A 288,358-nucleotide genomic window follows, 5' to 3' on the forward strand; every position below is an offset into this window, starting at 1 on the left:
GCAAGACTAATAAAGAATAAAAGAGAGAAGAATCAAATAGATGCAATAAAAAATGATATAGGGGATATCACCCCTGATCCCACAGAAATACAAACTACCGTCAGAGAATACTATAAACAACTCTACACAAATAAACTAGAAAATCTAGAAGAAATGGATACATTCCTGGACACATACACCCTCCCAAGACTAAACCAGGAAGAAGTTGAATCCCTGAATAAACCAATAACAAGTTCTGAAATTGAGGCAGTAATTAATAGCCTACCAACCAAAAAAAGCCGAGGACCAGACAGATGCACAGCCGAATTCTAACAGAGATACAAAGAGGAGCTGGTACCATTCCTTCTGAAACTATTCCAATCAATAGAAAAAGAGGGAATCCTCCATAACTCATTTTATGAGGCCAGCATCATCCTGATAATAAAACCTGGCAGAGACACAACAACAACAAAAAAGAAAATTTCAGGCCAATATCCCTGATGAACATCGATGTGAAAATCCTCAATAAAATACTGGCAAACTGAATCCAGCAGCACATCAAAAAGCTTATCCACCACGATCAAGTTGACTTCATATCTGGGATGCAAGGCTGTTTCAACCTACACAAATCAATAAATGTAACCTATCACATAAACAGAACCAATCACAAAAACCACATGATTAAATCAATAGATGCAGAAAAGGCCTTGGACAAAATTCAACACCCCTTCAAGCTAAAAACTCTCAATAAACTGGGTATAGATGGAACGTATCTCAAAATAATAAGAGCTATTTCTGAAAAACGCACAGTCAATATCATACTTAATGTGCGAAAACCAGAAGCATTCCCTTTGAAAACCAGCACAAAAAAAGGATGGCCCCTCTCACCACTCCTGTTCAACATAGTATTGGATGTTCTGGCCAAGGCAATCAGGCAAAAGAAATAAATAAAGGTATTCAAATAGGAAGACAGGAAGTCAAATTGTCTCTGTTTGCAGATGACATGATCGTATAGTTAGATAACCCCATCTTCTCAGCTAAAAGTCTCCTTAAGCTGATAAGCAACTTCAGCAAAGTCTCAGGATGCAAGATCATTGTGCAAAAATCAAAAGCATTCCTATACACCAATAACACACAGAGAGCCAAATCATGAGTGAACTCCCATTCACAATTGCTACTAAGAGAATAAAATACCTAGGAATCCAACTTACAAGGGATGTGAAGGACCTCTTCAATGAGAACTACAAACCACCACTCAAGGATTTAAGAGAGGGCACAAACAAATGGAAAAACATTCCATGCTCATGGATAGGAATAATCAATATCATGAAAATGTCCATACTGCCCAAAGTAATTTATAGATTCAATGCCATCCCCATCAAGCTACTACTGACTTTCTTCACAGTATTGGAAAAAATACTTTAAACTTCATATGGAACCAAAAAAGAGCCCTCATAGCCAAGACAATCCTGGGCAAGAAGAACAGATCTGAAGGCATCACGCTACCTGACTTCAAACTATATTACAAGTCTACAGTAACCAAAACAGCATGGTACTGGTAACAGAGGCCTCAGAAATAACACCACACATCTACAACCATCTGATCTTTGACAAACCTGACATGAACAAGCAATGGGGAAAAATTCCCTATTTAATAAATGTTATTGGGAAAACTGGCTAGTCATATGCAGAAAACTGAAACTGGAACTCTTCCTTACACCTTATACAAAAATCAACTCAAGATGGATCAAAGGCTTAAATGTAAGACCTAGGACCATAAAAATCCTAGAAGAAAACCTGAGCAATACCATTCAGGACATAGGCATGGGCAAAGACTTCATGTCCAAAGCACCAATAGCAATGGCAACGAAAACCAAAATTGGCAAACGGGATCCGATTAAACTAAAGATCAGCACAGCAAAAGAAATTATCATCAGAGTGAACAGGTAACCTACAGAATGGGAGATAAATTTTGTAATCTATCCATCTGACAAAGGACTAATATCCAGAATCTACAAGGAACTTCAATAAATTTACAAGAAAAAAAAAACAAACAACACCATCAAAAAGTGGGCAAAGGGTATGAACAGAAACTTCACAAAAGAAGACATTTATGCAGCCAACGGACATATGAAAAAATGCTCATCATCACTGGTCATTAGATAAATGCAAATCAAAACCACAATGAGATACCAACTTATGCCAGGGGCAGTCATTAAAAAGTCAGGAAACAACAGATGCTGGAGAGGATGTGGAGAAATAGGAACGCTTTTACACTGTTGGTGAGAGTGTAAATTAGTTCAACCATTGTGGAAGACAGTGTGGCAATTCCTCAAGGAACTAGAACCAGAAATACCATTTGACCCAGCAATCCCGTTACTGGGTATATACCCAAAGGATTATAAATCATTCTACTATAAAGACACATGCACATGCACACGTATGTTTATTGTGGCATTATTCACAATAGCAAAGGCTTGGAACCAACCCAAATGTCCATCAGTAATAGACTGGATAAAGAAAATGTGGCACATACACACCATGGAATAGTATGCAGCCATAAAAACGGATCAGTTCCTGTCCTTTGCGGGGACATAGACGAAGGTGGAAACCATAATTCTCAGCAAACTATCACAAGAACAGAAAACCGAACACCACATGTTCTCACTCATAAGTGGGAGTTGAACAATGAGAACACATGGACATAGGGAGAGAACCTTCACCCACCGAGGCCTGTCAGAGGTGGGGGGCCAGGGGAGGGATAACATTAGGAGAAATACCTAATGTAGGTGACGGGTGGATGGGTGCAGCAAACCACCATGTCACATGTATACCTATGTAACAAAACTGCACGTTCTGCACTTGTACCCCAGAACTTAATATATAATAAAAAGAAAAAGAAAAAAAGAAAAATATGTCATTTTAAGCCCAGCTTTATTAAAGATTGATCATTCTTTTATTAACTAAATATGTGAGAAGTGATTCTGTAAATTGTGAATCACTGTGATAAACGCGCTCCATAAGTAGTTGTATCTTTATTAAACAGCTTTCTTGGTTAAATGCAAGGCCTGAGTTTAATGGATAAATGGCATCCAAACATCAGAAGAAGAATAATCAAATAAAAGGGGTCAAGTGCATTGATCTCAGCGAGAAGAAGAAAGATACTTGTGAAAGGCTGAATTCAAGTTAATTTAGTATGTATCTACTGAATACCAGTATAAAATATCGAAGGGCTTGAGAAATACATAGTCTATCTAGGGAAGCAGTTACATAAACAACATGAATTGTGACAAGCTACAAAACAAAGACAAAAAAGGCGATTAATTTTATTTGAGAAACTGAAAGGTTAAGAATATTTTCATAGTAATGATATTAAAAGCTGAGTTTAAAATGAGTTCATCGAGTAGACAAATTTAGGAGGAAGAAACAAATTCACAGAAGTTTAAAGTGCGTTTTGTTTGGGAAATGGCAAGTAATGTGGAGTGACTAAAGGTATCCCACACAGGGTTATGGCAGATAAGGTGATCTAACATACTGAGTTTGGACTTCATTCTGTAGGTAACAGGAATCCATTAAGAGTTCTGAAACAGGAGTGTAATAGCCAAGTTTGTGTTGTAGAAAGAAATGCTTGTCAACAGACAGAAGATAGAGTTCCAGGAGAGAGAGGTGGAGGAATCACGTAGAAGGTAGTTGAAATTATTGAAGTTGGTTACAGCTCACTAGCAGGCATTGTTTCTTTTCTCCTGTGACTTTGCACCTATGGTGCTCCCTTTACTCCCTTTGCCCTGACATTCCCTTCAAGACCATGAGCTCAGAGCACCTAGTGCTTCCCCAGTCAAAGAAAATTTATTGTCCGTTAGACTATAAAACTAATGAGAGCAGGGTCTCGGCCAATCTTACTCACCATCAAATTCCTAGTACCTGGCATATAAAAAGTTCTCAATTAATGCTTTTTGGGTGAATAAATGAAATTAGAGGTGTTATGAGTGGAGCAGAAAGAAAGCGCAAAGAGAAATTTTGGAGTAAATCAAAGGAGGAGCTGATAATAACTGGTGGCAGCATCTAGGAAATATTATTTCAAAAGATCCATGGTGTAAGAATCTAGAAGGACCAGATGACTAGCTTGAAGTTCTAGTGATTAGCATGGGAAGGCAATTTTAACTCGAATTGAATTTTTTTTTTACCTAATACTCACCAAAAAGGAGTTTGTTTGTTTTGGTTTTGGTTTTATAAATTTTTTTAAGTTATTTTTTAATTCTTTGTGGGTACCCAGTAGGTGTATATATTTATGGGGCACATGAGATGTTTTGATACAGGCATGCAATGTGAAATAAGTACATCATAGAGAATGGGGTATCCATCCCCTCAAGCATTTATCCTTTGAGTTACAAACAACCCAATTACACTTTTAAGTTATTTTAATATATACAATTAAGTTATTATTGACTATAGTCACTCTATTGTGTTGTCAAATAGTAGGCCTTATTCATTCTATATTTTTGTCCCAATTAACCACCCCCACACCTCCCCCAGGTCCCCACTACCCTTCCCAACCTCTGGCCAAGCCATCTGAGAAAAGAATCTAAGAGACAGTCTAACAGATGTAGATGGACAGAATAGAATTTACTGTAAAAAAAATACCAAGTGGAACAAAACTGGCCTCTAAAAAATATGTGTATTTATAAAATGCCTCTCCATATTTCAGCTAGAATTCTGAGATTTTCATACTAGAGTGTGAAGCTAGGCTGACAGTGTGAGGAATAAGATAATTTCTCTGGAAAGATTTAAAACATTTATTTTTAGAGATAAAGAAAATTTGACACCAGAGTCCCTTTTGCCCTAATGTGCAATGGAAAGAATCAGCTGCAAAAGCCTTTCTAAAAGCTGAGATTCAACTTTTGAAACCTGAAAAGTTAACATCAAGATTTCAGGTGACATAAATTTACTTCTCATCCTGCAATATCAATTTCATAAATACAAATAATAAAATTGTTTACTTAAAATTCAATGCAATAATTATTTTTCAGCACTTAACATGATTCAGACCTTTGGTAGAGTTTGGGAAGAAATGCTGGGTAGTATTTTCCTCATTTTCAAATGTAAAAATATTGTTGTAGTCATTTGGAATGTTTATGCCCTCCAAAAATTTGTATGTTAAAGCCTTCACCCCCAATGTGGGTGTTTTTAGAGATGGGACTTCTAGGGAAGTGATTAAAGTTAGGTGGGGCCCTGATCCTATGAGATTAGTGTCCCTATCAGCAACATCGGAGAGCTCCTTCTTGTTCTTTCTCTTCATGCTCATACACCAAGAAAAAGATATGTGAGGACACAGTGAAAAGGAAGCCATCTACAAACGAGGAAGAGAGCCCTCACCAGGAACAGACTCTGCCAGACCTTGATCTGGGACTTTTTGCCTCTGATACTATGAGAAATAAATCTCCATCATTTAAGTCTATCACAATGTGGTATTTTGTAGAGCAGCCTGAGCAGACTAATGAAACTTTTAAGTAATTGAATCAGGATATGTGTTCAAGTCTTTCAACTTCCAATTTCAAGCTTTCCTTACAGTGCCAAGTATTTTAAAAGCTGGGGATCCAGTTATATAAGAAAAATGTATGTGAAATGAAGAGAAAATGACAACAAATGAGAAAATATTCAATTAAATATAATCAAATTCAGAGAGAGGAGTTATTATTGAAAAAGATTTTATAGAGGACTTAAGGATTGGTAGGACTTTGGATGGATGGTAGGGAGATGGTTGGGTGGAGATAGTGGAGAAAATATACAAGAAAGGACAGAAATGAGCTTGGAAGAGTGGGCAAAGGGGTCTTACATTTTATGGGGGAATTGGGATCTGAAGAATGATTAGTAAGGTAAGCCTAGTCATGGGCTTGAAATGGTAGCAGAGCCTGGAGCAGCTCCAGCGGGAAAAGTATCTCACAGTTGAACTCATCTCCACTCCTGAGGCAGCAGTGGAGACTGGGTTGGGCCTGTCAGGTTGGAATATCTTCACCATAAAGGCCAAGAGCTATGATGGTGCTTAACTACCTCTAGACCAAACGACTCCTCTGGGATTGGAGTTTTACAGGAGTACACCTCACCAAAAAGGGCTGTCTAAGCATGTCTGTCAATAGAGTCACAAAGATCTTTAAGAATAGAAACGAAGATGGGTAGAGATTGGCCAGGAGTCTATGATAGAGAAGAGTGCCGAAGTGTGCTAAAATATACCTAGGATTTGTTTTAATCAGGCATGATGAGGCCAATAGATCAGGAAATTATTCCATTGAAAAGATAGTTTATTACTTACAGTTCCCAAGAGGAAGGAACATGCCATGCAACACAGGGCCACATGGGGAAGTACCCGGTCAGTTGGGAGGCAGAAGGAAAGAGGGGGAAAATACGGACCAGGGCCTGTATTAGGTTTCTGTGGGAAGGAATGGGTGAGGTAGGGTAGATACACCGAGCAAGCTTACGATTGGACAATTTGAATAATTTCAAAGGGCTCTGGCACCTAGGGTGGTACTCAGTTGTCTGGTACCCAGTCCTTGGGTAATTTAAGGCAGGGAAGTATTGGCTTGGTGTATGAGAATTTGAGAAAGGAGGTTAGTGAGAGTCTGAGCTCTAGTTGGTTGGCTTGCATATCAAAAGCATGCTCCCAGGCAAGTTGCTTGCAATGTCTAGGAATTAGCAAACCCTGGGAGGGGAAGTCCCTCCCTAAGTCCCCATGACCTCCCAATATGTCAAAACATTATAAACTATGGGAAATAAAAAACAGGACTAATACACAAAGCATTATTCAAAATGAATAGAATGAAAGAGTGAAATAAAAGGATAGGTAAGGAGTCAGGAGGCAATATCAACCTGATACCTGGGTCTCAAAATATTTGACTTAGCCTCTTAGATTCAGATATAGAGATAGATAATGATAGATAGCTATATAGATGATAGCTAGATAGCTAAATGATGATAGAAGATAGATTAGATAGATAGATAGATAGATAGATAGATAGATAGATAGATAGATAGATGATAGATAGATAGAGATAGATAGACAGATGCATACATGCATACATACATACATATATACATACATAAGCATTTTTTCCTTTTTGTCTTAAGAGGACCACAGCATTACCAGGCTGAGTTTGGAGACAGCCCTTAGGTTGTTAGGTAAAATAAAGATAGATTCAAATAACTGCACTTTTAGAAATGTATGAAGTCTTCTTGGTCTAAGTATATTATACCAGGTCTGATAATTTACCAAATCATGGCCTTATGGGTTGAAACAATTACAGTTATTATATTCAGGCATCAGCTTACTTAACTTTCCACTTCTGGCCCAGTAACTTTTAATTTTGAACATATATTTAAAACAGACATGGTTTTAAATCACATTTCATTAATGGGCTGTTTTAAATGAGTTTCTTTGTGTAAGTAATGCTACTTTGTGCTTGATTTGTTCAAAAGCTATTTAAAATCCCTTGAACCTCAAATGTATGACTAGATCTTAATGCCACTCTCATTTACGGAAATACATGTAAAGAAGCCAAAATATTTCATCTCATTCTTTCTTTTCAGTTTACTCCCCCAGAGGGACCTAATTGGGCTTCTTTAATGCAAAGTGACTATTTTTGATACAGGTTTATTTAATTTTTTAAAAATTACTTAGAACAATCAAACATGAGCGTTAATGAGAAACATATGTGCCGTTCCAAATATTCTGGAAATAAATGCAAAGCAACGTTCCAATCAACATGGGGTCAGGTTTCCTGGCCTGCTTGTGCACATGCAAAATCAGAGAGAGTGAGAGTAGGTGTGCAACCGTTCATGACTAAGTGTGTTTGTCAGTGTGTCTCCTGAAAGGTCTGCTTCTGCTGCAGCTCTCAGCAGCCTAGAGAAGCAATCTTTTACATGTAGCAAGACACACTCCAGGATATTAACACTCTATCATTCTAAGATCCTCTGTTCACCCCAGCTCCAGAGTAAACACTGTGAAAGAAGGAGCCTCGAGCTGCTAAAAAGCACACAAAGCAGCAAGCAGTTCCAAACAGTTCCAACAGTTCCAAAACTCATAAAAATGGAAAATGTTTCAAGAACAACTCCCTGTTTGTTCAGAGAATGCCCACAGTGCAGGAGGGTAAATAAAACTTAGTACCTGTTAGATTTATAGGCAAATAACCATTATCTACTACGTGTAGATGAGTGAAGGATAATTTTATGCAAACCACAATAAGTAAATTCAAACAGTGTGAACTAAGCCTGCACAGTTAGAGCAGGAAGTTCAAGGGGGAAAGAAATAAGGAAATGGCATTTTCTGTGTGGTATATCACCAACCTGGGAAATCCATTACAGAGCCAAAAGCTGGAACAGGATTTTATAAAGGGATTGGCTGGAAATAGAATCCCTTAGGTTTTGTGCGGTGATTTCATACCTTAAGCCAAACTCTTCTCCCCAAGATCTAATTTCTAATTAATCTTTTGTAGAAGATTATGGAGAATTAGTAAATTGTAGTTTTTACATTACAGGGTATACAGTATAAATTATTTGGGAGACTTCAAAGTGCATTCAACTTTTGAATGGATCAGTTTCAGTCAAGTATTATCAGGAGCCAAGCTTCCTAACTAACGCAGCTTAGTATTTTGTGGACTTGTGTCTCAAAGCTGAATAGTTAACTAGCAGTTTTATAAGATTTTTCAAAAGCAGGGCATTTGACTTTGCCCAAACTTTAAAATATATTTAAATTCTGTGGATTTTAAATTCAGAAGTGAAGTCAAGCCTTTTCAGGTTCAGATTTCATTTACTTTTTGTCAAATGTGGTTTCCTGGGTGATGGTAGAAGATTTTTTAAAAAGAGAGAAGGCAATTGAAGGATTATATATAATGCCTGTAAGTGGATTCATTGAACTAGGGGCATCAATTTATTTCTAACACGCCACGTTTTGATGAGGCATGTGTCAAAGAATTTGACATTTGTGGATTTTATTAGAAAAGTATATAAGCTTAACAGCAAAGAAGAAAATGTTCTTAGAGCAAGACGGGTGTAGGTTTTAGTGAAACTAATTTTGTTTCAAAAGTTCTGTTGAATTAAAAACTCCAGTGATTTCACAGTATGGGGTAGAAGTACAGCACATTTAATGAATTTGCAGAGGCTTTGAAGTCAGAAATAACTGGGCTTAAATATGAGCTCTGGAGAAAGGGAAGGAGAATTGAAAGCAAGGAAGGAAGAGAAGAAGGATTGGGAAGAGTGAGGGAAAGGAGGAGAAAGGAAAGAGCATGCATTAATCAGTTTCTCTGCAACAGACACTAATTAAGGTGCTTTACTTACAGTTATCTCCTGCCGCTAGCTGTGGAATCTTGGGCAAATAACTTTAATTCCCTGGGCTTCAATTTTCTCATCTATAAAAACATTAACTGTTGTAGTATCCTGGGAAGATGGCAGTGGCAGCATAGTTTTTTGTTTCTCCCAGATCACCACATTAAAAAGAGCAAGCAACTAGACAGCAAAACCAAAATTCCAACAAATCTGTGTAACAGGATACCATGCAAACCTCAAAATACAAATGGATAGAGACAAACTACTAACAACCACAAGGGGAAGTAACAAGGCATTTGATGGTCCTGAGAACAAAAGAACCAAAAACATCCAACAGATAATCCTTGGAAAGTACAAGTTCCAATCCTTGGAATCTGAGAAGAATGGCTGAAACTGAGCAGAGTTTGTTCATTCAACAAATTTTCACTGAGGGTAAAGTATCTGCTGATTTACAGCGGCTCTGTAGCAGTCTATTCTCTAGGAGCTCTCAAACCTGATCCACCAGAGTTTCCTTCCTGGACAGGGCTCCATACTGAAGAGAAAATCCTCAGACTAGAAGCATAATTTAGCAGGAAAGAGATAATAGACAATATTTTCTTTCCTTCTTTTAAAGGAAAAAAAATACAGATAAAAGTGTCAAAGAGGAACAAAGCTAGGAAATTTCAGAAAGCAAGATGCTATATTTTTTAAGACGAAACACAAACAGCAGAAGAGGAGGGTATGTGAAGTTAGAAAAGCTGCTATTTTCTAAACATTCAGGAAAATTAATTTGATAAAAAATAAACAATTAAGTATATCAGGGTCAAATCTCATACAATCACAACGAAATCACACCAGAAGGACATAAAAGAGAGAGAGAGAAAGATCAAAAATGCAAAATATTATCTCAAAAGAAGCCAAACTATATAAAATGATACACAACATGAAATGGTATAGAAAAATCAGAAATAAGCTGATACAACTCAAGAAAGAATTAGAAATTTAAAATCATTTTAAAATGTAACCTATATTACATGAGTAAATAAATGTCAAAAAACTATTAAAAACAGAAAGTCAAAAGAGGAAAAAATTAAATCATAAAGAAATGAAGAATTAAAAATAATTTAAGAGAAAATGACAAATATTGAAGATAGGCAAAGAAAACCCAACATATCAATAATTCTGTCTGTGATGAAAACTCAAGCAAGAAAACAGAATACTAAAACTATATTTCAAGAAAATTTTCCTGAAATTAAAAAAGGATGTGAATCTATATATTGAAAGAACGTACCATGTAACTGAATCATCCATGCAGAATAACTGACATTAAAACGTATTCTAGTAAAATTACTGAACTTTTTTAAGGAGTAAAAAAAAAATCTTTGGTCTTCTAGGCAAAAAAAAAAAATATGATTATAAGGGAAAGGAAATTAAATTATCAAGACTGTTAAACAGCAACACTTTCTGCCAGAAAAAAAAAAAATAGAGTAGCATATTTAAGGTACTTAAGGAAAGAAAATGTGAGCCATGGATTTTATATCCAGTTAATGCTGATCTTCAAATATAAAAAGCGCAGACAACTATTATCCACATGAAAGACCTCAAGAAATATTATTCCTCTGAGTACTTCCTAAGGAATAAACTAGAGAATGAGCTTCAGACAACCAAAATGACCACAGAAACATTGCATAAATACTGGTGGCCTTGACCATTAGTGGTTGCTGACACCAAAAGGAAGTAAACATCAGTTACTCTGTGTTCCCTGAGTAAATAATACAACACCACTTCTTATATTACCCAAATCATCATACATGAGTCTAATTGAGCCGTTGGATTCAGCTGATGATTAGCATAAAACACATATTTGCAAGAAAAATATAATAAACTCCATCGTAAGCATGCAATCAGCACATCCAGAATTTGGAAACATTATAGGTCAAATAGAGTTGGTTCTTAAACAGATTTATTCTAAAGAAAACAAAGGGATAGAGGAGAAATATTTAAATTAAAAGAGACTTAACAGACATATCAAGATTAAAAGGAGCAAAATTAAACTGTAATTTCTAGAGCTATACATATGGGTTTTAACCTAAAGAAAAACAGAGATGTCACTGGTATCAAAGTCAGGATAGTGATTACTTTTGAAGAGATAAAAGGGGTTAACATTGGGAGGGGCACATGAAGGTGTTTCTGGGGTGGCTGATACAGTTCTATGTCTTCATCTGGTTACTAGGGTGTTTGCCTTATAAAAATTCACTAACTTTGCCTCTGACTTGTGTGGTTTTCTGTATTGGTGTTTTACTTTATAATAAAAAGGTAAAAGTAAAATAAAATTTTATAAAAAATAAACTAAGCACTAATAACTTGTACAAACTATCTCTGTTTTCTCATCAGTAAAATATGGATAATTTTCCCTCTTACACTTTTGTTTCTGTTAGTGCCTATCCCATAGTATGCTATCAAAAAATATTTCTCCCCTTTCCCTCCACACAAGTACATAAAGTTTTTTAATGCAATAAAGCATATTATTCTTGAGCCAGCAGAAACCAATAGAATAGAAACAAAGTATTGTAGAAGTAAATAAAAAGCTGTCATCCAATCTTTCCTCTTGTCAACTACTATATCCATGAGGAATACTATCATTTAAGAGAAAAAATGCAAAAGCCCCAATTTTTGTATAATCTTCACTCTATTGGCCTACAAGCAACAATTTAAATGCAGACCTACTACTATATAACAAAATACCATAAAATTTCCATTTATTTGGTTATTTCTCTTCTCTATAAATGTCCATGCAAAACTTATTTAGTGAGCACTTTCTGTAAACTGCTTTGTTTTGTTTTTCTTTGCTTTGAATAAATTGGCCAGCAAAATAGAATAAATGTGTTCCTTTAGTTTGTAATTGACTTTCTAGTTCAGACTTTTCTTATTTGTTCAATTTTATGGTATTATAAATGCAAATGAACTGGCAGCAAAATCACCTTGGAATCAATCCTAACCCAATACCTCAAGGTCTGAAAACAAAAAGTATTCTGGAACCTATGAGAATATTTTAATAAGGTAAAATAAAACCAACCTTGCTAAAAATGTTTATGCTGTGAATGCTTCCTTAGTTCATAAGAAATAATTTTCATCAGCATATCCACTTGGTTACGGTGGAAATTCTATGATAAGTTTCAGTCAAGAGACCATTTAAAGAGAAACACACATCACCATGTCCTGAAGAGAACTAATGTGAATAAATGTCTTCAAATGTGAGGAGGACAAGCAGCATTTTGTTTACTTTGTTTTGGTTTTTTTTTGATAGCATACTAGCATCTTTTATTCAGAGCAATGTTGACGTCCTCTCAAATGTCTGACTCATTTGGAAAGAAAAATTCGCACACCAATGAGAAGGATAGGCAGGAAGAGGACTGAGTTGCAAGTACCAGCATTTTATTTTCTACCTCTCCCTTTAAAAAATAAAATAAAATAGGCAATGTGAACAAGGTAATGAGGTGTGAACTAAAAATGACTTTTAAATGTTTCATCACTAACAAACACATGAAAAATTCTGATTTATTTCCACCATTTCTCATGATCCTTGATATACATCTGCTTCCTTTCCTGATATAGTGATGACAATATTTAAGAGACATGGGTTTGGGAGAAAATTTCCAAAATTGGAAACAATTCTATTTCCAATACGCAGTTATTTCTATAACACATGTGCTATTGGAAGGAAAGGAAGGAATAAAGGGAGGAGGGAGGGAGGGAGGAAGGAAGGAAGGAAGGAAGGAAGGAAGGAAGGAAGGAAGGAAAAAAGGGAAGGAGAGAGGGAGGGAGGGAGGGAGGGAAGAAAAGGAATACAAAAGGTAAAATTTTTAAAGTCAAATTTTTTAAATGACATGATTTAATTTTGGCCCCATACTTAAAAAGCTGAAATTATGTCACCCATTAAAACAAAATATATTTCAACCCTGGAAGCATAGATCATATTTTGTATCCAACTTCAAAGTTATTATCGCCAGTTGGCGGTTACCAGGAACTAATCTGAAACAAACCAGCAGCTCTGGTTCTGAGGATATGTCACAGACACTTTTGTTATGGCAATACCTCTTCTTAAAGTGGTGAAGAAGGAGCTCCTAAGATTTTGCAGGAAACCCTGGATGCTACTAATATAAAGCCATTGCCTGAATTTATTCCATCCTGTCAAATGATCTTTGGGGCTACTACTTTAGCTCCAAATTGTGCCTGAAATGCATAATATGCACCAAACACATGTGTATTGAATGAGAGATCTGATCCCCTTCATATCTGTAACTCAAATGAAATTTCTATCACTGTGAGTTTATGAGTTGTGAGTTTATAAATTGAAAAGAGATGATATACCATCTTCTTTATAAGAACAAAATTAATAGATAAGAACTGTTGAAAATAACAGAGTCCAGGAAGAAAATAAACTTGACTAGGGATTAGCTGTGTGTGGGAAATATGGCTGAGACATCAATTACATGTTCCCTGATTGCCTATTCTTAGATCTGTAACTCCTGTAGGATAAGATCTGTATCTTATGCTTCTTATAGCTTCAGTAATTAGGAGAGTGCCTTGTTGCTAATCAGCATTAAGTATCTAACAATTCCACAGTCATCTCCTTGATTTCTATGGAGACACATTATAGCTCTACCACAGAATACATGACTTTAAATTTCATTTATCTGTTCACTTTGTGTGTATCCCTACTGAATTTGGGTACAACTATTCAAGTCAAAAACTGTGTCTATTTACTCTTCCATACCCAAATCTAAAGCAATACCTGCTCATAAATTTTGTTTAAATTAATAAATACAGCTGGTATGGCTGGATACACTCAGATGGTAGTCCTTCCTCACCATGCTATGTGCATCTCTGCAAAGGAATACACATGAAAGCATAACAGTAGCTATGCTCTCCTGCAAGGAACTTCCACTTGAACATATATGTATAAATCCACATATACAAATTCACAAATATAGGGGTGTGTGTGTGCACATATGGGTGTAAGTGACTAAATACACCTCTATTATTCATACTGAATAACACATTCATTTGACTGTGTCTTTAAGGTTCATCAGTTTGGCATATTGCATGACTATTTTCTCAAAGTATTATTCGGACTATAAGATAATCTGGTGAAAGAAAAAAGCACAGGAATTCATTATCCATTATCCTAGTGGGCCACGCCCTATTCCTGATCCTACGAGCAACCCAGTGATGTCATAGTTGTTGTCTTATGTCATACTAGTTGAAACAGTGGTTACCACCACCAGGAAGAGAATTATTTTAAAGGGTCCTTTTAACTGAAATCTCCTTTGGATTAAGATGTGCTACATGAGCTCAAACTAATTGGAAAGGTGGAAGGATAATGGCATTGATAGCCAGTGGATATGGGCTCCTTGGGCCCCACTGGCCATTTGATGGCATCCCAAAGGCAATCACAAGGTAAGAAAGATTTTCTATGTACTGTTGAAGCAAATCAGGATTGAAATTTATAAACAACATATTTGGAGTATTTTTAAAATGTAATTCTTACCCCTCTGTTTTCCGTTGCTGTGTGGATAAAATATAGAGCAATGAATATTGCTGAAAATAATAAATCTTAGCATATGACTTTCCTATATTAAAATTCTTCAGTGGGTCCTCATGCCTGCAGGAAATATTCAAATACCATGTTCTCGTATACCAGGTTCTCCATGATCTTGCCCCTGCTGTCTTTTCCCAACTTATTTTTCATGCCAGTCCACCTAAACCTAATTCTGTCTCAAACTATGTACGGTTACCTAACTGTACCATGATATTTCATACTTTTGTGTCCTTGTATATACTATTGCCTTTCTCTATAATATCCCTGTTATGCTCTCTGCTAAGCAAAATTTTATTCAGCTTTTGTGAGTCCTACTCTGAGTCTCTATCCTCCAAGATAAGTGGATTATTCCCTTTTGTGCCAACATCCTACTTGTGTCATGCTGCTATTATGAAAGCATTAATATAGTCAATAATTATTTGTTTATATACCTAAGGACTAGTTCATGTGCTCCTTGAAGGCAGTAACTGTATTTGATATAGCAGCAGTTGCCATTTATTGAGTTAGTACTACGTGCCATGCACTGTGACTGGACATCCATGATTTTATGCCTTTTTAATCCCTCTTATTGGAGAGGATAGAGGTATAAACAAATAATGCACATAAAGTACAGTATATGCAGTAGAACAGAAAAGGCACTGTACTGCATCTGAAGCTTACAAAAGGCTTCTAGGAAAAAGAGTTTTGCTTGATGGAACAAACTGTGGTATTAACAAAAGGCTTCCCAATGCAACCCAGACTGACTCCTATATCTCTAAAGCCCTCAGAAACCATCCTTAGCATGTTGGTGTATCAATGGGATTATTTCTATTTAAATGATTCTGTCATTGGTGTTAGGCATCTTTGTACTCTTTCTCTCCTGTCAAATTATAAAATTGTAAGGCAGCAATCACTTTTCTCAGTACTTTTAAACACCCCGCTGTGGCTAGTATTCAAAATACAGTTGACAAATTTAAGAATTAAGTTGAAATAATAACATCATAGTTTTCATGTAACTTTAAAATTTATAAGATTCTAACAAAATATCAACTCTTCGTATCCTTGCAATAATCTTTGGCAATATGGGTATTTCCCCCAATTTTTCTAAATGAAGTACACACAGAGTGCTTTAGTGACTTGTCCAGAGTCATATAATTAATAAGGGATATGTGGGTGAGTAGTCATATGATTAATAAATGGCAGGTGGTCATTAATAAATGGTAGGTAGGTAATAAATTAACTAAGTTTGCAAACACCTGGTCCAGCTAATATCAACTGCTGCCCTTAATGTGATAAATACACTGGTACAAATTTATGTATGCTATCTCATTTAACATTACAATAATTTCAGGACATAAAGACTATTACCCCTATTTTACAGATGAGAAAATTGAACATTACAGAGTTTAACTTGCCCAAGCTCAAAAGTAAATAAGTGGTAGAACAGGCACACTAACCAAGTTCTTACTTCAGAAGAATTCAGGTTCTTAGCCACCACACCACAGAATAATGGGATTCCAAGTGCTGAATGAGATTGATTTCTTCACTCAACAATTTATAATCCGTTTGGGAGATGAGAACAAAATAGAAATGCAAAATTAACACACAAAAAAATTACTAACTGATGATGGCTTCTGAGATCTCTATCTTTGGAATTCTCTAATTTCAGTAATGAATCTGTTTTATTTATCCTGCTTGGGATTCACGTCTTTGATTAACTCAGGATGTTTTCCAATCTTAAATATTGGCTTGTCTCTAGTCTCTCTATTCTTTTTTTCCCGCAGTCATATTAAAAGCTTATGGATCTTTACATGTTATCCTTTCCATTTCTTAACCCCTTTTTAAGAACTGGTTTTCTCTATCACGCTGTGTTGTATTATTTCCTCTTAATATTTACAAATTTTCTCTTCAACTGTGTTTATTTTATTATTATTTTTTGAGACAGAGTCTCGCTCTGTTGCCCAGGCTGGAGTGCAGTGGCATGATCTCAGCTCGCTGCAACCTCTGCCTCCTGGGTTCAGGCGATTCTCATGCCTCAGCCTCCCAAGTAGCTGGGATTAAAAGCATGCCCCACCACACCTGCCTAATTTTTGTATTTTTAATAGAGATGGGGTTTCACTATGTTGGCCAGGCTAGTCTCAAACTCCTGACCTCAAGTGATCCTCCCACCTTGGCCCCCCAAAGTGCTGGGATTACAGGTGTAAACCACCGTGCCCAGCCAACTGTGTTCAATATGCTATTTAATCCACCCATTTGGCTTACTACTTTTTTCCTTGCTCATTATATCTCTTAAAAAATCACACTGGGAAATAATTTATATACAACAAAGAGAAAGTATAATTTATTTTTATACAAAATTTTTAAAATTTACATGCAATAAAATGAATACAAATATACAGCTTGATGAGTTTTAATAATTGTACTCACATGGGTAACCATTACCCTAAAGTTTCCTCCAGCCTGGCTGCAGTCTATCCACCTTCTATCACTAGCACAAGGCAACCACTTATCTACTTTCTGTCATAAGAGATCGGGGTGTGCTTTTTTTCTATTCAAGAATTTCTTATAGATGGAATCAAACCATATGGTTCTTTCGTCATAATGAGTTTTTTTAAGATTTATTCATGTTGCATATATCAGTAGTTTTGGTTTTTCTTAATGCTAAGTAGTATCCATTGTGGGAATATCCCACAATTTGTATCAATTGACATGTTAATAGACATTTGGGTTGTTTCAAGTTTTCTGTCATTATTAATAAAGCTACTATGAACATTTGTGAGCAATTGTTGTGGACATATGTTTTCATTTTTCTTGGGTAGATACATAGGAGTGGAATTGCTGGTTGTATTGTAAATATGCATTTAACTGTTGAAGAAACTATAAAACTGTCTTCCAAAAGGTTGTACCATTTTGCATTCTCACAAGTATTAGAACTCCAGTAGCTCCACATTCTTACCACCAATTGGTATTGTCTGACAATTTAATATTAATCATTATGGTGGTAGGTATTGTGGCAGGTAAAATAATGCTCCCACCCCTCTCACCCCCCTCCCCCACAAAAAAAAAGGTGCTCACATCCCATCTCTGGAACCTGTAAATATATTACCTACATGGCAAAAGGAACTTGATAGATGTGATTAAAGTTAAGGACCTACTTTAACATGGGGAGATTATCCTGAATTATTCAGTGGGGCCCACATGCATCCCTAAAAGTGGAAAACCTTTCCTGGCTGTGGTCATAGAGAGATGTGATAAGAGAAGAAGGACCTGTGAGATGGCAATAATGAGAACGACTTGGGCCACTGTTGCTGGCTTTGAAGATGGAGGAAAGAGGCCATCAGTGAAGGAGTGTGGATGGCCTGTAACAGCTGAAAATGCCAAGGAAACCGACTCTACTCTAGAGCATCCAGAAAAAAAGAAAGCCCTCTTGGTATCTTGATTTTAACTCAGTGAGATTCATTGCAGACTTCTGATCTACAGAACTGTAAGACAATAAATTTAAGTTTTAAGTCACTAAGTTTGTTACCATTTGTTATTGCAGCAATAGAAAACTAATATAGATGTATAATAGTGTATTTCACAGTGGTTAAATTTCCAGCTTCATGATGACTAATAAAGTTGAGTCACTATGTGCTTATTAGCTAGCCATGTATCTCCTTTTATGACATTTTTGTAAATTAATTGCTCATTTTTAGTTAGGTCATTTAGATTTTTTATTGACTTGTAATAGTTCTCTTTATATCATGAATACAATTATTTTGTCATATAGATTTATGGCGAATACTTTCAGTCTGTGACTTACCATTTCATTTCTTAATGGTGTCTTTCAAAGGGAGGTTTTAAATTTTGGTGATAGACCTTCCTTCTCTTAAGTTTTCTAAATTGTTTTATGATTAAAGCAAAATGATAACACTGATATAGTTCTAAATGTATGTAAAGGAAATGTTAAAGATAATTTTATTAAAACTGGAAGAGAGTAAACTGACTTAAAGGGAGATGCAGTTTCTACACTTCATTCAATCCAATGAAATGTAAATTTCAGTAGATCTTTGTGGTGACAGAATAATTCTAGATACTAATTGAGGTAGTGGTTACAGAAGTTTACACACATGATAAAATGGCATAGAATTATATACATACATTGTACTGATATCAGTTTTTGGGTTTCTGATTACAATACATTTATGGAAGATGTAACTACTGGGTGAAACTAGGTGAAGGTACCTAGATATCTCTGTACCGTTTCTGCAACTTTCTGTGAATTTAAAAAAGTTTTAAGAAATTATCTGAAAAGTTAACTGAACCATAATTGAGTCATTCTCTTTCTATTCTTTATTTTTTATTCTCTTCTATTAATCTATGTATATGTATATCCTTATGCCAATACACATTGAATTGGCTAATAAAGTTATAGTAGGTCTTTTAATCATGATGTCCTTCAAATTTGTTCTTCAAAATTATGTAAACTCTTAGAGGTCCTTTGCATTTTCATATAAAATAATCAACCTGTCAATTTGTAAAAAAAATATATTGCTGGTATTTGATTGGAATTTATAGAATCTATAGATAAATTTGAGTAAAATTAATGTTCTAATAATATTGAATCACTCAATCTATAGACATGACACACTTTTCCATTTTCCTAGGGCATCTTTAATTTCTCTTAGTGCTGTTTCATGGTTTTCAGTGCATAGGTCTTGAACAAATTTTGGTAGATTTATCCCTACATATTTATTGCTCTCTGGTGGTATTATCAATGGTGTTTATAAATTTTTTTTTCAATTTTTCATTGCTAGTATAAGTCAATACAATTGATTTTTGTAATAACTTTGTATTCTGTGATATTACTAATTATTAGGTCTAGTAGCTTTTTATTTGTAAATCAAAATAGTTTTACTTTTCCTTTCCAATCTATATGGTTTTTCAAACACCACTGATAATATCACCTGAAAACAATAAATACCTAGGGATAATTCTACCAAAATTATTCAAATAAATGGAAAGACATCCCTTGTTTATAGATTGGAAGACTTCACATTGTTAAAAAAAATCCATACTAGCCAAAGCAATTTACACATTCAGCGCTATCTCTATCAAAATACATTGGCATTCTTTTAATAGAAATATTAAAAAAAAAAAACCTGAAGTCCATATGGAACCACAAAGAACTCCAAAAAGCCAAAATGATCTTCAGAAAGAAGAAGAAAGATTGAGGCATTACATTTCCTGATTTCAAAATATATTACAAAGCTATGGTAATTAAAACAGTATTATACTGGCATGAAAAAGACAGATAGACCAATGAAACAGAATAGAGAACCCAGAAGTAAACCCATATAAGTATGCTTTATTAGGGTGAAGAAGTCACTTTCTATTCTTAGATTGCTAATAGTTTTTTAAAATCATGAATTCCATCATATTAATTTTCTGCTTCTGTTGAGATGACCATATGATTTTTTACCTTTACATTGTTAATATGTGTCTTTGTTCATATGTGTTGCTATAAAGGAATACCTGAGATTATGTAATTTATAAAGAAAGTTTATTTGGCTCATTGTTCTTCAGGCTGTACAAGAAGTAGGGGGCCAGTATCTGCTTCTGGTGAGGGCTTCAGGCTGCTTCCGTTCAAGATGGAAGGGGAAAGGGAGCCAGCATGTGCGGTGATCACATGGCAAGATAGGAGGCAAGAGGTGGGGGAGGTGCTAGTCTCTTTTTATCAACCAGCTGTCACAGGAACTAATAGAGCAAGAACTCACTAATTACCACAAGGACAGTACAAAGTCATCCATGAGGGATCTGTCTGCATCACCCAAACATCTCCCATTAGGCCCTGTCTCCAACATTGGAGATCAAACTTTAACATAAGGTTTGGAGGGTCAAGTATGCAAACTATATAGCAATATGGCAAATTAATTGTTGGATTTTCATGTGTTAAACCAACCTTGCATTCCTGGGATAAACCCCATTTGGTCATAGCATTCTTTTTATGTATTGCTGGTTTGATTTGCTAATATTTTGTTAAAGACTTTTGCACATATGTTCACTAAGGATATTTGTAGCTCTTATTTTGTAATACCATTTTCTAATTTTGATATCAGGATAATGCTGACCTTTTAAAATTAGTTGGTAGATATGCTTTCATTTTATATTTTCAGAAAGTATCTAAATTGACATTATCTTAATTACTTGCTTGGTAGAATGCATAAGTGAAGCTATTTGTGTCTGAAGTGTATTTTGTGGGAAATATTGTCATTAGGTATTCAATTTCTTTAAGAGATAAAGAGCTTTAACATTTTCTCTTTGTTCTTGTCGCCATCTTAATAAATATCACTGAAGGTATTTGCTTATTTCATTTAAGTCATTAAATTTAGTAGTATAAAGTTGTTCATAATTTTCAAATTATCATTTTTATACCTGTAGAATCTGAATGATGTCCCTTCTTTCATTTCAGATATTAGTAATTCATCCTCTTTATCTACTTATCTGTTGATATCTCTGTGCTCAGTTTATCAGTCCGGCAAAAATATAAATTAAAAATGGACAAAAAATTTGAAGAGAACTCAAACATGGTATAGAAATGGTAATTAAACATATGAAAATATGCTCATACCATTAATAATCAGGGAAAATTCAATTAAAATCAAGTGAGATAGCCCTGCACACTTATTAGAATGATGAGATTAAACAGACAAATAAAAAAAAACAAAATACCAAGTGCTGGAAAGGATGTAGCTAAATCTGAACTCATACATTGTTGGTAGAAATGCAGAATGGCATTCACTTTGGAAAACAGTTTGGCGGTTTTGTACAGTCATTCATATATTTACCATACAACTAAGTAAACCTATTCTTAGATAATTGAACAGGAGTAAAGAAAACTAATTAACACAAAAATCTGTATGTAAATTTTTTTAGTAGCTTTATTCATAGTTGCCAAAAGCTAGAAGCAACTCAAATGTCTTTCAACTGGCAAATGAATAAACTATGGTACATTCATACCATGGAAAAGTACTTAACAATAAAAAAAAAAGGACCGAAAAACAACATGGATTGTCTTCAAATGCATTGTGCTAAATGAAAGAAACTAGATTCAAAAGGCTACAGCTCCTATCATTACATTCAGATGATGTTCTGGAAAAGGCAAAATTATAGGAACAGAAAACAGATCAGTCTTTACCAGAGCCTGGGATTGTGGGGATAAGGCGACTCCAAGGAATACAAGGGAATTTTGGAGGATGACAGAACTGCTCTATATTTTGATTGTGCAGGTAATTATATGACTTATGAGTTTTTCAAAACTTAAGAGAACTGTAGGCCAAGAAGAATGCATTTTATTGTTTTTAAATTATAGTGCAATTTAAATAAAGCATCATGCTGTATTTAATCTTCCACAATTTTTCACTCAGTATCATGTTTCTAGTATTCATCCACGTCATATGTAAAGTTCTGGTTCATCAACTTTCTCTGCTGCATATTATTGTATTGTGTGAATATTTCAAATGTATTCATTCATTCTCCTGCAAAAGTATTTTGTTATTGTCTTTCCATTTTTCATTTTCTACTAAGCTCAGTACTTCTCCAATGATTTTGGAACAATTTTATGAAGCATAGAACTAGAAGTAGAATTGCTGAGATTTAGAGTATGTGCCTATTCAACTTTACAAAATAATCTGACATTTTATTCTCAAGTGGTTGTCCCGGTATATATTCACGCTTGAGGTGTTCACTGAATAGTTTCCAGGGCTTCACATTTTCACTTGCACCTGGTATTGTCAGACTTATTTTTTACACCCTAGTCAATATAAAATAGTATATTTTTATGGTTTTAATTGGTATCTTCCTCATTACTATTGAGGTTGAGCATCATTTCATGTTTTATTTTGTTGTTCTCTATTAATCCTTTGTTAGTTTTTATGTAATGTAAATAGGTTATATCATTTTTGACTTGTCTTTCCACTTTATGGTGTTGTGGTTGAAATTAGAAGTTAATAATTTTAGAATAGTAAATGCATTGTTTTTAGTGATTTTTGTTTTGTTTTGTTTTGGTGCATCTCGGCTCACCGCAACCTCCGCCTCCTGGGTTTAGGCAATTCTCCTGCCTCAGTCTCCCGAATAGCTGAGACTACTGGCGCACGCCACCACGCCCAGCTAATTTTTGTATTTTTAGTAGAGATGGGGTTTCACCATGTTGGCCAGGATAGTCTTGATCTCTTGACCTCATGATCCGCCCGCCTCGGCATCCCAAAGTGCTGGGATTAAAGGCGTGAGCCACTGCTCCCGGCCTGTTTTTAGCATTTTTATACAAAGATCAGTTGTTTTAAAAGTGTGTGCTTAACTGAAGGTTATAAAGATAATTTAGATTTGTTTCTAAATGTTTTAAAGTTTTTCATATTTACATGTTTATTCAATTAATTTTTGTATATGGCATGAGATAGGCATCCAATTAATTTTACATAAAACCAATTGTCTCACAATGATTTTGTCAGGCCTCTGAGCCAAAGCTCAGCCATTATAACCTCTGTGACCTGCACATACACATCCAGGTGGCCTGCAGGAGCAAATAAGTCTGGAGCAGCCAAAAAACTACAGAGAAGTAAAACAGCCAGTTCCTGCCTTAACTGATTAACCAAAATTAAAACATTTTACCATTGTGACCTGTCCCTGCCCTACCTTAGCTGATCAATCAACTTTGTGACATTCTTCTTCTGGACAATAAGTCTTATGATCCCCCCACCATGTACCTTGTGACCCCCTCCTCAGCTAACAATAGATAACCACCTTTTACTGTAATTTTCCATTACCTACCCAACTCCTATAAAACAACCCCTTCCCCATCTCCCTTTGCTGACTCTTTTTGGACTCAGCCCACTTGCACCCAAGTGAAATAAACAGCCTTGTTGCTCACACAAAGCCTGTTGGTGGACTCTCTTCACATGGACACGCTTGCCAGATTTATTGAAAATCCATTTTCCACAATGATCCAAACATTCACCTGTGTTATATTTCAAGTTTACATACATGCATGGGTCTGGATCTCTTCTTTGTCCCATTAGGATTCTATTCCTCTACCAATAACATACCTTATAATTATTATTCTGTTGTAATACATCTTGATATCCTATTAAGTATGTTTACCACTTTTCAGAATTATCTTTTTATTTACTACTGGACATTAGATCTAACAGCTTGGTTAGATTCAGGTTAATTTTGGGCAAGAATACTTCATAGGTGATCTTGCATGCTTCCTATTATATATACTATCAGGTAGCATCACTACTAATGTGTCCAGAATTTATTCCCTCTGGTGGGTTCTTGGTCTCGCTGACTTCAAGAATGAAGCCGCGGACCTTCGTGGTGAGTGTTACAGCTCTTAAAGATGGTGTGTCCGGAGTTGTTCCTTCAGATGTTCAGATGTGTCCAGAATTTCTTCCTTCCAGTGGGTTTGTGGTCTTGCTCACTTCAGGAGCGAAGCCATGGACCTTCGCGGCAAGTGTTACAGCTCTTTAAAGGTGGTGCGGACCCAAAGAGTGAGCAGCAGCAAGATTTATTGTGAAGAGCGAAAAAACAAAGCTTCCACAGTGTGGAAGCAGACACGAGTGGGTAGCTGCTGCTGGTTCTGGTGGCCAGCTTTTATTCCCTTGTTTGGCCCCGCCCACATCCTGCTGATTGGTCCATTTTACAGAGTGCTGATCGGTGCATTTACAATCCTTTCGCTAGACACAGAGCACTGATTGGTGCGTTTTTACAGAGTGCTGATTGGTGCATTTACAATCCTTTAGCTAGACCCAGAGTGCTGATTGGTGCGTTTATAATCCTCTAGCTAGACAGAAAAGTTCTCCAAGTCCCCACCCAACCCAGAAGTCCAGCTGGGTTCACCTCTCACTAATGATGCTGTCTGCTTGTCTGTTTAAAATGCTGACAGCCAGATCTCCTCATTGTAAAGTAACATTTCTTTTCCTTTAGGATTATCAAGAAATATGTGGGGTAAAACTTTGCCTCACTTTAAATTATTTTAAAGTAAATTAATAGGGCTTATTTGAATCCATTGTTTATTGGGGCTTGCAAAATAGTAACTATCATTATTTTTCTCCATTCCTACCAGGTATTTTCTGTTAAGAAGAGCTTTTCCTTGTTACAAGGAGGTGAAATCTGGTTTATTTCTAAAAGCATTAGATTAAATCCTTCTTTCTTTTAATTACTAGCTTTCAGAGTAAAGATCTGACGTAGTAGTTGCCTCCAACTGAAGTGGGGTTCTTTTTTCCCTGTTTTTCTGTGTTGTTATCATTATGGATTTCATTTTTTTATTTATTTAATGTCTTAAATCAGTCCCAGTAATTCCATTTGATTCCCAAATTGCCTCAAATTCACCAGTGTCCTTTTTACATAATCTTATCTTATTAGTCTTTGACTATATCCTTACTGTCAAGCATAAAATGTTCCAGGCTCATCTTGTACTTTTCCTGCCACAGACAGACAGCTTATCTAGTTCAGTCCCAGTTTCAGCTAGCTATCTATTTATTGCTCTGGTTTCCAGCTCTCTCTTTCTTTCTGGCCTCTGGGCATTTTCTCCAGGTTTTTTTTTTGTTGCTATTGTTTTTTCAAGCTCAGGTTTGCATTTTTTCAACACCAAATATTTGTTCAGTGACAACTATGGGCTGAATGCAAAAGTGAACAAAATAAGTTCTCTGAGCTCAAGGAGCTAACTTACATTCCAAAAATCATTGTTATATTATCTACGCATTTTAATGTATATTTTGGTCTTCCAATTTTAGGTATTGTGAAGATTTTAAAGTAATCTAGCCCGCTATATTACCATTAAAGGTGTTATAAATGATAATTTGTAAAATTTTACATTAGCTTGCAGAATTAATATTTAGAAAAACAAAAAATAGGAAGTCCAATGAGGAAGGAATTGCAGTACTCTAGGTATAAAGTGATTAGACTATTGGTAGAAGTAAGAATGGAGAAAAAAACTGGACTACCTGAATATCTTGAAGGAAGCAAAGATAGAATTTTGTAACACTTTAGTAAGAGGGCATGATACAGAGGAAGGAGTCAAAATTAGCTGCAAATTTTCTTCCCTGGCAGAATGAAAGAATGACTATAACATCTACAGAAATAGTGTAGCTGGTGTGAATGGGTGGGAAGATAAAAATATATTTTGTTGGGTAAGGACTGTATTTCTATATTTAATATACCATGCAGTGCCATAACAGGGTGTTTTACACATAACGGATAATCAATAATTGCATCAATGTACTGCATTTGAAAAAAGCAGCAGAGCAACTACGTGCACGTTTCAAAGCAACTGGGAAAACAGGACTAGAAGACAGTGAATAGGTGACAAGATTATAGATGAGCAGGGGGAGTGGAGGTGCTTTCTTTGCATCCCTAGAGCCTGGTTTGGTGTTTGGCACGCAGCCAGTCCTCAATTCACATTTATCAAATAAATGAACCTAAATCATTTGCATAGACGTAATAGCTGAACCCATGGGAATAGATCTTAAACCAGAGAACATGCAGTTAAAAAAGAACCCTTCTTTCCTATGCCCTGCACTGCTAACAATTGCCTGCCTCAGAAGAAGCAATTGTAAACATACCTTGAGTTAGGGATAATTGGTGGAGTTGGAATTTCAGGAACTGTTTTTTGCTGTTGTTGTTTGTTTGTTTGTTTTGGTTGGGGGAGGTGTATTCTAGATTTAAGACATCAAAGTGACAGACTTGCCGCCTTCAAAGTTGATGTTAATTATATCCATTTTGTACAACGGTCAGATTATCTCCACAAGTTAGAGCTTGTAAGTGCAATCAGGGCCATTCAGGCCCCCAAATAGGAACCTCCCTTATTAGCTGGACTGCTCTATAGCATTCGCTAACTAAAAGGTTATCGGATTCCCCTCCCTCAAGCTGACCTGACAGCCCTTTCTATTCCCATCCTCAAGGGGGCGGTGACTACGGAGCCACTCCTTATACACGGACGCTCAAATCTGCACCAAAACTTCCCTGCTTGGCTCCCCGGTGCGTCAAACTCTGAGGCCAGCGCCTCAGACTGAGCCTGCGCATACTAGTGGTGCAGCGCAAGCGCATGCGTCCTGACGGCCCGGCATAGGCGACTCTGGGCGGGTCTGGGCCGCTCCAGTGTTTTGGGGCACAGAAGCTGTGGGAGGAGCTGGAGGCTTCACCGTGGTAACCACAGCGCCGCTGCTGCCCCGCCTTGCAGGCCTCAGGACTGTCATCGCCTCTGGGTGTGAGGGTACTTTGGCCACCGTCCCCGGAAATAGCCACGCCTGCCTCTCAGATACCCCATCCTCCCCACGCCGCTGCCGCTGCCGCCATGCAAGGGGAGGACGCCAGATACCTCAAAAGGTGACGACTCCCCAAGGTTCTGTCCTACCCTCCTTGCCAGGGCCCTGAAGATGTTCTTGGGTTGGCTGTGAGATGTCACTGGTCAACGCTAGTTTAGAAGACCGGATGGGAAGCAGGGAGAGAAGTCACCGAGAGGAGAGGGAAAAGGTGAAGCGGAGAAAAAAGGGGAGAGCTCTGGGGGGGCTTCAAGGTCCTTTGACCTGACTTGGTGGAGCCCTGACAGCATTGAAAGATGGTTTCTTCGCTACATCACCTTATTCCAGGGGGAGAGGGAGGTAGGGCAAGGTAAACCGCGTCTTTGTTTTTTTTTTCCCCTTCTTCCCAGACTCTCTATTTTCCCATAACAGATAAATCCCATGAGAGCCTGGGAATAAAGTCTGGTGCATCCGCCCTCAGGCCTCAGTTTGGTGTTCATTGCCATGCGCTTTTGAAATGATGAAGGGGAAAGAAATGGTGGATTCTGCTTTTTGGAAGGTTGGATTGAGATGTTGATTTCCAGTCTCTTTCTGCTTTCCGCATCCTTGTCATCCATTTGACTCCCATGTATACAACATAATTTTTGTAGGACATTTAGTAATTATTAAGAGGTTTGTTCAGAAGTTTGATGACAATAAAATAGGCCATGATTTCTTTTAAATATAGTATCAGTTACTCAAAAAAATTGTAGTCTGTTGGGATTATTTGGCTGCTGGCAAATACTCAGATCATTCCTGATTTGGAAAAAAAAAAAAAAAAAAAAAAGTTACTTCCCACTGGACCAAGAGTAAGCAGTGATCCAATAGAAAAAAATTTTAATTCAGTACTGATTCAGTAAATACCCTGAAAAAGTCGCATGTATTCCTTTGGGCACGGTTTCCTCATCTGAAAATGGGACAGGTGTTACCTTCTGAGAGATACAAGGACGAAAGATGAAATACTTTTAAAAAATAAAACATGAATGTAAGGTGGTGGTATTATTTCAAGTCATAATACACTTGTAGTGAATATTTTTATTCTGGCTTGGCTGAGCTCTCATCATCACAGAAAGATCTTCCAAGTGTTAGTAGACTCATAAAAGGGATTCAAACAATTGTATAATAAATAAATCAGCTCTATTGTCCTGGCAAGACAGGCATGTATTGACTGTCTTTTTCATTTTATGTAAATATATCTGAAACTGGCAAATAGCCAGACTTTGTCAGTAAAAAATTTTAAAGGAATATATAAGCCTACATCAGTGTTTATTTCCTCACTGAATTTTACTTAACGTTGGTTTTTAAAATACCTTGGTTAAAAATTTTGTGACAGAAGAAAATAAATTGTCTTTTAACTTTAAATTCAAAATTGTTCTGGAACAAAGAGCCGCTGTTATACCATTAGCTGATTTTCATGTAATATATTTGTGTCAGAGGTAGTTTTTCTTAACATTATCGTACCAGTATGGACACTCAGGCATACTGTGACTTATAATTCTCAACCTGTGGTTTGCTTTTAAATACATACTATCTAGAGTTCCAAAATTAAAACCAAGCCAGTCAATGTAATGTTTGAAGTAAAATAAGATTAGAATCTGGAAAGGTTGAAAAATACATTTCTCAATTTCATCTAATTTTTACTATAAATAATAAAAAGTTTGAATTGTCTGTTTTCAGACTAGAAATATACAGGAGACATGTATTTATACAGGCCTGATGGAAAACATTTGTGATGTCTGATAGAACCTTCCATTTTAATTATTGTTTTTTGACCATGATTACATATATTCTTTAACAATATTTTTACTTTTATGTTTTGTTTTTAACAAGACAGCAGATAGCAGTATATTTTCAGTCCCTTCCTACCTGAGTAATTCCATATTTTGGTCTTACAAAAATAATTTTTTTTGGATCCCTATGTGTTTTGGTGTATGAGTCTTACATGCCCTTCCCTTTATCTGGAACTTGCCCTGTTCTTTGCCCGGCTAATTCCTCATCTTTCCTGTTTTGACATAAATACCACTTTTTCCAGAAAGCTTTCCTGAACTTCCCTTTCCCACCTCACAATCCAGGTCGGGTATACCTGTTAGGGTCTCATGATACTTAATACCTTGTTTTTCCCTAAACTTACTACTTTATATTTCCTTCTGGTTTATAAAGTTCCTAAAGGTAAGGTGCTATGTGTCTATCTTACTTCCCATTGTATTCCCAGCACTCAGCAAGGTGCCTGAAACATAGATTATTAAGTAAAGTCAGAATAAGACTAGAAAGAAATATGAGCCAAATCATATGGGACTTAAGAGCTTTAGTAAAGAGTTGAGACTTTATTTTGAGTGCATTGGTGAACTATTGAAGGATATTAAAAGTGAACAACATTTGTTCATTTAATAGTTGAGATTCTACTGTGTAAAAGTCATTAAGCCAAGTGATAAAACATATTTGGTAAATGAAACATAAATATATTCCCTGCCTTCATGGCATTTACACTCTAGCAAGTAATACAGACTTTAAAATATACTGATATTTATTGTATTTGTGAGTGCTATATGAAAAAAGTGTGTGGCTTTTGTGTCAAGCATTTCTCACGTAGTATATCAAGGTCCATCTGTGTTGTAGCATGTATCAGTACTTCATTCCTTTATATAGCTGCATAATATTTGCTGTGGTTTGGATATAGTTTGTTTCCACCAAAGCTCATGTTAAAACTTGGTCCCCCAGTGTGGCAATGTTGGGAGCTGGAGCCTGGGAGGTGTTTCAGTTTTGGGGGTGGATCCCTCATGAATGGCTTGGTGCTGTACTTGCTGGAGTGAGTGAATTCTTGCTCTAATGAGACTGGATTAGTTCTCTTGGGAATGGATTAGTTCCCTCTAGAGTTGGTTATTATAAAGCCAGGAAGACCCTTGGGTATTCTCTTTTCTCACTTCTCCTTTGATCTTGTCCACTGTGTTATAGTGAAGCACAAAAGCCCTCACTGGAAGCCAGGGTCATGCCCTTGAACTTCCCAGCCTGCAGAACTGTAAGCTAAATAAACCCCTTTTCCTTATAAATTACCTAGTCTCAGGTATTGTGTTATCGCAACATAAAATTGACTAATTCAGTATTCCATTTTATGGATATACCACATTTTGTTTATTTATTACTCATCTGGTGATGGACATTTGGGTTGTTTCTACCTATTGGCTATTGGGAATAAAGCTGCTGTGAACATTACTGTAAAAGTTTTTGTTTGAACACCTGTTTTCTATCTTTTGGTGTATACCTAGGCCTGGAATTGCCAGACCATATGGTAATTCTATGTTTAATTTGTTGAGGAACCACTAAAGTGTTTTGCCTAGTGACTGCACCATTTTACATTCCCACCAGCAATGTATGAGAATTCAGTTTTCCGTATCCTCACTAACACCTGTTATTTTCTGTTCTGTAATTATTACTATACTAGTGGATATCAAATGGTATCTTATTTTGGTATTGATTTGCCTTTCCCTAATTACTAATGACATTGAGCTTTTCATGTGCTTCTTGGCCATTTGTGTTTATTCTTTGGGAAAAGGAGTTCTTTGTAATAGAACCTTGTCAGATACATGATTTACAGATACTTTGTCCCATTCTGTGGGTTTTCTTTGCACTATCTTGGTATGTAAAACTTTCATATGCAAATATTTTTAATTTTGATGAAGTCTGATTTATTCTCTTGTTGCTCATGCTTTTGGCATCATTATTTAAGAAACCACTGCTAAATCCAAGGTCATGAAGGTTTGTCCCTCTGTTTTCTTCTAAGAGTTTTACAGTTTTAGCTCTTACATTTAATATCCTTGATCCATCTCGAGTTAGTTATTGTCTATGGTATATGGCAAGGGTCCATCTTCATTCTTTTATATGTGACTATCTAGTTGTTCTGACATCATTTGTCAGAACAAATGTCAGAAAGGAACAATTGACTGTTCTTTTCCTCCATGAATGGTTTGGGCAATTTTTTTGAAAATTAAATGACCAAAAATGTTGGGGTTTATTCCTGCACTCTCAATTATATTTCATTGATCTGTCCGTGTGCTAGTACCTCACTGTTTTGATTACTGAAGCTTTGTAGTGAGTTTTGAAATCCAGAAGTGTGAGTCCTCCAACTTCGTTGTTCTTTTTCAAGGTTGTTTCAGCTATTTAGAGTTCCTTGTATTTCCATTTGAATTTTAGGGTTGGCTTTTTCATTTCTGCAAAAAAATCTATTGAGACTTTGGGAATAGAATGAATCTATAGATCACTTTGGGGAATATTGCCGTCTAAACAACATTAAGTCCTTCAGTCCATGAACATGTGATTTCTTTTCATTTAGTTCATATTAATTTCCTTCAGCAACTTTTTGTTTTCAGTATACAGTTGTTCCTTGGTTACATTTACTCCTGAGTATTTTATTCTTTTTGATGCTATTGGAAATGAAGTTTTCTAAATTTCCTTTTCATATTTTTCAGCTCCAATATATAGAAAAACAGTGGATTTTTTTGGTGTGTTCTGATCTATTCTCTAACTTTGCTGAATTTGTTTATTAGCTCTAGCCAGTTTTTTGTGCCACTTTTAGAATTTTCCGTATGTAAGATTATGTCTTCTGCAGATAGAAATAATTTTACATCTTCTTTTTCAATCTGGATGCCTTTTTATTTTTTATTTTTTTCCCATGCCTCATTGCTCTGGCTAGAATTTCCAGTACTGTGTTGAATAGAAGTCAGGAAAGTGGATTAACATTCTTGTCTTGTTCCTGATCTTAGGGGGAAAGCTTTCATTCTTTCACCATTGGTATGATATTGGCCGTAGATTTTTCCTATATGCCCTTTATTATGTTAAGGGACTTTTCTTCTATTCCTAATTTATCAAGTACTTTTATCGTGAAAAGATGTTGGGTTTTATCAGATGCTTTTTTCTGCATCAATTGAGATAATCATGTACCTTTTTTCCTCATTCCATTAATGTGGTGTATTGTATTGAAATGCACATGTGGCCATGTTGTATGGTCCTTTTAATATACTCCTGGATTCTGTTTGCTAGTATTTTGAGGATTTTCACATCGACATTCATAAAGGGTATTGGTCTATAGGTTTTCCTATAGTGTCTTTGTCTTGCTTTGGTATCAGGGTAATGGTGGCCTCATGGAATGAATTAGGAAGTGTTTCCTCTACTGTTATATCTTTTGGAAGAGTTTGAGGGGTATTTATGTTAATTTGTCTTTAAATGCTTGGTAGAATTCACCGGTGAAGCCATCTGGTACTGGACTTGTTGAAAGGTTTATGATTACTGATTCAATCACCTTACTTCTAGTTCTGTTCAGATTTTCTATGTCTTTTGAGTCAGTTTTGGTAGTTTGTGTGTTTCTAGGAATTATTCTTTTTCATGTAGGTTATCCAATTTGTTGGTGTTCATATTATTCTCTTCTAATTTTTTAATCATCAAAAGAGCAGCAGTAATGTCCCACTTTCATTTCTGATTTTAGTAATTTGAGTCTCTTCTTTTTTAGTCAGTCTAACTAAAAGTTTTCCAAAAACGTTTGTTGATCTTTTCAAAGAACTAACCTTTGGTTTCATTTTCTCTATTCTTTTTCTACTCTCTATTGCTGCTTTTTATTATTTCCTTCTGCTAACTTGGGGTTTTCTTTGTTCTTCTTTTTCTAGCCCCTTAAGGTGTAAAATTAGGTTATTAATTCAAAATATTTATTTTTTTAAATAGAGTGTCAGTATAGAGTGTCTTATTGTGGATCTCTTTGAGTTTATCTTTGAATTTCATTGAGCTTCTTGGATGTGTAAGTTTGTCTTTGGTCTAATTTGGGAAGTTTTTGACTGCTTTTTTTCCCCAGTATTCTCTGTGTTTCTTTCTTCCTCTCCTTTCATACCCTCATTATGCATATGTTGGTATACTAGATGGTGTTCCATAAGTCTCTTAGGTTCTGTTTATTTTTCTTCATTCTGTTTTCTTTCTGTGCCTCAAAATGGACAGTTTCATTTGACATATCTTCAAGTTTGCTGATTCTTTTCTCTCTCTGCTCAGATCTGCTGTTAAAAACCCTGTAGTGATTTTTTTATTTCAGTTATTGTACTTTTCAGCTCTAGTATTTTTATTTGGATCCTTAAACTATTTATTTGGTGAGACATTGTGTTTCTGCTTTTTCTTAGTTATTTGCACTGGTTTCTTTTTGCTCTTTGGACATATTTAAGACAGTTGATTTAAAGTCTTTGATAAGTCCAGTGTTTGTGCTGTAGCATGGACAGTTTCTGTTAATTTTTTTTATTCTGAGAATGAGAATGAGTTTCTTGTTTCTTTGCATGTTTCGTATTTTTTTGTTGTTGTTGAAAACTGGGTATTTTGAATATTATGATGTCCAAAGGAAAAAAGAAAAGAAAAAAATACTCTTCAGATCTTTGTAGGTTGACTCAGTGTTTGGATAGGCTTTCAACACTTAGCCAGGCAATTTACAGTTTTACCTTAGCCTTCATTTGCTGCCTGCACAGCCTAAAGACCAGCCAGAGGTAAAAGCTTATGATCTTCCCAGGTTTTTTCTGGGTATGTATTCTGCCCTGAGCATGCTCATGGATTTCTAGATTTCTCTTTATATGCAATAGCTTTTCAAAGCATCTATTCCCCCAAAATGTCTGACTCCCTGGACTTTCCTCTTGGGCTTTCAGCGTGTGTTTTGTTTGACCCAACTATTACTGTTTATCCCAGGGGCCAGCAGCTTGTATGCTTGGCTTTCACTGATTTCAGTGACTGCTTAGCTGCACTATCCTGATGAGAGTTTAAAATTAGTCAAAACAAAGGAAAGCCCCTTGCAGCAGACCTCAAAGGAAACTTCAGTCAGTTGCAAAACAATCAGACAAAATTCCTTGGGAGCAAGGTCCACTTGACTCCTCTAGAACCAAGTATTAACAGTGGGAACATGGGCTGCCATCTTTAAGACTGCCACTGTGCTTGAGAGTGGGGTGGATGTCTAGGGTAAGTGAAAAGACCATAATGTTCGCCTACCTTGTTTCTGTAACCTTTCTTCTGATTAAACATTCACTTGGTTGCTGTAAACCTTTGACTATCTTCCAGAGTCCTGATGAGGTTGATTGTGATAGTTTTTTTTTGCCAAGTTTTTAGTGCTTCTGGGGAGTGCCAGCCTCTAGAGGTCCCTACTCTGCCGTTTTCACTGATGTCACTTAGCCATTATCTTTTCATATATTGCTTCTGTCCCCATTCTCTCTCACCTTTTTTCTGGGACTTCAAGTACATATGCTAGACCTACTCAGCATGCATTGCTGAATTATACTTTTGCTTGTATTTTACATCTTTTTGTCTCTATGTTTTATTCTGGGTGTTTTCTTCTGACTTATATTTTATACCACAAATTATCTCCTTACCTGTATCTAATCTGCTATTAAACCTATTTATTTATTATTATTATTAATTTTGCTTATTGTATTTTTAACTCTAGAAATTAAAAAAATAATACCTAGTTTTTTCTGAAGATGACTATTCTTTGAGTATCATATATAGGAATATAAATGTATAAATAATCATTTGAGGCTCAGGATGATGTTCTCTTTTTCCAGAGAAGATTATAGTTTGTTTATGTTAGTAAGGACTACTGAAAATTTAGGGTCACCTTAATTAGTTCTCAGAGATTCAACTACATTAAACTGGGCTTTTTAGTCTTGTTGGTGACTGATCTGCATCTGTTTCACAGTTACTCCTAGGAGGTAGTCCTCCTGTTTCCAGCTTAAAGCTTGGAGCTTTACCAGAGCCACTGTTGTTTAGTACAGTCTAGAATCCAGTTTTTGTGTCTCTAGCCTCATGTGATTATTAAAAGATTCTCAACCTCTCAGCCCTCTCTTTTCAGTTAGCAGATACCTCTAGGGAAAAGTAGCCTCGAATTCAAGATTTACCTCTCTTCATTTTATTTTTCTCCTGCATATTGGCACTGTAATTTTTTCTGCCTTTTTAGTTCTCTTATGGCCTCAAACAGATACACACGTATGTGTTTTTGCCCCCAGCTTTTAAGATTTTCTTAGGTGCATTGATTTGAATTACCTTAATCCTCTGTTTCTCTATTACCAAGTCTAATGTTAGTAATAGAAATATAAAACTTGTTTTGGTTTTACCAATATGAAAAGCATCAGGAATTGTAAATATTTGAGTACATATAAGAGATTATTTCCCTCTTAATTTTTTAAAAATACATATGACTTGAAAGCAAAAATTATGAAATTTTTGTGTGAGTTTATGAGGTATGTACACATAATGCATATGACAGCTATAACATAAAGAATGGGGGCGGGTTGTAGATAATAGACCTGCAATTTGTGAAGTGTCACAGCATTAACTCTTAAATATCTTGTGGAAAAAAAAGGTAACTAAAAGATTGTTTTTCCTAAAGCAACCACCAAAAATTTTTAAAAGTATAGCGAAAACATCTACACAAAATGGAATTTAAAAAATGATAATTCACAGGCTGTTAGGAAAATAATCAAAGTATAGGTGGGCCAAACAGGAAATAAAAATGAAGTGATAGATCTGAATCTAAGTATGTCAGTAATTGCATTAAATGATCCAAAACAGTAATGTCCAATAGAACTTTCTTCCCTGATGGAAATGACTTACAGCTGCATCATCAAATACATAGCCACTGGCTGTATGGCTAATGAACACTTTGAACGTGGTTAGTACAGCTAAGGAATTGCATTTTTAATTATTTTTAAAATGTAATGTATTTAAATTTAATTTTAAATAGACCCATGTAGCTAGTGACTATTGTATCAGACAGCATAGGTTTTAATGTTCCAATGGAAAGGCAGGGATTACCAATATTTCTTTTTTCTTTTTTTTTTTTTGAGGCAGAGTCTTGCTCTGTCCCCCAGGCTGGAGGGCAGTGGCGCGATCTTGGCTCACTGCAAGCTCCGCCTCCCGGGTTTACGCCGTTCTCCTGCCTCAGCCTCCCAAGTAGCTGGGACTACAGGCGCCCGCCACCATGCCCAGCTAATTTTTTTGTATTTTTTAGTAGAGACGGGGTTTCACCATGTTAGCTAGGATGGTCTCGATCTCCTGACTGACCTCATGATCCACCCACCTCGGCTTCCCAAAATGCTGGGATTACAGGCGTCAGCCACTGCGCCCAGCCACCAATATTTCTTTTATAAAGAAAAAAGAAAAGCAAGACCCAAATATCTGTCATACCCAAAAAATATACTTTTAAGTATGGACATGGTAAGTTAATGGTAAATGGATGCAATCAAACAGTAAGCATAAGAATGCTAAAATGACCATATTAATGTCAGATAAAATAGGCTTTAAGAAAACGTATACTGTAAAAACTACAGAGGAGTATTTCATACTGATAAAATCTGCTACATCCAGACAGTTTTAAAGTCAAATTCTAACAAAATTTTTGGGAAACAGATGCTTCCAATTACGTACAACTCTTCCAAGAAGTCTAGAAAAAAAAGGATACTCCTCAACTAATTTATATTAAGATTTTAGAATGATCTCCATATGAAAGTCAGAAAAAGGACATTAGAAAGGAAAATTGCAGGCTGAATGAGCAAGGATGCAAATTTAATCTAACAGTGCTTTAAGACAGCATTAATAAGTTGTGCTTATTCTAAGAATATGAGTATGGTTTTATGTATTTAATGAATTTGATGTAGTATATTTATTAATTAAAGAAGAACAGTACATGATCCTCCAATGGATGCAGAAAAACATTTGATGACATTCACTACACATTCATGATTTAAGGAAAAAACTAAAGCCATAAATAAAAGGGAATTATGATATAAACATATTAAATGAGGAAACTAGCCAGGTGTGTTGGCTCATGCCTGTCATTCCAGCACTTTGGGAGGCTAAGGCTGGTGGATTGCTTGAGCCCAGGAGTTCAAGACTAGCCTGGGCAATATGTTGAAACCCCATCTCTATAAAAAATACAGAACTTAGCTGGGCATGGTGGTACATGCCTGTAGTCCCAGCTACTTGGAAGGCGGAGGTGGGAGGATTGCCTGAGCCTGAGAGGCAAGGCTGCAGTGAGCTGTGATCACACCACTGCACTTCAGCCTAGGTGACAGAGTGAGACCCTTTCTCAAAAAATAAAGTAATATCAATAAATGAGGAAACTTTAGAAACATTTCCCTTAACATTAAGGATGATCCAAGGATACCTATGTAACCACCTCAACATTTCACCAGGAGTCCTAAACAGGTAGTAAGATAAGAAATAGAAAAGATATAAAGGTAGGAAGAGAAGAAATGAAACTGATATTATTCACAAATTATATATTAGTCTGTAGAGAAAACCTAAAATAATGTTCAAGCTATTGGCATTAATATCAAGGTGTTAAGCAACAGTTGCTGGATATAACATCTATATACCTCCCACTCCCAAATTGAATTTTGATATAGTTGGTTAAATATTGTTAGCAAAAAGTTATTTACAAATGCAAATTACAATATAAGGTACTTGGGAATAAATCCTATAATAAATGATGGGCATCACCTTTCTAGAGAAATTTATATCATTTCATTAAAAGAAAATTATATCTTAAGTAGATTTATCATTTTCATGGATAGATGCCTTAATCTGAAAATTCATTATGTCAGTCATTATCCCAAAAGGGATTTTACTGAATTTGAAACACAATTTTAAATTTTTAAGTGGACAGGCAAAGGTCCCACAATACTGAGAAAAATATGGAAGAGCCAGGTTGGGAAAACTTCCCTCAGGTATTGATGTAAAAATAGCTCAGTAAACCAACTGAATAAAATGAAAAGCCTAGAAATAGACACACATGGGTGTGTCTATGGGTTATTCTTGCCCACTACAGAGAAAAAAACAACTCACTGTGACAGCGGTATTGCAGTAGAGTAAGAGTTTAATAATTGCAGGGCTAGCCAAGCAGCAGCGTGGGAGTGTTACTCATGCAAGCCTCCCCCCAAACTTGGAAGTTAGGGTTTTTCAAGGACAGTTTGGAGGGCAGGGGGCTAGGAAATGGGAGACACTGATTGATTGACTTGGGGATGATATTGTAGCAGGTTTAGCTATCTTCTTGTGCTGAGTCAGTTCCTGGGTGGGGATCACAGAACCAGTTGAATTAGTTCAGTGGTGTGAGTCACAGGTCCAGGTGGAGTCAGTCAGTGTCCAGAATACAAAAGTCTGAAAAATATCTCAAAGACTACTCTTAGGTTTTGACAATAGTGTTGTTATCTATCAGAGCAATTAGGGAAGATACAAATCTTGTGACCTCTGGAGCAGTAGATTATTATAGAAAGGCAAAGTAGGGAACAATGGCTGGTTATCGTTTAACTGCATTGACTGGCTTAGTAAAATTTAGGTCCCTCCCGTAATTCTAATATTGGGGCCTTTCATTAGTCTTACAAAGATGGTTTCAAGGCTAGTTTTGGGAAGGGATTGTTATGATTTTTGTTTTAGAGTCAATAGAGGCAGGTAGCATGTGAGGTTGGAAGCAAGATGGAGTAAGGTTAGATTTCTCTCACTGTTACAATTTTTGCAAAGGTGGTTTCATTCCCATTTTTGCAAAGAGGTAACATTGCCAACCAGTGGTAAAAAAAAAAAAAAAAAAAAGACTATAAATAAATTTTTATTTCTAAGCTGTAGGGTCACAATGTATCAGTGGGTTGTGAATAGGATAGAGTGCTTTTCACATGGTAAGAATAGGCATGATTTCATGAATTTTTTGTTTCATTTATGTGTGTAGTAGGTACATACTGGTTCCAGATGCAAAATGTGCTTGACTGTGACTTCTACCAAAAAAAAAAAAAAAAAAAAAGTTTAAAAGACACAGCAAAACCTGCTCATACAATTGGTTGTTTCTATGGAAAAACGTTAAAATTTATCCCCACAAAAGTACAAAAATAATATACAGATAAATCAAAGACAAAAATGTGAAAACTTTAAATATTTAGAACATGGAAGAAATTGATGACCTTGACGAGAGCTTTTTTGGTAGGGTAGGAGTAGAGTTTAGAGCCAAAGTCTAATTGGAATGGGTTCACATGTGAGTAGACTAATTAGAGTGACTATCAAAACAAAAGAAGTTTTGTAAGCTTTGGGTCTGTTTTTTTTTTAAAAATGAAAAAACCAAACACAAAAAGAGTTTTGTAACAATGAAAAGCAGTGTTAATAGGATTAATATCAAGGTGTTAAGCAACAGTGGCATTAAGCAATGTAGGGTTTGAGGGGGTGGGTTTTTTTTTTTTTTTTTGCCTTTTAACCTGACACATTTTCTTTTTCTTTTTTTTTTTTTTTTTTGATGGTATCTCATTGTGGTTTTATTTTATTTATTTATTTTACTCTTTTTTTAAATTATACTTTAAGTTCTAGGGTACATGTGCACAACGTGCAGGTTTCTTACATAGGTATACATATGCCATGTTGGTGTGCTGTACCCATTAACTTGTCATTTACATTAGGTATATCTCCTAATGCTATCCCTCCCCCCTCCCCCCACCACATGACAGGCCCCAGTGTGTGATGTTCCCCATCCTGTGTCCAAGTGTTCTCATTGTTCAGTTCCCACCTATGAATGAGAACATGCGGTATTTGGTTTTCTCTCCTTGCAATAGTTTGCACAGAATGATGGTTTCCAGCTTCATCCATGTCCCTACAAAGGACATGAATGCATCGTTTTTTATGGCTGCATAGTATTCCATGGTGTATATGTACCACATTTTCTTAATCCAGTCTATCATTGATAGACATTTGGGTTGGTTCCAAGTCTTTGGTATTGTGAATAGTGCCACAATAAATATATGTGTGCATGTGTCTTTATAGCAGCATGATTTATAATCCTTTGGGTATATACCCAGTAATGGGATGGCTGGGTCAAATGATATTTCTAGTTCTAGATCCTTGAGGAATCGCCACACTGTCTTCCACAATGGTTGAACTAGTTTACAGTCCCACCAACAGTGTAAAAGTGTTCCTATTTCTCCACATCCTCTCCAGCACCTGTTGTTTCCTGACTTTTTAATGATCGCCATTCTAACTAGTGTGAGATGGTGTCTCATTGTGGTTTTGATTTGCATTTCTCTGATGGCCAGTGATGGTGAGCATTTTTTCATGTGTCTGTCGGCTGCATAAATGTCTTCTTTTGAGAAGTGCCTGTTCATGTCCTTTGCCCAATTTTTGATGGGGTTGTTTGATTTTTTCTTGTAAATTTGTTTAAGTTCGTTGTAGATTCTGGATATTAGCCCTTTGTCAGATGGGTAGATTGCAAAAGTTTTCTCCCATTCTGTAGATTGCCTGTTCACTCTGATGGTAGTTTCTTTTGCTGTGCAGAAGCTCTTGAGTTTAATTAGATCCCATTTGTCAATTTTGGCTTTTGTTGCCATTGCTTTTGGTGTTTTAGACATGAAGTCCTTGCCCATGCCTATGTCCCGAATGGTATTGCCTAGGTTTTCTTCTAGGGTTTTTATGGTTTTAGGTCTAACAGTTAAGTCTTTAATCCACCTTGAATTAATTTTTGTATAAGGTGTAAGGATGGGATCCAGTTTTCAGCTTTCTACATATGGCTATCCAGTTTTCCCAGCACCATTTATTAAATAGGGAATCATTTCCCCATTGCTTGTTTTTGTCAGGTTTGTCAAGGATGAGATTGTTGTAGAAGTGTGGCATTATTTCTGAGGGCTCTGTTCTGTTCCATTGGTCTGTATCTCTGTTTTGGTACCAGTACCATGCTGTTTTGGTTACTGTAGCCTTGTAGTATAGTTTGAAGTCAGGTAGTGTGATGCCTCCAGCTTTGTTCTTTTGGCTTAGGATTGTCTCGGCAATGCGGGCTCTTTTTTGGTTCCAGATGAACTTTAAGGTAGTTTTTTCCAATTCTGTGAAGAAAGTCATTGGTAGCTTGATGGGGATGGCATTGAATCTATAAATTACCTTAGGCGGTATGGCCATTTTCACGATATTGATTCTTCCTATCCATGAGCATGGAATGTTCTTCCATTTGTTTGTGTCCTCTTTTATTTCATTGAGCAGTGGTTTGTAGTTCTCCTTGAAGAGGTCCTTCACATCCCTTGTAAGTTGGATTCCTAGGTATTTTATTCTCTTTGAAGCAATAGTGAATGGGAGTTCACTCATGATTTGGCTCTCTGTTTGTCTGTTATTGGTGTATAGGAATGCCTGTGATTTTTGCACATTGATTTTGTGTCCTGAGACTTTGCTGAAGTTGCTTATCAGCTTGAGATTTTTTGGCTGAGACGATGGGGTTTTCTAAATACACAATCATGTCATCTGCAAACAGGGACAATTTGACGTCCTCTTTTCCTAATCGAATACCCTTTTTTCTCCTGCCTGATTGCCCTGGCCAGAACTTCCAACACTGTGTTGAATAGGAGTGGTGAGAGAGGGCATCCCTGTCTTGTACCAGTTTTCAAAGGGAATGCTTCCAGTTTTTGCCCATTCAGTGTGATATTGGATGTGGGTTTGTCATAAATAGCTCTTACTATTTTGAGATACGTCCTATCAATACCTAATTTATTGAGAGTTTTTAGCATGAAGAGTTGTTGAATTTTGTCAAAGGCCTTTTCTGCATCTGTTGAGATAATCATGTGGTTTTTGTCTTTGGTTCTGTTTATATGCTGGATTACATTTATTGATTTGTGTATGTTGAACCAGCCTTGCATCCCAGTGGTGAAGCCCACTTGATCATGGTGGATAAGCTTTTTGATGTGCTGCTGGATTCGGTTTGCCAGTATTTTATTGAGGATTTTTGCATCAATGTTCATCAAGGATATTGGTCTAAAATTCTCTTTTTTTGTTGTATTTCTGCCCGGCTTTGATATCAGGATGATGCAGGCCTCATAAAATGAGTTAGGGAGGATTCCCTCTTTTTCTATTGATTGAAATAGTTTAGAACTAATGGTACCAGCTCCTCTTTGTACCTCCGATAGAATTTGGCTGTGAATCTGTCTGGTCCTGGACTTTTTTTGGTTGGTAGGCTATTAATTATTGCCTCAATTTCAGAGCCTGTTATTGGTCTATTCAGGGATTCAACTTCTTCCTGGTTTAGTCTTGGGAGGGTGTATGTGTCCAGGAATTTATCCATTTCTTCTAGATTTTCTAGTTTATTTGCATAGAGGTGTTTATAGTATTCTCTGATGATAGTTTGTATTTCTGTGGGATCAGTGGTGATATCCCCTTTATCATTTTTTATTGCATCTATTTGATTCTTCTCTCTTTTCTTCTTTATTAGTCTTGCTAGCGGTCTATCAGTTTTGTTGATCTTTTCAAAAAACCAGCTCCTGGGTTCATTGATTTTTTTGAAGGATTTTTTTTGTGTCTCTATCTCCTTCAGTTCTGCTCTGATCTTAGTTATTTCTTGCCTTCTGCTAGCTTTTGAATGTGTTTGCTTTTGCTTCTCTAGTTCTTTTAATTGTGATGTTAGGATGCCAATTTTAGATCTTTCCTGCTTACTCTTGTGGGCATTTAGTGCTAGAAATTTCCCTCTACACGCTGCTTTAAATGTGTTCCAGAGATTCTGGTTCTTTGTGTCTTTGTTCTCATTAGTTTTAAAGAACATCTTTATTTCTGCCTTCATTTCGTTATGTACCCAGTAGTCATTCAGGAGCAGTTAACCTGAGACATTTTCATATGTTTATTTGCGGATGGGAATGGACTACTAAATAATTACTGAAGAGCACCTTTGAGTAGGCAAGGAAAGATTAGATTTGGTTAGGGTCATCATTTTTTGCTTCTTTGCCCTAGACAGTTCTGGTTTTCAGCTGTTCCTCCCCCCACCCCCCTCAACCCATCTGATTTAGCATTTGTCCCAGTTTAAAAAAAAATGTTATGGAGGTATCATTAGTAATTATATTAAAACAAGCTGGGGTGGAGGATTTGGTAGATTTACATTTTGTACTTCAAGCTTCTGCTAGTGTCTTGTCTAGTAGTATATGAGACATATGAGCAGTTAATAGAGTTCCCCATTAAGCAGCCTATTGTGCCATACCCATGCTGTAAACTGTGGAAATGAATTCATATGCTCTGACAGTTGGTAAGGTCGTTTGGAATTGTGGACACTTATATATTGGTATTTTTCAAGTAGATGCAGGAAATAGATGCATAGCAGTCCTGCCAGAGAGCATATGGAGAGTAGACCAAACACTTCCTAAAATGGCTATGTTATTTGCTGTATGGCATAAATCTACAACTGTTTTTTATTTTATTTGATACAATTTTATTTTGCAGTAAATCCTTTTGAAAAGAATAATTTTTTAAAAGTTCTAATTTAATGAAAAGTTGAGGACTGCATTTTTGGTTTCTCAAGAAAATTGATAATGAATGGGTGGCAACACAAGGTTCATCAGCATTTATTATCTTTCTTAAGGGTCACAATAATATCTCTAACCACATGAAATCTAGGAACATAAGGATGTACTTCAGAAGTTAATAATTAAGAACACTGTCCCAAAAGGTGACAGTTTATCACATGCAGTTATAGAAGGTATATTTTATATTACTCTGTGAAGTATAACTTCTCATTGAGATTAAAAGAAAATCATTTTTCTATGTCAATTTAGCACACTTTTGGTTCGAGTTTTCTTATATATGTACGAAAACAAAGTGAAGCAGAGCTGTTATTGAGAAGACTCTATTAGTAGAAGAAATTTGCAACCAGCTAAAAGTATCAATTTAATATCAGTGTCGTAGGATGCTTCAAATAGAAATTCATTAATTTCTAATAATAGCTCAAATTTTTTTCATCTAATTAATGGAATTCAAGTAGAACATTTGGAAATTAATTCTCTCAGTAGTTAAATATCTGACATCATTGTGAATGCTATTCAGCTTGAAAGTTCGGCATTTAAGATAAAATCATAGTTTCACCCCTGCTAGATTACTACCCTTAAGCCTCTTCTGTTAAAAAAAAAAAAAAAAGCTATAGCTGTCATTCTCTCTTTGTATATTATTTAGTATAGATAGAAAAATATCTGAATGTATATGTGGTAAAATAACAAGTGACTACTTCTTGTAAGTTTTTGAATTTATTTTTTCTTTGCTCATTTCTGTTTTAGTTTTTCTATAATAAACATAAGTTGATTTTGTGATAAATAAATTGTAATCAACTTACTCCTCTAAAACACACATACACAGCAAAAAAAAAGGCAAACAAAAACTAAAAAGGAGTGGTGAAGCATTTCACTTTTTTCCTTTTTAATTATTTGATTGCTTTAAGGAAAGGCAAGATATGAGACAACGGAGGACAAAAATTATGCAATTCCCCCAGCTGCCAATATGTAAAAGACCCATTTTAAAGTGGTAATAGGAGGCTAGTCTAAGGATCTGCATTTATATTTTATCCTTACTCTTTTCTTCCCTTAACTGGATACAGTTATAAAAAGTCCAGTACTGAGATTGCTTTTCATGTTATCAGGAAGGAAGTAACTAGTTTGCCTTATGTAATTAAGATAGTTTCTTATGTTTCTTATAGTGATGCTACATTATATCTGTTTTCAGCTTTCCTTAGATCTTTTGTTTCCTGTGACTTCTATAGCTTTTGTACATATATCTGTTTATCTTACCTTTTGGAATCTGTACCATTCTTTTAAATATATATTTACATCTCATTTCCTAATTCCTCGATTTTTGCTGGCCTGCCTGGCTTCTGTTTTCATTCTTTACTTGTCCTATATGTCTTACTGTCAGTTTAGTTGCTGACCTACCTAGACTCTATGCTTTAGTGTGCTTAATTTCCTACCCTATCACTATACTTGACTGTTAATCATAACCCTAATACTCACTCCAGATACATCTCCTTTTCATATGGAATTCTGGTGAACAGATCCGTTAAAAATTACTTTAAAAATATGCATAATTAGTCAAAGTGTTATTTCCAACTGAAAGAAAAGCTTTGAGTTTCTAGTTATTGGAATTAAATTTAAGGTGTTGTCATATTTTTGTTTTTTCTTATCAGGCTAAAAGACCCCACTGGTCAGCTAACTGCTAGCTAGGACTAAGAATGAGAGATTTTGCTTGTTTCTGTTGCTTAATCTCTTCCAGCACAACCAACTTCATCGCCTTCTAAAATGGCCAAGTGGCAAATAGTGATTAATTCATCATTGGTTTACTGCAATTAAGAATTCATTTTGCAACTTTATGAGCTTGAAGAAAGAGTATATACAACCTTTCCATAGAACCTACTATTGACACTATAATTTGAGATATGTGACTATACAGCCTACCTAACCTGTAAATGCTTTTTTGTTATGTAATTTGGGTGTGACTCAGTGATTTTATTTAGGTACTAATGCTATAACTTGTACCATTATGTTAGATGATACATGACATATATTGTAATATAGACAATTTCTTCCTGTCTTTTGGTCCAGTTAATGGGGTAATTAATGGACAGGTTGATTTTTTTTTTTTTTTTAATCGAGACAGAGTTTCGTTCTATTGGCCAGGCTGGAGTGCAGTGGCACCATCAGAGGGCTCAAGTAATCCTCCCGCCTCAGCCTGCAATTAGCTAGGACTACAGACACCTGCCACCATGCCCGGCTAGTTTTTAAATTTTTTGTGGAAACAGAGTCTCGCTATGTTACCTGGGCTGGTCTCAAACTTCTGACCTAAAGCATTTCTCCCATGTTGGTCTCCCAAGTCACTGGGATTACAGGTGTGAGCCATCATGTCTGGCATGACTTTTTCTTTTAATATAAATTTTAAGGCAGTTGTCTTTGGTTTTGAATAACTGACTTTTAGTTGAGGTCGTTCTCTCCAAAGCCATCTTACTTGTTTATGTTTCATTCACTTGCTTTTATGCATGATTCTTTGGTAAATGTATTTTTTTCTTAGGTAGAGCTATTTATAAAGATACTTTATGCATGACAAAGTTATATATATACATTTATATGTGTATATATACACACATATATACATAGATATATATATATAAAACAGAGAAAAAGAGTTATCTCTAATCCCAAATCAAGAGTAATCTGATTCAAATGCACTTGTTAATCCAACCCACATGTTATAGACCTAAAAATAGATAAAAACCATGGCCACTTTGAGAGTTTTAATCTGGTTATACATTTCAATTTTGTATTATAGGAAAGTTAAAGGAGGGAATATTGATGTACATCCATCAGAAAAAGCTCTCATTGTTCACTATGAAGTGGAAGCTACCATTCTTGGAGAAATGGGGGACCCCATGTTGGGAGAACGAAAAGAATGTCAAAAAATGTAAGTTCTTTATTTGTGCACATTTTGAAAGTAGTGAACATTATATAAACTTTATACAAATCTGATATTATTTTGATCCGCATAGGTGATTAATTATGGCATTCTTCCAGGCATACTTCATCTTAGTGAAGGAGAGATTATATTAAACTGTAAGTATGGAGTATATTAATCCTAGGAAAAAATGAGATTTTTGTAAGCTTAATAGGAACCTGTTGTAACATACATATTCTAATTTATCCCATTTAGAAAATGAATATAATAGATTATGAACTACTAACTTGTGAAATCAACCATAAAAGATGTGTTTCTGGGTTTGTTTGTTTTTTTAATTTTACTTTAAGTTCTGGGATACATGTGCAGAAAGTGCAGGTTTGTTACATAGGTATACATGTGCCATGGTGGTTTGCTGCACCTATCGACCCATCATTTAGGTTTTAAGCCCTACATGCATTAGATATTTGTCCTAATGCTCTCCCTCCCCTTGTTCCCCACCCCCTGACAGGCCCTGATGTGTGATGTTCCCTCCCCTGTGTCCGTGTGTTCTCATTGTTCAATCCCCATTTATGAGTGAGAACATGTGGTGTTTGGTTTTCTGTTCCTGTGTTAGTTTGTTGAGAATGATGGCTTCTAGCTTCTTTCATATCACTGCAAAGAACATGAACTCATTCTTTTTTATGGCTATGTATTATTCCGTGATGTATATGTGCCACATTTTCTTTATCCAGTGTATCACTGATGGGCATTTGGGTTGGTTCCAAGTCTTTGCTATTGTAAATAGTGCTGTAATAAACCTATGTGTTAATGTGTCTTTATAGTAGAATGATTTATAATATTTTGGGTATATGCCCAGTAATGGGATTGCTGGATCAAATGGTATTTCTGGTTCTAGATCCCTGAGGAATCACCACACTGTCTTCCACAATAGTTAAACCAATTCCAATTTCTCCACAGCCTGAGCAGCATCTGCCGAAACTTTTTAATAATACCATTCTAACTGGCGTGAGATGGTATCTCGTTGTGATTTTGATTTGCATTTTTCTAATGACCAATGCTGATGAGCTTCTTTTCATGTGTTTCTTGGCCGCATAAATGTCTTCTTTTGAGAAGTGTCTGTTCATATCCTTTGTCCACTATTTGAAGGGGTTGTTTGTTTTTTCTCTTGTAAATTTGTTTAAGTTCCTTGTAGATTCTGGATATTAGACCTTAGTCAAATGGGTAGATTGCAAAAAATTTTCTCCCATTCTGTAGGTTTCCTGTTCACTCTGATGATAGTTTCTTTTGCTGTGCAGAGGCTCTTTAGTTTAATTAGATCCCATTTGTCAATTTTGGCTTTTGTTTCAATTGCTTTTGGTGTTTTAGTCATGAAGTCCTTGTCCATGCCTATGTCCTGAATGGTATTGCCTAGGTTTTCTTCTACGGTTTTTATGGCTTTGGGTTTTACATTTAAGTCTTTAATCCATCTTGAGTTAACATTTGTATAAGGTCTAAGGAAGGGGTCCAGTTTCTGTTTTCTACAAATGGCTAGCCAGTTTTCCCAGCACCATTTATTAAATAGGAAATCCTTTCCCCATTGCTTGTTTTTGTCAGATTTGTCGAAGGTTAGTTGGTTGTAGATGTGTAGTGTTATTTCTGAGTCTCTGTTCTGTTCCTTTGGTCTTTATCCCTGTTTTGATAACAGTACCATGCTATTTTGGTTACTGTAGCCTTGTAGTATAGTTTGAAGTCAGGTAGCATGATGCTTTGGGGTTTTTTTGTTTTGTTTTGTTTTTTGCTTAGAATTGTCTTGGCTATATGGGCTCTTTTTTTGTTCCATATGAAATTTAAAGTATTTTTCCTAGTTCTGTGAAAAAAGTCAATGCTAGCTTGATGGGAATAGCATTGAATCTATAAACCTTGAGCAGTATGGCCATTTTTTTCTTCCTATCCATGAGCATGAGATGTTTTTCCATTTGTGTCCTCTCTTATTTTCTTGAAAAGCAGTTTGTAGTTCTCCTCGAAGAGGTCCTTCACATACCTTGTAAGTTGTATTCCTAGGTGTTTCATTTTCTTTGTAGCAATTGTGAATGGAAGTTCACTCATGATTTGGCTCTCTGCTTGTCTGTTGTTGGTGTATAGGAATGCTTGTGATTTTTGTACATGGATTTTGTATACTGAGAATTTTGCTGAAGTTGCTTATCAGCTTAAGTAGTTTTTAGGCTGACACGATGGGGTTTTCTAAATATACAATCATGTCATCTGCAAACAGAGACAATTTGACTTCCTCACTTTCTATTTGAATACCCTTTACTTCTTTCTCTTGCCTGATTGCCTTGGCCAGAACTTCCAATACTATGTTGAATAGGAGTGGTGAGAGAGGGCATCCTTGTCTTGTGATGGTTTTCGAAGGGAATCCTTCCAGCTTTTGCCCATTCAGTATGGTATTGGCTATGGGTTTGTCATAAATAGCTCTTATTATTTTGAGATATGTTCCATCAGTACCTAGTTTATTGAGAGTTTTTAACATAAAAAGATGTTGAATTTTTTCGAAGGCCTTTTCTGCATCTATTGAGATAATCATGTAGTTTTTGTCCTTGGTTCTGTTTATGTGATGGATTACATTTATTGATTTGCATATGTTGAACCAGCCTTGCATTCCAGGGATGAAGCTGACTTGGTTGTGGTGGATAAGCTTTTTGATATGCTGCTGGATTCAGCTTGCCAGTATTTTATTGATGATTTTCACATTGATGTTCATCAGGGAAATTGGCCTGAAATTTTCTTTTTTTTGTTGTGTCTCTGCCAGGTTTGGTATCAGGATGATGCTGGCCTCATAAAATGAGTTAGGGAGGAGTCCCTCTTTTTCTCTTGTTTGGAATAGTTTCAGAAATAATGGTACCCACTCCTGTTTGTACCTCAGGTAGAATTCTGCAGTGAATCCATCTGTTCCTGGCCTTTTTCTTTTTTTGTTTGGTAGGCTATTAATTACTGCCTCAATTTCAGAACTTGTTATTGGTCTATTCAGGCATTTGACTTTTTCCTGGTTTAGTCTTGGGAGGGTGTATGTGTCCAGGAATTTATTCATTTCTTATAGATTTTCTGGTTTATTTGCTTCGAGGTGTTTGTAGTATTCTCTGATGGTAGTTTGTATTTCTGTGGGATAAGTGGTGGTATCCCCTTTATTATATTTTATTGTGTCAATTTGATTTTTCTCTCTTTTCTTCTTTATTAGTCTAGCTAGCAGTCTATTTTGTTAATTTTTTTGAAAAAACACCTCCTAGATTCATTGATTTTTGGAAGAGTTTTTTGTGTCTTTATCTCCTTCATTTCTGCTCTGATCTTAGTTATTTCTTGTCTTCTGCTGGCTTTTGACTTTGTTTGCTCTTGCTTCTCTAGTTCTTTTAATTTTGGCATTAGGGTGTCAGTTTCAGATCTTTCCACCTTTCTGATGTGGGCATTTAGTGCTATAAATTTCCCTCTACATACTGCTTAAGCTCTGTCCCAGAGATTCTAGTATGTTGTCTCTTTGTTCTCATTGGTTTCAAAGAACTTCTTTACTTCTGCCTTAATTTTTTTATTTACCCAGGAGTCATTCAGGACCAGGTTGTTCAGTTTTCATGTAGTTATGCAGTTTTGAGTGAGTTTCTTAATCCTGAGTTCTAATTTGATTGCACTGTGGTCTGAGAGACTGTTATGATTTCCATTCTTCTGCATTTGCTGAGGATTGTTTTACTTCCAATTATGTGGTCGATTTTAGAATAAGTGCCATGTGGCACTTAGAAAAATGTATATTCTGTTTATTTGGGGTAGAGAGTTCTGTAGATGTCTATTAGGTACACTTGATCCAGAGCTGAGTTCAAGTCCTGAATATTCTTGTTAATTTTCTGTCTCGTTGATCTGTCTAATATTGACAGTGGGGTATTAAAGTCTCCCACTATTATCGTGTGGGAATCTAAGTCTCTTTGTAGGTCTCTAAGAACTTGTTTTGTGAATCTGGGTGGTCCTGTATTGGGTGCATATATATTTAGGAGAGTTAGGTCTTTTTGTTGCATTGAACCCTTTACCATTATGTAATGCCCTTCTTTGTCTTTTTTGATCTTTGTTGGTTTAAAGTCTGTTCTATCAGAGACTAGAATTGCAATCTCTGCTTTTTTTTTTTTTCCATTTGCTTGGTAAATATTCCTCCATTCCTTTATTTTGAGCCTAAGTGTGTCTTTGCATGTGAGATAGGTCTCCTGAATACAGCACACCAATGGGTCTTGATTCTTTGTCCAATTTGCCAGTCTGTGTCTTTCAATTGAGGCATTTAGCCCATTTTTTGGTGTGTTTTTGCAGTGGTTTATATTTTGGTGTGTTTTTGCAGTGGCTGGTACTGGTTTTTCCTTTCCATATTTAGTGCTTCCTTCAGGAGCTCTTTTAAGGCAGGCCTGGTTGTGACAGAATCCCTCAGCATTTGCTTGTCTGGAAAGGCTTTTATCTCTCCTTTGCTTATGAAGCTTAGTTTGGCTGAATATTAAATTCTGTGTTGAAAATTATTTTCCTTAAGATTGTTGAATATTGGTCCCCACTGTCTTCTGGCTTGTAGAATTTCTGCAGAGAGATCCGCTGTTAGTCTGACGGGTGTCCCTTTGTAGTTGATCTGACCTTTCTCTCTGGCTGCTCTTAACTTTTTTTCCTTTGTTTCAGCCTTGGAGAATCTGATGATTATGTGTCTTGGGATTTATCTTCTTGAGGAGTATCTTAGTGGTGTTCTCTGTATTTCCTGAATTTGAATGTTGGCCTGTCTTGCTAGGCTGGGGAGGCTCTCCTGGATAATATCCTGAAGTGTGTTTTCCAACTTGGTTCCATTCTCCCTGTCACTTTCAGGTACACCAATCAATCATAGGTTTGATCTTTTCACATAGTCCCATATTTCTTGGAGGCCTTGTTTTTTCCTTTTCATTCTTTTTTCTCTAATCTTGTCTTCACGCCTTATTTCAGCAAGGTGATCTTCAATCTCTAATCTTTCTTCTGCCTGGTCGATTTGGCTATTGATACTTGTGTATGCTTCACGAAGTTTTCATGCTGTGTTTTTCAGCTCCATCAAGTCATTTATGTTTCTCTCTAAACTGGTTATTCTACTTATCAGTTCCTGTAACCTTTTATCAAGGTTCTTAGCTTCCTTGCATTGGGTTAGAACATGCTCCTTTAGCTCAGAGGAGTTGTTACCCACCTTCTGATGCCTACTTCTGTCATTTCGTCAATCTCATTCTCCATCCAGTTTTGTGCCCTTGCTAGAGAGGACTTGCGATCATTTGGAGGAGAAGAGGTATTCTGGGTTTTGGGATTTTCAGCGTTTTTGTGCTGGTTTTTTCTCATTTTCATGGATTTGTCCTTTGATCTTTGAGGCTGATGACCCTTGGATGGGGATTTTTTTTGGGGGGGGGGGTGTTTTTTGTTGATGTTGTTGTTGTTGTTGCTCTCTGTGTGTTAGTTTTTCTATCAACAGCTAGGCCCCTCTTCTGCAGGTCTGCTGCAGTGTGCTGCAATTCCACTCCAGACCCCGTCCTCCTGGGTATTACCAGTGGAGGCTGCTGAACAGCAACGATTGCTGCCTGCTCCTTCCCCTGGAAGCTTCGTCCCAGAGGGGCACTGGCCTGATGCCAGCCATAGATCTCCTTTATGAGGTGTCTATCAACCCCTGTTGGGAGGTCTCTCCCAGTCAGGAGGCATGGGGGTCAGGGACCCACTTGAGGAGGCAGTCTGTCCCTTGGCAGAGCTGGTGTGCTGTGCTGGGAGAATTTCCCTTGTCAGGATCAGCTGCTCTCATCAGAGCCAGCAGGCAGGAAAGATTAAGTCTGCTGAAGTTGTGCCCACAGCCACCCCTCCTGCCAGGTTCTCTGTCCCAGGCAGATGAGAGTTTTATCTGTAAGTCCCTAAGGCTGCTGCATTTCCTTCATAGATGCCCTGCCCAGTGAGGAGGCATATAGAGAAGCAGTCTGGCCTCAGCCGCTTTGCCACACTGTGGTGAATTCTACCCAGTCCAAACCTCCCAGTCTCCTTAGCACTGTCCGGGGAAAACTGCCTACTACAGCCTCACTGATGGCAGACCCACCTCCCCCCACCAAGCACAATCATCCCAGATCAACTCCAGACTGCTGTGCTGGCAGTGAGAATTTCAAGCCAGTGGTTCATAGCTTGCTGGGCTCCATAAGAGTGGGACTCACTGAGTGAGACCACTTGGCTCCTTGGCTTCAGCCCCCTTTCCAGGGGAGTGAACAGTTCTGTCTCACTGGGATTCCAGGCACCTGGGGTAAGAAAAAAACTCCTGCAGCTAGCTCGTTGCCTGCCCAAACAGCCACCCAGTTTTGTGCTTGAAATCCAGGGCCCAGGTGGTATAGGCTCACCAAGGATTCTCCTGATCTGTGGACTGCAAAAACTGTGGGAAAAGCATAGTACCCGGGCCAGGTAGCACAGTCCCTCACAGCTCCCCTTGGCTGAGTGAGGGAGGTCCCCCAGCTCCTTGCACTTCCTGGGTGAAGCGATGCCCCCCCCCCACCCCGCTTCTGCTTGCTCTCCATGGGTTGTACCCACTGCCTAACCAGTCCCAGTGAGATGAACTGGGTACCTCATTTGGAAGTGCAGAAATTACCCACCTTTTGCGTTGGTCTCACTGGGAGCTGCAGACTGAGGCTGTTTCTGTTCAGCCATCTTGGCCCCTCCTTATGCCTCTAGATATCTACCCAAATGAGTTGAAAACATGTCCACACAAAAAGCTGCACTTGAATGTTTATAGCAGTTTTACTCGTAATTGCAAACAATTGGAAGCAAACTAGAGGTCTTTTTAGAGTTTTTCTCTGTATTGACCTTTCTTTCTCTCTATGCCTTCTGATGTGCAGCTAAGACTATATAAAAATATAATACAATTAAAAGACTTAAAAGGTAGGAACCAAAAAAAAAACCCAAATAAATTAAGGAAGAAATAAAGGGACAGAATACTGCTAGAGTTCTTCTTGTAAACATTAGAAGGCACTCTAGCAAATTTAAACAGAAAAGGAATTTATTAAAAGCTATTACATAGCTTGTAGAACCCCAGGAGAACCAAATTTGGGGTTGAATATATAGCTGGGAATAATATCTAAGTCATTCTGCTGGAATGGTTTCGGGAGAAATCATCTACATATGGATAATAAGCTTACAGGACATTGCTCTGAGATCTCCACTCCTGCCCTTCTAATTCCTTGATGTCTTCCAACAGAAATTAGCCATCTTTAACACAAAATAATTCTACACAGTGGCTGCTTGTTCATCTTTCTCTTTTTCAAAAGAACTTTGCATGGGAGCATCTGCTTGACAGTCTTTTGACACCAGGTTGACTCTTCACTTTGAAGAGTCAATTTTATGTCTTTATACCCCTTCCTGGTACCCTGAATCTGTGTAACTAGGCAATTGTTTCCAAACTCTTAATAATGGTTTCTTAATGGGTTCCCAGTGAATTTCCTGGGCTAACTTTAAAAGGAAGGAGGTGTTGGCTAATTATTGTTTTTTAGTGCACTAACTTAAGTATAAAATGTATTCATTTGTTCCTCAAAATTCCTCATATAGATCTTAAAGTGGATCTCACTTTTTTTTTTTTTTGAGACAGAGTCTCACCCTGTCGCACAGTACAATGGTGCGATCTCAGCTCACTGCAACTTCTGCCTCCCAACTTCAAACAATTCTGCTGCCTCAACCTCCCGAGTAGCTGGGATTACAGACACGCACCACCACACCTGGCAAATTTTTTGTATTTTTAGTAGAGACGGGGTTTCACCATATTGGCCAGGCTGGTCTCAAACTCCCAACCTCGTGATCCCCCCGCCTTGGCCTCCCAAAGTGCTGGAATTACAGGCATGAACCACCATGCCCGGCCGGATCTCACTTTTTTTTGCTTTTACCTTCTATATAGTTACCACCAGAACAACTGAATCTGAACATATCAATATTGTGTCTTGTCCCTAGCTGAAAAAAAGTTAGCATTTGTGGGTATGGTCAAGAAAATGATTTATTTATGATGGTATGGATTCTTACATTTAATAATGCTGAAGACTTCATATATTTTATACCAGAAATACTGTTTTAAAACAGAATCTCTGAATATGCTGTCTTGCCTAGAGAGTCTGAAAAAGATTTTGTGTTCCTTTTGTTATTTTGTTTGTCTAGTTCACAGAAAATTACTGCCTTGTATTTTTCTAAGCCTAATTATATCTAATAGTTTATTTTACTAAGAGTCTATGGCCAGGCTCTCTATAATAATTTATAATCTATAAATTATTTTAAAGTAGTAGTATTGAAGTTATTACTTTTATAATACGTGAATTGAAAAATTCTGTTATACTTACAGCATTCGACTTAAGAGTCTCAATGCCAACACAGATATAACTTCCCTGGCAAGGAAGGTGGTTGAAGAATGTAAACTCATTCATCCTTCAAAACTAAATGAGGTAGAACAGCTGTTGTACTATCTACAAAACCGCCGTGATTCATTGTCAGGAAAAGGTAAGTAGTAGAATTCCTGGCTTCCTAATGCAAATCCAAAGTTGTTTGATTATAGTTCATCAAGCAACTATAAAAAAAAAGTTTATCAAACTATTGATATTTGATGTTGGGTAGGTTTTTTTCACCAGTGTTATGAATGAGTAAACAACAAAGAATAAACATTAATTGCTTTCATGGTAGGCTTTATATTAGATGCTTCCACATAAAATGGTCTAATTATTTTTCATGTTTTGTGTGTGTACACATACACTGAAGTAAGAATAAAAAAGGAAATGTCTGTCATATTGATTCTAGAATAATTAAAGGAGAGAATTTGGGGCAGAAAACCTAATTTCACTGCCCCAACTAGACTGATATTTTATAAACTTATTTTTTATATTTGCTTATCATTTGGATGGATTATGTAAGTGTTAAAATATATATCATATGCCTTAGACTATCCTAAAGATATAACTTTCATGAATCTTTATTTTGTCTTTGTTTCTTTTTTTTTTTTTTTTTTTTTTGCAGCAGAGAAAAAGGTTTAATCTGGGGGTCACCAAACTAGGAGATGAGAGAAAACCTCAAATCCATCTCCCTGAGAAGTTTGGGGCTAGAGTTTTTAAGGGTTTTGGACTGGGCTGAAGTGTGGAGATTGTTGATTGGTCAGAGTGTAAGGTGAAGTAATGGGACAGGATGATGAAGAAGCTGTATTCTCATGCTGATTTCATTCCTCTATGAGGGTCTTCTGACTGGTTGGCGTCAGCTGTTTCACTGCAACTCAGGGTCTGAAAAACATTTTAAATGATCCTTAAGCAAAATCCTTATGATTCTAACGTCAGAGATCCTGTCTGTAAGAACAATGGGGATGTAAATGGTCAGCATGTAGTGCTATGTGACTTTAGCAACAAGGACATGGGCCAAAGTATAGCCTATTAATGCTTAGTTATAACTATATTTCTGTCTGGAACAGAGTTCAAGTCAGAAAAATGGAAGAAATTTTTGAAAATCTTAGTTTGAAGACTTGTAGCCAGGGAAGAATTCAGGTTTAGTTCAAATTGTAGAAAACAATAAAAACTCAAAAGTAATAGACAAGACTAGAATCTAGTAACAGGTATACCGTAGTTTCTTTTGAAACAAAATTTTTATCTCTAGTATTCCCTTTCTACCAAAGACAAATTATAGTAGGACCAATTTATTTGCAAAATAAGTGTTATACTTTGCCTATTTGCATAAAGTATGGCAAGAATATTCATTGGCCATATAGGCTCTTTTAAGTTGACTTGGCAGGAACTTTTCCATAAGGAATCTTAGTTTAGACTTTTTAAAAGCCTTAAGGTTAGCTAAACCAAGGATTTATCCATGCCGACAGATACCTATATGAATTGGGTTATTTTGGGACCTCCACTCATCTCTTGCGGAGGTCCCAAAATAACTTGAGGTTTCTGGATCTGTTGAAAGTAACATTTTTTACTTATCACAGGTGAGGAACACTATAAAAAAACTACATAGACAAGGTAGAAGGCTAGTCTTTCTGAGTTGCTTTTATTGGCTCTATAAAGTCAATGTCAACTCCTCAAAGCAGTCTGGTCGTATCTAAAAATATGCCAATCCAGTCAAAGCCTTGGTAAAGTAGCTAGCATCTCCAATTGTGTCCTGCTACCAAAGAAAGCAGATTCTTATTGAATGTATACAAATAACTGTATTGCCATAAAATAAGAATACTTATGAATGAAGTTTCCACGTTTGTGAGAACTCAGGCAGAAAGGCAAATTTTGCTCATAAAGATATACTTTACTTGTCATAAGCTATAAATAGCTCAAAAGAAAAAAAAGTTTTCTTGACTCCTCTTCAGTCAGAGTAGCAGACTTCCAAACAGATTGTTGTCTGTTCACCTTGGAATTGCCATTCATAAACCAGGCAGCTCTTTGTCAGTCAGGTAAGAGCTGTTTAATGGGCACTGTAGAATCCTGCACCTTCTCACACAGTTTCAGAGTCAGTCCTGGGGAAAAAGAGGCTCCCTGCTCATGAGTATCTCCTCCTTGAATTTCCCAAGTAGCATGATCATATACAAAGTATCTCCATTTTATTATGGAACTCTTCTGGGCACTGCTGACCACAATTAGACTGTTTCTGACATTGCCCCAAATAGCATGGGTATTTCAGATGTCATGATCATTTTATGTCCTTCCGTCATAGAATGTCTTCAGTTAATGTCCTATAACAAGGCAGTAAATGCCTCTTAAGTGGAAATTCTCTAGTCCAGAGTCACAGTAGTCATCATTGGGATGTGCTCACAGACTTTTGCTATAAGCCTCAGTAAGCATTCCAGAAAAGGCTATCACATGGAGAATTTGTTCCTACCAGCACTCCAGCTTCTATTCTGTATTCTGTGGGCTCAGGCAATCTTATTGGTTCCCATTTTAGTATGTCCAGTTAATTGTAGCTTGAAGGGCAGATTTGTGTGCCTTCAGTTTTATAGTACTAGGTAGAGGAAACATCCCCTAGTCAGATACAGTATCCATTTTCATAAGACATTTAGGTAAAGAACACACAATTGCTTTACAAAACTCCTATATAAACATTTCAACTTTGATAATCCTGTCCACCCTTACATTTTATGTTCTGGTCCTGGGAATTTCTCTTCACTCCCAGACCATTTTACCCTCTCCTTTGAAAAGGGATTTGTGTACCCAGCAGAGGGTTTAGCTAAGGGACCAAGGCTTTTTAGTCAATCTTTGTGTTGATTAATCACCTCAACATCATCCCCAGGCAATTTTTGGTCAGTTTTCTCATTCTGATCTTTGTCTTCTGATTTTTTAAAAAATGTCTCCAATTGGGGTAAGTACAGAAAACTGATTTGGTACCCTTTAATATTGAGGGAACCAGCAATTAAGGCCTTTATTTCAACCCCATCAATTTCCATTTTATTCATTCAATTTCTTAATAACTGTCTAAAGATTTTCACTCTGCTGGGATGAGACCCATGACTCTCCCCTTTTCTTTTCCTCTTATTTTTACTCCTATCAATGTTTTCTTCATTCATCATATTTCTTGATAACTGTTAAAACTTCCCATCATCCTGGGATGAGTCCTTTGATCCTCCCCTCTACCCTTCACCATTCCCTTGTTAACTAACCTAATATTTTCTGTTAGCATCTGTAAGACCCATGAGAAGAAGCTGACCATGACCTGGGTAATGGGCATATTCAAGGGGTGAATATTCCTGTCATCGTAATGCCAGTCCCATATGGCTTGCATACAAACCACATTAGCTGCTTCATCTGGGATACTCCACTTGGCAGTTATAGGTGGAGTCGGACAGTCCCCTTTCTCAGGTTAAAGAGACCTTAAAGTGGCTTTTATCCAGTTCATTAGGCTAACTCTTTCCTCACTAATAATGTCCTGTTTTTCTGGATCATGTATAGCCATTTGCAATTGTTTAATAGTGAGCAGTGGGTACCGTACCAACCCAAACATGTTCTTTCACTCTGCAGCATTTTGAAACCAAAGACACTGCTCCCAAATTACTCTCATAATCCATTTCAGTACAGGTTCCTTAGGGAGCTGATGATATTAATCTATAAAAGGATGGAGGATGATTCCTGGGTGACCATGTGGTCATCCATGGCATGGAACTGCAGCTAGGCTATGCCCAGTTACTAAAGGTAAAAGTTACAGTGAATTTGGAGATGGATACAACTTCTGGGGAGCTGGTTCACTGGATGCATAAGGAAATGCAAACTAATATGAAAAAAGTATAATATTCAATTCCTTGGTTATTGTTACCTATAATGGCTAAAATGAAAGTAAAAGGGATTGTTGGGTTGGGCCTTAAGGCTAGAGAAAGCTCAGATGTGGGTCTGTGTGAGCTCAGATCACTAGCCTTGAAGCTACCCACAAAAGTGGAAAATTATGTCAGGACAATATAAAATGCCTCTGCAAGCTGTGGTCTCCAAGAAGGTAGCCAATGTAGAAGAAGAACAAAATGAAGTAACTGTTGAAACCAGAGTATATAGTATAAAGGAATTGTTCTGTTTCATAGAGCACCCACTCAGTCACAGGTCAAGTTTTCAAGGACGTAAAACAAGATGAGAGGAACCCTCAATTAGTACCTCCCCTTTATGAAGAACACAGAAAGACAAAGAAAAGATTATTTCTGGAAAGAAAGGGAACAATATGAATATTCATAAACCAAAAAGTATACTACAGTCAATATTTCCCAAGACTAGTCATACACATCTTTTTCTCCTATTAATCAAAACCTTGCAGGAGACAGTGATTTTTTACCTTTTGCTCAGCCAGATTTCACACAGAGAGATCAGGAACCTGACTGGTAAATGATTCTTACTACCCTGTTGCCAGCTTGTCAGGTTCCTGGATTCTCTTAAACTGTGGCTTCCAAAAGAGCAGAGCTCTGATCACCCTGCTTGCTGATTATGAAAAGAAAACCATTTTCTTTATTTTCATGGGTTCATAGCTGAAAGCTGCCCAGTTTTGCAAGATACAATCCAAGGGGCTGCTTGATGTAGGAGGGATTAAGTTAGCATTTCCCATATCGACCGAGACAAAATTACAATATACACATAACAAAGACAAACACCAGTTACTTGGCTCAATATCCAAGTTTTAACCTAGCAAAACAGATAAAACAGACCCCCTTTTCCACCCATTAGGCACATTGAACTTCTGCTAATGTTTCCTTCTGGGTTCCCCACACACAAACAGGACGAGATAAGAACAGACATGAGACCCTGATAAGTCAGAACTCTAAAACCAGGTTTCATAACTGAAACCAAATCGCCCGGGAGTACTTCCCCCAAACATTGCCCTTTATTCTCCTTCCAATTGGGGAAATTCCCCTTAAACAGGGCCCTTTTTACAGATTGGGAAGGGTCAGCAGGACTTGTGAAGAGGGAACAGGACCTTTAAGGAGGCCAACAGATCAGGAGAAGGCAAAAGGGATGTCGATTGCCCTTGGCAGTACTTACCGGAGAAGTCTTTCAGATTCAGAAACTGTTTCTGTACTCCAAGAAAGCTTATGTGAAGGTCGGCAATGCCTTGCTGGCAAGGGAGACACCAGAGACAGCCCCTGGCTTAAAGAAGCCAGGCAGCCACTTGGATTCATCTCTGGGCCTCTGAAATGTCAAGAGGTCACCGAGCCACAGGCAGATGCCTACGAGGGGTATCCCTTTATGAGTTCACCACGAAATTGTAACCATACCTGGCTAATTTTTTACATTTTTTGTAGAGACGGGGTCTCACTATGTTGCCTAGGCTAGTCTCAAACTCCTGGGCTCAAGCGATCCTCCTGCCTTGGCCTCCCAAAGTGCTGGGATTGCAGGCATGAGCCACTGTGCCCAGCTGGTGCTCTTAAAATAATGTATCAATGCTCAAGTTTTGATTGGACTAAGTGGGAAAAAAAAAGAAAATTTTGTTTGGAATTTTTTCAAATTAGTCTCTCTTCATCCACAGCAAATAAAATGCCTTGTACTTAATATATACTTTTATTAGCTGTGAATACAGTATCTAACATAGATGTTCAACATATATTTGTTGAATGAATTAAATGGTTGTAAATTTATTTAAAAGCAAAAAGGGCTGGGTGTGGTGGCTCACACCTATAATGTCAGCACTTTGGGAGGCTGAGGTGGGCGGATCATGAGGTCAAGAGATCGAGACCATCCTGGCCAACATGGTGAAACCCCATCTCTAGTAAAAATACAAAAGTAGCTGGGCGTGGTGGTGCACGCCTGTGATCCCAGCTACTCAGGAGGCTGAGGCAGGAGAATTGCTTGAACCCAGGAGGCAGAGGTTGCAGTGAGCCAAGACCGTGCCACTGCACTCCATCCTGGCACAGAGTGAGACTCCATCTCAAAAAAAAAAAAAAGCAAAAATAGACATTTTGAACACGATTGCTTCTAATCACATAGCTGGCATTCAGTTAAGTACTATGTAGATAAGGAAAATATTATCAAGGGAGATTTTTATTAAACAAATATTTTGTTGGTAGAATATTCTTGTTAAGATGTCTGTAAATGGTGAGAGATCGCGTAGTCCAGTAAATCCAAGTAGTAAAGCAAATCTGGTAGTCTTTTAAGATCTGTGTCTACTTATTGTAGGTTGTATAGTATAGTTGATATTTCCTAGTGCCACATTAATGTAATTCTGAAGGCATTTAGAATAAAATATCTTTGAACTAGTAAAAACTCACTGAGTTTTCAGGGCAAATCAGTGGTTTTATCTTGCTCCCCAGAAATTAGAGGAATATGAAAAAATTTCCATGTCATCATACATGGATAAAATAATTCAAATCAGTATTTTCTCTACCCGGGTAGAGTATTATTAATAATTGAAGATATAGGAAATGCTTTAGGAAATGTATATTAAATATATACTTTTTAGAAAACTATTGGTTTTCTTTGTTAAAACTCTTTTACTTGGTAAGCAGTATTCCAAAGCCAGAAACCTTATCTTAAAAGTGATTGAAACAAAATAATAATACTTATTTGATTCATTACATTCAGTGATTTTTTTTGCATAATTAAAACCACTGTCTTAGTAAATTATCTGTTTGAAGCAGAATTAAGCTGTTGAGAATGTATGAGCTTATACAGAATGGGTACTGTCCTCTGAAAATAATGACTAATTCTATCATATATTTATTTGCTAATTGTGGAATCAAAAATTTTGATAACATTCTAACTTACTTTAATTTACATACATTACTTAGACTTATGATCCATATCCATAAAGTATATTTGATAGATTTTTTGTTAAAAAAATGAAATTATGCCATTAATCAGATAATTCAATATAAATGAATGGCTCAAACTTGTGTTCAACACCTTTGGATACCTGTTTATTTGGGAATAAGTGAGGATTTAATTAACACACGTAATAAATGTTTGCCTTTTAATTTATGATCTTAATTTTACTTGTTAAAAAAGAACCAGTTAACAACTATTCTATGTCTTAGGTTTTAAATTTACCAATTTTTATTTCTTTCTGCTTTGTTAATTTTCATTTTAGTTTTTATAGTACTCAAGTCGTACTTTTTTCTTTGCCTTATTGATTTTCCTATTCCTACCTTAAATTTGAATTAGGAAGGGAAAGAGAAGATACTTAGAACAGACTATTTTGCTTCTTATTGGCAAGTCTGACTGTATACCTTACATACCCAAAAAGTTAACCAAGGAGGGAGTTGGTAATTAGTTATAGATTTTATTAATTTATACTCTCCTTGATATCCTCATTAAATCAAGTGGATTATATATGAGCATTTTTATACATTGAGAAGAGATTATTTCATAAACTATTTAGTTTTAATATCCCCGGTTTAGCTAGAATTAAACTCAGCTGCTGAAAATAAAAATTACCTAGAAACCCTAAAAACCTAATTCTCCTTATTAAAAAAAAATCTTTTTACAGAGAAAAAAGAAAAATCAAGCAAGCCTAAAGATCCACCTCCTTTTGAAGGAATGGAGGTAAGACTGCATGCATTTTGATCTAATAGCAGACTGGATTGTAAGATTATTGCCTTTTTCCATCAATAATACACACAATCACATTAAGCACATGTGGTATTTTAAAAAAATGACTGAACTCAGAGGTACCTGAAAAAGGTAGAAAATCATTATTTAATTGAAAAAGACAAAAAGTATTGGTTCTGCTTTTTTTGCTCCATCTCATCTCACCACAACCTCCGCCTCCCGGTTTCAAGCGGTTTTCCTGCCTCAGCCTCCTGAGTAGCTGGGATTACAGGCATGCGCCAGCACGCCCAGCTAATTGTTGTATTTTTAGTAGTAATGGGGTTTCACCATGTTGGTCAGGCTTGTCTCAAACTCCTGACCTTGTGATCTGCCCGTCTCAGCCTCCCAGAGTGCTGGGATTGTAGCTGTGAGCCACCGTGCCTGGCTAGGTGTGCTTTCTAGACAATTAATTTTGATAAATGATGGGTAAAAATGTTTACATATTCTTATTGTAATATGTTTTGAAATATTGTTTAATCTAATGTAGATACAAATATTTTCTATTACATTTAAGATACTTTATATTGATAGACAATTTTTAAAGTTTATATACATCTCATTTTATCATGGGGTTTTGTATTAGAGTCCTAGGTCTAAAGGTCTAAAATTTCCATATCCAAAAAGATGGCTACTATGAGTTCTTTGGAAATTTGTGTGTTGTTATAAAGGCCAGTATATTGATCACAAAATATCATTTCTTTGACAGTGGATCTGTTGAGCATTGTTGATGAGTACTTTCTGCCTCTTCGTTTCAGATTGATGAAGTTGCTAACATTAATGACATGGATGAATATATTGAGTTATTATATGAAGATATTCCTGACAAGGTTCGGGGTTCTGCTTTGATCCTGCAGCTTGCTCGAAATCCTGATAACTTGGAAGAACTACTATTGAATGGTGATTACTATAAAACATGTTTAATTATAATAGAGGAATAAGTTACAGTTATTTATACAAAACTTAAGACTTCATATATTTTCCAGCTCTTTCTTTCTTTCTTACTCAGATTTCTTAAATTGAGAGTGTAGCATTTAAGTATTCTCTGGAGAATTCACAAACCATTTAATGTAAACAAGGAAAATTAAGCATTAATGGTACTATACGTTTTCTTTCTTTTACTCTGGGAAGCTTTTTTATTGTTTCAAGTAGGATATAAGATCAAACTTTAGACATTTGCATAAATATATATATCGTGTTTTATTAAATTAAAGTTCCAATATTAGTTTTTCTCCGTAGCACAGGGAAAGCTATTAATCTTTGCGGTTTCGTTGAGATTGAATTTCACATCAAGTATTTGCTTTCCTTTCACTAAAAGTACTTGATAGTAACAAGAAAAGGAGATAGAATGTTTTTAACACCCTTTTCTCAGTAACACCACTATAGAATCATTTTTGTTTTGTTTTGATTTTGTTTTTGAGACAGGGTCTCCCTCTGTTGCCCAGGCTGGAGTGCAGTGGCACAATCTCCGCTCACTGCAACCTTCAGCTCACTGCAACCTTCAGCTCACTGCAACCTCCGCCTCCCGGGTTCATGTAATTCTCCCACCTCAGCCTCCTGAGTAGCTGGGATTACAGGTGCGTGCCACCACGCCCTGTGTGTGGTTTTTTTTTTTTTAGCAGAGACAGGGTTTCACCATATTGGTCAGGCTGATCTGAAACTCCTGACCTCAGGTGATCCACCCACCTCGGCCTCCCAAAGTGCTAGGATTACAGGTGTGAGCCACCAGGCGCCCTGCCTATAGAATCATTTTAAATGCATAGTTTTCTGATTATACATTTGCCAAAAACAAAATAGGAAAGATGTGTTTATTATCTGGTTTGCATTACATGAGAGAGAATGCCTTTCTGGTTGTTGCCAAATACCTGGATAAGATAATTCAAATCAATAGTTTTTTCAATCAGTACTTTCAAATAAGTATTTCAAATGCCTTTTCTGCTATATGCTTGCCATTCTTTTATGAAGTAGATAATTCTTGAAAACTTATTCTGTGACAGGTACTGTTTCATATTTTCATGGAATTGTTTTAGTGTTCCCTCTCCTTCTGTTCCATTGCTTTATTTGATGATTTACATACCAATACCACACTATTGCTGTGTTGTTTTGTATTTTGATTTGAACTTTAGAATATGTAGGAAAAATGTTCCAAATTGCTTTCTTTCACCCCAAAATGGGCTTTACTGGTCTTGCACATTTGTCTTATATATTTTGAGATTACTTCATCATATTCTGTGAAAAGACATAATGGGATTTTGATTATGATTGCATTCAATGTAGAAATTAATTTTGTGTTGTCTTTTGACCTCTTGTAAACTATATTTTCTTTTAGCTGTTTCTCAGTAAACTGTGTACAACTCCTGTAACTATATTTTAATTGAGATGTTTCTCTATTCTGTTTTAAGAAGAAAAATGAAATAAAATTTTGCAAATAGGTCACTAAACCTATGCCTAAATTTATGACATTATAGAACAGTTCTGTATAGGCTAGTATTTAAAGAAATACTATTTTCTCTGGATTATAGTGGTCAAATACCTTTGGAAATTACTAGATTGAACAAAGCTACACCAGATTATTTATTAAATAGGACTTTTTGGAGGCTTTGCTGTTAATATGCATTGCCAACCTATTTATGTGACTCCAAAATAATTTTTTTCAAAGCATGTACTATTCCAGTTCTCTACATTGTGAATGTGAATAATACTCTGAAATGCTATCATAGAATGATTTTTAATTTGCCAAAAAATTTGTCACTACGTGGATTCATAACTAATACAATCAATTTTTGTTCATAGTTTGAATAGCCAGAAAGCTCAAATATGGAACATTTTCATTACCATAATAAATACTCATAATGCAGTCCATAAAGTACTATTGTAAATCCTGAGTATCTATTAAGAACAGTGGAATTATAATTTCTATATTTTAACATACAGATATTTTATTTTATTTTAATTATTTTAAGAATTAGTATGCCATGTACCAACCTGATTTGAAACTAGTGTCATTACTTTATAATTTTCATTTCCTCAAGAGAAAATTTTAGCAGAAATGCTTATTAACCTACCTGAAAGTTAATTTTGTGAAAGCTTTTTGTTTTATTTGTGGCTATTAGCATAAATTCAGTGTGACACTGAAATATTAAATTTATTTTTCTGTGTATAGATTTTATTTGGTTTTTAATTTGCTTTAATGGAATGAGTGTTAGTCTCCTAACCTGCTCATTTTTTCTAGACTTATTCAAGTTTTTTTCATATTATCAAATACATTAAATCAGATGTTAAAAAAATCAGTACTGCAGTAGTAAGATTACAGTTCTTAATTTAAGGTTATTAAATTAAGAAATGAAAGCCTTTTTGATTATTTTATTGTCACCATAACATATGTCACTTTATCTAAATCATATTTGATTACTTCTGTGTATAGTACTACCTGAAGCAGCATGTTACGTATCTTTAAGTAAAATTACATTTTAGTTTTAAAAGTAGCTGTCTGTGTTGGAAAGAAGCATCCTACTTTTTGTCCCAGTTCTATCTTAGCTTTGTTATTTATTAATAACTAGACATTTAAAACCAATCACCCTTTATACCAGAGCAAGGAGAATGATCGTTTCAGTACCTCTCCTTTTTCTTTAGAAACTGCTCTTGGTGCATTAGCAAGGGTCCTGAGAGAAGACTGGAAGCAAAGTGTTGAGTTGGCTACAAACATAATTTACATCTTTTTTTGTTTTTCCAGGTAAGTATAAAAATTATTAAATAAAAAGACTCCTGTATCTCTCTTGTTCTTTGTCTGTGTCATTGATTCAATTTGTAGATCACTTGTTCTCTCAGTTTTTCTGTGTGTCTGCCTATGCTCTACTGCTGAATTCTTATTCCTGTTTCCCATTGTCTTGCTATCTGTTATTCTATCTTTCATTTAGTCTATACCCACTCATGCCTCCATTTCCTTATGAGTAAAATTTGGATAGTAATAGTGGCACCCTCTTTGGATAGTTTTTTGGATTAAATGAATTAAAAATTAAAATACTTAGAATAAAGCCTGACCCAGAGTAAGTGATCAGTAAATGTTATTGTTATATATACGCATGTATGTGCAAACACATACCTGTCATGTATTCGTATTTATTATTTATACACATATATCCTTAAGAAAGAAGATACTTATTAAGACATTATGAAAAGTTTCTAGCCAATTCCTAGAGAATTGCTGCTTCTGTTCTAAAAATGTGCTAGTATTAGCAAATAAATATTTATTGAATAAATACTTGGATTAATGTATTGTCTAGAAAACATATATAAAACCTGATTACTAGTACTTTACTAATTCTCTGATGTCAGTTTTATACAATAAATAAAATGTATGTCTAGTATTGCTACATTATTAGTTTTGTTAGACAATAATCTAAAAATCTATTGTGAATATCTGAGTAGTTAATATGGTGGTTAGTTACAAAAAATGTCTACTTTCTAACTTCTTAAAAATAACTGTATTTTAGGTAAGAGTAGTGTGATATATTTAAAGTAATTTTATAGTCGCAAGTCTTCCTAGTGTATTGTGGATATATTCATTTATTAAAATATGTATATCAAATTTATTTTCTACGTGGTTTGTACCAGTGATCACCAAAAACAAATTTCCTGTACCCATAAAATGTAATCTTTTAAATATATATTAAAATGTCTTCTTTGAAGCTTTTCTCAATTTCATGGACTTATTACTCACTATAAAATTGGAGCTCTGTGTATGAATATTATTGATCATGAGTTAAAAAGACATGAGCTTTGGCAAGAAGAACTCTCAAAGAAGAAGAAAGCTGATATCCTTTTAGAGTGGCATTTGAACCCTCTGTTGCCTTTTGCTTTAAGTTTTGGATGGGTGGGATGGTTTTGTTCTTTTTTCTTTTTTAAAAATTGTTAATTGCATTACTTGGAAACAATGCAGGAGTGTGTTATTGAAGGTTAAGAAGTAGATTGAAACTATCAAAATGAATACAGTTTGACATTCACTTTTTGTCTCTTCACAACCTTTATTAGTTAATGAGGTAGAAGGAGCAGGTAATAGTTGTGTCGGGTAACTTAGTAGGTGAGCCTGTAAGTGGTTACGTCATTACATCCACTAAGATCCTTTGGTTAGTTGAAGCCTGGCCCACCACTGCTGCTTATATACTTCTGTGTGAGTACTAAGGTGACTTTGATTAGAATGGGTGTAAATTTGGTGATGAACCTAGTTAAAGGTTCTATTTTTCTAGGAAAGTGCAAAAATACTGTTCTTAATAAATAAAAATTTGAAAGGCCTATAGAAAGATAGAACCTGTGAAAGGAAACTTAGGTATCTGTTTTAACCTATCTTGCAAATATAAAAATATTCTGCAACTTCCCTGGCAAATGTTATTACATAGGCTCCTCTTTAACAATGTCAGTGTTTATTTATTTCACCCATTCTGTGGTTTAGCATTCTGTTTATTATAATAGTCTTTTGCTTAGTGCACTGAAGTCCATTCCCCAATAACTTCTATCCATTAGTTCTAGTATTGTATACTAAAGCAATATGGAATAAGGCTATTCTCTTCAACATCACAATTATTCTCATATTTGAAGATATTTATCATATTTTAGCCTCTAAACTCAATGCTTCTAGATCAAAGGCCCCTGGTTTATTTGTATCTGTTCAAACATGATGTGTTTTGCAGATCAACTAGGCATGCTGGTAACTTTCCTTTGAATCAAGTGTTTATTATGTCTTTTAAAAAGTGAAAACTTTATTTCTGTTTTGCAGAATGTCATACATTTTTAACTCTGCTTTGTGCAAAAGTGGACCTTACTTTTATATTAATTTTGGCCTCTGGAAACCCTGAGGCTTCAATTTAATCTATGTTGTAACAGGTTAATTCAGGTTATTGTGTACAGAATCTCTTAGGCTTTTATTATTGTCACATGGAACTCCAAGATACTATAAAATCCACACCCACACCCAAGCTTTGACTTTTCTTAATTAGAATCTTTTCAGGTTTATACATTTTCTGTGCATACCATAAACTTCTGGCATCTAGATTGATAGTGACTCAACTACATCAACAACCCAAGAATCCTAGAGACTTTACATCAGTTCTGGAGTCACAAGACTCCTGAATGCTTCAGTGGTACCCAAAATTTATTTAAACTGGATAAGTATGGAGGGAACCACTAGTGGAACTCTTTAGCAATCATGAATTTGCATTTTGTTATTGTTTGGTGACAAGAACTGATATCTTAGGACATATTGTATTTCTCTATCAGACACCATTAATTTTAAGATTTACTATTGTTTAATTAAGTGAAAGGAGAGGAACATATGCTTTCTATTAAACTATGACACATCAGGGATTATAAGACACATCCAGTTTTGGAGATGTTAAGGTGTGAGGAAAATGTATCTTAGACTCAACAGATTATGGTAATTGAAGGGATATAAAAATGACATCAGCATTCTGGTCATTTCTCCTGACATGTTGCTATTTTATTGTGTCCTAAATTTCTTTGTATTTTGATACAAGTGGTATTCAACAAGGTCAGCTCATTGACTCATATTCTGGGGTCATATGCTTGACTCATATGCTTGGGGATACTGAAGTAACTGATTATTTTTGCAAGAAGTCCAGGGGACGATTTGGGACCAAAAGATGTGATTTTAAAAATTTGTTTACCTTTAAGTTTGGGTTAATTCTTTCTTGGCATCTCTAGTCTGAAAAGTCTGCTACAAAAGCTTTAGATTTAATCTATATCCTTTGAATATTCAGGGCATCTGTCTGAAGTAAAATCCAGTGTTCTTAGTAACTAAATCACTCTTTCTGAGGCAGTAATTTTTTTGGTTCATGGACCAACTTGATAATCTGTTGAAAGTTATAGACTTGTGCACCTATATAAAATATTCACATATATTTTCTGGGAATTCAAGTATTTGGTGAGGTTCAAACATCTATAATGATGTTAGCTGTGGGCTACATAAAGAAGTTTGTTCACCCAAAGACTCCCAGGGAATCCATGAGCACTTAGATAAGAAGTGCTGTTACAGCACAATTATTATGCAGATAACATTTTAGTTAAACTTTTGGTGAGAAAAATAACTGGATAAAGTTGCACGTAAAATTTAATAGTGCCGTTGCTCATAGAATTTATCAGTAGATTTTTTTTCCTTCAATGAGTATGGATGATCCTTAACAAGTTGTTTACTTGATGAAGACCCTGAAAACCAAACCTTGAGAAAGGATTATGAAAAAACCTTTAAAAAGTACCAGGGGCTTGTGGTAAAACAGGAACAGCTATTACGAGGTATGAATTCCTAAGCAATGAGGAAAGCAACAAAGTACTTACTCCAAATACATTTGTTTTGTTCACTTTTTATCATACCTGTAAAGCTAATGTGAGAATAGCTGAAAGTTCTATAAATGTTAATATGCTACAAGTTCGTCTGTCTTTAGCATGGGTAATGTTTTAAATTTCACTCTACTGTTTTTCCCCATTTAGTTCCTAAATGTTTGTATACTTATTATTTATTTCCTAAGAAAGGATTTTTTAATCCAGCGTGTGACCTTTTCAATGATATCAATCTTTGTCTTTTCAGCTCTAACTTACTTGTTTTATAAAGTGAATTATTTTGTTGCTTTCCTAGGAAATTGATATAAAAATTTTAAAATATTTCTCTTGTTTAATAGAAAAGAATTCCTTGTCTCTAGCTTTATTAAGATATTTAAAACTTCAATAGTATGGTTTCTTGGTTACTGATAAGATGTAAAATCTTATGATGGTTAGTGATAATGACATGGGGCTTTTAAGTGTGAATTTAAGTCCTGATTTATACTTGACTATTTGATGATTCATGTAGTTTATTGGTGTTTGACTAACTTTGTACATGGAAATACTTGTTAACTCCCAAAATATTTTCATCCTGTGAAGATTATTAGCAATTTTAACTACACTGAGTTTTTTAAATATTTGAAGCGAAGTAATTTAGTTCAGCCTGTTGGAGAAAATGTCAGATTTTCAAAAGTTCATTTTAAAATATGCTAGAAAATAATAGGTATTATCTATGTTAGCATACAATCCAAAATGCATCAGATCTCAAGAAAGCAATTGTTTTCATGTAGAAGTTTCAAAGAACTAATTTGACTTTTTTAACATGCAAAATTTTAAGCTCTGTTTCTAACCAAATACTTTATTTATGCAAATATTGTATACTCTCTTAACAGCTTTATTGAGGTATAGCTGATAGACAATAAACTGTATAGTTTTAAAGTATATAATTTGATACGTTTTAACATATGTAAATACCCATGAAATAATGACCATAATCAAGATAAGGTACGTATCCATCGCTCCCAAAATTTCCTCATGCATCTTTACAGTCTCTCCCTTTCCTTTTTCCTTCTGCCTTCTTCCTCATTCCCAAGTCATCACTGATCTGCTTTCTGTCACTTTAGCTTAGTTTGCATTTTCTAGAGTTTTATATAAGTGAAATCATATAGTATGTGTGCATTTTTGTCTTTTACTCAGCATAATTAAAGATTCATCCATATTATTGCATTTATCAATAGTTTATTCCTTTTTGTTATTGAATAGTATTTCCTTGTATTCACCTGTTGATGATCATTAGAATATTTCCAGTTTTTGGCAATTTTAATGCTTCTGTGAACATTTTTCTACAAGTCTTTGTATGGACATACACTTTCTTTTCTCTTAGTTAAATACCTAATGATGGAATGGCTGAGTCATAGGATAGGTGTATGTTTAACTTTGTAAGAAACTGCCAAATGTTTTTCTATAATAGTTGTTTTTATATTCTCACCATGAATGTATATCGTTTTGATTTGAATTTCCCTAGTGGCTGATTAATGTTGAGCATCTCTTGATGTACTTATCTGCCATCTCTTTATGTTTATTGAAGTGTGCCTTCATAACTTTTGCCTTATTATTAAATTGGATTGTTTTATATCTATTCTTTATATGTTTTGGATATAAGCATTTATCAGATATGTGATTTGCAGAAATTTTTGTTCTCCTAAAGTATCTTTTTAAGAGCAGAATTTTACATTTTTATGAATTCCAACTTAGTGTTTTTTGGATCATGGTTTTGGTATTGTATCTAAGAAATCCTTTCCTAACTAAAGGTTACAATTATTTTCTAATATATTTTCTTCTAGAAGTTGTATAGTCTAAGAGTTTAGTTAAGGCTATAATACATTTTGAGTTAATTTTTGTATATGGGGTGAGGAATGGATCAAAGTTCTTCATTCTTTTTGCATATAAATAGCTAATTATTTAAGTACTACTTTTGAAAACACTCTTTTATCTAATGAATTGATTTATATCTTTGTCAGAACCATTTGTCCATATGTGTCATGCCTATTTTTGGGTTTCTATTTTGTTCTATCCATCACTTTTGTGTGTTTTTGATGCCAATAGCACAGTGTCTTCATTACCGTAGCTTATAGAAAATGTTGATATTGGGTGCTTTTAGCCCTACCAATTTTTTATTCCATTGATTTCTACTTTGATCTTTATATTTTTTTCTTCAGCTTACGTTGGGTTTAATATGCTCTTATTTTGTTGTTGTTGTTGTTGTTGTTGTTGTTTAGGTGGAAGCTGAGGTCATTTACTCAAGACCTTTCTTCTCAAATACAGATATTTAGTGCTATAAATTTCCCATTAAGCACTTCTTTGATGGCATCCCACAGATTTTCATATGTCCTGTTTTCATTTTCATTCAGTTTAAATACTTTCCAGTTTCTCTTTTGGTTTCTTTTTTGACCCTTGGGTTATTTAGAAGGGAGTTTTTTTTTTTTCCCAAATAATTGATGATCAAGTCTTTACATGTGTTGATGTTTTTCTGTACTTTTTCTATTATTGAGAGAGTAATATTGAAGTCTCTGACTATAATTGTGATTTATTTATTGCTCCTGCACGTCTACCAGTTTTCAGTACATGTATTTTTGAAGTTCTGTATTCTTGGGGACATAAAGATATAGGATGTAGATGTGCTATTGATGAGTTGTCCTTGTTATCAATATGAAGTGTTCTTCATCATGGCTGGTAATATTTTTTGGTCTGAAATCTACCTTATGTTAATCTACTTCTTCTTGTGACTAGTGTTAGCATGGGATATATTTGTCTATCCTTTTATTTTTAATATATTTATGTCTATATTAAGTGTGTTTTTTAATGAACAGCATTTAGATTGGCTTTGCATGTTTGTGTGTGTATGTGTCTTTTTCTCCTTTTTCCTTCTTGTCTGCCTTCTTACGGATTTGAGATTTTTTAAATTCTATTTTATTTCCATTGTTAGCTTAGCTATAAGTCTTTTGTTATTTTATTGATTGCTTTAAGGTTTATATTATACATCTTTAATCATGGTTGTCTACCTACAAGTGATGCATGTTTAACTTATCATAAGTTAACTCTGCTGTCAAGTATTTTGTGCCATTTCATGCTTAGTGTTGCAATCATTTCTTCCCTCTCCCACCTCTATGCTATTACTAACATTTATTATACTTATACATATGTTATAAACCCTATAATAAGGCCAGATGTGGTGGCTCACACCTGTAATCCCAGCATTCTGGGAGGCCTAGGTGGGCAGATCACTTGAGGTCAGGAGTTTGAGACCAGCCTGGGCAACATGGGGAAACCCTGTCTCCACCAAAAAACAAAAATTAGCTGGGTGTAATGGCACATGCCTGTAGTCCCCAGCTACTCAGGAGGCTGAGGCAGGAGAATCACTTGAACCCGGGAGCGGAGGTTGCAATGAGCCAAGATTGCACCATGGCACTCCAGTCAGGTGACAGAGCGAGACTCCGTCTCAAAAAAAAAAAACCAAAAACAAGCAAACAAAAAACTGTATAACACATTGTCATTTTATATACATAATTTTATTTTAAAGATATATTTAATAAGAAAATAATTTTATATATTTACTTGTAGATTTACCATTTCTATTGATGTTATTCCTTTGTGTAGATCCGTATTTGTGTCTGCTGTCATTTTCTTTTTGCCTGAGCAATTTACTTTAATGTTTCTTGTAGGACATATTTACCAGTGGTTAATTATCTTTTGTGTGTCTAAAAAAGTCTCATTTTTAAAATATTTTTATCTTTTTGAAATATTTTCACTGGGTTTAGAACTCTAGGTTGACAACTTTTTTTAATACTATAAGGATGTTTCTCCACTGTTGCCTTGTTTGCATTGTTTTTGATGAGAAGTCTGCTGTCATGCTATCTTTGTCTGTATATTAATATAAGGTCTCTTTTTCTTGGACTGCTTTTAAGATTGTCTCTTCATCATTCATTTTGAGCAATTTATTACACCGGGCCTTGGTGTAATTTTTTTTCTATTTCTTGTTTTTAGAGTTTAGTGAGCTTATTGAAACTCTGGGTCTATAATTTTCACTAAATTTGGAAATGTTTCTGTTATTATTTTTTCAGGGACTTCAGTTAAACATGTATTAGGCCATTTGAAGTTGTTCCACAGTTCTCTGATACTCTACATTTTTGCCATGTTTTTCTGTCTGTTTAATTTTGGATAGTTTCTGTGATTATGTCTTCAGTTTCACTAATCCTTTTTTCTTCTATCTCTAAACTGCTGTTAATTTCATCTAGTTTACAGTCTCAAGCATCGTAGTTTTCAGTGATAGAAGTTTGAATATTTTTTATTATATCTCCCTTGTCTCTACTTAACTTTTAGAAGATCTGGAATACAGTTATATGACATAATGTTCCGTTTTTATAATTAAACTCTAGGTCAATTCTCGGACAGTTGCAATTGGTTCATTTTTCTCTTCCTTTTGAGTTATATTCCCTGCTTCTTGTATGACTGAAAATCTTTGATTAGAAGCAAGACAGGGTCAGGTGCGGTGGTTCATGCCTGTAATCCCAGCACTTTGGGAGGCCAAGGCAGGCAGATCACCTGAGGTCAGGAGTTCGAGACCAGCCTGACCAACGTGGTGAAACCCCATCTCCACTAAAAATACAAAATTAGCCAGGCATGGTAGTGGATGCCTGTAATCCCAGCTACTCAGGAGGCTGAGGCAGGAGAATTGTTTGAACCCGGGAGGTGGAGGTTGCAGTGAGCCAAGGTCGTGCCATTGAATTCCACCCTGGGCAACAAGAGCAAAACTCCGTCTCAAAAAAAAAAAAAAAGAAGCAAGACAGTGAAATTTACATTGTTGTAGGTGGATTTTTTTATTCCTAAAAATATCTTTGAGTTTTATTTGGGGACATAGTTAAATTACTTGGAAACAGTTTGATCCTCTTGGATCTTAATCTTATAATTTGTTAGTCTGGACAGAAGCAGCATTTAGTATAAAGCTAGTTATTTCCCACTACGGAGGTAAGACCCTTCTCAGGGCTCTACCCACTAATGCATGAATTATGAGATTGCCAGTATGGTTGGTAGAAGCAGACATTATTTTCAGCTTTGTTCTTCTACTCCTCTCATTTTGTTCTGTCCCAGCCTCCCTTAAATTCCTATGCTCCAATCAATACTCAACTCAATATTTGAGGGAGACCTCTGTTAGAACTCCAGAGTTTCTCTCTGCTCGGCTCTTTCTTCTTTAGTACTCTTTTCTGTGAACTCTTTGGCATCTCTGGATTCTTGGCTTCATCTCCTTAACTCAGGGATTCTATCAGGTTCTGCCTGGATTCTCCTTCACTGTTTTGTGACCTGGAAACTCTCAAGGCAATATTCTAGGGCAAACATAGGACTATCTCATTTATTTCTTATCTCTCAGGGATTACTGTCCTTCATTGTCTGGTGTCCACTATTGTGAAAATCTTTGTTTTGTGTATTTCAGTCAGATTTTTTTTGTGGTGTTGTCAGGCAAAGGTTTAAAACCCCATCCTATTAATTTTCTGTGGTGCTATAACAAATTACCATAAACCGGGTGGCTTAAAACAACAGAAATTTATTCTGTCATAGCTCTGGAGGGTGGAAGGCCAAAGTCAAGGTATCATCAGGCCCATGTTCTCTCTGAAGGCTCTGGAGAGGAATATTCTCTTGTCTCTTTGTAGCTTTTGGTGGGTCCCAGCAATCCTTAGTGCTTCTTGGCTTTTAGCTACATCACTCCAGTCTCTGCCTTTGTCTTCATATGGCCTTCTTTCCACTCTATTGGTCTCTGTTATGTCATCTCCTCCTCTTAAGACACCACTCATTGGATTCACAGTCCACCCTAATCCATTATTACCTCACCATAACCGATTACATCTGCAAAGACCCTGTTTCCAAATAAGGCACATCCTGAGGTTCTGGGTGAACATAAATTTTAAAAGGACAATATTCAACCAGCTATATCTATCTTGGCTGTAAAGAGAAGTCTCTTTGTTTTTTCAATGTAATTCTAAAACCTTTTGACAGTGCCTTGCACAGAAAGTCAGCATAATATAATAGTGTAAATATGTGAGCTTTGGATTCTGATAGGCTTGAATTTTAATTTAGCACTACCACTTTCTAGCTGTATGGTAGAGAAAGTTATTTAATTTCTTTGAATCAGAGGTTTCCAATCTGTAAAATTTTTATAATACTTCTTTCCTCATAAAACTGTTTTAGAATTTAAACAGCCTTTATACATCAACAGGCCTGGCATACAATAGGTACTTAATAAGTGTGATTTAACTTTCCATCTCTAATATTTGTTAAATAAATAAATTTTATATTTATCTATTTATGTATATACATATGCATGTATTTCTTCTTTTCATAAGTGTTGAGAGGTAGTTTGCAAGAATACATGAAGTGAAATACTAAAACAATGAGGCCACGAGAGCAAAAAGACTATATTGACCATAAAAGCCTACATAATTCTTACAGAAATTGAACTCTGAAGCTCCCTGTCAATCAAGGAAAAATTGAAAGCATTATCTATTAATATCGTTTTCATTATAAAAAGAAAATAAGTTTCTTTTGAGAACCTAAGCATTTTTATTACACAAATCTGAAAGAAATTTTACTTAAAACTAGCGAACAATGGCTTCAACTCTGTCTAGTGCAATAATTGTATTACTGAATTTCATAAGGTCTTTTCTTATAGTGACTAACAGAAAATCAGTTTGCATATGAAAAGTTGATTTTAGTAGGCTCAAGTTTAGCTGTAGCTATACTGTATATTTTGGATTACTGCACTTTTTAACACAGCAGACTTTAGTTGTTAAAGTTTTATAATATGTTATCTTGTTTTCTATATGTATAAAAACTATTTTCCTCTGTCTGCTTTATTTTTTCCTGACTTATCTACCTTTAATTGCCATTTGATTTCTATTAAACTCTAAGCTCCAAGAGGGCAGGAATCGTTTTATTTTGGTTATTGTGTCCTTCTCAGCATTGTATGAATTATTTTATATGTATATTTTGTTTTAGATAACACACACACACACACACACACACACACACACACCCCATTCAGTAAAAATAAATGTTTTTTAATTAACCAATTATTAACCAGTTAAAATTTTCAAAATAATATATTACCTTTTTAGGGCTATCTCTGTTGCCTTGGTGAGTAGAAATGATTTTCTAAATTATTGATTCAGTATACTAATTCTTTAACTCATATATTTTACTTTTCTAGTTGCTCTTTATTTGCTTCTGAATCTTGCTGAGGATACTCGTACCGAGCTGAAAATGAGGAACAAGAACATAGTTCATATGTTGGTGAAAGCCCTTGATCGGGACAATTTTGAGCTGCTAATTCTAGTTGTGTCATTCTTGAAGAAACTCAGCATTTTTATGGAGAATAAAAATGATATGGTAACTTACAAAGCTTTTTCTTGAAATAGTTCATGTTTGCCATTTTCAAGTTAGAATATTTTGAAAAAAAATTAAACAGTTTATTCCCCTACTGAGATAATTCTGAATAAAGATTTTATAATAGCAATAACTCATTGATATTGCTTCATTAAGAAATGTATTCCATATTAGTTAATATTCCAGATGATTGAAGCTTTCTGAATAAAAATCATTTCTAATATATAGAATGGATCTTGCCATATTAAACATAATATATAGAAAGTTTGTTTAAATTTAAAATTTTACTTCAGAGTCACCTGGTCTTGTTATTTTACCCTAAGCTATTTTGCCTTCTGCATCTCTGACTTTAGTTTGTGGAATTAAAATTTAGCCAAATCTCTTCGTTGTTACCTACACTTCCACTTTGTTACCTACAATTCTTCTTTGTTACCTGCTGTTCTACTTGGCAGCCACAACCTGTTGATTGTTTCTTAAAAATCTCTTGAAACTATAATATTTCTTCTTTTCATTCTAGTGCCATTATATTAATTGATACCCTCTTTATTCATACCTTCTTTATTTCTTGCTTGAATTATTATACTAGGCTTTCATTTGCCATCTTTTACTGTGTTGATACAATGATCTTTGGGAAATACAAGTTGAGCATATATCATTTTCACCTGTGTAGAATATACATAATATAGAAATACATAAAGATAAAATAAAAATTCTCATCTGCTTTTTACCATGTCATTAAAAAGTCTTTGTTATGTACAATAATATAGTCAATATATCATATATTAACCTACCTTGTTTTCAGATAACTAAGCTGTTTACAATTTTGTCTATTACAAATAATTCTTCACTGCACGTATTTGTACATACGTATTTGTCTATATTTCTGCTTATTTTCTCGGAGCAGTTTCCTATAAATGAAGTTATTGGATCATTGACCTTAACTCCATTGAGGATAATTTTTAGAACTGTGTATCATTATGTGGCTGTGTAGTACTGGCAAAAGTGGCTTCTCCTTTAGATAGTCTGAATGTATAGTATGTCTGCCTACTCTATTTTAAAATCAAATGAACTAGGAAGTAGCTAATACTATAGTGAATGATATGGCAGGCCCTTTGAAAACCTGAGACTTATTTATCAGATTTAATAAGTACCTTAAATTATAATTATTGAATGTATGAAATTTTATTTTTGCCCTATATATTTAGTATCTGTCATTTTTGTTATCAGTATATAATTATTTATGTTCATGATGTGCCTGATATTATTTTGGGATTGAATATTCTTAGATTAATCAAACACGTTTTTTGTTTTCACTTATATCTAAGAAGAATATGATAACATGGTAGTATATAAACAGTCCTGAGTAGTTAGAGTATGGCTAAATAATTGCTTCCCCTTGCTATAAGTTAAAGTATGTTCTTCCATTTATGTGGTCAAATTAAGTTCACTTTTAGTAAGTTTTCAAAATTCAAATTGATTTGTATCAGCATGTATCTATTATGTATGTATTAGAGTTAGATTTAACTAATACAGTTATGTGTCTAGTCTATCAAAAAGATCTTGACTATTAAAAGTTATTTTCTGGTAAGATCATAGAATTGGAATATATGATAGAAATTATCTCATTAAACCTCATTTTTTGTTGAGGAGGAAAAACTGAGGTTTAGAAAAGTTTGTTATTCTTCTAAGATTAAGTATTTGATTAGCCAGATTTTTACTAGAGATGATATGGATTTTACCTTTTATTGTGAAATAAATACACTTTGTTTAAGGACATCTGCAGAATCAAGATTTTTAGAATTTGACTGGACCTTAAATCCAAGGCCAGACTTAGTGAATCTAGCCTCCCAGTTTCACAGATGAAGTAGGAGAGGACCAGAGACATTAATTTGCTTAAGGAAGCAAATTATCTAGAGTATCTAGAGAGATACTCAACTTCCTACTCTTCTTCTTTGCCTCCTGGGAAAAATATTTTAGGTCTTTTTTTTTTTTTTTTAAAGACATTTTTAGTAAGATTAACAATAAGCAATTTTTAAATGCTAATTTCCAGAAACACTGAGAAAGGTGCAATTAAAGGCTGAAACAAACTTGCTGATAGATTATTGGTAAAACCTCACTTTACATTGACTGTGTAATAAAAATACTAATAAGTTGTGTGTTATAGAAATAGACTTGAGGAGGGCCGGGCAGGATGACTAATGCCTGTAATCCCAGCACTTTGGGAGGCCAAGGCAAGTGGATCATCTGAGGTCAGGAGTTCGAGACCAGCCTGCCAACATGGTGAAACCCCGTCTCTACTAAAAATACAAAAATTAGCTGGGCATGGTGGCGCATATTGGCTGTCCCAGCTTTTTGGGAGGCTGAGGCAGGAGAATCACTTGAACCCAGGAGGTGGAAGTTGCAGTGAACTGAGATCATGCCACTGCACTCCAGCCTGGGCGACAGAGCAAGACTCTGTCTCAAAAAAAAAAAAAAGAAAAAAAAAGAAAAGAAAGAAATAGACCTGAAGGCATTGAGGCAATTACTAAATTTAGCTCTCAGGTTTGGGTTTTTATCAACCAAAAAGACATGACTAGAAGGCTGTGTTAAATACCAGTCTAGTGTTTAAACATCTGATTGACTAATTGCACATATTTCGCATTCTAATCTGTGCAATAGAAATACAAATTAATAACGGGCTGGGCGTGGTCGCTCACACCTGTAATCCCAGCACTTTGGGAGGCCAAGGCAGGTGGATCAGTTGAAGTCAGCAGTTCAAGACCAGCCTGGCCAATATGGTGAAACGCCATCTCTACTAAAAATACAAAAACTAGCCAGGTGTGGTAGCACACACCTGTAATACCAGCTACTCAGGAGGCTGAGGCAGGAGAATTGCTTGAACCCAGGAGGTGGAGGTTGCATTGAGCAGAGATCATGTCACTGCACTCCAGCCTAGGTGACAGAGTAAGACCCCATCTCAAAAAAAAAAAAAAAAATTAATAACAAACTCTCCAAGTTTTTTTTTAATTAAGTTTTGCTGTAACAACCAGGGTATGCATACACTGTTGCTTTTTCAAAAGGAAAATACTACCTGATATAATTAGTGATAATTGAAGCTTGTGGCAGTTTTATTTATAAAAGGAATAAGGAGATGGCTGAGCTATTTGTGAGGTAGTATTATTTATTTAAATAAAGTGTTTGTTTTACTCTTGGTGTGAACTAATATCAGCCTGGCTTTTAGACAGTTTTTTAGAGGAACAACAGAGAGGATATATGTTGCCTAGTTTGCTTAATTTTCTTACTGCTAACTTTTGAGAGTTCTTCCTGTGTTTGGATACAAGTTGTTTATCAGTTATACGTTTTGCAAGTATTTTCACTTTTCCGTGGCTTCTTTTCATTCTCCTATGAAAAGCAGAAGTTTTTAATTTTCATGAAGTCAGCATATAAAAAAAAATTTAGTGGACTGTATTTGGGTGTCATATTTAAGAAATCTTTGTCTAACCCAAGTTCACAAAGATTTTTTCCTATGTTTTCTTCAAGTTTTGTAGAGGTTTTTGTCATTGTTTTAGTCTATGATACATGAGTTAATTTTGTATATGGTGCAAGATATGGACCAAGATTTATGTTTTTTAATATGGATGTCTAGTTGTTCCAGCACTATTTGTTGAAAAGATTCATTGAATTGCTTTTGTACCTTATTGAAATTGCCTTTGCATGGATCACGAGGTCAGGAGATCGAAACCATCGTGACTAATACAGTGAAACCCCGTCTCTACTAAAAAATACAAAAAATTAGCGTGGCATGGTGGCAGGCACCTGTAGTCCCAGCTACTTGGGAGGCTGAGGCAGGAGAATGACGTGAACCCTGGAAGCAGAGCTTGCAGTGAGTCAAGATCATGCCGCTGCACTCCAGCCTGGGCAACAGAGCGAGACTCCGTCTCAAAAAAATAAAAAAGAAAATTTGGCCATATATGTTTGCTTCTATTTCTAGACTCTGTTTTCTGTTCCATTAATCTATGTGTCTTTGCTTTCATTGATACCTCTTTCTCTTGATTACTATAGTCTCTTAGTAAGTATTGAAATCAGGCAGTAAGAGGCTGCCAATGTTGGTGTTCTTTTTCAGAGTTATTCTATTCTGTATTTTTCCATGTACATTTTAAAATCATTGGGGTTGCATTGAATCTGTTGAGGGGATCAATATATTGACCATATTGGATTTTTCCAATCCATGAATATAGTATAGCTTTCTATTTATGTGGGTCTTTTTTTATTTCTTCCATCATTTATAGTTTAGCACACATATTTTGCAAGTATTTTGTTAGATTTATACCTAAGTATTTTACCATTACAAGTGATACTTTAAAAAATTACCAGTTTCCTGGTTTTGGTTGATAGTATATAGAAATATAATTGATTTTGCATATTTACCTTATGTCCTGTGACTTTCTAAACACACTTTTTAGTTGTACTGACTCTCTCACAGATTTTGGAGGTTTTCTAAGTAGACAATTGTGTTATCTGCAAATAGAAAGTTTTGTTTCTTCCTTTCTAATCTGTATGATTTTTATTTCTTTTTCTTGCCTTGTTGCACTGCGTGTGCCCTCTAGTATGATGTTGAGGAGGAATCATGTGAGCGGCTATCCCTGCCTTGTTACTGATCTTATGAGGAAAGCAATGTCTTTCACTATTGAGCATGATGTTAACAGTAGGGTTTTTTAGATACTTGCTATCAGTTTAAGGAAGTTATTCTATTTCTTGCTTACTGAGACTTTTTATCATGAATGGATGTTAAATTTTGTGAAATGCCTTTCCTGTATCTATTACTGAGATAATCATATGGGTTTTTCTCTTTAGACTGTTGATATAGTGAGTTACATTGATTGACTTTTGAATGTTTACCAGTCTTGTATTTAGGGGATAAACATTACTTGGTCATGATATATTGCTCTTTTATATATATTGCTAAGTTTTATTAGCTAATTATTTTTGAGAATTGTTATGCTTATGAGACATTATTCTATAGTTTTCTTTTCTCCTAATGTCTTGGTCTGGTTTTATTATTAGAGTAACTGTCCTCATATAATGAACTGGGAAGCATCCCTTCTTCTTTAATTTTTCTGGAAGGGTTTGTGTAGAATTGGTATTATTTCTACATAAATATTAATAGAATTCACCAGTAAAAAGTCATCTAGGCCTGGAATTTTCTTTCTGTAAATTGGTTTAATAGATATAGGACTGTTTAGGTTGTTTCTTCTTGAGTGGTAGCTCTGTAGTTTGTCTTTCAAGGAATTTAATTCATTTGTATGTTAGCAGATGTAGGGGCATAAAATTTTTGTTACTGTTTCCTTTTTATCTCTGTCTGAAGGGCTGAAGTGATTTTCTCTGTTTTATTTCTGATATTGGTCATTTTTTTCTAGATTAGTGGTTTATCAGTTGCTTTGGTATTTTCAAAGAATCAGCTCTTATTTTGTGTTTGATTTTTGGAAGTCTTTGGCAATAGAATTATACTCTGTAATGAACAGCTCTAGGGTATGACTACAGTGTGGCCGTGGAGTGTAGATAGAAGTCTGAAGGAAAAACCGGATGTTAATTTGTCACTTTAGCAATTTAAAAAAATTTGTGTTTATTCCTTGCATAGAGTGAAAGGAAAAAAGTATATCAAGGGCTCAGTTATTAATGTGATTTTTATGAGGTCAGTGAAAGATTGCAGCAAAAATATGAAATGGGTGGTATAAATAAATATTTTAGATCTCCAATAAAAGAAAAAGTAAAGCAAGATTAATCATAAATCCTTTGATTAAAAAATCATAAATTTTTTTCAAATTTCTTTCTTTTTTTGCCATTGCTTTGTAACTAAAAGGTGTGAGATGTTTTTATGACCAAAGTTTTCCGATTGCTACCTTAAAAAATCTGAATGCAGGGCTTCTCTTACTAAATAAGTTGTGTCCTCTGTGACTATAAAGTAAGTTCTCTTAATGCAATTTTATAATCTTCTAGAGCAGGGGTTTGCAAACCTTTTCAAAGGGCTAGATAGTCAATATTTTAGGTTTTGCAGGCCATATGATCTGTCTTGCAACTACTAACTCTGCTCTAGTTGTAGCGTGAAAGCAGCTGTTGACAGCCGGTAAACAAATGAGCATGGCTGTGTTCCAGTAAATATTTATCAGAACTGAAATTGGAATTTCATATGATTATTGTAGGTCATGAAATATCATTCTTCATTTGATTTTCATTTCCAACCATTTAAAATTGTAAAAGCCAAAAGCCATTCTTAGCTCATAGGTTGAATGAAAACAGATAGCAGGCCAGATAGGCCCACTAGCCATAGTTTGCTGATCCCTGTCCTAGAGTTTCAACTATTGCTTTTAGTCTAGCTTCTCTCCTGAGTTGTATATGATTTTTAAATATTCACTGAGTACCATCTCAAATTAAATGACAAAAATTAAAATAATTTTTTGCCTTCATTGTCCTAAACCTCTTTTTCCATTTGTCAGTTAACAGAAAATACATCTACCTTATTGACCATACAGAAAAGGACTCTGAGACTGCTCTTTTTAAATAGGCCTTTTACAAGTTGGTGTTTGGTGTTTGGTTAGTGTCGAGGACTTTGGATTTTAGGAGTATTCCTGGTCTAGGAACACATCTGACCACATCACCTCCTGGACTTAAAATCTTTCAGAACACTTTACTGCCTGTGTAATAAAGTTAAACTTCTTAGTGCAGCATTAAAAGCCTTTATGATTTTATGTAGATCTGTCTTATAACCTTCTGCCAGTCTCCAACATGTACTTTATGCTATGATTATACTACATCACTTGCAATTCCCTAACAAGCTCTTTTATTCCTAAATGCCGATCCACTGGCTTTTTCCTCAACTTGTATTGCCATTGCCTTTCTGAACCAGAGAACAAATTCTTAGTCATTTTTTTTTTTTTACTTTGTTCCTAATTTGAAGTCTTCTGTTCTTCCAGGTGGGTTAGTAGTTCTCTCCATGCTGTTTTCAGAGCATTTTATTCATTCAGTTTTTATCACATTGTATTTTCATTATTCATTCTATTTGTCTACCCTATTTTTTTTTTTTTTTTTTTTTTTTTTTTTTTGAGACAGAGTCTCTCTCTGCCACCAGGCTGGAGTGCAGTGGCATGATCTCGGCTCACTGCAACCTCTGTCTCCGGGTTCAGGTGATTCTCCTGCCTTAGCCTCCCAAGTAGCTGGGACTACAGGTGCATGCCACCGCGGCCAGCTAATTTTTGTATTTTTAATCGAGATGGGGTTTCACCGTGCTGGCCAGGATGGCCTCAATCTCTTGACCTCGTGATCCGCCCGCCTCGGCCTCCCAAAGTGTTGGGATTACAGGCGTGAGCCACCGCGCCCAGCCTCATCTCCTTTTATACTGAGGAATCCTTGAAGGCCAAGGTGAGATCTTCTTTGCGTAGGGCCTGGTACTTAGCAGGTGGTGTTCAATAATGCAGAGTGTTTTCAAGGATCAAATGTAATTTGTCTTCCAGTTGATGCAATTAAATGAGGGAAGGAGGGGATGGTGTGGCATATGTATTTTCTCCTCAAAAGTTTGGTTTCAGGAAAGTTTACAGATTGAAATGGAGTATGAGATTAACATATAATTATAAAACAGATATACATTAGGGTAAAAACAAAGAAAAAATAATTATATTCTTTTTGTCCTATTTTGCAACAGAGCTTCACTGTATTTGTATTATTATTTTACTTAGGTGGAAATGGATATTGTTGAAAAACTGGTGAAAATGATACCTTGTGAGCATGAAGACCTGCTAAATATCACCCTCCGACTTTTACTAAACCTATCCTTTGACACAGGACTGAGGAATAAGATGGTACAAGTTGGACTGCTTCCCAAGCTCACTGCACTCCTAGGTATGCTTTTTAGAAATTAATGACAGTGTTGTCTGGAATTTCCAACATCACTGGAAAATTGAGCTCTGTCTTGAAAAGCCTCCTGAACAAAAAGCATTCTGTCTGTATTCTTTGATTGGAAACTAAATAATAAAAATAAGCAGAGTAAGTAAAAAATGAGCTGTACCAGGATTTCCATGGTGCTATGGAATGAAATAAAATAGCAACTTTTAACCCTTTGACTTTATTTATCCATACTAAGCCAAAATGAAAGTAATGATGCAAGGAAAAATAAGGAAGCAAGAAGGAAAAAAAAATTTTATCTTCAGGATTTTTCTTAAAAAAAAACGCAGGTATCATTTAAGTTCTTATATTCTGCTATACTTTTAAAATACTACTTAAAAATGAGCTAATCTGTGGAAACTTTTTGTTATTAAGTTAAAAAGGGTATTTTTTTTTAATAGAGATAGTCTCACCATATCACCCAGGCTGGTCTTGAACTCCTGGGCTCCAGTGATCCTCCCACCTCAGCCTCTAAAAAGGGTATTTTGTATAGCATGACTTAGAAAGTACTGTATTGGAGACTTCAGTTTATAAGTTATTTTGCTTTAGCTGCCAGCGAGATACCTGTCTATGACAAGGTGAGTTGAAGAGTTAACATTGTGCGGTCAACATAATGCTAACTTTCTTAGTAGGGCATTAAATCTCTTTACAATCTATTCAATTTCCATCTTTATGGGCTCCTGCCACTTCCCAGCATATACTTTACACTATGACCATACTGAAACACTTGCAGTTTCCTAAATAAGCTCTTTTATGCCTAAGTGCCTGTCTACCTGTTTTACCTGCTTTTTTCCTCTACCTGCAATGCCATTGCCTTTCTTAACCAGAAAGTAAATTGTTACTTATGTCTTAACTCTTTGTTCCTTTGTTTCGTTACTGCAGTTTCATTCTTTTCAACAGCTTTCTCCATATATTCAATACTGCACAACAATGTTGTTATACATTTTAGAAGTTACTCTATTAAGGAGCACTTTCATAAATTGGTTTTGGAGACCCAAAGCAATGTAGACATTTGAGGAGGAATAAGAAAAACTTTAAGAGTAAAGTTGATTGGTCTTGAATTTAAATCATGTGACCTTTCACTTATTATAAATTTGACATAATTATGTGTCACATATTAGGTCAGCGTCTCAATGTATGAAGATAAACAATTTACAGCCATTGGCCTGAAAGAATTCATAGTCTATTTGGTTTGTTCAGTTTCTGGTCATGTACTTTTATTAAATAATTGCCTTGTAACATATGATAAAATGTATGATTTAAAAGAGATTTTTAAGAAATCACTCATGTGATACCCACTTCATAATTTGTTAACAAGTGGTAAATTTTGGGATATAAGACGTAATATCCAATGTATAAATTAATGTTTCATCTCTTTTGGAGCCCAGTTTCTTGAGTGAGACTGTTTTATTAGAACTGTGACTGTTTACATCTAACCATGTGACCTTGGGCAAGTTATGCAAACTCTTTGTTACTCAGTTTCCTCATATCTTAAATGAGGATAATAACTATATTCAACTTAGAGTTTTTGAAGATCAAATGAGGAATTGCCTGCAAAGTACCTGACACATTTTCTTAGTAAATATTGGCTACTGTTATTTTTCTAATCAACATCATCATCATTTGTTATGAAGTAGACATTCTATAAATGTTGCTGACTTACGTTACTCTGAGTACAAATACGTTTCTCATAAGTGTTACATTTTTGTTGACAAACTAGGTAATTTTTTTTAAAAAAAATTTACTCTCTTGAATATGCACTTCAATTTATTTCAGTAAAATGTTGATACTCTACCATGGCAAAGCACAGCGCTAAGCACTATAGAGAAATGTTTTTCAACCTACGGATATATTGGGATTCAAAAGAGAGGATGTTCCTATATTGATACTTTATAGATAAGATTTCATTTGAAATGGATATTGAAAAAGTTGTCATTTTCACAGGGTGATATTTATAAAATAAGAGTTGAGGCTATAGAAAGTAATTCAGATAAAGCAATAAACATTACCTAAGGCATAGCTAGAGCTAGGCCGGTAGGAGGAACAATAAGTTGCCATTTCAACTTGAGCATAGAATATGACTAAGAATAAGTGAAAGATAACATTTAGAAAAATGGATTTATGCTCTTAAGTGGTATTATGAAGTTTAAAGCATTGCTAAGAAGTTTATACTTACAGCTGATGATGGGAATCATTGTAGACTTTTGAGCTTGGTAGGTTATAATCAGAAATCTGCTCAAGGGAAATTGATGTATTCTATTTGATTGACTCACATTAGAGTCTGAAGATGAGATCAGTAGCCTACTGTAATAGGCAAGACAAGAAGTAAAGAAAACCTCGTTTAGAGAAGACGTAGTATGTCCAGTATAAGGCAAAAGGAAAGGGCAGAAGGGATATATCATAGGTGAAATGAATGTTATAGTTACTGTTTGGACATGGGTAATGATAGAAAAAGATGTCATAAAATCTATGACTATTAGAATGCTAGTACCAGGAACAGAAATAGAGAAGTGTGAAGGAACAGGGATATGGAGAATTGCGTGCTTTTCTTAAAGGCTTCCACTTTTGAAGTGACAAATTCATATTGCTTACATTCTGTTGATAAAAGCAAATCACATGGCCATGCCTAACTTCAAGGGAGTGGACAAATGCTTGGAATGAGTAGAACTGGAGCATTGATGAGCAAGAAAATGATCCTGAAAGTTATTTTGGGGTTTTCAGGATTACCAGAATCTCTTAAATATCACATCCTGACACATCATAGCAAATCCTACAGGACGTAGTCCATCTGGCAACTGTGGTATTCCAGAGCACATTGATTAAAGCTAGGATTGTGGAACCAGGCTATATGCCTTTGAATATTGGCTTCATCAGATACCAGTTATGTGGTATTGTGCAATTACCTAAAATATATATATATATATGTATTTTTTATGTATGTATGTATGTCAGTTTTCTCATCTTCAGTGTGTAGATAATAATAGTATATATGAATAGGGAAAAGTTAAATGAGATAATGCAATATTACAAAATTACAAATATGTGAAATTATCATCAAAAGAAAAATACATAGAATCCGAAAACACTAGATATCTAGAAAGGATCTTTTTTGATAAGTTCTCCAGGCTTATATTATTGAGGGTGTTTAATCATTTCATACAGTTATCTTAGGTCGTTCAGGTTTCTATAAGGGAATAGACTGGGTGACTTACAAACAACAGAAATTTATTACTCACAGTTCTGGAAGCTATAAAGTTCAAGATCAAGGTGCCAACAGATGCAGGCTCTGGGGATGGCCTGCTTCCCGGTTCATAGACAGCTGTCTTCTCACCATGTCCTCACATGGCAAAAGGGGAAATGGAGCCTTTGAGGTGTCTTTTCTAAAGGCACTGTATGGTTTGGCTGTGTCCCCACCCAAATCTCACCTTGAATTGTAATAATCTCCACATTTCAAGGGCCGGGCCAGGTGGTGATAATTGAATCATAGGGGCATTTTCCGCATACTGTTCTCATGGTAGTGAATAAGTCTCACCAGATCTGATGGTTTTATAAATGGGAGTTCCCCTACACAAGCTCTTCTTGTCTGCCACCATGTAAGATGTATCTTTGCTCCTCAATTGCCTTCAGTCATGATTGTGAGGCCTCCCCAGTCTTTTTTTCTTTATAAATTACCCCATCTTGGGTATGTCTGTATTAGCAGCATGCCAACAGACTATCACAGGCACCAATCCCATACATGATGGCTCTGCTTTCATGACGTAACCACCTCTCAAAGGCCCCAGCCCCAAATATTATCACATTCAAGATTATGTTTCAACATAAGAATTTTGGGGGAACATAGATATTCAGTTTATAGCAGAAGGTCTTTTGAAAATCAATTATATCTTTGTTTTTGTTTTCTAAAGTATTTTCTGAAATTTACTTTAATATCTTGAACGTAATTTTAAATTTTAGTGAGAAGCAGTATAGTGTAGTGGTTAAAAGCATGGGATTTGGAGCCAGAGTCCCTAGGTTCAAAGGCTATAATGTGTGTAGCTATTATTGTTCTTACTATCATTTATTAAAGTTTGCAAGTCTGAAGATAATTTATTATACAGGGCCATAAATATTATTACCATGCCCAAGGATTTCTCCTTGGTAAATGGCCCCAGAACGCCGTGTATTTTTCATTTTTATATACAATTTTTCTGTTTTTCCCCTGGCCTTGGCTGTCACTTCACATTTCTTCTGTACCAGCAGCATTTCTATAGCAGCAATTTTTCTCTTCTATAATAATCTATTTCTATTCTCTTGCGGTCTTGGAAACTGACAACTGAACTTATTTGAATTGTATATTTTTAAAAAAATGAATTACAAATGAGTTCCCCAAGGGTTCTCTTCCTAGTAATGTTCTTGAGTTTTACTGTGTGGACCTTGTAACATTTCTTTTGACTCTGAAGAAACTGATTTTGCTTAATTGTATCTCTCTGCTATGTTCAAAGAAATTGCATTTAGTGTATAATTGATTTCCTGATATTACTAGAATGGTCATTTTTACATTTGTTATTATATATGTTACATGTGTGGATAATTAAATCATTAACTCCTAACACAATAAGCTAAACTTCTCAATTGAGTAATTCAGTGTTACATTTAACATATGTGGTCTTTGGCTACAATGCTTATACAAAAGATATAGTAAGGAAACTGTGTTATAAAGGACATGAATTTGAAAGGGACAAGAAAAATTTATTTAGAGCACTGACTTTCACACATTTTTTACCTCAATCCATAGTAAGATATATTTTTCCTAAGGTTAAAAAAGTATATTATTTTAAATGTATATTTTACAGTGTAGCCCAACCCTCACATGTGTACGTGATGTGTATATGTTTATATACATGTATATTCACATGTCAATATATGTCTATATATTACATATTATATTTGATATATATTTAAACATTTGTTTAATATATGTAATTAAACAAAAATGTTCACAAAACAGTATTTACCTTTTCTATTTGCAATGGACACTTTGTATTTTACTGTATTCCCTTTTTTATGCTAGTTATTAGCTACTCATTGATTTTGTCTTCCTGGTTGGTTTGATGAAAAATAATGAACTAGAGGAGGTGGTTAGACTTGTTTTCCTTCAAACCTTCAGAAATATCACTGTTTCTGATGGATTTTTTTAAGTTTTATTTTTAGTTGATTTTTAATGTGTTAAATAGTAGACAATCTAAATTATTTTAGATTATTTTTTGGCAAATAACTGGAGTGATTTACATGGAATTAAAATTTAAAGAAATTCAACAGCGGAAACCTTCTGTAAATCAAATATTTAAAGTATTTGGGGTACATTTTCTTCCCTGTGGAGAAAAGAATTTAAAAGTATGCAGTAGATATGAATGGTCAGTTTGCTTTTTTCTTCAGAAATAAACTCACTGTTTAATATATGTTCAAGTTGACAGTTGACTGAATTAAAGAATTACCTATTTCATATATAGAAATTACTTATTTTTTAAGAGGTGTAGAAGCCTCTCTGTGGAGCTAATGCATATGGTAGAACTTAGCATAAGTGATTTTTATGCTGTTTCAACTAGAAATGCTATCAGCTTTTAAATAGATTTTCTTTATTATAATTTGGGGACCCCCACAATAGAAAAATCTTTTTTATATTTAATGATAGATTATTTTCACTAGAGTACAATGAGTTGTGAATCTTTCGTGCTCTAATAAATCTATGCAATATGAACAGTTAATCTGCTTCTCAGTTTCCTGAAACATTTAACTAGTACATTGCGACCCCTGCTGTTGTGAGATTGGTGTTAATGACTGAATAACTTCACTCAAAGTTTACTTAGAAAACAAACTGAAAAAAATATATATAATTAAGGTTTTGTGATTTGAATAATTAAAGGCAAAGGAGAAATTGTGTTATAGCTCAGCCCTTTTTCCATGGAAGGCTCTAAGGGAAACTGTAATTCAATAGAACCAAAAATTATTTTAATATTGTTTTGTCACATAAAGCATTTCATTTAAGAATTTTGATTTTAGCTTTTTCTGTTAACACCAGAGACACGAAAAGGGATTTGTAAAGAATATTATAAATAATTATTTTAAATTTTCTATCTTATGCTGAAATTGATTTGTTTGAGTAGTTTTGATCTTTCCCTAAGAGTGCAGAAAATCTAAAATTTTAATTGGTTCCATAGAAAACCTTATATCTGAATATTCCTTTGTTTTCCTTCTCTTAAATATTACCAAATTTATTCATTTCTTATTTTTTAATATGTTAATTTCCTGAGATTTCATAAGGATACTAAATTTATTTCTGCTTAGTTTCAGTATCAGTTATAAATCATTTCAGTTCTATCATTCCTATACTTTGACAGACACTTTATGTCTGGTAACTTAATGCTACCATCTGGGAGATCTATCATAGCCATTGGTTTCAGCAAATGTGATTATCTGCAAATTGAATTGGACCTACAAAACTTGGCTTTACTTAATTGTTAGATGCAGTCTTTTTGGGGATTTTTATAGTGTTACCTTTTTAAAAGTGTTTAAAGATTTTTTTGGCTTATCCAAGAATCAGATCTTCAAAAACATTTTTTCCTTGTCAAAACTTATTAAGCCATTTGACCTTGATATGTCTCAAGGGTTGCTTCCTTACCTCAGACTATCCTGGGTTGGAAAATGGCAAGGAAATTCCTTGTCATAGTGTATTCTTCAGTACCCTAGAATATGTACTGATAGTGTTTCAAAAGTAACTTGAAAAGTTAAATTTTCCTAGCTTTTTATCTGATGCATCATGCACATATTTTGTTGCACCTCTCATTTGCTTTGGTTTAGAGATTTCATAAGCTGAGGATTGTTTGATATGCTTGAGGATGGTTTTAGCACAAGAGCAAGCATAAATACGCAATTGAAATGTGTTCTTTGGAAGGGCCTTCATTCTTGGATAAAAGTTAAACATCGCATGGTGACAGATGACAGTGTTTTACAGAGTGCATACATAATAATAATAATAATAGTGGCATTTCACTGTTGAACTCTTTTGGACAATTCTGAATTTTTGAGTTTATTCACACTTTTTTTTCTGTTGTGTGTGGTATTATTGTACATTTTAAATTGAGTAATGTTCCAAATTTTTATGTCAGCTTTTAAAATGTTAACTAAATTTTTTTAATTATAGTTTAAGTTCTGGGATACATGTGCAGAATGTGCAGGTTTGTTACGTAGGTATACACATGCCATGGTGGTTTGCTGCACCCATCAACCCATCATCTACATTAGGTATTTCTCCTAATGCTATTCCTCCCCCTTCCCCCCACCACCCGACAGGTCCTGGTGTGTGATGTCCATGTGTTCTCAGTGTTCAGCTCCCACTTATGAGTGAGAACATGCGGTGTTTGATTTTCTGTTCCTGTGTTAGTTTGCTGAGAATGATGGTTTCCAGCTTCATCCATGTCCTTGCAAAGGACATGATCTCATCCTTTTTTATGGCTGCATAGTATTCCATGGTGTATATGCACCACATTTTCTTTATCCAGTCTATCATTGATGGGCATTTGGGTTGGTTCCATGTCTTTGCTATTGTGAATAGTGCTGTAATAAACATATGTGTGCATGTGTCTTTATACTAGCATGATTCATAATCCTTTGGGTATACCCAGTAACCGGATTGCTGGATCAAATGGTATTTCTGGTTCTAGATCCTTGAGGAATGGCCACACTGTCTTCCACAATGTTTGAACTAATTTACACTTCCACCAACAGTGTAAAAGCGTTCCTATTTCTCCACATCCTCTCCAGCATCTGTTGTTTCCTGACTTTTTAATGATCATCATTCTAACTGGCATGAGATGGTATCTCATTGTGGTTTTGATTTGCATTTCTCTAATGACCAGTGATGATGAGCTTTTTTTCATATGTTTGTTGGATGCATAAATGTATTCTTTTGAGAAGTGTCTATTCATATCTTTCTCCCACTTTTTGATGGGGTTGTTTGTTTTTTTTCTTGTAAATTTGTTGAAGTTCCTTGTAGATTCTGGATATTAGCCCTTTGTCAGATGGATAGATTGCAAAAATTTTCTCCCATTCTGTAGGTTGCCTGTTCACTCTGATGATAGTTTCTTTTGCTGTACAGAAGCTCTTTAGTTTAATTAGATCCCATTTGTCAATTTTGGCTTTTGTTGCCATTGCTTTTGGTGTTTTAGTTATAAAGTCTTTGCCCATGTCTGTGTCCTGAATGGTATTGCCTAGGTATTGTTCTAGAGTTTTTATGGTTTTAGGTCTTACGTTTAAGTCTTTAATCCATCTTGAGTTAATATTTGTATAAGGTGTAAGGAAGGGGTCCAGTTGTAGTTTCCTGCATATGGCTAGCCAGTTTTCCCAACACCATTTATTAAATAGGGAATCCTTTCCCCATTGTATGTTTTTGTCAGGTTTGTCAAAGATCAGGTGATTGTAGATGTTTGGCATTATTTCTGAGGCCTGTGCTCTGTTCCATTGGTCTATATATCTGTTTTGGTACCAGTACCATGCTGTTATGGTTACTGTAACCTTGTAGTATAGTTTGAAGTCAGGTAGTGTGATGCCTCTAGCTTTGTTCTTTTTGCTTAGGATTGTCTTGGCTATATGGGCTCTTTTTTGGTTCCATATGAAATTTAATGTCGTTTTTTTCTAATTCTGTGAAGAAAGTCATTGGTAGCTTGATGGGGATAGCATTGAATCTATAAATTACTTTGGGCAGTATGGCCATTTTCACAATATTGATTCTTCTATCCATGAGCATGGAATGTTTTTCCATTTGTTTGTGCCCTCTCTTATTTTGTTGAGCAGTGGTTTGTAGTTCTCCTTGAAGAGGTCCTTCACATCCCTTTTAAGTTGTATGCCTAGATGTCTTATTCTCTTTGTAGCAATTGTAAAAAAGATTATTTTTCATTCTCACTTCTTTTACCTTCTAGTTACCATGTTGTTTCTTTTCTTCCCGTTTCAACTCTCCTCAAAAGAGTTATCTTCATTTCCTGTCTTCATTTTCCCTCTTCCCTTTCATATATATTAATATGCCCTCTCTCCCTATTCTCTATCTCTTTCTGTTTCTCTTTCTGTATCTGCCCATCTCCCTCTCTGTCTCCCTCTTCCCACTTCCTTCTTTCTCTCCTCTTTCTGTCCCCTCCCCTCATTGTTTTACACACTACTGAATCTTTTCCAATCAAGCTGTCACTCCCACCCTTCACCTCCCACACAAACACCCCATCACACTACTCTGGTCAAGTTCCACTGACCTGCACATTGCCAAAGCCAATGGTCAATTCCTAGTACTCATATTACTCAACCTATGAGCAGTATTTGTTACAGTTCCCTCCTTCTTTAACTTTTTCCATTGGTTTTCCAGGACTCAGTACTCTTAATAGCTTTCCTCCTAAATATCCAGTCCTTCTCAGTCTCCTTTTCTGCTTCCACCTCTTCTTTCCAATTTCTAAGCGTTAGAATGCCCCCAGGGCTTAGTCCTTGGACTTTATCTATGCTTACTACTTTGCTGACTTCATTCATTCCATTTAAATACTCTGCCTATACTGATGACTCCTAAATAGCAATAGAAATAATCTCAGCCTCGTCCCTGATTTTGTTGGTCCAGATATTACTACTTGGATGCCTTACTAGCATCTGAGATTTAACAGGTTCAAAATTAAGCTCCCGATCTCTACCCTACCCTCACCTCAATTTACTATTTTCACAGTCTTTCTCATGTCATTAAATGGTAACTTCATCTTTCTAGTTAACTGGACCAAAACTGGCAGAGTTATCCTCAGCCCTTCTCTTTCCCTCCTGTGCTTTATGCAAACTCTTAGGAATCCAGTCAGCTCTATCTTCAAAATATAGCTGCTACCCCATAGTACTTAATCATCATTGAATATAAATTCCATATAATCATCTTGTTTACTACCTGTGCACCACCCACCTCCCATGTCCACCCTCCAGGCCCCAACAACATAAGCTTTATGACAATATGGAGTTCCATCAGTCTCAGCCAATGTGTAGAAAGAGGCAGATGAAGAATATTGAAGCACCATTAGCATGGCACTTCTTTACTTCACTTCTTTACTCCTAATACCTAGAACAATGTCTAGCACATTGTATGTTCTCAGTAAATATTTGGTGGGTAGTTAGAGGGATGAATGGATGAAAGGATGAAAGGAACACATGAAAGGAAGGAACATCAAAGGAGCTGAGCTTGAGTCTTCCCTTTGCCTTTTATTACCTGAGTGACTTTAGGCAAGTCAGTTGATCTTCACTGAACCTTTCGTCTTATTTAGAAAATTAGGGGATAAAATAGGTCCTATTCTGATAAAATAGGTTTGTTCTGAGAATCAGATAAGAGAATAAACATATATTTACTTGATAACTAGAAAGTCGTATACAAATGTTAGTCATGATAAGGAGGGAGAAAAGGAAGGGAAAGACTTGAGGGGGCTAATGGTTGCCAGATGAGAGATCAGGGACACAGAAAACAGTTTTCTTCACAGTTTTGAGTATTTCTAGACCTGGGTATAGAGGGGTTTTTTTTTAAATTTTATTATTATACTTTAAGTTTTAGGGTACATGTGCACAACGTGCAGGTTTGTTACATATGTATACATGTGCCATGTTGGTGTGCTGCACCCATTAACTTGCCATTTAGCATTAGGTATATCTCCTAATGCTATCCCTCCCCCCCACCACCCCACAACAGTTCCCGGTATGTGATGTTCCCCTTCCTGTGTCCATGTGTTCTCATTGTTCAATTCCCACCTATGAGTGAGAACATGCGGTGTTTGGTTTTTTGTCCTTGCGATAGTTTGCTGAGAATGATGGTTTCCAGCTTCATCCATGTCCCTGCAAAGGACATGAACTCATCATTTTTTATGGCTGCATAGTATTCCATGGTGTATATGTGCCACATTTTCTTAATCTAGTCTATCATTGTTAGACATTTGGGTTGGTTCCAAGTCTTTGCTATTGTGAATAGTGCCGCAACAAACATACGTGTGCATGTGTCTTTATAGCAGCATGATTTATAATCCTTTGGGTATATACCCAGTAATGGGATGGCTGGGTCAAATGGTATTTCTAGTTCTAGATCCCTGAGGAATCGCCACACTGACTTCCACAAGGGTTGAACTAGTTTACAGTCCCACCAACAGTATAAAAGTGTTCCTATTTCTCCACATCCTCTCCAGCATCTGTTGTTTCCTGACTTTTAAATGATCGCCGTTCTAACTGGTGTGAGATGGTATCTCATTGTGGTTTTGATTTGCACTTCTCTGATGGCCAGTGATGATGAGCATTTTTTCGTGTGTTTTTTGCTGCATAAATGTCTTCTTTTGAGAAGTGTCTGTTCATATCCTTCGCCCACTTTTTCATGGGGTTGTTTGTTTTTTTCTTGTAAATTTGTTGGAGTTCATTGCAGATTCTGGATATTAGCCCTTTGTCAGATGAGTAGGTTGCAAAAATTTTCTCCCATTCTATAGGTTGCCTCTTCACTTTGACGGTAGTTTCTTTTGCTGTGCAGAAGCTCTTGAGTTTAATTAGATCCCATTTGTCAATTTTGGCTTTTGTTGCCATTGCTTTTGGTGTTTTAGACATGAAGTCCTTGCCCATGCCTATGTCCTGAATGGTATTGCCTAGGTTTTCTTCTAGGGTTTTTATGGTTTTAGGTCTAACATGTAAGTCTTTAATCCATCTTGAATTAATTTTTGTATAAGGTGTAAGGAAGGGATCCAGTTTCAGCTTTCTACATATGGCTAGCCAGTTTTCCCAGCACCATTTATTAAATAGGGAATCCTTTCCCCATTGCTTGTTTTTCTCAGGTTTGTCAAAGATCAGATAGTTGTAGATATGCAGCATTATTTCTGAGGGCTCTGTTCTGTTCCATTGGTCTATATCTCTGTTTTGGTAGCAGTACCATGCTGTTTTGGTTACTGTAGCCTTGTAGTATAGTTTGAAGGCAGGTAGCATGATGCCTCCAGCTTTGTTCTTTTGGCTTAGGATTGACTAGGCAATGTGGGCTCTTTTTTGGTTCCATATGAACCTTAAAGTAGTTTTTTCCAATTCTGTGAAGAAAGTCATTGGTAGCTTGATGGGGATGGCATTGAATCTATAAATTACCTTGGGCAGTATGGCCATTTTCACGATATTGATTCTTCCTACCCATGAGCATGGAATGTTCTTCCGTTTGTATCCTCTTTTATTTCATTGAGCAGTGGTTTGTAGTTCTCCTTGAAAAGGTGTCCCTTCAAGGGACTTCATGTCCCTTGTAAGTTGGATTCCTAGGTATTTTATTCTCTTTGAAGCAATAGTGAATGGGAGTTCACTCATGATTTGGCTCTCTGTTTGTCTGTTATTGGTGTATAAGAATGCTTGTGATTTTTGCACATTGATTTTGTATCCTGAGACTTTGCTGAAGTTGCTTATCAGCTTAAGGAGATTTTGGGCTGAGACGATGGGGTTCTAGATATACAATCATGTCATCTGCAAACAGGGACAATTTGACTTCCTCTTTTCCTACTTGAATGCTGTTTATTTCCTTCTCCTGCCTGATTGCCCTGGCCAGAACTTCCAACACTATGTTGAATAGGAGTGGTGAGAGAGGGCATCCTTGTCTTGTGCCAGTTTTCAATGGGAATGCTTCCAGTTTTTGTTCATTCTGTGTGATATTGGCTGTGGTTTTGTCATAGATAGCTCTTATTATTTTGAGATACGTCCTTTGTCCATTCCGTGTGATATTGGCTGTGGTTTTGTCATAGATAGCTCTTATTATTTTGAGATACGTCCCATCAAGCTCGAACTGGGTGGAGCCCACCACAGCTCAAGGAGGCCTGCCTGCCTGCCTCTGTAGGCTCCACCTCTGGGGGCAGGGCACAAACAAACAAAAGGCAGCAGTAACCTCTGCAGACTTAAATGTCCCTGTCTGACAGCTTTGAAGAGATTAGTGGTTCTCCCAGCACGCAGCTTGAGATCTGAGAATGGGCAAACTGCCTCCTCAAGTGGGTCCCTGACCCCCGAGTAGCCTAACTAGGAGGCACCCCCCAGTAGGGGCGGACTGTCACCTCACATGGCCGGGAGGGTTTGTTATAGAGGGTTTGTTTTAAACATTGAAATAACACCTTAATTTCACTTATATTTTATAGCTTTCTCATGTATCAGTGAATTCAGGGCAGGAATCTTCTAATACAGTGATACTCAAAGTATGATCCACAGAGCAATACTTGGTCTATTTGATATTAGTTGTTACTGGTCTATAATGAGCAAGTCCAAAAATTGAAAGTAAGCACTTAGACACATATAGCAGTTTGACTGAATAAGATTTTGTCCCCTGAATGTAATAATAAAAATTTGCGTCTTCTATTTTATATATCTTTTGTTTAATTTCATTTTTATTATACTTTAATAAAAATGTTAGGGGAAGAAATAAAAAAACCTGGCTCACCACCACAGATAGTTTGAGAACCACTGTTGAAATAGATGAAATGACAGTCTTAATCCTAGGTTAGTAAACTGTTCTTTAAACGTATTCAGAAGTCCATATAATTAGAATCCAGTATCACAGAATTACCCTGCCTTGGGATACCTCCTTAGCTCGTTTATAATAAGCAGAGATGAAAATGTTTCTCATCCTTAAAAACTGAGGAATTAGTAGTGTTACCAATAGATGTTGCTAAGCTTTTCTATACTTAGAATAATTATAATAGCTATAAATTGAGTCAATGAATATTCATCTGGTGTACCTAACTTGTGTTAAGCATTTTCATATATAATTTATAAACCTATGCAAATTAACTAAAAAAGTTAATAGCTCTGACATATTTCTTAAAGTTATCTTTTAATCAGCAGAGCCACCCTGGTAAGTGATAAATGTATGGCACTGAAAGCTACTAGTATGAAGGTTTGAGCCATCATTTAAATTTTGATTCTGAGTTCTACCTGTGTAAATTTTGATTCTTCGTTCTACCTTTGTAAATTTTGATGCTTCTAACTTTAAGAGTTTTAAGTCTGTGCCAGTTTGCATGGCTGGCTTGTGCAGAAACTAATGTTATTGGTTATGACAGGAAAATTGGGACTCCTAAATTCAATAGCACATTGGGCCTGTTTCACAATTTTATGTGAATAATTTCAAAAGGTCTAATTTTTAGTCAGTAATGTTAGACCATATTGTCTTCATTGGAAGACAAATTAGAGTTTCTAAGGTGTTCCAAATTGATGTAAATGTTTCTGTATTCTGTGAGTAGACCCAAAATTGATTTTGAGAGTAAGAATGGCACCTGATTCATTTTTGTCTAGATTACATTTAGGTAATATGGGTTTGGGGCATTTTACAGAGCTGTAGAATGGTTTCATCAGCATGTAAGGAGTCAGACCAGGTCAAGAGTTAAGTGATAAATGTTTGATTTCTTCCGGTTTAGACAAATCTGATTTCCCTTATTTTTGGAGATTACCAGAGCAGATACTGTTGAACTCTAAACTTTGATCATATAAAAACTAAGGGTTATTTCCTTTGACCATTCTGTCATATGTCTTTAAAAGAAAATTGACAAAGTTAACTTCTGAACACCTTTGAAATTTTTCCACAATGTTAAATTCACTTACTTTATATTAATATGATCTAACTTTTAATTTACCAACAGCATCATAAAGAATGAAAAAATGAAACTTTATTTTGTGAAGAAAGCAACATTTTGCCTTTTCTGACTTATTAAAAACTGTTTGGAAATGGTCAGAATAATGATTTCCAAGCAAAATGAAGTGTTTTCCATTTTTTTGAAACTAGGTTGCCTTTATGATAGTTTCTTTAAGAAACTTAAAGTAGATTTTTAAAAAAATAAATTGGTTTGGTTGGTCTGTTTATTACCGAACTGTTATGGAATTTCACACATCTGTTTCAGAACGCAACTCCTCATAGACTACTACACTGTTTCTCAATTTTAATAGGCCTCATTTATCCTATAAATAAACCTACATTTTCTTACCCGATCAAGTGAGCAAACAATAGGGGTCAGAAGTGGCAAACAGTTTAACAGAAAGCACATGTCTGGCCGTCAGGGTGAGGTAGACTCATATCAAGATTGCTTGAAGTTATTAATGGCAGTAAAATTTATGCTTCCTCCTGTTTTCCCAATTAAATCAAGAAGCCTTTTTTCTTAAGATTCTTCTGTCACCAGCTGGTTCCAATACTGTGTGTGTGTGAATATTGCCTAGGGTGTCTCCATTTCTAGATGGTAAAATTTGGCCAAAGCATATTAAGTCAATGATTTGGACATATAGGCTAGAAAGCAGTCATTGTTAAGGGTTTTATTTTGGTCCTTATCATTTGTACCACAAGTATGTGTATTCTTTAGATCTTATTGCAAATAACTTGTATTCTATGGATGTAATAAAAATTCTACAGAGGACATAATAAAATAATTGAAGATATGTTGAAAAATAAGCTGCATGGCAAAATGTACAGTTGTACATACTAAAATGAAAATCTATCAAAAATGTTGTATATAAGAGTACTAATTTAGTGACTGTCTCTAAAAACAGAGTGTTTAGCTTACTGGTAGATCTGCAATGTTAGTTTCTCATACTTTTAGAATTAAATAATTGGACATAAAAAATTACTTATCCATGAATCACTGTACCTCAGAAACTATTGTTGTCCTTAATGTTTTCATACTGATCTTTGTAACCTATAAATTATGTTATTTTTTTCCCTTAACTGTTGGTTAACAACTGTTGGTTTTTATCTGTTCATCTCAAATCTCAACTATAGACAAATCTATTATAAAAGAGATCATCCAATATAGTTACAGTCTTAAACATTGGTCTGTGCAAATTCAAGTTTAAACTAAGGCTATCTGTTTATACTGAGTATATATCTGCAGTATATGCGCTAATAAGTTAAGCATAAAATTATATGGAAACGTATCAAAGCTGTTCTGATATAACTTCAGTGTGTTTTTAGTCTGTGTCAGTGTGTAGTTAACATGTTCAATAATTGTTGCAATTATCTTTTAAGTGGTGGTTTTCGCCTGTGGCATTTTCACTGTATTGATAGAACTTTAGAGGCCCTAACTCCATAATAAATGTAAAGACACCTGCAAATTTTGAAGCATGTTGTATTCATATAGACTTTCCAGGGGTAATATATCACCTTAATTCTATTCTATCCTAATATAGATGTACTTATATTCCCACTTCTCTTATCTTTTCATGGAGCCTCTGTGACATCAAAGGGAGTGTTCTACTTTGAAAGAAGACATAGAATATAGAAGGGAATGAGAATCTGGCTAATAATGTGGCCCATAACTTGTGTTCTCACTTTGTTTTCACAGTGTTGGGCTGGATCTACTGCAGAAGCGGAAATTTGGCTTTTGAGTTCTCGTGTTCAGAACTCGTATTTCTGCTTGACTGAACTGTGAATGAAAAATCCCAACTGTCTTACAAAATTAGTAATTGAATGGTGTTTTTACTGATCACTTCAGAGATGAAAAAACTGAAGACATTTTAAAATTCAAAACCCATCAGCATGTGTTTTGCCCTTTAATTGGCAGAAAATCGATTGTGAGAGCAGCCCAGAGAGCTGATTGTTTTTTCTCCTTCAGCAGCTCCAGCTGAACTACAGCTGTAAATTTCTTTAAAAAGAAAAAAAGATGCAATGTTTCTTATAAACTCTTGAGTGTACTTTATAAGTGCAATAATTCCCACAAAATCAGTTACTGGAGTTAATGACCAGTTTGTTAAGGCATTAACTGCCCTCAGCTGGGAATGACCAATTTGAGGGGAATGGCTGCACAAATGCTAAGATAATTCAGTAACACTTTCAAATAATGATCCAGCTAATTAACGGTGAATTCCTGTGGAAATCCTATCGAAGTACTTATGACCTCTGTGTTTAATAGCCAGTGAGTTCATCATGATTCATGTTTATTACCATAAATACCAAAGGAATCATAATGACTAGGCCATTTTTTTTTCTACCTTGCCCTTATTACTTGAACAGATTTGACTAATCCACCTCCAGTCATTAAGAACCTAGTTCTCAAGATACTCAGTCTTTTCACTGCCCTTGCTTAAAATTCACAGTCTTTGGTGCTGTGCCAGCATGCTGACTGTTGGCAGCCTGTTTTTACTTGGGATGCCGTTAGGGAATAATTGATGTCTTTATGTCTTAAAGGAGCCTTTTTGAAATGTCTGCCATTTGTAGCATGTAGAGGAATCATAGCTGGTTAGCTACAGTTTATGGCTTCTAGTCATGAATTCTTATGAGAAAATCATACCCTCCAATCCTCATTTCTTGTAGGAATTCACTTAGGGTATATAAGATTTTTTTTCTTGAGCTTTATTTTGTAAGAACTCAGATGTTCTTTCTTTCAGTGAATGAAGAAGACTATTAGTTTACAATAAAAGATAAGCTCTTTATTTTACTTAGACCATTTAATCTCTCTAATAGCTGTTTATTGCTATGTGATCTGCAAATTAGCCTTTAAGTCGTAATATTAAATGTTGGCTGCCAAAGAGCCTTTACTTTCTTTGCAGAGCTGTGTTTGAATAGATGAATTCAGGTTATTGCCAGACATCTTCCCACTCCACGTACTCACTTTTGTTCTAAAATGCCTGTCTTTTTTGTTGTAGGTGTCCGATATCTGCTAGATGCCATGAAGTTCTAGGCTGCATTTTTATTAAGTATTGATTATTTATGTAATCATTTATGATTCAGTGAATAAGATACATATGGTTTATATACTGTAGTCTTCATATATTGAAATTATTTAGAAGAGAAAGAAAATACGTGATTTGTAACTGTAGGATAGAACTAGAATCATCAAGATAATATGTGGGTAACAAGACCATTTGTAAAATATTTACATATTTTTCTGAATAAAAGGCCAAATGCCAGTGTATATCTTTTTCATTCCCTAACTAAATACAAAAAGGGGGAAAATTAAATTTGTAGTTATTTGTAAATCAATTGTTTAAATTCTAGGGGAACCTTTACTCACATAAAATCCAGAAGACACATTAGCAACTTGGGTTAGAATATTATAGTCCCTTAGCTCTGTCATCACCTCCTTTCACACTGTTTCCTCAAGAAAAAAAAAAGGTGTATATGTGTGTGTGTGTGTGTGTGTGTATATATATATGTATATATATCTGATGCAGCACTAGTTGTAGTCCGATTTCTTTTGTTCAGTTGTGTTCAGCTAAAACATGGGGAAAACACCTCTGCTCATATAGGTTTGATTTGCCTGGGACATGCTGTTTAAAGGTAAATGAAACAGGGTAGCTAATTGTGAGGTTTGTCTTCGGTGTCCTCAGACTTCTGTCTGTTCTTTCGTCTGCTTGATAGTCCATCACCTCCATGACTGTTCCCCACTTTAGGAGTGAAAGTAAGTTCCATTAAAAGAAGGAAACCTGAAAGGATAAGAGATGTCTCAATGTGTGTGTGGAGGGGGGGATTGAGAGGGGATCATTTTCTTTGCTAAAGTTTTTTTTTTTTTCTATTAAGGGATTTATAACTCTATGAGAGTGAGAGAATGATGATGGGTTCTTATTACATATGGGTCACTGAGTAGAGCCTCAGGTATAAGATGATTCTCCTAAGCCTAAATTTTATGAACAGCAGAATTTTTTTTCTTTTTTCTTTTTTTTTTTTTTTTTTTTTGAGACATCTCACTCAGCTGTCCAGGTTGGAGTGGAGTGGTACGATCTCAGCTCACTGCAACCACCATCTCCCAGATTCAAGTGATTCTCACATCTCAGCTTCCTGAGTAGCTGGGATTATAGGCACCTGCCATCATGCCTGGCAAATTTTTATATTTTAGTAGAGACAGGGTTTCATCATGTTGGCCAGGCTGGTCTTGAACTCCTGACCTCAGGTGATCCACACGCCTCAGCCTCCCAAAGTGCTAAGATTATAGGCATGAGCCATTGTGTCCGGCCAAACAGCAGAGCTTTATAGGAAAGTGACTAGGTAGAAAGGTAAGTGGCTCAGCCATAGGCTCAGAGTATACCTCTGAACTGTGTCTAGCTTATCTCAGAAATCTCGGCTGCCTCTCCAACTTACTTTACTTCTAACTACAGTTCAAGTCTTGAGGATAAAAAACACAAAGCATCATATATATTAGGAACACATGATAGTACTGTTGTATTAGTAAAATAGAAAAAATGTTATCATCAACATAATAATGATAATAAGAAATGATATTTATTGAATTGATTTATTGTATGTCAAACTTAGTGCTAATTGCTTTACCAGGATTCTCTCATCTAATCCTCACACAGCAACCTTTTCAGGTAGGTACAGTTATTATCCCATTTTTACAGATGATGAAACTGAAACACAGAATTTAAATAACATTCACAAGGCTATATGGCTAATGAGTGGAAGAGCCACAGATTGAACCCGAGCATTCTGCCTCCAGAGCCTGAGTTGTCAGCCAATGTTAGAGTATTGCTTTTATCAGTCTACCTACGTTTTAAGCTTCTAGCACCTTGTTTTTCTGATAAAATCACAGATTGATGCAGTTATTGTCCAATTTAGTGAGAGTGAGTTTCAGAACTTAGGCTGCTGTAGGTCTAGTCCTCAAAACTGCTTGGGGGATAATGCAGTTTGCCCCATCAAGAAATTCTTTCATCCATTGGAACCTGCTATATCTGGGCACAGGTCCTCTGAGAAATATCTGATTGCATTTCTCCATTTCATCTCTTCTCTTCACCACTGCCAATCTTCTCACCCTTTTCCCCATGAGTCCCAGGTCCAGCAGATCGTACGGAGTCCCTCTAGATGCATCTCCTTCCTGTACTTTGCCCTAAGGAATGATGATGATAACTTACATTTATTTGGCATTATTGATTTCACTCCCTCTGCTGCCTCCTGGAAGGCTCGGTTAAAAGTACATGCATGACCTTTATAGTCAGACCTAGGTTTAAATCCCAGATTCACATCTGTGTTTCCTTTTGAAAGGGTTATAGCCTTCGTGAATGTCATTGCCTCATCTCTGAATCAGAGATAATACCTACCCCTTTAATTACTGTAAGGTCTAAATGAGAAAAACTATGTTCAACATGCAATAGGAACAATACCATTGTTTGTTTAACCCTTTCTCTTTAACCTTCTCTCAGAGAATTGTGGTATAAGAAAGATTAGTTATCCGTAGCCTTGTGTCCCTAGAGCTTCTCTTAACTTCAGTCCTTTAGTTTTTAGCAAACTTTTGGATATGATGATCATTTTAGATGAATATTATAGGAAATTGGAAACGTATTCAGAGTTTTTTTAATAGAGGATCACAGATAGAGAAATAGGAAGGTGTGGGAGAACTGCAAGAAACTTTCACCTTTGACCATAAGTGTGAAGAGAAAAGGAAAATGAGAAAGTACATAAGAGCAGAATTAGGACTGGCTGCAAAATGAATCATCCTACTTTTGGAAATTACACATTTAGTTTTACTATATAAAATTAATATAAATTGTTATATCTGAGAACTGCTTCTTATCTATATTATTCATCTGCCAGTAGAAATTATTATAATTTTTGGACTCTTCTCTGTACTTTCTATTCTAACAGATACCCTTTATCCTGAGTTTGCCTTTGGAAGCTGCACACACACACACAAGCTATATGTATACGTACATGTATATAAAATTAATTAGAGAATTTCCCTTGTTATTCTTTTATTTATTTTAATTTTTTTAGCTTCTCCCAACGTTCAGGAATTTCTTGTTCTTTTAATGTAGTACCTATGTTTTAAAGGTGAGTCTTTCCTTCCTCTCACCTTACCTGAATGATGTGCCACCTCAGGACATTGCTTTTTAGAATTTTTTCATTGACATGAGCAGCAGACAGATTCTCCTAGAGTATAGAATAGCTTCCTGTTTCATTCCTAGCCTCACATTGAATTTTAATGTTTGATTATTTACTTTGTTGTTGAAGAATCTTTTATATTGGTTATTGATTTCTCTTTGTTTCTTTTACCATTTAATAAGTTGTATTACTTGGAATCCTACTTTTCAGTGAATCCATTACTAGAGAAAATATCTTCAAATATTTTTTAAAAATTAAGTAGGACTAGGACTTATCCACAGCTGAATGACAGATAGAAAATAACTAGAATCACAGGGAAAGAGAAACTTTCCTTCAGAATATAAGAGTTTGCTTTAAAACTCTGTTTGAAAAGATTTTCAAATATCTCAATTTCCGGGGGAAAAAAATAATGTAAAATACAGTCTGACCAAGACTAAGGGATTCCTTCCTTCTTGGGGAATAAAGTTGGAGTTTTTCATGTTTAACCTACGTATCATGAGAACCTGTTTAAACGTTAAGTTTTGCTATGGCAAATGTGCCTTATACTAGAATAAGTATAAATTGGTACCTTCAACAGTATAAAAATGTGGTCTGTTAAAATCTAACATTAAAATTGATAAATCTTACATATTTAGATTGCTTCAAACTCAAGGACAAAATTGTTGGGGTTAAGAACATTTATTTGTCTGCACTTTTCTCTTACTTGGAGCGATTTCACAATTTTTACCTACTGCCCGCCAAATAAAATTCTTACCCCTAAACAAAGACTTTAAATATTATTTTCTCCCACATTACTTTATCTTAGCTTTATTTTAACCTTAGTCAATAATCATTATCCTTAGAGCCTAACTCTGACTCTAATTCAGCTTCTCTCTTCTTTATAAATTTTGTAGTAAAGCTCTTCAAACAATAGAAGAAATGTGAAATTTACCTTAAATGATTTGACTCTCTATTCTGTAAATTTTCTATAAATTTAATTTTTCTATAAATAATGCCATAGGGAAAAATTAAAAATAGATGAAATAAATAAATATTATTTCATATAAATAAAATGTATTTCCTGTATATGTTGTATCCCAAGTAGTTGAATTAGTGAATTTATAGATTTTATTTAAGGTGAAAATGCTTACTGGTGTCCGTTCATCTGAAAAACATATATTGTTTTTATCTTATCCCAAGGAGTTGTTCTTACTGCTATTGTAAGCAATAGGAAATAGGCTTTAGCCAAACAATTTTGCAAGATGCAAAATCTAAAAGCCTGGATTTAAAAAGCAGTATATTTTTAAAACCTGTTTAATTCCCTCATATATCAGTGTTTTATCAGTCTTTTATACCTGATAATATCTTACTTAGAAAACAGTTTTACCTTGTGATATAAAAATGTTGAATACCAAAAGCATCAAATGAGGAAGAAAAATGTTTGAGAGTAGTATTGTAACATAACCTGGTAAAGATTTGGGAATCAGAGAGACCTGTGTTTAAATCCCCGCTCAACCACTTACAAGGCTATTTGGCAAGTATTTATTTTTCTCTAAACTGTAGATTTCTCATCTGAAACATAGGGATGATAAGACCTATTTGACAGATTGTTTTGAGATTCAATGCCATGCAGTCTGTTTAGCATGGCTCTTGATATGTAGTAAATGTTTAATAAATGATTATTATTAACCAATCAACAATTATTAAATACCTACTCTGTGCTAGGTAGTATTCTTGCATCTGGGGATAATGCAGTGAATAAAGTCCTTGCTTTAATGGAGGTTATATGTTAGATAAATATATCAAATGGTAAGGAAGTTCAAAGTAAATTTGAGAGATGGAAGATCACTATATTTTTTGCTTATTTTTTTTGAGACAGAGTCTTGCTCTGTTGCCCAGGCTGGTGTGCAGTGGCACGATCTGGGCTCACTGCAACCTCCACCTCCTGGGTACAAGCAATTCTCCTGCCTCAGCCTTCCTAGTACCTGGGATTACAGGTGCACACCACCACATCCAGCTAATTTTTATATTTTTAGTAGAGACAGGGTTTCCATGTTGGCCAGGCTGGCCTTGAACTCCTGACCTCAAGCGATCCGCCTGCCTCAGCCTCCCAAAGTGCTGGGATTACAGGCGTGATCCTTAAAAGATCTCTTGAAACTGAATACTTCTGTCTCAAATCTTATCTGTCGCAAATTCTGAACCCCTTTTAGAACTAGTAATTTCTATCTTTGATTAAATGAGTTTATTTCTTCAGCTTTTATATTTAAATATTAAAAACAGAATCAATCAACAGATACTTACTGAAAAACTTCCATGTTCTATGCTAGGCCTTGTGAAAATACCAGTTTAGGGCCAGGCGCGGTGGCTCACGCCTGTAATCCCAGCACTTAGGGAGGCCAAGGTGGGCGGATCATGAGGTCAGGAGTTCGAGACCAGCCTGGCCAATATGGTGAAACCCCGTCTCTACTAAAAATAAAAAAAAAAAATTAGCCAGGTGTGATAGTGGGAGCCTGAATCCCAGCTACTCAGGAGGCTGAGGCAGGAGAATCCCTTGAACCTGGGAGGCAGAGGCTGCAGTGAGCCAAGATTGTGCCACTGCACTCTAGCCTGGGCAACAGAGTGAGACTGTGTCTCTATAAAAAAAAAAAAAAAAAAAAGAAAAGAAAAGAAAAGAAAATACTAGTTTATTTCCTCTAAAGAATTTCTAACTACCTTGGGAATATCTTCAGGATTTCTCATGGCCCAGAATTTTCAAAAAGGATATTGTTTTTTGGATAAAATTTTTAGTTAAGCAACTTTTCTGGCTCTAGTTTTATCACTAACTTTGAGATCGTAAGTAGGTCCTTAAAATATGTTCTGTCTGAAAGCAGGTAGGATTAAATGATATATTAAAGTCCCATTTTGTTTTTCAAATCTTGATATGAAAAACACTTGATTCACTTTTTTTCAGTTTCAAAGCATATAAAACCAGAATAATCTTACCTTAGAAATTCTGAGACATTCTTCATACTATATTTCGGCTATGTTATAGCCTATAGCATTTTATAGTCATATATTTTATTTTTTTGTTGTAACTACTACTTTACTTCTTTTATCATTTGGATGATATTTTCAGTTTCTGATTCGTAGAAAGATGCTTTTTTATTTACTATATCAAATACATCACCACTGTCAATGAACTGTATTAATCACATATTTTGATAAAACAGTAAAGATGGGGAGGCTAATGACCCAATTGTTTTTATATTGGACTCATGAAAATAATTACTTCCTAGGGTTAATTTTCTTTTTCAAAACTATACCTTGGAAAATAGACATTCTGTCTTGGAAATTAGTGGTGTTTCACATATAACATGAATATGCTTGCTCTAAACTTTGGATTTGAAATAGATAGCTCAAAATATTTTTCAGATTAAGTTTATATAAAGATTTTATTCAGTAGTTTAAGTTGTAGTACATTAATGTGAGTGTGCTATATAAAAAATATGTATTCATAGCATCATCACCATGGTGTTTTATTCCTAGGCAATGACAACTACAAACAAATAGCAATGTGTGTTCTTTACCACATAAGCATGGATGACCGCTTTAAATCAATGTTTGCATATACTGACTGTATACCACAGGTAAGTGTTTTAAGTGTTTTAAGAAAAACATTTAAGAAATATATATATATTTTACTCTTTTCTCTTGATTTGTCAAGATTTTCTCTCTAAAAAAGTTCTCTTCTTAATAATACTACAAATTTATTATAGAAAATTGAGGAAGTACTGAACTGTATAAAAATGAAAATAACTTTCCATTATCCCAAACTTAGAGATAACTATTTAACACTTTGGTACACTTCTCTCTACATACTTAAAAAATAATATATTGAGATTATATGATATATATAATATTTACATATTGCTTTATTAATATATCATAATTATACTCCCATGTCACTGAACATTCTTCAAAAATTATTTTTAATTGTATAATATTCTATTACATGGATGTACCATAATTTAAATATTGTTAAATTGTATGTTTAGATTTTTTCCCATTTATCACATAAAAATATATGTAAGCAAATGAAAATAATGTGAGATATCATATTTGTAAATGTTTCCCCACATCTCTGAATTTTTCTTTAGTTTAAATTCTTAAAAGTAGGATAGCTAAGTCAAAAGATAATAAACACTTGTGTTTTTGTTTTGGCCAAAATATCTTCTAAGAAAACATAAGTTTTTATTTCCAGCTAGCATTTAATTTTTAGCAACACTGGATATTATTGTTCTTCTAATATGCGGTGGTTCATTATTTCTTTTTATTTGCATTTCCATGAATATTGGTGAGGTTGAACATTTTTTCATGTGTTTATTATCCACATTCTGTTACAGATCATTAATGTCTCTTGCCAGTCTTTCCTTCCTTCCTTCCTTTCTTCTTCCTTCCTTCCTTTTTTTTTTTTTTTTTTTTTTTGAGACAGGATCTTGCTCTGTTGCCCAGGCTAAAGTTCAGTGGTACAGTCATAGCTCACTGGAGCCTTAATACCTAGGCTCAAGCAATCCTCCTGCTTCAGCCTCCTGGGTAGCTAGGACTACAGGTGTGCACCACCATGACTAGTTAATTTTTTTATTTTTTATTTTTTATTTTTTATACAGACAGGGTCTGGCTTTCTTACCCAGGATAGTCTCAAACTCCTGGCTTCAAGTAATCTTCCCCCACTTGTCCTCCCAAAGTGCTGGGATTGCAAGTGTGAGCCACCAAAATGGGCCTTCCCAATTTTTTAATTGATTTGTTAATGTTTTTATTATTAACAAATAAGATCGATGTATATAGTAACTATTTTAATTTTATGTTACAAATATTGCTTAAGTTTGTCACGTGTCTTTTAATTTTGTTTATGGTTAATATTAATAGTTTTAATTGCTTTGCATTCTCTGATGGGAAAATGTTTCATCAGAATTCTTTCATTTTTATACAACTGCTCTCAAGAAAGATTTTTGCTATGATTCAGTGGCTAGATATGTATTATATGTTAGGTCTAAATAGACCTAAATAAATATCTGTCCTAAATGTCTTGAAGGAGTTTATTGATTTTTTTTTGTAACATGGACTGTATGTTATAAGGGTAGAGATTCTGTACATCGTAACAATTTTACTCTTAGGGAATTAACATTCATAGAATCACTATTATGTCATTACTCTTTATTAAACTACCTTCCACTAATTTGAATTATGATGATTGTAACACTAGTTGGGCTGATTTTTAATATTACATTATTTTTTATAAAATAGTTTTCTAAAACAAAAATTGTAGGATGTATGATATACAATAAACATACTTTTAAAAACATATTAGAAGAATGTGAACAAATTGTACTTATGAAAGTAATTCCTCTTGACTCCTACTACATAATTCTTTCTTCGTCTAAAAAGAATTATTAAATGCATGTTACTTGAAAAATAATATATAGTAAAAAATAGACTATAACTTTTTATTAATTCTAATTGACTGTTCTTTCATTCATTCCAAGTTAAATAAAACAGTACTAAAAGTGAATATGCTATTCGAGAATTTTAACATTTCACCTACATGTATTTAAAAAATTGATAAACTCTCAAGGGTAATTTCTTAGACTTTTATATCAGGGGATAAACTAATTACGCTTGTTTATAGGAAATAGACATCCCTGAAAGAATACACAGCATATCTTAATCTAGCAAGGCAGGGTGTCTTATAGAGATAATGCATGTCAGACTATACTCAATGCAAAGTGTAATCAAACTCTTTGTCAAACAAGTTTTCAATAAAAGAGTAGCCATGTCAAAGTGAGATTACAGGTGATTTACTACAGTCTCACTCCATATGTTCTAAAGGTTTCTGCTTTGCAGTTTCAAAGGGTGTTCCTTTTCCGATTCCATTTAGAGTCAGAACTTCATTGACCACTGGATATGAACTGGAAAGCAGCCAAAAACATAATATTCTTACCGAGATTGACTGTTTTTATCCAGATTTAGATTTTAAAGAGAATAGCATTAAATAAAAGATAAATAAATGCAAACCAAGAAGGATAGGAAACTTACTTATAGAATTTTGAATTTGGAGTTATCCTATTCTTCTAGAATGTATAATCTCAAATATAAAATGTAAAATTTTATTTTAAATGAAAGAATCAGAAATAAGAGTCTGTCTAGGTTACTTTTTAGATACTGTTATTATTGCAATTTAAAACTTTGTATACAGAAAATTCTCCCATACCTTTTCAGGAACAATATCCATGCATATTTTCTTACGGGACAGTTTTCTAACATCAAACATGTATGCAATGAAGTTTTCAGAACATGTGTAATCTGTATTTTGTGAACAATATTTTCCAAATTTAGGAGGTCAAGGATTTTCAATGTTTTCTTTTTCCCATTTTTTTCTTTTTGAAATTTGGGCCCTTAAGTGAATAAGGTTATGTTACCCAATTATGTTGTAGACATCCCAAAGCTTCTATATGAGCTGGTATTTTGAGAAAACCAAATGATACTGTACAATGTATTTGCTCCTAATGTGATATCCAGCCTATAACTTTTAACTTATAGTGCCAAATTTTACGTATTTAAAGAGAAAAGTTGACATGGTTTTATTGCCACCCAGTGCCAAGTTAATTGCAAAATAAAAGAATCATGGAAAACAAGTCAGAAATTAAATGAAATTTCCAAGTTTCCTTCAGGAATTAAAAAGGTACTCCTTTAGAGGTATTGGCTACTCAAAGTAATGTTTATAATATCAATAAGGCTTTAAACTCATTCATGAGTTTAATCAGCCACTGATTAACCTACTTACTGAAGTCATAACCCCGGTTGGAATATCTTAGAGTTAATACAATATTCTGTTCTTTTGTAATTATGCATATTAATATTTGCTGGTAAAAATCCTCATGTATTGCAAATAACACCACTTTGAATGTAGGAAAGCGGTGGCTTAGTAGTAATTCATATTCATTTCAATGATGAAAAAGAAATTGAGTATAGTCATCTTCATTAATTACATATATTAAAGGAGCTTTATAAACTGTAAACTATATGAAAGTAAGATATTCTTAGTAAAATATTTGTCACCATTTTGACCCATTTATAGTCCATTTTAAATACTGTCTATCATATATGTGTTTTATAGACTAAACCTATAATTAGATTAGAATTCACTTTTAGAAAATATTTACAAGAAAAAAACAAACAACCCCATCAAAAAGTGGGCAAAGGACATGAACAGACACTTCTCAAAAGAAGACATTTATGCAGCCAAAAAACACATGAAAAAATGCTCACCATCACTGGCCATCAGAGAAATGCAAATCAAAACCACAATGAGATACCATCTCACACCAGTTAGAATGGCAATCATTAAAAAGTCAGGAAACAACAGGTGCTGGAGAGGATGTGGAGAAATAGGAACACTTTTACACTGTTGGTGGGACTGTAAACTAGTTCAACCCTTGTGGAAGTCAGTGTGGCGATTCCTCAGGGATCTAGAACTAGAAATTCCATTCGACCCAGCCATCCCATTACTGGGTATATACCCAAAGGACTATAAATCATGCTGCTATAAAGACACATGCACACGTATGTTTATTGCGGCATTATTCACAATAGCAAAGACTTGGAACCAACCCAAATGTCCAACAATGATAGACTGGATTAAGAAAATGTGGCACATATACACCATGGAATACTATGCAGCCATAAAAAATGATGAGTTCACGTCCTTTGTAGGGACATGGATGAAATTGGAAATCATCATTCTCAGTAAACTATCGCAAGAACAAAAAACCAAACACCGCATATTCTCACTCATAGGTGGGAATTGAACAATGAGAACACATGGACACAGGAAGGGGAACATCACACTTTGGGGACTGTTGTGGGGTGGGGGGAGGGGGGAGGGATAGCATTGGGAGATATACCTAATGCTAGATGACGAGTTAGTGGGTGCAGCGCACCAGCATGGCACATGTATACATATGTAACTTACCTGCACATTGCGCACATGTACCATAAAACCTAAAGTATAATAATAATAATAATAATAATAATAAAAAAGAAAAAAAAAAAAAGAAAAAGAAAAAGAAAAAAAGAATTACGTACAAGAAGCTGCATGCAAATTATAAGTACAACTTGACATAATTTCAAAAACTGAGTGCACTGTGTAACCTGCATGTGGTTGAAGAAACAGAACATTGCCAGTGCCTCAGAAGCCCCTCAAATACTCCTTCACTGTCACCACCACCCCCAAGGGTGACCACTACCCTGACTTCTGAAGCGGACATTAGTGTTGCCTGCCTTTCTATTTATGATACCTAGAATCACGCAATGCATTCTCCTTTGTGACTGGCTTCGTTCATTCAACATCATGTTAATGAGAGTTATCCACTTTGATGAAGGTTAATTATAGGTCGTTCGTGCTTGTTAAAAAAAAAAAAAAAAAAAAAAAAATCTATAGTAAAACTAGCTATAAATGTCAAATATCTCTTTGGACATTTTACTGTAGTCAATTATTAAAATACTCTATATAATTAGCATTTTTTATAAAAGGTGATGTTAACTGCTAAGCAGAATCAATATTTATTAACCATACCTACAGTATAATCTGGTTTATAAATGTGTTTCTGGGGAAGACATTATTTTAAAGAAGTGTTTAAAAGTGTTATAATAGCCTATTTAAATAATTCTTACTTTTTTATTAGAAATAAATTCATTGATATATTATCAGGGTCTAGTACAGTGCCTGGTACCCAAAAGGCATTCATATATATTTGTTCAATAAAGGAATATATGATTAAATAAAGGAATGCACTTTAAATTTTCACGAATTTTTTTACACAGTGCCTTCCAATTAAAGGGATACACACACACACACACACTGCTAGGCAAATAAGGTCTGCAAACTAACACACAATGCAACTACTTACTTTTCTTAACTTACAATAATATAATAAAAATATATAATAATATAAGCAAGGTGTTGTACTTAGGAAATAGTTTCAATAAAGAATCTAAAAAAAAAAAAAAAAAGAAAATATTTAGCATCCAGAATGGGTGATTATATATACAACATGTCTCATAATCTCTCCCAATATTATATTGCCTTGCTTCCTTTGTACTTTATTACCTCTAGTTATCCAATGTATTCTAATTTTCTTACCCTATTGTATCACTGTTCTGTAAAATTTAGGGGCCAGGTCAAGTCTTTATACATGATCTTAATGGTCTCAGTGGGTAGATTGTTTCAGGTAAGCATACTTGAGGATAACCGGGAGTTAATGGTTGTATTCTAATAATAGTTAAAAGTACACATTAACAGTTCATTGTTATTTAGACCTCTGAGATGCATGTTTTGTTTAAATGGGTGCAAATGCCATCCAGATGCTTATAAAAGTATTTATTGGTAATAGAATGGCCAATGAAAGTACGTGGTTAGGTAGTGATGTCATGGTGTTATTTAATATTTTATCCTAGAACAGTGCAAGAATCTTCATAGTGATCCACATGTTTTCCACCACAGTTGTCCTATATTGCCCCCTTTGATCTACATGCTTCTTTTTAGCTGAATGCTGGTAAACGTCCTTTCTGACAGCCCCCTTTGCTCTTGCCTGCCATTATCTGCTGAAGTTCAGAAACCAGAGCATCACTTCAAACAGGAGAGTTAGGGAGTAGCCAGTCAGAAGAGATTCCGGAGGCATGCAAAGTTCTGGTATAATCATTCAAAGATGTTTGGGTAGGGGATGGGGGTGGTAGAGTTATATGTGAATACAGAGAGCTGTGGGGGTTGGCCTCTGGTCACTGGTAAATAAGTGAAGTCAGGTGCCAGAGAGTCTAGACACAGTGATTTCAGTCATGGGTCTTTGGTATCTGATACTCAATATGGGACTTGTCTGATTGAACACTATTGCCTCTTCATCGCACAGACTGAAGCCCTTTTAGTGCTTTTCTGGTAAATTAGTAAAAGATGACAATGGACATAGTTAAAACAGAACAAATCTAGTTTTAATATTTTCTAGTTGTCAGCAATTACACTTACTTTTGAAGTGCCATCATAGCAATCAAATTAAAGACATACTCTTTCATGTGGAGTTTGAACTAAACCATTGTTTTTTTAAATTTGAAAGCTTTAATTAAAATTGAAATGTTTATCTCTCTTATTATGAAAAACTAATTCTATATCATTATGCATTCCATTTATATTTAGTCCTAATTTAGCTCGGTATGGGGAATGGGAGTTGAGTAAGTTTTCGAGCCATGCATTATTTTCTAAAAATCTAGTTTCTGATTGTTCATTTCTAGGTAGAATTTAATATGGAAATTACTTTAAAGAAAATTTACCTTCTAAAATAATGACCTGTAGCCCTGTGTTTAAGGCTAATTTTCATACTACAAAGGTTGATTTGAAGTAAATACTTTTTGTTAGCAATAAATACTTTGCTTGAAACATTGCTTCAATGTAACCAATTCTCAGATTGAAAAAAATCTATGGTAGGTTTTTAATTACAGTTTAGAAAACATAGCAATTAATTAGAGGATTGTCACCTACATTTTTGGTAATTTGTAATTTAATTTTTATTGGCAATTTTATTTGTAATTTAATTTTAATTGGGCAGATAGGTAGTGAAATCTGTTAAATATATATCCAGTAAATTAAAATTATTTTACTTTTGCCCTTGAATCTTTTTTTATTCTGTGGCATTATTAAGTATTAATGATTCTTACCCAGAGGTGCCATCAGTGGTAATATTTGTGATTAAAGATCTGCCCTCGGGGAGCATATGATACATGCCAGCCATTCACCTGCTACAGTGTTTTGTAATTTTCAGCATACAGATCAGTGTATTTGCTTAGAATTATACCTAACAATTTGAGTGGTATTGTGTTTTTTATTTAATTTAATTTAACCAAATTTAATTCTGGTTTTCAGCTGTTCATTGCTAACACATAGAAATTGATTGATTTTTGTATATTGACCACATATCATTTTTGAAATGCAGAAGTCATCTTGAACTAACAGTAATCAAATCAAGATTTAACAGAAAGAGGTCTAAAATAAATAAATATTTATTATTCGTTGTGTTGGATTCATGAAGCCATGTTTTTCTAAAAAGGTATTGCCCTGAGATAAAACATAAGAAGTTTTTATATTATAAATTTTAGGAATAACTTCTATTTGTTGTTAACAATTTCGGCTGAGAGAAAACTCTCTTTATGTACTATACACTAAGTTAATTTGCTGATTTGACAATAATAGAAGACTAGCTTCTCCAAAACATAGCATAAAATTTGTTCATTTGTCCTTTATTATAGCAGCTGTCTCTCACCATGACAAATCTAGATTACTGCTAAATGGCATAGGTAGCCTACCTTTTCCTTCTTACCTTTTTGTCTGCTGTTTTTCAGACCCTGCTTCTCTTTCTCTTATCACTAAAAATGTTTTTTTGTCATTTTATACCCATGCCCAAGTGATTGGATTTAGCCTGCAGCTTCAGTTTTCAACCATATATGCCAGTTCCTAAAATTCTACCTCCAGTCCAGACATTTCTTCTAAACTCAGGCCTGTGTTTATGACTTCCTACTGAATACCTGCACTAGACTATCACATAAGCAGCTTAAACTCAACATATCTAAAACCAAAATTACTATCTTTCCTTTAAAGTTTTTTTCTACCCTAGTTTCTCCTTTTCAGTAGATGTTGGCATCACCATGTATGTCATTTCTCAGTGCATAAATCCAAAAGTCATCTTTGACTCCTCCTCTCCTTTAACCATAACATCTAGTCAGTTACTACGTTCCATTTTGGTTCTCTTTTCTAAATATATGTCTAATCAATCCTTTTATCTTTACGTAGTTCAGACACCCATCTTCTTACTTGGACTTTTCCTCTAGCATCCTACCTGGTTCCCCATATTTTCTTGCAATTTTATTCTATTTTCTACACTGGCTAAATCTTTTTGAGACACAAATTTTATCCTGACACTTTCCTATTTAGAAGCTTTTAGCAGCTTCCCATTATCCTTAGCACGAAAGCCAAAATCTTTAACTTGTACTTCAAGACCCTGCATGATCTGGTTTTTACCTTCTTATCTCTTGAAACTGTTGTTTCCCTTTCACCAACAATGCTTGCTTTCTTTTAATTCTTCAGAGTACTGTTTTTTCCTGCATTGTGACCTTTGCATAAGCTATTTTCTTTGCTTGGAATGCTCTGCTTCCAAACAATATGTTTAATTATTTAAGGACAGATGTTTTATCTAATATTTCTCTTATATTCTCCACTGTACTTAAAAGTTTATATTTAATGCTGAGCATCTAAGAGTTCATTAACTGTTTATTCATCCAGTTGTTGAACAGTGAACGCCTGCCAGTTTTATGTGTTGAAATGTAAATAATTATATTATGCCCAATGTACAATCTAAGATAACACATTATGATAAAAATATTGCTTCTGTCTTTGGTTTTTTGTCTTTGTTTCTTGAGTAAAATGTGCCCTGTGCTTCTTGCTAGTTAATGAAGATGCTGTTTGAATGTTCGGATGAACGAATTGACTTGGAACTCATTTCTTTCTGCATTAATCTTGCTGCTAACAAAAGAAATGTACAGCTTATCTGTGAAGGTCAGTGCCTTTGAGTGTAGGTAACTTTTTTAGCATATGGTATTTGGTATATGATGGAAAATAGATATAAGGAATTAAGAATTATAATGATTATGTAAGTCCTGTTTTCAAATAATTTCTTCATTATAGCTATAATCCTTAAAGGTCAGATAGAATATTCTTACGTCATAAATGCAGACACTTACCTTCCAGTAACATTTTACAAACCATGGTGAGTTAGCCTTAATTGAAATTTGATTTTTAAAACATTTTCTAGATAAAATGAAACTTTTTCTTTGCAAAGCAGTCTATTACAATGTAAGGTAATAAAATACAAATGTATTAGATTATTTCTGTAATATCTTTGTAGAATAGCCTGTGATACATTATGATGTTTCAGAGTCTGCCCAATAGTTTTTGCCTTATTTGAAAAGTATGTGTTTGTTATAAAAAGCACAAATGAGCAAAAATGAAAACATTTAAATCTTTATTCATACCATCCACAGATAATCATAGGTAAGATTTTAGTGTAATACTTCTGCATATTTTTAAATAAAAATGTGATTGTCTATATATCATGATACATTCTTCTAAAATTAGTAATATCTTGAAATAATATTTTATGTGATTAAATGTTTTTATAAAGCATATTTGTTAATGACTGCAAAATTGTCTATTAAAGAATTTTGCCATAGTTTACTTCACTATTATGGATATAGTTCATTGCCACTTATTTTCCATTACAAACAGTGCTATAGTAATTACGCATTCTCTGAATCTTTACACATTTTCATTTTTATATTGTTAGGATAAATTCCCAGAAGTACAATTTTTCTGAGTCAAAAGTATTTTTGTTTTTAACATTTGTAGTAGATATTGTAGACACAGAAGAGCACGTATGGTATGATTCTATTTATATGAAGTTCTATATCAGGCAAAATTTACACATGTTTAAAAATGAGACAGGGAAGAGGAAAAGTGATTATATCTGGGAAACAGGATTGACTGGGAAGGGGCACAAGTGAACTTTCTGGAAGGAGTGAAAATACTCTGTATGTTGATATATGGTATGGGTTGCATCTAAATTAATCAAATTGTACCCTTAAGAGTTATGCATTTTACTAGATGTAAATTGTTGTAGCTTTTTTGAGAACTAAACAAAAAATTATTAAACTTAAGTTAACCTTAATTTTATTGGGAGACTTTTCTGTTTCAGGAAATGGGCTGAAGATGCTCATGAAGAGGGCTCTGAAGTTTAAGGATCCATTGCTGATGAAAATGATTAGAAACATTTCTCAGCATGATGGACCAACTAAAAATCTGTTTATTGTAAGTATCATTTTGGCTTTCTATTAAAATAGACTGGGAATTGAAATTGCTACATTTGGAAATACAGCTCTTACTGAGGTCTTGTCAAATATTAATTTATAATCCAAATTACTCTTATGTTATCAACTTCTTTGTTAGTTTAGTACCTAGAAATCTCAACCTACGTTTCAATGTTGTTTTTTGTTTTGTGACCCTTACCCCAATCCCTCCACCCCACTACAGTCTTCTTGCCTTAAACCAGTTCACCATAGGCTTCTTTAGCAATTTAGCTCAAGATTATTAAAACAAGAAAATCACATTTGATATTGACTTTTTCTTTCAATGAGTTAAATTGTTAGATTCCTGTGGGTTATTAGATTAAATAAAAAATAATTTAAATTTATATTAAAATTATGTTTTATTCAGGATTATGTTGGGGACCTTGCAGCCCAGATCTCTAATGATGAAGAAGAGGAGTTTGTGATTGAATGTTTGGGAACTCTTGCAAACTTGACCATTCCAGACTTAGACTGGGAATTGGTTCTTAAAGAATATAAGTTGGTTCCGTACCTCAAGGATAAACTAAAACCAGGTTTGTGCTAAGTATTTCACTTTTGCATAATCACGAAGTTATTTCTTTCTGTTATGGATAAGGCTGCTAGAGCAGTATTGTGTGACTATTGTATTATTACATTAGGAAAAGCCATTTCTTCTCACAGCTCTCTTCTCCCAGAAAGGTAGTCACTGGATCTCCTCTTACATATATGTTCTCTTTTTCTTAAAAGTGTGTTTTCTTAGTGTTAGTTTCTATTTCCTATTCTACCTTTCTTGTGGTCTTCTGGTATTTTTTTTATTCTGTCTCTTTAAAATTACCAAATACCATCCCTCTACATATACATACTCACACACAAAGGTCTTTGAGGCATTAAAATGAGTCTTTTATTTTCTGTGTCTATGTTGTCATTCAGTTGTACTCTCAAAGGCTTATTTCCACTTTTCTACTGCCCCCCGCCCCCATTATCACAAACTGTCATCAGCAAACATGGAAATTTGGAAAAAGGACAAATTTATAGCATATCGAAGATTCATATGACTTGATTTAATAGCTTTCGGTATCCTTTCTGTGTATTTACATTTTGATACTCTAAATGAATTTGGATCAGGACATTTCAGTGAAAACTTTCTATGGTTTGACTTCACTAGGTGCCGCAGAAGATGATCTTGTTTTAGAAGTGGTTATAATGATTGGAACTGTATCCATGGATGACTCTTGTGCTGCATTGCTAGCCAAATCTGGCATAATCCCTGCACTCATTGAATTGCTAAATGGTAAGTAACCTTAATTTATTTTTATGTTCATGTCTAAACAGCTTATTGATTTAAATACTTAAATATAAAATGCAGAGTCTGTAATCTGTTTTTCTCACTACATTAATTGTTTTATGGCAACTTATATAATAAAGAAAAATGAATTAAATATACTGCTAACTGGGATTGGATAGAGTAATATCAAAGATCTTTAGTTTTCAAAGTTAAGAATGTTGCTGTAAAGCAATTCAGGACCAATTTTACAGAAGTACTCTCCTCACCAACCTTGAACAACCAATATAGTAGTCACAACTTAATCAAGGGGAATACATTCCAAGACCCCCAGCAGATGCCTGAAACTACAGATACTACCAAACCCTATATATACTGTTTTTTTTCTAAACATACCAATGATAAAGTTTAATTTATAAATTAGGCACAGTAAGAGATTAACAACCATAATTAATAATAAAACAGAAAAATTATAGCAGTATGCTTAGCATCACTGCTCTTATACTTTGGAGCCATTATTAAATGAAATAAGAGTTACTTGAATACAAGCATTGCAGTACTGTGCTGGTGGACCTGATAACTGAGATGGCTACTGAGGGACTAATGGGCGGGTGGCATGTACATCCTGGATACACTGGACAAAGGGATGATTCATGTCTTGGATGGGATGGAGTGGAACAGTGGGAAATTACATCACACTATTAAGAATTGTGCATAATTTAAAACTAATGAATTATTTCTAGGATTTTTCATTTAATATTTTTGCCCATGGTTGACTGCAGTTAACTAAAACCATGGAAAGAAAAACCACAGATAAGGGAGGACCACTGTATTATATCACTTCTTTTTGTTTGTTTGTTTGTTTTTGTTTTGATTTTTTGAGACAGTTTTGCTCTTGTTGCCCAGGCTGGAGTGCAATGGCATGATCTCGGCTCACCGCAACCTCCGCCTCCTGGGTTCAAGCAATTCTCCTGCCTCTGCCTCCCGAGTAGCTGGGATTACAGGCATGCGCCACCACACCCAGCTAATTTTGTATTTTTAGTAGAAACGGGGTTTCTCCATGTTGGTCAGGCTGGTCTTGAACTCCCGACCTCAGGTGATCCGCCCACCTCGGCCTCCCAAAGTGCTGAGATTACAGGCGTGAGCCACTGTGCCTGGCTATATCACTTCTTTCTGTTGAGATTTGTGTTGGTTTGAATTGGATCTCTTCTCTTGTGCAAATCTTATTTTTTAAAACTTGAATTCCAAGTTGGAAGGTTCATTTGGAAGCTGATTCTAAACATCATATTCCCTTCTAGATCCGAATTTATTGTCCTCTGAAATTTCTTAGTTGATGAAAATGTTCTGTATATGTGGTGTCCAACACATGTAGCTGTAGAACACTTGAAATGTGGCTGTCACAACTGACAACCTGAATTTTTGAATTAATTTAATTAGCTGCGGTGGTTTATGGCTACAATATTTGACATTGTAGGCCTAGAGTTTTCCCCTTGCATTTATATTGCTCTTAAGGGGCAGGGCTCATTCTTCTCCATATTGCATACAAAATTTATCTGAATCTTATTAGGGCCAAGTTCTCTAGGATCTTACACATCATAACTAGCCAATAGTATAGAAGTTAAAAATGCTAATATGAGATCCCTGAAGAAGATACTCTCATCTCAGTTCATCTTGTACTAGGCATAATATATATGCATTTTGTATTAATTTTAATAGACTTTTCGAATATGTAATAACATACATAAATTGTAAGTATAGCTCAATGTATTTTCAGTGTAAGCATACCCATGTTATTATCACTCATGTAAGAAAATAAAGCATTACCAGTACCTTAGAAGTGCCTCTTCTCCCTCCTCTCAGTCATTACCACCTCCTTCAAAGTGGTTATAAGTGGAATCTAGTTTATTTTGTTCTACCTTATATTTGTGACATTCATCTATGTTGTATACAAAAGTTTGTTCATTTTCATTGTTGTATATAATATTTTATTATATAAACATACCACCGTTTATCCTTTCTACTATTGATGGATAGTAGAGTTAGGTTTTTGTGAGGGGGAGGACTATTATAAATAATGCTCCTATGAACATTTTGAAACCTTTCATTTGGTGAACATATGTACTCATTTCCATTAGGTTCACACGTAGGAGTAGAATGGCTGGGTCACAGAGTTTGTATGTGTTTGGCCTTAGTAAACTGTGTCAGTCTGTAGTTGTGCCGGTTTTCATTCTTACCACTAATGTAAGAGAGCTGCAATTTTTCCACATCACCTCCAATACTGGGCATTGTCAGTCCTTTCAATTGTAGCCATCATACTGGTATTTCATTGTGATTTTAATTTGTATTTCCCTAATGACTAATGAAGTTGAGCACCTGTTTGTGTTTCTTGATTATTTAGGGATAGCCAATAAAAAGATGTGCCTATTTAAGCCTCTTGTGCATTTTTCTCTCTTTTTTTTAATTTAATTTGTAAGTTCCTTAATATAATTCATTTTAATAGGTCATCTAGAAATAATGCCCCATATTCGAAGTATTCCTTCCCAGAATTTTAGCATATTTGTTTTTACTTTGGTACACTCTTCTCACAGTCAGAAGTTTTCAGATCAGAAATAATTAAAAGAAAGACTAAGTAGTTGAGAGGTAAAAGTAAAGACACGTAGTTGACAGAGTGAGAATGAAGATTTTGTGGAGAGCCGAAGAAAGTTGAAGCAAAATGACCTGCATCCTGGAATTGCTGTCCCATAGTGATTATAATCAAGAGAGCTAAGATATTCATAAAGTGATCTGACACAGCCAGCTCAGAGTGTTTTACTATGTTTTGGTGTTCTCTGACATGAGATTATCACAGGCAGAGGCTTTATAATACTCTTTTTAAGAAATATACAGATTTTCAAGATTAAAACCATTGGTATTAAGTGAGGGAATACTGTATACCAAGATAGTAATTAATAATGAGAAATTTAGCCCAATTTGTTTGGGAGAGTAGTACTTTGGCAAGTTAGTGAGGGAGATCATTTGGGACAAATTGAACTTTAAGGGACCCACAATTTATTCTACACAACTGGTTTGATACTCTGTTGACCTGAAACTCTGTTTCTAAAATGTCATTGAACTTTTACCAAGAGTTGATAGCAAACTATACTATTAAATCTAATTTCATAATCATTACTTAAGGTTAGATTTCTATAAGCAATTGTACTTTTTCCATTACATATTAATCAGTGGACATCAGCTGTTATATAAATTACTCTTTGTGTGATATTAAAGATTTATTAATTAGCCTTTATGATTATGTAACTTTTTTACTATTATAATTAATTAGATGGAAACTAAATTACTTATTATTTCATGCAATCTGTAAAGTTTAATTTTGTGAACATTATTCAACAAAAGGAAATACCATTTTATAATAGTTCAATTTCCACCAAAAACTTAAGAGTTTAGAAGGTATGATAATTTTTAAGAATTATTTTTCTCCTGAGAAGTCAACATTATAAAGACAAAATAGAACCAGGTTTATTTTACAAATTAGAATTCTTTAAAGAATTCTTATGATGAATAAAACAAGTGGTGATAACTGTTACTATTTTACATTAGGAACATAGAAGTTAGTTTAATCCATTTCTGCTTACTTGTCTCCTTATCACTTTTAGTTTTTCTCATTCTATATTATTCCCCTCAATTATTTTAAATTTGGTATATAAACATAGCATTCTTTATTTGAATTTTTTATTTACAGCTCAACAAGAAGATGATGAATTTGTGTGTCAGATAATTTATGTCTTCTACCAGATGGTTTTCCACCAAGCCACAAGAGACGTCATAATCAAGGAAACACGTATCCTTTCAGTGTTTACTGTAGATAACAATATTTCACATATTCAGAAAAGATGCATCTTTGAGTTTTTTTTTTTTTTTTTGCAAATGTTGAAATAACGTAGAAAACACTAAGTTTTGAGGAAAATTTACAAGATAACCTATTTTCCATGGAAGCTGTTGACCCCAAATCAGTATATAGGTAGAATATAATGAGAACAATTTTATTAACTCGTCAGGTTGTGATTCCTAAGAAACTTAACAAACATATCAGAACTTCCTTCTCTATTAACATAGCTTAAGCGTCAGAGGTTCCTAAGACTATCCTTGGTTCTTTTCTAATCTTACCTTATTTACTCTACTTGGGAAACCACATCTATTTCCATGAGTTCAGCTACCAACTATATGCTAACTATTTAATCTTTATAACCCCTATCTTGAGCCCTAGGCATTTGTTGCTAACTGCCACTTGGATACCTTCCACCTACCTAAAGGGGCATAGCATGTTGTAGCCTAAAGAGCATTGTAAATCAATTAGCCCTAATTTTAATTACCTTTTGCTACTTACTAAGCTGCAGGACCTTGGAAAAGTTACTTAACCTCCCTAGGATACAATCAGGTACCTGAAAAATGCCCGTAACATTAATATTAAAATAAAAAGACCTCCTACCTTGTAGAATTGTTGTAAGTACTAATGGATTTAAATTGCCTATAATAGTTCCCAATACACAGAGGTACTTATACCTGGTAGTTTATCATTCTTGCATCCAAAGGGTACTCAATATTGGTAACATCCTCTCCTGATAAGCAAAACAGTCCTGCCATCTGTATTCATTGTGAATAACAACATTGTCATCTATACAGCCTCTTAAGCCGAAAATTTTGGTATCTGCTAACTCTTTTACTACATATAATTAAACATTCATTTATTCACACATTTCTCAAGCTTTAACCATCTAAACAGATACTGGCTTATGTGTTAGATATATAAGAAGGTCCTTGACCTCTATAGTTTAGTTGGAGAGATAGACAAGTATAATATACAAGAAATATAAAATTATAATCCAGTGTGATTGGCCAGGCACAGTGGCTCATGCCTGTAATCCCAGCACTTTGGGAACCTGAGGTGGGAGCATCACTTGAGCTCAGGTGTTTGAGACCAGCCTGGGCTACATAGTGAGGCCTCATCTCTATTAAAAATAAAAAGATAAAAAATGAGCTGGGCATGGTGATGCATGCCTGTAGTCCCAGCTACTCGGGACACTGAAGCAGTGATTATCATGTGAGCCTGAGAGGTCAAGGCTGCAGTGAGCTATGATTGTGCCACTGCATTCCAGCCTGGGTGGCAGAGGGAGACCCTATCTCAAAAAAAATTAAAAATTCTGGAACCATATAGAGTTTCCAAGAGTCAAGTCTGATAAATAACAAGTCTAATTTGAGAAATGTTAATATTAATATGGGCTATCAAAATACAAATGCTATTCTGCCTTAACAGCTAACAGTACAGAAAGTAATAAATATTTTTAATATGGTTTATAAACTGACTTTCCCAGAAAGATAAACTCCAAATATGCTCTTAAACAGTGTTAAAATAATTGGAATAAATTCGTTTTTCCCCAGCTGTATTCCATGGAACATAAGTATTAACAGCTGCTTAATGAAAAAAAAGGTTCTCTGATAGTAAATAAGTTTGGGAAACACTGAGTTAAAGTTAACAAGTTTTCTTGCTACAGAGTCTTCTTGGAACCTTTAATATGCTTTTTTGGGTTGAGAGTCTCTGAAGGTGTATTTTATGTGTAGAATTACTTAAAATTTACATAACTGTAGAAGCCACTACAGAAAACAGTAAAATGAAAATGTAGTTTTTCTAGGTAACTTCTTTGAAATACCACCCTATTTACAGGTCATCTCATAGGGTTTTTTGTGAGGACTAAAAAGTGAAGTATTTAAAGTACCTACCAAGTACCTGTACACAGTGAATAAGTGTTACTGCCTCTGTTTTGGGATGTCTGTTTAAAATGTACACTTCGTACCTTTTTATCAAAGCCCACAGAATTAAGAGAATTCCTATTTGACCTTTCTTTTCAGTGTAACTTTCTTTGCATTTTCCCCCAAGTTTAATTTTTGTTTTATGTCACTGAATCTGGAGTCAATACTTTTTGAATAGTTGTCCTAAAGATTATAACATGTTGATAATGGTGCAACAGGGAGATAAAAGATCTGCTGAGTTAAAATTTTTATGAAAACTTTGTGTCTTAAAATTGGATAAAGATCACTGAAGTGCTTTTCCAAAATAGAAAACTCAGAAGTGTTTTTTAAGCCAGGCATTGTGATGCATGCCTATAGTCTCAGCTACCTGGGAGGCTGAGGTAGGAAGATCACTTGAGCCCAGGAATTTGAGGCTCCAGTGAGCTATGATCACGCCACTGCACTCCAGCCTGGATGACAGAATGAGGCTCTGTCTCTAAAAAAAAACTGAAAAATAAAAAAAAATTTTAAAAATGTTTTGGAGTTGAAAACACAGAATTTTTGTTGATGTCAATGACATTTAAATCTGTCATGTTACAATGTATTACATATTAAAAATTATTGAAATATTTTATTTCATCATAACCTTTAGCATTTTATTGTAATTCTCCCTATGAATCCAATATGAATATTTAAAATAAATCTATTAGGCAATATTTTATTCCTTTTCTTATTTTTTGTTAGAAAGTTTGATCAATATTATTTGATATAATTTGAACAGAATACTTGATATATGAGATAGCTAGTATAGACTTATTTTAGATAAATATATGATTTATATTCAGATGTTTAAAATATTAAACTGACTCTCAACCGTGACTCAATCACATAAGAATTGAGAACTAATGCTGATCTCAACAACTGCAGTATGGGAAATAAAATACAGTTGGCCCTCCTTATTTGGGGGTTCCTCATCTGCTGATTTAACCATCCATAGATTAAATTTATTCAAAAAAAGTTCTAATAGAGAATAGAAATGCAACAATAAAAAACAGAAAATACAGTATAACAACTATTTACATAGCATTTATATTTTGTTAAGTATTGTAAGTAATCTAGGAAGGATTTAAAGTATACGGGAGGATGAGCATAGGCCATATGCAGATACTACACCATTTTATATAAGAGACTTAAGCATCTGTGGATTTTGGCATCATTGGAGGATCCTAGAACCAGTCTCCCATGACTGCTGAGGGAAGATTATAATCCATATTTGTCTAGATTATTTTAGATTCCCCTTGAGAATTTTTAAGAGTTTTCTAATAATTTTTATTCTCACAAAACCGTGTGAAGTATGTAGAATAGATATTATTTATTTATTCATTAAATAAAAATTTATTGAGTACCTGTTATGATCTAAAACCTGGGGTACTATAGTGAATGTGATAGGCAAAGTCTCTCCCCTATTGGAACTTACATTCCAATGGACAAAAGAGACAGTCAATACGTACTTTTTACATATTTTTTAAAAAATGAGTTTCAGAATGCACAAATACATTATTGTATGTATTTTTTCTACATTTTAAATATATCTTTTTTATCCCTAAAAAAAAATAGTAAGAACCACTATGCAATATAGCCACGTAGCAAAACCGCACTTGGGTCCCCTAAACCTATTTTTAAAAAACAACTATTTAAATAGTAAGTAACACTAATGAGCTAAGTCATCACTTTGCCACTAGTCATGATACTGTTGATAAAATTTTTTGGGTGTAATCAGTGATACAAAGAATGGTATGTACTTGTGTACATGTGCTAGAGTTTCTTAGTAGAAATTTGTGGACTCTGTTTTCAAATTGTTTTAACTAAGACCAATTAATAGTATTGATGCGAGGTCACAACTTTTTTCTTCACTTCCTCTTTTAGATTCACCAAGGTTTCTTGATTAATTTGAATTTGCTTTATTATCTCCCTTCTCTCTTACTTATTTGTAATTATACATCCCATTTTTTTTCTTTTGGGATGCAAACTTAAATTTCAACATTCATGTTCACCAAGTTCTAAAGGAGTATGTTTCTATTTGACAGTCTAATATCTCCACTTCTATTTTCCATGTTATTTGCTATCCAATATGATAATTTCACTTCATTTTATAACCCTTTTGTAACATCTCAGAATTAATCACTATTTTAATTATTGGTTTTTAAATAACAGTGCTTATCTAAAGTTTACAGTATGTTGACCAATTTCCTTATTTACTGTCTCCTGAATTCCATTTCTCTATTTGAGTTGACTTTCTTTCATAATCAAGTATATGCTTTTATACTTAGTGAATATTATCTATGGATAGTAAATGTCTTTATCTGAAAATAACTATTTTTTCTCTTTGATAATAATTTAACAGAATATAGACTTCTAGGTTGACAGTTATTTCCCCCAGCAATTGGAAGATGTTTTTTCACTTTCCTATGGACTGCCAATGAGAAGTCTGTAGTCAGTCTAATTATTGTTATCTGTGATAAAGTCAGAGGAAAATTTAATTTCCTTTTCCTTATAAGTAACTTGGCCTTTCTTCCAGAAAGACCAAAGAAGTATTCTTTTTTTTTAATATCAAGTTTTTTTTACTAGAATTTGACTTGGTATATCATCCTCCATTGATTTTTCCAAGTATGCAAATGTGTACCTTTTTTTTAATTTCAGGAAAGTTTTCTTGAATTATAGTTTTTAGTATTTGTTTTGTTCTGTTACATTGGTTTTCTTCTTTGGGATTTCTATTGTGTTGGATCTTCTTAGTCTAATATCTGTCATTTTCTAATCTTTTTATCTTTTTTCACTTATTTTTATTTTAAAATTTATTCCTTTTGCCTTCTGTTTCTCTTAGAATTTTATCTGTTGTGTCTATTTACTCTTTTGTTATCTTAATTTTTATATATCCAAAATGATTTTTACTTTTGTTTTTGGTTCTTTTCTGAATTATTTTATTTCCCTTGGTTTTCTAATCCTGATTTGTGGTGTGTGTATATATATATACACAATTTTTTAAATTATTTTTATCTCTTGAAATTTTAGGTTACAGCTTTCTTTAATGTGAAAATGTTTTATCATGCCTTCTCTTTTTGACCGTGAATCTCTCTTGTTAGTTTTGTTTGAAATTAGTTTTCCTGAATTTTTAGGAGAGCAGGATAGATCAAGAAGCATGTATAGCTACACAAGTATAGAGCTTCCTCTTCATTTATGTTTATGATCCTGATGTATTCAGAAATGTGGTCTTGTACTTTCTGAGATTTACTGTCTTTGTTTTCCTTACCCATTTTTATCTAGATTTTTCTCTTTTTTATGTCCCTACTATCCCTGTTTTTCTAAACAAATGAAATATTAAGTGTTTTTGGTCATCTTGTATTAATGATTTTATTTTAAAATTTGGGCTATATTTCCATTTAGAATTTAGATTTAGAAAAATATGAGATTTTTCTAGTATCATTGACTAGCCGCAATATCAAATGTAGTTTGTATCTTTAACCATTTTTATTCAGAGGCTCCAGCATATCTCATAGACCTGATGCATGATAAGAATAATGAAATCCGAAAGGTCTGTGATAATACATTAGATATTATAGCGGTAAGTAATTATTTTTTCTACACAAAGTATAATTGACTTCATCTTGGGGTAAAAAGACATTGTAAACCTATTTTAAACAATGCATTCAGTGTAAACCCAACTTTGTATTTTGGTAAGATTCAGGATATACAATGATACTAAATTTACTTTTTAAACATTAGTAAGTTCTTTAGCTTTCAATTTTTAAGTCATTGGCTCCTTACTTAAAGATGTTTTATAGGTATTCAGAGTTCTGATCTACATGTCATCGCAGAGTCACTTGTTTTTCAGATAAATTATTGTATAGGAGTGGGGAGTTGGAAGACAGTTTCTGTCAAAACATTATCAATTTTGTGGTTTGGCCGTTAAATTTTTTTAATAAATCAAATCTTGTATCAGCTATTTTTTTCACTTAATTGATAGTTTTATTTTATACATACAGTTGTCCTTTAAGTTGCTTTGAAATGATAGGAAATACAAAAATCTTAATGTTATTCATAGTTTTGGAGGTTTTTAAAGGATACATGACTAGAGGGATATGATCAAAGAGATGATCTAAGTGTTGAGTTAGAAACTGTGAACCATGCAGACTTATTGCCAGCCATTTTGCTGCCTACCACAGTCTCCTGCCTGGATTTGGGCCTTGCACCAGGGCTGTACCAGATACTCGATTATTTTGAGTATTTTTTTATATATGGCATATACTGCTACGCACAACCAGGTTGCTTTCTTTTTTGAACTGGATTTGGCTCACCTTTAGAAAGTTTATTGAATGTAGCCTACTCAGTAGTTTTAGAAGTTTAACTTTAGCTTTTTAAACAGATCAGAATAACTTTTTTTAAAAAAAAAATCAATAACTCAGTTGGAAATCCACTAAGTTGGATTTTCTGCTAGTGATGTAATCAGGAAACTAGACAATCACCGTTAGGAACTTCATTGTCACTTTCTCACATTTTATTTCAGAAATTCATCTTAATTTGATATCATCTGTTTTTTGGATTTGACTAAGTATCTCATTACTGGTGTAGAACTAAATGGATACGTTGACATTTTAGCTTTGATTTCTAAGTCAGAATAGAGAAACTGTACATATTAAATCCTCATTCTACGAAGACATTTCACACATAGGTCACTGATCACAGGGCTTATGAATATAGAATATTTAATGTGCCTAAAGAATAATTTCATGGCTCATGTACCGTTTTCTAATAGATCACAGTGCCATTGTTGTATATAAAGTATATAGTATAAGAACAGAAACTTCTTATAGTTCTATATGTGATTATCTTACTTGAAGCAACGAGGAAAGGAGGGAGTTGTCAGTCTGTTATGCATTACATTTAGCATACTTTTTATCTACCTTCTGTCTAGGAAAGGTAGCTAGAAGATAATAATGTTTAGATTTACATATTAAGTGTATGTGGTTTAGAATGTAAGTTGATAGTTCCCAAAGGCCAACTCAGCCTTCATCTAAAAATATTTTGTATAAAATACAAATGTATTTATTATAAAATAAAAATTTTATTTCAAATAATTTCTAAACTCTGAGCTTAAGTCTCTCATCTTGAAACTGGAGTCACCCCCAACCCTGTGTCTTTTCTCTTCTAGATACTGTCTTAGCTCATCTTCTTTCTAGATCCAAAGTTTCCAAACAGTTGTCTATATTTTACTTCCTTCATTTCCGCACTTTAAACGTATGAAAATTCTGGCTTCTGCTTCCATTGCTGCATTGAAATGGTGTTCACTAAAAAGTCCATCAAGGGAGAATGTGAAGTTTTTGTTCAGTTAGCATTAGTAATGGCTAAATAACAAACTTCTTAAATTATTAGAAACCTGCTTAGCAGAGGAGTGGATGATCTCTTAAAATTCTTTCTACCTCTAGATAATGATTTCCTAGTATTCTCAGCATGACTGTATTCTATAATAATAAAAAATTCAAAAAATATATAGACAGAATGGGAATATTTGTAGCTTAAAGCAATTTACCTGTAAGAAAACAAACTTATCTGCCACTGAAGACAGACAGTGCAGAATAATACTAAGAAAAATTAGATGCCTTGAAAGCCTTGGGGAAATATACTTTCTGCAGTAAAGTACTTGTCCCCCAAATTATGCAGATACTATACTAGTGAAGATTTGTTTAATGTAGTTGGGCCCAAGCCCTCAACTGATGAATTGAAACAGATGTGCGGTGGCAGTACTCTGGATACCAAGGAGGATTACATCACTTGTTTACATGATACAGTCTCTGTGGCCTCATCAGCACATTGTCACCTATGTGACTACGTTACTTATAGCTTGGGGAGGCAGGGAATGGTGTAGGTACAAAGAGGAGCAGGGAGGCAAGGAGAGAGAAGCCTATAGCTAGTTGGTCTTCCAAGGGAATTATAAGTCAGTTGACCATTGCCTTTTTCTCTTCCATGAAGGCAATCATGGGAATCATGAAGGGAAGAACATCACCTACCCCTCCGATGTAGAGAGCTTCTAAAACTCAATTAGATTTGTATCCTTCAGTACATCCTCAGCTTTGTGTGAAGTATTTGAGAACCTCAAAAATCCTCACCTGATATTTCTGGTTTGTCAGACATTTAATACGTGTTTATTAAGCACCTATTATGTGCCAAACACTAAGAAAGACACTGAGAACACAAAACTCAACAATACAAAGTTCCTTGAATATAAAAATTTACAATCTAGACCCCAGAGAACACTGAGATACTATTCTCTAAACATGTGAACTGGCGTTCCAGAAGCAGTACTACTACATGGCCTATCACTAGATTATTTGTACTAATGGCACACTGTATCTATAGGGTGTTTATAGGAAAAGGGATATAACTAGGTTCTCTGGTGAAAGACTGATTTCTGTCATCTTTCTAGCCAGTGTATGATTTAGTAGTGACATAGGTTTGTGTCACTGAGATTTTGAATGGTACGTCTTCCTTTTTTAATAACTCTTAATTATGATCATGGGCAGATTGTTTTTATTTTAATAATCTGGAATTAATAGCAAGCTCTAATATTCTAAACTTGGAAAAGTAGGTGCTACCTTCATTCCAGGCAGACAAAATTGTACTTAATAAGGCTGGTTTATTAAAATGAAAGAAACCAATATAGCTTTAAGTGTAGCTTCTACGTCACCCGTTGTTATGGTCTTTGCAAAGATAACCAAGGAAGCCTGTGTCAGAGAAAAGGTGGGCTTATTAATAATCTTGTCAGTAAGGGAGAGCACTTTAAGAAGTATCTCACAACGTCTTGAAGAGAAGTTACAGAGAAGGTTTTATAGGGTTAGGGTTAGCATTAGAACTCAAGCTTTCAAGAGCAGGGCATGGGTAAATGCTGGTCACTTTTAATTGGCATGCAAGTTGGATGTGGGAGTAATGATTTTCAAGTGAATTGCTGGCAGAAATGCCTAAAATTTTCTCTTTCCAGACCAAGCAAAACTGGTTCTTGCTTGTTTTGCAGTCTTGGTAAATTCTTTTATTTCTCAGTGTAAGTTTGATTTTTATTTCTTAATCCCATATAGTCTAATTGGGTTTAATGAGATAAATTTAGTTAGCCTTCTTTTATAGTTAATTTTTATATTTATTGCATAAACCAAAAGGCAGACATTTAGGATATTTTTCCAACTTGTTAGAATTTAAGCATATACACACATAATTTTATACATAAATGTGTGTGTCCTACCTGTTATGCATGTTACTTTATTTTTTTTTAGTTGGCAACATTTGGACTTAAAAGAACCCACACGTAGTATGAAAGAAAAAAAATTATTTCTTAAATAAATTTTATTTAGTTATTTCTTTTACTTTGTGGTCAAGACTAACGGTCAACACTTGGGGCAGTCTTATTGAGAAATAGATAGTATGTGCATAAAAATCAACAACTTTATTATGTATGTTAAATTATGTGTATGTCTATCGATATTATTGGGATAAATATTTTTTAAGATATAAAAAGTATCTTGTTAGCAGCTACCACTGTAATTTTAATGAGCAACTAAATTACTCCAGACTTGCTTTAATTTAGTATGAAAAATTATATTAAATAAACCATATTACAGTCTCAATTAGGGGGCTGCCACATTAAAGGAAAAAGGAAAATCTGTTTTCCATCAGTTATGTTAGAACACAAAGCAGATCTATGTAGCTCTGTGTTATCCTATAGTGTGTTAATCAGATACAAGGTGTGACAGAAGCCAGTGACAAAGAGTTTTCCTGATAGTGAACAGGCTCTGATAATAGGCTAGTTAAGGCTTCATAATGTTTCGGTGGTTAACTAGTAAACAAAATAATGTAGGACTTCAAAAAGGATGGCACATTCCATGTAAAATCAAACCATCAGTCTTTCACGACACTCTAGAATTTATGGATACTGAGTGCTTAAAATCATAATGTCAGGAGCTAAGAGAAGGAAATAAAAAACAAAGCATGTTTTTCTTTAAATACACAATAAACTCAAGTCTCAAAGCCAAGACACCAGGGTGTACTCCTTGTGAAAAGAAGTATTTCAAAAATGAAGAAAAAACTATAATCCTAGAGTATTTCCACAAAGGCTTTGGATAGGTTTTGATGACATACCTTAGCTGTGATTCAGCTGTGACATCCTTGAATTCTCATAATTATTTTCTGATATGGGGCTGGGGGTATAGGGGAGTGAATAATAAGAAGGGACTAGAGATTGGTGGATGGAGTTAGAGAAAATTTATTTTAATGATGTATGTTGATTAAAATTTTTTGACATTGGGTTTTCATTTAAGAATTGCTTGTTAACTTTTTAAAAGAAACTCCTGTCCTACCAGTATTTTTCAGTTATTTGGGATAGTTATTTCAACAGCTTTATGAATTCATGGTAAAAATCATAGGTTTTTATTTAGAATGTTAGAGCTTAAGTAAGTCTTAGTTTTGTTTAATTTTACAAATGAAGAATCTGAGACCAAGAGAGATTAGAATACCTTTAGAAGGTTGTGTACTTCAGTTAGTAGCAGAGCTAGAACCAGAGCTCAGGTCTCCTGACTCCTAATCCAATGTTCTTTATATTATGCAGTACCACATTATTAATAGCTATAAATGCAGACGCTGAAACACAAAGAAACTCACTTTGCCATGGCTACTAAACTGTATTCATTGAGGATTCCCAGAGCACATAGAGAAGATAGAGATTCCCGAATGATGGTCCATAGGAATATGATAGAGCAAATTGTCACTGAAATGGAAAAGGGAAAAAAAATAAAAAAGGAAAGGTTTGTCCAGGAGGGGGATATAATGTTTTTAACATGTTTTATTTTGGGAAAGTACTGTATATCTTTCTTTGAGATTCTTTCTCACATTTTTTAGTCTGCAAATGACCCTTCTTTAATAAAACAGGTATAGTAGGTGGCAGTTGATTTAGTTTTAATATTTGTCCCCAAAGTGTGCTTTTGAACCTTTCCTGAAGTCTAAAACCATTGTCTTAGCCTATTAATTTACTGTACTTGGTAAATAGAATCTCAACAACCATAAGCTAAAATATTTCATTTTCAAGAAATCTGGTAAACCTTTTCAGAAACATAAACATAAATGGTCAGCATTATACAGCAAAACAATGCTCTTTCATTTGATTCTAAGTAATGTTTACTACTAAGGAAAAATAGAAGTAAAAATATTTTAATGAATATTGTGTTCCTTATGGCATATTTCATTCTAAGATGCTTTATTTGGTAAACAGTTGAAAACCTGAGGCAACATTATCACAAACTAGAGCAAACTTTTATGGCACAAGTCCAATATCTTAATAATGTTTCATACTTAGCCTGTAAATTTTTTAAACACATATTTTAAAATATTTTCCAGTTATCCATTAATATTGGAGTTAAGATAGTCATTGAAAACTGGTGGGATATAGTATTGTGGTTCTATCTTGCTAAAGTTTTTATAGGTATTTTTCCTGTAATTTTCCATTTTCAACAATGAAAATATTACCTTTATAATCATGAAACTCCAAATATTATTTCAAAGTTATGTTATGACTCTTTAAGACTTTAAACGGAAAAACTTTTAAGGCTTTCATACTGTTAAGCCAAGGTTTTTTTTTTTTTTTTTAGCCATTTTCCGTTTATGATCTATAACAAAGAACCATACACACATATTTAATTTCAAGGCCACCTCTTATGAAAACTCTGCTTGCCAATGTAGTAGATTCATCATAGTAGGATTCTGGAATCATTGTTGGATCTTTTGCAAGATATAATTTTCAATATCCTAAATACACAGTTTGATATAGAATAAAATGTGCTGTGTCGTATTTCCTGAGAGAAGAGCTGTTTTGCTTCTTTTTTAGAGCTGAGAAAATAATTATGGTATTTTTACTGTGATCCTGTAAACAATAATGCATGTTAATTAGTATGTTAGTCATAGAAATTAAACCTATTGTTTTATAGTACGAAATGCTTAAAAGTTAGAATACAATTATTTTAAGTAAGAAAATGATAGTACAGTCTATATCATTGCTACCATACTTTTTAGGCTTATAATGTCAAGAGATGCACTGGTTCTATACAATAATTCAATCAAAAACTGATAAGGTGAAAATTTTAAAGGAATGTGTAAGGGCAGTCATTACATTTGGTGCTAGGTTCTGTGCTGACTCACTGCCTTGGAAGATCAGTTTTACCAAGAAAATATCAAAAGTTAGTCATGGATGCTCATGGATATTTTTGGTTTGTGTGTTTGGACTTCTGTCAAATAGATTTGATAATCTCTTTAAACTGAGCCTTGTATGTATAAGTTTATTAATAAGAATAATGATGTGAGCTCGTAGGGTGATAAGAAGGCTAAAGTTAGAAGGGCAATTGTTTATGAAGAAACTTCTTTGTTACACATTTTTACATTTATTAGATATATTTTTGTTATTGTTAAATTAGGATAATCTTAAAAGAGGGTGTGAAATGATAACTCGGAGTAAGCAGGATTTTTGTTTGTTTTTGCAAAGCATTACTTCCTAGGCTAAATACATTTTGTGGAAATGTAGTTTAAGGATATTTTTATTTTAAATATTACCTACCTCTGTAACATTTCACAGGTATTAGCAGGAGTCAAGTTTTACTCTCACTGGAATAGCAGACTGCATATTTTATATGCTTTGGGCACTTGACTGAATTTTAACTCCTGTTCTTACACCAGGAATGAATATGCTTGAAATTTAAATTACAATGAAATCATCAGATCGTATGATTTTTCTTTTTCCTTGAAGGAATACCCCTTCGTTCAGATAATTCAATCAGATTTAAATTTTCCTACCAAAATGAAAAATTAGTTTTATGCCTCTTCCCAAGTGAAACAAGCTACTTACTATTCTTTAAAAAAATAACATTCAAATTAGTTCTGTATTTAATGTGGACTTACTAGGATTTCTAGTATTTTATAAAGCATATTCTGAGAGTTTTGGTAACCTGCAACCAACTTATTTTTTAGAAAAAAAAGCCAATTAGTATGGACAATTTGTCCACATTATCATTTTGCTTTTTAATGTATTAAATGTCTTGCCCCAATGGAGATAATAAATTTATCCTTTCTTTCTACTGTATGGTTATGTGATCACTCTTTGTAAATTATCTGGCCATTTCTAATATGACAATATCCTTCTGCAGCTAACTTTAATTGAGCACATACACAGACACACATATGGCAACAAAAAGTGTACTCTTGTGAAGTTATATGAATCTTAAAGGGGTTCACAGTTATATTTAGCATTTAGGCTAAATTACTTTGAAGCTGATCATATGCCGATATTACATAATGAGGCATCGCTTGGTATTTTATTTAATTTTGGAAGCCCAAAGTGAACCACAAAACTGCTTGTAAACAACATCTCTGTGCATATTATTTTTCAACTCCCTTTTTTCCCAATACCCACCCAAGTATGGCCAGCTCAGTAAGAGCATGATTGAGAATATGATAGGGTAATATACTTACCAGACCAGAAGCTACTTCTTTCAATATCACTCCTTGGTCAACAACTTCCTCCCATATCACTGCTTGCTTACGAAATCTTAGAACTGAAAGTTGTCCCTGGGGGTTATTTGTTATATTCTCATTCAATAAAGAATCCATTCTGCAGGATCCCTGACAAATGTTCATTTATCCTCTGTTTAACTGCCTCTTCCACATTGCTGGCCCGAGGCTTACAGTGCTGTAGTAGCCACAGCCAGCTATGTACCCTGGATCAAGTTACTTCAGTGTTCTGGGCCTCATTTTCTCATTTGTAAGATGTTGATAATTATAGTACTTATGTCGGAGAGCCGTTACTTGAATTAATTAAGGTAATGGCTAACGTTTATTAAGTGTTCTCAATATAAGTTATCTAAATGCTTTATATGTATTATCTCCTTTTGGCAGAATAATTTGTGTGTGATCAGTGATTGGGTGGTTGTATAAATTACCATCACATTCAGTCACTGTGACCACATCAATAATACTAAGGAGGTATGGCATTTGGATTTATTATTTATATCTGAATAGTCTATTTCAAGTATAGTTTAATATCAGATTTAACTGACGTAAAGATCTTCAGTTGTTTAATTATTAAAACTCTATCAGTTGAATAAAAAATGTTTATTATTTTTACATAATGTTTATGATAGCTCTTAATTTTATGCAACTTAATTTTAAAAAATAATATTAGGAAATAGATTGATGACTAATAGAAATGTTAATAGATAACTATTAGAAAAGAAGTCCCGGCCAGACACAGTGGCTCACGCCTGTAATCCCAGTACATTGGGAGGCCGAGGCAGGCAGATTACCTGAGGTCAGGAGTTCAAGACCAGCCTGGCCAACATGGTGAAACCCCATCTCTACCAAAAATATAAAAATTAGCTGGGTGGTGGTGGCAGGCACCTGTAATCCCAGCTATTCTGGAGGCTGAGGCACAAGAACCACTTTAACCCAGGAGGCAGAGGTTTCAGTGAGCTGAGATCGTGCCACCACGCTCCAGCATGGGTAACAGCAAGACTCCATCTCAACAAAAAAAAAAAGGAAAAAGAAAAGAAGTACCATTATTGGGTATATACCCAAAGGAATATACATTGTTCTACCATAAAGAGACATGTACGTGCATGTTAATTGCAGCACTGCTTACAATAAGCAAAGACATGTAATCAACCTAAATGCCCATCAACAGTAGACTGGCTAAAGAAAATGTTATACATATACACCATGGACTATTACACAGCCATAAAAAAGAACGAGATCATGTCCTTTGCAGCAACATGGATGGAGCTGGAGGCCATTATCCTGAGTAAACTAACACAGGAACAGAAAACCAAATACCACATGCTCTCACTTGTAAATGGGTGCTAAACATTGAGTATACATGAACACAAAGAAGGGAACAAGAGACATCAGGACCTGCTTGAGGGTGGAGGGTGGGAGGAGAGTCAGGACTGAAAAACTACCTATTTGGTACTATGCTTATTACCTGGGTGACAATCTGTACACCAAACCCCCATTACACACAGTTTACCTATATAACAAATCTGCACATGTATCCCTGAACCTAAAATAAAAATTAAAAAGAAAATCAAGTTTAGTAATTTGGTAGCAAAATTGTCACTAGCAGTACTATAGTCAAAAAATATCCTCTACCTTCCCCAACTTCAGTTGAAAGTGAGCATCTATATATTTTTTAAATGTACATTATAGCACATGCAATCTGACAACTGACACTGCTGGGATTTGCTGATAATGTGAAACTTGAACAAGTTATAATTTTAACAAAATTACAATAATAATTACATTTATTATAGTCTCAGATTTTATTTTTATATCCCAGAAATGTATTATGTGATAGTGATTTTGATTTGAGTCTCAGCTTGAGTTGAAAAATTGCTTAGCATTTAACTAAAATATGTATTTGGTCTACCTCCTGGTTTTTGTGATCACCTCAATAGTGCTATTACCCTGCATCCTTCTAACTCCTTTTTAGACAGCTGTAACCAAATGTGTTTAAAGATATGACAGAGGAATTTAAAACCAAGAACTCTAACAATGACATGAAATATCTGAAGCCTTTTATTTTCTATCCATGCTATCATTTCTGCTATCCGTTGTTAAAGCAATACACTACTCAGTAGTAGCTGCAACCTATGGGACAAGTAGTAGATGGAGAAGTTCTGCTGTAGCTTACAGTAATTTGCCTATTTGTCCTTCAAAACCATTCACCAAGAACTTTATCTCTGACAAGTGTTACAGATACACCTGTCAGTGACTCTGACAAATGTTACAGATACACCTGTCAGTGAATAACCCAATCTTGCTCCATAGGAGTTTATGATCAAAACAAGAAGCATTTAAAGAAATAATTACAACTAAATAAGATAAGATCATTAATTTGTGGTTGGAACAAAAATTAAATTCAATTCTGATATTTGTTTTCTGTAGTAAACCATTTTAGCAGCTAAAACAATACTTTAACAGTACTTCCCCCAGTGTTATCTAGACTAAAAGATACAGCAAAATATGTTATTTTATGCTAACTACCTGTCATTAGTGCCACAAATGCAGTTGACTCTTGAACAACACAGGTGTTAGGGGACCAATCCCCCTACGCAGTTGAAAATCCATGTATAACTTTTAACTCCCCGAAAACATAAACTAATAGCCTACTGTTGACTGGAAGCCTTACTAATAGCATAAACAGTTGATTAACACATATTTTGTATATGTATTATATACTGTATTCTTACAATAAAGTAAGCTAGAGAAAGGAATATTTTTAAGAAAATCATAAGGAAGAGAAAATATATTTACTATTCACCAAGTGGAAGTGAATCATCATAAAGATCTTCATCCTCATTGTCTTCACATTGAGTAGGCTGAGGAGGAGAAAGAAGAGGAGGGCTTGGTTTTGCTGTCTCGGGGTGGCAGAGGTGGAGCAAAAATCTGTGTATAAGTGGACCTGTGCAATTGAAATCCATTTTGTTCTAAGGTCAACTTTCATTATAGTCACAAGAACTCTTTGGAAACTGAAGTCTTACTGCTTGCTTAAATTCTGGCAATATTTATGTAATATTAAATAAGAATTTATGAAATTTAAACTTTTCTAGTGTTTGCCATTGCCATTAGTGATCGATAATACAAACACAGACTTCTTTATGTACGTAATTGCTTTTCGTTGGCTATTATATAAAATAATCCTGAACAGGTATTTTTAGTGCTTCCTCTGACCCAATGAAGGCCCCCCAAAATTCTCAAGAGATAAAAATATTGCCGTCTGAGTGCCAAGTGAGTTAGCTTATATAATAACAGTTGACTGTTTGTTTTCAATAGGAATATGATGAAGAATGGGCTAAGAAAATTCAGAGTGAAAAGTTTCGCTGGCATAACTCTCAGTGGCTGGAGATGGTAGAGAGTCGTCAGATGGATGAGAGTGAGCAGTACTTGTATGGTGATGATCGAATTGAGCCATACATTCATGAAGGAGATATTCTCGAAAGACCTGACCTTTTCTACAACTCAGGTGATAACCAAAGCGAAAATAAACAGGTTATATGCTATGAATAGAGATTTTAGTCAGCCAGCCTTGCACATTCCCAAGCTTAATAAGCACTTCTTTTAGTTTATGAATGGTCTGCTAATGATTTTAGATGTAACATCTATATATAATAAGCAAACCTATTAACTTACCACTTTTTTTCCAAGTTAGTCTTTGATGGAATCTCCCTAAAACACTGTAGCCAGGAAAATTAATTGTTCTTAGAAGTTTATTAATTGCTAGAATGTGTAACTTAAATGGACAACTTCAAGATTTCTGACTTCTGTTCAAAAATGTAATATTCATTTTTCTTCTGCATTTATTAAATGCATAATTTATTCATCATTTGTTTTCCAAGGTATTTAATCTTAACAGTTTAATTTTGTCATGGTTTTGCTTTAGTTTCAAACTACCAAACTCTATATGGTAACTTTGGGGATGATTTAGGCACTTTAGAGTAATTGTTTATTCTTTCTAAAGTATGCTAATGTTTTTAAGGTAAAATTTAATATTTATGTAAATCTTACATGTATTATAACCTTTTTGATTCTGCATTACTACCTTTTTCCAAGGATGAGTTTGACACAAAGATTGGTAAGTTTTTGCATATTCCAGCTCTCACTGTTGTGTACTGTTGCCAACATTAATATTACTTCATTGAAGTCATTTAGTTGAGGAGAGGAAGGAAAGGATTTATATAATAATTAAAATCTCTAGCAAGTTGAAGATAAAAATCATTAAGGTGATTATATATGAATTAGTGACTCACGTTTTTTTCTACTATGTTGTTTCTACTATGCATTTAGTGTTCTCAGTATATGTTCTCTAAATATTTTGTGTATTATCTCATTTTATCTGAACAATTTGATCAATGATTGATGATTATGTAAATTACTATTACATCTGATCACTGTACTCACATTAATAATACCACTCACATTTTCATTCATGTGTTTTCTTAATTGCGTATTGTGCAAATTTTCCATAGATATTATGTATTATTTTTTGTATTTGGTATAGATATTTAAATCATGGAAAACTTATGCTTTACTCTGAAAATCAAATAGATTTCTTCCTAACTGAACTTTACAGTAGTTATGAAATGCTGCTTTGTGTTTCAAACCAGATGGAGTAGATCATTAATTTCAACCAAACAGAATTTCTTAGTTCGGTAATGGCAAACAGCTGTTCCTTACATATTCAGTGTTCATGAAGTAAGATGATGTAAAATATATATGATGCGAATTTTTTTAATAGAAATCAGAATATTCTTGGAATCAAGTTTCTTGCTTTGAAGATTGATAGCTACCTTTCATAATGAATCAATTACCAGTTTCCAAAACCAGATAAAGCTATTAACCACCTCAGTATTCATCATTGTTGTTTTAATACAATTAAAATTTCAAAACAGATTTCTAAACAGTTATACCACATTTCCAAAATTAATTTAAATTAACCTCTTAAAGTGAAAATCCTAAATATTTTTCTGATACTTTATAATTACAATGTATAAGTTATGCTTTTGTGAGAAAACAGTTATGTATATTTTCATACACCAAACTTAGAAACATTTAGGTTTTTTTATCTGTAGCCTGATGATATGATAGACATTTGACAGTAGAAATTACATGCTGTGAGTCTAAAACTAAATTTCTTATAGCAAGCAATTTTTTTTAGTTTAGTAATTGTTTTACCTACATCATTTTCCATGGATAGTCCGTGGACTAAATGAATCCCTGTAGCATTTCTTGATGTGTCTCATGGAAATCTAGATAATATCAGCCTCCTCCTTTCCTTTATTGTGTATGATTGTAGCTTCAGAAAACATCAGATAAATTTGTACTACTGCAGATTTGTTTGAATGCTTGAGCCATGTTTTTAAGCCTCTGGGTCTCCCTGAAAATTTAGGCTGTTTCTGATAAGAACAGCTTTAGCAGCTTTTTAGCCACAGAGGTTAAACTGAGAGGCTCATAATTCCCTGAGTCTTATCTTTTACTTTAAAATGAAATGGCATCTGCTATTTTCTAGTCATTAGCATCACTCTCTGTATTTTCAGACTATTTAATAGTCAAATGTATATGATTCTCCCATGTTTTTAAAAAAACAATCTTAGTATTATCATGTGAAATACAAAACTAGCATCTCCTTTAGTTACAGTATTTTTTACTTAGTCTAAAATTATTGTGATTGTAGTCACTACTTAGTATCCTTTGCTATTATGAAAATGAAGCTGTTTGCTTTAGTACTTTTACCCATAGAGGAAATATTTTGTCATTTATAAAGCCGTATTGCTACTACATATATCTAAATGACTTTTTATTTTTTAATTGTTCTTCGTTAATTGTAGTGAATCTTATTCTTAGTATGTGAATGTATTACTGGAATATGAAGCTTAAAATAGTTTGTTCTATCTCAGGAATATTGTAAAAAACATAGTTTTCATACTACCTATGTATTTCTGTGATCTGTCTTGTAAAGTATAGTCAAATAAATTATTAATAAGATTTATCATTTTAGTTATTTCTTTTTCTCATACTCTACACTATTGACATCTATTTTCTCCCATACAGTCACAATTTCACCTTTAGCTAGTTCACCAAAGAGCCCAATATTATGTTTTCATTTGACTTTAAGAAATAAAAAGAGGTCGGGCATGGTGGCTCACAGCTCTAATGCCAGCACTTTGAGAGGCCAAGGCAGGAGGGTTGTTTGAGGCCAGGAGTTCAAGACTAGTCTGGTCAATGTAGTGAGACTTCATCTCTACCAAAAAAAGAAAAGAAAAAGAAATTACCCAGGCATAGTGGCATGTGCCTGTAGTCCTAGCTACTCAGAAGGCTGAGGTGAGGGGATTACTTGAGTTTTAAGAGCTCTGGATTATAGTGAGCTATGCCAATCAGGTGTCCCCACTAAGTTGAGCATCAGTATGGTGACCTCCTGGGAGTTGGAGACCACCAGATTGCCTAAGGAAGGGTGAACTGGCCCAGATCCAAAAGGGGTTAAGTCAAAACTCCCATGCTGATCAGTAGTGAGATCATGCCTGTGAACAGCCACTGCACTCCAACCTGAGCCAATTATTAATAGCAAGACCCTGTCTCTTTAAGAAAAAAAGTTGGCCTGGCACAGTGGCTCATGCTTGTAATCCCAGCACTTTGGGTGGCCAAGGCAAGTGGATCACTTGAGGTCAGGAGTTCGAGACCAGCCTAGCCAACATGGTGAAACCCCGTCTCTACTGAAAATACAAAAATTAGCCAGATGTGGTAGCACACGCCTGTAATCCCAGCTATTCGGGAGGCTGAGACAGGAGAATCGCTTGAACCCGGAGGCGGAGGTTGCAGTGTGCCAAGATCATGCCACTGCACACCAGCCTGGGCAACAAAGCGAGACTCCATCTCAAAAAGAAAAAGAGTTAAAAAAAAAAAAAAGAACTGTATTTCAGTAAGAATATATGATATACAAGATAATATATAAGAAGATATTGAGTTTTTGTATTTTTTTAAATTCACAATGTTTATAAGCCAGTTTTTTAAAACTGGCTTTCAGAAATCAGAAGGTTGATAAATTACCTGTGTTGACAACAAATTTGCTTTGGTTTCATCACTGTTCTAGTATATGCTCTGTTTTGTTCATAACTGTCTTTATCATCTTAACTTGGGGCATCTCAGAAAGGCGTGCTTTATAACTGTGGTCTAAAAGGTTTTATATAATTGAGTACTGTAAATGTGTATAATACTCTATAGCTTAGAGTGTTATGGTGTATATCATCTGTGTACCCTGTTTGTTCTCTGGTCATTTAAATGTTACATGAAATACTTTAGTTCCTTGTTAGTATCTTTGAAACCACAAGTATAGAGTAGGAATTTAAGACACTCCTAGATTTATTTGGAGAATAAATAAGAAGCTATGATTCTTTTTAAATATTTCCCTAAAAGAATTAATTTTGGTGGAACCATGTTAAGAAAAAATTAGATATTTCCAAAGAAGTTGAGGTGCTTGAGATGAGAGGCTTTAACGGAATTTTTATACCTCATTCTAGTAAAGAAAGATTACTCATATGTCAGAGCTGCCTAACTTTTGTCAAGCCATAAAGGGCACTGTAGAAGCTGCAGTTTACTGAATCAACCACAGTGTCCTAGGAAAATTAAAAATGAAGTTGGGCACTGTAGCTCACACCTATACTCCCAGCACTTTGGGAGGCGGAGGCAAGAGGGATCACTTAAGGCCAGAAGTTCAAGACCAGCCTGGGCAATACCCCGTCTCTACAACAAATTTTAAAAATTAGCCAGATGTGGTGGTACACATCCCTGTAGTCCCAGCTACTCAGGAGGATCACTTGAACCCAGGAGTTTGAGGCTGCAGTGAGCTGTGATTGTACCACTGCACTCCAGCCTGTGCAACAGAGCAAGACCCTGTGTCTAAAAAAAAAAAAAAAAAAAAACAACTTCAGACGTATAAATTTACTCTTTTTTTATTCACATAAGAGTAGACATATTATTGAACTAGTTGTATTCTGGATTGATAAAATTTCTGGCTGAATCTTTAAAGTAAAAAATTTTTAATTTGATCACTATTTGATGATTGCCCATTTTCTAGTGCCCTGTATTCTATTTGTCCTTTTGCTATTCATTGTTCCCTTTGAAGACAATAGGCATTCTGAATCAAAAATAAGATGTTGAGAATTTGGTCAGATTTTTACTTAATTTCTACCTAATCCGGATCACTTCACTATGTCATATTTTATAAACTTTTTTACATAATTCACGTATCTTTTTATTTGGCTTTATTTATGAAAATTTCTTAGTGTTAAATTCTTTTATTTTATTGGCATGCCAAATATCTTTGTGTGTGTTTTCCACGTGTGGCATATATTTTATTTTGGCATTTTACTTAGCTTTGTTCCTCTAAAATTGGCAGGTTTCTTAAACTCTGATTCTCAATTCTTTGGTTTTAATTTAACAGAGGAACTTGTTGATTTTTGTGTTCTTAACCTCGTTAGTTTTAGCCACTTTCACAAAATCCCAGCCATTTTTTAAAAGTTTACCATATAAAATCACAAATTTTTATATGGCTAGAATCCACATAAAATTGATTTTTTTACATTGCTTTACTATCAGTCTGTGGTGTCTTGTCATTTTCCATGATTTCATTTTTTTGTAACTTTTCAGTGTTTAGCTGGTCTTTTTGATTTATAGAAACTTTAACTTCTAGTGGACATAAAAACTGGATTAAATATTACTGACACTTTCAGTATAAACTCAAGCAATCTCTTAAGTATTTTAAATTAGTAAAGTAGTAGGACAAATACCAAAGGCGTCCATTAACAATTTGACAAATAATAATATGTCATTAATATATGATGTGTAACAAATGGATATATGTATCAAATGAGTAGTATGGGAGTCTTATGGAAATACAAATTACCCCACTTAATTCGTTTGCCAACTGTATTACTTAGTTTTACCATTCACTCAATTTTTAAGACCCTTATTCCTCAAACAGATTTCGTCATTTAACTCTTACCTGTCTTTCCAGACTCAAATCTGTTACACTTCTGCCTCCTCCCCTCAAAGTAGAATTTTCTGACCCCTCTATAGCTTTTACTGCCTCCACACTTATTTGGTACTTATATCCATTCCTTCTGTATATCATTTATTATAAATTACATTTTAATTGCATCTTAAGTGTCTGTCTTATATTTCACTTAAACTAAAATTCTTAAAAACAGAGGTTATGTATTGTAATTTTATACATTTCCCACAGGACCTAGCACAGTATTATGCATGTGCTAAGTATAAAATAATCATTTGGTGATTGAATAATTTGCCTATACTGTGTGCCAAATGTATAAACAATGTGGTGGGTATGACCTAGCTAATGTTTATCTGCAGGCTACTCAACAACCCAGCATACTTTCAGAAAAGGAAACTTTGAAAGGCCTCAAAGCTATCCAAATAGTTATTACAAAAGCAATATACTAACGTATTTGTTCTATTCATTGAACAGCTCTGAAGCCATCACTTAGATCTTTTTTTCCTTAGATTCTTTTTATTCTTAACTTATTCATAATTCTATCAAAAATAGGTTATCTAGATTCTTAGATTGGAACAAATGAGAAAGTAGTATAACTCTATAATCAGGAAAATGTCTTAACAAATACTTAAATTTAGGTAAAGAAGCACTTTATAAGCAAAGAAAAATAAAAAGCATACTAGTATAGAGCTATTTAGCATAGGTAATCAGATATATCTCACAACCCTAGGGACTGTACAATATTTAGTATTTATAATGAATATTGAATAATCAAGGAATATTTATGTATAGTATATCCTTTTAAGAATATAAGGAGTGTAAACTATATGAAGATTTCTAATGTAAGTTTATGCGTGTGTTTTAATGTCTGGCACTTAAACTGTCAAGTATTGCTTATTTAGAAATTCACTTATTTTATTTGGTATATCTGATTCCCTAATCATGCTACACTAATAAAGCTATGAAATACAATAAAGTATTACCCTTTACCAATACCAAACTATTTAATACCTCCTTGCCTTTATTTGTTCTATTTCCTTAGCCTGAACCATCCTTACTGTCTGTCCCCACCTTGCTTCCCTTCCTTATCTTTTTCTTCCTTCTCCATACGAGACCATAAGCCTGCTTGAAGGCAGAGACTAATTCCTCTCTGTACTCATATAATGCCAAATACATAGTAGATTCTCAATGAATGTTCAGTTGTTGTGCTGCATTATTGTGAACCAGTACTTAAGGTACATACAGTTGTCTGTTCATACTCCCAGAGAGAACAGCATGTCATGCTAACATTTTTCTTTATAGATTAAATATACAAGTTATTTTCTTATTGTATTGCTTGATAGACTGGTTTTTCCTACACATGTGTTTTACTGGTTACCATTTTTTTTCTTTCTAGATGGATTAATTGCCTCTGAAGGAGCCATAAGTCCCGATTTCTTCAATGATTACCACCTTCAAAATGGAGATGTTGTTGGGCAGCATTCATTTCCTGGCAGGTAAACAGTTTTCCAGGAAAAATCTAATGTGTGGTATCTGTTGCTTTTGGAAAACTAAAATCCTCTTCACTCTCCATTTCCCTTCTTTTTCATTAAGAGGGGAAAAAAAACCCCTCAATCTTTTCAAGGGCATGTTTGTTTGATTTTAAATTAACTTACGAAGTCACATTTTCTGTATTTAAAAAATGGAGATCACAAGGCCGGGTGCGGTGGCTCACGCCTGTAATCCCAGCACTTTGGGAAGCCGAGGCAGGCAGATCACGAGGTCAGGAGATCGAGACCATCCTGGCTAACATGGTGAAACCCCGTCTCTACTAAAAGTACAAAAAATTAGCCTGGTGTGGTGGCGGGCGCCTGTAGTCCCAGCTACTCAAGAGGCTGAGGCAGGAGAATGGTGTGAACCCGGGAGGCGGAGCTTACAGTGAGCCGAGATCATACCACTGCACTCCAGCCTGGGCGACAGAGCGAGACTCATCTCAAAAAAAAGAGAAAGGGGATCACAGATCTAAAAATATGCTCTTCAAGTTGGAAAATAGAGATTGTCTCTTGACACAAACAATACTTTTGCCTAATTAATGAATGCAGATTGTTTCTGAGTGTTTTCCAAAGCCATTAAAATATAAAATGAGAACAGAAGACGTGTATTTTAACAATTACCCAAGACATAGCTGTTTTTAAAAAGTTGGTGCTTTTATTAAATTGAAGACTTTTCCTCCCTAGATGGCATTTTATTAAAATATTTAAGAGAAAAAAAAAGTCAGGCCAGTATTGTTTTGCAATTATAATAAAGTTCCCCACAGCATATATCCAGCTTTATTACATAATAATATAATAGATTTTAAAAATCTCGCCAGAAAGTATAAACAATATTTTTCTCTTCATATCATTCCTAGAGGTGTAATATTTTGATTAAGGCTGACCGTTGACATTTCACATTAAGCTAGTCCAGTGAACAGTTACAGTGTTATTTTCCCTTAAGCCTATTAATTTTCATTAAATTATTAATTTTTTTCTTCTTAAATTCTATTTTCATTAGGATAAGCTATTTTCTATGTGTAAGATATGTTCATGTATTTTTTAAATGAACAATACAGTTGTGACCAATGTGCAATAACTCTTAATGATCACTTGTAATGTTATTTTAATACTAATTATAGTAATTTCAACCATTATCGATTATCCATTGTATATAATCTGTTTTACAAATATTCATCTTATTTATTTTAACTTGCACAGCAACATTTTAAAACAAGTATTATTGTATGTTTTACTGATGAAATCACAGCTCTAAAAATTCAAGGTTAACTAACCAATTCACACAAGTAGGATGATGGAGCAAAAATTTGAACTCAGGTGTATGTATCACCAAAGTTTATGTTCTTTCCAGTATAACATGCTGCCTCATTTGGAGGACACAAAACATACTGTAGTGATTTTTCAGCTTTTTGATCACAACCCGTATTAAAAGAAATACCTTTCATATTTGAACTTAATGCATACATACATATTTGTTATATACATATACATGTATCTACCTGTACATATATATGTAAATTGTTTACATATCTTTATCTACCTATATATACATGTAAAACAAAAATTTCTTAAAATGGTACTCTACCTGTAATACACAATTATATTTTATTATATTCCATTTCCTGTTTTAAATGCAAACTGCAACTCACTAAATTGATTTTACAACTTGCTGATGGTCATGACCCAAAGTTTAAAAGTATAGTGGAAAATCATAGGAGTATTACATGAAATGTAATAACCTTATGTGTAGTTCAGTGTTCTGTAGTGTACTTTAAATAAATAGTAGCCCTTTAAAAATTGTTTCATCTGTGTACTAGATTGTCATAGTAAGAAACACCTTGCCTTAGGAAATAAAAGCTAAACATGGTTAAATACTAGAAAGCATATGGCTTTTGATTACTTCTGATGCTTCTGGCTTTATTAGCTATAATTATTTAAATAGAGGCTCTGTTTAATCATTATAAATACTGTACTCTGTCAGGTGACAATTCACTGTACAAATGTTTTCTGAAACATAATTGGGAAAGGAGGAAATGATTTAGATATGTGATCTTAATATTTATATTGAAAAATTTTGCTTATAGCATTTATAAGATTAATTATTCTGCCATTTATGTTTTACTTTTAGCAAAACATTATTTTTATATCTCCTGCAGATACTGTGAATCTAAAGAAAACCAACTGCTATAAATCATGCATTACTTATTTGAGAAAGACTTGCTTTTTTTAAATTTAATTATGTGACTTTTAAAAAACTAAACATTTTCACTAAAATATAGAAAACAATCCTTTTTTGCTCAATTCAGCAAAATCTCTAATTTCTAGTATTAAAAAATGATTACTTTATAAAATAATGAAAGTTTTGAGAGAGATAAATGTATTCCACAAGTTATGTACTGGGTCCAAAGATTTCAGGATTTTATTCCTCCATTCTGTTAATAAGATTTTTTTATATGACTTTGGGAAAATCCTTTTACCTTTGTACCTTTACTTTCTTTTCAAAAGTAAAAATATTTAAGTAGCTTCTTTTACTTCACAAAAGACATATCCCAGTAATATTGACTTAAAAGATTAGTTAATAAAACTCACTGTAGACTATTTTTCACATCAAAAGAGTGATAACAATTTTATAATTATTTTTATTTGAGAATTGTTTGCCCTGTAGAAAGAACTTTCCCTGAGAAAGTTAAGACTTTCATCTCTTGTCTTTTGTAATTTTTAAGGCCTTCAATCACATTTAACTATATCACTTTTTTCATATTTAGAAGAAATAATTCACAATGAATTTCCTCAAATTTTGTGGTAGGTAATAGAACAAATGAAAAGGGACCCTAAACTGTTATCAGCAGAGCCACAGATGGATTACACAATATAGCCAAAGATTCATAGTCTTCTTTTTCACATTTCGTTTTACTGACTTACTCTGGAATCATTTGCTTTTTTGCTTTTATTCAATCATTTGTGGTTGGTTAAGATTCTCCTTTTAATAGGACCTCTAAGCTCTTTTTTAACAGTACCTAGGGATCTGAAAGTGTGGCATATTTTTCAATTCAAAGATTTAAGTATTTTAAATCGTTACATAATTATTCACATATTTTAATATGATAATTTTGCTGCATAATGTGAAATTTTAAACTATGGCTACATTTCAGCTCCTGATACCCTATAGGTGAATTTAAATCTCATTAAACTAAATAATAGTCATTCAAAAATATTTTTGAAATTTTTAATTTTAACCGATTTTAAGCAAAGTAGGAATCTTTTTCAAGAAATGCAAGTTAATTAAAGAGAAGTTGTTGAACTATTCTTCATCTCTACTGTAAAGATGAGAATAAGCAGACTTAATGGACAACATGAAGAATTTGTGTTAACTGTGAAAGAATAATAGCTGAATTGATCTTTACATATTGAAAAAGCTGATTCTCTAAATATCTTAAAAAGATGAAATTATCTATTTGGAGTTGTTGGGTGTTTTTCCTTTAAATCAGGGAAATGGTCCAGATGATTTATAAATTCTTTCCCTGCTTCTTCTTCATATGTCTTTGATAAATAAGCACTGTCAAGTTATCTGGAGAAAGAGTAATACTTGATTAATGTATAAAAGGTGAACTTTTATCATTGTTTTTAATGATAAAACATTAATGGTAAAACATTGTTTTACCATTGTTTTTAATGATTTAAGTATAACAATATGTGGGATAAAACACGAAACAATATGACAGTGCCAAGTGGCATACTCTTCAGCCTGTTCTCATGGCTTTTCATTCTCTGTTTTCTTAATATTTCAGTTTGAGTGGATTCATGTAATAAATAACAAATTGCTAATTTGTATGACACAAGGGTTTTTTTAATTGTTTAAAGAAAAATTATTTATTTCTTCATAAAATGACAAGGTTCAGTAATAGGATGAATGTATTAAAATCTGAGAAACTAAGCCAGATTTAGAGAAGAATTTAAATAGTTGAAATTGGTATTTTTCTTAAAATCCAAGTCAGGGAGTCCTTCTTAATCTGAATACCTGCATTTTTGTAAGATAGCAAGGCAGTTTAATTGGAAACAGTGAAAACTGTCAAACTCATCTATCCCATTCTATAAGAAGACTGGATGTTTGATAAAATAGATATTGGCAGTTGGACAGTGAATCCTGGGTTTTAGACATGTGTCACTATCGGTTTGAATCTCTTGGCGCCAGAATTTCCCAACGTTTAGAGCTAATGCAAAATGCATTAGGGCTCTAAGGCATTAGCTACGGAGTTGCCAATCCCAGAGCGTCAAATGTAAATCTTCCCCTCCCAAAATCTGAACTGGTGTTAGAAAGTAAAGTGGAACTTGCTTTTGAAGCTAATTAAAAATAATAGGAGCAAGACTAGCTTTTTTTCCAGTTATGTATACCATGTATCTGCACCATATTTTTGGACCATTTTTTTATTATAACTTTTCAAGACTAACAAGAACCGCATGTTAAGGGTATTTTTAAACCGCTTCCAGCTTTTACAAATCAGTTTTTGTTGCAGTAAAAATGGTCCATTTTTCTTTTATAGGAATCCAATTTTCATAAACTGGAAAAAAAATTGCAGAGACTGCTTAGGTTTCCTTGGGGCTTTGAAAAATATTTTTCAGAGAGCCTGGAGTTCTTCTTTGTGGTTGGCACAGTGATGTCATTTACTGACCATTTCAGTGGGGTCAAAGACAAACTAGATGTATGCATTATCTGAGCCATCTGACTCTTAAACTTTCATTTTCTATGTGTGTGTTATAGCCTGCCTCTTTTTCTTTTCTTAGAGTACTTTAATATTAACTTTTTTATGCATTATATGTATTATATATTACATATACATATGCCTTCTATTTTGGTCTCTTTTTTTTTTCAAATATTAAATCACAGTTGGATATTAGTTGTACTTTTAAAAATCATACTGAGGAGAACTAACAAATTATTTCTTTAAAATATAAGAAATAATCTTTTACCCAAATTTTTAAATGTATGATTTTTTAATTCTAGAATTCTACATAAAAAAATTAGACTTATTGTTTAGCTGTAAGGCTGCTTTAATTATACTCAGCTATTTAGTTTACTGTTTTTTCCCTTGAGAAAGCAACCTCAAAATTACATATTCTCTGTCTAAAAGGCATTGTGCAGTGTTTAAAGAACTACATATTACTAGAACTATATATTATTAGTTTGTTTCAAAGCAGTTATTCAAAAGAGAAACTAAGTTGTCTATTTTACAGCCCTTAATTTGGCCAAGCAAAAAATTCTTTTATATTGAGACGAAAGTAAATATGCCTGCAAAATTCCTTCTTTGATAAGTCTTTTATCAATTTTTAATAATTTGTTCTAATAATTCAAGTTCTAATAATCTTCATTACTGTGGCCATAGCATAGCAATTAGATGAAAGGATCAAAAAAGTGAAAAGAACCTCTCAGAAGCATTTTCTTTGATAGACATTGACACCAACCATTTGTTCAGCATTGTAAGAACTAACCTAATTGCTAAAACCCTATAAAATCTTTTTAAAATAATCATTGACTAAAATACTGCTTTATTTAGTGTGTTATTACTTTTTCTACCAAAGATGATCATAGTTTTTCTATTATTTGTGAATTTTTTATTACTTTTTCTCAGCAGAAAACATGCTTTATGAAGCCTTTCAAAAAAACTGAGCCATTTTTCTAGACATGGTGGTTACAAAATAAAGCAGACATAACATTTTCACCTGTCAATTGCCAAATAATTTCTAATGCTAATACCCATACATCAGAGCAAAACAGTACTCCTAAAACACCTCTTGTGGAATTTAATAAAACCTTTATGAAAGGCATTTGGTAATAAAGAACAAGAGCCTTAGATTGTTTACTTCCTTTTACTCTATAACTTTATTTCTAAGAATTTGTCCTTATGAAATAATCAGAGATAAGCATAAAGACTGATAAATAAGTTATTATGTGTCAAAGAAAATTGATACATTGAGGATAGTGGAATAAACATTTTTACAACATTATTTTTGTGCCATGAGATTTTTGTCTACATACTAGATTATATTACACTGGTACTCTAAGTAAACTTTATATGTGAATGTCAAAATAAGTCAAAATAGATACATTTAGCAATAAATATCCACCTTTCATAAACTTCTTCACTTTTTAAAGGATTTACCACAGTGAACTTTTAATTTTCCTCTTCCTTATTAAAAATGTTTTTTATAAAAATTTTATTCACATATGATGTTTTGATAGCATAAAATTGGATACATCACTGCCACATCTGTAATTCTAGTAACGGATAGCAGACAGTATGGTTGAGAATATTTGCTCAATCCATTTATATTGATTTTCATGTATTAAAACATTATAACAGATTTGTTGACTTACTCTTAATATGTAAACATATTTTAAGGTGAGTCTATTATGAAACATACAATAATATTAAAAAAAACAAAAAGTCATTGAATGCAAGTCACTGTCATACATTTTATTTACACTTTGTTCTTGACATGCACATTTGCATAAGTCCCTAATACTTGTTCTTAGCTGGATCCAGGTTGGGATATTTGCAAGGGTTGCTTCTCAATTTAAATAGAATTTTAAGTCATGATTTAAACATATTGAGTAGAACCTCTTTATAGCAACAGTAAGGTTGGATAATAATACAGTGTCGTGTTTACTTTTAAAAGTTGCTGTGATTCGGGCATGGTATATGATTTGATCTAAAAATACTCAGATCTGTGCAAATTTTTGTTATAATTGTATTCAGTTATCTAAATGACATTATTTTCAATATATGTAAACATCTATTTCAAGCCAAGTAATAAATGACATAGGTAGGTAAAACCAATAGAAATAATTTTAAGTTCTTTCCACCTTCTTCAGTATTAATGAAGCAGAAGTGTACAGTAAAATTTTTTGAGTAAAACCATAAGAAATAGTAGTATATGACAAGTAAAATTATTCCTAAGATAATTAAGTGGTCATTTTACTCTTAAACTTGTGGGATGGTAAAAACAGGAGAACAAGAGTGCAATAGCCATGTTACAACATAGTTCTAATTAATGAGAAAAAAATCAAAGCAAATAAAAAATTTTTATACTACAGCAGTCTTTATCTTACATAATCTTTACATGAAATCCCTTTTTTCTTTCTGTATACTTTCATAGCAGCTGTCCCAATTACTTTTTTAGTTAAGAAGGTGGAATACCTTAGGAGCCTTCTAAAAGATTCAAAGAATAAAATGTTTAAGCCTTTTTACTCTAAATCTAAGTATGTGAAGACTAATAACTTACATTTATCTTGCATTTAAATCTTCATGTATCTTATTTGATCATTAAAAAGTGTGTGAGGTTATAGGGCAAAGAGTAATATTGTCCCTATTTTCACAATGTGAAAATTAAGGTTCAGAGATTTTTAAGAAACTAGCCTAAAACCAGGTAGCTAATAGTGAAGCCTTTAAGCTTGGTAAGAGCCAACACTCTTACTATTACATCATTATTGCCTCCAGATGACAAGCAGATATATTAGTCTTATCAGTGAACTGTACTTTAGAAAGTTTAAAATAAATGTTATTAAAATTCAGAGTAAGATATGTAGGTTTTGTTGGGCAACACGACATACTGTTTACCCAGTTTGATTTAATACATTTGACATGGTTTACTGGAAATTGGTGATTCAGATTTGCTTGGAAGCAAGCAGCTAAGGGTTTATTAACACATTAAGTAATTAGTTCACTACCTTTAAATTATCTTAAGTAGTTAGTTCACTAAATTCTCTACAGATTAAATCCAGTTGTATAAAAATGGGAATGGAATAAGTGGGATATTCTCAGTCTAGAAGGGTAAATGCCTCTTAAAAATCATTTATTCAGCTAATTAACCAGTTTAAATTTTTGCATACATGATGGTATTATTTTATAAATGCTCATAAATGAATCCTCATGGGCTTGTTAATATATTAGTCTGATTTATTTGTTTAGACTTCTTAGAGAGACAGCTTCTTTCTAATATTGAAAAGGTAAGGAAATTCAGTTCTGCTGCTTGGACACTAATGATTTGCATTTCCCAAGGAGAATTGAATTAGGTTTTATTAGTAAATTGGGCCTATAACCTTTAAGGGCAGATTTTATTAGATTATCACACATCGGCATGAGTAAATTGTAAACTTAACTGAAATATAGACATATGAGCCACAAATCAAGGCTTAGAATCCTGGAAACTTGGGAAGATGTTTTATCCTAGAGAAATTATAGTCCTGAGTTGAAAAAATATTTCAAGTGGTTCGCTTTCTTTTGAAACTTTAGAAACAAGAGAAGTTGTGACAGAACTACCCTCTTCAAGTTAGTGTTCAATTTAAATCTGCTAATCTGAGCAAAAATTTTGAAGGCATGCACATTAGCTGTATAGAAAGCCCAAAGATGCTCCCAAATAAAACCAAATTTATTGTAACTTTATTAGTGATGGCGGCAGTGGCGCATCTGGAGCAGCTGCTGCAGGGATGCCAGCTGCAGTTCGGGAGGCGCAGCTGACACTGCGAGCTACACAGAGCTGTCAGGCTGGGAAGAGGCATGAGCCCTGCGCCCTGCCAAGTTGGCAGGGCAGGAGCCCCGCGCTCCTGGGCGCAGCTGCAGCCACCCAGCCACAGCTTGAGACCAGGTCATCCCTGTGCTCTTGGGGTCCTGGGGAAGGCCCCCTGCCCCTGCAGGTTCGGAAGTGCCTGCTTCCGCTCCCTGGCCTCTCCCTGCTGCCGGCGCCTGCTCCAATTTTGCAGCAAAGTTGAAGCCAAGCCCAGGCACTGTCATGACCTGGCTGGGTGTGCCTGCACTTGGGGCAGTACTGACACACCAGACCCCCCCCCCCCGCCCCCCACTGCCTCAGCCCCCTCTGAAGCTTTGGGCACCTACAAGCTCAGGGAGAGGGGCCAGGGGGTGCTGAAGGTGGCTTAGTATGGGCTGCCTGGGTGCCCTGGATGGCATGTTGATGGCAACAGGCAGGCTCCTGGGCAAAAAGGAGTGAATCCCCAGTGAAACCCCACCTTCTAACCAGGGATGGCCTGAGCCTGGGGACCAGGCTGCCAGTTCCAGGTAGAGTCTTCCACCCAAAATGAGAACTTGTACTTTTTCTGGCCCTGTCCATGTCCAGCCATGAACCAATCAGCATGCACTTCCTCCCTCTGAGCCTATAAAAACCCCAGGCTCAGCCAGACTTGTACAGACGTGGGGATTACCTGCTTGCTCTAAGGAGCTACGCACTGCAGATCTCCTCTCTGCTGAGAGCTGGACACTCATCAGGCTGCCTGCAGAAAGGAGCCACTACTTTGGGTCTCCTGAGAGCTGTTCTGTCACTCAATGGAGCTCCTCTTCCCCTTTGCTTACCCTCCAGTTGCCCACTTACCTCATTCTTCCTGGATGGGAAGCAAGAACCTGGGACCTGAATGGCAGGACTCAAAGAGCTGTAACACAAACGGGGCTGAAACACGTCGCCCCCACTCACCATGTTGTGGGAAACGAGAAGGAGGGAAGAGCTGTGGCTCTTCCAAGAGCCCAGACCTAGTTGCTCCTGAGCCAGGGATGTGACACCTTCTGTGGGCTCTGCGGTTCCCGATTTCTCCAGGTTTCTGGGCGTCTCTGTGTTCCCCTCATCCAGACGCAGTTGCTCAGAGCAGAAGCTGCGTGCAGTACATCTGGTCCATCTGCAGCCTCACACAGAGCCAGCACCTGTACCAGTGCCTGGAGCTGCCCACCCTGCCATAGCAGCCAGTCAGCCAGCATGCCTGCTGTGTGTGGTGACCAGACCCCGCGCTTGCTCACCCACACAGCCCTCACCGTTCCACACCTGGCTAACCCTTGGCAGGTGTGGGATCCAGGTTGGTAGCTCAAGCTTAGCACAGCCTACCAGGCCTAGTGGGCAGAACGAGCCCAGCGGGCACAAACAATACTCAGAGAGAAGGTGCCGCCAGCCACAATGGTTTCTGGGTGGCAAAGCAACACCCCAAGGATCCTGTGACATTAGGACTTTGACTTAGTAGAAGAAATTCAGCATAATTGAGTCTATAAATTTAAAACGTAACCCGAACATGACTGGAACCTTTAAAAATGTTAACATGTCAATTATGGTACAGCTTTGTACTAGAAAAAATGACACGGAAGCTAATCCAGTTGTGTCTGGCAAGTTAATTATATCATCATCATTTAAGAGTGATTATCTAGTGTTAAAGGTCATATACTTTTCACATGTATTAATTGCATTTTTGTTGGCTTTACAGATAGAAATTAGTTGTAAATTTAAATGGAAAGAAAGTAGAAAGTCTTTAAGCAAAGATGACAGCTCTTATGACATATTTGACCTAGAAATGCTCTTATTTTAAAAAAACAAAAATGATTTTTAAGGTAATATAATGCAAATTACCGTCATAAAGGCTTGCTCCTTCATATTATAATGAGAATAACAAAATTGTATATAATTGGTTAATAAGTATTACTATTCCCCCTAAAAAAAAATAAGGGAGAGAAATAGAGCATGTCATCTTTTATTTCTTTTAAATATGAATGTAATGATATTGAGCTTACTCCTTAACTCAGGGATATTTTCTAATTTAAAGTAGATTTAATCTAGCCTATTGGTGTCTTGATTGATTTAACAATGTAATTTAACTATTTGTGAACAGTTGTTAGATTTCTTACATTAGAAATATTAAACTAGATATTTTTTCTAAGATATTTGTTTTTTAAGAAACAGCTAAAACCTAGGGCCTACAGGTTTTCAAATGTAATTTTAAATGTAATATTAATTCCCATAATCTCCATATTGCCCATAGTCTTTACAGATGTGCTATTACAAATAGCTCACTCCTCAGATATGAGCCATATGGGCTCTGTTAACTGATTTGCCTTATTCTGAATAGGAATTGTACAGATTGTAGATGAATTATTAAGTAAATTTATATTACCAAATAAATCTAAGAATAAAATATTAAGCTGTATTAAATGAGAAAGGAATCTGCAAATGAAGACCTACCTGCGTTAATAAGTTTAGTGGTTACCTTCTTGGTTTCAACCAAAAGAAATTAGTTTTTTGTTGTGTTTTTTAAAGTGGTGGGGGGCGTCTTTAAAACCGCTTACAGAAGTATCTAAGACAAAAACAAGGAAATATAATGTTATAAACTCAGCCAGTCCAAACCACTTGAACTGCTATGACAGCTCATAAAACTGAGAGTAGTTTTTAACTGGGCTCTGTTTTACGTTGCCAAAGTGAATTTTCCTTGCAGGAAGTAGCCAGAGGGTTTATTTAGTTTCCAGTCCATGGCTTTGATCTTTCTGTACTGTCACATCTTGGGTTACATAGCCCTTTTTCACTGCAGTAAATCTGCAGCAGTTAATGAGAATAAAATTTCCTCCTTCTTACTGATCACATTCTGTTGAATGCCAAACCACAGCCAACTGCATATTTGCAGAATTTCAGCTACAATGTATGAAAACAGCACAATCAGTTTAATCTTGTTGTCTTTGCAATTCATTTTATTGGGCTTTCTTCCTTTTCAAGTGACCTGCTTTATCCAGTCAAGTGGTTGCAGGCCAAACTTGGAAGATTTAACATGTGAATAAACTAAGAGGAGAAGGTGTGCAGGAGGTGGGGCAGGGGAGGGCGAGTGGAAGTCCGTCTGCGCTGCCGTGAAGATTCCAAGACTCCGTAAATTGAGTCTATTTTAATCCTTTTAAAAGACCAAGCCTTTTTTCTTTTTTCTCCTCAAATAAAATAAAATGCTTTGTTATTTCTTTAGTTATTTTGTATGTTTAGTTTCAACATAAGTTTGTACTTACTGAGTTTATTTAATGAGTCATAACATTATTTTTCAGTTTTCATTATAGAGAAGACACCACAGTACTTAAGGAAATTTAAGGGAATTTCAAGGATTTCAAAAAATTGAAGTTCCACTTTATAAGAGCTCTTCTTAGAGTAAAAATAACGTTGTTGTTAACATACACTAAACCATCTTATCAAATGGGTCCTTACACACATAAAGGAAATATTATGCATATGTTGAATAAATCAATAGAATTTCAAAATCACATTTAAGCAAGCTGAATTTTATACATTAATATGTGCATCCTTATAGTAAAGGACATAAAGAATCATATTTATTTTCTTTTTTGTTACAATGAAACCTCTCAATTGAGGCATTAATTACCTGATTCAGTTAATACAGGTTAAATATATTTTTTACTTACACCTCTTATCTTTTCTACTGCTTTGTTTTTGTGGTTGGCAACTGGAAGTTAGCAACTTCTTTGTCAAGAAATTCACCCTCGGGGGGCCATCTTGGGTGATAGTCATTGATAAATATATTTTATTGTATATTTATATTAGGTCAAATTTACATATGGAAATATGAAATTTTATAAAATAAATCAAGGAAATCAGCTTATATTTTCCCAGAAGATTGAAGTCACAGTTACTGTTTTAGCCATCCAATTTCACAGAAAAAATTATTCCCATCCTCATAAAAATCAAAATGTTGAGATAAAAAATATGTAATACTCATTTATTGATTTAGACAACTATCATAAAAGCAATAACCAAAAGTGTATTGAGAACTCAGAAGACTGTTTCTGAATTGAGGACAGTAAAGTCGGATCTCCTGATAAAAAGAGGATCCACTTTTGGGGAAATGCCTGTTGTTAAGTTACCCCAATACAAGAGGAGGGTAAGAGGAGTGGTTTGAACATTTTAAAGGAAAGAGGTGCAGCACTCACAGGGCCTTTTCAGAAGGTATTAGGTATAACGTTAGAATGTTGAACTTTCAAAATGTAGCTTATACTCTTAGAATTGTTTTCAAATAGACCTATGTCTACTTAAATTGTAACATAATAGTTTGCATGTGAAAAAAAGATGAAGATGAAAACAGAATTTTAGACTTTATCTGAGGGCCTTTCTATAGTTTGCTTCTTTGTTTCTTTGCAACTTTAAATCTGCCCAAAATTCTAACCTTGCAAGTCCACAGAAAGTTTCTGCATGAAGTAAACATTGTTTTCTTCAGTTTTTGTTGTCTTTAAACACACACACACACACACACACACACACACACACATAAATCTTAAACAAGTGCAACTGCTCAATAGAATTTGTTTTGGGGACATGAACAGTCCAGTAGAGTTTTAAATGAAACTGCTGGAAAGGAGTAGAAACAATGCTGACTTCAGTGACATACACAGTCTTTATTCTAATTGTATTATTTTAAATGGTATTCTCTAAATCAGGGGTCCCCAACTCCCGGGCCAGTACCTGTCCATGGCCTGTTGGGAACTGGGCCACACAGCAGGAGGTGAGCAGCAGGCCAGCAAACCTTACTGCCTAAGCTCCACCTCCTGTCGCATGAACAGCAGCATTAGATTCTCATAGGAGCACAAACCCTATTGTGAACTCTGCATGTGAGGGATCTATGTTGCGTGCTCCTTATGAGGATCTAACTAATGCTTGATGAGCTGAGGTGGAACAGTTTCATCCCAAAATCGTCTCTCCTCCCCCATCTATGGAAAAATTCTTCCACACAACCAGTACCTGGTGCCAAAAAGGTTGGGGGCTGCTGCTCTAAATGGTTTCAGATCTATGTACAATATGAGATAGATGGACCAATAATGATGATGGCAATTATTGAAATATATTTAGTGAGTGCCTGGCAGCATATGAATTGCTATTTATTACATCCCTTATCTAATTTACTCTTCACAACAGCTGAAGAAGGGAGACACTATTATTAAGAAAACTGAAGCATGTAGGTTTAAGCAACTTACCCCAGGTTATCTTGCCACCACTCAATCAATAAACTATTCTTACCTTTGCCCACCTTTCTTCTATTACAATGAAATAAGTTTTTTCAAAATCCAATCAACCCATTTTTACTCTAGACCCCATTCTTGTCTTTTCAAGGACTTCTTTTATGTTGTCACTCTTCCCCTCTACTGGATCATTCCTGTCAACATATAAACATAAATCAGAATCTACAAAGTTAAACTCTTTGGCCCCACATCATATTCCAACTACTTCCTGTTTCTCAATTCCCTTTATCCATAACTTCTCAAAAGACTTGCATGTGCTCTTCAACTTCCCCACTCTTGTCAAAATCACCAGTAGTCTTCATATTGCCAAATCTAATGGACCATTCTCATCTTTACCTCTCAGCTGGTTTTGACACAGTTGACCAGGCCCTGCTTTTTGAAACTCCCTTCTTTCAGCTCTCAAGATACCCCATTTTTCTGATTTTCCCCCTAAGCCCTTTGTCATTTCTTCCCAATGTTCTTTGCTGGCTATTCCTTCTGTTTTCCACATTTAAATGCTGGTTACTTCAGGGCTATATTCCTGTTCTCTATCCATATCCTGTTTTGAGGGACCCTCTTTTCTAACTGCACCCACCACACCTAGGATTACATCCAGATCCATGGCTTTAAGTACCATTTGTAAACCTATATTTTTAGCTTAGACTTGTCCTCTCAGCACCATCCTTATTCCTTATGCTATCCAATTGAATGTTTAATAAAATTATCAAACTTAACTTTTGATTTCTCACATATAAACAGGTTCCTCCCTTAATCTTCTCGTCTCAGTATGTGTCACCACCATCCACCTAGTAGTTCAAGCTTTAAACTTTGGAATCTTTCTTATTATCTCCCTTTTCTTCACCATTAGCCTCTCTCTCCACTGTAAACCATCTGCATGTCCTGTTGTGTTCATTTCATTTCTGGAATAGGTCTGAAATTTGGCTATTTATTTCCATTTTCACTGTTAGTACCCTATTCCATGGCACCATCATCTGCCACCTGAACCACTCAATAGCCTAATTAATTTTCCTGCTTCTACACTTCCCTTCTGCTTCATTTTTTCCACAGTAGCCATCATGATCTTTTTCAAGTATGTCATATCACATCTCTCACGTGCCTTCAATGGCTTCCCATACTCCTGTAATAAAATACAAATTTCTTACCATGTTCTATAAAGTCCTGCATTATTTGACACTTATCTACATCTCCAGCCTCATCAAATATCCCAGTTATAATTGCTTGTTAATTCTACCCACTCTGGACTCCCTTCTCTTCCCCAGACATTTACCAAGTTCTTTCTCAATTTGTCACCTTTGTGCTTAACTTGAATAGTCTTTTGACTTTTTAAATAACTGCTTCTTCTTACCTTTCAAGTCTCAGTTCAAATATTACTTCTTCAGAGAATCTTTTCCTAAGAGAATTATCAAAGAAGCTGCTTCTCCCTCATCTAACCTAGTAATTTAATTTTTGTTCACTTGTTTATTCTCCCTCCTACCACAAGAATACAGTCTCTAGATGGGCAAGAATTTTGACTGTCTTTTTCAAAGTCGTATCTACTGGCACACACTAGGTTCTCAATAGACGTTTGTTTAATAAAAGTTTTAAAGGTCAGAGCCAGTATTCAGACATAGATGTCTTACTCCATTTCCCATGCTGTTTTATTCTCAATGTGAACTTTTTTATAATTTCTTAATTTTAATTTTTACTATTTCAGTATCCTTTCAAATGTACAATGCATACCATCTATTAAATATATAATCAAGTAGATGTGTATTATATATCCTGCTTATAGTATCATATGCTTTGTATTATAAAATTGTTGATAGGAGCCTATGCTATATGGGAAAATTTTTTAATAACCTAGGTAAGATAAAAACAGACTTTAAGTAGCTATATTTTACATAGATGAAGATGCTTGCCTTCATAATTAAGATCCAGTTAAGGGATTCTTAGTGTACTTGTATTATACTACTACAAGTCTAATTAAATATACTGAGAAGCACCCATCTATACTGAATATAAGCACAGTCTCTATCATAGAAAAATTTTCTTTTATTTTCAAAAGCAACTCTTATAATGTCCCAATATTACAAGTGTGTAAAATCATATTTCTAGTCCATCTACTTTAATCTAGCCTAAAGAAACATTATAGGTTTACCGTAACAGAGGAAGAAATAATATGATTAGTATTCAATTTCTCATTAATAATAGCAATAACCAACTGACTAGAATTGCAAAATAATTATTTTCTTGGAGTTATATTTTTCATGGAGAAAGATCAGTAGAATACATGCTTGGAAGTCACATAATTTCAGTTATAGTCAATTTCATTGCTGATTTGCTGTAAATTTTTTGTTGTACCTGGAGGAATGGCTCCATGTTTAAACATCAGGGAGTATTTGTATTAAGAATTTTTATGGCTGTATCTTTAGAGGATAGTGTAACTTTAGAGGATGGTTATGACTTTAGAGGATCTTAAAGTTGGTTGTATCTTTGGAGGATCTTAAAGTTGTATCTTTAGACTTGTATCTTAAAGTTGTAACTTTACTTGGTTGTATTTTTAGAGGATCTTTAGAGGATAATCAGAATATTTTAAAAATCAGTATTAGTTTTCATAGTCCAATAGCTTAAGTTCTGTAGCAACAAATACTACTCCATACTTAAAATGAATAGAGTTTCCTTGTTCATGTTTCTTTCCTATTACCAGGTTATAACTAATGGTCTGTTAGTAGTCAATAAATCATAAAAATAGCATATATACTGTTGGGATTTTTTTGTTGTTATTGCTATTTCCAAAAGATACTTATAATTTTACTTAAAGTTTCTGTGATGACAGGTGAAATTAACTTTATAAAGCACAAAATATAGGATAAAATATAGAATCATTTAATGTTTGCTTTTAACACTTAAAATTTCCTTTATTCATAACCTTTTTAGTTGACAAGCACTTGGATGAGGTCTAGGGATATAGAGGTCGGTAAGAAATAATCTCATTCCCTTTAAGAGGCTTATATATATAGTTCAGGGTTAAAAGTATAATTTTTTGAGATGAGTTAAAGCATTCTCTTTATTATTCTTTCAGCTTTCTGTTTTGAAAATATTTAAGGGTAATAGTATTATCAGGCTTATAAAAGTAATACTACATTGTCAGTATCTGGACATCAATGGTCTTTTACCTGTTTCTGCCCACTTTTATGTTACTCTAATATCTTGAGTAATATATATATAAAATATATATTCCTCTAAAAATTAAGGAGAACTCAGATGTTTAAGATGTTTATTCTACTGTAAATAGAATAAATAATATTTGTCTATTGGAAATATTTCCAGTAGAATAAACATCTTAAACATTTCTGAATTCTCCTTAATTTTAAGAGGAAACAGAATTAATGATGTTTAGAAAAGAATGCCACATTATCTTAAATAATACTCCCCCTCATTTTTTGTAAAGAGCATGCTATGTGGAGTGTGTCATCCATTAACTTACTTCTGGTACAAAAACACAGACCTTTAATATCTTCTTATACACACACACAAAATCTAGAGAATGTGAATTTTCTTAGAAAGAAAGTAAATAGGTTCAGATTTTATAGCATTCTAAGCTAAGCAGTACAATATTTGACAAAGAACCACATTATTTTTGAAATACAACTTTTTAAATTATATATGCTATTTCATAAAACATCGTACTTTGACGGTCTGATAATTCACTAGTGTTTAATTACTTCTTTAAAACAATAAGTAGTTTGGAAGGATTAGTCGAAACAGCAGCTTTTCGTGTCTTTGTAATAGAGATATTGCCTCTTTAGAAACACATCAGAGTCCTAAAAAATGTAATTTGAATAATTACAGGTTTGAGGAGAACCATTTTATCAAGGAGCTTGATATAAATGTTGATTTTCTATGACTCCCATCTCATGGGTGAAAGTTTTACTGAGTTAAAACTGACTTCATTTTACATAGAAATGTAAAATGTTCCCAAGGGAACAAGAGACAAAACATTTTAGGCTTTGAACTTCTTTTAACACTGACATCATAGCTATTGATGAATTTTTAACACTTTTAATTGGAAGAGTTTTAAATTATAAAGGATTTGTTAAAATGCATCAGGTTTTCTAATTTTAAAAAACTGGTCATTTGAAAATGGAGGCGATGTCTGGAGTTAAAGGATTGATTATGAACTATAATCTTATAGAATTTACCTGTAGGAATTTTAGGCTAACACACAGTCTTCCAATATTAGCCCAAATTACTTGGTAATCTAACTGCTCAGTTCCTCCATGAATTAGATAGAACTCAGACCTGCTCCTAAGAGACAAGTGTGGGACTCTGTCATATAATTTACTTTCAAATACTGCTTTGTTTTGTATTTAAACATAATTATTAGTAATTTTCTAATCATTTTTCTAATATTAAAGTTAATTATGGGTATATGTAAAATCTGTGTGTATTTATCTTGATTCTTAAGTAAAAGCTACATATTTCTATGGTCTCAGAGTAGAAAGGCACAATTAACAAATGCTGTCTTGCACCCTTTGAATAAGCTAAAGATTTTAAATAGTCTTTTGAATACACTTAAACAGGAACATAATTTCCTGAATATATTCTCTTTTTATGAACATAAGTCAACATTACATTTTATGAAATATAATGTATCTTATATATTTTAAGCCTGTTTTCTTTGTTTAGCTTTAGAAGAAACTATATCTAAAGTTGATACACCCCGCTTTTTCAGGGTTTTCCAGCCAAAAACAAAGCACCTTCTTACTGGGCTGTCAGAAATTAAAAGGCAAAGTGATCTTAAAAAGGAATCCAGATTTGTGTAGACAGTATCAAGTGGCTAATTTAGAGCCCCTCAAATATGAAAGGATGGCAGGAGGCTTCTATGAACATAGTTAGGCAAGTAAATTTTTAAAATGCAACTGTAGCTAAAAATTTACATCTTTTCAAATTTATACAAAAAAATTATAAAGCTATATTGATATAGGTGCCCAAACTTCATGCTGAGATAATTTTTGAGGTGATAAATATGCAAGAGCTCTTAAAAGTCAAAAAATATTTTTAAAAAACATTGTAAAATGCATTAATATTTTTAAAAAGCATTTTAAGAGTTCTTAAAAATCTCAAAAAAAATTTTAAAAAGCATTCAAATATTTTTTAAAGTATTTTTTAAAATGTTTTCAAAGCCTTCATAAATATTAAGGCTGTTATAATTTACCTCATTCTTTTTATACACTATAGGGAAAAAGAAACTATTACAATTTTATGCAGTTGCATGTTACCTTATCCCCCAACAAACTCTGGGGAAGGGAGATACTGTTTGCCATCAGCAAGTAGATACCATAGTTATTTTAAATTGAATCAATTTGTCCCTGTTCCTGCATACTTGAAATAACTAATATAGATATACCTATATGCTCATTCAGAATACTGTCTAAAACCCAGATAATCTCAAAAATGTATGGTGCATTCCATCTCCCTAAAGAATTCTCATAGTTGCCCAACTTTGCTTATAAGTGCCAGATTGTCAGGTTGGCACAAGCCCAAAGACAACACACATCGCAGAATGAAAATACTCCACCCTAAACGTTTTCATGACCTGTGTGCACTTTTCTAAGAGAAGCCAACACTGGCAGTAAACCTGAGTATAGGAATGCGTACAATGTGGGAAGTGATGATTTGCATGAGATAACTAAAAACCTTACCCTTGATTTACTACTTTCAAAATAAACTCACTGAGTATAAAATAAGTTGAAAAAGCATGTAACTAGAATCTGTCAGTAAGTTTCATCCCTAAAGGTGTTGTTATTTTCATCATCATGACATAGAATCTAAAGGGTTTTGATTGAATAACCTTATTTATACAAACAGTCCAGTCTCACTATGGTAAAAGGAAAGAACGATTGGCCACGGCATTATTTTAGTGCAACAACAATTAGTATGCCTATGTGTAGGCATAAATATCTATGAATTATGTAGGAGCCCTATAAAGGCAAACAGAAAGCATGTGTATGAAGCATGCCAAGTATGATAGAGTATCCCTTAACTGTCTAGATCGTTAGGCAGAAGCCAGAATTTCCTAAGCATTTCTAGGAAAGTATTCATCATTTTCATTTGTCATAACAATAACACCACCAAATACATACTATATGTGGGTCCTTTTCTTGGAAATATAATAATCTCAAGGCATAGAGATATTAAAAGATATAGCCATTATTCTTATTTTACAAAGAAAGAGGTCATGTCAAAGTTAGTTACAGATATAGACTGAAACAAGTTACATCAGTAGAGACACAAATCCCATTCAGATATTCTAGTTTTGAAGTAATTGCACCCTACTAACTTTAAGAAAATTTAGGAGTTATTGATAAGTTCATAGTTTGTACTTCAGTTAGTTTGGGTGAATTTCATAAACTTAATTGCTAGTCCTTAAATTAAGAGGGGAAATGCTCATGTACATGAGTGACAAAGAAGAAAAAAGATAGTGTTTCCTTAGGCTAATTTAAGAATAATTTTAACTTAAAGTATGACTCTTACAAGTCATATTTTCTACATCCAGTCTACACTGTATTTGTTTATATCAATGCAAAGTGTGACCAAAGGATGCTTAGCCCTATTCTTTGAAGATGATATAGAAATGCCATGCTTCATCATCAGAAGACATGTAATCTTATAATCTATAGTCTTATACCTGAGCAGAAAATGAATTTACGTTTTTTAAAAAAGAAACCCATAATGTAACAGTTAAATATAGTCTTAAGGACCAAGAAACCTTATAATGGTAGAGATTTACTTTAATTCCTGTTCTTCTAATATATTTCTGGTATATTATACAGTATTCTGAGATCCTAAATGTTCTAGAGGACATTAAATAACTGTGAAATATTTTTCCAACCTGTATTTATTACTGAAATTACTGAACTAATGGCTGCAAAACATCAAATAATACTGCCCAATATAAATCTTTTGAAATATCCATATAAAGCAAGGAAATGCCTTTGTATGTGTGTATATTTGCATTTGTAAGTTTAGAATCACATTTTTTAAGTTATCATGCTTAGCTGTTTAAAAAGATGCACTTTTAATGTGTTTAAATATAGTTTCTATTATCTATATGTTTGCCCTCAATTTTGCAAAAAGGTTAGTTTGATTTAGCTTTCCAGAAACATCTTTATCAGTCATTGCTCGATTTTTATCATCCAAATGTAATTTGACTATTATTTTAGACTAAAGAATATTGACACAAATGAATAAGTAGATTATGAAATAAATAAGAGATTTTGTATTAAGCATCTTACATTTGATAAGATTTTCAGGATTTTTTTAAGACAAACATTTGTCTGCTTCCTTAAACTGAAAAGTTTCTAAACTATTCCAAAATGTTCCCAAACTGAATGATTTGTTTAAGGATTTTGGAGACATGAGTTTTAACAAAAAAAACTTAACATTAATTAAAAAAAAAAAAAAAGGCTGGTGTTATGTCAGTAGTGTTTTTTGTTCATATAAGAGAGACTAGTATTATGTCCGTGGGGGTAGCATGCATGTTAGATGGCTGTATTAACTCTTTGATTTTTGTTGATATGTCAGACTTGTCTGTTTTATAAAGAAAGATGGGGAGTTGATATAGCCCATTTTGTGTAGCACTTGTGATAATTTTATGTTCCATTTTTTGAATTTGTTCATTTCAATAGTGCATTATCACTTTAAGATTCTGGTTGGCGCTTAAACTACAGTAACTAAAGGTTATTTTTCATATTTTAACTAGTTTAGCCAGAGTTTTTAGTACTAGTATTAACTTTTGAATTATGTTTGAGGTCTTAGACTTTACAGCATGTTTAGTTTCTTTTCATTTCTTATTAGTATTTTTCAGTACTTAATAGTCTCTTGCCCCCACCTCCAACAAGAACTTTCCTCTCTGTTCAACATCAGAAACATTTTCCTTTTGGCATGTGCTTTCTAGTTCCCCAAACACTATAAGCAAATTGGAAAGTTCAGCTGTCATTCTTGGAAGGTTACAGATCACACTAGCAGCCTGAGTAATCCAAGAGGTTTTAAGTATCATAGCATTTAGTTTAAAGTGAAATTTGCTCTGACAGGGCTGGCAGACCAATAGGAAAAAGAAATATTTGTGCTTGGAGAAGTGCATATGTAGAGACCAAAAGTATAACTGATGGCTGGAAGTGATTTCAGTCTAAAAAAACAAATCATTAAGAGAGTGCATAGGGGTAAAATACACAGTTCATATTTTAAAGAGTCTCAAAATGAACCAGCAACTAAGGTTAGCATTACATAGTAATTAGTTGTGGTGTTCAGGCTTTAACTCACTCAGTACCAGACAGTATAGTTAAACTATCGCTGAAAAAACATTGCTACTTACATGATATTCTCTAGTTTAAACATATAGCAGTAATTTTTGTACCTTAAAAAACCAAAGTATTATGACAGATTATATAAATGTTGAACCAGTAACAGACAAACAATTATTTAAAGGAGGTGCTAATGACTCAGTTTATTGACCTAGGGGTTATTTAAGCCACTCAGCAAGTTCCCTTAACATTTGGTGGTATGAAATGAAGCATTGCTTGATAGTATAGAACTGCCAATTTCAAGAAGTCCTTGTACTTAATGGAAGAAATGTAAGTTAAGGATGACTAGATGGCATACCTTCATTAAAATATTGCCAGAAAAAGCCAGAGACTGTTATAGGTTTGAGTAAATATTCCCTTCAACTTGATAATCACATCTGACAACTTCCATTAGGTACCTACTAGAGCATTTGTTCTGTTAATAACTACAAATAAGGAAAAATAAAATATCTTTTAATGGCTCCAGTTATTTCTTGCACGTCATTTTTCTCTTCAAGAAAGCCTATTATGGGCCAGAGGAATCTAAAATTTGTATTTTTTTCCTTGAATATGCAGATAAATAATAATAAAATGGGTCAGACAAGGTGGCTTACGCCTGTAATCTCAGCATTTTGGGAGTCTGAGGCAGGCGGATCACCTGAGTTCAGGAGTTCGAGACTAGCCTGGACAACATGGCAAAACCTCATCTCTACTAAAAATACAAAAATTAGCCAGGCATTGTGGCACGGGCCTGTAATCCTAGCTACTTGGGAGGCTAAGGCAGGAGAATCACTTGAACCCAGGAGGTGGAGGTTACAGTGAGCCAGGATTGCACCATTGCACTCCAGCCTGGGCAAGAAGAGTGAAACTCCACCTCAAAAAAAAAAAAAAAAAAGTAATAATAAAATGAAAAGGACTTCCAGCAAGATGGTAGACTGAGCTAATTTGGAAGGAACCACTCCCATGCAGATAATATGTAAATGGTGGACAAAAACGTAACAGAAATTTATATGACCAAGTTCATAAGAAAGATAGGGAATACCCCAATGACAAAAAAACACCCACCGGAATATTGAACTAGGTACGAGTTACTTGGTAAAGGAAGATGGAACTGAATTCTCTAAATAAAGCCTGGAATTTCAATTTTTTCTCATCAGTTGAAAAGAGGACTAAATGATGTTAATTCACCAGCCCAGAGAAGTGGCCAAAACCTGTCTGTGCTCAAAGACCCTAGGTAGGGGAAGATAGTCACCCATGTGAAAGAGAAGTCACAAGCTTGTTTCATGCCCATGAGTGGGTTCGGAATTTACACCGTATACTTAATTCAGGGAGCCTTAGTCAAGAAATTGCCATTTAGATTGTTTCAGGACAGCCATCTCAATGAAAACATAAAAAGGACCATCGTGAAAGAGAATCACCAGAATGCAATGGAAATCCCATTTTATCAATGTTCAATATGCCATGGAGTTTCAATTTGATAAGCCTTGTTTTAAAGCTTTGTAAAGTACATGACAGTACAAGACAAGCGCTCTAACAGCAAGAATGTTAGGATGCCCAAGAATTAGAGTTAATAGAAGAATCTCAATTAGACTATATAAAATGTAATAAAAAAGTAAATTAACAAAAAGGAATAGAAAACTTAATGCAACGATATAGTATCAAAAAGTACCAAGTGTAACATCTCCACATTAAAATATAATCACTAAAATATTACTCTGGAGGCAGGTTAATCAACAGATTGAGATGTATAAGAAAAGTCTAACTTGAATGAAATTAGAGGAGAGTCAATGAAATGGAATTTCTTTACCATTTAGAATAAATCAGTGTAACTATTTTACACATGTTCCCTTCATCATTAGTACAAATTAGTTTTTATCTGAAGTATCTCAGGGTAGTAACTAAATTGAAAGGATTTTTCCCCAAGGTGTTGTTTTTCAACCTTAGAACTGACAGATATCCTTCAAAAAATGTTTTTAATAAACTCCAGATGAGTATTTTAAATACAGCCTCCCACTACTCATATAATTTGCCCTTGATTTTTGAAAAAAACTACTAGTTTGAATTCATTAAGAATAAGATTCTTTAAGATGCTGTAGCCATTTAGTTTTATTATAATAAAAGGAAAATTTATAATTATGCATATAAAAGATTAAAACTAAATGGAAAATGACAACTAAACTTGATATATGCTGGTGAAACTCATTAGAAGACTGCTTAACCATGCTCTTGGATTTTATTTTCTCAACAATACAAAAGTTCAAGTCCAAAGAAATGAGTAATACCTTTGAGCAACTTAAAATATATATTTATTACATATAGATTTATAGAAACAAGATGCCATTAATATTGGTTCAATGAAAAATTTTAGAAGCTATGTTATAGTAATAGTACTTTAACATGCATGCATGTTACATTTTTCAGTGTTCAAGACAATTAGCATCTTTTCTTATAACCTATTTTCTTAGGCACCCAACATTCACAAAACTTTTTTTGCATGTAACTGATAGGTATTTCTATTTAGCTGTAAATTATTTCATAATCATAAAACTGGACATTAATTATCTGCGAAAGCAATGGATGCCACATTCTATGAATGTTAAATGTGCTGAGAAGTTTAAATTTAATAATCCTTGCTTTGAAATTTTGTAAAAGTACCTGATACTCAGTGGTAAGACAAGCTCTCCATCTAGTGGTTGGTCTATAAATGACAAACATTTAGACCTCGATGTAGTAATACATCATTTTACTAGTGTTAGGTATTGTTTTATGCTCGTTATTTCCTTCAACCTGCACATCTCTTCTTATTGTAAGAATTTCAAGGAGAAAATATTCTCTTTTCCAAGAATAGTTCATCCCTGTAGAAGATAGGGGCAAGCTTCTTCTACAATCTTAATTTCATCTCCATGGAATACCACAGCATCTCAGTTATTTGATGAAGCATATTCCCATACTAAGGGGGCAAAATTTGCTCCATTCCAATGAAATATAACCTTTAAAATTTCCAGCCAGTTTTCAAATTCTTCTCCTTTAGTCTCAGTCCCCAACTTGTAAAGGTATAACTTTTTTTTTTTTTTTTTTTTTTTTTTTTGAGACAGGGTCTCACTCACTGTTGCCCAGGCTGGAGTGCAGTGGTGGTCATGGCTCACTGCAGCCTCAACCTCCTGGGCTCAAGTGATCCTGCTGCTTCAGACCCATGAGTAGCTGGGACCATGGGTGTGCACCACCATGCTTGGATAATTTTCTGTATTTTTGTAGAAATGAGGTTTTGCCATGTCTTGAACTCCTGGGCTCAGGCAATCCGCCTACCTCAGCCTCCCAAAGTGCTGGGATTTCAGGCATAAGCAACAGCACCTGGCCTAAAAAAAAATCTATTTTAAAAGAGAAAAGATGGTCCAGGCACAGTGGCTCACACCTGTAATCCCAGCACTTTGGGAGGCCAAAACGGGTGGATCACAAGGTCAGGAGTTCAAGACCAGCCTGGCCAAGATGCTGAAACCCAGTCTCTACTAAAAATACAAAAATTAGCTGGGTATGGTGGCACACACCTGTAATCCCAACTAATTGGGAGGCTGAGGCAGGAGAATTGCTTGAAGCTGGGTGGCAGATGTTGCAGTGAGCCAAGATCGCGCCACTGCACTCCAGCCTGGGCAACAGAGCAAGACTCCATCTCAAAGAAAAAAAAAAATGAGAAAAGATAACATTGTTGTGAATTGTAGCATATTTGATCATTGTTATTTCTGCCAGTACCCCTCTGTAGGTTCTCATTACTTCACATTTGGACAGCTGTAATAGGTTCTTCAGTGTTCATGATTTTGCCTCTCAACCCCCTTTCCTACTACAATTATCTTTCTAAAACATAGAATCTGGTCATTCTCTTTCTTAGCAACCATTGACAACTCTCCAGTAGCCACCAGTTCTTAGCAGGGTTTATGAAAAGCTTCAATATCTAGTCCTAACCTCCCTTTCTAGCCTTATCTCCTGCCATTTGCTTATATCATAAATCTAAAACTTTAACCATAACAAACCATTTGCTCTTCATCAGCCACTCCTCTCTGTTGCTCAGGCTGCTCCACCATCAGGAATTCTGTCTCTCTTTGCCTGTGAGATCTTACTTGACTTTTAACACTAATTCATTCATGAATTCATGTATTTTTTGAATGCCCACTCCATGTCAGATACAATACTAGAGGCTAGGGATATAGCAATGGCCAAAACAGTCCTTGCCCTCCATGGTGTTTATTTTCTAATGGGAAAGAAATACAATAACAAAATATGCCAGGAGGTAACAGATGCATTAAAATCAAAGTATTTTGTATGAAGACTTTCTAGCTGCCAAGATTCTCCTGTAGCAATTTTTAAATGTCTCTAATATACTCTTATATTAAATATTTAGCCCCCCTCTTTTCTTCTGTAGCAGTTTATACATATGCTACAGTAGTATGACATCAGGTTATTATCAGAATATTTCTTCCATGTTAGGTGCCTCCAATCCTTATAGTCAAGGACTATGTCTTATTTGTTATTGCCTTCCCAGCACCATGTTTTTTCCTTGGCTTCAAAAACTATACTTACCACATTGTAGGAACTCAATAAGTGTTTATACTATTTGTATAGGTGGATGGATGGGCAAATGGTATATAGAGTCACTATTACAATAGACCTAAATTTCCCATGACAAATCATACTTAAGCTGAAATTACCCTGATGATCAATTAACAATCTACTTAGATAAACATACTGATTTTGATTCTATAATCAATATATTAGAGAAATTGATAAAAAGAATGAAGTATTCCAAAAAATTATGAAGAAGTAATTTCATACAGTTTTATAATATCCTGGAAAGTTTCTTCCTATAACAGCTCATGTTAAATTCTTTCATTTGACAATTCCAAAAGAATTCCAGCCTTCAATATTACCTGATGGATCACAAAGACTGGTTTGTTAAGAAAAATCACTGCTGCCTATTTATAAATATGTAGTCATAAATGATTTTGTCTTGGGAAGAATAGAATTCCTAAAGACAGACTCAGACTAAAAAGATGAAATTTAGCATAGTAGTTATAAGTAAAATTTTGAATATGTGTGTGTGTGTACACACACAACTGTACATATATATATAAAACTTAATGTTACATATAACTATAACTCAATATTATATAACTATATACAACTCAATGTTATATATATATACATATATACACAGTCAATTATAAGCAGTCAATATTAGGCAACTTTGTGATAATGTCTTCTTAAAATTTTTGTTTAAGATTAATACAGTTTTAGCCTACAATAGTATAAAGTCAGATATAGGATCTTTTATTCTGTACTGGTTTCAGATCACATCATAAGTATCATGTTAATTTTAGCTTCTTCATTTTAAGACAAACACTACAAAATGGAAGTGGTTTTAGAGAGCAACTGAGATGGTAAAGATTCGAGACCATGTAATGAGGCTTGAGTAAACGAGGGTTGTGAAGCAGTCATATCAAAGAAGAATTGGACACCTTGTGTGGTTTCAGAGGGTAATTCTAAGACTAATTGAACTGGATTTTAGAGCTGTGTAATAAAGAACTTCCCAACAGTTTTACATATCCATAAATGGAATGAACTACCTTGACAAAGTAGTGAGCACTTCCTTCTGGAGGTGTTCAGATGAGAGCTGGATAGAACCTGTCAAGGATGTCGTGAATAAAAGTGTAGCCAATATTATTTCTTAAAATGTTTCCAAGTCAAAGACTTCCATGAGCCTTTGAAAAAATAATTTGGCCTGCATTTATTCTTTTTGTAGCCATTTACTAATAAATTCATTACTTGCTCTACATTGATATTGCTGACCTAGGAATTTAAAAGAAGAGAAAGGCTTGTGTTGCTTTTATCTCATTTTAATAAAATAATGATACTTTTCACTTATGCAGCACTTTTCATCCAAGGATTTCAAAGTGCTTTACAAATACGCACTAATTAAGCCTCACAAACAGCCAGAGGTAGGTGATTTTCTTCTCTTTCTACAGGAATGTCAACTCTGGCCCAGAAATTTAATAAGAGCCTGTGAGTGCCTGGGATTCTTTACTGGCTGCCATTCCCTTGTAATGTGCTGCATGTGAAGCATCACTTGTCATTTCCAGATTTCTTTGTTCCTGCTCCGAATCATCTCAAGTTTAGAATTCTAATGATTGCTATTACAAATGTGTTTGAAGTCTTGCAAATATTAGCAAAAATTCAGTCTTCTGCTTGCTGAATGCTAATTAGATTTCTAAATTTGTTTATTTAAAAAAAAACACACTCTAGATATGGTTTTCTATTTGTTGTTGGGTTTTAAATATAATTTTTCTCTTTTAAAGAATTTGTCATTTTTCTTTCTAGGTACCCAGAAATAATTGTTCTTGGGAGATAAAACTTAATGGCAGATTGACTTTTTGGTCTTATCATTCCTAGTTATCTATTCACAATAAACAATAACCATTTTCTTTGGACCAGAATTATGTATTTTCAGGAAGAGACACTGTATTTTGGTGATTCAAAGGTCCAAAATATGTTATCTGAACACTAAGGAAAAAGGTGAAATGATACTAAATAAGTAATCCTGTAAAGAAAAAGTACTATAATAGTTGCATATACTAATCTAGAGGGATACACCACTTTTTATGTGGGTTAGGAGTAGCAAGAAGAAACTATGTACATACAGAGACACGCACCCTACAAGATTGGATTGAATTCCAGTATACTTATAAATAGCCACATATTCAAACGATTATCTGAAGCAAAATGGCCACACAAGGCAAGAGCAGATGTGGCATATCACAGCTTACTTTTCCTTGCTTCTCAGGGCCCCTAGTGAGGGCATACAAATTCCTGTGATACACACTATTGAAGTCAAGTCTTTCCAGATCAGGAAAGCACAATTTTTCCTGCAACGTTGCCTTTTTATATTCATAGTTTCTATCTCTTTCAAGAACTTACATGAAGACTCTATCTGCTTCTGTTTAAAGGAAAACTCTCCGAGTTTTGAACTAAACTCAGCATTAGCAAGGCTGTATCCTTTTCCCAAGGAAAAAAGTAAAGTGTCTACATATTCCAAAAGAATGTCTCCAGGTTTTAGCATCCTAGAAAGCCTGATTTCCCCCACTATATTAGAAAGAAGCAAATGAGAGAGTTTAAAGCAACAAACTGTTCTGTTTCACAGTGAATTTAATTAAAAATGTATGTAGATATAGTTGATTTTTCATAATACAAAAGGACCTAGGACCTATGTCAAAGTACTCTCCAAACTGATCATAAATGTTTTAAATATTTTTTGCTTTAAACAGCAAGTTCATCTGTGATACATAATGGAGAATTCTAGAAAAGATCATTTTAGAGTTTGGTTTCAAATTTTATTCCTTTTTCCCAAAACGATATTTGTATATAGAAATTCAAAAAATTAAATGATGTCCTCTACACTGTAATACACACAGATGTCTCTGGGTGAACTGCTGGCTGCATAAATAGATCTTTACCATAGTAACCTAAAGACCATACTGTTCAAGACCAGAGATTTACAGGTTCAGAAACTCGGACTCATCAGTGCTTAAGGGCCAGTCTTTCACTGACTTGGGACTGCAGATTTTTATCAACAATGTGCATGACATATTTTAAAAACAAAAAAATTCCATTTGTTAATGTACAATGAAAGTTATACCCATCAGGTGGATTAGGTAATATCTAAGTTTATTATTTAACCTGTTGGCAAATTACATGGGAAATTACAATGATCAATAGCTTGCCTATTAGTCGTAGAAATAAAAAAAAAAAGGGAGAATTTTGCAACTTGAATGTAGAATGGCCTCAGACTCTGAGAATGTTAAATTCCCTTCCTGATTGAGGACCAAACTGCAAAAAGGCCAGATATTCCTTATGGTGTTATAGCTTACCAGATCACCACACAATTGCTTAGGTTGCTACAACCAGCATTGTAGCTGAGAAGCTCCTTGTTCTGTGCCAACGACTGGCGAACTCCCTTCTGAGGACCATCTTCTTTTAGGTAGAATTACAGTGATATTGCTAACAAGTCGTCTGTGAGATACTCTGAAGGTGCCTTTGCATGTTTCCTCACTGTCCCACATAATGCCTCTTGTTTTCATATTACTGAAATAGATCTTGCCATAGCCCCTAGATTGAGAAACAAGCATAAGATTAACTTGAGTTTAACCTAAGTCTACTGCTATTTGGCCTCAGAGGAGCTGCTAAAAAAGATAAGGACTGGTTGAAGACAGGTAATAGGCAGAAAGATGAAGAAGGAACAAGTTGAAATCCAAGCTATGTAATCAACAGTTATATAATTGAGAGTTCTTTAGATACATGATTATTTGTTAGCCTTAGTGCTTGCAGAGAACAGTTTTCAATAACTTCTCTAATTTTAAGCTGATACCAGTGTCTCTTAGTTCACTGACTCCACTAATTTCTGAAGCATCTTTTAAGCTACCTCTTGATTTCCTCATCACAAAATTTAGTCTCTCTTCCCATGAGATCAAAGTTAGAAAAAGTGCTTATATTTTTACCATTTAAAAATAAAATGTAGACTTAAAAATTTCAACCAACTTTGAGAAACTATAGACAGAGTTTTTATATAGAAGGAGCCCAAAACAATAAATTTTGTCCAGGATCGCTCAGTACAAATGCTAACCTGAAACTTGTATTTCAGAACTTCCATTCTCCTAAAGGGTAGAGTCACTGGACCAGTATGTGTTATATGTATTTTGGCTCTTTACATTTACTCTTTAGTTCCATCTTAATACACACAAGCACGCATGGACACACATACACATTCACACATTTATTTAAAAACTTAACATTTTAATAGTTACTTCTAAAGTGTGTCAACTTAATCTCACTATGAGTGTGACAGGGAGTTAGTGCCTGTGTGAATACATTTTTTCATCACATTCAGTTTTTGCTATTGAGGGAAAATTATCTTTCCATCTCCTCATGTAGTGCAAACTTAAGTCTTAAATCATTTAAATATGTTTTATTTTTCCAAAGCTTACATTTCTGCATTACAAATGGTTTCCATTGATTGGAAGTCAAGCTCACTAGCATTCACTGCATGAGCTATGCATGAGCATGTTAAGGCCACCATGTTCTGCCTGGCAAAATAAATACTTTGTCATTTTCCTAAGTGTTGGATAATTCCCTGACCTTTAAAAAGGACTTTGGAGAACAGATATTCCTCTAAATAATGTATTAATAGACCAACAAGTAATTTTTTAAAAATAATAATCATGAAGTTTAACATACTTCAAGCTATCTTTACAACTCTGAAGGTTATCTTTGGGTTTCTGTTATTCCCATAGAATAAGTTGAACCAAAATTTGTAATTGTCTTGCTGTCACTCAAAAGAAATAGATACGTTTTGTAATTGTTTGCATTGAGAAATCAGAGGAAGGATTTGCAGATCAAATCTGACTAATTTTCAAATTTTGTCAAATTCCTTATCTTGTTCTTTTAATCATAGGCTTATGGTATGATTTGGCCCTGCATGAGAGTTCACTGATATAACTCAAACACATGTTTTTACTAAAAGTGGAATTAGCCCTATATCTTCATATGAAAAGACATTATAAACAGCAAAACTCACTTTACTACAGTTTTATTTTTATCATTCCCCAGCAATATATTACTGATCATTGCTAGCATGTAAAATCTTTTCATATTTTTGCTTAAGAGCCATATATAAGTAATTTATTAAATAAAACTTTTCTGATTTGATTCTTCCACTTTGTTTCGAATAGTACCTACTGACAGAGGTTTCCCATACTTTTAACACACATTGTTAGAAGTATTTTATTATATATACTTTTAATGGCTCTATTAACCTTAAAAAAAAAAGTTAATGATATCCACCTAAATCACTATCCCTGCTAGGAAGAGAATCTTGGTGGTGTAAAAATGTAGGCCTCTTAATCTGCATTGTGGATGTGTGATGAAAAACATAGCTTATCATTCTTTTCTCTTTTTTAGCCTTGGAATGGATGGCTTTGGCCAACCAGTTGGCATTCTTGGACGCCCTGCCACAGCATATGGATTCCGCCCTGATGAACCTTACTACTATGGCTATGGATCTTGATAAACTATCTGTTTCCAATGTGTAATCTCAGCTTAGAAGAAATCTGTGTGGGTTGGGTTAATTTTGGATCTTTGCCTAATAATGCATGTTGATGTTATTGTGGGTCTGTGTTTGTTTTTATTTTTATATGTTGTTAGCTGCAGATTAACCCCAGCCCCTTCTGTCTTCTGTTAAGTACAGTTGATACTGACATTGTTCACTCATCAAACCACATCTTGATGCTAAGTAACATTTCCCATGAGCCTCAAAACTGAATGCTGAAAAGCTACTAGACTGGAAAACAAACACTGCATTATGTATGTTAAGTGACTAATTTAATTTCAATTAAAAAGCGTAAAGTGAAAATGAGTAAGTGAAAGTCATGTGTTTATATTTCACATATTTCACTACGAATTACATGTTAATATAGGGTGCACATGAATTTTATTTTTTCTCCTTTTTTCTGCTTGTAAACTCTTGAGTAATTTGTATAATATATGCTACCTTTAAAATTTATAAAAAGAACATCACCTTCATATTCCATGCCATATGCCTGAAAGTTTCCTTCCCAAAGTTTATTAACTGAGTTTTCAATTAATAATGGAACATATGTCATAAGTTATTTATGGTTATAGTCTCTTTGGTGGTTTTAATTCATATCTTCCTAGTTGTAATATAGAAATCCTAGGACAACTAGTATACAAGACAAGCAGTGATACAAGATTAGCATTTGGCTTTTAACTTTTATTCTTCATAAATTTAGTATCTAAAGCATGGGAAAGCTAATTAAAAGTCGCATTAAGGAAAACTAAGGAACAGAATATTTCACTCACTTGGGTACCCAGTTCCCAATTGTTCACTTGTTTTTATAACGTAGATTTAGATAGCAAAAAATGGAGAGACATTATATAATTCTTAATGGGTTTTGAAAATTGTTCAGTGTTTTCATATTTAAAAAATGTTCAATTCTACTTGAAAAGCTGAGCAAACAAATAACCATAATAATAACTATAATCAGAGATAGTTCCATGATCATGTGCTATGGGAGGAAATATGAAGCTTCAAAGGGAATACGTAGATGAAAGATAAGACTTCTGTTCTTGAATTTAAAATCTCATTGATCTAATTACACTACTTATTTGGCTTAAATTACATTTTAAGCAGAGGATAACATTTGGAAAAGGCCTTTGAAATAACTCATTCCATCTACTTATTTAAGAAACCAATCACATAAAAAATTTAAATGTAATCAACAGATATTTTCCTGACTACCTGCTATGTGTAAGGAAGTATATGATGCCCCTTAGGGGATGTAAATCTGAGGTATGTTTATGCCTTTGATCTTTCTGAAAACATACATTTATTTGTCTTAGTTTCTATTTTAACCATAAAATATTACAGCTGGAAAAGGCCTTAGAAGCAACCCTGTCCAACTCTCATTTTTGCAGTCAAAAAAACTGTGGCCAGGAGAGGTTAAGTGACTTAGTCAATGACATAGCCTGTCTCTTTGCTTCCTACTCAGCAATCTCAATACTAAATAGCTTGTTTTATTATTTGTCACGTGTACAAAGTATAAATACACATAAGTGACATTAATAGGAAAATGATGCAAACATCCTATAGCTTTAACTTCCCTCATGTTGTTATAAACTGCATTAGGAAGAACACCCGCCAAAATTGATAACATTCCCAGGGCTATGCTCACTGAATTTTATGTGCACATGCTCACTCTCCCTAATTTTTTTTTCATTAGTATAGGACTTAACAAATTTAGAAATTGTAATCTTTCCACTCAGGCATGAACTGGTTTACCATTGCATTATTTATGAAGGAGTGTTTTTCTAAAGAGATTAATAAGGTAGACTATGTAAAACAAGATTTGTTTTAAGACAAGGTCTTGCTCTGTCACCCAGGCTGGAGTGCAGTGGCACAGTCACCATTCACTGCAGCCTCAGCCTCCCGGGCTCAAGCGATCCTCCCACCTCAGCCTCCCAAGCAGCTGAGACTACAAGCACGTGCCACTGTACTCGGCTAATTTTTTGTTCACTTTTTGCAGAGACGAGGTCTCACTATGTTTCCCAGGCTGGTCTTGAACTCCTAAGCTCAAGTAATCTACCTGCCTCAGCCTCCAAAGTGCTGCGATTACAGGCATGAGCCACCGTGCCCAGCCTAATGTTTTTACATACTTCAGAGAACAAAAGGTTTTGGCCTTGGGCACTTTTAGAAATACATTTTATGTTGTAAGACAAATATCCTGTCCTCACCAGATTTTGACTACAAATTTAGGTCAGATTTATTTTAATAACTAAATTGCCATGGCTTCAAGCCCTGATTTATAGCTGAAAATTATTTCTTCTCCAGAGTTCTTTGCTCTTTCTGAAAGTTCACTAAGGTGCTTTCTCACATAGGCCCAGGAATAGGTTTCTCATATTATGATTCCTCCTCTTCCCCCCACACAGCTTTCTCTGTGTTCGTGATCCTCATGAGATCACAGCTGCCCTCTACATGGGAGAACCACTGCTCCCTCCACTTAGGACCTGGGAAGATGACGCTGCTCTCCCCTTTCTTATTCCCTTCCATGTGTGTGACACACCTGTTGCTTAATTCTGCACAGCATAACAGAAACTAAAGCTGTATGTTTCATCATGATTTTACAGAGATTTAAGTAATAAAAGGAGAAATATCACACAAAATAACTTGCTATTATTACAAGAGCCAACAGTCGCAAGGCTCTCACTTGGCCTGCATGGCAGGGCTAACTTGCTCTATGCCACCAGAAATACTCAGGAATCTTTAGAATTCTAAGATAAGGCCAAACTATCAGAAGGTCCCACAGAAAAGAAAGTGTTTTTTCTTCAACCCAACTGAAGACCTACTTTCAGAGTGTTTCTTCTTCCAAGATTAATTGTTATTAGCTACATGATCTTCAGGATTTTACAGATCCTGTATATTTTAAGTCACAAAACAACAAGAGAGAAATAGAAAGTATCTGCCTACTTTTTCCTCAAGTGGTACCTGGAGGTTTTTCTTTCTTTTTTTTTTTTTTTCCAGCCACCCTTTCTTTTGAGACAGAGTCTCTCTCCATTGCCAAGGCTGGAGTGCAGTGACACTATCTCGGCTCACTGCAACCTCCACCTCCTGGGTCCAAGCGATTCTCGTGCCTCAGCCTCCCGAGTAGCTGGGATTACAAGCACCCGCCACTATGCCTGACTAATTTTTGTATTTTTAGTAAAGATGGGGTTTCACCATGTTGGCCAGGCTGGTCTCAAACACCTGACCTCACGTGATCCACCCACCTCGGCCTCCCAAAGTGCTGGGTTAACAGGCATGAGCCACCGTGCCCAGCCTGTTTTTGTTTTTTAACCTAGTCAACTGACCTAGTTATTGGCAAGTCTTCCCAAATTCTATCATTGAGGATACACTGAGGTTTTTAGTGAGGTGAGTTACTGTGTTCTTCTATGTATTTGTTGCTAATTTAGTGGAAAATTTGAAAATACTGATTTCTCCTCAAATATCTGAAATCCCACATAGACATTCGTAGTACTTAGGTTTCTCCAGAGAGACAGAACCAACAGAAGGGAGGGAAGGAGATAGGAAGGGAGGGAGAGAAAGAAATTAAGAGAGAGAGACAGGATTTATTAGGGCAATTGGCTTACATGATTGTAGAGCTTAGAAGTCCCATGACAGGTCGTCTACAAGCAGGAGAACCAGGGATGCCAGTAGTATGGCTGTCCAAGTCTGAAAGCCTCAGAACCAAGGACGCCAATGGTGTAACTTATCAGTCCAAGGCTGGAAGTCTGAGGACCTGGGACTGCTGGTGCAAGTCCTAGAGTCTGAAAGTCAGAGAACCTGGAGTTCTGATGTCCAAGGGCAAAAGAAGGGTGTCCCAGCTCTAGGAGAGTGAGAACAAATTTGCCCTTCCTCTGTCTTTTGTTCTATCTGGACCTTCAGCCAATTGGATGGTGCTCAGCCACATCAAGGATGGGTCTTCCCTATTCAGTCCACCAATTCACATGCCAATCTCCTCCAGAAACACCCTCACAAACAACCAGAAATAATGATTTTCCAGCTGTCTTAAGTATTTCTTAACTTTTCTTAATTCTAAAATTAATTATCACAACACTCTAGGTAGGTAATTAAAAGGCTAGAAAACTGAAATGATAATGCACTAGGCTTTGTGATATGTTCTTGGAGTACAGCAGAACAGCTCTCCTATTTGGGATAAAGACTGGTCTGAAGCAGGCATTAAAGAAGAGAATAATACTGAGGAAAAATCAGTGATATGGAATAAAAATTTGAGAAGCTCTCTGAGAAGGCAGAGGAAAAGAACATATATAATAAATGATAAATAAGAATATAGGAAGTAAAAATCAGAGCACCAACGTTTGGCTAGTAAGTTTTCCAATTAAAAATTTTAAAGCTCCTTTTAAAAAAGTACAAGAAGAAGACAAGAAAACATTCCTGAGCTAAAAAAGGATGTTTTTTCCTACAATATGGTCATCCTTTTTTGAAAATAGAGACTGGCATCTATCTTGACATATGCTGGGAAAGGTCTTATGAAGAATGAGTTAAAACTTCCATAAGAATCTTGGAAAGAAAGACAAAATATCTTCAAAGAAACAGACCACCCCCAGAATTTTGACATTAAGTGGAAGAAAACAGTGAAGTGTGATCCATAGAGTTTTTTCTTTTTATTGAGGAGATAGATTGAGAACTCAAAAATACTACACCTGACCAATTTATTTTTTAAAAAATGTTTATTTTGTGAGGGAGATGGAGATTCTTAAAGAGCTCAGAAAATATACTTCCCATTTAATTTTCATAAGGAAAGGGTGGCTGGGCGAGGTGGCTAACACTTGTAATTCCAGCACTTAGGGAAGCCAAGGCAGGAGGATTGCTTGAAGCCAGGAGTTCCAGACCAGCCTGGGCAACAAAGCTAAACCCTGTCTCTACAAAAAGTTTAAAAAATTAGCTGGGTGTGGTGGCTCACACCTGCCTTCCAACTTCCCAGGAGGCTGAGGTGGGAGGATCACTTGAGCTCAGGAGTTGGAGGCTGCAGTAAGCTATGATCATACCACTGCACCCAGCATCGGCAACGGAGACCAAGGATGAGGAGGGGGAGGGGGAGGAAAAAAATAAATTGGTGCTATCAGTTTTTTAAGTAATGCAAAATTAGCTCTAGAATTAGCAAGTCATAAAATGACAGGTGTGGGCATTGAAAGCAGTTAAATATTTGCAAATATAGGTAATTATTACAAAACAAAATGCAAATGTACTTCTGAAAAAAATATATAAGGCAAAATAATTCGAGGATGATGACATGGTTTTGAAATTCAAGAATTGGACTGAGGAATAATGCTTTAAAGGCTTGCAGAAGAAAGTAAGGAAATTGTTTGGGGATCACTAAAGAGGACGGAGGAAGCCAGAGCCCTAACTGAGCTCTGAGGCACCCCCTCACCACCCCACCGCCCGCCACAAACACACACACACACACACACACACACACACACAAACTCTACACCTACCCTGAGGGCATTACCAATGTCAAGTACATAAAGCCTTGGGTGTAGAAGTCTATGCAAGAGACAGGAGATGGGGGCCTTGGATTCATGTAAAGTGAGCAGTTGGAAGCATAAAGCAGGGATCTCTAAGAAAATACATTATTTAAAAAAAAAAAATTATTTGCCACACAGGCTGGGCTTTGGGTGAGAAAGGAGAAGTGTCACCTGAGAATTCAAACATATGTTTGAACATCTTTGAATTTGGAGTTTCAGATTTACCATATCTGTATAGTGTTGTAACCTCAGGAGCACCTGGCAGAAACTAACACAAATCCTCCCTAGAGAAATGAAACTTCAGTTTTCACAGGATTCTCACAAATTAAAATCAACTGGACAGGAGCTTACAGGAAAAAAAATTACAAAACCCACCAGGAAACAAGCCCCAGTGACAGCAGAAAGAACACAGCAAAATGAGGCACCCTCCTTCATCAGGGTTTTTTCATGTAAAGAATATAAAACAAATATATTTTTTATATATTTTCATGTAAAGAATATAAAACTGGAATTTTCATGTAAAGAATATACAACAAATATGTTTAAAATATTTAAAGAAAGGGGATAAAAACATAAGAAGTAAAGGACAAATGGGTAAGGTCAGACATAAAAATTCTAGATATAAATAGATAAATAATTTCAATGGAAGAGTTAAACAGATGGGATACAGATGAAGAGGAGATAAAGCTAGATTTTTAAAAGTTAGCCAGAATGCAGCACAGACATAATTAGAAATGTAAGGAATTAAAAGACATGGAGAGCCGGGGGGTGAGGTCGCTGGCGCTGGGCTCCTTCCCCTGCACATCTGGGCCCCACAGGCACCAGGAGAGAAGCATGGGAGCCACGGGGGTCCCGGACCAGCGCGGAGGAGAAAGCTGAAGGAACAGACCTGTGGGTATGGCCCCTGGGGGATGCGGGGACTCGGCCTCCTTCTGCATCTCGGGATTGGAAACCACACTCACCCGCTCAGCTGAGAAAAAATTTACTTTGCCAGTTAAAGGGTAAAAAGGAAAAGGCCGGGGCAAGTCTCCCAGGTGGAAGCAAAAGAAACCAAGAGTGGCCATTCTCAGCCCAGCTGCAGTGCTGAGCGCTGCTACCCTGCCCATGGACGCCTCCGATTGCCCGCACCTGCAAGGCTTGCTCCCGCCCGGTGCTCCCACGGCAAAGAAAGGGAAAAGTGAGACTTTGGAGGTAGCCCTTCACAACACATCTATCTCTATTACAGAGAACAGAAGTCGGAGAAGAAAATCAGGAGAATACAACTATTGCAAGCAAAAGAGACTTTACTGAAGACAACTAGAAATGCAAGCTAAGTGTGCTTTTCTCTGGTAATTATTGATGAGGAAATGCATTTTATTTCCTCAGCTAAGTCCAGGAATGGTTAGTCACTTTGGTTTTTCAGAAGTTAAAGGGGTAAAAAGTCTGAGTAATTCCTATACAGTGTGTTGGAATTGGTAGTACTTTAAAAATGATTATAATCATAATTCTGAGTCATCATTAAACCTTGCTCTCAGAAGACAAAAAGGGGGTGGGGGAGAGAGAAATCAAATACAGAGTCCTGGAAGAAGAAAATAGAAAGGGTGAGGCAATACTTAAAGAGAAAATAGAGAATTTCCCGACTTAACAAAAGACACACATATCTTCAGAATGAGGAAGGAAACATTTCCAAGACAGGACACACACATCCCCTGGATGCGTCAGTGTGAAACTGTAGTGTATCGATAAGAAATAAATATTCACAGAGAAAGAATACTTACAAAGATATTGTAATTAGTCTGACATCAGATCTCAGCAACTGTGTTAGCACATAGTAGAAAACTGTCTTCAGTGAACTGATAGAAAATGACTGCCAACTTATGATTGTATATTCAGCCAAACTCATTCAAGTACAAAAAGAGAGAAAGTAAATGCATTCATGTGAGAAATATACAAATATTAAAGCAAGCATTATTAGAGGGCTCTATTATCTTTTGCTATGTAATAAGCCATTCCAAAACACAGTGACTTAAAATAACAACCATTTATTTAGTTCACAACTGGAAAGGTTGGCAATTTGGCCTGGACTGAACGTGGTGGTTCCCTGGTTTCAGAGACCAGTTGCCCCTTTGAATTAAAAGCTCACTGAGGCAGCAGCCACCATCTGCCAGTGGTCAGTCTAGCAAACCTCGCAATTTGCTCAGAAAACAGGGCACTTGATGAAGTGGCATAATGGAGAGCCAACAGGGCTCCAGACCTGGTATGCTGTACCCCTAGTGTGGATTGCTGGTCCTGATGGATTCTTGTAACTTGTTTGTGCAGAGAGAGATTGAGTGATTGGGAACTGTGCAATGCTCCAAATCAAACACATGTATGAAACACACATGTAGTCATTTCCTAGGGTTGCTAAGCACCAAAACCAGATGGTATAAAACATACGAGTCAGGCATGGTAATGTATTGTCTCACATTTCTGGAGCTTAGAAGTCTGAAATCAAGGTATGAGCAGGGCCCTACTCCCTCTGAGACCTGTAAGGGATAAACCTTCCTTGCTTCTTCTTGGCTTCTGCCTTCCTGCTTCTTCCCGGCTTCCGGAATTTGCTGGCAATCCCAGGCCTTCCTTGTCTTATACATGCAGCACTCCAGTGCTATGGCTGTCTCTTCGCTGTGTGTCTTCACATCTTCTTCCCTCTGCATATCTGTCTCTGTGTCCGAATTTCCCTTTCTTATAAAGATACAGTCATTGGATTATGGCCTACCCTACTAGCCTCATTTTAACTTGATTACCTCTGTAAATATCCTATTTCCAAATAAAGTCACTTACTGAGGTGCTGAGGTACTGCGGGTTAAGACTTCAACATATATTTTTGGGAAGGGATACAATTCAAACTATAATGCTATGCACACGCTGAGCATAGAAATGAGTTTACTTGTGCATTCATGCAAAATTACAATGTGTTGGCCAGGCACAGTGGCTCATGCCTGTAATCCCAGCACTTTGGGAGGCCGAAGCGGGTGGATCACCTGAGGTCAGGAGTTCAAGACCAGCCTGGCCAACATGGTGAAATCCCATCTTTACTAAAAATACCAAAAAAACTAGCCAGGTGTGGTGCTTGGCACCTATAATCCCAGCTACTTGGGAGGCTGAGGCAGAAGTTGCAATGAGGTAAGATCATGCCTCACTGCATGGGTGACAAGAGTGAAACTCCATCTCAAAAAAAACAAAAAAATTTACACTGTGTTCTACTGGTGTCTCACAATTCCTGCTGGCCCAAATACTCAAAATAAGTGATAAAAAAGAAAATTTTAAGGCCGGGCGCGGTGGCTCACGCCTGTAATCCCAGCACTTTGGGAGACCGAGGCAGGTGGATCACAAGGTCAGGAGATCGAGACCATCCTGGCTAACACAGTGAAACCCCGTCTGTACTAAAAAACAAAAAATTAGCCGGACGCAGTGGTAGGCGCCTGTAGTCCCAGCTACTGGGGAGGCTGAGGCAGGAGAATGGCGTAAACCTGGGAGGCGGAGCTTGCAGTGAGCCGAGATCGCGCCACTGCACTCCAGCCTGGGTGACACAGTGAGACTCCGTCCCCAAAAAAAAAAAAAGGAAAATTTTAAAAGCAACCAGAGGTTGCAATTTTATAAAGACACATTATATACAGAAGAAAACAACAAGGATGTTATCAAATTTCTTATTTTTCTGTGGAGAAGATAGTAGAACAGTATCTTTAAAGTACTGTAAAAAAAAAAAAAAAAAAAAAAAAACCTGTCAATCTAGAATTCTATACCCAGTGTGATGGTTAATTTAATGTCACAAAGTTTTAAATGGCTACAGTAAGGGATGCCCAGATATCTGGTAAAACATTATTTATGGGTGTGTCTGTGAGGGTGTTTCTGGAAGAGATTAGCATTTGAATCAGTAGACTGAGTAAAGATCTGCCAGCTAGGTGTGGTGGCTCCTGCCTGTAATCCCAGTGTTTTGCGAGGCTGAGGCAGGAGGATCACTTAATGCCAAGAGTTTGAGACCAGCCTGGTTAACATAGCAAGACCCCATCTCTACAAAACATAAAAAATTACCTGGGCATGGTGGTGTGTGCATGTAGCCTTAGCTACTCAAGAAGCAAGGCAGAAGGATCACTTGAGCCCAGTTAGTTCAGGGCTGCAATGACCTATGATTGCACCTTTGCATTCCAGCCTATGTAAAAGAGTGAGACACTGTCTCAAAAAATAAGAAAAAAAGGCCAGGCATGGTGGCTCACACCTGTAATCTCAGCACTTTGGGAGGCCGAGGCAGGAGGATCACAAGGTCAAGAGATTGACACTATCCTGGCCAACACGCTGAAACCCCATCTCTACAAAAAATACAAGAATTAGCTGGGCGTGGTGGCGCATGCCTCTAGTCCCAGCTACTTGGGAGGCTGAGACAAGAGAATCACTTGAACCCCAGGAGGCAGAGGTTGCAGTGAGCCAAGATCACGCCACTGCACTCCAGCCTGGCGACAGAGTGAGACTCCATCTCTTAAAAAAAAAAAAAAAATCTGCCCTTACCAGGGTGGGTGGGTATTATTTAATTCATTGAGGGCCTGAATAGAGCAAAAGGGTGAAGAAAGCTTTCTTTTTGAGGTAGGGTGTCAGTCTTCTACCTTCAGACATCAGAGCTCCTGGTTCTCAGGCCACTGCACTGTGGGATTTATACCAGCAGCTCTCCTCATACTGAGATACACCATTGACTCCCCTGGTTCTTAGGCTTTTGGACTCAGAATGAATGACACCACCAGCTTTCCTGTTTCTCCAGCTTGCAGATGGCATATTTTGGGACTTCTTGGTCTCCATAATCTTGTAAGCCAATTCTCATAATAAATCTACTCCTATCTAGCTATACCTGTCTATATAGATGGTCCCTGACTTACGATGGATCCCTTTATGATTTTTTTACTTTGTGATGGTGGGAAAACAGTATGTATTCAGGACGTTCCTCAACTTATGACGAGGAATGCCTGTATATCCTCCTAGTTCTGTTTCTGTGGAAAACCCTAATACACCCAGTGAAAATATCTTCCAAAAATGAAAGTGAAAAAAAATATTTTCAGAGGTACAAAAGCAGAAAGAATTCTTCACCAGCAGACCCACACAATATAAATGTTAAAGTCTTTCAGGCAGAAAAAAATGATACCAGATGAACTATGGATCTACACCAAATAATGAAGAGCATTGAAAATGGTAACTACATGGGCAAATATTCCCTAGCTTCCTAGTCTCACAGCCAGAAGCCCCTACCATGAATCATTTCTTGAGGTGAGAGGGGTTGGGGGGGGGGCAGGCAGGGGCAGGGATGGAAGAGAAGAATTTCTACTTAAGTATTATCAGGACAACCATCTGTGTGACTAATTTTAGCTCTCCAAAAGAAAACTTCATTCTCATGGAAGTTTAGCAAACATTATTTTCAGGAAAACTGATTTATTCTCAAGAAGTGCAAATAATCACATAAGACCACAGAGTTCTGTCCCAGCTCATGTTGGGCATAATTGTCTTTCTCGTGCATTAGTAGAAATAAAATGATGCTTGCTCAAACCCTAGCAACTCGTTTCACAAGTTGAGCTGTTCTCAAAGATTACCTTACATAAGAATCACCGGGTGGGCTTGCTGGGCCAGACTGGAATTGTTTGTGATTCAGCAGGTCTGAGATGGGGCTCAAAAACTTGCTTTTTTTTTTTTTTTTTTTTTTTTTTTTGAGACAGAGTTTCACTCTTGTTGCCCAGGCTGGAGTGCAATGGTGTGATCTCAGCTCACTGCAACCTCTGCCTCAGCCTCCTGAGTAGCTGGGATAACAGGCGCGCCGCCACCACGCCCGGCTAATTTTTGCATTTTTTTTAGTAGAGACGGGGTTTCACCATGTTGGCCAGGCTGGTCTGCAACTCCTGACCTCAGATGGCCCACCCACCTCGGCCTCCCAAAGTGCTGGGATTACAGGCTTGAGCAACTTGCATTTCTAACAAGTTCCCAGGGGCTGCTGCTGGCTCCGGTCAAGGACCGCACTTTGAGAACCACTGCACTAGTTCACAGTATGGGCCCTGTTGTTTATACTAGTATGCATTTTGTGGAATCATCTGGGAAGCTTTAAAAAAATATATATCCAACTCAAACCAATTAAATCATCTTTGGGGATGGAACACAGGCATCACGTGGTTTAAAAGTTCTGCCAGGTCCCCGACGGGCTGCCCCGCCGTGCACCGGGACCGGGTCGGGTGCAGAGAGCCCCTAGTCCTGGGAAATGGGGTGCAGCTGGAAAGGCAGCCACCCCCACGCCCTTCATACAAGGCACATTTGTGGGGAACCTGGCGCTAAACCACTCAGAGACGACCTGCTTCTTGGTCGGGTTTGGGGTTTCCTATGTAACAGAGCAACTCTCTCGCTGAAATGTATTGAAAGTCAGCCCTGGACATATAAAAAATTTTTTTAAATTATTTCAAAAAAATTCTGCCAAGTGATTTTAATGCGCAACCAGGGTTGAGAATTGCTAGTTTATAGGAAATTAACTGGTAGGTATATCTTCAGTATCTGAAACCAGTAAATACACAGGAATTCCCACATGAAGCTTCTTTAAATGGCTGTGTGCTTGTTTATAGTTTAGTTATAGGTTGCTTAGTTATAGGTTCCTGTCTAGGTTATATGGGAGAGCAAGGATGTTGTAAGCATGAAATTCTTGTGCCAGTAGATACTACATCTGTATTATTTGTTCCAGCAGATGTGGCAGATGCTGATGTTATAATGTAACTACAATTACTGTTTGTAGTTCAGGCAACAGGACACAGGGGTTCTGCTTCCACATCAAATACATTGGTTGACCTAAAAGCAGCGACAGCAAAAGCTACCATCCTGAGTACCTACAAGCACACAATATAGTACACACAAAACCAGCTGCCCTAGTGGTAATCACTAATGGCTGTTGAGTTGCACAACTGGTCATAAATATTGTCATCATCCCTAATACAATTAAAAGTATAGTGTATACAGTGTAACAGTGTAGCCAAAATTGTCACCAAAGGGTAAATATAACTTAGGCCTTTTTTTCTTAGCTTGTTCATCTTCACCAGATGTGAGTCATCTGGTCTCTTAGTTACCTATTACCTATTTCTGTTTCTGCCTTCACCATTACTTCCTTTTCGTTTTTTTGTTTTTGCTTTTTTTTTTTTTTTTTGAGATGATGTCTCCCTCTGTCACCCAGGCTGGAGTGCAGTGGCGCAATCTTGGCTCACTGCAAGCTCCACCTCCTGGGTTCAAGCAATTCTCCTGCCTCAGCCTCCCAAAGTAGCTGGGACTACAGGTGCATGCCACCACACCTAGCTGTACTACTTCCATTTCTTTAATGCAAGTCTCTCTCTGAGTAATCAGGCCTCTAGTCCTGCAAAATAAGTATTTGGCACTAATAGAAGGTATTTATTCTAGCCTAAATAGCTATCCTCTCCTATCGGACAAGCTCATTTCCTCATTGGAGAGACAACTCCTAGCAATGCTTCTTCTTTGCCTTGGGAACATATCCATTGAGTCCCATCAGCTAGAGGAAGGAGAAGAAAAACTGAATGCAATTAGGGACCTCATAAGCCTTTCTGAAAAGTAATTTTCCTCTTCTGCATCTGGTTGTGTACCATCACTTGATGCAGTATGGAAGTGCCTCAGATTCTCTCCAAGTGGTTGGAGTACACTCTTATTAAATGAAGAAATTAATTCCTCATTTAATTCCCTAATCTATTGGATTCAGTGATGGAAGTAACCCCTATTGTCCCAGTTTTCCTTTTTACAGGCTTGTGGTTCAAGTTAGAGCATTTATTTCATATATTTATAAACCTCTCCCTCATCAAGTTGGTATCTACATACATCAGCAGGGCTTTCTATAGTTACTTTTCCCAAGCTGGTTTTACACTAATTATCTAGGCATTTTGTTTCCATCTACGTGACCATATAGTCAGCCCATCAGCCGCAGCCCACCAATCACCTGGCTTCTTGTACTGTCTGCATTGAAACTACCTGGTGCTAAATATATTGTGCCAATTTGCTTGGTCCTTCTTCTCTGAGGGCATGTGGGTGGGAAGGCAGAGCCTAGCATTTAACTTTATTTCAAGTTATGGTGGCATTGCTATCCGTGACGCACTAGTAGTCTTTGTGTTTCCACTGTAAATCCTACCAGGGTATTTTCCTCTTATCACAGGCTCCCCTTTGATCTCAGTTGACATGGCCATCCTGCAGAATAGTGGAGGCCCAGTGTCTGCCATGCCGCCTTCTTGTGAGTGTAATATTTTGGCCCCTTCCTTAAACTACCATTGTTATTTTAATTCGCTCGAGATCTGAGCCATCACTCTGGACTGTTCACAGTTTGATCTGTTTCAAAATATAGTTAGAAGCTTTGTTGCTACGATGTAGGCACCAGACCCATAAGGCCTTCCAACTCAGGTAGCTCCAACTAGATCGAAAGTGGTTGTTTTTCTAAGGGTATAAATTTGTTTGTATCCCCTGGAATCCCTTACATCAAAATCCCATTGGTGGCTCCTGAAGCTTTCCTGACCTGACAGGGATCATCCACAGATCTAAGATCCAGAATCCAGTGAGTAATGGCACTAAAGAAAATTCTGAGACTAATGGGGGCACCTCTTTTTAATTGGGCTTGTATCAGTCAGAGTTTGAGCAGAAAAACAGAACCAGTATGAGCATATGGAATTTATTACAGGATTAGCTCTTGTACAATTATAGCACCATTGTATAACATGAAACTGTTCAAAGGAAGTAAAAATGAGCTCTAAGGAACATTCCCTGGCCCTAGAGTAAAGGGAACTGGCACATGTTCCTGGCACCATTTCAGATTTTCTATGAACCCAAAATGACTGCGCATCTCTTTTTCCATGGGAGTATCCTTTGTGGTTATTGTGTCCATCTCACTGTTGTATGTTGGGTGAGGGTGGAGAGTTCAAGATGGCAGGTACCTTCTTTCAGTCCACAGGTTCTAGATCAAGAAGAGCCATACTAGAGGAGAACCTGAAGACCACTCCCAAAGAGCCTCATCCATGCCTGGATGTGATTTTGATGATGAGATCCTGCACTTTAAACCAGAGCCTAATGCCATAACGATAGGAGGTTTTTGGCAGAGGAGGTAAGCATATTTTGCTTGTGGATGGGATGTAAATAACTGTGGCAGAAGGAGATATGTAACTAAAAAAGGTGACCATGGTATTCTCCAGCTCCTCTCATCAAAAGATGGACTCTATTTCCTCACTTTTTGAAACTGGGCTTCCCTTGTATCTCACTTCTACCAATAGAATGAGACAGAAATGATGAGTGAGTTCTTACAGGTTCAACTCTTTTTCCTTCTTCTCTACAATTTACTACTGTTTCAAGTCTGCTGTGTAATCAGCACTGCACTAGTACATGAATATGAAGCTGAACCCCTTAGATTATATCTATTACAGCTTGCACCAGGTGGGACATGGAGCTGCCCACTAAGGCTTAGACTCCAGGAGGATGAGTCAAGGAAACATCACCTTTTGGTTAGCTTACCTTTCAGAGTTTTTTTTTTTTTTTTTTTTTACCAGAAGCAGAAATGCTTTTTGTTCTTTTAAAAATGTTTGTTATTTTTATTTTTTATTATACTTTAAGTTCAAGGGTACATGTGTACAACGTGCAGGTTCATTACATATGTATACACGTGCCATATTGGTATGCTGCACCCATCAACTCGTCATTTACATTAGGTATATCTCTAATGCTATCCCTCCCCCCTCCCCCCAACCCACGACAGGCCCCGGTGTGTAATGTTCCCCTTCCTGTGTCCAGGTGTTCTCATTGTTCATTTCTCACCTATGAGTGAGAACACGCAGTGTTTTTCTGTCCTTGCGATACTTGGCTCAGAATGATGGTTTCCAGGTTCATCCATGTCCCTACAAAGGACATGATCTCATCCTTTTTTATGGCTGCATAGTATTCCATGGTGTATATGTGCCACATTTTCTTAATCCAGTCTATCATTGATGGACATTTGGGTTGGTTCCAAGTCTTTGCTATTGTGAATAGTGCCTCAGTAAACATACGTGTTCATGTGTCTTTATAGCAGCATGATTTATAATCCTTTGGGTATACACCCAGTAATGGAATGGCTGGATCAAATGGTATTTCTAGTTCTAGATCCTTGAGGAATCGCCACACTCTCTTCCACAATGGTTGAACTAGTTTACAGTCCCACCAACAGTGTAAAAGTGTTCCTATTTCTCCACATCCTCTCCAGCACCTGTTGTTTCCTGACTTTTTAATGATCACCATTCTAAGAGCTTCTTTATTTCCAGTCCTGAGCTGCAGGAATCTTGTTGTCGTTTTCCAGCTTTATTGAGATATAATGGACAGATTAAAAATTGTATGTATTCAAGGTGTACACTGTGATGACTTGATATATGGATACGTTGTGAAATGATTATCATAGCCAGGCACGGTGGCTCACAGCTGTAATCTTAGCACTTTGGGAGGCCAAGGTGGGGAGATCACTTGAGCCCAGGAGTTCAAGACCAGCCTGGGCAGCAAAGAGAGATCTCGTCTCTACTAAAATTCAAGAAAAAATTGGCTGGGCATGGTGGTGCATGCCTGTAGCCCCAGCTAGTTAGGGGTGGGGAGAATGCGAGGGGTGCTGAGTTGGCAGGATTGCTTGAATCTGGGGGGTTGAGGCTGCTGTGAGTCCTGATTGCACCACAGCACTGCCATCCGGGTGACAGAGTGAGGCCTTGTCTTTAAAAAAGAAAAAAAAAAAAAAAGATTATCATCACCTGAATTAGTTACTATTTGTGTATGTGGGGTGGGGAAGGGGGAAGCCACTTAAAATCCACTGTCTCCAAATGTCAAGTATACAATGCAGTATTAGTAAGTGTAATCAGTGTGTTGTATGTTAGATCCCCAGAACTTAGTCATCTTAAACTGAAAGTCTATACCCTTTGTCCAGCATCTCCCCATTTCCCCCACCCCACAGCTTCTGGCAACCGCCTGCTACTCTCTGCAAAAGCATCAGTTTTAATTTGGTGATTTTGAAAAGGAGAACCACACAAGTTTGGAGGGTTCATACAAACCCCAGAAATGGAGTGAAATAGTTGAGAAAGGGACGCTGAGCCTGTTAGTCCATTCCCACACTGCTAGAAAGAACCACCTGAGATGGGGTAATTTATGAAGAAAAGAGGTTTAATTGGCTCACAGTTCCATAGGCTGTATAGCAAGCATGGCTGGGGCATCCTCAGGAAACTTAAAGTCATGGTGGAAGGGCGAAGGGGAAGCAAGCACCTTCTTCACATGATGGAGCAGGAAAGAAAGAGAGCAGGTGTAGGTGCTACACACACACTTTTAAACAAGCAGATCTTATGAGAACTCAGTATCACCAGGAGAACACAGGGGAAATCCACCCCATGATCCAGTCCCCTCCCACCAGGTCCCTCCCCCAACACTGGGAATTACAATTTGACGTGAGATTTGGGTGGGGACACAGAGCCAAACCATATCAGGGCCTATCAATCATTTCTCATTGAAATTACCAAGTCTAGCTACTTGTTTTTATTTTTTAACATTTCTAATGTGTTTATGAGTATCCTCAATTTTTAGTTTTTCTCAAATTTGACTTTTAATAACACAGAATATGTTATAAGGCACCTGCTGTTGATAGAGTTCCATTTTGTTTCAACTGTTAATGACTTGATGAATGTGATATTCATCTCCCTTCATGTGCACCTGTGTACATGCTCATACACAGTGATATGGTTTGGCTCTGTCCCTACCCAAATCTCATGTTGAAGTGTGACCCTCAGTGTTGGAGGTGGGGCCTAGTGGGAGGTGACTGGATCATGGAGGTGGTTTGTACTTATTTAGCGCCATCCCCCTAGTGCTGTCTTGTGACAGAGTTCTCACGAGATCTGGCTGTTTAAAAGTCTGTGGGATCTCCCCTTTCACTCTTTTCCTCCTGCTTCTGACATGTAAGACGTGCTTGCTTCCCCTTTGCCTTCTGCCATGATTTTAAGTCACCTGAGGCCTCCCCAGAAGCAGAAGCCTGTACAACCCACAGAACCATAAGCCAATTAAACTACTTTTGTTTATAAATTACCTAGTCTCAGGTATGTTTTTATAGCAGAGCAAGAATGGATTAATACACATAGCATGGTCTTTTTTTTTTAATTGAGAAATAATACAGATACCATAAAAGTACCTTTTTTAAATTTACATTTAAAATGTACTTTAAAAATATAATTTAGTGGATTTTAGTATATTCTCAAGGTTGCACAACCATCACCATTATCCAATTCCAGAATACTTTCATTACTCCAAAAGGAAACCTCCTACCCATTAGCAGTCATGCCCCCATTCCTCCTTACCCCCAGCCCCTAGCAACCATGTATCTGCTTTCTCTCTGTGTGGATTTATCTAACCTGGACATTTCATATAAATGCACTCTAACAATGTGTGGCTTTTTGTGCCTGGATTCTTCCACTTAACATGATGTTTTCACAGCATCCATGTTGTTGCACATATGAAAACTTTATCCCTTCCAATGGCCAAATACTATTCCATTGTTTGGAATACATTTTGTTCAGCCATTCATTGGTCCAGGCATTTTTTAGGCGGCAATAAAAGAACTCAAAATGAAGACACAGCAAAGCTCCAAATGCACACATCTACCCAGCAGACAAGTGACTTCACTGTCTGTTTACTATCACGGGGAGCAGAAAGAGTGCCCTGAATTGAGCTCCCCTCTGAGACCTAACCAAATGCACACCTGGCCCAGCCTTTGTCTGGAGAGTTAATTTTGTGGTACCAATTTCCGTTTTAGTTTTTGTCCCTAAAACAACTTTATTAGTGTAATCACATTTTCATGTAATTCCTAATTACCCTTCTTGGTCTGAATTCCTATTATTAAAATGCCGCGTTTACACACTTGGTTTAGGGCTACTCTGATTTCAGCACATCACTACCGGATTTCCTTTAGCTGTTTCTTGCTTTCCTATTTCTTGCAGAGAGAAAAAAGACAAATAAGCCCTTCCTCTTCCTCTGCACCTCTCTTATCAAAAATGGTGAGAAGATAGCAGTGGTGCTATTCCTTGTGTTTTGGGAACACACGCGTCTTTTTGTCACTTGGTTGTACACACCATAGTGGCTTTTACTGCTGATGTCACTGGATCAATAAATTCGTTCCTAATGAACTCCATTTAGATTCCATACAGTAAGAGGCAAAGTTAGGAAAAAAAGTAAATGAAAAAATTCAAAAGATTGGTGAGAAAACAATTGCTGTGAGAAAAGAGGAAAACAATTTTTTAAGAAACTAGTATCAAAATTGAGGGCAAAAGTTTTCAGAGGAGGCCTAAAATCACTGGGATTTGTTTTACTCATTTTTAATATACTTGCTGATGATGGAACAGACATTGCACTGAATCCCTTTGTCCCATAAGCAGTAAGTTCCCCAATCTAGCTGCTTCTTCCTTGAGGTAGAACTGAGACTGGGGTGGGTGTTTGTTTGCAGGGAGGAGGGGGGAGACTCAGGAGAGATGGCAGCCCTGAGAAAGACTTGGAATGGTACGGTGAGCAACAGGGAATTTTTTTTTTTTTTAAGGAAACTGACCACATGGTTTTTATATTGTCCTGAGCTAGAAGCACAGCTTTGGAGAGGACTGAGAAACTAGCTAAAGATTGTAAGTTACTGTTTCTTGGCATAAATTTGTAAAGTTAACTGCCATCTATACCTTATCAGGAAATGTGGCCATGCCGTATTCCCTCCTGTTTCCTATCAATGCTTTGGAGCTACTATCACAAGACCCTCAAGATTGTTATCATATGAGGAATTACAGGCTACAGGCACTGTTTTATAGATGTAAGACTCAAAAGCTTCCAATTTAAGTGTAGGAGACTAGAATATGCCCAAAATATGCCTCCTTGGCATAAGGATTATTTTCAGCTGAAGGCAATTGAGAAGAAGCAGATATTTTTAAAAAGCTCTCTATCCTACTCCTACTTCCCTCAAAACAAGATATAAATTTACAAAAGTATTCCTTCTCCCCTCTCCACTAGGAAACACAAAGTTTCATCACTAAAGGCAGCTTCTGTCAACACTAGAAGAATCTACATTAAAAACTTCCATTTATTTGCCTTACCATGGTTTGCCATCCTTTCTTCTGTCTTGTTATTTCTCTAAGAGTTTATTCTTCTTTGTTGAAGATGCTATATACGCCTGAGTTCTAAGCCACCTCTTTGAGTATCTCCTGTGTGTATATGAAATACACATGAATAAACTTCTGTTTGTTTTTCTCTTGTCAATCTTTGTTACAGGGGCCCCAGACAATGAACTTAAGAGGGGTAAAAGGAAAGATTATTTTTCCTCCTTTATACAACTTTACATTCAGTTCCTCATCTCTTTATTAAATTATCTTTAAAATTACAAAAATACAGGCGTGTAATCCCAGCACTTTGGGAAGTCAAAGCAGGAGGCAAGGTGTTCAAGACCAGCCTGGGCAACACAGCAAAACCCCGTCTCTACAAAAAATAATTTTAAAAATTTATCTGGATGTGGTGGCACATGCCTGTAATCCTTGCTGCTTGAGGGGCTGGGATGGGAAGACAGCTTGAGGCCAGGAGTTCAAAGTTATAATGAGCTATGATTGCACCATTGTACTTCACCCTGGGTGGCAGAGCCTGGACTCTGTCTCTTAAACAAATAAATAAAAACAATGTAGGCTCACTGTAACACATAAAACAATATGCAGATATATAAAAAGGTATATAAAGAAAGTAACCTCTCCCTACCTTACCTGGTGAATGTTAACAGACTAGTGTATATTTTTCTATACTTCCATTCATTCATTCATCAGTAAATATTTGTTGAGCATCTATAATGTTCCAAGCATTGTTCTAAGCATTTATGGTAGATCATTGAGCAAATCAGATTTTTTTCCCTTGTGAAACTTAACATTCTAGCAGGGGAGAAAGAAACCATTAAAATGTAATTTTTTAAAAAAAGTACAATGAGGTTTCTCAGGCAAATATAAAATGAACACATGTCAAAGACTCTATTTAAAGTTTTTATTAATGAGGGAATCAGTAAGATTTTAAACTAGTCCAAATAGCAGCTGAGAAGATAGGTGTATATGTAGGCAATTTGATAAAGACATGTCAGGTTCAGGTTGCTGGGTTAATGACTTACAGGACAATAAACTGTAACCATTAAGATGATTTGCTGTGCTGGACAAACTTATTTACATCTCTAGTGCGTGAAAATGAAAAAGTTAGCCTCTGCCCCTAAAAAGGGAATAAAGAAGTAGTAAAATAACCTAGTCAATAGGAACTTAATCCAGAATTGCATGGGAAGAAAGCCACAGTAACCTCTTTTGCCTATTTTAAAGTTTCAGATAATTTTTTTCTCTCAAAACCAAAAGCCATAATACATAAGCAAATTGCCATATTTCATCAAATATATGATGCCACCACATTTAGGAAGCATCAATATATTTGGTACAACTAAGAAAAAATTATTGACAAATTATATTATGCCATTTGTGGTAAAATGCATTCTGACCTTCAGGGATGTCAAAATGTGAAAAACTATAGTTTTTACAATCTAGAAAATACAGTATATGGCTGTTTATAAGACGGTCAGTGCTATGGAGGGAAAAAGCAAAAGAAAACAGGATAGGAAGCACCAGGAGTGTAGCAGGAAGGAAGGTAAAAGTTGTAGAATTAGATAGGGTGGATCAGAACAGACTTCATTGAGAAGATGAGATCTGAACAAAAAATAGAAGTAAGAGACTTAGTCAAATGGACATGTGGGAAAAGAGAATGGCAGGCAAAAGGAAGCGCTAGAGCAAAAGTCCTAAAGCAAGAGCTCACCTGGCATGCTGACAGGACAGCAAGGAGGCCACTGAGCGTGGACCTGAGTGAGTGAGCAGGAGGATAACAGTGAGGCCAAAGGAGGGAGGCCTTAGATCATTTAGGGCAGTTCTCAAACCTTCCTGCAAGGTAGGTGCCTGCAAATCACCTAAAGATCCTGTTAAAATGTAGATTTTGACTTGACAATCTAGTGTGAGGCCTCAGCTTTTGCATTTTTAACATGCTTCCAGAGGATGCTCATGTTGCCTTCCAATATTAATTAACCACCCCTACAGGACAGATCTAAGTTAGTACACATCTGTATCTCCCTGAAGGCTGAAGTATTTTAAAGAAGATGTAGATATATAATGCACACATTGTTTGCCCCAAATCTGTCTCCCAGAAGCACGATTCCAAGATGATTCATGGCGCTTTGAAGTTGAGAAGCAATTCACCTTCAGAGGGTTTTAGCATCTGAAAGATTTCAATGAGAAGTCTATACTCCCAGGGCAGATACTACAAGCACTTCAACTATCTCTAACTCAGATCAATACTAGTGGCTTTAAGGATGTTTAAAAGTGAATTCTCATGGCCAAAATAATTTCAAGATGGACAGAATGAATAGAAATGTTGCCATGCCTTACACGATCAGAGTATGAGAATCTAGTGAGTCTAGTAATCTACACACTTTGGAAAGGTGCCCTAGATTTAGGATTTCAAACCAGCCCCATATGGAGAAGATGACAAAAAGATTTTGTCACCCAACTCTAATTAGGATAGCTGAGTCTGCTATTAGAATACTGTCCCATCTTCCTGCAGCGGATGGACCTTTCATGCAAGATGCTATTCAAGCTCCTAAACAAGGAAGTGGAACCTCACTGAGTTTGTATAACAGCTCTACTGTCTGTCTTTAAACCTTGCTAATAAACGTGTGAATATGTAGAATCCCACCTCAGACTTGCTTTCATTCTCTCTTTGTAGTGGTAGCAAGCTTATGGTGGAACTTAGAAAACACATACTTCTCATTAGAGAAATCTTCCAATATCTATGCAAAGTTCCTAAAAACAATGAGAGAGCAAAGTGGCTTAGGTCAAGGTCAGTTTTCTATAAGGTATCCACTACCTATGGATGCTATATGTATTTATCTGAAAGGTGCCTGAAGGAGGGTTTGTCCTTAATGCAAGTTTCCCCCTTTACACTTCCAGATTCTAATTGCAATTATGCAATTACACAAATTATTGAGGTAGAACTTTAAATAGAAATCACCTGAATAACTTTTACTCTCCTTGGTTTTCAGGTAGAGCTTGTAAAAAGTTAGTTCAAATCAAGTTGGAAAAAATAATTAAGTTGGATGGCTAAGGCTTTTATAGAACCAGGAATATATCCAAGATACTTACAGTCTACTTGGGAGTCTAAGTTAGAAACGTGAAAAAGATTAATTAAAAAAACACCTAAAAGTCAAGCTGAATACAATAAATTTGCCATGTTTTGACTTGAATTCAGAAGAGGATTGGTTGAAAGTAAAATTCAGGTTGACCCTTAAACAGTATGACAAGAAAAAATTATTTCTATTAAGAAAACAAACTATTTGTTTCTAACTGTCCCACCAGCCACATTCTAAGGACAGCGGATTCAGGTTGTTGCAGATTCTTTTCTTTCCTGGCCTTACACATATTTAAAATGAGGACTGAGGAATCAGTGAGGGAATACAAGATTTCTATGCATAAGAAAGGCAGAAGGAGCTGAGAGAGCAGCTCCAGGGAACTGAGAACTGGAACCAGAGCTATAGAGGGCTCTGTGGGGTAAGGGCTGGGAGGCAGAGAGATGTAGGGAGGGTGCCTGGGACGTGCAGTGTGCTCTCAGTAAATTCATTTGTGTGTTTAATATTTACTGAGTATCTAGTATGTTCTAGGCACTGTGTTATGTGCTAGAAATATGGCAGGAAAGAAAGAAATGAAGGAAGGAAGCCCTGTTTTCAGGGAGCTGATGTTCTAGCTGTGGGACAGAGATGCTGAACAAACAAATATGTGCATTGGTGTTAAGGAAAATAAGGCAAAGTCAAAAGAGAGGAAGAGGCAGGTAAGGTGCTGTTTTAGACAGTGTTTTCAGGGGAGCTGTCTCTGCTAAATTGCATTCAAGTAGAATTTTCAAAATATAATTATAACTCTCATGCAAATATAAAATGAACACATTAGTTAATGAGGAAACTAAAAAGACATTAAGACTGTTCAAAGAGCATTTGTGTAGCTACATACTTACAAGCAATTTTATAAAGAAATATAGTAAGATTACTAGATTAGATTTTAAAATGAGAAATGCTCTCTAGTGCAATAAGAATAAACTTTGGGGTTATCTCTTCCACTGGACAGAAAGATTTGCATCTTTCTTGGACAAAAATATACAAGTTAGCCTGTGACTTCAATACCCCGAATCTTTAAGAGTCTGAACAGGTGACATTTGTTCAGAGACCTGAGTGACATCAAGAGCAAATAGGTGAGTAGATGAATAGTGAAGAGGGGAAGCATTGAGTGTCAAACTCCCTCCCATCTCTCTCTTACTCCATTCACTGCAAAATATTCCCTTCTCATTGATATTTGGAAGAGTGGGTTTACCTTGGGGAAATGAAAGGAAATACAGAGTCCTCTAGGCTGATGAATGATTATAGAGGATACCCTGGAGCTCAGCACATCTGGACATAAGATTAGGGAGCAAGGAACAGGGTGGGAAGGCCAGCAAAGACTCAGAGGTGAGGACACTGGGAAGAGGGTGGGTCAGCAAGTAGCTGTGTTGACTGCAGAAGATTTCATGTATTGGTTGAAGGGACTCATTTCTACTCCTCCTGTAAAAGGAAGAAAAACATAGTTATGAACTCTCGAGGGATAGTGTGAAAGGCAAGAGAATCCTTCTGTCTTTCAAATCTACATCCTCAGCATGTTCTCCCGCTGTTTCCTGGTGTTTGGGTGGCTGCTGCTGTTACACCCACAGCCATTTCCTTTAACAGGGAGGAAAAACCTTTCCTAATCCACTGTCTGTCTTCCTCCCAACTTCTGCTATGTCTCACTGGCCAGAACTTGTGACCACCCTAGCGGGAAAGTAGGCTCAGAAAGTGATCTTTTTGATTTCTTAACTACTTTATCGAAGGTGAACAAGGGAGAAGGGGGCGAGGAGTGGGAATGGATGTTGGAGCTAGTAAATCTAGGGTCTATGTGTTGTATTTCTTTTCTAATTCGGTCTTGAGGTCTATCTCTGGGAGTGGTTATAAACATTAGCTCTTCCGTGATGGGGCTTGGATATTTACAGTGTGCCTTCCATGGAATACTACTTTATCCTGGCAGACGGCCTAAATCCTAGGTGTCTGACCCATGACAGGAGGTCCCTCTCACAGGAAGCTTGTTTATATTAGCAGGCACATTTGTGGCTCTTGTCTGCCCCATGTCTGGTTTATTCCAACCAAGACAGCCACTCTCTAGGAGAGCCCTAACCAGGAAACAAGTCAGGTGTGGGTGTATAGATCAGGTGAGACACAGAGGAGGCGAACAGAACATATGAAATAATAGAAGCAGTTTCATTACTTACAGATCCATAAGAAGATGACAGCATGCCTCACAGGGCCAATGAGAAGGGGGACACACATGCTCAACCAGTGGGAGGGGGACGAGACAGAGAGGGACTTGCGGGCCAAAGCCTTCACTGTGGTCCTGGGTCCAACATCTTGGTCCCACTGTGACTAAGAGGTGGTCACTGAGGCATATCTGCAAAGTATATGTGGGGTATAGGGGTCAAGGGGATGAAGCAAGTAGCTTGTACCTGATGGTTCGATAGGGAGGTGGTCACCAGAGGTGGTCATACAAGGCAGATGTCTGGACTGACCACATAGAGGAAGTGGGAGGAGGCAGAGAACTAGAGACTGTCCAGGGTGACTAAGCCCTGCTTCTAGTTTGAGAAGGTTAAAACTGTCCTCAGAATGCATAGTGAAGCCTTTGATATGTTCTCCCACCTCTTCATCAAGCATATTGGCAAATCCTTCTTCACCAACTGGTCTTGCTGTAACTGCCCAGTAGGTTCACCTTGCCAGCTGCCTAGATAGAGCCAATTTATCAAGACAGGGGAATTGCAATAGAGAAAGAATTCATGCAGAGCTGGCTGTGTGGGGGGCCAGAGTTTTATTATTACTCAAATCAGTCTCCTCCAGCAGTCAAGTTTTTAAAGACAATTTGGTGGGTGGGGAGGGGCAGTAAGTCAGGGAGTGCTGATTGGTTGGGTCGGAGATGAAACTATGGGGCATCACTGTCTTCTTGAACTGAGTCGGTTCCTGGTTGGGGGTCACAAGATCAGATGGGCCAGTTTATCATCTGGGTAGTGCCAGCTGATCCATCAAGTGCAGGGTCTGCAAAACATCTCAAGCACTGATCTCAAGAGGAGTTTAGGGAGGGTCAGAATCTTGTGGCCTCCAGCTGCATGACTCCCAAACCATAATTTCTAATCTTGTGGCTAATGCTGGTAGTCTAGACCCCAGGCAAGAAGGAGGTTGGTTTTAGGAAAGGGCTTTTCTTGTTTTTAAACTGTAAATTATAAACTAATTTCCTTCCAAAGTTAGTTCAGCCTATGCCCAGGAATGAACAAGGGTAGCATGGAGGTTGACAAGCTGCAGCTGGTTAAATTGGATCTCTTTCATTGTCTTAGTCATGATTTTGCAAAGGCAGTTTCATTGCTACCTGAATGATTTTCCTAACTTCTCCATCAATCTCCTGGAAGCCTTTCTCCTTAATCAATTTCTTCGACCCTGCCAGACATGTGGCAGCTTCTTCATCAGCAGATGTGGCCTCTCCAGTTATTTTTATGTTTTTCAGTCCAAACCTATTCCTGAATCTGTGTAGCCATCCCTTACTTGCAGTAAATGGCTTGGTGTGCCTTATTTCAGGGGATCCCTTTCTGAAGCCTTCCTATAGGCTCAACACTTTCTGGCAAAACATACTGCGATCAGCTGAAATATGTTTTCTGTTCATGTCTCCCACCCACAAATGTAATGCCTTTTCCGTCTTTTGCTGTTGCACCTCAAACTACAAAAGTTACAGCCACAGTGCATGATAGGTGCTTAGTTAACTAGCACGAATCTTTTTCCTTCTTCAGAATTTCATGGATAATTTGTTCTTATCATAGATTTTGGCAACCTCAGCGTATGACTCTTTTTCTTTCCTTATTAAGTCCAGAGCTTTCACCTTTTCATTTAAAGGAAGCACTTTACGGCTTCTCGTTGGCATATCCAAATTGTCAGCACCACAATTCCCGTGCTTTGCGGCCATTATTAAGTAAAATAAGGGTTACCTGAACATAAGCAGGTGTTATCTCTCATTATCTCTGCTATACTACGGGTGCATCTGTTAACCAAAGCAGCTACTGAGTGGGTAATGAGTGGATACTGTACACAGCGGGGCTACCTGCGACAGATCATTCGCGTCCAGGGTGGGACAGAGAGGATGGCCCGAGATTTAATGGGCTACTCAGAACGCAGGCGGTTTGAAACTTAAGAATTATTTATTTCTGGAGTTTTCCATTTAACATTTCTGAACCAAGGTTTGACCACAGGTAACTGACAGAAAGCATGGAGGGGGGAAAAACTACTGCATTAATATTAAAATTTTCAAATATTACTTCTTGCTAAATGAAATGTGATTCAAGACCTTCCCTCTCAAAGATTAAGCGAGATCACCACGACCTCCGCCAGCAGCGGCTCTGCGCGACTCCGCCCTCGCAGCCCAGCCAATCAAAGCTACAGGTTGAGTGACGTCACTCTACTGAAAGTCCTCGCTAATTCCCGTACTCCTTTTCTCCGCCCTGCACCTCTACTATTTGTTACAAGTGGCCAGCAGCCATTTTGGATTTGGGCGGAAATGAAATTAAAACTGTGCTGTTAAAAGCCTAAAAATTCAAGTCAAGACAAACTTGAGCATTCGACCCAAACGTCTAGAAAGGTGGCATCTTCGCTGACTAACTAGACCACTGGGCCAGTGAGTGAAATGCGGTGTCGTCGCGGCGCCCACACTTAAGATGGCACCGATCTGAGACTCACCTGTGCGGCCGCTCTACCTCGGTTCCTGGTTAGTTGGCCTCATTGGTGGCGTCGGAGGGAGGAAGGTGGGCCTTCTGTCCCGTTTCCGGACCCGTCTCTATGGTGTGGGAGAAACCCGGCCACCGGAAGATTGTGGGTGTAGTGGCCACAGCCTTAGAGGCAGGCAGGGGTGGTTGGTGTCAACAGGGGGGCCAACAGGGTACCAGAGCCAAGACCCTCGGCCTCCTCCCCCGCCGCCCTCCTGCAGGTAACAGGGAGCCCTGCGCTACACCCCCAGTCCTTGCAGGACTGCGCCGTGGGGGAAGGGGCCGGGCGGGGAGAAGGCGGCGGGCGCGCGCCCCGCTCGCGGGTCTGCGCTCTGGGGCCCGCGCGGGAGCGAGCTCGGCGCGGCGCCGGAGGCCGCTTGAGCTGTGCTCTCAGCTTCGGAGCAGCCTTCCCTTGCTGATTGTGGGGCGCCCTGTAATCTGCGCTTCGCGGGCGACCCCCGACGGGTGAGGCGCCCGCGGCCAGAGCTCTCCAAGGCAGCCGCGGAGTCGGTCCTCGCAGGGAGGTGTGGAAGGTGAGGGGCCAGCGAAGCGAGAGCGGCGCCCCGGCCTTTCAGTGACCCCGCGGGGTCGCGGCAAGCAGGGCGAGGGTGCTCGGCTGGGCGGGTCACTGTCCCGGGGCGGCAGTGCCCGAGCCCGGGGGGATCCTGGGGGCGCGCCCGCCCTCGGGAAGGCGGCCTCATTCTTGATCCAAGACCAGTGCCCGGTCCCCCAAGGCCCAGCTGGCTCCTGTCTTGGCATAGTGCTTTCTGTTTAGAATAAAGATGAAACATTTCTCGGAAGGGTATATTCAGGAATCCATGTGAAATTCTCGGAGTCGGGTCTCGAATTTTGGGGGTCACTGTTAACTGCTGTTTTTAAGGACGCATGTCCTTATAAAATGTAATATCTTGAGCTGAAATCATAATTATTTTGGTCCATAAGGACTTAATTGTGTATTGCTTGTCAGCTAGCAATGCTGGACTGAGTTCCGCAGAGGGAATGTATACCTGAAACAGACGACAGCGAAGGGCCGGCGTAATGTTACCGCTGGATACCAGAATATCAGCCAGTGCAGTGCATCGTTAACACTCAACAGTGCACGCCATTATCTTTGGAACTTTCAAGCTAAGGGAGCTAGGACCAAGGTAGTCTCGATTAATTGCTGGGAAAAGAAAATATTTGGTAGAAACATTTCCCTAGAGCACACGGGTTTCTTAGTTGAGTGTATGAGTTGCCCTTTGACCTAGATAAGGGTTTTCTGAATCTACAAGCGGTCCAGAAATTTCATGTGCTGCCCAAGTAGGCAAAAGAGTGGAGGGAGATTATTAAAGGGAAGACTCGGATGCATACTCAAGTCAGAGACTGTCAACTCAGCATTTTATTATAGAGTGGAGATGCTAAGTGCTACAAAATACCTATTATGTGATACTAGGATATCCTTTTCTACCTTCTTGTGACTTTTTAATTTCAAAGCTAATGAGCAAGATTTTGTTTTCCACCTCCTCAAAACAACAGGAAAGCATTTTGGAAGGCCAAGTGTTTTTCTTACATTTCAATAAATCAATTTTAGCTGAATTATCATTTTTAAAGCACTGGCGGACATGGTTGCACATGCCTGTAATCTCAGCAACTAGGGAGGCTGGGGAGGGCAGGTAGCTTGAGCCCAGGAATTCCAGGTTACAGTGAGGTAGGATAGCACCAATGCACTCCAGGCCAGCAACAACAGAACAAGACCATATCTCTATTTAAAACAAAAAGCAAACAAAAAAGCTTGTTCATATAACAGTATTTGTGCTTCTTTAGATATATTAGTGTGCAGAATTACTGCTTCAAAACATTCTCAAATTGCAATAATCAGCACACCTTTTTAATTTTCCCCCAATAAAGTTTGCACTGGGAACATAGAATATAATCCTACCACTCTCAGTATTACAATGATGGTATCAGTGGACTTCTGTCAAAGTTAACATGCTTTCAAAACAAGAAAATGGCATCCTTTCCAGTTCTCTCAAGAAATTGAGTCATCCCTTTTTAATTTTTAAGTGATATTTTTTAAAGTCTTAGACCTAAAATACAGTAAGAAAAATGAATTTTAACTACTTCCTAATGCTTTTATAACTTTGTTAATTATAGTGGAATTCATATAAAATCTAAGGTTAATAGCTATTGCAAGGCCAATATTCCCACAAGGAAGTATTTTGCTATTTAGAAATAGCTAAGTAAATTAAATGTTCCTTTCTCCTGCCTCTGGTGACTGCCATTCATCTAGCCAGAGCACTGACCCTGAATCCTGGTGGCAGTCTTATCTCCCGTAAGGATTAATATTAACACTAAATAAACAGCATGATTTCCTGCCAAGAAGATATTCATTTACATACAGTCCCTTATTCTCTGCTTTTCTCTTATTGTGTGTTGATTTTGGAAAGCTGTGTTTTGTGGGTAAGAGAGAGACAGTCAGACTAACTTCAGATACTTTCAAAGTAACACTTCTGTAACTCACTCTTCCAGTCTGACTGGCTTTTCAGGCAGGAGTTGGAGGCCAAGTAGAGCTTTCTGCCTATGAAATGGCAATTAGTTTCAAAGAGCATAGACCCATTCAAGTTACGTGAGGAAAAGGGGGCTGGTTGTAAGGGTGTCCATGGGATGTTAGGGTATCTGGGTGGAATTGGATTTGAGGCTGGGCTTCTGGTAGTCTTGAGATGGATAGTAGTAATGTGCCCCCTAAGTATGACTAAGCTACGGTCCCAGTGTTTGCTTTTTAAAATTTTACTACCAACTGACTTCCTCTGTTTGGAAAGTTTCTGACTTCATGTGGCTTTGGTTTGCCATAGCTCCAACTCCACCTCATAGCATCCTTCCACCTTCGGCTATGCTTCTAATAGGCAAAAATTGTTCTTAGTTCAAATTCCTGGGGGAGACAATGATCTGGCCAGTTTATCTCTTCACTCAGGCCATGAAATTGATGGCTAATTTGTGAATTGACCACCCTTTGGCCCAGGATAGGTACCTGACAACATTAACTGTGCCCAAGAAGAGGTGGCAAGATCAAGTGCTAAGCATGATCCTTCCTACTCAGCAGGAGGTTGTGACAATCTGGCCAGCACTCCATCTCCAGAATAGAGGGATTAGCATTGTTGCTTTTACCCATGGTCCCACATAAACTTTTTATTTGTAGTCCCAGTAGAAAGGTGAATGTTACCGTAGTTGCCATACTTGGCATTTCTTTTAGTACTGTTTTTTGCTTCTCTGTCATTTTTAAGAAAGATACATTGCCAGGTAGGTAGGAATTCAGTGAATTTGTTACAAAGCAGATTTAGTTCTTATTCTCAGCCACATTTTTAGATTTTGAAAATCTTCAATTTTAGATAGCTTTAGCCTTTATACATGTGTTTCTTATATAACGATGGTTGTGGATCGGTAGGCATTTTAAATTTTGTTCTAAGCATGTGTTTTGAGCAGCATTACATACCCAGTGTAGAAGGTGTTGTATGGAATTTCACCGAAGTGGGGAAAAATTCCAAGTAGAGGGTCAATGTGTAATGATTATTGAGTTTATATTTGTCCAAAGAATACAGACTTAAAACAAATTTTTAAAGGCCTACATTGAATTATTGGCCGTATTTGTAGCAGTTTGCTTTCTACATTGCCAGAGTTAGTAAGAACTCTGTTTTCTAATTTTTATATTATGGTAAGGCCACCACTGAAAACTGACTGCCACAGATTTTTCAGACATACGTTGTTTGGCCTATATAGGTTTAGAAAACATTTGATTCAACATTGAAAAATATGGAGATTTCCACAAAACTAGTCAGGCTCTTGGTTCCTCACGATAAGTGGCATGATCTGACAGTTCTGAAACTGCAGTCCTGGTTGGAACTCTGTGATAGCCACTGTCTTTAGAATGCAAGCCTCTCACAGTAGGTCCCATGCACGCACAGTAGGTCCCTCTGCCAAGCTGCCAGTACTGCTGGGGCACTGCACATTACCTGTTGTCACCCTGTGAGTTTGTGTCCCTGTTGTCAAGAAAGCTGTTCATATTGTTGAAGATTTGGAAGGTGCAGGCAAGTGTGTGTGTATAAAATTACCTATAATCTGACCTTCCACTGGAAACCTCTATTAATACTTCAACATATATTTTTCAAGTCTGTGTGTATGTGTACATATATTTCTTTTCAAAACAACTTTGAGGTGTAATTCATACAGAATTAATGAAAAAAGTGTACAGTTTTATGTTTTGACATTTATAATCACCCATTACCATCATCATAATCAAGATAATGAATATATCCATCCTCCCAAAAATTCCTCATACATCATGATAATCCTTTCCTCTCCCTTGGTCCCTCCAACTGTACCCCTTCGCTAGGCAAGCACTGAAGTATTTTGTCATAGTTGCATATGAATTCTGTGTATGTGTGGGCTTTTTTTTTTTTTTTTTAGCATTTGAGATTATTTGAGATTCAGTGTTGCAGTTTCCCCTTTTTACTTGGGATAGCTTTGAAGAGTAGTGCGATCGTACTTTTTCTTATGTTTATTGTCATTCGTGTTTCTTCAGTGAGTTGTCTGTTTTCTTTCCCATTATTGTACTCGTGTTTTAGTGTTTTACTTGGTTGATATGCGCTCTTCATTTGTTAATATGTTTTTCATCATATTAACAATGTTTTTCAACATACTAACATTAAAACAATGATTTTCCTCATTATTATAAGTATTCTCCAATTTGTATTGTTTTCCTTTATAATTTTAAGTTATTTTCCACATACAGAAGTTTTATTGTTTTTGAATAATAAAGTTTTGCAACATTTTCCTTTGTGAGTGAGGATATACAAGTGAGTTAGGAAGTATGAATTACCTTATTCTATTTTTGATTGCCTTTCCACTCTGAAAGTTTGTATGTGGTGGAGTTTGGGGAGGGACAGTAACAACATGTGACTATTTAGTAATGTGCATTTTCTCTAGAGTTGTTAGTTGTTAATTAACAACCGTTGCTGGTAACTTGCAGAGCATTTACCATTTTTACTGTCAAATGTCCTAGTTATGAGGATCGAAGAAACTAGTAGTTTGAGGTGGCTATGTCTGGATATCTCTTGTTGGTGTTGCAGATAGGGATTTAATGTTTGAAATTGTTTTCTGTTTTCTTTTAGATCTGCTTGGCTTTAAGGAAGAGTGGCAGTACTGCCTCACTGCATAAGGGATGGGATCAGAGAACAGTGCTTTAAAGAGCTATACACTGAAAGAACCACCATTTACCTTACCCTCTGGACTTGCTGTTTATCCCGCTGTACTGCAAGATGGCAAATTTGCTTCAGTGTTTGTGTATAAGAGAGAAAATGAAGACAAGGTTAATAAAGCTGCCAAGGTACCATAATAGGTGATGACTTAATAGTACTTTTTACTATCTTGTTTTCTTTAAAAAAAAAAAATGAAATTAGTAAAGTTCAAAGAAGGTAAGATCATAAGGACCAGTATTTTATTTATGTCCTTTCAAAACATTGCTCTTACTTCATGGGCCTGTCTTCCATTTGCATGACATGGTCAGATACCATACCTGTAGCCAAAAAACATCATAAAACTCAGTACGATGGCTTTTATCATCATATTTTATTTTTCTGGTGAGAAAGTTAGGGAGACATTTTTATATAGCTAATATAAGATATAAGGAGCGATATAAGGAGTTAATCTTGTCTAGCAAAATGCAGTTAAGTATCGACAACATTCTGGAGGCTTCAGCTTCCTCCTTAGGGAAAAGATCCTTGTAGTTCATGCCTTATAATTGTTGCTCCAGGCAGAGGGTGCCAGTGCATTAGCATGCTGTGTGACGCACTCAGGAGACCCTGGCCTCTTATCAGAAAAAATGATTTTACTGTGGAATATAAGTCAATAAAATAACCCCAAGTGTCTTTTTGAATTAGGGAAAATGAAGGCATTGGTTGATGCTTCTTTGAATAGCTAGCACTTTGGAAATTCAGCCATTCAGATATATCATCTTCTGAAAAGGAAAATGTAGTTGTATTAGTAAATTAATTCTCCAGTGTTTATTCTGGTAGGCATGCTATTTTCAGGTTGAACTTGATATCTTGATTTTGTTAGAATTATAATCTCTATTACCTTGAGTCCCTTAGTAATATCAACAGGTATGGAACATTGATATCTATTTCATAGGACTCTAAATTGTTTTTACTTTTTAAAATGATTATAAAGGATTATATTGGTAATGGAATTTTGGTCTTCACAACAGTTATTTATTTGATGTTGTATTTTTGATCAAGCATGAAATTGTTATAAGATGGTTCCTAAAGAAAAAGATGTGTAACAGTTTTCTCGAGATGCATTTCCTAGTAATACATTGTGGTAAAAAGTATAGCTGGCTGTTTTCTTGTTAGGTAATTTTGCTTTTTGGTAGAACCACATTTTTGACTCTTTTTTTACATCATCTAGGTATTGTTAAGAATTTTTTATTATGATTTTACAAAAGACAAAATGCCTTACTTCGCTTTCTTGTTCTTACAGTTAATGTCTAACATGCCCCCTGTTATTTTCATCTAATAAGATTGTGCATATTTTTTTTAATAAACTGACTATTATCAGCGAGGTAGTAGAGACTTATTTTTCTTAGTATTTTTTTCTTTATAAGATTTTTAAAAAATTGTGTTCCCCTTTATGGTGCACGTACCAAGAAAATTGAATAACCTAGATCGAGTTTTTAAAGGAAAAAAACACCAAGACCACTCTCCATTTTTGAGGACTTCTGTGCTGAAGGAATTACAAAGCTTGAGAGGGAAGACTTATTCCCCCTTAATATTCATAGATACCCTTTTAAGCCATGTCTGAGTCTTTGCACATAGTTCATCTTTGTCTCGTTAAGCCATTCTATGGCTTTGAAAACCTCATATATGAATTTGGGAAATTTGAAATTGCAACAAAGTGGTAACTTTAGATTCTCAGAATATTTCTCATAATCTTAAAAAACTAGGTCATAGTACTTGAGAAATGTATGGCATTCGATGTGCTAGATTTTAGGAATTTGATGTCCTAGGTATCTGAAATACTAAAACAATATATTTAGCTTGCCTCACTTTCTCTAGAGTTTGGGTTGTTGGTCACACCTTTGGTAGTTTTAACGATTATTTCAAGCAGATATATAGTGTTTTCTTTGGCAGATGTTATTGGATAACAATATACACTTTCTCCACTGTTACAAGTAAAAAACAACAATCATAGTACACCAAGATGAAATGCAGGTATAAGCTCTGGCCACAAAATAATATGAGAAATACTTAGTTCTATCTGACCATCTCATTTTATATTGAATTCATCAGCTATAATTAACAGTATAATTTGCTAACTGATGATGATGACTCATATATGTAAGCCTATAAACAATGATAAATTCTAAGCCCGAATTTGGTTGCTGTAGTTTGCTGTAATCTAAGTGTTTAGTTAGGGCTTTGTGGTAAGCTTATAAAAGCTTATAAAAATGATTCTCGAGTGTCTTTATGCCAGGAATCACATTGGACTCTAAGAGTGGTATATAGATGCTATATAAGTGCTCTATTTAGTATTGTTGGAGTCATTATGCTCTTCTCCATAATGAATTTGGGCTGTTGTGGAAGGGTTAGTCAACGTATTTAAGAATGCACATTGTGTGGGCATAACAAGAAATGGAAGAGATGATGGCTATGCCCAAAAGAGTTTGTATTCTAGTTGGAGAAAGCTGTTCTCCTCTCTCATACTGACTTTTTTTTTTTTTTTTTTTTGAGATAGAGTCTCACTCTGTTTCCCAGGCTAGAGTGCAGTGGTTCGATCTTGGCTCACTGCAACCTCTGCCTCCCGGGTTGAAGCGATTCTCCTGCCTCAGCATCCCAAATAGCTGGGATTACAGGCACGTGCCGACACACCCAGCTAATTTTTGTATTTTTAGTAGACGTGGGGTTTCACCATGTTGGCCAGGATAGTCTCGATCTCGACCTCGTGATCCGCCTTCCTCAGCTTCTTAAAGTGCTGGGATTACAGGCGTGAGCCACCGCACCTGGCCCATGGTTGACTTTTTAAGAAATTATCTTTTGCCCTTCATAATCAGAATCCAGTGCTCTTACGTGGCTCCTGGGCACTATCCACTCAGAAGAACTTCAGAAGTATCCCCCATGCCTCAGGTATGATGGACCCACCAGATGGAATGGCCAGCTACTTGCTCCCCACCACACCTTTCAGACTTCACACTCTCCTTTTTCCTTGGATGTTAATAACCATCCAACCTGCCATTCTAAACTAATTATCTGCCAAAATCTCAAGTCTGAGCTCCAGATCTATATTTTCACTTACCTATTGAACATTCCCACCTAAAAGTTTTATCAGTACCTCAAATGCAAGCCCTACAGAATGGAATTTTTATTCCTTTCTTTTTCTGCATTTTATTGTTAGTTTATGATCTAACCTTCAGATAGTGGACATTTACAAAAAAAAAAAAAAAAAAGCATCTGCATTTTGTCTTAGATTTACATCTTCAGAGAAAAAGGAATAATATTTTTCCCTGAAGATCTTTGTTCTCTAGTTTAGGCATCTTGGTTATTTTGTTTACTTAACATATTTAACAGCATGAAATTATGGCTTTGTCCCATCTAAAAGCCTGCAGGTGGATTTGGGCTGTAATGCTGAGTCAGTTAACTTTGCATAGTTCTCAAAGTGAAATAGCGAATTAGAGGCAGAACAACAATAAAAAGTTAAGCCTCTGAGGCTTGAATGAATTCTCTGGATAGCTGAATCATAACTGATTCCTGATAGACGGGAATCATTTATATTTAGGGATAGAATCTCATACTTAAGATCCCTGTTTGGGTGTAGAAAAATATCATCATTGATAAATTATATAATACTATTCATATTTAACAATAAGGGTCCTTACTCAGAACCCTCTTTCAGAGACCATCACCTAGGACAGTAAATGGGATGTAACAGGTATTCAATAACTTTGGGGAAAGTGCTTTCAAGACACTCTCATTCAAAAATAGTCATCTTTCTCTACTAGGGCAAGAGCCATTTATTTGCTCAACTGATGTTCACTGAAAAATAGAGCAGCGAGGCTTGAATAAAAAAAGTCCTATTTGATTCTGAACTGCCAGCCTTTCCTGTGAATCTGTATGCATAATTTATGCTTAATGTTGAATGTACCAAAGGAGAGTGACAAATAAGGTTCTTGCTAAGTTAAGTGCCTTGTTCAGAAATATGCAATGAGTCATTTCTTCCTCTCCTTCTTTATTAAACAAACAAGTACTCACTTTGGATAAGAAAATTTCTAGGCATTGTAGAGTAAAACAATAAGCAGAAGAGAACATGAAAGATTTGGTTTGAAAATTATTTGAAATTTATTTGAAAATTACTTGAAATGATTCTTAAATGAAAATATGAGGGAGGCTACATAATTTTATATGGAAACTGTAGCTCAAAACACACTTGTAGGCCAGGCATGTAAGCCCAGCACTTTGGGAGGCCGGGGTAGGTGGATCACCTGAGGTTAGGAGTTTGAGACCAGCCTGGCCAACATGGTGAAACCCCATCTCTACTAAAAACACAAAAATTAGCCAGGCATGGTGGTGGGCACCTGTAATCCCAGCTATTCGAGAGGCTGAGGCAGACAAATCATTTGAACCCGGGAGGCGAAGGTTGCAGTGAGCTGAGAACACGCCATTGCACTCCAGCCTGGGTAACAAGAGCAACACTCCATCTCAAAAACAAAACAAAACGAAACAAAAAAACACTTGTAAAAAATTATTCCCAGTTAACTGCACTCATTTAACCAACCCGCTAACACAATTTTTGGTTTATCTGGATCTTTGCTGTATTTATTAGTTTGTAATTGCTAGTTAAAGAAATTTTTTCTTCAATATTTTCTTAATTATTTTGTATTAAATTAACTTGAGGGTAACAACTTTCTTCCTAAGAATAAATAAATAAACCTTATTGGAGCTATTTCCAGAGTTGGCAAAATTTGAGATTATTATAAGAAAATAAAAGAAATTGGAGGCCGGGCGCGGTGGCTCACACCTGTAATCCCAGCACTTTGGGAAGCTGAGGTGGGCGGATCACAAGGTCAGGAGTTCAAGACCAGCCTGGCCAATATAGTGAAACCCCATCTCCACTAAAAATACAAAAACAATTAGCTGGGTGTGGTAGCGGGTGCCTGTAGTCCCAGCTACTTGGGAGGCTGAAGCAGGAGAATCGGTTGAACCTGGGAGGCGGAGGTTGCAGTGAGCCAAGATTGTGCCACTGCAGTGCAGCCTGGGTGACATAGGGAGACTCTGTCTCAAAAAAAAAAAAAAAAAAAAAAAAAGTAATTGGAGAAACCAACCCACTGAGAAGATTTTCCTGATGACCCTGCCTGGAAGTAGTTTAATCAAGTTTGAGGCATCTGATACAAAAATTGTACCAATGCAGGGTATGGATTCTTATGCTAGCCCATAGTCTTCCAAGAAGGTATTTGGAACGTTCAGTACCCACAGCTTATTTATGAAAATGGCACCTGGTAATATATTGAGGGTTATCTTCCAAATGAAATATTTCATCACTCTCCTCCCAATCTGATTGCTTTACAGGGCTTCCTCAGTGATTGTATAGGGTAGACCCTAGAGCTTTAATATCATGAAATTTCTTTCAGAAATTCATGGTTTGTAAGGAAAACCACCATTGCAGCAGTTTCTTTTTGCTATAAATAAATGATAAAATTATTCAATGTTGGGGGAATTTTCGACTGTGGATCTCCTGTTACTCATGTTAAAACTTTCAAAATACACTGCATGGGTGGGGATTGGAAAGTCAGGATCTGATAGAGCTGTTACAGGACTATCTAGAGAAGATACTCCACAGATTTAACCTCCCTTATTCAGACACAAAATTGTTTTATACTTGTCATTTCATCTGTGTCTACTGTCTGCTTAGAAAGTAGGACAAAGAAAACAGGTCAGGAAGCGGGAATATTCCATCGTAGGGGTTTCTAAAAATTGGGGTATCCATACCCAGTGAGTTGTGATAAAAGTTTAAAAGATGTTTAAACGTTATATTTATTTAGACAGGGTCTTGCTCTGTTGCCAAGGCTGGAGTGCCCTAACGTGATCATGGCTCATTACAGCCTCGACCTCCCCAGCTCAAGCGATCCTCCGACCTCAGTCTCCTGAGTAGCTGGGACCACAGGTGGGCGCCACCGTGCTTAGCTAATTTTTGTAGTTTTATGTAGAGATGGGGTTTCGCCATGTTGCCCAAGCCAGTCTTGAACCCCTGGGCCCAAGTGATCCACCCACCTCAGCCTCCCAAAGTGCTAGGATTACAGGGGAAAGCCACGGCACCCAGCATAAACATTTTCAAGGGGAGTAAATAATAAGTAAAAAGGTAAAAATGTAAGAAAACAGAATAAACAAAATTAAAATATTTTGTAAATGTGTTTTACATTTATTGATGATCTGTGGCAGAGGTGAGCAAACTTACACCCAGATTAGCTAAGAATGGTTTTTACACTTTTTTTTGAGACGGAATCTTGCTCTCTCGCCCAGAGTGGAGTGCAGTGGTGCGATCTCGGCTCACTGCAAGCTCCGCCTCCCGGGTTCACGCCATTCTCCTGCTTCAGCCTCCAAGTAGCTGGGACTACAGGCACCCGCCACCACGCCTGGCTAATTTTTTTTGTATTTTTAATAGAGATGGGGTTTCACCGTGTTAGCCAGGCTGGTCTCGATCTTCTGACCTTGTGATCTGCCCACCTCGGCCTCCCAAAGTGCTGGAATTACAGGCATGAGCCACCACGCCTGGCCGGGTTTTACATTTTTAAAGGGCTGTTTAAAAAAAAAAAAAAGAGGCCACAGATACCCTACGGCCTTTAAAGCCAAGATATTTATTATCTGGCCCTTACAGAAGCTGTTTGCCAACCTCTGGTCTATGATGTGCCTGCATTAGGGTAAGTGTAAGGTACTAATCCATTCAAAATTGTTTGATGGCCCAGCATATAGTCTTATTTTTGTGATTATTTCATGTTCTCTTGAAAAGAATATGTGTTCTGCAGTTCAGTGTAGTGTTAATGTTATTAGATCAACATAGTTGACATTATTCATGTTTTCTGTGTTTTTCTTGTTATTATTTTGTGGGGAGAGGCTAGTTTTATTGAGAGAAGGGTGTTTAAGTCTCCGGCCGTGATTGTAGAATTGTCTGTTTTTCGCTTTAATTTTGCCAATTTTTGCTTCATGTATATTTTCAGATTCTGCTATTATACAAATACACATACATAATTATGTGTTTTTAATAAATTATTTTTCTTTAAGAAATATCCATTTTTATCTCTGGCTGTACCCTTTGTCTTGAAGTGTATTTTGTCTGATAGGAATATAGCCACTCCTGCTTTCTTAATGCTTACTATTTTTGTAGTGTATCCTTCTCTATCCATTTACTTTCAGTCCATCTGTGTCCTCATTTTTAAAGTCTCTTTAATAGGCAACATATAGGTGGGTATTGCTAATTTAATCTACTCTTACTTCCAGTGTTTAGATCATTAACATTTAATGTAATTATTAATGTAGTTGGATTTTATTGTTTGCTTTCTATTTGTCCCCTTACGCTCTTTTTTCTTCTGTTCCCCCTTCTTTTGGATTAATTGAACATTTTTTAGTGTTCCATTTTAATATATCTTGATTTTTTTGGCTATATTTCTTTATATATTTTTTAATGGCTGCACTAGGGATTTTAGTATATGTTAACTAGTCTTTAATAGTCTACTTGTTTTGCAAACTATCCACCTGACAAGGGATTAATAACCATAATATAAAAGGAGTTCAAACAACTCAATAACAAAAAACACAAAATAATCCAGTTTTAAAAGGGACAAAAGATCTGAATAGACATTTCTCAAAAGGCACACAAATGGACAACAGGTATATAAAATAGTAGCAGTAATCATTAGAGAACTGCACAACAAAACCACAATAAGATATCCTCTTGGCCAGGTGTGGTGGCTCACGCCTGTAATCCCAGCACTTTGGAAGGCTGAGGAGGGCAGATCACACGGTCAGGAGTTTGAGACCAGCCTGGCCAACATGGTGAGACCCCATCTCTACTAACAAAATACAAAAATTAGCCTGGCATGGTGGTGTGCACCTGTAATCCCAGCTACTCGGGAGGCTGAGGCAGGAGAATTGCTTGAACCCGGGAGACGGAGGTTGCAGTGAGCCGAGATCGTGCCACTGCACTCCAGCCTGGGTAACAGAGCAAGACTCCATCAGAAAAAAAAAAAAAAAGATATCCTTTCATCCCAGTTGAAATGGTTTTTATCAAAAAGATAGGCAGTAATGGATGCTGGTGATGATGTGGAGAAAGGGGAACCCTCATATACTGTTGGTGGGAATGTAAATTAGCATAGCCACTACAGAAAACTGGAGGTTCCTCAAAAAACTAAAAGCAGAACTACCCAGTGATTCAGCAGTTCTACTACTGGGTATGTATCCAAAATAAAGGGAATCAATATAAAAAAGAGATATTTGCACTCATATTTATTGCAGTATTATTCACAGTAGCCAAAATGTGAAATCAACCTAAGTGTCCATCAGTGGATGAATGGATAAGGAAAATGTGGTGTATATATACGATGGAATACTGTTTAGCCATAAAAAGAATGAAATCCCATCATTTGCAATAACATGTTAGGACCTAGAGGACATTATGTTAAGTCAGGTGTCCCCAACCCCTAGGCTGCAGACTGGTACTGGTTCGTGGTCTCTAGGAACAGGATTGCACAACAGGAGGCTGTGGGCAGTGGGCACGCGAGCATTACCGTCTGAGTTCTGTCTCCTGTCAGATCAGCAGCAGTATTGTGTCCGGAATTGGTGGGTTCTTGGTCTCACTGACTTCCAAGAATGAAGCCGCAGACCCTCGCGGTGAGTGTTACAGTTCTTAAAGGCAGCATGTCTGGAGTTTGTTCCTTCTGATGTTTGGATATGTTCAGAGTTTCTTCCTTCTGGTAGGGTTCGTGGTCTTGCTGGCTCAGGAGTGAAGCCGTGGACCTTCGCAGTGAGTGTTACAGCTCATAAAGGCAGTGTGGACCCAAAGAGCGAGCAGCAGCAAGATTTATTGCAAAGAGCGAAAGGACAAAGCTTCCACAATGTGGAAGGGGACCTGAGCGGGTTGCCACTGCTGGCTCGGGCAGCCTGCTTTTATTCTCTTATCCGGCCCCACCCACATCCTGCTGATTGGTAGAGCCGAGTGGTCTGTTTTGACAGGGCGCTGATTGGTGCATTTACAATCCCTGAGTTAGACACAAAGGTTCTCCACCTCCGCACCAGATTAGCTAGATATAGAGTGTGGACAAGTTCTCCAAGTCCCCACCAGAGTAGCTAGATACAGAGTGTCGATTGGTGCATTCACAAACCCTGAGCTAGACACAGGGTGCTGATTGGTGTGTTTACAAACCTTGAGCTAGACATATAAAGGTTCTCCGCGTCCCCACCAGACTCAGGAGCCGAGCTGGCTTCACCCAGTGGATCTCGCACTGGGGCTGCAGGTGGAGCTGCCTGCCAGTCCTGCGCCGTATGCCCGCACTCCTCAGCCCTTGGGTGGTCGATGGGACTGGGCTCCGTGGAGCAGGGGGCCGCGCTGGTCAGGGAGGCTCGGGCGCACAGGAGCCCACGGAGGGGGTGGGAGGCTCAGGCATGGCGGGCTGCAGGTCCCGATCCCTGCCCCACGGGAAGGCAGCTAAGGCCCGGCGAGAAATCAAGTGCAGCACCGGTGGGCAGGCACTGCTGGGGGACCGAGTACACCCTCCGCAGCCGCTGGCCCGGGTGCTAAGCTCCTCATTGCCCGGAGCCGGCAGGGCCAGCCGGCTCCTCCGAGAGCGGGGCTGCCAAGCCCACGCCCACCCGAACTCCAGCTGGCCCGCAAGCCCCGTGCGTGCGCAGCCCCGATTCCCGCTTGCGTCTGTCCCACCACACCACCCTGCAAGCTGAGGGAGCCGGCTCCAGCCTTGGCCAGCCCAGAAAGGGGCTCCCACAGTGCTGTGGTGGGCTGAAGGGCTCCTCAAGTGCCGCCAAAGTGGGAGCCCACGTAGAGCAGGCGCCGAGAGTGAGCGAGGGCTGTGAGGACTGCCAGCACTCTGTCACCTCTCATTATTAGATTCTCATAGGAGCAGGAACCCTATTGTGAACTGTGTATGCAAGGGATCTAGGTTGTGCACTTCTTATGGCAATCTAACTAATGCCTGATGATTTGAGGTAGAACAGTCTCATCCCAAAATAATCCCCCCACCCCTGGTACATGAAAACATTGTGTTCATGAAACTGGTCCCTGGTGTCAAAAAGGTAGGGGACCACTGTGTTAAGTGATGTAAATGAGGCACAGAAAGACACACACTGCAAGATCTCACTCATATGGAATCTAAAAAAGTTGATCTCATACGAGTTGAGAGTAGACTGGTGGTTACCAGAGGCCAGGAAGGGTAGGGGATTGTAGGGGATGAAGAGAGGTTGATTAATGGGTACAAATACACAGTTAGAAGATACAAGATAGAAGATAGAATATCTAGTGTTTGATAGGTCAGTAGGATGACTAGTTTACAGTAATCAATTATATATTTTTACATAACTAGAAGAGAATAATTCTAATGTTTCTAGCATAAAGAAAAGACAAATATTTAAGGTGATGGATATCCCAATTACATTGATTTGATCTTTACAAATTTTATGAAAGTATTAAAATCACAGGTACTCCCCCAAAATATGCATATTATCAATTTTTTTAATTTAAGAAAATTAAAAATAAATAAGGCAAAAAATAGTCTACTGTGGTTAATATTGTACCATGTCACATAAAACGTAGAAGCCTTGTGATGTAGGTATCTTCAGCCTCCCATCCCTACCGTTCTTTGTTACACACATATTAATTGTACATTCATTCACACACATTGAGAACCTCACCAGGAAGTATTACAATATCTGCTTTAGTGATTAAATAACTGAAGAGGTAAAAATGTGGCCTTCACCTGGGCACGGTGGCTCACGCCTGTAATCCCCACACTTTGGGAGGCTGAGGTGGGTGGATTGCCTGCGGTCAGGAATTAGAGACCAGCCTGGCCAACATGGTGAAACCCTGTCTTTACTAAAAATACAAAAATTACCTGGGCATGGTGGTGCAAGCCTGTAGTCCCAGCTACTCGGGAGGCTGAGGCAGGAGAATCGCTTGAACCCAGGAGGTGGAGGTTGCAGTCAGCTGAGATTGTGCCACTGCACTCCAACCTAGGTGATAGAGTGAGACCCCGTCTCAAAAAAAAAAAAGTGGCCTTCATATTTATTGTAATATTTACCGTTTCTGATGCTGTTCCTTCATTCCTGAAGATCCACGTTTCCCTTTGGTATCATTTTTTCTTCCATTTGAAGAACTTCCATGAGCATTTTTTATATAGCAGGTCTTCTGGCAAGAAATTTTCTGTTTTTTTTTGGTCACCAAAAGTGTTTTATTTTGCCTTTTCTCTGAAGGTTACTTTTGTTTAGATACAGTAGTCCAAGCTGATAGTTTTTTCTTTCAGCATTTTAAACATGTTTCATTGTTTCTTGCCCTCCACCTTTCCTGATGAGAAATCTGCAGTTGTTTAAATCATCATTCTCCTCCATGTAATGTGTTTCCTTTAGCTGCTTCTAAGATTTTTTTAGCTTTGATATTTAGCAGTTTGATGGTAATATGTTTAAGTGTGCTTTTTAAAAAATTTATCTTGTTTTATATTCACTGAAATTCTTAAGTCTGTAAACTTAAGTATTTAGCCAAATTTAAATTTTCATCCATTGTATTTTTTATGCCCCAATTTTTTTCTTTTCTCTTTTTGGGAGTTCAGTTATATTTATTTGACCTTTTGTTATTGTCACAGGTGTCTGAGGCTCTGGTCTCTTTTTTTTCTTAATTTTTCTTTATGAGATGGGGATTTCACTGTGTTGCCCAGGCTGGTCTTGAACTCCTGGACTGAAGTGATCCTCCTGCATTGGCCTCCCAAAGTGCTGGGATTACAGGTGTGAGCCACCAAACCTGGCCCCTCTGATCATTTTTTAAAAAATTTTTTATTCTTCAGATTGGTTAATATTTTCAAGTTTACTGACTCTTTATTCTGTCATATTCATTGTGTTAATGAGTCTATACATTAATTTTTGATTTTCAATCTTTTATTTTTCTTTTGGAAATTTAAATTTTTCTATTTATTTTATAACTTTTCCTTTATCTCTAGGAGGATGATTATAATAGCTGCTTTAAATTCTTTCTGGTAATTCTAATATCTGAGGCCCCTTGGAGTGGTGTTTGTTGGTTGTCTTTTCCATTGAGAATGTGTTACATTTTTGTGGTTCTTTGTATGTTGAGTAGTTTGGGGTTGCATCCTGGACATTTTGAATGCGATGTCACATAACTCTTTGCTCTGTTATAATCCTTTGGAAAATGCTGATGTCTTTTATTTAGCAGGCAGCTAATTTAGGTTCAGGCCTCATGTTTTTGAACTACTTCCTCTTACTCTATCTGTGAATGGTATTTGCAATCTGTCTGTTTCTCAAAACTTTGCTCTGCTGGTTTGGGTCTATCCTGTGGATGCTTGCTTCTGAGAATTTGTGGGTATGTGAAAAATCAGGGCATCTCTCCAGCTCCCTGCTCTCTGGGATACCCTCCTCATACTCACCTTCCTTGGTTCTTTTCTATCATTCTTTCAGCCAGAAAGATGGTAAAGTTTTTACTGGACTTTTAGCACCTTTGTTACACTGCTTTGCAAATGGGGCCTGCCTCCATGCATAGCTGTGAGAAGGGGAAAATTTCCCCAAACCAAGAAACTTACCCCCATGAGTGTCGCTTCTTCAGGTTTGACTCCCCTCCATAATCTGTTTGCATTTGCTTACTTGTCAGGATTTCAGTTGTTTCTGGCACTTTGTTCAGTTTATAGCAGTAATCGTTGAGAGATCTGGGCTCTTATGAGGCTTGCACTACAATAATGGAACTGGAAATTTCTGTAGAGTCATTTAAATGTTAGTTAATTGAATGATGTCAGAACAAGTCATAGATCTTTGCCTTATGTGAAATTTAGTGGGTAGGGAGGAAGGTAGGGAGCTCAAAAGAGCCTTAACTGCAAGTATACATTTTCTGATTTCCCCCATAATGTATATGAAACTATAATCTGGTTTGGGGTCATTAACTTCAACTCTTCGGTTTGTATTTTTAAAGCATTTGAAGACACTTCGTCACCCTTGCTTGCTAAGATTTTTATCTTGTACTGTGGAAGCGGATGGCATTCATCTTGTCACTGAGCGAGTACAGCCCCTGGAAGTGGCTTTGGAAACACTGTCTTCTGCAGAGGTCTGTGCTGGGATCTATGACATATTGCTGGCTCTTATCTTCCTTCATGACAGAGTAAGTAACCTGTATAGTCTGCATCACAGACTTTGATGTAGATGGGGGTGGGGGTGATGAGTGTGGTAATACTTATAAATTACGATGTGTATAGAAATTGTAAGTTAAGTGTTATTATTAGAAAACTTCCTGAGGAAAAATAGCATGTTGGAAGCCACAAGAGGTGCTGTAGATAGAGGTTTATAGAATGGACAACTAGTTCTGTGTCCCTGGACAGTTACTTATAGAATTTTATTTTAGTTTACTATAGTCTGTCTCTAGTTTTGGATAACTCTTTGCCTAAAAATAGCTACAGCTGGCATGAGTTACTAAAACAAAGAAAAGGTGTAATGTCAGTGCTGCCATAGACTAAAGTTCCTATTTGTTTTCAGGAGTTGTGTCCCATTTTAGATTCTGAAGAAAGAAATGACCATTTCTTAGGAAGAGGCAGAATATATACATATCCTTTCCTTTCCCATTTGAGTAGTTGGGGCCAATTGAGAGACAGCCTCTTAACATTCTGTGGTGTAACCAGTGTGCTTGGCTCTCTGATGATATTTGCTATTACTAGAAGATGGTTCCTAGGTTTACTTCTGGTCTGTTTCTTGACAGTATTACTGTTTTCTTAATGGTATTTGCATTCTGAAGCATTAAGGTCTTTGGCAGTCCACCAAGATTAAAAAATACTAGTCACAGGTTAGAAACACTTGGACTTGACTCATCTTTATGTATGTTTTTAAATTTTTTCAATTAATTGGAGACAGATTCTCCAAATATCATGTTGGATTTATAGTCTCTTAAAAGTGCATTTACAAGGTCGCATGATAATGAGAATTATTAGTGGTTCAGTGGGGAGAAATATCTTCTTTGTTGACAAAAGTGCATACACATGGTTAAAAAAGTTTGTACAGTATGTGGGTGAGGTGTCCCTCTCCCATCCTTGAATCCAGTGCCCTAATTCCTCTCTTCAGAGGCAATTGTGGTAACTCGTGTATTATTCCAGAGTTGTTCTTTGTGCATATAAAACAAATATCTAGTGTGTATACTTGTTCTTTCATTTTTTTCTCAAATGGAGATATACTATACACACTATTCTAAACCTTCCTTTAAAAATATTTATCTTTTGGAGTATTCTCTATAAAAATATTTACATATTTGATGTATTGGGTAGAATATTTAAAGTGCTTTTTTGGCCAGGCACAGTGGCTCACACCTGTAATCCCAGCACTTTGGGAGGCCGAGGCAAGAGGATCGCTTGAGCCCAGGAGTTTGAGACCAGCCTGGGCAACATGGCAAGACCCTATCTCTACAAAAACATATTAAAAAATGAGCCAGGCATGGTGGCACATGCCTGTAGTCCCCCTACTCAGGAGACTGAGGTGGGAGGATTGCTTGAGCCCAGGAGGTCAAGGCTGCAGTGAGCTGTGATCACACCACTGTACTCCAGCTGGGGCAACAGAGACCCTGTAATAAATACATACATTACATACATACATAATAACTTTAAACATACTTTTTTATCTACTGAAATCATTTTTGGTTTGGGGAAAAAAACTTAAATACCTGAATCCTGTTCTTATTTTCTCCCTTTCTTTTACTTATTTGACTGTACTATTTTTACAGTTTTAAAATGGGCTCTTTTGTGGTCTGTGAGATATTTCTTTTTTTTTTTTTTTTTTTTTTTTTTGAGACGGGGTCTTGCTCTGTCGCCCAGGCTGGAGTGCAGTGGCGCGATCTCGGCTCACTGCAAGCTCCACCTCCCGGGTTCACGCCATTCTCCTTTCTCAGCCTCCCGAGTAGCTGGGACTACAGGTGCCCACCACCATGCCCGGCTAATATTTTGTATTTTTCGTAGAGACGGGGTTTCACCGTGTTAGCCAGGATGGTCTCGATCTCCTGACCTCATGATCCGCCCGCCTCGACCTCCCAAAGTGCTGGGATTACAGGCGTGAGCCACCACGCCCAGCCAGTCTGTGAGATATTTCTGGTGGTCCTTATCATTCCATTTTCCTCTTCTTCAGGCAGAATTTTTTTAACGCCTACTAACAAGATTTCAGGTGAAGTGGATCTGGGTTCGTGATAGAATGTGGGTGAGAAAGAATCTAGAGAAGAAAATTAATAAAATAACCTATGTGAGCAAAGATATATTTTATCTTTAAAGGCATTGGAAGCAAATAATATAGGTTATACAGACTTGTAAATGTATAAGAACATGTATATCCCCTGACTCCCATAGAAATGGGGAGATGACTGTGTGCACTGGCTTTAAGGTGTTTATTAACCTGCCACGAGGCAGGGGGAGATAACAGAAGCCCTTCCATTCCATTTTTCTTCTTATCTAACTTCATTCAATTTGTTGTTTCTTAAAGTCATAGTTCCATTTATTATGCCACAAGTGGGAAGGCTTGTCATAATTTTTTTGGTGATTAGTATTTAGTTTTTTAAAATAAAGATTGTGAGAGATGGAGAAAAACATTTTTTGAAATAAATTTCTATTTCAGATCCTGGAGTGGCACTCTTCCTTCTTTTCTTTTTTTTTTTCCAGGGACACCTAACACACAATAATGTCTGTTTATCATCTGTGTTTGTGAGTGAAGATGGGCACTGGAAGCTAGGAGGAATGGAAACTGTTTGTAAAGTTTCTCAGGCCACACCAGAGGTAAGCCAGGGGACAGCCCCCCTTCCTTACTTGGTTTTTAATAGTGTCTTGGTATGTGGTTCTTGCCTAGGCACTTTCCTTCAGTGTTAGCTTGGTCTTAGATTTGGAGACTTGAATTTTTTGTCAGTGCCCTCATTTATAGAATTATAGCATTTTGTTCCTCAGAGGCAGTGGGGGTCATGTATCCTTTCTCCTTATTTTATAAATGGGGAAACCTGAGACTGAGAGAGGTAAAATGTTTTGTTCAGATATTTGAGTTAAATGCCCCTCCTCTCTGCCCCATAGTACCTTGTACTTACTTGGATCATACCACTTGATAATGAAATTACCTTTATGTATCTGTCTTGTATTCCAGTGGTTGGGCTCTTAAGAGTGTGAGTCTCTTATCTTTATACCTCTACCTAGAATAGTGCCTGGCACATACTAGGTATTCAGAAAATGTTCTTTGAACAATTGTCCGAGTTGCCCGATTTCATACATAGTATCTTAGTAGCTGGATTTAGGACCTGTGCATCTTAACTCCTAGTGGGCTGTGTTGTTGCTGATGTAGTATTCCTTATACTTTTGTCTGAGAGTTCTGCATGTTTCCCTCCTAGGTTGATAAACCTTTCTGTTTTCTGTTTTGTGTGTTCTTTTCACATTTTGCGTGTTGCCGCTGCATTCAGTCTTTCTTAAAGAAAAAATAAAAACCATTTCCATCTTAATATCCCTATGGAAATGGTGGCTCACTGTTGACTTACTGTTTCAGTCTAATTTCCCCTATTCTTTTTTGTGCTGCTTCCACACTTAACTTGGGCCATGTCTAACGTGCACCTTCATGGGTTCTTGCTCAGTTCAAATGTTCTACCACAAAGACATCTCTCTGGTTATTCTGTCCATATTGATCTCTTTCTTCCCTGAATTTACCTTTTGTGTACTTTGTATATAGCATGTAATCCTTTCTGTGCTGTTTATTCCAAATTCTTTGCCATGGGATATAAGGCCCTTCACAATCTTTCTGCAGCCCACCTTCAGCCCATTTACCATTTAGGTTTTTTTGGGGAGTGCTGGGAAATGGAATTTCCCTCTGTCACCCAGGCTGGAGTGCAGTGGTGCGATCTCAGCTTACTGCAACCTCTGCCTCCCTGGCTCAAGTGATCTTCCCACCTCAGCCTCCTGAGTAGCTGGGACCACAGGTGCACACCACCACACCTCGTTAATTTTTTATATTTTTGGTAGAGATGGGATTTTGCTATGTTGCCAAGGCTGGTCTCAAATTCCTGACCTCAGGTTATCTGCCCACCTTAGCCTCCCAAAGTGCTGGGATTACAGATATGAGCCACCGAGTCTGGCCTCACTCAAGAGTTCTTGAGCTATAGTCTGGTTACATCTTGTTCCATGCAGTTCAGCTGTGTTCCCACATATGCCTTCTTCCTTCACACTCTTCTTCTTTGTAGGCCATTCTGTTGCTGGAATGCATTTCTTCCCCTTGGCTTCTGGAAAATGTAAACTCATCTAAGATCTGGCTTCAATGTCCTTTCTGTGACTCCTTCCCCTAGGCATTCCCCTGCCCAACAAAATTAGTCACCCCAGTGCTTCCAGGTAACTTAGCACGTTTATGGAGATTCTTAGTTTACATTCTAGGTTATGAGCACCTGGTTGGGGGCAGAAACTTTATTGCATTCATCTTGTATTCCTAGTGCCCTAAACAATGTTCGGGACATATAGGCTCTTCAAAAATAGTCTTTGAAACTAGCAAATTAATATGCTTATTCTGTGGATGTTTGTTTTGTCTCCATAACTAAGGTTCTCAACTTTCTAATCTCGTATGGTAGCAAGACTTAAGATTCATTTGATTTAGTGAGATTAATGACAGATTTGTTCTGTGCTAGAAAAGCCTTCTTATTGTTAATATCTAAGCAGGAAGAGAAAGAAGTGTTCTAATTTCCATATAAGGAAATCAGATGCACAGATGCCTCTGAACAGCAGAGCGTGTCTGTTAAACCAGATGAAGGGGAGAGGAAAAGGAACTACCATTTATTACTATGCCTTGTGCTGTGCCAGGTACTTTATTTGCATTTTTAAAATTAGAAGCATTTTAAATTCGTGCATCTAATATGCGGCATTGATTTGAAGGTTTAATTGCTGCTGTTTGCCTTGCTCATTGCTTATGTAACCTGATGTAAGAGATTAGTTCACCAAACATATGTATGAATCATTTTCTTTAATTTATTTCTCTGTCTAGTTTCTGAGGAGTATTCAGTCAATAAGAGACCCAGCATCTATCCCTCCTGAAGAGATGGTAAGATGATATATTTCACATATAATGAAGGCGTCTTTGTGTAACTGAGTATGAAATTTTAAAAAACTTTCCTCTGCTTATTCCTTTCTTTACTGAGTTATAGATGCCTCATAATTCCTCTGGCCTTAAAGCTTTCTAAGATTAATCTTATCACCACAGCCAGGGAGCCAGCTTAAATTTTTTTGTCACATAAACACCTATGATATTGTTTAGAGGTAGAGATACCTTAGTGTGAACAGACAATTATACCCATTTCATGATAAGTAGTTGTATTAGTCTGTTTTCACGCCGCTGATAAAGACATACCTGAGACTGGGCAATTTGCAAAAGAAAGAGGTTTATTGGACTAAACAGTTCCATGTGGCTGGGGAGGCCTCACAATCATGGCGGAAGGTGAAAGGCATTTCTCACATGGCAGCAGACAAGAGAAGAGAGCTTGTGCAGGGAAATTCCCTTTTATAAAACCATCAGGTCTTGTGAGACTTACTCACTATTACCAGAACAGCACAGGAGAGATCTACCTCCATAATTCAGTCACCTCCCACGGAATTCCTCCCCATGACACATAGGAATTGTGGGAGTTACAATCCAAGATGAGAGTCACAGCCAAACCACATCATTCCTCCCCTGGCCCCTCCCCAGTCTCATGTCCTCACGTTTCAAAACAAGTCATGTCTTCTCAACAGTCCCCCAAAGTCTTCACTCATTTCAGCATTGACTCAAAAGTCCATAGTCCAATGTCTCATCTGAGACGAGGCAAGTCCCTTCCACCTATGAGCCTGTAAAATCACAAGCAAGTTAGTTACTTCCTAGATACAATGGGGGTACAGGCATTGGGTAAATACAGCCATTCCAAATGGGAGAAATTAGCTAAACAAAGGGGCTACAGGCAAGTCTGAAATCCAGTGAGGCAGTCAAATCTTAAAGCTCCAAAATGATCTCCTTTGATTCCATGTCTCGCATCCGGGTCACGCTGATGGAAGAGGTGGGTTCCCATGGTCTTGGGCAGCGTCTACCCCTGTGGCTCTGCAGGGTACAGTTTCCCTCCTGGCTGCTTTCGCAGGCTGGTCTTGAATGTCTGCAGCTTTTCCAGGCACACGGTGCAAGCTGTCAGTAGATCTACCATTCTGGGATCTGGAGGATGCTGGTCCCCTTCTCACAGCTCCATTAGGCAGTGCCCCAATAGGAACTCTGTGTGGGGGCACTGACCTCACATTTCCTTTTCACACTACCCTAGTAGAGGTTCTCCATAAGGGCCCTGCCCTGCAGCAAATTCTGCTTGGGCATCCAGGCATTTCCATACATCTTCTGAAATCTAGGTGGAGGTTCCCAAACCCCAGTTCTTGACTAATGTGCACTTGCAGGCCCAACACCACGTGGAAGCTGCCAAGGCTTGGGGCTTGCACCCTCTGAAGCCACATGCCAAGCTCTACGTTGGCCCCTTTCTGCCACGGCTAGAGTGGCTGAGCTGCAGGGCACCAAGTCCCTAGGCTTCACACAGCATGGGGACCCTGGGCCTGGCCCATGAAACCACTTTTTCCTCCTAGGCCTGCAGGCCTGTGATGGGAGGGGCTGCCGTGAAGATCTCTGACATGCCCTGGAGACATTTTCCCCATTGTCTTGGGGATTAACATTTGGCCCCTCATTACTTATGCAAACTTCTGCAGCTGGCTTGAATTTCACCTGAGATTTTCTTTTCTATTGCATTGTCAGGCTGCAAACTTCCCAAGCTTTTATGCTGTGTTTTCCTTTTAAAACTGAGTGCCTTTAACAGCACCCAAGTCACCTCTTGAATGCTCTGCTGCTTAGAAATTTCTTCCGCCAGATACCCTAAATCATCTCTTAAGTTCAGAGTTCCACAGTTCTTTAGGGTGGGGCAAAGTCCCATCAGTCTCTGCTAAAACATAACAAGAGTCACCTTTGCCCCAGTTCCCAACAAGTTCCTCATCTCCATCTGAGACCACCTCAGCCTGGACCTTATTGTTCATATCACTAGCAGCATTTTTGTCAAAGCCATTCAACAAGTCTTTAGGAAATTCCAAACTTCCCCACATTTTCCTGTCTTCTTCTGAACCCTCCAAACTGTTCCAGCCTTTGCCAGTTACCCAGTTCCAAAGTCTCTTCCACATTTTTGGGTATCTTTTCAGCAACGCCCCACTCTACTGGTACCAATTTACTGTATTAGTCTGTTTTCACGCTGCTGATGAAGACATACCCGAGACTGGGCAATTTACAAAAGAAAGAGGTTTATTGGACTTACAGTTCCACGTGGCTGGGGAGGCCTTAAAATCATGGCAGAAGGCAAAAGGCATGTCTTACCTGGTGGCAGACAAGAGAAGAGAGCTTATGCAGGGAAACTCCCCTTTTTAAAGCCATCAGATCTTGTGAGGCCCATTCACTATCATGAGAACAGGGCAGGAAAGACCTGCCCCCATAATTCAATCACCTCCCACTGGTTCTTCCCAGGACACATAGGAATTGTGGGAGTTATAATTCAAGATGAGATTTGGGTGGGAAAACAGTGAAACCATTATCAGTAGTTGCACTTTGCTGGAATCCATAATAATTGTGGAAGCAAAAACCCTAGTCCTTCCTTGTATGTCACCCAAACCATTCATCTATCTCTAGCTGCCCATTACTTAGGATTTCAAGATGCACAGAAGAATGATTATTAAGATTGCTGGTAAATAAAGATTCTGTTTACCAATAAATTCAAAAGCAGATGCTCCTTCTATAAATTTGTTCTTATAGCCACTATAAATAAACAATCCCCAAAGGTATATTTAGTGTGCTTTACAGGAAATATGAACTCAACTATAAACTTAAGTATAGACCTAAGACTTGAAATAAATCAGTTTTATCCAAATCAGTATTATGTATATATACTAATGTTTTTAAAATTGGTGATTTGTGGGTTGTAAGTCAATTTAGGGGGTCCTGACTAGCATTTTATAAAAAAAAAGGATAAAAGAACATGTCTTTGGGCATCTTAGATAGTTTTATGAAACTTTTGTTTCCATTATGTGTGTATTTATGCATGTGTATGTATAGTAGATCATGATATAAGACATATTCTTTACCATGGGTTGCTGTGAAAATATTTGTAAAAGCCACTGACTTGTACCATACTCTGACCTTTTTAAAAATTTTTGCTCATTTTAATATTTTAAAATCTTCAACAAATTCTATTCACTAATAGTGTTAAGAACCTATACATTCATGTGTGGTGGTCTGAAGATAGATTTGAGTATAATAAATACAAACATGGGAGAAGGTGCTTCAGAGAAAATTAGAAATGGCTTATAAGGCAGATCCTCTAGTTTTAATTGTCTTCACTGCTTTTAGTCTCCAGAATTCACAACTCTCCCAGAGTGTCATGGACATGCCCGGGATGCCTTTTCATTTGGAACACTGGTGGAAAGTTTGCTCACAATCTTAAATGAACAGGGTGAGTTGGAGTTATACTACTGCATCTATAGAATAAGTAGGAAAATCATCCATGACCTATTCTGTGTGGAATTCAAAGGACTACAGTCTTTGAGCATAGTAAGGAATCTTTTGCTTACCAGGTAACTTTTTTAGGGCAGATATTAAGAACAGTAAGGAAAGAAGCTTTGGGTTTCATTAGTTTGCATGGTGAAAAGAATTTTAAGTAGGAAGCACTTTGAACTATGGCTGTCAGTATCATGTGTGATTATCTTATTAATTGGTAATAGTACTTAAGTGGTGTAAATGTAGACTCTATTCCTTATTGAACCAGCCAATAAGTACATAACTATCACTAATGATTTATATCTAATAATCTGAATAATAGGGTAAAATTCATAATTTTTTGTTAAATTGAGCTTAACATTTCTTTATTCTTTCAAAGCTCATTTGATTTATTTTCCTATTACTTTAATTTACTCTTCACTTTTTTCTTTCATTGCCTCTTAAAGCTCAGGCTAAAGACATAGTTTTCTCCTCTCTTCTGTGTTCTCTAACTGCATGCTTGGCAGCCTGCTTCACTCTCCTGTGCCCACTTTAGGACTTTAATTTTCCACTCATTGAGTTTACTGAGGCATGTGTCACAGTAGGCCCCTTATTGGCCTACATCTCACATGGCTCAAGCTTTGTGCCAGTTCTAATGCAGTTTGTTCTGCCAGGCTTATGCAGTGTTCTGATTCAGCTGTCAGCTCTAAATTGTCCCATCCTAAATACTTGAGAATTAAACCCTAAGGCCCAAAGGCATCCATTGTGTATAATGAACTATTCTATGTATTTAGAATAGTAGCAATTATTTACTGTCCTTGGAAGAATTGTAAATATAATCATTCATATAACTGTTCTGTGGATGAGGAACCCCTGTTGAGAAAGACCCTCAAACCTATCACTGTTAGCCCTTTTTCTTTGGGCCTGAGCTGGGTTAAATGGATAATCAGGAAATGAGAGGGTATAGAAGGGAATGGCACCTGGGGTGGGGTTTGACGGTGGTGGCAGGACAACTTTCTACACCTGCCAATGAGTTTTGCCTAAGGCAAGCAGGAAGCTGTTTAGCAACAGCCAGGGCTTTGTTTGTTTGGGCTTTTACAGGTTGGTTTTTGCTCTCGGCAGTCTCCAGCTATAGAGGTCCTGAAAAGAGGGAGAAGGCATTGGAAACTAACTGTAGCTCTGGATTTCAGTTTCAGCGGATGTTCTCTCCAGCTTTCAACAGACCTTGCACTCAACTTTGCTGAATCCCATTCCAAAATGTCGGCCAGCGCTCTGCACCTTACTATCTCATGACTTCTTCAGGTGAGGGCATCTGGTGTGGTGATGCCAGCTGCTTCCGGAACACTGCTGCCTGCTCTCATGCCTTGGATAAGTGGCAGTGGGGGGATTTTGGAGGACCAAATGATGCAGTTTCTGTTGTTAATTATTAGGAGAGATTGAATCATGTCCACAGGAGAAAATAGAGGAAGAAATTGGGTTGTCTGTCAGTTTCCTATTATAGATAGGAAGTTTTAGAAATGCTTGATTGTCTTGAAGGCTTGGATTTAGAAATTGTAGCCAGATTTATTAGGGCTTCTAATAGTGAAGAAGCTAGGTGTGTCCACTGGTTTACAGCTGTAAGTTAATTGAAAAAGTTACTAAACCTAGCCTTTCTTTTCTGCTGCCATTATATTATGAGTTTATTATTATTCAGTTTTTCTCATGGGGATGGGGAATGAGTTCATATTCTCTGTCTAGTAATATGTGATGGAAGAGCAAATAAGTTGGTTTAGAGGGAAGGGCGCAATATAATTTAATACGTTATTAGATTCAGAGATATTTTTGAACCCTTCTTCAAGGTTAGTTTTAATTATGTGTCCTTCATTTTTTTATTTCCATGACTGCAGAACTTCTGCACAGGTTAGTTCCATATTCATGACTTTTATTAACAAAGCCAACCTTATGTTAGTTTTAAAACTAAAAACCCTATGTGTTTGCATTTAGAGCTTGGGAAAAACCAGAGCAAAGGGAAGACTAGTATTATTCCCAAGTGGGGAAAATTACCTCTAGGATAGAACTAGGGGCAGGTGGGGAAGGGTAATCTTATTAAATAAGTAGCATTTATGGTTATTGGGCTTATATTGTCATATTTCAAAGAAACTATTCAAAACTTTCCCATTATGATCGTCTTTTCTGAGGATGTTTTTAAAAATTTGTATTTTTAATTGACAAATAAAAATTTTATATTTATCATTATGAGAGTCTTTCCAAAGTACTTCTATGCCCTTTTGGATGATTCTTAGAAATATTTTATTTCCCTTGATAGAAAGTCTCTACAAAGAACAATCCCTTATGGTAAATAGATTCTCTCATCACTATGTGTAAAATGAGTTATTTATTAAGAGTTGTATTGTAAATTGAGAGGGGAGAAGAAAACTGAAAACACACAAACCGCACCTGCCAAAATCCCACTGTTAACGTGGGGAGAAACCCCAGTCAAGACACAACAGTAGGAGCCAGGGTCAGCATCCCTTACAGAGGCAGCTGAACCAATTTGATTGATTAAAGTTTAGACATCTTTGCTGCTGAACCGGGGGAAGCCTAAGGTAAGTATAAACATAAGATGTGAAGACCCAAGTGGTATCTCTGCTTACTGGGCCTCCGAATAGGCTGTCCAGCTTGTATGCCAGAGCATCTGGGGTCAACAGTCTCATATACAGTAGGGTGTGAGCTGAGCAGTGCACAGCCTTTGGAATTCTCTGGCAGCCCTGTAGGAAACCGACCTCTCCTCTCACACTAATCCCTGCCTGGCTGAAAGAATGACCAAGTAACTTACAGCAGGAGAAATGAGAAGATTGCTGTATGGAAATTCCACTTTCCACATCTCTTTAATAGTTTCTATTTCATCAAAGGACACTTGAGAGTCAGCAATATTTTGTAATGGTAATGTCATTTCTCCCAGCATACTTCATTTAACATCGTATTACAACCAACAATTTGGAGGATTTTTCTGACTAAACCATAAAGCACGTTAGCATATGTGTGTTTAAACTTGTATCCTCTTCACAGATCTCTTTGATATTAAAATATTAGATTTCATAGAGGCTTGTTCCATAGTATTTGTCTCATAAGCTACTTAGTTGTAATAGAATCTTTAAATGGCAAAGGAGAATGTTTCTTGGTTGAAAATTATATTGATGTAGTCTGTGATTATGGCCTCAATATTTAACATTCTCTAATCTGTTCTGCTGAATTCCTTCTCTTTTTGGCATTTAGAAATGATTTTCTGGAAGTTGTGAATTTCTTGAAAAGTTTAACATTGAAGAGTGAAGAGGAAAAAACGGAATTCTTTAAGTAAGTTCAGAAAATTAAGAATTTAAATTGAATAACTTGGATTAAGTCCATATAATCACTTTAGGTATTCTAGAGAAGATGAGTCAGATATTTGGTTTATTTCACATTTATTGAACATTTCCTATGTGTCAGGCTTTCTGATAGGCCCTGGGGTAGATATTTCTGGTAAACGAAATAGATACCCAGACTGATAATCCTTAAACAGAGAAGTGGGTACAGTAGAGCTTTCGGAAGGAGTCCTGAGAACACACAGGGCAGGAGGAGGTCGTTAGAGAAAAGGTATTCTAGGCAGAGGGGCAACATGAACAAATGCACAAAGACAAGACCTAGTGTGACTTGTGCAGGAACCACAAACAGTTAAGTCCTGCTGGGGGACAAATTCCAAGACAAGGACAGGTAGGAGGTATACCTTGCATGTGGCAGTGAGGAGTGCTGACATTATTTGTAAATAGGGGACTTCAGGCATTGAAGCCATCAAAGAGATGGAAGCAGGCTGTGAAACAGATTAATGTCCCTTTAGGTGGATCACTTTGTTCTCTATTGAGTGGGAAGGCTTAACTCATTTAAGATTTGGATTGGTTAGTGACTATGGTAGTCCAGGCAGTAAATATGAAGCCACATATAAGGGCATTAATGTCTCCAATGAAGAAGACACTAAGATAAACATTTAAAAAGATAAAGCTGAGAAGCCTTAGGGATTATCACCAAATGAAATAGAGAATATTGGAGGAGAGGACCTAATATGCAGGGAAAATTATGACTTCAGTGTTGGATATGTTGGTTTGAAGTATCTGTTGGACTTTAGATAGAGATGTACATGGACAGTTGACCAGACAGGTCTGAAGCTTGAGAGAAGTCTTAAGCTGATGAGCTAGAGGGAAATGTTAGGGTGTTATCAGCCTGTAGTTGGTGATATTTTCACAGAGAAAGTGGGTAGCATGAAAAGGACAGTGAGCCCAAATTGTAATCCTGGGGCACCCAACCTTATAAGGGAGCTGGTGGGAAGGAGTGGCTGATGAATGAGAAGCAGGGGTTAGAGGAGACTCAGAGAGCTAGGAAGGCTATGATATTCCCAAAGGAGTAGGGAATTTCACGAAGGTAGGAGGAACGAACAGGTACCTGTTCATTTAGTAGTTAGGAAGACACTGGTAACTTTATCTTAGCAAGAGCTGTTCCAGCAGTGAGAATGCATTGGGCTGAGAAGTGAACAGAAGGTGAGAAAAACTTGGAGAGAAAATATTATTACTGAAGAAGCAAATGGAGTCAAGGAAGGATTTTGTAAGGGTGGAAGAGACCTGAGCATATTAATAGACGAGGGAAAGGAGCTAGCAGAAGAATGGAGGGAGCAGTTGAAGCTGCAGTCAAGTTGGGGAGACGGTTGGTGCATTGTCCTGGAAGAGAGGGGAATGCTGGGGCAGTGGCTGGATGGGGTGGCCTTAAGTAAGAGAAGGCCCTCGGATCCTTGATGACTAGAAGGGAGGTGGGAATGAGTATCAATGTAAACCTGTTTGCTGATAGCGGTGTAGGGGTTTGAAGGTGATAATGCATGTGACCTGTTTCCTAATAAAGTAGGAGGCAAGGATATCTGCTAAGGGTGATTGTATAATGGAGTAATATTACCATTAATACCTAATATCTGTATTTCTTAACAAAATGCCTTTATATATGTTGTTCTAATTTATGGGGATAGTGACAAAAGCCTATATTTTGTTAGTTATGGAAACTTTCTACATTGTTTAAATTTGAGAAAGTGTCTTTTATTATCTACAAAGCCTGTCTTATTAGGGTAAAAAGGAGGGCACTTTGGCTATTAGTAAGGGGATAATTTGGTGGAAACATTTCCTGGTGTGAATTGGAGGTGTGCTGACTAGCTGGCTTTGCCTCACACTTTATGTATTTTTTTTTTTTTTTTTTTTTTTGAGACAGAATCTCACTCTGTCACCCAGGCTGGAGTGCAGTGGCATGATCTCAGCTCACTGCAACCTCTGCCTCCCAGCTTCAAGCGATTGAACCTCAGCCTCCCATGCCTCAGCCTCGAGTAGCTGGGATTACAGGCGTCTGCCACCACGCCCGGCTAATTTTTGTACTTTTAGTAGAGATGGGGTTTCACCATGTTGGCCAAGCTGGTCTCAAACTCCTAACCTCAAGTGATCTGCCCGACCCGGCCGTCCAAAGTGCTGGGAGTACAGGTGTGAGCCACTGCACCTGGCCACGCATTTTTCTTAAGTACTTGGGGACCAATCTGTTCACCTTCTCTATCTCCATTTGAAATGCATCACTTTGATAGAAGTGATGTGAGAGGATGTGTGTAGGCTAAACTGTACAAGTAAGCTGATACAGTGTCATGACCAGTTTCCTGGGCTTTCCCTTTTTGTCCTCAGATTTCTGCTGGACAGAGTCAGCTGCTTGTCGGAGGAATTGATAGCTTCAAGGTTGGTGCCTCTTCTGCTTAATCAGTTGGTGTTTGCAGAGCCAGTGGCTGTTAAGAGTTTTCTTCCTCATCTGCTTGGCCCCAAAAAAGGTGAATGCTTTTTCAAAGTGTTATTGCTAGTTAAGGAGTTTGGTGATTATTAGTCCATATTTGAGCGGGATGAGATTACTGTGTGGTGTAGTTAACATGTTTGGTTCTAAAAACGGAGAACAATTGTTGGCCCCTGATGTGATAACTTTAATTCAAACCTGGGTACCAGAGTTCACAGGATAAATGAAGCATCTTCCTAGAGAGTCCAATTTACTATAGTAAGTGTTATATCTGACTAGAATCTGAAATATACATTTGAAGTTTTAAGGTAAGGCATGCATCTTCAAAGAACTTTTACATTTATCATGAATCATTTAGGCCTGTGCCTCCTACCTTACCAAGAGCAACCCATTTATTTTCTATTTTCAGTGAAAAGCACTGAGATCATTTTACTTCTTGGGGCTTCAGGTTTTTTTTCTGAATGTGAAACGAGGTTATTGCTTTGGAATTTTACAATTTTATAGCACTATAGATGGTAACACAACAGATTAGAGAATATAGTATTAATATGACACTAGAATTTTAAGTTACGTAGAATCCTGCTTTCAGAATTTATTTTCTTAAAGGGATCTCAGTCCAACAAAGCATTGTTACAGTTTAGAATTTCCTTATATCTCTACTTTGATATCATTCTCTTTAGCCATGAATTTTTCTTTATAGCTCTTACATCCTATATTTCGGTAGGTTTTACATAGGGGTGTGCCTCTGAATCACCTATGTTGCTTTTTAAAAATTTGCCTCTTTGCTTGATCCATTGGTTCTAGAACAGAGAGCCAGGACATAGGTATACATATTTTTTAAAAGTTTCCAAATAATTCTCAATACGTACCTGCCTGATAACCACTACCATAAATACTGGAAAAAGAGGACTATCCAGCATCAAAGTCCCACTGTAGCATTTAACACCTGGTTTTGCAAATAAAACTACAACAATATCAGTATGTCACAAATCTAGTGTATGAAATTCCTCACTGAATAAACATAAATTTATAAAAAGTTACTCAGAATTCTATTAAAATACAAGCTTTGTTGTACACTATGATCTCTAGTATTTCAAAAACTCTACAAGATAAGTGTACTTAACATAATTAAGCGTTAAGTAATTTTCGGTCAAGAAAAGAACTTTCCTTTGGTTTGGAGCATTAGAATTCAGAAGAATACTGGCCGGCATGGTGGGTCACACCTGTAATCCCAGCACTTTGGGACGCCGAGGCAGGCGGATCACTAGGTCAGGAGTTTGAGACCAGCCTGGCCAACATGGTGAAACCCCATCTCTACTAAAAATAAAAAAATTAGCCGGGCATGGTGGCGGGTGCCTGTAATCCCAGCTACTTGGGAGACTGAGGCAGGAGAATTGCTTGAACCTGGGAGGAGGAGGTTGCAGTGATCCGAGATCGCGCCACTGCACTCCAGCCTGGGTGACAGAGTGAGACTCCGTCTCAAAAAGAAAAAAAGAATTTAAAAGAGTACTTAGAATATGTGTAGTTTTGGGCTCAGTGTATGAATTATGCTTAATACTCTTCACTGAAGTGAAAATTTGTTTTTTCATCTGTAACCTTTGATTTTTCGGGTAGATCATGCGCAGGGAGAAACTCCTTGCTTGCTCTCACCAGCCCTGTTCCAGTCACGGGTGATCCCCGTGCTTCTCCAGTTGTTTGAAGTTCATGAAGAGCATGTGCGGATGGTGCTGCTGTCTCACATCGAGGCCTACGTGGAGCACTTCACTCAGGAGCAGCTGAAGAAAGTCATCTTGCCACAGGTCAGAGGCCAAGTTTGCAGTGGGGTAGTCACAGAACCTGAGGGAAGAGTGCTGAAAGAAAGAAGGAGTTTTGGAGGTATTCAGATAATAGCTTAGAAAGCCTTGAGGCAGCAGTCTGTGGAATACAAAGTGCTGAAATTAAAATTGCATTTCCATTCCATTCACGCAGGCAAATCGATTAAACTGACATATTTGGTCTTAACCTGGGAGAAACTATAATTGTTTGCTAATTTTGGGAAGGTAAATGAATAACAATAATGTATGGAGCGCTTTGTGAACATAAAATATATTTATCCATAATTATTATAAAGTAATTAAATTAGAACAGAGAGGAACATGAGATGATTCGTATCAGTGGCTTTCAGCCTGTTGTTATCAGCCACTAGGGAACCTTATTATGATTTGCCCACCAAAGGGTTTCGTTAGTGAAACTAATGAAAGGTTTGTATTAGTTGCTTAGGCTGCCATAACGAATTATCACAAATTATAATGGCTTAAAGCAATACAAATTTATTCTTAGTTCTGGAGGCCAGAAGTCTAAAACCAGGGTGTCACCAGGACCCTGCTTCCTCTGAAGGCTGTAGGATGTGAAAGGGACTCCTCTTTACAAGCTTCTCGTAGCTCCCAGCAATCCTTGGTATTTCTTGGCTTGTGGCTATATTCCAGTCTCTGCTTCTGTTGTCACGTGGCCTTCTTACCTCCCTGTCTGTCTTTACATGGCCTCTTAGAAAGACACCAGTCATTGAATTTATGGCCTACCCTAAGCCAGTATGACCTCATCTAAACGTCACATTCTGCATGGACATGAATTTTGGAGGGACACTATTCAAGCTAGTATGAGGTTTTTAAAAAATTGTTTTAAAAGACTACAATCACATGGTGTCTTTAAAATAATTTTCCTATGAGATAGATTAACATTCTCTCTGCTTTCAAGGAGCTCATAAGTGGGACATGTTTCAGTCATCCGTTGCCGTGTAACTACCCCAAAACTTAGTGCCTTAAAACAATAATCATTTTATTAATTCTCATGATTCTTTGGATTGACTGGACTCAGCTGAAGGTTGTGTTCCACATATCAGCTGAGTCTTCAGTCATCTGGGGCCCGACAAGGGTTGACACATCCAAAATGGCTCCTTGGTATCTTGGAAGGGGTGGCTGAGAGGCTGCGCCTTTCTCTCCATGAATTTTCAGGAAGCTTGGGGGGCCTGTATCCCCCCATGTGACATTTCCACATGATTTCTCTAGCAAGGTAGGTGGACTTCTTAAATGGCTGGCCAGGGCTAAAGAAAAAAAAAGGGCAAAAGAAGCCTTCTTAAAGTGTAGGTTGTGAACTGACAGTCATTTTTGCCTCATTCTTTCGGTTAGAGTTGGAAAAAGCCCAAGCTCATTGTGGGATGGGTTTCCTCAAGGGCATGGATACTGGAGGTGTGATTCACTGGGGGCTGACTTTAAAGTCTCTATGTTGTAATAACTACAACATAGCACTTTGTATTTACATCTGCAGCAGTAATTGTTACCCTGTATGTAGTTGTGTCTGGAAATTTAGAAGAGGAATGAAGCACTTTAACTCTGAAATGAAGTTGTCATCATAGGTCTCAGAATTGGACTGAGGTCAAAGAGTAAATGTTGAGCATGTGGAAGACAATGAAAGCTCTCGTTACTTAGGAAACTGCTTCCCCTAAACAAGAGTGGGCCAATTTGTGTGTGCTAGAAAGTTCACTTTGGTAGCAGTGTGGAAGAGACCACAGAAAGGGAGATAAGCTAGGAAACTGTTAGAATAGTTTAGCTGAGAGATGACAAAGGCTGGGGAAAGTGTGACAGTGGATATAGGAGAGGGACACAGAAGGGGTAGCACTCAGTTTCTCATTAGATGGAAGAGGTGTTGAGGATGACCGATTTTTGGCTTGGGCAGATTGCTGTTTTATGATTATCATATTCAGTGGGTAGAACTCTAATCATATGTAAAAGAAACATGCTTTAGTTTACATGTACAGAAAGTGCCTGATCTGTTAGCATTGGTCCTAATAATTATCTTTTGAGTCCTGTTTGAAACCTTTAATCTTACTGTATAAATGAGGAAACCAGGCCAGAAAAATAAAAAGACCAATTGGTCAAGTCACATTGAGAATTATTAGCAGAGCTAAGACCAAAACCAAAGATTCCTGATACCTATCACGCCCTGCTGCTTCCAGTAGGCAGGCCAGTTACCCTGGCCTTGTGTCTGGCTGGTGCAGATGCTTTGATGGTCATTTCCTTCCTTATATGCAGAGCAGTACTTGCCTGATATCTGCATGTGACTGTCTTCTAAGGTGTTTTTGGTTGCAAGTAACTGAAACTCATTTTAAACCAGCCAAAGCAAAAAAAAATTAATGAATGAATGTTAGACTACCTTAGATGGAAATCAAGTGCAGCTGGGGCTTACAGCCATGTTTTTCATTCCTTTCTTCTCTCTGCATTTGTTTGACTTTTGACTCTCTGAAGACCAGCTTTCCTTGTTTTGGTGTCCACATGGCCAAAATGGTTGTCCCATAACTTCCAAGTTTTCTGTCCTCATAAAAAAAATTTATTTTAGAGATGGGGTCTCACTGTGTTGCCCAAGCTAGAATGCAGTGGCTCTTCACAGGCATGAAGCCACTACCGATCAGCCCAGGAGCTTTGACCTGCTCCATTTCCAACCTGGGCTGGTTCACCCCTCTTTAGGCAACCTGGTGGTCCCCAGCTCCTGGGAGGTTACTATATTGATGCTGAATTTAGTGCAGACACCCAATCAGCATAGCACACTACAGCCCAGAACTCCTGGGCTCAAGTGATCCACCTGCCTCAGCCTTCTGAGTAGCTCGGGCTACAGGCACTTGTCACTGCCTGGCATACTGTCCTTATTTTGAGTAAACCTATATAAACTGAAAATATAAATTCTAGTTTATATTACTGGACAAAAGATTACGATGGGCTCAGTTTGGGACAGGTGGTCCGACCCTTGAAAAGAGTTGAAAAGAGGAGCATGGACAGGAACATAACTGTTAGTGCCCTAGATGAGTTGCAGAACGCTGCCAGTACATGAACTTTCTATTACAGTTCTGTGATGTGAGTACAGATATGAAGACTTAACATTTAAAACCTTTTGTAGCAATTTGACAGGTAATTTTATGTTCCCAACATATGTCTTTTTAATTTTGTTTTGATTGTATTTTTTAAAAATGGTAAGTCTGTGATGGATTGGGAGAGGAAGATACTGGTCTTTTACCACAGGTAGTTTGAGAGCCACTGACCTGGAACACATATCTAAGATAAGGTAGTTTATCTAAGCACAATCTGTTTGCAGCCCAATTGCTCATTTACAGGGGAAGAAAGAGATAGGTATTGTGGTTGTCAACCCTTATTACCTCATTTGCTCCTAGGTTTTGCTGGGCCTGCGTGATACTAGTGATTCCATTGTGGCAATTACTCTGCATAGCCTAGCAGTGCTGGTCTCTCTGCTTGGACCAGAGGTGGTTGTGGGAGGAGAACGAACCAAGATCTTCAAACGCACTGCCCCAAGTTTTACTAAAAATATTGACCTTTCTCTAGAAGGTAAGAATTATTAAAAGGTCTAGCTTTTTGTGTGTGTTATTTTTTTAGATTTTTAATATTATATAAGTAATGTAGGAGGGTCATATTCAGTCAAATGATATAAAGAAGTATAAATAAAAAGTTAATTTCCCTTTCTGAACTTCTCAGGGGGATTTTCAGTGGGAATCCTTTCATACTTTTTTTTAAGCTTGCAAAAAGACACACAGATATATGCTTACACATGCATAGAGAGAGTCATGTACCACATAAGGACGTTTTGGTCAACGAAGGACCTCGTAAATGACTGTCTATACCATGATGGTCTCATGACATTATAATGGAGCTGAAAAATTGCTATTAGCAGTTGATGTTGTAGCTGTAGTGGAATGCATTACTCATGTGTTTGTGGTGATGCTGGTGTAAACAAACCTAGTGTGCTGCCAGTCATATAAAAGTATAGTGCATACAATTATGTGCAGTACATAATACTTGATAATAAATGACTATGTAACTGGTTTATATATTTACTATACTTTTAATCATTAGTGTATTCCTTCTGCTTATTAAAAAAAAAAAAAAAAACTTTAACTGTGAAACAGCCTCCGGGGTCCTTCAGGAGGTATTCCAGATGAAGGCATTGTTATCAGAGGACATGACAGCTCCTTGCAGACCTTCTAGCGGAATAAGCTGTGGAGGTCAAAGACAGTGAAATTGATGATCTTGACCCTGTGTAGGCCTAGGCTAATGTGTGTGATTGTGTCTTAGATTTTTAACAAAAAAGTTTCGAAGTAAAAATAAGTAAATAATTTTAAAAACAGAAAAACCTTACAGAATAAGGATATAAAGAAAATATTTTGGTACAGTTGTACAATATGTTTTAAGCATAGTGTTACTACAAAAAAGTCAAACAGTTAAAAACATTAAAAAGTTTATAAAGTTATAGTAAACTAACATTATTGAAGAAAATTTTTTAATAAACTAAGTGTAGCCTAAGTGTAGTGTTTATAAAGTGTATGGTAGTGTACAGTAATATCCTAGGCCTTCATATTCATTCACTGGTAACTCAGAGCAACTTCTAGTCCTACAAATGCCATTCATAGTAAATACCCTATACAGGTATACCATGTATTATTATATTTTTACTTTTCTATGTTTGGACACTCAAATAATTACCACTGTGTTGTAATTATCTACAGTATTCAGTACAGTAACACACTGTATCAGTTTATAGCCTAGGTGTTAGTAGGCTATACCATCTATGATATTGATACAAGGACAAAATGGTCTAAGATGCATTTCTCAGAACATATCCCCATTGGTAAGTGACACAAGACTGTGTAGGATTTTTGTTTAAATGGTAAGAAAATGCCATGCACAAATCTATAATTTGTTTTCTAGTAACAACATATCAGGGACCTGTCTCCCAATACACAGAAGTCTAACTTACTCTTTGAAGGCTACCTAATATTTCACTGAATATAATTCATTCAGTGATTTCTTTATTCATGGATACTGCATCCATTTCTGGATTTTTAATCACTACAAACAGTGCTGCAATGAGTATCTTTATACGTGTATCTTTCCAGTTGGTCCCCCATATTTGCAGGTTTGCATCTGCAGATTTAACCAACTGTGGATCAAAAATACTCAGAAAAGAAGCCAAAAAATAAAGGTATTATAAGTAACCAAGAAATGATTTAAAGTATTATGGGATGATATGCATAGATGATATTTAAATACTACATCATTTTCTTTAAGAGACTTGAGCATCCGCACACACTGAATGTCAGAAGTAAACTTGCTGGGCCAAAGGATATATTTTAAATTTAGTAGATACTATCAGCTTATAAAAAGGTTGCATCAATTCTTATTAACACTAGATGTTTAAGTTTCTTGTGACTTTTGTTGGCCTATGGGGTAAAAAGCTGTTGACTTTTAGATACTGCAGGAAGTCCTTATTTCTGGTATGTTCCCAGTGGATGTTACCTGGGAGGTACCAGTAATTTCTGGTCTTACAAGAACTTTTTATCAACAATGTCATTGCTCCTTTATATAGCCTTCAATAAGACAATGACCTTGTTATGTAATTCTGGATCTCTAAGCCAGTTCTCATTGATAGTTGGTAACACGGAGACACTTAGTAGAAAAGAGTTAATCAGATAGGCTTTTCTCTAATTTTGATGCTAAAAGAATTTTTAAAGCAACATTGGCTTCCTGAAGTTTTGAAGAGCATTCACACCTCTTCCTTGGTGCTAATGAAACCAGTGTCATGGCTGCAAAGAGCTTGAAAAGGGTGATGTAGAGGCTGTGGTCTCATTTTCAGCTATGAAAGGGAAATAGGAAATTAAGTCTGCCTGAAAGAGAGGTGGAGAACATGGTTCAGAGAAGAAGACATTGGATAAGGCATTAGATAGGACTTAAAGGAGGATAGTGGCACAAATAAGAGTGGAGGGCTTGTAGAGGCCTGGCCTTAGAGTGCTGGGGTGAGGAGGGGGGAGATGTGGTGCTGAAGAGAGCTGGGGACCTAATCAAAAGAGTTTACCCCAGGCCATTCCCCACATCCTCATTCAAAATTAATTGAATCATTTTGACCAATGCCCATTTTTTAAAGTATAAACTTTCTGGTAAACTGTTAAGGACATTTCTTGAAACTAATTTTTTCCCCAGTTGGGGGTTAAATGTCCACAGCTTAAATTTATTATTTTAACTACTTTTAAGTGTATAGTTTTGTGGTATTCACTACATTCATATTCTTGTGCTTATGCTCTTCAACTTTTATTCTTAAAAGGAAAGCAAGTAGAATCAGTTGGTTTTAAATCTCCACCAACATGTTTTGAAGGGCTATAACTTTTTAACTAGGTGTCCAAAAGGTTGTATCTATGTAATGCTTGGATCCTCTCTATTCATCACCACCACATGGAGTGGACACAGCCTGTTCTTAAACACCTCTAGGGACAGGCAGTCCATTCCATAATGGGTGTATGTCTTCAAATGTTTGAAGATGTTCTCTCCTCCATTTTATCCTTTATCTGTGTAAAAATATAACCATTTCACTTAACTATGCCCACCAACCATGTGATAGATCAAGAAGCAATTTACTGTCCCTTTCATGTTTTGGAGTTTTTATTTACCTTCAGATTCTCCTATGCGTGTCGTCTGCAGCCATCACAGTCAGATCTTGCCAATCTTGGAGAACCCCTTCTCTAGCATATTCCCTAAATGTTTCTTTTCTGGCAGCATGCCCATCAACAGCAAGAAGCACATACAGCAAGATTACTACAATACTCTTTTACAGACAGGTAGAAATATTAAATTTATATAGCTTTTCCATTGCTTGGATGAATGTTTTCCTGAGACTAATAAGCTTATGGGTGTTTTGGGAGTTTTGAGACTGATTTATTTGTAATTATGTAGTCAGCTTTGGTCTCATCTTGTTTCTCCAGGCTATTGGACATATACTTACCTCTTCTTTATAATTGGTGAGAAGAGCAGGTTGACATTACTTGAATTCTTTTTTGCACTGATACTTTACTTTGAGACTTTTGATGCCTTAGTGCAGCATCTTCCAAACTGTACCAAGAATGATAGTTTTGAAAGATGTTAATGGGCGTGTTGTGAAAAAGAGTTCTGTGGCTAAATAAGTTTGGGGAAATGAGAGCAAAGTCATTAACACATTGCACAGGATCTCTCAGTGCCTTAACTACTACACTTAGGGAAATCTGCTTAAAGTGAGGTTAATAAGTTGGGTTAGGCAAACTTATTTGAGCCTGCAAGACTTTTTCAGGCATATGTAATTAACATCCCAAGGATAACACTGCCTGGCTTAGAGCATTTCTATATTTATGTCAATATACTGTATGTTTGGATATTTAATAAGGATTGAATGTGCTAGTTATTACTTACATGCTTCCACTGAGTTAGTAATATAAGTATTATGTAATTATTTGGATAACATGTGACATCGTTGATCTTGAGTAATGTTCTGCCGGGATCTCTTTTGTTTAGTATGCATGGATATTTCCAAGTAATTAGATCTATACTACTACACTTCCTTAATGCTATCCTTCCCCTAAGTGTAGTTCTTACCTTTAACCAGTATTTTATGAGAATAATTAATTCTTTTCCCTACAGGCGATCCATTTTCTCAGCCTATTAAATTTCCCATAAATGGACTCTCAGATGTAAAAAATACTTCAGAGGACAGTGAAAACTTCCCATCAAGTTCTAAAAAGTCTGAGGAGTGGCCTGACTGGAGTGAACCTGAGGAGCCTGAAAATCAAACTGTCAACATACAGATTTGGCCTAGAGAACCTTGTGATGCTGTCAAGTCCCAGTGCACTACCTTGGATGTGGAGGAGTCATCTTGGGATGACTGTGAGCCCAGCAGCTTAGATACTAAAGTAAACCCAGGAGGTGGAATCACTGCTACAAAACCTGTTACCTCAGGGGAGCAGAAGCCTATTCCTGCTTTGCTTCCACTTACTGAAGAGTCTATGCCTTGGAAATCAAGCTTACCCCAAAAGACTAGCCTTGTACAAAGGGGGGATGACCCAGACCAAATCAAGCTGCCAAAAGTGTCATCACAAGGCAGGCCCCTTAAGGTTCCATCAGAACTTGGTTTAGGAGAGGAATTCACCATTCAAGTAAAAAAGAAGCCAGTAAAAGATCCTGAGATGGATTGGTTTGCTGATATGATCCCAGAAATTAAGCCTTCTGCTGCTTTTCTTATATTACCTGAACTGAGGACAGAAATGGTCCCTAAAAAGGATGATGTCTCCCCAGTGATGCAGTTTTCCTCAAAATTTGCTGCAGCAGAAATTACTGAGGTGAGTACTTTTTATGGAGTAAACTGTGCTACTAGCTTTAGGATTTCCCTCATAGGTCCTAGTTGCAGTATCCCATTTATAACAAGCAACATGCTATTTTCCCAATCGAGTCAAGCACAAAATTAACAAAATCAGTTTCTGTCATTGGTATCTTTCCTTCCCCCAGAAAAATGTAGCAGTGCTTAGTTTGTTTAATGAGCTATTGTAACCTTTTTATTTGAAAAAAAAAAAAAAAGGGATTAAAATAAGGATTTGGTGTCATCCACACTGATTTTTACTGGATTTTATGGTTTTTGAAAAGCTATTTTCCAGTGCCATGGTTTTGTAATCCTACTTTTCAACTTTCTGTTAGAGCTCTAAGTTATTTTACTTAGAACAAGGTAGTGTTTCTGGCATCAAAAGACAGATAAATTTTAAATTCCTGCTTTTTTAAATTTGCATATGATTTTTGCATCAAATTTGCGTATGATTTTTGCATATGATTTGTGCATATGATTTGTTTCAGTGGGTTCTTGGTGTGCTTTATTTTGTTGCAGGGAGAGGCTGAAGGCTGGGAAGAAGAAGGGGAGCTGAACTGGGAAGATAATAACTGGTGACAATAGATGTGAGTTAAACTTTAGGAAAAAGGATTCCCTTTTTTTAAAAAAAATCAATACCTCAAAAGCAGGCTTTGGGACAAGAAAACCCCAAAGTGGCCTGCTTTTTCCCATCCCAGGAGCTCATTATCCGGTCTGTGCCAACTGAAATATGAGACTGACTGCGAGTGCTGGCTAAAAGCCCTGGGTGGTGAGGCTCACAGTACTGGTTTCCAGGAGGAAGAGCCTTTGTGCATTTGACTGAGGCCAGTTTCTATGAAGAGCAAGTAGCTGAGGAGAGGTCGAATTTACTACTTTTTCCAGGACAATTCTGGAAGTAAAGAAAATGTAACAATTCAAGCTGGTTAGCTTAATTTTGTGCCATTCTTTTAACATAAGAGTAAGCTCTATTATGAAATACAACTTAAAAAAATTTTAGCTATAAATTATATAAATGATTTTAAATTGCTGAGGTTTCCTTAGGCAGCTTATTTATTTGTTTACAGTTAGACTATCTGAGTAAATGGTTCTTTGTGGACCTGGGCAGTTCCTGACTGTTCCACATGTAGTACATTGTACCAAAGTTCTTGAGAATATTCCCCACAATCCTGTTCTCTAAATGTCAAATAAAGATTATTTTCACTAGATTCAACTTTACAAAATTTGTTTTATATCTGTTAGAAAATGTACAGACATACATAAGTATTTTCAGTTGACAAAGCATCAAACCCAGTTTTGCCTAGTGATAAGTTAAGTTTCACCCTAGAGTATGTATATAACGTTTTAGCTTATCCATCCTTTCTTGGAGTGCCTCCATTTCCATTAAAAGCCAGGCTGGAGCAGGACCCTTTTGGAGTAGTGACTCAGTTGCTTCCAAGGCCCCTGCTATTGTATGCAGTGCTGCCCTGTACTCTTCTTCCCAGGGGAACTCTTGACGAGCTCTTTTTGCATAAGGCTGGAAAAAAACATAAGTAATATCATAATATCCATTCTAAATATAAAGAACCTTCCTTTTGGACTGGAGTAAAGCTTACATGCAAATTTTATTCTAGTCATTGGATCACAAGGGTAGGAGGATGCACCCCAAAACCCCTTCACAGTCATCTAGAAAAATATGTAAAGGCATTTTGGTTTTTCATAGCAATTCAGAGTGCTACTACCAGTGTCTTAGTTTGTATGTGGTATACAACAAGTATCCTGTCCCAAAGGGCTCCCAATGAGAAGTGCTGCATAGTCCAAGCTTACATGTCTTATAAACAAGTTCATAAATGTATTTTCTTTTTATGAGAGTTTGACTAAAACTTATCAGAACGTTGTTCTTCATGAATTACTACTATACTATACTAATTACTAATAGTGCTGAAAACAATATTTTGAATGTCCTTATTGGTGTCAAATTCTGCCTTTTAATAGGTAGATGTGATCTTTAGATACTGCCAAAATTTATTAGGAGACTCATTTGATTAATAAGGCAAGGAATCAAACTAAACATTTAGGAGTAAGTTTCTTTCATTTTCTTCTGTGGTTCAGTAAAGACTGCATTTATAGCATCCCTGGTACAATATGTAACTTCCCTTAAAGGTTACTACCAATAATTCAAACATACTGAAAGAATATTATTTGATATGGTGTAGTCCTACTTCTGAATTTTAAAAGCAACTACCATAAAACAGAATTTTACATGTCTAGATCTATTTGATCTGAAATTCAGCATGAGGCTGGAAACCACACTGGTTTGTTTCATCAGTAAGTAAAAAGGGCAGAATTTGCCTTGTTAAAGTTTGGCCCCTGTTGAAATCAGCCCATACCTGTAAAGATGACCTCTTTGCTTCTTCTACAGTCACATTAGCAAAGGGTTCCCAGAAAATACCTTTTTCCTGTTTCACACGTTCCACTTTGGCAGCTTCAGTTTCATCTACAAACCCAGTCTGCCAGGGACCATGAAAAACCAAGCAAATAGCAACATGTTAGCACTCTACTAGATATGAAATGGCCATGTAATTTGTTTAAGTGCTGAGTGATCAACCATACTAAGCAAATTCTGGAAGTCACATGGACTGATCTATAAATACTCTTAGTATAATCTGGATTAAATCACTTTACTGTGTTCTTCCTTACAAAAAAGTTATAGAGTTGTCTTTGCAGGAAAAAATGATAGTCTGCTAACCTTTACTGTATAAGCTAAGAAACTGGCAACAGCAGTGTATACACATGTACTTAAAATCCAGCTTAGATGTAATATAAGTAGGCCAAGTGTGGTGGCTCATGCCTGTAATCCCAGGACTTTGGTGGGAGGAATGCTTGAGCCCAGGAGTTTGAGGTTACAGCGAGCTATGATCACACCACCACACTCCAATCTGGGCGACAGAGCGAGACTCTGTCTAAAAAATAAAGTTCAGTGAGTCAAGTGGGCCCATTGCACCTAAAAAAAAAAAATATGTAATATATGTAAAATATATAACATGTGCATCATTACATGTAATATATAAAATAATTCAGTTTCTCCTGGTAGTCTAAATTTGTGGTTTAACAGTTCTACTAGTATTTCAATTAACTATTATTTCCTCACACTAAGTTCCAAAGTATGCATAGACATAGGAACCCTGTGATTCAAAATTTTGGTTTTAATTGTAAAAACAGGTCTTGGCTGCAAAGAGAAAAAAATGCCAAAAAAAAAATGACCCTGAGCTTACCCTGGCTTGGGAGGCTGCCAAAAAAAAAAAAAAAAAGCCATGCCTAAGTTATACCCAAAATATGGTAGTAAACATCCTCTCAGGCCTACCTAATTATGTGATCAAGTGTATTTAATTATGATTATTAATAGCTTAGGGATCCTCATTAGTCATCTGACTGCCTGGATAATCAGTGCTATTACACCCCAAACTATAGGCAGAGGAACTACAAGTGTCCTTTTTTGACACAGTCTCACTCTGTTGCTCAGGCTGGAGTGCAGTGGCACGATCTTAGCTTACTGCAATCTCTGCCTCCCCAGTTCAAGCAATTCTTCTGCCTCAGCCTCCCGAGTAGCTGGGATTGCAGGCGCGTACCACCATGCCCGGCTAATTTTTGTATTTTTAGTAGAGACAGGGTTTCACCATGTTGGCCAGGCTGGTCTTGAACTCCTGACCTCGTGATCCACCCGCCTTGGCCTCCCAAAGTGCTGGGATTACAGGCATGAGCCACCGCGCCTGGCCCCAAGTGTTTTACTTCTGTGACCTCAATTGCTTAGTAAAAGTCTGTCAGCACTGTGCTGAGCACTGTGAAAAGTTTAAGCTAAGAAGATACTCAGGTTGGTTATAGTTACATAATTTCAGAAAAAAAAAAAAAAAATAGGACAAAGAATAAAACATGAGCCACGTAAAGAAAGTACCTTCTCCAGAAAGGATACAACTTTGTTCTTAGTTTCTTCAGAACGGAGACACTGTGGAACTATCTCTTCATGATTTGTTCCCTATTAAAAAATTGATGAACAAGACCAATTTTAACATTTCAACAACTTGCAAAGACAAATAGATGAGTTTTATGAGCTACCTTAACCAAAAATTCATTTTAAATAAGAGTCCCAGAGGATCCTCAAAGGTGATAAACAGGATTCCTTCAGGGTCCCTAAGGATAATACAAAATTAACTTCTGTACAAGTGTTGTAAGCTTTAATTACTTCTGGTGGGTCATACTAATGCTTCTGGACTCCCTTATGATCATAGGCATGACTATACAGCAAATGCAGTAAGAGTAAAGGAGCAACCCATCTTACAGGTTTAGGTTCATCAGCCTAACCCTTATGACTGATAGCACAAAAAGAAATGTATTATCATTTGACCCAAAAATACTATCTGCTGGAAGACTGTGTCTGTGTCTGTGTCTGTGTCAGTAGGCCTGCTGTGTATACCTGTTCTAGTCCTTGTTTATTCAGAGGACCTTAGGAAATTCACTTCATTTATCTAAGCCTCATTTTGAGAAGCTATAAAAGAGATAACGAGTAATGTACCCTTCAGACAATTTTCCGATTGCAATACAGAAGCAGTTCAATAAATGTTTTGGGATTGTTCTGGAATATTTGAAATATTAAAATGGTTTGAAAGTCATTGTGATAAATCAGTTTTATAATTACCTCAGCAAACTGAGTAAACGCCTCCAAGGTATGTTGTTCTAGCAGCCAACTCCTGTCAGCTAGCAGTAAGGCAAAAATACAGGACAGGTTGGGCAGAATTCTGTCCTAAAAGAACCAAGCCTTATTATAATAGAGAAAAGAAACCATAATAGATAATCATAAAATAGCCATACATTCAGTAAGCCCAGTGTTGTCAAGTTTCCATAATCCTGTCCCAGGGGACACACACTAAAACATATTAGGTAATGTCACTTTTACTCAAATCCTTCCAGTAGCTCCCTATTTCCCTCGTAGTGAAAGCCAAAGTCCTCAAATGGCCTGCAAAGTCCTGCTACCTCTGTGTTAGCTATACTTGCTTCCCTGAATACGAGGCATGCTCCCATCTCCAATGCTTTGCATTTCAGGTTTTTACTTGCATGTCACCTTGGTGAGGACTTCACTAACTATATATCCCATTTCAAATTGGACCCCCACATTCATATGCCCTATCTTCCTTCCCTGCTTTATTTTTCTCCATAGCACTCACCACCATTTAATATACTGCACATATCACCATGTTGTTCTTATTTATTGCCTCTAAACAGGCTAACAGTGGGGATTTATTAGTTTGGTTCATTACTGCATTGCCAATGATTAAAACAGCACTGGATACGGCAAAAACTTATAATCTTTCCCGAATGGATAAATCAGTCAATCTCATTTCATAGCTTTAAATGCCTCCTGTGTTCTGATGAATCTCAAAAATTTCTTCAGGTCTTGACCTCACTCCTGGGAATACAGAAGGCACTGTGATTTCTGCTTATAAAACATGTTTCATAATTTCTAGGCCTGTGCATAGTCCGTAGTGGTTCACAAATGAAGCAGCATTTTGGAATAGGTTTATTTCATGGTAAAAAGAAGACAGCTCAGATGCCAAGTGTCTTTGGATATTTTTGTCAAGAGAGTTGAAAAGAAGCTGTCAACATTCTATGCTTATCTCATGAAATATAACCTTAACATGATGGAGACAGATGGGATACTGTTAACTTATGAACAAATAAAAGAGCCCCTTAGAAATTAAATTTTTGAGTTTAATCCACATGTTCTGAGATACTGTCTATCATGTGTTTGCTTTAATTATGTAAGAAAGTTCTCATTAGTGAACTCTTTATAGTCTCTCCCTTGGAGATTGAAGTGTCAATTACTAGAATTACTAAATTTTGACTATAGTAATAAGGAAGGCGTAACTCCCAATTTATGAAGATCTCTTTGCTGTAAGTTCTTTAAATTATGTACTGGCCTGGTAATATACATTTACTGAGGTTTTAAAATTCAGTAGATGTGTATTGCCAGGCCAGTGCAGTATAATTTTATAAATAATCCATTTGTCAGCTATACATACTTTACAACACTTTCAAAAATATCGTCTTTAAAAACAGGTTCTCTTTCATGGATAAAAAACGAAGAGAATAACTTTAATAAATTACCAAATTTCCTAATTACGTGCTGTTCCCTATAAGACAAATACACAGGAACTGTGTATTAGAACCCAACTGGAATAAGAATCTAATATGGTAGACTACAGCCAACTAATAAATTATTTGTGTATCAACATATATTTTTCTAAAAGAAAAGAACTTAAAATGAGTTGTATTATAAGTTATAAATAGATTTTATAATCTGTCTGGAACATAGTTCTTTTTTTCCAACTTTGTCAGTAATTGCAAAATTTCAGAAAAAGCCTAAAAATCCCTTAATCACTAACTCTTATAGAGATTTTGTTTTAATAATACAAGAACAGAGTTAAGCAATATTACCTGGATAGCTTCAGGTATAAAAAGTTTTCCTAAAGAAGATACAAAATCCAACATTGCCAAACGGACATAGTCAGGAGGCTCTAATTTAAGTAGTGAGGTCTGCAAAGTTACTACCTACAGAGGTGAAGACCAAAGAACAGTTATAAATAATACCAGTATTTTGTACAGACACAATAACTGCCTAAGGTTTGGATGGAAATGTGGGCAGGGGAAACAAAACCAAACCCAGAAAAAAACAAACACACCACAGCCCCTGAACTTCACTGGTAGAATTTAAATAAGACAATCCTATGAACAAGTTAACTGTTAAAGCATTATTCTTACCACACCCTCCTGCCTCCAGCCACGTAAAAAATAAAAGTATACATGTTCCTGAAAAACTTTATATACCAAAACTTTAAAAAATATTTTGTACAAACAGTATTTTATCGTGCTTTGATTTATTGCACTTTGAAGATACTGCATTTTTTTTTTCTTTTACAAATACAAGGTGTGTGGCAACTCTGTACTGAACAAGTCTACCTGTACCATTTCTGCAACAGCATGTACTCGCTTCATGGCTGTCGCAGATTGGTAATTCCTGCAATATTTCAACTTGTTCATTAGGATTTTATTATGGTGATTTGTGATCTTTGATGTTACTACTGTAATTGTTTTGGAGCACCACAAACTGTGCCCCTATAAGATGGCAAATATAATAAACTGTGTGTTGTGACTGTTCTACCAACAGATAGGTCACCAGTCTCTCCCCCTCTCCTTGGGCTTCCCTATTCCGAGACACAATATTAAAATTAACCCTAAAATGGCCTCTTAAGTGTTCGAGTGAAAAGAATAATCTCATCTCTCACTTTAAGTCAAAAGCTAAAGATAATTCAGCCTGGTGCTGTCAAAAGTCAAGAGGTGAAAAGCTAGGCCTCTTGCAAGTTAGCCAAGTCGTGAATGCAAAGGAAAAGAAAGTTCTTGAAGGAAATGAAAAATGCTATTCCAATGAACACGGAAAGTCTTATTGTTGATGTGGAAAGTTTTAGTGGTCTGAATAGATCAAACCAGCCACAATATTCCTTCAAGCCAAAGCCAAATCCAAAGCCAGGCCCTAACTCTCTCCAATTCTGTGAAAGCTGAGAGCTGAAAAAGCTGCAGAAGAAATGTTTGATGCTAACGAGGTTGACCCATGAAGTTTAAGAAGCAGTCTCCGTAACACAAAAGCACAAGGTGAAGCAACAAGTGCTGATGAAAAAGCTGCAGTCAATTATCCAGAAGATCTGGCTAAGATCACTGATGGAAGTGGTTGCATTAAACAATATATTTTTAATGTAGAGGAAACACCATTCTATTGGAAGAAGATGCTACCTAGGATTTTCATAGCTAGAGAGGTGAAGTCAATGCCTGGCTTCAAAGCTCAAAAGACAAACTCTCTTCTTGGGGGCTAATGCAGCTGGTGAAGTTGAAGCCAATGTTCACTCACTATTAAAAAAATCCTAAGGCCCTTAAGAATTCTGCTAAATCTACTCTGCATGTACTCTATCAATGGAACAACAAAGCCAGGATGATAGCATACCTGTTTATATCACTGTTTACTGAATATTTTTTGGTCCACTATTGAGAGGCCTACTGCTCAGAAAAAAAGATTTCTTTCAAAATATACTGCTCATTGACAATGCACCTGCTCAACCAGGAGCTCTGAAGGAGATGTATAAGGAGATGAATATTGTTTTCATGTTTGTTAATACAACAATCATTCTGCAGCCCATGAATCAAGGAATAATTGTGACTTTCAAGTCTTATTGTTTAAGAAATACGTTTTATAAGGCTATAGCTGCCATGGATAGTGATTCCTCTGATGAACCTGGACAAAGTAAACTGAAAACCTGGGAAGGAGTCATCATTTCAGATGCCATGAAGACCATTCAGGATTCATTTGGAGGAGGTCAAAATATCAACATTAACAGGAGTTAGAAGTTGATTCCATCCCTCATGGATGACTTTGGGGGGTTCAAGCCTACAGTGGAGGAAGTAACTGCAGATTTGGTAGAAATAGCTAGCAAACTAGAAGTAGATCCTGAAGATGTGACTGAATTGCTGCAATCTCATGATCAAACTTGAATGGAAGAGGAGTTGCTTCTCATGAGTGAGCAAAGAAAGTGGTTTCTTGACACATAACTAGTCCTGGTATAGAAGATGCTGTGAACATTGTTGAAATGAAAACAAAGAATTTAGAGTATTACATAAACTGAGTTGTTAAAGCAGTAGCAGGATTTGAGAAGATTGACTCTAATTCTGAAAGAAGTTTTACTGTGGGTAAACTACCATCAAACAGCATCACATGCTACAGAGAAATCTTTGATGAAGGGAAGAGTCAATTGATGTGGCAGACTTCATTGTCGTATTTTAAGAAATTGCCACAGACACCCTAACCTTCAGCAACCACCATCCTGATGGGTTAGCAGCCATCCACACTGAAGCAAGACCCTCCACCACCAAAAAGATTATGTTTTGCTGAAGGCTTATATGATCATTAGCGTTTTTAGCAATAAAGTGTTTTTAATTATGTACATTTTTTACACATAATGCTATTATACACTTAACCTACAGTATAGTGTAAACATAACTTCTGTGTGCACTAGGAAGCCAAAAAATTCATGTGACTCACTCACTTTATTGTGATGGTCTGGAACAACCTGTAATCTCTCTGTGGTATGCCTGTATTTAAAATTCTATTGAGAGAAGTTCATTATTTAGCAAGGACTGGTAAGCTTTTTCTCTAACAGGCCAAATAGTAAGTATTTTAGGCTTTGTGGGCAACATGTTCCATATTATTTTTTATTTTGCATACCTTTAAAATTCATGCCTAGCTCTTGGGCTGAAAACAGGAGGGCAAAATTTAGACAGGAGGCCATAATTTGCAAACCCCCAATTTAAAAGAATCAAGGTGAAATCTTTTATAAAAGAAGCAATACCTTTTGAACAATCTACTTATTTAGAAATTTTAGAACTTTATTTGGGTTTTTTAAAGGTAGGCACATGATATAAAAATTATTGTATTTTTTCTAAAAGAATATGAGAGCTTTCAGAATCAGAATCAAATTGTTGCATTCAATGAGTTAATTGCTGTATTCTGACTATAACTTAGTAAAATCCATGTTATACATATGGTATAGGGTTATTGCTAACTTCTTCATATACACACACCATTAAAAACAGCTACTAAAATCAAAGCTGTTACTAGTTTCATTCCTTTCTGTTCCACCACATACTGTGACAGGAATCATCTCTTCGATCATCTTCATAAATAAGAAGGGTAGTTTCTCCTCTTAACAGTTATTGTTTCTTTCTTACCTGACCCTGAGCTTAAGCTAACTCTTAATATGGGGCATCAATTCTGTCTAGTATGGACTCATTCCAAAGCCTCTAAATCACTTCAGTTTAGCTGAAGGGCTTTCCCATTTTCTCTGTCATCTTAGAACCTCCAAAAGAAAGGCACAGCTGAGGCACCACGAGAAGGGTTCCCTATACAGTGACCCAGGCTCTGCCTGTCCTAGCCATGTAAGCTGGAGGCCAAAGAGGAAATTCAGCAGTGCTCTTCTTTCAAAATAATTTTATTTTTTCAAAGAAACAATGGGTGCTATATTTTAATCCACACTGGTTAGATTCCACATTCCCACAGCTGCTGAAATGCCTTTGAAACTGCTATGAATGCAGGGTTCAACACATGAACTATGACTCCTAACCTCAGGGATTTGTGGGGGGTAGTTAACAGTAATAACAAAAAGTACTGACTGCTCAGTATAGGGTGACAGAGAAGAACAGATAAAGGCTGAATTAACAGCGCCATATATTAACAATACTGTAAGGAAGAAAGAGAAATGAGATATCCTTGATGAAGACAAGTCATCTTGTCACATCTTGACACAACAGGAGGAGGTTTAAAAGAACTATTTCTAGAAAGTTATTTTACATGATAGCAGTTTTAGCAACCTCCTTAGCAAACAAAGTATCAATCTGGTCATTATTCTTACCTGAAGTATCAGTTTAGGATCTAGAGTTTGAATGAAAAATCCCAACAGTGGAAGTAAAAGGCTGAATGTCTGTTGAACATAAGGTTGATCTGCTACCTAAGAAACACAAAGTAATTTTGAAGAAAAATTTTCAATCACATAAGAATAATAATAGCAAGCTTTTATTGAGCATTTATTATATATCAGGTAATATGTTAAGTATTTTATATTTATTACCTCATTTATGCCTTACAAAACAGCCCTATGAGGTAGATATTATTACCTTCACTTTACTGATAAGAAAACAGGGTCAAAGAGGTTAAACAATTTGTTCAAGATCACATGGCTAGGATAAAAAGCAGAGCTGTGACTGAAATCCAAATTTAAGTTTAAAAGGGATCTAATTACTTGTCTGTCACTGAAAGGCTTGTATGTTCCTTAGTAATCTTAAAATTTCATTTCTCTTCTTCATAATTTTGGTTTACATTATAATATTGTAAGCTATATCTCCAGCACAGATATCCTGAATGAATACTGAATGATTTGTGAACATCAGGGAAAGTATTTGTTGAAGTCAAAACACTGCAGTAGGGCAATCTGACCATAAAAAACAATAATAAAACATTATCTGTAAAATCATTTCTATCATTTCCCAAAAGTATGGCTGTTGCCTTTAGCTTCCACTAGCTGCCAGAGGCCAATGTTAATTTCTACTTAGTCAAAGAAAACAAACAGGCTATATTTTTAAACTAAGAAACACGTGTATAACCATGTATGGGATGTGTATCATTAGTTTTAGATCATCACTTGGCTTTTTGGCTTTGCTCGGAAAGAGAAATACAAATTAGCCACATCCATTCACTAGCCCTTTCCACCTTTAAGTCAGCTCACTCTCCATTGCCCAAAAGATTTATTAAAGGTCCTAGAATCACAGAAATAGGATACATTAACCCAAGACAGAACAAACAATAGGGGAAGAGATGGGGGGGGGAAAAGGGTATAACCAGTTAGGAAAGTAAGTAGGTGGACTGCCATCACATTACGTATTCTAATTTTACTAATATAATGCTATCACACTCTGAAAAAGAAAGCTGCGTGAGAGAGTACAGATACTTTAAGTTCTTATAAAGGTCTACCAAGCACCCAAAAGAATCTGATACATTTTACTCTACACTGGAAAATTTCAGTACAATCTTCTTTTTTTGATATTTTCTATTTTTTGATAAGGAAAGGATCAGTTGCTTTCCTTACCTGTTTAATGTTTAAAAAAGCCCAAAGCTGACTCACAACTTCCATAATTGCAGTTTGTTTTCCTGTATCCAAAGCTTCACCAGCAGAATTACATATTGCAAGCAAAGCAGACAGTACTGTGTTCTAAAGGACGGAAACAGGAAAGGACTTGAGTTTAAACACCAGTCTAAAGCACCACCAAGAGCCCACTTACCTAGAGGTTATAAAAGTTACTTTTAACTCTTTATAAAAGTCCATGTAGAATAATATTTCTAAGAGCCAAAGCCATCTTTTCAGCTATTTAATTAACACAAGTATATATTAAAAATAATTTTCCTTGTACACAGAAACATTTGCTTTATTTTTCTAAATAAACTTCTTTTTTTTTTTTTTTTGAGATGGCATCTCGCTCTGTCACCAGGCTGGAGTGCAGTGGTACAATCTCGGCTCACTGCAACCTCCAACTCCCAGGTTCGAGCGATTCTCCTGCCTCAACCTCCCGAGAAGCTGGGACTATAGGCATGTACCACCACACCCAGCTAATTTTTGTATTTTAATTAGAGACTCGGTTTTCACCATGTTGGCCAGGATGTTCTCGATCTCTTGACCTTGTGATCTGCCCGCCTTGGCCTCCCAAAGTGCTAGGATTACAGGCGTGAGCCACCGCACCCAGCCATAAACTTCCTTTTAGGGTGAAACGTTGGTAACCCAAAGTTACCAAATGGAAGCAGAAATGTACTTTAATAAATAGGTTTGATACAAGTGGTCAGTATAATCAAGCTAATTTATAAATATACATCAACAAAAAGTTATTTTTTCACATTACGCACCCAGCAATCTTTATAGGTTACTAGATTTTTATTTTTCCTGTTGTTTTAAAATTTTAAATGCCTCAACAACACTGCATTTAATAAGCAAAGATAGTACTTAAAAAATACTAGTATTTGAAACTAAAGGCAATCTTTTCTGGATTAACTTTTACCATGTGTGAAAATACTCAATTCTCTCTCTGACTGGCCAGGAATGAGGTTGTTTGAGGTGTGGTGGGGGTACAGGGAAGGTCTTATGAGAATGTAATAAACAGTAATAATGAATGCCTTTAATCTATTATACTTAGACAACCACACTTAATTTTATGCAATTACCATACAACTTCTTAAGATTTACCTATTTCCTTTTACAAATAAACATGTTCTAGATGCAGAAATCCTCAAAACGATACTAGCAAACCAAATTCAATAGCACATCAAAAATTAATTCAACATGATCAAGTATACTCCATTCCTGGGATGCAAGGTTGGTTCAACATATGCAAATCAATAAGTGTGATTCACCACATAAGCAGAATTAAAGACAAAAACCATATTGATCATCTCAATAGATATGGAAAAAGCTTTTGATAAAATCCAACATCCCTTTATAATAAAGGCCGTCAAGACACTAGGCATCAGAAGAACATACATCGAAATAATAAGAGCCATCTATGACAAACTCACAGCCAACATCGTACTGAACAGGCAAAAACTGGAGGCATTCCTCTTCAGAAATGGAACAAGACAAGGATGCCCACTCTCACCACTCCTATTCAACATAGTATTGAAAGTTCAAGCCAGAGCAATAAGGCAAGAGAAAAAAATAAAAACAGCACACAAATAGGAAAAGAAGTCAAACTATGTTTCTGGATACAAAATCAATGTACAAAAATCAGTACCATTTCTATGCACCAATAACATTCAAGTTGAGTGGCAAATCAGGAACACAAGGCCGAGTGCAGTGGCTCACGCCTGTAATCCCAGCACTTTGGGAGGCCGAGGCGGGCGGATCACGAGGTCAGGAGATCAAGGCCATCCTGGCTAACACAGTGAGACCCCGTCTCTACTAAAAATACAAAAAATTAGCCGGGCATGTTGGTGGGCACCTGTAGTCCCAGCTACTCGGGAGGCTGAGGCAGGAGAATGGCAGGAACCCAGGAGGCGGAGCTCACAGTGAGCCGCGATCGCACCACTGCACTCCAGCCTGAGCGACGGTGTGAGACTCCGTCTCAACAAAAAAAAAAAAAAAGAAAAGAAAAGAACACAATCCTGTTTACAGTAGACACACGCACACCCCTAGGAATACATTTAACCAAGGAGGTGAAAGATCTCTACAAGGAGAACTATAAAACATTGCTAAAAGAAATCATAGATGACACAAACAAATGGAAAAACATTCCATGCTCATAGATTGGAAGAGTCAATATCATTAAAATGGCCATACTGCCCAAAGCAATCTACAGATTCAATGCTTTTCCTACCAAACTATTGACACCATTTTTCACAGAATTAGAAGAAACTATTCTAAAATTCATATGGAATCAAAAAAGAGCCTGAATAGCCAAAGTAATCCTAAGCAAAATGAAGAAGGCCAGAGGCATCACGTGACTTGACTTGAAACTATACTATAAGACTACACTAACCAAAACATCATGATACTACTACAAAAACAGAAATGGATCAATGAAACACAATAGAGAACCTACAAATAAAGCCACATACCTACAGCCACGTGATCACTGAAAAAGTCAACAAAAACAAGCAATAGGGAAAGGACTCCTATTCAATAAATGGTGCTGGGATAGCTAGCTAGCCTACATGCAGAAGAATGAAACTGGATAGCCACCTTTCAGCATATACAAAAATTAACTCAAGATGGATTAAAGATTTAAATATAAGACCTCAAACTATAAGAATCCTAGAAAAAACCTAGGAAACACCATTCTAGACATCAGCCTTGAGAAAGACACCAATAGCAATTGTAATAAAAACAAAAATTGACAAGTGGGACCTAGTTAAAGAGCTTCTGCCCAGCAAAAGAAACTAACAACAAAGTAAACAGACAACCCATAAAATGGGAGAAAATACTTGCAAACTATGCATGTGACAAAGGTCTAATATCCAGAATCTATAAGGAACTTAAACACCTGAACAAGTAAAAAACGACCCTATTAGAAAATGGGCAAAAGACATGACAGACACTTCTCAAAGCAAAACACACAAGAGGCCAACCAACATATAAAAAAACTATCAGAGAAATGCAAATCAAAATCACAATGAGATACTATCTCACACCAGTCACAATGGCCGTTATTAAAAAGTCAAACAACAGATGCTGGTGAGGCTGCAGAGAAAGTAAATGCTTATATACTGTTGGTAGGAATGTATATTATTTCAGCCACTGTGGAAAGCAGTTTGGAGATTTCTCAAAGAACTCAGAACTACCATTCTACCCAGCAATCTCATTACTGGGTACATATCCAAAAGAAAACAAATAGTTCTACCAAAAATACACATGTACTCACATGTTCATTGCAGCACTACTCACAACAGCAGACATGGAATCAACCTAGATGTCCATCAACAGATTAAAGAAAATGTGGTACATATATACCATGGAATAGTATACAGTCATAAAAAAGAATGAAATCATGTCCTTTGCAGCAACAGAGAGCAGCTACACACCATTATCCTAAGCAAATTAACAAAGGAACGGAAAACCAAATACCACATGTTCTCACTTATAAGTGAGAGCTAAACACTGGGCACTCATGGACATAAAGATGGCAACAATAAACACGGGACTACTAGTGGGGGGAGGGAGGAGAGATGGTAAGGGTTGATAAACGGTTGGGTACTATGCTGAGTAGCTGGGTGATGAAATCATTCATATCCCAAACCTCAGCATCACGCAATAAAACCAGGTAACAAACCTGCACAAGTATCCCCTAAATCTGAAATAAAGGTTGAGTCTGGGTGTGGTGGCTCACTCCTGTAATCCCAGCACTTTGGGAGACCGAGGTGGACAGATCACCTGAGGTCAGGAGTTCGAGACCAGCCTGGTCAACATGGTGAAACCCCATCTCTACTAAAAATATAAAAATGAGCCAGGCATGGTGGCGGGTGCCTATAATCCCAGCTACTCTGGAGGCTGAGGCAGGATAATCGCTTAAGCCCAGGAGGCAGAGGTTGCGGTGAGCCAAAATCATGCCACTGCACTCTAGCCTGGACAATAGAGCACGAGACTCCATCTCAAAAAATAAAATAAAAAACAAAAGTTGAAAAAAATTCAAAATAAAAGACATATGTTGAACAACCTGCTGGACTAAAAAGCTGTGGTCATACTTCAAAAAGTTTACTTATAGTGCTTTTCTTTACCTAATATAAAACAAAACATCTTTTGTCCTTACTATAGAAATTGGTACACATTAAATGCAAAACTTGGACACATTTAACCCATTATTAACTAGGTATTTAATACTTTTTCTAAAATAAAGTCACATAAAAACATTTCCTTTGGATAAGCCTGGGCACGGTGACTCACACTTGTAATCCCAGCACTTTGGGAGGCCAAGGCGGGTGGATCACCTGACATCAGGAGTTCGTGACCTGCCTGGCCAACATGGTGAAAGTCCATCTCTACTAAAAATAAGAAAAATTAGCTGGGCATGGTGGTGGGAGCCTGTAATCCCTGCTACTCAGGAGGCTGAAGCAGGAGAATCGCCTGAATCCGTGAGGTGGGGGTTGCAGTGAGCCAAGATGACACCATTGCACTCCAGCCAGGGCAATGAGAACGAAACCTCATCCCCCCCAAAAAATTATAATAATTATGATCAAGTGTCATTACATATAACGGTATCAGAACAATTGTACTCAGCATGGAAACATATGCCCTCAGAAAAACCTGAACTCCTAATTTAGAACTGCAAATAGACCTCTGTCCCTTTGAATGCCCTATCCTTATCCTTGCTTTTCTCTACTTAACATAAATTGGCATTTCTTATTTTACTGTCCACTGCTAAGCTCAAATGTGAGTCTTGAGAGTAGAAATTTTTGGTTCCCCATGTACCCCCAATGCCTAGAACAAAGTGGCACATAAAAGTACTCCAAATATATTTGTTGAATGAATGAATGAGCATATGAACACTAAACTGGAAATTTCAACTACATGTACTATATCCAGCCAACTTTTAAAAATCTCGCATTTCCTGCTTCTTCTAGTAGATGAGTCTCTTTTTATTATTCCATTATTTTATGAGGGAACATTCTATGTAAAAGGTACATAAAAGTTCAGAGTAAGTTAGCATAAAATGGGGGTTGTATTTTGTCGAATGGAAGAATTACATCTGCCTAATCCAGAGATGCATCAGCAAAAATACACAAGTGAAGTGTTCCATAGTGTGTTTGATCATGTCTCAATATATCTTAAGCGACACAGGAAACAACCCCCAATATAATACATCAATTAAAATAACAGTAAGTTTCTCACAGATTCTTTTACAATGTAGAAATCTGAAAATCTTACTAGGTTCTAACAGAAACAGAGAACAGAGTGTGCATCTTATTAACAACCTAACCCCAGTACCTAAAACAATGCTCAATAAACAGCTGCTGAATGAATAAAATAAATCAAAATTATTATCTTACCAGAGATTCTAGTTCTCCCAAAGTACGACTGCTGCTCAGCCATTTCCTGCATTCTGCAGTGCCTACTGTGGTGACCTCATGGACAGTTTGTTCCCTAAGCTCAGCAGGTAACGCCTGGAAGGAAATATGCTGCCACAGAGGCAGATTTTCTGCTTCTTTTGGGGAAAATTTCTGGATAAACTCCAGCTGAAATAAATTGTTAAAGGAAGAAGAGTAACACGAGACAAGTCAGAGGAATGGATACACAAAAGCTAAGTATTAGTTTCCACATTTAATATTTCAAGAAAGCTTTATAATGGTACGGTAATATCTACGTTCCAGACCAAGGTAACATAAATGAACATGCTTTATTATTATTGTTGTTGATGCTGCATTGGTTTCCAAAACAAAAACACAGCTTAAGTGGAGCACAATATAAATGCACCAAGACATTAAATAATGTATTTCATTATTAGTAATGTCAGATATCTTATCATGCTCCTACTTACCAATAAGTCTTATTTTCCTATATACTCCTCACCTTGTACAGTTAAGTCAAAAGTAATATTCCAAACATACAAACTGGATTGATTTAGTCAACCTTCATAGCTTACTATTGTCTCACTTGATTATAGCAGAGAACTTAAAGAAGCAAAGATTCAGCTTTCAAATGAGTTAGCTGATTCTGTCCTACTTTAGACAACATACTAAATCAGTTTCACAAAGGCAAGCCACAAATCAAAAAGAGTGTGGTTGGCAAATCCATTCCACCAGTGAAATAACCAAAGTGCTTACTTTGTTAAAATGCAGATGTTAGAGACTAGATAAAAATGGAAAACAAAAGTTCTAAGAAACAGTTTAAATGTTGAATCAGTTTTTGGTGGAAAAATGGTAAAAACCAATGGTGCATTTAATGATTAAAATAAGTATAATCCAACTAGGAAGTATATTAGTGTATTTTCTAAGAAGTAGAATAATTCAATTTAAAATATTCAAAATCTACTTGATGAAAACTTTTCCCACACCAAAAACTAAAAACCCACCAAAAAAAAAATTAAATCTGACAGAGAAACTTTTCTGTCATATGCTATATTTGTATTTCAATTTTATTTCTTTTGTGGAAAATATTTACCAGTCAATGCAAGCTAGAAATCATGTGGCTATCTGCTGTGACAGGCTACAGCCAGAAAAACAGATCCCTTGATGAGCGAGTGTCTACTATAAAAAGCAGCTTTATTCATAAAACCAAACTACATCAGGAAAGCCAAGAGAACTGTGCCAACTGGTAAACATCAGTTCAAATATCACCTTTCTTTATAATAAAGTTCAATAAGTGAGTGAACTACTTGCCTTTCCAAAATAGAAACTAAAAAAATAATGTCCTGGACAACATAAAAGGGTAGGTATTGCCAGAATTTGTTACAGAAAGATTCTATTCTGAGGTTGAAAACCCTGGTTTCAACACAATTCTAAAGAATTAAAACTGCTGACAAAATAGTTCATAAAAAACTAAAGTGTAAGGGGACAATACACAGAGAATTATGACTTCTCTTCTTAAAATTGGAAAGAGGAAAAAATACACTTGTGGGTTTAAAATGCAAATGCAGTAATTTTTACTTTACATTGAAAAGGTAGTACAATTATCAGTGTGCTTAGATAAGGCATATTAAATACTTTTCCCTCAAGTAGGTAACCTTCTTGTATTTTTGCTTTTCTTGATACAATGGAATCTACTAATAGTTACATACCAAAAGAAATAATGTGATATTCAATAATTACTCCTATCAGAACAGTAAATGCATTCTAACATCTTTCTATTAGCATTTTCTTCCAAATTAGCATCATAAACACCTTTGTTTTTTGAAGTATATTATCACCATACTGGGATTAACTATTTTCATTTATGTTAAGGTGACATCACTCGTAAAAAAATTTGGGTTCTTATTTTACTATTTAAAAAGACACCATCTTGTATGCAAATAGCTGAATAATTATTTCAAGTTTCATTGCTTGCTTCTCCTTTTTTCTCTAATATGCTTTCTTACCTTTGCTTCTCTAGTCCCACCACTTTCCGCATTCATCCTGTAACATGTACCTCAAATGCCATCAACTCCAACTCCTATGCCTACCTGTTCCCATACTGCACCTCTTCAGAAATGACTGTCTCAGCTACAAACACCCAACAACATTTGATTTGTGCCTCAGTTTTGGCATTCATCACAAACCACTCTTTAATATGAGTATCTTTATAAATTTATAATTTCTACTGGATTTTATATTCCTTAAGATATCATGAGATAGTGCAGTGGTTTCCAAGCTGTTTTTTTACAATAAGACAGTCTTGCTATGTTGTCCAGGCTGGACTTGAACTTTGGGCTAAATAAAACCATCCTCCGATCCTCCTGCCTCAGCATCCCAGATCAGCTGTTAGGTGTGAATTTGTGGAAGTTATTTAATTTCCTCGAGCTACTGTTTCTTCATTTGTGAAATGGACACAATAGTATCTATCCCACAAGGCTGCTGTAAGGACTAACTGAATTAAGTGCCTGGCCTGGTACAGTCTCAAAAATATTACTTCCCTTCCTCCTTCCTTTAAGAGAAAGGATAATGTCTTAAGGGGTAAAAAAAAGAGCCAAGCAGGAGAGGAGACCTAACATTTGTTAAATGGTCTTTTCATGCCATATGTATATCTTATCAAGTTTCTTAACTGCCATATGAGTATTAGTATCTATCTCAATTTTATAATTAACTCTCCTAAGGACTCTCAAAATAGGTATTCAGATTCAGGTTTTCTTAAATTTTATCACAATAACTTGTACATAAAGAAAATCTGCATTTGATAACTAAAGATACAAATTAAAAGTAACCCCTCATTTACCTAAAATTTACATATCTGATAGTCTCAATTATTTGGAAAAATTTAGAAAACTGAGAGTAAGAGATCTCTAGGCATAGACTATAATTTATCTAATTTAGAACACTGCTTCTAGACCTCATAGCTAATTCATTCTGAGTTATATTATTTTAAAAGTTAAAATTTCATAACCACCTTGGGAAAATAATTTTATTCCTGTTGTATAAATAAGAAAATTGAGGTTAAAAGGACAGTGACAGCTGAGCTCAATAGCTCACACCTCTAATCCCAGCACTTTGGGACGCCGAGGCAGGAGGATCGTTTGAGTTCAAGTTTGAGACCAGCCTGGGCAACATAACCAGACCCTGTCTCTATTAAAAAAAAAAAAAGGAAAGTGACTTTCTTAAAGTCTTATGACATGTGACCCTTTCCCTCCCAGTCCCACTTCTTCTAAGAGATCTGGAGTAGAAAATTCTTTTGGAAGCAAGCAAGCTCCCCATGCTCTTAGAGGGCAAATAGGTGGGGCTACCTTTAAGAAAAAGAAGGCTAAGAGGTAGGTGTAGTACCTCTGGTTCCTGGCCAACCACTCTAGGGCAGGAAAAGACTTAGACTTGAGGCAAAAACCCTAGTCAGAAATAACTCCTAGCATTTACTGAGCACCCTCTTAAACCCAGCACTATCCTGTTTTGCATGTATTATTTCCAAGTCTTTACAAACTTTTTCAAAATATACATATCTTCTGCTTTGCAGACAAGGAAAATGAAGTTCAGAAAGGATGACCTGCCTAAGGTCATGGTATGCCAGGATTCAAACCAAGGACCATAAGACCTTAAAGTCTAATCCTCTTCACAAATCTAGTGGTTCCCAAGCTTAGATCCAAGTCTGACTCATGCAGGACCTTAATGATAGTACCAACAAAAACAAATTATTGAGCCTTACTTCATACCCATGCCTCCATACCCACCCATCCACAGATTAGAGTCCAGGAACTTATATTTTTAAAAGAGCTCCTACAACAGTTCCAATGTGACCAGTCTGAGGGACTGCACTAGGCCATACAGGTTTATGTAAGTAAAGACCACTAAGAGCAAAAATAATATTCTAGCTCTTCAAAATAAAAGGGGCAGGGGATATAGAACCATTTCATTTCATGTATCTCAAATATATATGAAAAATAAGGAGAAAGATCTATTTCAGGAAGACAGAATTAGAATAATTATCTATAACTCGAAGCAAGGACATCAAAATCTATACCCAGCAACAAGCAAAGCAATCAACATGTCAAAAATTTATGCTTAGATCACACCAATATTTAAATTTAAAATAAATGGAGGCAAGGCCAGGCAGAGTGGATCACACCTGCAATCTCAGCACTTTGGAAGGCAGAGATGGATCACTTGAGCCCAGGAGTTCGAGACCAGCCTAGGCAACATAGTGAGACCCAGTCTCTACAAATAATTTTTTTAAAAATTAGCCAGGCATAGTGGTGTGTGCCTGTAGTCCCAGCTACTCAGGAGGCTGAGGTGGGAAGATTGCTTGAGCCCAGGAAGTAGAGGCTGCAGTAAGCTGTGATCGAGCCACTGTAAAATCAGCCTGGGTGACACAGCGAGACTCTGTCTCAAAAAAAATAATAAAATAAATTTTTAAAAATGGAAAAAAAAAAGGCTATCAAAGGAGTCTGAATCCAACTCTGAGCAGCTTCATAGACAGTGACAAAGATGATATCCTTCCTTGCCTGATGGGGTGGTGCCATGAAGAAAAAGAGACGCTTCAACAGTATTGATAGGTTGATGAGTTGATAACATTCTCCAGGGCATGACTTTATCTGGAAAAAGACATGAGAGAGAGAGGAGAGACTGACTAATTTAGAATCAGAATTTTTACAAGAAGAGAATATGCCAAAATATTAATAGCAGCTCTTTCTAGGGGAAAAGATTGTAGGTAATATTGACTTTTAATTTGGGGCTTTTCTTATCTTCAATGAATCTAAATTTAGAATGAGATTGAAATTTTGACATTATATTTAAAAATAACACTATAATTTCTATTTCTAATTATCATTTTGATGATAACTGGGTATGTCAGTCCTCCTACTCAAAGACAATTCATGGAACTTTTTAAGATCTAACTACAATAGTAGAGAGGTAGATAAAACTCTACAAGACACAAGCTTCATTAAAAGATGTTACAGGGGCTGAGTGTGGTGGTTCACAACTGTAATCCCAGCACTTTGGGAGGCCAAGGTGGGAGGACTGCTTGAGCCCAGGAGTTTGAAACTAGCCTGGGCAACACAGCAAGAACTCCATATCCACAAAAAGTTTTAAAAATCAGCTGGGCATAGTGGCGCATGCCTGTAGTCCCAGCTACTCAGGAGGGTGAGGGAGGAGGACCATTTGCACCCAGAAGTTTGAGGCTGTAGTGAACTATGATTGCACACCACTGCATTCCAGCCTGGGTGACAGAATGAGACCCTGTCTCTAAGAAAAAAACCACCACTAACAAAAAAATTTTATAATCTCAATTTTATCAATTCCTATCATAATATAGTATAATTCCATCCTGGAATCAATTTTTATCATAACGAACTAGAAGAAATCCATTCCTACAACATAATGCACTAAGAAAGCTTTTATTTAAAGGAAACTTGAGACATAAAACACCTAACATAAAAATCACTCTTTATCTGCTTTGTGAAAGATATGTTAAGGATTTAGTAAAGTGTGTAAGTGATAATCCAGACCATCAGCCATGGAGACATAGATGTCAGCTGTTCAGGTTATTACACACCTCACTGGATCTGATCTACAAAATCCTTTAAAGGTAAACCAAGAAATATATGATACAATAAGACTATTAGAAAACAAAACATGTATGGCCCATATAAGATCTTAAAGGCCAGGGACAAAAATACGTAACAAATAGGTCATAATCATCTTATATGGAACACATAAAACACCTCAGAATTTAAAAGCAAACAATGTTAATGTTAAGAAGATGAAATCATTATTAAATAATTTTCTGTCTGTACCCATTCATAAAACATGACTTCTTTTGCCAAAAGCATCTATCAATGTCAAACTCAAGTTCCTCTCAAATCATCTTGACTTAAAAAAAAAAATACAACAAAATCAAGAGTCGACTTGTCTAAGGCATATTAGAGAGACAGAGGAGAGAGACCTCTTGGCCATCAATTATAAGTCGCTCTTATTTTCTACTTTGCATTCAATTTTAAATGTAATCTCAATTAACCCAGTCTTTCCTTCCCAGAGCAATTACTGAAATTACATAAAATCCTGAGAATATGAGAAAACATCCCCAGTTTCACACTAACGGTCTTTTAGTACATCCTTCTTAAAAGCATCAGCATTAATACAGGACAAAGACTGTCAAAACAATCTTGTTACTGTGATATTTCTCCCGCTGATATTCACATTCTTAAAGATTATCATATCCCCAAAGGAACTGCATAGAAAGTGGGTATTTTAGGCCTTGTAATTCTACGCACCAGATGAGCCACTATGTTGACATGGTGTGCACAGAGTTCAGCAGTCCCATATCTGCAATATAAAAGAGAAGGCAACTATGTTTATACAATTACTCAGAAACACAAGGAGATGAACTTGCATAAAGCACTAAATAGTCTGATGAGGACATTAAAAACTGCCATTATTTCCATGACCAGATAATATCACAATATACAAAACTCCCTAAACAGTACTCATCTATTGGCTTGAACCAAAGAAAGAACTTGTTTCCTAATTTAATGCTGTAATATGAAATCAAAGCGTTTTGGGAATTATTTTTAAAGGATTATTGAAACATAGTTTTTCTATAAGCTTACAATTATAAAATTATCTACTGTCAGTCACTACTGATAACCAATCCAAAGAACAAAAAAGCAAATATGTTGTACCGAGCAAGGAAGCACCACGCATCCATAGCTAACAAAGAGGTGATCATATTAGCACTAAGTACAGCATTCAGCAGAGCAGCATCCTGATCAAAAACAGAAAAATTAATTTATTTAAATACTGAAGTTCACAATAAGCAATAATATTATATTTTTCAAAATAAAACAAGAAAGCACTATCAGAATCCAAATAACAGATCCTCAATGGGAGAGTTCTACTTTCTAGTATCTGAAAGGACACTGCCATTCTCCCAATATTTATTGAGCACCTACTATACATTAAGTACTGTGCTGTGCTATGGAAAGTTCAACATGATTTTAAATGTAGTAACTCAATCACTAGGATCCACGAAGATTCTCTAAGTAGCCTGAAATATTCAAAACAACATAAATAACATATATGCTTAATTCTTCTTTCTGCCTTTATTCACATACAACATTTAATAGGTGCTAGATATTGTGTAATATCTGAAATGCTACTGATCCTTAAATTTCAGATATTACAAGTATCGAATTCCTAGAATTTCTTAACCTCTTTTCAAATCAAATTCTATTTTTTTGAAAATCTACATTATGTCTGAGATCTATAAGAGACCTGATACTACAAGCTATTTACTTTTCTTTTGAAACTAACTTAAGTACTACATATTTTTCCTCTTCTCAAATTGTCTTTGCATACCTCCCCACCCAAAATGTTTTCTCAAATATTTTAGCCAAATATTAGATCTAAATAATACAGGAATCTGGGATTACCATTTTCTAGGACACAACTAAGTTTCATTCAAAAGGAATATACTAAGTATTCCCACATTTTCTTCTGCATATGAATCACAATTTCAATGAAGAGAAAGCAAAAGTGTAACCTTAGCTTAGCACAGTAAGTAATATGCTTACCAGTTCAGCAAACAGTGAGGGATGAAAGGAAGTAATAAATGTACAGAGATGAACACAAACATGCTGATACAAGGTGACAGCCACCTCAGCTTTCCCCTTACTCTTTAATCCCTGTAAATGAACAGGTAGAGAGAGTTCACCAGAACACTGCTCAAAACTGTAGAAAATGGCTTTGAGTAGAGATATCCTGCAGGGAAATTGAGAACATTGAACCCAACATTAATAACATTTACTAATTAGCAAATATAATAATAATACATAACATGGAAGGCTGTTTAAGCAGAAAATGTTTCAAGAGGTATAATCAGCAATAGTTTCCAACATGTGTGAATATGTACACATAAAAGGAAAATATATTCACTGTCAAAGAAATTCCTTAAAGGAGAATTTTCCTGGACATTTTTTGCATCATTTACCAACTGTTTATCTTGGTACTGAGTTACACAAAGTCAAAGTTCCTCAAGGAACTTGAAACTTAAATAGCTAAATTAGATATTATATGGAAAACAGAAAACAAGTAACTCCAGACGAGGAGTCATTTTAAGATTAAAATGGTTGAATAAACTTAGAGGATTTAAACAACAAATTAAAAATAGTCAAGTTATGGGCAGGGTGTAGTGGCTCACGCCTGTAATCCCAGCATTTTGGGAGGCCGAGGCGGGAAGATCACTTGAGCCCAGGAGTTGGAAGACCTGGGCAACATAGTGAGACCTTATCCCTAGAAAAAATTTAAAAATTAGCCAGGACAGCTGGCACACACCATTAGTCCCAGTTATTTAGGAGGCTAAGGTAGGAGAATCACTTGAGCCCAGGAAGTTGAGGCTGCAGTGACCCATGGTTGTGCCACTGCACTCCAGCCTGGGTGACAGAGCAAGACCCTGCTCCAAACAAAAAAAAAACAAAACAAAACTGTTCAAATCGTAAGTACGTAAAGAAGACAAAAGCATGAGTAAAAGCACACAAATAAGGGATGTGACAGAAGCAAGGAATATGTGTTGAAAATGAATACAAGAATGAGGAGCAAAAGTAGAAGATGACAACAGTATGGGACAGGCTTTAAATCCAAAGCTGAGAAGTTCTAACATTATGTTTCAGTTTTTGAGCAGAATAGGAAGCTCAGAGCCAGGTTTAGGGAGACCAACCTCCTAGTGGTACACAGAATGGGATAAAGGAAGAGGTGAAAAATTAGAGCACAAGAGTAATCCAGGAAGAAAGAAGCTAGAGCCTGGACTATGGTGTTGGCAAGGAAGATGATTAAGGTTAAATTTGCCAGGATATACCTTATACTGTCTAGTGTTCTATTTATCAGAGCTCGTTTTTAAATGTTTCTACTTATAGCTACTCTATTACAATCAATGTTTATAATGCTGACCATTAAGCAATGCTGAACAAAATTAAAATATTAAAATATTTTTAGCATCTAATATAGGTTTATATATTTTATATTTATCTACTTTTATAAAGTAGCAATATATAGTGTCTACACAATAACTATTAACGTAAATATCTGATTTAAAAAAAACCACAAACTTAATTTCAAGACCATTCCAAACAACAGGGCATTCTCAACCATTGGTAATATGACTGGATAAAAACATGTTTGCTACCTGGTTGTAGTTTCTGAGACCTGGCTGTCTGTGCACCACAGGGTTTGCACTTCCTTAGGCTGAGATGGCAGCTTATCCATGACAACAACCAGAAGAAGACATTGTGGAAACTGTAGTTCACATGGCAGGTCTTACATGTAATAAAAACACATTAATTCAGCAGAAATCTGATTAATGCATAAAGGAATAATTTTTTGTTGTTTGAGTCAGAGTCTCACTCTGTCACCCAGCCTGGAGTGCAGTGGTGTAATCTCAGCTCACTGCAAACTCCACCGTCTGGGTTCAAGCGATTCTCCTGTCTCAGCCTCCCGAGTATGTGGGACTATAGGTACATGCCACCACACCCAGCTCATTTTTGTATTTTTAGTAGAGATGGCATTTCACCATATTGGTCAGGCTGGTCTTGAACTCCTGACCTCGGGTGATCTGCCCACCTTGGCCTCCCAAAGTGCTGGGATTACAGGCGTGATTCACTGTGCCCAGCCAGGTATAATTTTTAAATAAGAAATATGTTTCAAGAAAAGAAAGTAAAAGAAACAATAAAAATTTCTTAATTGTAAAAAATAATGGCTAGGGGAAATCAGTGTCTCTAACATGTCATAATAGATGATTTATCATTAAATCTGTTTTGAAGCTTACCTAATTCACTGTCCAAAACCACCTGGATGAAAGGCTGAAATGTGAGCAGCTGACTGATAAGTGGATCCAGTGTCACTAGGAAAGCACCTGCTATTTCCTCTTGGTGTGCTTTAGAAATCCTGGTAGCATAAAGGCTTGGAGGAAACTTGCTGGAAAGGGAGAGAAAAAAAATTCATTAATAGCTATCTTCTAATTTTAGGTAGAGTAAGTACTATAAACTGATGTTCTGATAGTAAAAATATATTAAAAACTAAGTTTTTAAAAATAAGTATGCATTTTATAAAACAAGATTCAAAGTACTGAATTGATACCAGAAATGGATCAAGATCTCTAAACTAAACATAGCCATAATTCTATAAAATGAGAAGTTGATAATCTTAGAGAAATCTTTGTTGCTTTGAGGCACTGATATCATTTTGACAATATCCTTAAAAATACTATAAAAATCTAAATCTTAAAAGTAAAAATATATATTGAAGATTATGTCTGATAAATTCTAGCTTATTTCTATTAAAAGTTGTTTTTAGGCGGAGCATGGTGGCTCATGCCTGTAATCCCAGCACTTTGGGAGGATGAGGCGGGTGAATCACCTGAGGTCAGGAGTTCAAGACCAGCCTTGCCAACATGGTGAAACCCTGTCTCTACTAAAAATACAAAAATTAGCTGGGTGTGGTGGTGCATGCCTGTAATCCCAGCTACTCGGGGGGCTGAGGCAGGAGAATCGCTTGAAACCAGAAGGCAGAGGTTGCTGTGAGCCAAGACCACGCCACTGCACTCCAGCCTGGGCGGCAGAGTGAAACTCTGTCTCAGAAAAAAAAAAAAAAAAAAAAAAAAATGCCGGGTGTGGTGGCTCACGCCTGTAATCCCAGCACTTTGGGAGGCTGAGGCAGGCGAGGTTGGGAGTTCAAGACCAGCCTGACAAACATGGAGAAACATCATCTCTACTAAAAACACAAAATTAGCCAAGCGTGGTGGCACATGCCTGTAATCCCAGCTACTTGGGAGGCAGAGGCAGGAGAATTGCTTGAACCTGGGAGGTGGAGGTTGCAGTGAGCCGAGATTGCGTCATTGCACTCCAGCCTAGACAGCAAGAGTGAAACTCCATCTCAAAAAAGAAAAAAAAAAGTTGTTTTTAAATAGGCAGAATGCTGAATTTACTATGAATTAATACTCAGTTTCTCAGAAGCAAGAGCTTTACAAGAAATAAACCATATACTAACACTGAAGAATGGAAAGATTATTTCATGAAAATGTCTCAGTAACTGGATTTTAAACTGAACTTCAATCAAAACTTATGTGAACTAAAATATGTATTCTATATTTCTTGCCACATTAATTGTAAACTTGACAATACATGAGAAAACTCTGTCTAGCACAGGATAACAGCATTTTAAAGTATGCACTTAAGATAAACACTTGAGGTTTTTGTAGAGTGATGGAAAAAGCACCAATCTCTCAATTAGTTACATGACTTTGGCTCATTCATTTGCCCTCCCTGAGACTCAGTTTCATCATTTGTGACGTTGATTCTGAGTTACTGTGAGGATTAAATTATAAGTAAATAAAAGACATATACAAATAAAACATAGTAATGAAATTCCAGACTTGAATTACATCTACTGAGCATCATTGCAAGAATTTATTTTTTCAATCAAATATTTTTAAATTAATTTGACATATGTTTACTAAGTGCCTATGTATACATGCCATGCACTGTTCCACGAGTGGGTGATACAGTAATAAAGAGAATATACAAAGTCACTGTCTTTATAGTTTACAATTCTAATGAAAGGGGACAGTTAACAGACAAGTGTACAAGTAAATACATAATATAGCAGAGGTTAATTCAGTGCTGTAGAGAAAAAAAATAAAACAAGGAAAGAAAGACAAGAAGTTCTATTGATGAAAGTCATTTGAGGGGTTGAGCAGAGAAGTCACATCATCTGATTTATGTTTTTTATCATTTACTTTGGCTACTGTGTGGAGAACAAACTAGCGCGAGGCAAAGATAGAAAGTTTTTTGCAAAATCCAGGCAAGAAAATAATAGGGGGTCAGATCAGATGGTAGCAGTTCAGGTGATGAGAAGTGCATGTACGTGTGCGTGTGTACACTGAAGGTAACATTGACAGAACATGTTAAAGGGGCAAGGTTTTTTGGCCTGATCAATTTGAAGAATAACATTGCCACTTAAACTAAAATAAAGAAGTTACAAAAGGAGCAGATTTTGTTGGGTATGAGGATGACATGGGTGGAAATCAAGAGTTCAGTTTGGGACGATTTAGTATAGATGTCCTGACTAGTAGTTAGACATTAAAGGAGACATAAATTTAAAGTCTTGAGACTAAATGATAATAGATAGATAACAGGCCTGAGGAGTAAGTGCTGGGACACACTTAACTTAGAAGAGAAACCTGCTAAGGAGGCTGAGAAGGAGCAGCTAGTAAGACTAGAAGAGAACCAAGAGTGAGACATGTCCTAGAAACCAACAGAACAAAGTGTTCAAAAAAGACGATCAAGTGCTACTGACAGGTTACAGAAGGACTATAATTGACTACTGGATGCAGCAATGTGGTGGTCACTGATGACCTTAACAAGAACTATTTTGATGAAGTGTTGGTACAGAAAGCCTGATTGGACTAGATTCAAGAAAGAGTTGAGACAGGGGTATAGACAACTCTTTCTAGAAATTTTGCTGTAAAGAAAGGCAGAGAAACGAGAGGGTATTTGTAGGAGGATGTAGAGTCAAGAGATTTTGTTTTGTATTGTTAAGATGGGAAAAATAACAGCATATCTGTTTACTCATGAGAGTGACCCAGGATGGAGGAAAGGCTGATGATGCAAGAGGGAAAGGGAATAATTGCTGGTGCAAGGTCACTGAGCCTGTGAGAGAGGATGAAATCCAATGTACAATGGAGAGGCTAGTCTTAGGGGCACAGTTCACTCATGGGAGTGAGGGAATGAATATATGGGTCTAGATACACACAGAATAGTACATGTGTTAGAGGAAACATACAGCAGCTCTCTTTTAATTGCTTCCATTTTTCCTCAGTGACACAGGAAGTGAGGTCATTGACAGTGAGGAATTGGGAAGGTGTTGGGAGATATAGGAAGTTTGAGGAAGGAAAGGTGTGAAAAAGTTGTCTGGGACACTAAATGAATTATGAAGCTGCAACAGGACTGCTGGATAAATGAACTCACTTTGTGTCAAATTTAGGGCTCTTTGGAGGAAACCATCAATTTTAGAAGTCACTTAGCCCCCATCTAAATTTTGATACCTTGCTGTAATTCAATTTTTTTCTGAGATGGTTTCAGAAAAAAGACCGTCCCGTAAAGTGAATTACAGAAAGGTATCAAAATTTAAATTCAAATGGAGGCTAAGTGACTTAAACTTCATAGAAACAAAATAAAAATAAAGATTAAAAAATGCCAATAGAAAAATAAAGGTATATATAAAGTATACATATATTTGTGTATATATATATTTATATTTGCCAATGGATTTTATCACCTACTAATTATTTATCACTCCTGTATAAGGTATTAATAAAATACAAAGATAAGCATAACTCATGTGGAATGTATCTTTCAAAAGCCTCTATCTCCAATTATTTCAAGCTAGCAGATAAAAATTACTAAAACATTAAGAAAAATTATTCTGTTTTATCGTAAAATGGTAGGTACTTAAGCACTGCATGGCACAGATGGCATTGTTATATCTTAATAATCATATGGCATTCTTACCTGTGTATCTGAAGATACAGTTGGTGCAAAGTACAGCAAGAATCAGAGAGGAAAGGAAGAAATTCCTAAAACAAAACAACTCTATTCATTCTTTGCATAAAAATGTGTCTCTTTAGTACATATAATCTCACAAAGGCATGCAAAATAAAATAAAATCCTGAATGTGCCCCCTTTTAAAAAAATTATTTGTTTTTCTTTCTTTTCTTTTCTTTTTTTTTTTTTTGAGACAGAGTTTCACTCTTGTTGCCCAGGCTGCAGTATAATGGTGTGATCTCGGCTCATGCAACCTCTGCCTCCCAGGTTCAAGCAATTCTTGTGCCTCAGCCTCCCAGGCAGCTGGGATTACAGGCATGTACCACCATGCCCGGCTAATTTTGTATTGTTAGTAGAGGAGGGGTTTCACCATGTTGTCCAGCTGGTCTTGAACGCCTGACCTCATGTCATCCACCTGCCTTGGCTTCCCAAAGTGCTGGGATTACAGGCATGAGCCACCGCACCCAGCACTTAAAAAAAATTCTTAATATGAGAATGAAAGGAGGATGAGGCTAAAAAACTCATTGTTCTATTTAACCACAATGTTCAAACTTTAAAAACTGTGTCATAATTTTAAAGAGGGCTGCATATTTGAGAGTCATCAGAACAGCAGCAATAACTGTAAAATAGAAAAGTTGTCAACCGGGCGTGGTGGCTCACACCTGTAATCCCAGCATTTTGGGAGGGCAAGGCAGGCAGATCACCTGAGGTCAGGAGTTCAAGACCAGACTGACCAACATGGTGAAACCCCATCTCTACTAAAAATACAAAAATTAGCCGGGTGTGGTGGCAGGCGCCTGTGGTCTCAGCTCCTCAGGAGGCTGAGGCAGGAGAATCACTTGAACCTGGGAGGCAGAGGTTGCAGTGAGCTGAGATCACACCATTGCACTCCAGCCCGGGCAACAGAGCGAGACTCTGTCTCAAAAAAATAAATAAACAGAAAAGTTGTCAAGGCAGATTATTTGCAAAGATGAGCAGAAAATGCTTACAGCAGCCAGTGAACAAAACATTATTAGTAAAAGATATTAGTGGTTTTTAAAAAAACTATTGTCCATGTTCAATTTGTTTTTGACCTTGTCTTCTTCTGTTTTTGATGAAAGATAAGGGTTTCCAATGACAATTTATTATAGTCAGAATGCCATGGCTGGTACCCTGGCTACTGATACACTGCCATCCAAATTGGTCTTTCTGGGCAGCTGCCATTTAAGAGTAGTTGGCTGCTTCTTACACTGGGTTCCCTGCAGCTTGCAGGGTTTGTATTCCAGTGGCAAAGACACATTGTGGGAAATGCACCAATGGCACTTCATGGGTAGTTACCCATCTGATATTTACTTCTTGTGTAGGGAGGCAAAGTTTTCCCTAACTACGCTGCTTGTCTTTTTGAAAAAATCAATTCTATCAGGGGAATCTTTAAAAATTTTCAAATGACCATCAGCTTTTTCCTATATCTTATAATACAATAAAAACTATTTTTTTTTTTTACTTTCTAAGACATAGTCTAACCATAAATGATAAAGAAATCACACCTGTACTTAAATCCCAGCCTTACCGGTTTCTAGATATGTGACTTGATCAAGTTATATGCTATCTGAGCTTGAGCTTTCTATTCTATGGAATGGGGATTAATAATTTGTTTTCTGAGAGGACTACAATTAAATAAAGTAACGTATAATAAAGCCTTACCTTAGCGTAGTGCAAAAGGGAGTTGGCAAAAAAACGACACAATTTGAGTGTTTTCTGAAATAATCTGTAGTCAGCATTACCCTGATCCAAAAAGGGAAATAAGAAAGCATAATAAATAAGAAAAGAATATAAAATTAGCTAAGCTTACAAATGAGACAATATTTTCTAAAAACAAAAACAAAAAAACCCCTCTTAAACACAGTATAAAATTTTTCCGAGAAAATATAACTCTTCTTTGAATTATTAGCTGCAATACAAATAACAAATGACAACAGAGGTATTAAATTAAATTCTACATTACTGAAAAGAAATCTTAACCTATGATAGCAAAAGAGGTGATCCTTCTCGGTTGATCTGAAAGTGAAAGAAATTTAAATACCTTATTCTTTGTTACATGGGGATCAATTTAACGGATGGTCAAAAGAAAAAGGTCTTACAAATCAAAGAAAGAATGATATATAAAAGAAAACAGGTAAAGACATAAAAACACATTTCACAAAAAAGACAAAACAAACTGCCAATAAACTACTACTGAAAAATATCCAAATTACAACCTAATTATATATATTTGAGGAAGGGGGAGGTTTGAGGGTTATTTCTTTAGCAAAGATTAAAAAGACTGATAATATCCCTGCACTAGTAAGGAAGTAAGTTAACAAGCACTTTCTTTTACCATTGGTGGGAGCATAAAATAATACATTATTATTAAAAGTTGAAATGTTAAAACACCTTAATTGAGTAGCAATTCAATTTCTGGAAATATAGTCTATAGAAATACTAGCATAGGTATGCAATGTGACATTTTTGGCTGCTCTGCCTATGGAGTAGCCATTCTTTATTCCTTTACTTTCTTCATAAACTTGCTTTCATTTTACTCTATGGATTCACCTTGAATTCTTTCTTGCACAAGATCCAGACCTCTTTTGGGGTCTGGATCAGGACCCCTTTCCAGTAATAACTTCCTGGCAAACCCTATAGGGACAATACTGAGGAAACCTCCAGCCCGAAAAAGTAGACTCCAGCACCAATTAGTCAACTTTCGTTAAGTGGTGGGGTACCCAGGTGACGAACAGGATTGGGTTAGAGCCCTAACTTACAGGAGTTAGAGTCTCTCCTAAGACAGGGTGGGTTTAAACGCCCCTCTTAATAAAAGGAAAGGATGCTTGACTGAACTTTGGTTTGCGGCCCAACTTAGAAAAATTAGACTCCTTCTTAAGATTTAGGGGGTTAGAGATCCCCCTCAGTAAAGTCCCCCTTGGCTAGGAACCGGTTTGGCACTACGGGATGTTAACTGCTATTCTCTTTGGATTACCTGGCCTTGCACTCTTGCTGACGGCTGTGGGTGACAGGATTAGGCATGTACAGAATCATGGGACATGGGGAGCTTTTATCCTCCCCAAAAGGGGAAACTTGAGCTAATGGGACTGCTGAAAAAGGTCCCTTCACTACAGACAAGTGCTGCCTGAACTTGATTCAGTGTCACTGCAATGGAGGGGTCTTTCTCAGGCCTCCCTGAGCTCTTCACCTTCCCCACCCTGCCACAGGCAATGCTTTTCTCCCATTCTCTCCTTTCCCTTTCTTATCTTTTCTGTTACTCAGATCAACTGTCCACTCTTTCATCTTGCCCAGAGACCACATGTTGAAAAATGTCCTTAGGAGCTTGACCTTGTAACCACATGGCAGTACTTGCTCTTTGTCTCTACCAACCAGAGGACAGGAATTTGGGGGTTCATGTTTTAATTAGCTCTAAAAATTATCTTGAGCCTTTGCAAGCTCAAAATTGGCTGCTCTGGGCTCCTTCTGGAAAGAACAATGGAAATTGCCTAGTGCTGGAGCTCAGCAGCTAAGGCTTTGCCATTTTACAATGGCTGGCGGCCCGGGTTCAATCTGGCAAAGGCAATGAGTACTTTCTGGTTGATATCTGTGTGACCTTTACCATTTGTTGATTCTCTTCCCCTCCATGAACTGTCTTGAATTTTTCTTTCTCTGAGCACCTGGAAGGTTACCTTTGGTAACGTTCAAAAGCCAGAAATATCCGCACTTTGGCATGGCTAAAGTCGCGTAATAGGGGATTTAAAAGGACGTTTTTAAAAGTGTTGTGGTTAAGTCAGCTTAATTGAAAGTAGACATTCAAGCTCTAACAGCCTGGGACTCCATCGGAAAACAGAGGAGGCACCACAGATCCCTTTTTAGTGAAAACCTCTATTTTCCTCATGGAACCCCAAGAATTAAAAGTGGATAGATTCCTCTCAAAATCTAAGGCTCTGTTCTGTTCTGCTTTGCATTGCATTATCTGATGTTTTTCACTTTGGAGGTATCATAAATTATTTCACAGAGCTTTGGTATATAACTAGGTAGGAAATATACTTTTGGGGATAACTAATGGCACGAGGGGGATACTCAGATCTTTGCACATTTGGATCAGAAGCATGCTCTTGGCCACGTAGAAGGTATGGGGATGTCCCAACCTTCCCCTCAACCCCCATTGAGAGATACAACTCCCATGAGTGATGGGCTGATCACAGAATAGACTGATTGGCTTTGGGTTACTTTGCAATGAAATACATGGTAAAATCATTGGACTGCCTTGTTCCATAGTGTTTCTCTTTTGGGAATCCAGTAACCAGTATACAAATGGGACACTTAATTTTGGGGGATCTGTTTTGCGTTCCAACTGTGCCTGCTTATTAGGCTGTAGAAACTGCATGCTTTCTTGACCCTGTTCCTCCAAGGGCTCTACCCTAAAGCCAGTAATCCAATTAAGAAACTGGCAAATGAGCCAGGGGTGATGGCTCACACCTGTAATCCCAGCATTTTGGGAGGCTGAAGCAGGCAGATCACTTGGGGTCAGTAGTTCAAGACCAGCCTGGCCAACATGGCGAAACCCTGTCTCTACTAAAAACACAAAAATTAGCCAGGTGTGGTGGCTCATGCTTGTAATCCCAGCTACTTGGGAGGCTGAGGCAAGATAATTACTTGAACCCAGGAAGCGGAGGTTCCAGTGTGCTAAGATCATGCCATTGTACTCCAGCATGGGCAACAGAGCAAGACTCTGTCTCAAAATAAATAACTAAATAACTAAATAAATAAAACTGGCAAATGAAAAATCTTATAACTACTGGATCTCTTCTTCTGTGTATTTATATGTATTGTGTACAAAATATAAAAGAGCTTGATAACTGGTTTAAAAATAATGAACACTTAAATATTTTGTCAGAAAAGTAAAAAGTGGAATGCCTTTTAGTTCATGTGACTTAAGTAATTTCTGGGAAACAGTTTTAAAGATTACTGGTAAAATTAAAATATCTTCAAAATAAAGACATATGGTTTAAATTAGGCAGGTTAGATATTAGGTTTGCTAAATGCTTTAAGGCCATAAACTGCTTCTTTGACTTTTGAAAATTGTTTAACTTTGGAGCAGATTCTAGGTAAGGCCTGGGGACATGTGGTGTTAGCCATGCCCCCTAGCTATGCTAGAAAGAGTCAGACCTTACCTGCACTTCTGTTCTGTGTCCTAGGCTCCATACCTAGTACATAATTAGATTCCTTACTTACCAAGGTTTTCCACCATAAGTAAAAGTTGCTAAGAGTTAACATTTTAATATGTAATTGAAGACTACTGAAGAAACAGTTTTACATTACAGGTATGTAAGGAAAGTGAAATGTGTTTTTGGTAAAAGATTATAAGAAAGCATGGGAATGTGGATTTTTGACCTAGATTAAAGGGGGATAGGATTGTTTTAAGTTAAATAGGATAATGCTGAAGGTTTGAGCAAGTTGTACAACATTTGTAAAAAATTAATCTTGCAAAAAAAAAAAATCTGTGTGAACATATTGGCTAAAGTTAAAGGGGTATTATTCAGTTTTTCCATAAATTGAACACTGGAAAAAATCACAACAGGATTTCCTGAGAGCAATAATCTACTCTTTAACAAAAATTGTAAAGAGTTGTAAATGGTTTATGAGAATCTTACCTTATGGTTATATTGATTAAAATTAGATTTTATACTGATTAAATTTTATACTGATTAAAATTTAGATGTGTCTATACAGTTTTATACTGATTACATTTTATACTGATTAAAATTAGATTTGTCTATACAGTTTTATTAAGAATTGGGGTTAACATTAATAGGACACTAGTGCAAAGGCGAAACTTGGCTTTTTTGGTATAAAAATCATACAGGAAGCATAGTCAAATATAAAATGATGTTTGGCTTTCTTTGGGCTATATTTGTATAAATATGTTATTGGCATGTGTTCCAAAATTATGGGAAACAACTATAATTCTGATATGACTTAATGTACATTATAATTGTTATATAAAATTGT

At 36.3% G+C, this 288,358-nt stretch overlaps 3 protein-coding genes and 3 long non-coding RNA genes across 22 annotated transcripts in view; 2 read left to right on the forward strand and 4 right to left on the reverse strand.

The window, feature by feature from the left end:
* Nucleotides 1–14,507: 14,507 nt before the first annotated feature.
* KIFAP3 (kinesin associated protein 3) lies at nt 14,508–181,632 on the forward strand. 4 transcript variants are annotated; one of them, NM_001135394.1, is given in 21 exon segments: nt 27,023–27,214; nt 46,243–46,374; nt 54,713–54,867; nt 62,278–62,333; nt 63,134–63,275; nt 66,009–66,108; nt 67,065–67,189; nt 69,582–69,680; nt 76,963–77,141; nt 84,848–85,010; nt 109,369–109,469; nt 118,366–118,474; nt 119,670–119,782; nt 120,188–120,353; nt 120,965–121,090; nt 124,821–124,919; nt 130,399–130,484; nt 141,770–141,959; nt 148,897–148,996; nt 177,098–177,166; nt 181,179–181,630. In NM_001135394.1, coding segments are annotated over 20 exon segments (2,319 nt in total). In that variant the 5' UTR covers nt 27,023–27,182; the 3' UTR covers nt 177,144–177,166; nt 181,179–181,630.
* A 20,223-nt stretch (nt 181,633–201,855) lies between these two features.
* LOC129048895 (uncharacterized) lies at nt 201,856–209,079 on the reverse strand. Its single transcript, XR_008511573.2, has 3 exons — nt 208,723–209,079; nt 206,229–206,404; nt 201,856–205,491 (listed from the first exon to the last, which is right to left on the reverse strand). It is a non-coding gene; the product is annotated as an uncharacterized LOC129048895 (long non-coding RNA).
* On the forward strand, nt 208,648–252,741 carry SCYL3 (SCY1 like pseudokinase 3). 11 transcript variants are annotated; one of them, XM_063726527.1, is made up of 15 exons: nt 208,847–208,969; nt 209,716–209,893; nt 213,893–214,107; nt 226,956–227,141; nt 229,666–229,779; nt 232,004–232,060; nt 235,406–235,508; nt 236,722–236,833; nt 238,787–238,864; nt 241,246–241,385; nt 242,960–243,144; nt 246,543–246,714; nt 249,831–249,992; nt 250,825–251,519; nt 252,056–252,741. In XM_063726527.1, the coding sequence occupies exons 3-15, from the start codon at nt 213,943–213,945 to the stop codon at nt 252,113–252,115; spliced, it is 2,229 nt and encodes a 742-aa protein (XP_063582597.1). In that variant the 5' UTR covers nt 208,847–208,969; nt 209,716–209,893; nt 213,893–213,942; the 3' UTR covers nt 252,116–252,741. The 11 variants fall into 11 exon arrangements, with proteins under 11 accessions (XP_063582599.1, XP_054381613.1, XP_002809851.1 ...); XM_063726538.1 differs by lacking the exon at nt 208,847–208,969 and adding an exon at nt 209,012–209,281; XM_063726529.1 differs by lacking the exons at nt 208,847–208,969; nt 209,716–209,893 and adding an exon at nt 208,648–208,750.
* Nucleotides 214,331–224,287, reverse strand: LOC129048897 (uncharacterized). The gene is made up of 2 exons (XR_008511574.1): nt 222,550–224,287; nt 214,331–214,737 (listed from the first exon to the last, which is right to left on the reverse strand). It is a non-coding gene; the product is annotated as an uncharacterized LOC129048897 (long non-coding RNA).
* On the reverse strand, nt 232,381–250,915 carry LOC134761912 (uncharacterized). Its single transcript, XR_010141069.1, has 5 exons — nt 250,157–250,915; nt 249,825–249,923; nt 245,534–245,688; nt 242,996–243,195; nt 232,381–234,379 (listed from the first exon to the last, which is right to left on the reverse strand). It is a non-coding gene; the product is annotated as an uncharacterized LOC134761912 (long non-coding RNA).
* Nucleotides 252,742–288,358, reverse strand: part of FIRRM (FIGNL1 interacting regulator of recombination and mitosis) — a 57,376-nt gene continuing 21,759 nt past the window's right edge. For 3 of the 4 annotated variants that reach the window (XM_009241071.4, XM_054525604.2, XM_054525608.2), the window contains 16 exons: nt 284,027–284,107; nt 282,311–282,375; nt 278,569–278,717; nt 277,930–278,059; nt 276,323–276,509; nt 275,432–275,514; nt 275,024–275,075; nt 273,254–273,343; nt 268,686–268,871; nt 263,248–263,370; nt 262,018–262,113; nt 258,002–258,115; nt 256,206–256,310; nt 255,465–255,545; nt 253,903–254,022; nt 252,742–253,049 (listed from right to left, as the gene is read on the reverse strand). In XM_009241071.4, coding sequence (XP_009239346.2) covers nt 252,852–253,049; nt 253,903–254,022; nt 255,465–255,545; nt 256,206–256,310; nt 258,002–258,115; nt 262,018–262,113; nt 263,248–263,370; nt 268,686–268,871; nt 273,254–273,343; nt 275,024–275,075; nt 275,432–275,514; nt 276,323–276,509; nt 277,930–278,059; nt 278,569–278,717; nt 282,311–282,375; nt 284,027–284,107 — 1,860 coding nt within the window. In that variant the 3' untranslated portion in view covers nt 252,742–252,851. Of the gene's footprint in view, nt 253,050–253,902; nt 254,023–255,464; nt 255,546–256,205; nt 256,311–258,001; nt 258,116–262,017; nt 262,114–263,247; nt 263,371–268,685; nt 268,872–273,253; nt 273,344–275,023; nt 275,076–275,431; nt 275,515–276,322; nt 276,510–277,929; nt 278,060–278,568; nt 278,718–282,310; nt 282,376–284,026; nt 284,108–288,358 lie in introns of those variants that run through there. The other variant, XR_010141055.1, reaches the window with a different exon arrangement.

Source organism: Pongo abelii, chromosome 1, assembly GCF_028885655.2.
Source record: "Pongo abelii isolate AG06213 chromosome 1, NHGRI_mPonAbe1-v2.0_pri, whole genome shotgun sequence".
Taxonomy (NCBI): domain Eukaryota; kingdom Metazoa; phylum Chordata; class Mammalia; order Primates; family Hominidae; genus Pongo; species Pongo abelii.

Coding starts and splice junctions, on each gene's coding strand:
- KIFAP3 (XM_054547730.1), top strand. CDS start 14,654: ATGGCATTGATAGCCAGTGGATATGGGCTCCTTGGGCCCCACTGGCCA. Junction 69,681..76,962: donor ACAGGAACAGCTATTACGAG/GTATGAATTCCT, acceptor TTACTTTTCTAG/TTGCTCTTTATTTGCTTCTG. Junction 130,485..141,769: donor ATACATTAGATATTATAGCG/GTAAGTAATTAT, acceptor TGTTTTCAATAG/GAATATGATGAAGAATGGGC.
- SCYL3 (XM_063726529.1), top strand. CDS start 213,943: ATGGGATCAGAGAACAGTGCTTTAAAGAGCTATACACTGAAAGAACCA. Junction 229,780..232,003: donor TTTCTCAGGCCACACCAGAG/GTAAGCCAGGGG, acceptor TTCTCTGTCTAG/TTTCTGAGGAGTATTCAGTC. Junction 249,993..250,824: donor CAATACTCTTTTACAGACAG/GTAGAAATATTA, acceptor TTTTCCCTACAG/GCGATCCATTTTCTCAGCCT.